Source organism: Gopherus evgoodei, chromosome 3 (assembly GCF_007399415.2).
Source record: "Gopherus evgoodei ecotype Sinaloan lineage chromosome 3, rGopEvg1_v1.p, whole genome shotgun sequence".
NCBI lineage: Eukaryota > Metazoa > Chordata > Testudines > Testudinidae > Gopherus > Gopherus evgoodei.
Window position 1 is genome coordinate 170,774,150 of NC_044324.1, and position 269,324 is coordinate 171,043,473.

Here is a 269,324-nt window from a genome sequence, read left to right on the forward strand (position 1 = left end):
AACCTGATTGATTTTTCCTTGTTTTTAAGATCCAAGGGGATTGGATCTGGACTCACCAGGGATTGGTGGGGGGAATAAGGGGGGATGGTTAATTTCTCCTTGTTTTAAGATCCAAGGGATTTGCATCTGTGTCACCAGGGAACTGGTGAAGTCCCTCAAGGCAACCCAGGGAGGGGAAAGTTTTGAGGGGACAGAAAGTGCTCCAGACACTGAAATTCTGGATGGTGGCAGTGTACCAGATCTAAGCTAGTAATTAAGCTTAGAAGTGTCCATGCAGGTCTCCACATTTGTACCCTAAAGTTCAGAGTGGGGAAGGAACCTTGACAGCCATAATTTTTCAAAGAACACCTTTGTGTACACTGTCAAAAGCCTCTGGAAATCTATAAATTTTATCACTAAAGGTGCTTGCCACTCAACATTTTGTTGTATAATATGTCTATGGACAGCCATATGGCTTGCAAATGCACTTAGTGATCAAAAACTTGCTTGTTCCTCTCTAAGTTGAAGGTCTATTTATTTCTTGGTATGTTCCAGGATAATGTGTAGCACATGATATTCCCAGGAACTGACAACAGTGTGATTCCTCTCCAGTTACTGCAGTTGGTAAATTGTTGGCAATTTTACTATAAATTTTACTATAAAGGTACTATAAGGCCTCTCTTTGACTAGGCTGGGTTCTTTTCTTCATTCTATATTCTGTCAAAAAAACACAAGGAAAGTCCAGAGAGTTGTTTCATCACTTGCTTTTTGCATAACTCCAGAAATGTTATCCTTCCAGCCACTTCTCCATTTTTGAGTTTACTGATGGTTTTTCTAACTTCTTCCATTGTAACATCTCCAAAATCAATATCATACTCTAGTTGTAGATCTTCATCACATATTTCCGGTAGTTTGCTTGGGCTTGTCTATTTAAAACAGCCTGAAAATGTTTCTGCCCATCTTTTCCTTTGTTCTTTTTCTGCACTAAGAGCAGGGGTGAAAGTAACTTACAGGACTTACCGGTACTGCTGGAGTCCTGAGGGGGCAAGGCCGCACCTGGAAGAGGCATGGCCTCTCAAGATTTAAAGGCCCTGGGGCACCAGCTGTGGCTGGGAGACTCGGGGCATTTATATTAACCAGGGGCTTCCAGCTGAAGAGGTGGCTGGGAGCCCACCCGGGCTCAGGGGCAAATTAAAGGGCCCGGGGCTCTGGCCGCCAGGGGAAACCCTGAGGTTTGCAGGGCTGGGGCAGGGATTTAAAAGGCCCAGAGCTCCTGCCACTGAGGGGAGTCCCAAGCCCTTTAAATCCTGGCCCCAGCCCAGCTGCCAGAGCCGTGGCCAGGATTCAAAGGGCTCTGGGCTGCCTGCAGCCCCGGGGAGCTCTGAGCCCTTTAAATCTCAGCCGTGGCCGGGATTCAAAGGGCTCTGGGATGCCGGCAGCCATGGGGAGCTTTGAGCCCTTTAAATCCCAGCCCCTGGACTGCCCGACAGCAGCAGGGAGCTCTGAGCCCTTTAAATTTCAGCCACGGCCGGGTTTTAAAGGGCTCTGGGCTGCCCACAGCCGCAGGCGGCCCAGAGCCCTTTCAATCCCCGCCGTGGAAGCCGGTGTAGTCCAGCACGGCGTACTGGCTCTTGCCGTTACACCGTACTGGACCAAGCCGGCTTACTTTCACCTCTGACTAAGAGTCTATCCATTGCATCTTTAATAGGGCCTCCACTACTGCTTAAGTTTCCTCTTTAGCTGTTAGATTGTTTTATACAAGGCTGTTTGGCTAACATCTTCGGCCTCTTGACATTTTCTATCAATATATGCCTTTTTATCTCTTCTAGCACTCTTTTTATCTCTATCTCTATATTTTTCTTGTCACTTGCTTGCCTCTTCACGTCTCAGCATTCATGAGTTTTTGCTTTCTTCTTTTTTCCACTGCTGTATAAGTAGCATCACTAATCCATTCTTTCCTTTCAGATTTCGTTGTTATTAGAACTGTCTTTGCATTTTTTAGATAGCACTCTCTGATGTTTCCCCACAGAGTATCAGTGTCCTGGTTTTCTTCAGGTATGTCCATTAGAACACTGAACCTGTTCTTCAGTTCAAGCTGAAAAGCATTTTTTGTGTTTGGGTCTTTTAATTGTGTGCTGTTGATGCACAGTCTTCTTTTAACCTCCTTTACTTTCTTTAACTTCTTCATCAGTTTAGCAGTACAAAAGTTATGGTCACCGCTTACATCTGCTTCCCTGTACACATGTACATCTACCAATAAGCTGTGAAACCTTCTTGAAATGCAGAAATATTCTATTTGGTTCTTTGTAGTACCATCTGGGGAGTTCCATGTTACTTTATGGATTTCTTTATGAGGAAATATTGTTCTGCCTATCACTAGGTAGTTCACACTGCAAATTTCTACTAATTGTTCACCATTCTGGTTCATGTTCAAACACCTGCCACACTTTGCCCATAATTTTATCCAATCCACCATTGTTACTTTCAACTTTTGCATTAAAATCGCCCATCGTCACTTTGATATCATGTTTTGGGATCTTGGTTAACATGTCCTGTAACAAATGCTAAAAAGCATGTTTTTCTTCATCTGACTTTTTTTTTTTTGGTTGGTGTATAGAATTGTATAACTCTTAATGTGAAGAATCTAGTCTGAAAGCGAGCTCTAATAATTCTTTCATTCACTCATTCACACTCGGTCAGTGCCTAAATATTGCAAATTACATTTAAACAATATTCTGGTTATGATTAAAAATACTCAGAAAAAAACAGAATTCCAAATTAAAAATGACATTCCAAAGGTGAGTCACATGGTTCTGAATGAAAAGGCCACTACCAGTTAAATTCAGGAGAAAATGTTAGCCTGAACCTGATCCAACACAAGCAAACCACATCTTACCAGGTTACGAAGACCTCAGAAGGTTTTGGATGTTAGCTCTGTAGCAGGATGGCCTATGCTTGAGCTGTATCAGCTTGCTTTTGGAAGCTAAGATGCTAAGGGGTTGTCTAGGCTCGGATAAAAAGTGTATGCTTTTTTTAACTGTGTTAGCTAACATGTTTTAAACCTCTAATGTACAATAGACAGGGAAGGTTGTATTTTAATATGTGTTAGCTGGTGGAGGTGAACCCTGGAAGGAACCTGTTGCCTTCTGTTATCATTAATTTGTATTACATTTAGAGCCTTTAAGCACTACTGTAAGTCATTTCACTTCTCTATGCCTCTGTTTCCCGTCTCATTCTTTGTCTATCTTGTCCATTTAGATGATAAACTCTTTGGGGCAGGGTCTGTCTCTACTATGTATTCATACAGTGCTTAGCACAATGGGGCCTTGGTTTTGGTTGGGATCTCCAGATGCTACTGTAATACAAATACTAATATTTGCAAGCACTATACGTACAAAGTAAAACTAAGTCCCATTTTCAAAAGCAGTTTAAGCTTGTAGTAGTCTAAGTCCTGCTGACTTGCAATGAGACATAGGTTACTACATGCCTGCGGGTATGTGTACAAAGCAAAAGTTGTGCATGGGCTATCCTGCCTGAGCTAGCGCAGACAATGATAACAGTGAAGACAGAGCAGCACAGATGGTACAAACCCAACACAGAACCTGGATATATATGTGACTCGTTAGCCCACGCTGAAGCCTGTGCTGGCCCATCTTCTCTGCTATTAGCATGGGCTAACGTCTTCTCTGCTATTACTACCCATGCTAGCTGGATTCAAGCTTGCTCTGGTAGGCTAGCCCAGGCACAGCTTTTGCTATATAGACAAACCCTAAGTCACTTTTAAAAATGAGACAGGCTCCTAAGTGATTTAGGTGCACCTGACAGTTTTACCCACACCTGGTAAGAAACTGTCCCTTCCCTGAAGAGCTTATAATCTAAAATGACAAAAAGCGAAAGAAAAGTATTAGTAGTATTCCTGCTTTACAAATATGGAAATGAGGTACAGAGAGACTAAGTGACTTGTCCAAGCTACATAGGACATCTGTGGAGAACTAGGAAATGAATCCAGATGTCCTGAGTTTCAGCCCAGTGTGTTAATAACAAGACCGTTAGTCCTCTCCCAGTGGGACATGCATGAATGAGGGTTTTGCAGGGCTGTGTCCTAGAGCAGAGGTTCTCAAAGTGTGGTCCCCATTCAGGTGTTCTGCGGATAGTTCCCTCTAAGGTGCATGCCTGGGCGGCCGCACACAAGAGAATGAAGGGCCACCCACCTAATTAGTGGAACCGTGCAGGGGTGACTCCACTAATCAGGTGCCTGGACCCTGGAAAAGATGCACATGTAAGGTGAGCTGGTGGCCTTGTGGGGAATAGGAGGTAGATGGGAGGCAGCAGTGGGGTAAGAAGAGGGGGTGGGGGAAATTTGGGACACGCAGGGCTACGGTGGCCAGAGAAAGAAGCAACTTTCCCCAGCTCCAGGGCTGGGGCTGCTGGGGAGAGGCCCCCCTCCTTCCCAGCCCCAGCTTGGGGCTGCCACGGCGGGGGAGATATCCCTCTCCTTCCCAGCCCCAGCTCAGGGGTTTCTGTGGCAGGGGAGAGCAGGCACATTCATTACATTAGAAAGGTAAGACTACTGATATTAAAATATGAATTGTGTGCTTTTATTTGTAGAACAAAAAAAACCTTTATTATTAAGGAGTTTTTTATATAGCGCTTTCATCCAAAGTGCTTTAGAACAGTTAGCTACGGTACAAACAACATTTGGAAAGATTATTAAGTGCTCTGCCGAGACCCTCAGCAATTTTCAAGTGGTCAGCGGAAAAAAAGAGTTTGAGAATCACTGCCCTAGAGGCTCTCTGCTCCTGCATTCCCCAGTATTTGGGGCCATCTGTCTCATACACTCACAAGAGCTACTGGTGCTGTAGAAAAGGGTGGGTTAGGAACAAAAATAAAATAATTACTGAATGAGGGCAGTGGCATTGGAACAATTTGTATAGTGGGGTGCTGAAAGCCAGTGAACAAAACTGTAAACCCTATATATGATGGAAACCACTTCAAGCCGGGGGGGGGGGGGGGCTGCTGTGCCATACCCCCAGCACCTCTTGTTCAGGCACCCCTGATTGAAGGCTTCCCCTACTCCCTGGTAACTAGAAATCTATGATTAGGGGTCTCCCACCTCCAGTCACCAACAACTGCCTGTGCAGAGGAGCCTCCTTCCTCCCACTTGTCAAGGATTGTGAGACTGGGTGCCTGCATCTGAGCTCTCTGTGACCACGTCTCTTCAGGCTGCAGGGGCCCTTGTTGCCTCCCCTTGAATGCCCTCTGGAAAGAAGCTGCCAGAGGCTCCTGTAACCATCTCTCTGGCTGTCAATCAGCCAGGAGAAAATCTGCCCCCCCTCCATTAAAGCATAGTGAGACTGTGACGTCACTCCTAAGGCCAGTTGCCATGCCACATATGGCTCTCTGACTGGGTGGAGTCTTGTACAAATGGCTGGCTAAGCTGGTGTTTGGCAGCTGCTGCAGTACTACCGAGTGCTGCAACTGTAGATCTCAGGACTATCGGATGGGCTGGGCCAACAGCCGCTGAGCAAAATTTTGCATGGATTTGATCCTTTGGGTTTCCTGGTTTATAGGTTTGTCTCATAATTTCAACATTATTGATTTCCTTTAAAAAAGAAGGGAACTGGATGTCTGAAGGGACTGACACTGGGCTGCAGATATTTTCATTTCTACAGTGGCAGTTCATTCAGATCCGTTCAAATCAGCTATTGTGACTGCATCTGAAATCTATGCAGTAGCCTTCATAAAATGAGTTGGAGGGTCTTAGTGCCATTCCTGGTGAAGACATCACAAAAGCCACCAACTAATTTGGCACTAACTAGTCCCCTTCTTGGGTGCTGCTGCAGCAACAAAGCCAAGAATTGAATAGGTTATGGAGACTGAACTGCACTCTGAACATTACCTCAGGTGGAAAAGAAGCCCATGGGCAGAGCAATGGGTACTGCTGTTTCCTATCCTACATCTACTTCGACTTAGAGGCCAGCCCCCAGAAATATTAATTGGGAACCTTTTACTACCATTGAATTCACTTTACAAGTACTGTAAATACAGCTGTCATTACCATAATTTAGATGGAGGGGGGCTAAATGAAGAATACAAAGCAAGGCACATATCTCAGGTAAATGTTATAGAATCATAGACTTTAAGGTCAGAAGGGACCATTATGATCATCTAGTATATAATGATCCGAATGGTGTTATTGCCACGCAGTCAGTTGAGGCCTCTTCTAATGTATACATATTTAATGTGAATATTACTTACCTAGTTGGCTAAAAGAATCTTTCCAGTCCACCTCAGGTAAAGACGTCATTTACAATTGTTTTTAAATGTATATCAGTTATTGGAAAGAATAAAGTATCTCCTTGAAGCCCGCCAGCCATTAATCTGGAGTGTTGTGTCAAATTAATAAAGCAAATATGTAAACTTTAAATCACAAAAACCGTGATAGAAGCCTGACTTCTGACTCACTCGTGAATTCCTGGAACACCCACTGAAGTTACAGTCAGAATAAAGTGTGAGACTGGTCCTTTAAACATCACAGTTGGGACATTCAGAGAATGCTGGAAATGTGATACTTTGATACTTTGCCAAGTTATGATTACAAGGGAACTTCCATTAATCTTTGACTACAGTGAGCTTCCTTGCTAAATTTCCCCCTATTCTGTTCAATATAGGTTCTTATTGCTCCCATCACTACAGTATCTGAGTGCCTTTCAATACTGCGGTTCGAACCACTGCACTACCGCCAGTGCAGACCCCCCATCAGTGACACAACAACAATGGGACTATTACTGTGGACTGGCCACCACTGCATCGTGGACTAGCCAGTGGCATTTTAACTACCTTATGATCTACACCTGCTTTGAGCAGGATTAGATGACAGAGGTAAAAATGTCAGCAGCTAGCCCTTAGTAGCTCTACTACCATTGCTACCTCCAAAGGAACTGAACTGGTGCTTAAGGAAACTATGTTAAAACCATTTTTAATATTGTTTTTGCAAGAAAGGTGTTAAAAAAAGGTAACACCTTAAGTGGTTTCTGTAGCCAGCATACTCCAAACCATTCTACAAATTATGCTCTGGCACCTTGTCCGATGGGGTTAGGCTTACTACCCCAGGAAGCTACATTTAACATGTTTTCATGGCTAACATGGTTTCACACCTAGTATAAATTCCTGTACTACACAAAGAATATTGGGATCTGCAATTCTTCACCAATACAGGAGATGGACATTTTTGCCACTACTAACATGATTAAAAATGCCTTGGTATTGCCAATTTCAAGTGTTCAAAAATTGTGAATCAAGTGCAAAAAAAAACCCATGAGATTTTAAAAAGTAATGATTTAGGAGGTTCTTTTTATTTACTTTTTGATTGTTGACCCTTTAGGGTTCATGTTTTTAAACTGTCTCTTCAACCATAAGGTGTAGCAGAAACTTACTTTTTTAGTGAAAGCTGAGAATCTTACACAATCACAATTCTAGAATCTGAGACTTCAAGTAAAATACTCAATATTGCAAGACTCATGAGGAAGATGAGGTGGCAGCAGAATCCTCTTTTCACTCCAGCCTTCACCATGACTACAACTAATGGAGTTACACTGGTGGAGAATTATGTGGCCTAATTTTCCTAATGTAGAAGCAGTTAAGAGAGGGCCTCTGTGCTAGGTGTTTATTTTTTGATTGTGAGCTCTTTAGCGCTCTTTGTTTTGGCCTAAATACTCAGCCCAAAATTTTCAACTGTGTGCCTAAACTCAACTAATTAAGTGGGGCATTTTCAAAAACACCTGAGGGACCTAGGAGCACAAATCCCATTGGCATTTTTGCTCCTTAACCCCTACAGGGTCTTTTGAAAGTCTCCTCCTAAATCCATATTTAGGTGCTTACATTAGTCACTTGGGAGTTTTAAGCATGTATTTATGTTGCAAATTTCTGGTTTCAATGCCTAATTTTAGGATTCAAAGCCTGAAAAAATTGGCCTAAGTACCTAGATAGTAAGGCAAGGACACACTGGAGATTACAGATAGTTGCACTGAAATCCTGCTGGTGTATCGATCACTTTGTAGGTAAATATACCGGGGGGCTTCAAAACTACATCAGCCACAAGAAGAAAAAGCTCCCAGTTCACATGATGGCCTGGGGGTGAGATTTCAGTCCGACACAGGAGGCTCCCTTGTAGTTACGGGACCAAAGGCTGCAGAGGAAGCACAGCAAAAGCTACTGCACCCTCCTCTGCAGGCCGGGCCCAAGAGGAGGCGGGCCACGAGCGGCCTCTTATGGCTGCCCCCCAGCTCCGCCCCGGCAACTCCCGCCCTTCTTTATCGGTCTTCTCCGGACTTGCCTCTCCCGCAGCGACCCACGAGCAGCACCTTTCCAGCCACGTGACGAGTGCCCAGCTTCCGGGTTGACTTCCCTGCGTCATCAGTGTGCGCCGTGCCCGTTGCCTGCCCGGGTCTGCTTCCTGTCTCGGCTAGGCCGGGGCTGCTGAGCTGGGGAAGATGGCGCTGCTGGTGCGGGACTTGGACGCTTCTCGAGCGCAGCTAGTGCCGCTGCCTCTCGGGGGCGGGTCTGTGCGGGACTGGCTCCGTATTCGCTGCCGGGCACAGGTAGGAGCGGGTGGGCAGCTGGGGGCGGCCCTGCTCTGGGGGGCCAAGTGTCACCCGGGGCATTGGGGGTGGGGAGGCAGCTGGGGGAACCGCCCCGGCGCTCTGGAGGGCCGGCAGGGGAGCCCCCGCGGGAGGGGGCGAGGAGGAAGGTGACGTTGATTTGGTCCCTAAGATTCCACTGTTGTCCTCAGGACCTGGGCGCTGCCCCTGCCCGGTGTCTTGGGCCTGCTCATGGATCATTCTCTTCGCTACAAAACCTGCCCGTGTGTGTCTGTGTGGACTGGGTTCTAGTGTCCTGCTACTGGAGCGTTTGCTTTTGTTTGACAAACTAGAAAATCTCTTTACGAACAAAGACGTGAGCTTGAAGATCTGTCCCCCTCCCCCCCCGAATCTTCAGTAGTTGAGGTGATCACTGAAATATCAACAGTCCCCATCCTTGCAGCTTCTTGGACTGTTTAAGCATCAGTGATATCCTGAAACTATAATAGAGGAGACTCTGATTTTGGGCCTTGGCAAATAAATGAGGAACTGATTCTTTAAAAGCTCTAGTAGGGTCCTGTTGATTATTTTGTTTTTCTTAATATGTACAAAACAGTGTCTTAGTGCAGTAGCATTTAGAGGCCCCAGCTGAGATTGATGACCCTTTGTGCCAAATAATGTACAAATGCATAATAAGAACAATCTTCTTTCTCTTAAGAGTGTACAGTCTAAATAGCAAGGGAGATGAGGGAAAGATGAGGAACTGAGGCACAAGAGATATTATGTGATGTGCCTAAAGTCACACATGAAATCTGTGGCAGAGTAAGGAACTGAGCCCAGATCTCTTGAGTCCACATCTGGTGCCATAAATATAAGAACATTATTTCTCTCAGTTACAAATGATGGCTTGCCATAGCCAAAGGCTACGTTCTTAAAAAAAAATTCAGTTTTGTATCCTCTTCCACCTTCACAGCCTGAGGGAGAACAGCAAGGCTTGCACTCCCAACATCTGCAGGTGACAGCAGTGAAATCTTTCACTCTTTCTGGCCACCTGCATCAGACATGCTCTGCCCACTTGCCATGCAGGGAGCCAGGAATCTCTGATCTCTTCTTCCTACAATTACTGGAGGAGCTGATAATGCACTAGAAAAAAATTGACATCCTGGGGTTGTGGGTATCTTCTTTCTTTCCTCTGATTGCCCTAGATGAGTGGAAGAAGAGGAAGTGCTTATTTTATTTTTTGGCTAATACAAAGTTTAAGCACCTCTAGTAAGTGCTATAAAGTGCATTTTAGCATGGAATCCATTTGTAGGTGAATGTAAACTACTCTGTAAGCACCTTTAACCTTCTTTAATAACTTGAATTGAAAATATACCCTGCACTTTGTACTTTAATTCCAGTTCATCAAGTGAGTTACCCATAACTTGATTTAAAAATGTATTTGTAATTTTTAAGGTTATACATATTCAGTGAATGATTTGGGGTCTTAGAAAGCTGCTTCTTTGTTTTTAATTTCTTATTTAAAAGGAGGTAAAAAGCCTATTCTCCTTTTATTGTTTTAAAATAGATTACTCAGACTGATCAAAATCCATTTTTATAGACTGAATGTTTTTGTTTCTAGGGCATTCCTGAGGACAGTTTCTATGTGAAATGTAATGGCCGACTGGTTAATACTGAAGACTTGCTACAGGATGGAGTTGTTTATAGTTTGGAGCCAAGACTTTGTGGTGGAAAAGGAGGTTAGTTGCTGATGCGGCATGGGGGACTGTCAAATTTTTAATGTATTAGAGTCTAGGGGTAAAACTTCAGAAGCACCCAAGGGATTTGGAGACTAAATTTCAGTGAAAATCAACAGGCGTTAGGCTCCTCAGTCACTTGGATGTTTTTGAAAAGTTCACCCTAAACCATGACCTTTGGCGGTTCTTAGCTTATTTTATTCCACAATCAATTTGTGAGTCAGAAAAATCCTTGATAGCCAGAACCCCCTCATTCTAAGATTTCATGGCCATAAAGATCATCACAAAATCTACCATTTGCCATCCAATCCTGCTCCAGAATTCAAGCTTTCATTTAAATAAAAAAAAAAATTCTAACCTTTATGATCATAAACACGTGAAGTGAGTGTAACTGATGCAGTGTTGGTTTCCTGAGTCTTCAGTGCAGACAATCTGAAATTGTACCTGTGAAACCTAAACTTGACCGTTTAAATGTCAAAATAAACTATGTCTGCTAAAGTAATTATCAGTGAAAGATTCAACTATAATGTGTTCATTGCACACACTCAAATTGCCTCCCAGCCGGTTAAGTTTCAAAAGACCCAGCTGCCTACTGCTCAGTTGCCAGAACAACCCATTTCCCTCTCAATAACTGCATTAAATATATTGTGTATCATCAATACAAAGGCATGCACCACTCTGAAACACTGAAATGTAGGCACATTATAAAGCTGAATTTAATAACAAAGTTAAGCAGGTTAGTGGACTAATTATATTTTCATATTTGATAAATGCATTCATTGTAAAATGTTCAGTAATCTAAGTTCCCCAGCATTTCCTATCTACAGGGCACAGAAATCAAAGGCTTCCTTTAGATTCCGGTCCAGCTTGCTACACCTTGTTTATAGAATTAGAATGAAAGTAAATACTGCTTCTGTGACTTTTAATCTCCCCAAAGACAACTGGTTGCTGATATCTGTTTATAACTTCCAAATACCCACCATCATGCCTACCAGCTTCTACTCTACTGTGACTGTCCAACATGCATTATTCTGTGATGTCACAGTTGCCATTGGAGCCCTGTGAGGCCTAGTCAACTAAATAGTATTTGTCAAAATCATACCGTTGGCCTTGTCAAGTACTTCTGTTTGAGTTTTAAAATGAAAATGTGGGGTAAAACACTCAGCCTCTAAAGACTTGCTTAATGGTCCCTTTGGGCTAAAAATCACAGTCACAGAGAAACTGAAAAGTTTATGATAGGGCTTGGGAACATTGCCATTGACTTCAATAGGAGCAGAATTGGGCCTCGGTTTAGAAAACAGCTCTCTCTCCTTTTTTTAGAATATAAAATCCAATGAAACCTGTAATAAGCAACTTCCTCACAAGTGTCTGCTTGGAATCAGCTTTGCAAAATTCTGTTCACCTGTGGCAATAGTTTGTTTTAATAGAGTCACCTATTCACTCCCCTCTTATTGTATGAGCCTGGTAAATTTCAGTGGCATGTTTTTCAAGGCTGCTTTAAAGGATCTTCAAGGATTCTAGTAGTTTTGTTCAACTTGTAGTTAAAGAATAGTGTAATAAATGGCACTTACATAGTACTTTAAAGCACTGCACTGCCATTAATCCTCACTGTGTTTCTTCACGGTAATTAGATAAGTATTATCTGTAACTGGTGGGGGGGTGGGATTGAGACAGAAGTTAAGTGACATGACGAGAGCAAGCAGTGGCAGAGGTGTAAGCAGAACTCTAATATTAGTGGGTCTCCACCAGACCACATTTCCCAAGAGAGGTAGTCACATAAAGCAATTATTTTTTGTTGGCACTCTGCAAAATCCAGGCTATAGCCTACAAAAATAATTTCCCCAGCCCCTGTGCAGGTGTCCTCAATATATGGGGTTCATGATAATGGTTCCATTGGGTAGATTGGGTCTCCCCTTATTAGATGAGGGAGGAGGTTCAAGTGTTCATGATATGGACAAGATTGAGAACCACTGTGCTAGAGGACTCCAGTAGCCTGTAGTATCAGGAATACTTATTCTAGGGATATCAGTAGCTCAGGAATCCAGCTGGCATGACTTCAGGAGAGCTAAAATTAAAAGATAGTTTAAACTTAGTTATACCTTGAATGCCTCTCTTTGACTTGATGATTGAGACATTCAGCTCAATAATATAATTTATCGCATTGTATCTGGTAAATATTTACAGCTCATCTTTGGCCTCCGTTATTCTGTGAGAAAGCAAGTCACTAGACTTTCAGTATCTCTTTCTTCGCTAATGGTGGGACTAACATGATTTTTTTCTCTAGTATATGATGTCTCATTAACTTGATCTCTATTACTGGGATGTGGGGAGGAAGGGGAATAGCTATTTTCAGAAACTGTAATGGTCCTGATCCTGTAGATCTCCCTATCACAACTTTGTAGCTGACTTCTGGTAACTTTCAGGTTTTGGATCTATGCTTCGAGCACTTGGTGCTCAAATTGAAAAGACAACAAATCGAGAGGCTTGCCGAGATCTTAGTGGAAGGAGACTACGAGACGTTAACCACGAAAAAGCGTGAGGCATTTACTTTCTCAGAAATATCATTATAAAATACAATAACCTATCTTTCGTTGTTAGAAGAGATCAAACGAGAGGCTGTTATAGTCAGAATAGTGAAACATTATGGATATTAGAAGGAGCTTTTAGCTTTTTGAAACTCTCAGCACAATATAGATAGAAGCCAGGAGGAGTCAACTGTCTGCTTGAAGAGGATGTAGCTAGTGCAAATTAAAGGTGACCATACTGCAACCTGTTTGTGACATGCTTGTCTGCACCTCTTGTAAGTGTTTCTGAGGGGGTAGAAGAATGTTCTCACACAGTAGAAAAATTATAGAATCCTCAAGGCACCACTACCCTGTAGCTGCAGGCCAGAGAGCTATGGAGCCCATCATTAGTCTATCTTGCATAAATAAATACTTCTCCCTCCTGTAGTGAAATTTCCATGAGTTGCTGCAGGGTGCAGCTTGTTTTATGACTAACTCACTTATTTCCTGTCCTCTTCCTTTTTCTGTCCCCATCAGTGGATGAAAATGTTAATCATTGTTAGATTAAAATGACTGGTTCCTATTTCCTGGACCATTTTTTCTCTGCAGAATGGCTGAGTGGGTAAAGCAGCAAGCAGAGCGAGAAGCAGAAAAAGAACAAAGACGCCTGGAAAGGCTGCAGCGTAAACTTGCAGAACCAAAGCACTTTTTCACTAATCCAGACTACCAGCAACAGTGTCACGAGATGGCTGAGCGCCTAGAGGATTCAGTCCTTAAAGGTACTACTGAGCACTTGGAATGACTCCTTAAAATAACCGTTATCAGTCAACATAGGACTGTTTTGAGTCATATCTTATTAAAATATGGACGTTTGAATTAACACTATTTGAGAAATTGTTACTGTTCTTAAATATTGCAGGCTTTGTATTCTGTATTGTAATTGAAATTGATATATTTGAAAATGTAGAAAAACATCCAAAAATATTTAATAAATGTCAGTTGGTATTCTATAGTTTAATAGTGCGATTTTAATCACAATTTTTTTAATCACGATGAATTTTGAGTTAATCACGTGAGTTAACTGTGATTAATCAACAGCCCTACTTCTGATGAAAACCAGTAGAAATAGGTTTTCCTCCTTTGAATAAAATTAATTGGAATATACAAAAGTTGCAACACAGATACAAATGATACAGCGTTGTACGCCAAGGTAAGGTAGGCTGCATGAGTCCCAGGTTAGCAGCAGTGCCATCAAGAACTCTCTGAAGATGCTGATAGGAGCTTAGTAAGAATCATATGTAAACTTTTTTTGTAGTAAAAAGATCATATATTAACACATTTTATGGAGCTTTTAGAAATTGAATGTAATCTAATAAAATATCTGTAAACATATATAAACTTTTTTTGTAGTAAAAAGATCATATATTAACACATTTTATGGAGCGTTTAGAAATTGAATGTAATCTAATAAAATATCTGGATTACACAAGTGTCCTTTGTTTATCCAGATTGTTACCCTGTTGGGAGGTTCAGCAGGGCACAAGAAGGGCTGTCTCCAGTATAGGGTTTACGCTGTACTCGTGGGGAAGCTTTTGATGCCCACGCTATGCCTGTTCTGAGTTTATGTGGAAGACTTCATTCTCCAGGGCTCTCAGTCCAGCACCTTCCATAAATACTAAAGAAAGACATCTCACATATTTATGGAAAATAACTGGAACCATAGAGTTCTCCTCGAGCAGCTATTTGGAGCTTTAAAATCTTCTTATATGGACTTGGTAATCACATAACAACCTAACAGTAGAATAAATCTGCAAAGGTACTAAACTTTTAACTTTGCTTTGAAGGAATGCAGGCCTCTTCCAGTAAGATGGTGTCTCCAGAAACCAGTGACTGTCGGAAGCGCCCAAATGAGTCTGAAAAGAGTGGAGGAAAATTTAGGAAAAGACAATGTTTTTGGTAAGTGTTATGGCTTAAACAAGCTTTGTAAAGAATAAGAAAAGCAATAGATAATTACCAAGGGGAAATGATCACTTTTTGTACCACTGGTACAGATTTAAAAATGAAATTAAAATACTGTTTTAACTAATCACTAGTAAAAGTCAGAAAGCTGAGCACTCCCAGGAACAGTGCTACCACCATTCTACAGGCACCAAGGACATTTAATCTGAAGGAGCTTTGACTCCTCTCGTCTTTCCTTCATACAGTTGCACCTCACTTAACATTGTCCCAGTTAATGTTGTTTCGTTGATAATCTATTAGAGAACATACTCATTTAAAGTTGCGGTATGTTTGCTTATAATATTGTTTGGCCATGTTGGCTTGGAACCAGATTGGGCTGGCAGCCCCCCATCAGCTCCCCTCCAACACCACCCAGCACCTCCCACCTGCTGTTGACCCTGCGGATCAGCAACTCCCCCTATCTCCCCATGCCTCCTGCCTGCAGGGTTGGGAGGGGGTGGAGCAGGGGCAGGAAGAGACGGGGCAGGGACCTTGGGGCAAGAGATGGAGTGGGGGCAGGCCTGGGGTTGAGCATCCCCAGCACTTTGGAAAGAACAGCAAAAGGAGCAGCTGAATGATTCACCCTCTGACTCCTCCACCTCATCCGAGCTTCACGATCATCATTGCTGAGTATGGTATTACATTGTTTAAAATTGTTTAAAACTTATACCGTATATGTATATAATGTCTTTTGTCTGGTGGGGGAAAAAAATTCCCTGGAACCTAGGCCACCACACCCCCCCCCACCCCACCCCCGTTTACATTAATTCTTATGGGGAAATTGGATTTGCTTAATATAGTTTTTCTTAAAGCTTCATTTTTCAAAAACATAACTACAATGTTAAGTGAGGAGTTACTGTACTAGTGCATGCCCTGCTGCCTCCTGCTGCCCTTCCCTCATCAGTATTCATCTGGATAATTAAACTGGGATCAACCTTTCCTACCGTATGTAACTTGAAGACTTTTTTGACCCCTTTAATCTTTTCTCATACTCCAGTTTGTTCATCTTTCATAGAGAAAACAGTGGGAGAATCCTAAATTGTTCTGTTCTTTTAACAAAACAAGTTTTTTAATTCCATTATTTAAAATGATGATGAACTAGAATGGTTAGACATAGTAAAGATGCTCATGTGGCTAAAGGTTTGCTGCGTGGCAGTAGTAGATCGGGCTCATTCTTTACTGGGAGTGCTTCAGAAAGTGTATCTGGCTCCTGAGGGAGTGCTTGGAGTTATATACAGTAACAGTGACTTCTACCCTTTTGAGTGCAGGAATTAAATTGGTCTGGAGACAATCCAGTCTAGTCCTCCTTTGCTAGGCTAGTACAGTGACCCCTTTAGGGCATGTGAAGGGGAAAGTGACTCTGGTTAAAAAATTGTAATGAAAAAGTGTTTTGTGACAGGATGGGTGTGGAGGGACTGTCAGATCCCGAGAGCTCTGGTGCTAGTGAAGATGATTCTTCCAGCATGGCAGAAGTTGGCAATCAACTGGCAGCCACGTTGAAAAGACTGAACTCACAAGTGAATGGCCCAGTAGCTCGGAGGATTCCATCGGGTGCAGTTCAACCTCCAATGCTACTGAGGAACAACCAGAAGATCTTGGAAAAGATCTACCAGAGAAGGTGCCTGCAGGTGGTCAGACTGAAACTCCAGCAGCTGACGAAAAAAATGAAGCAGCGAAGACCCTGAAGGATGGGGAGCAAGAGACTGTTTCAGCTACTCAGCAGGAAACAAACCAGTTGCAGAGCACAGTAAGCAGTACTAAAGTTGAATGTCTAGAGATGGACCTATTGCTTCTTTTTCCTCTCTGCCCATCATCTATGTTTGGACCACTTTTTCTATCACCCAGTTCGTGAATCACCTATCTAACTGACATAAAGGGACCCGGCCAAAGTAATTGGGTCTAAAAATTAACTTGCCTTGATGGTTCTCATGATAATTTGTATTTTTAAATAATGCTCACTCTGGGCTCTAAATAGCTCCATATAGCAGCTCAAGACAATTCCCAAGTCACTTTATGTACTACTAAGCCAATTTGTTTTTAAGATATGCTAGATCAGGGGTCTCCAACACGCAGCTGGCCCACAGAGCTATTTGCTGCGGCCCGCCACGCTCCCCTTACCTGCTGCCGCCCCTTCCCCTCCAGCGCGCCGCGTCTCTTCTTCTCTGCCAACTTCCAGGTGCTTCTTGCCACCAAGCAGCTGTTTGGGGGCACTTAGCGCTTTCCAGGAGGGTGGGGGGAGGAGCGGGGAGCTGCGCACTCAGGGGAGGAGGGAGGGCAGGGGTGGGGAAGAGATTGGAATAGGGGCAGGGAGGGGGCGGGAGTTGGTGTGGGGACTTAGGGGAAGGGGTGGAATGGGTGTGGGGAAGGAGTAGGAAGGGGCAGGGGTGGGGCCTCATGGAAGGGGTGGGGAGGGGAGCACGGGTGGCTTTTGTACCTTTATATGATGTGGCCCTTGGGCCAATGTGCTCGTCCTCATGTGGCCCTTGTGGTGGTTTGAGTTTGAGATCCCTGTGCTAGATCCTCTTATGATCTGTATGCAAGAGTCTTGTTCTGCAGTCAGAGGCAAGGATCAAAGAGAGAGACCAGAATTCTTGAGGCAAGAATTCCAGTATGGTAAATTATCAGATCAGTTTTTTGGCTTACTGCAATGTGTTCCTTGGCTCTTGGGAAATATAGGATATTTAGAAAAGAAACTTTCCTTCTTCTCTAAACTACTCCACATCTAAGTAGCCTGGGCTCTTTTAATTGAGGAGTAAGTACACTGGACTGTCATCAGGGAAGCACAATAAACACACACTGAACAATGCATCTCTGTTGCTATTGTAAATGGAACTAGAAGAGATCCAAAATATATCAAACATAAACAGCCTGTTAACTAATATTATGTTTGTTTAGAGTACACTTACCTGTCAGAAGGGGTTTGCCTCTAAACATCTGAGGAGTATGGAAGTGTATATTGGGCTTTGGTTTGCCTTTTGTATGGCTATTGATTCAGTAGAAGTATTCATAAAAAAACCTGCTAGTACGCCTTAGCTCCTGCAGGAGGTGGTAGCTAGAATGCTCCGCAAGTGGCTATAGTGCCTCAGTCTCGTGTGGTCCATATATCTGTTGGTGAGGTGACATTAAGTGATCATTATACTAGTGTCTTGAGACCACTTAATTATTTTGAATACAATATTACCCTGAAGCTATCACCTTCACTCAACTGAAAAATCCCACTGGTTAGGACAGGAGGAAGGTCAATGAAAGGTCATCCTGCACTATGGACTAAATGTAGCTATGTACTAGTTCTAATGGAAACTAATACCAGAGAGGGTCCTCCACTGACACTTATCACAAAACCCCAGTGAGTTCAGCACTGGAACCAAAGCAGTAATGCCTCGGATTGTAACTGGAGTGATAGGTCATGGGGGAATGTTAATCTCCAAGATAGCCAGGTTCTAGCATATTTAGGGCTCTCCATGTCTAACTGCTCTCAACTATCTGTCCTCTCTCCTTCCAAAAGGGGTTAGGCACTTCTTGTGAGTGTCTTCCCTTCTCTCCCACAAGTATAGCCAGAGATCATCCCCTTTGCGTGAAAAGTTCTTCCTCTGGGAAAATATAGTCTACTTTGTAGGATGAAAGATTTTCTGGCTGACTGTATCAGGTTTGGTCACATCACCTGTAAGTGTAGGTTGACCTTAATATTCATCCTTGAAGGTCACCTAAGTTAGAAATTAGTCACTTGGGGCTTTTTATTTGGAGCAGACAAAAGCCAATTGACTAGTTCATCTATCTTGGTTTTCTCTTATATAAACACTTCAGTGTCGTGCTTGGACAAACCACCTTGGATGTGGCTGAGTTTACAAATCTTGGTGGAAGAGCAGGTTTAAAGGAAACCAATGAATCTGTTATCTCAACAGTGGAGTAACTTGCTTACTCATATTTCCTTAATAGATGGGCAGTTCAGAGTCTTATGAAAGCTCATTCAGTCACATCACTGACCTGCTATATTACTTTGTTGAATTTTTGTCGGCTATGTGAGAGGCCTGGATTAGCTTTCTAGCCAATGAAAACTTGATTTTCAGCCAAAGACTCTGCAGAGTCTTAGTCACAGTAATATGTTTGGATGCATTCATTCCAAAGAGTTGAATCTTGACAATTGGCAAGTAAGTGAACAAACACAATTGAATGAGGGAAAACCCATCACAAAATGTACTTCAGTTTTTAACAGGTGTAGTTCAGTTAACTGAAACTGTAGTATACATTTGAGTGCACAGTAGGAACCATCTTAAACTGGATAGTTGCAACATTGCAGTATTTTGTCTTTCCCTCATTATTTGCAGCGTTCCCTCCTCTTAGAACGGGAAACTTCACCAATGGCATAGTAAATTCTTCTTGCAGTTGGCAAATATGATGCCCACTGCATTTTGTAAAAGTAGTGACTATAGTAATAAGACCTCATAACAGCTCCACTCGGTGCTAAAACACAGCCAGGTGATTTTTGTATGCGTAGCTTGGCAGTGTGCAATACTGTACAGAATCAGTAAACACTTACTGCTGGGTATTGTGCCGACAAATGAGTGGTCTCATTTCAGTCACTGGGACTGTTTATTAAGTCTCTTTTGTTAACTCCAGCATGATACTTCATAGACAGCGCTATGCTTGTTAATAAGGGGTGTAAGAGTTGTCCCAAATTCCATATTCAGTTCAGTGGATACTAATAAATTGCATTTATTTGAATCTTCCTAGAAGTTGAAGATGCTGATTTTCTTCATCTAAAGCATGATTTGTGTCAGCTATGCTATGTGTCAAGATCAGATGCACTCCTAGAACTTTACTCTTCCCTAAACACCTTATAAAAAGAGAATATTTTGTCTGCAGTTCTTGTAACATCAGGGTGGTTGCAACAGAAATGTAGGCTGTCCCACCCTCTTTCCTGCTACTCATGGTGACTGTTTCATCTGGGCTATATTCTGAATGAAGAAGGCTTGTAGCTTTATGTCCTGGGTAGAGGATGGCCTGTGCAACTGAAGGATAAGGCTGTTGAACTGCGAAGTGTTTAAGAATTCTCTGTTCATGCGATTATTTATCTTTCTTCTGAAGAACAAGATAAGAACAGGTCACTTGTTTTTATTTCAAGTTTGTTCAGCTCTCTCTCTTACAAACCGACTGTTAAACTCTGACCACTAATTTGGTCTATGGTATCTTGGCAGGATACCTTAGAAATATAGTTGTCTGTAGATCACAAAAAGGAGCCTTAGATTACTGGAATTCAAGTTTAATTGTGAAAATATCCCACTTACTTACATAGATGTTTAATTATATTGTCACACTTTGAAGATGTTTGGGTGACTTCCAAATAAGCCTGGAGTAGTAGTCTTCTGTAAAATGAATTCTTGTTGGAGACCAAATGAGCATAAGACAAGAAGAGCATATTGTTAATCTGTTAAAACAGTGAGTTAATTGCATGTTCTCTCTGCAGGAGCCTACACGAATAGATTTGCTGGCATTCAACTCTGCTGCTGAGATGGAAGAGCTAGGATTAGAGACACTGAAGTTCGAACTGATGGCTCTGGGTCTGAAATGTGGAGGCACTTTACAGGAAAGAGCTGTGAGGCTTTTCTCAGTGAGAGGTCTCTCTAAAGACCAAATAGATCCGGCCCTGTTTGCAAAGCCCTCTAAAGGGAAAAAAAAATAAAAAATATGCTGTTGTTAATCTCTGTTTATATCTGCACACTTCAGAAAAACAGCTTCTGTTCTGTTGTCACTCTATAACTTGCCACTTGCACTTGGTGTGTAGATACTCTGATTTCCATTTTTAATGATCTTAATAAAAGTTTCAGTTGTTACCGTAACACAGAGTAAATTGCATAGTAGTAAGTGCTAAGTATTAAAGAGAGCTAAAAATATAAACTGCTACATTAAATCATGTAATTAACAGCACACAGTGTCCTGGGAGGGTAGGAGAAACTGATGCTCAGAAAAGAGTGTGCTTTCCAGAAATGGATGTTCAATACTGTCAGTACCCAATTAAATAAAAATCAAATTAACTGAGATAATATAGGATTACCAATCTGCTTTAATCTCCAGTTAGCCCAGCTATACCCTTCAGATAGTGAAATTTAGTTAAAACATGATTCTGCCTTGACAACTGAAATCTGTCTTGAGGGAAGGGGAAAACGGTTGTATGGGTGACTTCAGATATAGATAAATACTCTGTGTGAATTGGCTTGGTGGTGCCGTCAAGCATTATTATAACAGACTAATACAAGTGAAAACAGTGCCGTTTTGTATGTGATGACTTATTGGTGTAAATGTTTGGTTTTTTCTTCATATGAAAAGCAGTTTAATAAAGGAATCTTTATATATGAAGGTGTGGAAGAGACTTTGAATGGGGGAAAAGGAGAATACACCACTTTTGAAGTAAGTAATACTCATGAAGGAGGCAAATTAATTGGAAGACAATGTGGCGCAATGGCTTGAAGCTTAATGAGATGTCTTCCTAATAAAAGCAGCGGAGTATGATCTCCAGGGAGCTGGATGAGGCACTATTAGTGTAGGTATTCTAAAGCATGTTTTATACCACAATAGTGGAGATTGCAGGACCACTCGTGACAGCCAAGTTACAAGGGCCACGTGTGGAAAGCCAAGGGCCATATACTGCCATGGATTCATGGGTGCAACTTCCATTGTATTCAGTAGAGGTTTATATAAAAAGATAGCAGGATAGATCCCACAAGTGCCTGCTGCTGCCTATGAAATATGTTCTTTACTGTTTTTATTTCACTTTGGCTTAAAGAGCCAGTAGAAGCAAAGAAAAGAACCTTTATGTGATAGATTGTCAATCTGTGGAATTGCTGCATGAAATCACTAAAACAGCATGCAGGTGTCTAATACAAAACTGGGTAATCTTGACATCTAGCACTGATTTGATCACAGCTGCTGGTGATCCTGCAAGAAATCCGCTTACAGCCTGAATGACAGTTTCTATCCTCTGCAGGAATACACTTGCATAACTACTTGCCAAGGCTGCTGTAACCTCTCTCCCAGAGTAATATGTAGGTTACAATCCAGCTTGGGAGCTCTGTTGCATTCACTGCCACTTCCTTAATCCAAAATATAGTTGCTATAGGCTAGAGCAATACTATAGAAAATAAAATATAGAGCTGATTGTAAAGTATCAGCAGGAAACCCTGTACGTGATGGACATTTGAGTGATGGGCAGACCATACAGATAGAAACGGCTCTTTGAAGATCAGGCTGATCTTCAAAAGCTCAGCATGGGAGAGGTCTCCAAGCTGAGTATGGTCCTGCTATGAAGGGCATTTCCCAGTTGATGATAGATATGCTATGAATGCCTTTCCCAGAAAGGTGAATCTTTCTAGACCAGTAGGCAATCTCATTAAGTGCTTCCTGCTCACCCTGTTCTTTGCAGAACGTGGCTTTTAATTACAGAAACATGAGGAAATAGGGTGAGTAGTCTAAGATAAATGTCACTTATAAAACAAGGGAATACTGAATGTAGAGTGAGAGCAGTTGTCCTACTATGTTTTGAAGCTAGGTACTGCAATTTGGAGGGTGAAAACATGACCATTTAGGTATATACACTCTGTGTGGGTGTGATTTTTTTGTTTTTGTTTGTTTTGTTTTTCAAACACCACTTGAGTTCATCACTTAGGCTGGCTCCTGGGTGGCTGTGGCTCTGAGGTGGTATGTGCTAAGCTGGTGTTGGAGGTTTTCACTAGCATCTATCCCATCTTTATCCAGTGCAAATGGTTTAGATTAGGGGGCGGCAACCTCTAGCATGTGACTTGCCAGGGTAAGCCCCCTGGCAAGCTGGGCCAGTTTGTTTACCTGCCACATTGGCAGATTCGTCCAATCACCGCTCCCACTGGGCGCAGTTTGCTGCACCAGGCCAATGGAGACTGCAGGAAGCCGTGACCAGTACGTCCCTCAACCCGTGCCACTTCCTGCAGCTCCCATTGGCCTGGGACAGCAAACCGCAGCCAGTGGGAGCCACGATCGGCTGAAGCGGCAGGTAAACAAACCTGGCCCGGCCCACCAGGGTGCTTACCTGGCGAGCCACGTGCCAGAGGTTGCTGACCCTGGGTTTGGGTTTATCTTCAAATTAAGCAAAGAAGTTGGCTTGCTTAATTGCCATATCCTGTCCTGAGACCATGGGCAGTTTATTTGTACTAGGGTTTGCTTCAGAAAAAGGTGTAGTCGGGCATTGCAGTAACTAATACGAAATAGGTATCCGGCAACCAGTTCACCTTCATTGCTTTTAACATGAACAGTTTTGTGTATCAATATCCATTTCCAGCTCCTGCCCCCTTCACAATATTCAGTCATCAGCAACTGAATCTTCTAATCTAGGAATAACCTTACCTCTTTCCCAGTTAGCCACAGAGCTATACAATGTTCATGCAACTGCTTTGGAACTAGTTGTCAGCGTGTGGCCTTACGCTCCCCTCAGTAGCATGCTCTATATTGTATTTCTTGCATTTCCCAAAGGAATATGAAAGTCAGAGTGCTCTTTCCCATTGATTATTGGACGGGCACTGTTGTTTCTTTTAAGGAGTAATAGTGCTCTAGTAAGTTTAATTATTTCTGTAGCAATTAGAGCATAAGCTTAAGAATTATCTTGGGGGCTTTTCCACTGCTTGTGTGTGTGGTTTTAGCCAAGCTGTGTAAGCTTGCTGTGTCTTAGTTATTCACCTATCGAATGCAGGGGTGGCCCTAGGCATTTTGCTGCCCCAAGCACAGCAGGCAGGCTGCCTTCAGGGGCCTGCCTGCAGAGGGTCCACTGGTCCTGCAGCTTTGGTGGACCTCCCACAGGTGTGCATGCCTGCCTGCCACCCTCACGACCAGTGGCTTGCCACCCCAAGCATGTGCTTGGCGTGCTGGTGCCTGGAGCTGCCCCTGATTGAATGTGGGTAGGAGATATCTTAAGGCTGTTGTGATGCTTAGTTAATATTTGAAAAGCACTCTGAGATCAAATTCTTTTTTGACATTTACAGAATAAATCATTTTAATTTATTTGAAATAACTCTTGGAGTTACCTTCAGTTTGTTTTTGTTTTTTTAAACTAGTGATCAATCTAAACAGAATGTTTAATTTGACTGGAAACAAAGTTTTTCCACTTTCGGTTGGCTTGAACAATTGCAGTTTAAAGTTAACCTAAACAATTTTTTTTATTTATTTATTTTCAGAACTGAAAAAACCAGTTATTCACACAATTCTAGTGCTAGTAGTCTTCCAGTGCTTTCCCACACTTTTCCTTGTGTGCCCAGACAGACAAGTTCTCCCATGACTCATTGGGAAAGAATTAAAGCAGCACAGCTTACGGCATATCCCACAGTTCTGCACTGAGAAGTCCTAGAACCTACACAAGGTAGTACGGCAGCAGTGTGGATGCACGTGAGATAGGCCAATGCAGGTGCTCACAGCTGGATGCTGACCACCTGAGTTAATTCTACAGAAAATCTATATGCTGTGTGCTTCCTGTTTCAGGGAAAAAATCTGCCCTAGAATAATTTATGGTGGAAACTGACCTTTTACTAGTTCCTCTCCACCTCACCTACCATGACTATAAACTTCTCCATCATTCACCAGTGCCTTGTCTGAAGATGTTTAGTACGAGTTGTATCATTCAGTAGTCTTGTTTTGCTAATACCACTCACTGTATTAATGGACACATGGTCCTGCTCCCATAGTAGGAGAGCAGAGAAGCATCATTCTTCCACTAGATGTCACTGTGCACTGATAACACAGGGAAGGCTGTTGCATTGCACAGCAGCTTGAAGAGGGGCAATAGGTCTGAGTTACATTTTTACATACAGAAGAGATTTTGTTTTTCTGGCTGGCTAATTTTTTTATGAAAACTTGGTTAGACCCCATATTGAGATAATAAATATTAACCTGACCCATAAACTTAGAGTTTCTGATCTCTTGCTGTAAATCCAGAGTAACTCCACTCTGAGGAGTAATTCAGTGGAACTAGCTGGATTTACTTTAGTGTACCTAGAATCAAAATCTGGCCATTAGGATTCCCAAGTGGCTTGTTGGCAAATATGCTCTACAGCAGTGGTGCCCAGCCTTATTACACAGGAGGGCCACATAAACCTAAGCACAACCTTGTGTGGGCCAAACAGATTCTACCTATTTTAATAAGATTTAAACTCGCCTGTACTGATTTATATTTTAAGTTCATCTTGTTTTGTAGGCATTGAGATAGACAATACTATACCTAGAAACAACCTATTTACATGATGATTAAAATGCTAATAAATCAGCTGTTAGTATATAGTGTTAAAGCATCAGAGGGTAGCCGTGTTAGTCTGGATCTGTAAAAGCAGCAAAGAATCCTGTGGCACCTTATAGACTAACAGACGTTTTGGAGCATGAGCTTTCGTGGGTGAATACCCACTTCCTCAGATGCATGTAATGGAAATATCCAGGGGCAGGTATATATATGTGTGCTAGCAAGCAAGCTAGAGATAACTAGGTCAGTTCAATCAGGGAGGATGAGGCCCTGTTCTAGCAGTTGAGGTGTGAAAACCAAGAGAGGAGAAACTGGTTCTGTAATTGGCAAGCCATTCACAGTCTTTGTTCAATCCTGAGCTGATGGTGTCAAATTTTGCAGATGAACTGAAGCTCAGCAGTTTTTTCTTTGAAGTCTGGTCCTGAAGTTTTTTGCTGCAGGATGGCCACCTTAAGGTCTGCTATAGTGTGGCCAGGGGAGGTTGAAGTGCTCTCCTACAGGTTTTTGTATATTGCCATTCCTAATGTCTGATTTGTGTCCATTTATCCTTTTCCGTAGAGACTGTCCAGTTTGGCCGATGTACATAGCAGAGGGGCATTGCTGGCATATGATGGCGTATATTACATTGGTGGATGTGCAGGTGAATGAACCAGTGATGGTGTGGCTGATCTGGTTAGGTCCTGTGATGGTGTCGCTGGTGTAGATATGTGGGCAGAGTTGGCATCGAGGTTTGTTGCATGGATTGGTTCCTGAGCTAGAGTTATTATGGTGTGGTGTGCAGTTACTGGTGAGAATATGTTTCAGGTTGGCAGGTTGTCTGTGGGCAAGGATTGGCCTGCCACCCAAGGCCTGTGAAAGTGTGGGATCATTGTCCAGGATGGGTTGTAGATCCTGATGATGCGTTGGAGGGGTTTTAGCTGGGGGCTGTATGTGATGGCCAGTGGAGTCCTGTTGGTTTCTCTTTTGGGTCTCTACGGAAAAGACCAGACTTCAAAGAGAAACTGCTGAGCTTCAGTTCATCTGCAAATTTGACACCATCAGCTCAGGATTGAACAAAGACTGTGAATGGCTTGCCAATTACAGAACCAGTTTCTCCTCTCTTGGTTTTCACACCTCAACTGCTAGAACAGGGCCTCATCCTCCCTGATTGAACTGACCTCGTTATCTCTAGCTTGCTTGCTAGCACACATATATATACCTGCCCCTGGATATTTCCATTACATGCATCTGAGGAAGTGGGTATTCACCCACGAAAGCTCATGTTCCAAAACGTCTGTTAGTCTATAAGGTGCCACAGGATTCTTTGCTGCTTTTAGTGTTAAAGCAGGCTGCAGGCCTTATGATGTGCTCTGGCGGGCTGTAGGTGTGGGCACCTGTGTTCTATAGAAAGGAAGCTATTCCTAACAGTCTAGAGCTGGACTGTTAGAGGTGTGACATGTACTTTTCATTAGAACTCCTGAGCTAATATTCCTAGAGTCAGTTTGGGTGTATTACAGTTTCCATGGAGTTAAAACAGGGCCCTGGGAGTCAGAAGATCAACTCCGCAACTAACTTGAGTGGTATGAGGCAAGTAATTACATTTCTCTATGCCTTGGTTTCACCATCTTTATAATACATCTGAAAACACATAAGGCTATTGAAAAAATGTTCTATAGAAGTGTGAAGTATTCTGTAACAACACCTGGCACTCACAGGGGGCCTTTCATCTGAGGATCTTGGAGTGCTTTACAAGCATTTACTAATTAAGCTTCATGACACCCTGAAGTACAAAAGGATATACATACATTTTCACTAATGTTAATTATGCCTGCCAGTTCAATGGCCTTAAAGTCTATGAGTCTATCATCACAGCTACTGCTGGGTTATAGGAAGCTGACTTGCGCATACGGTTTTCTGAAAATGTAGAGTGTAATGTTAAAGTGCCCATCTATTAACACATGGAAATCTGGGGTTTTTTAGATATGTATGTAATCTAAAGATAATGGGTGTACCCTTAAACAAATTAGCACTAGTATAATCCCATTTGCTTTAAAGTGTAATGACTGTTTTTACCGTGGAGGAGCAGTTACTTAGATTGAGCAGATGACTACAAAGGAGAATGGATATTTAGTGGCAAAAAAGGACAGACTTGAAATTGCACTCAAAGAACCTTTTAGTCATTCTCAAGTCTGGGGGCAGGGGAGCCCATTTGAAAACCGCATCTTGGAGGGACCATGACAGCCACTGGAGACAAGGAAGCTTGTCTTGTTTTCCAAGCATGTGTTTTACTAGGGGCCTGAAACCAATGGTGAAATCCTGGCACCATTGAGCTCAGAGACAAGGGTCAGGGGCAGCTCCAGGCCCTAGCACACCAAATGCATGCTTGGGGCGGCATGCCACGGGGGGGCGCTCTGCCAGTCACCAGGAGGGCAGCAGGAGGCTCCAGTGGACCTCCCACAGGCATGCCTGTGGGGGATCCACTGGTCCTGTGGGACCAGCAGACTGTGGAACCAGTAGACCCTCCACTTGGGGCAACGGAATGTCTAGAGCCACTCCTGACAAGGGTGTATCAAAATTCCCCTTTACTCCAGAAGGAAACACTTGTTTGTATTGCTGGAAGGACTGGTCTACACATGGAATTGTTTATGATTAGCTCCATGGGTGGACGCTTACTCTGGAATAAAAGTGCCTTGTCCCAATTTACTTTAACTCATTGAGTATTCTCTGCCCTGAGACCAGAATGTTATATGCCCAGCTGGCAGCCTTCAGAAGATTGTGTGATATAAAGACTAAACATAAAATATTACATAAACATAAAAGTGACCCTACAGTGACAAGGGGAAGTGCTCTGGCCTCTTCTGAAAGTCATTCAAGGCACACAATCCAGATTCAAGCAGTCACAGAAGACTAACTGCCATCAGCAAAAAGAACATATTGTAAGGGAAAGTTACACTAACATCCTCTGAATGGTTTTCTAATCTCCCAGTGTCTAGTAATGTCTGAAGTCCACTTCAGTGCCTACTGGATATGGGGCACCCTCATGGATACTTTCAGCAAAAATGAGTGTGGTCACTAAGGCCTGGTCTACATTTAATGTAGATATTGACATTGCTCAGAGGTGTGAAAATTTCACATGTGTTGTAGCTATGCAGACCTATCCCTTAATGCAGATACATTTAGATCAATGGAAGAATGCTTCCTTTGGCCTAGCTACCCTTGCTCAGGGAAGCAGATTACCTGCAGTGACAGAAAAACCTTTTCCATGACTGTAGGAAGCATCTACTCTATGGTGCTACAACAGCATAGCTATAGTGCCATAGCCTTGCTGCTATAGCATGTGGATTGTAGATAAGCCCTGAACCACCCTCTCAGCAGCAGAGGTGTTCCCTTTGGTAGGGTTGAGGCACAATTTGTGAAGTAAAGCTTACACTAACATTGTTCATACTGGATCTATTCTAGGATTTTCTACAACCTTCATGAGATCTCCTCTTCCCTCCATATAGCTGAACAAGAGGTACAATTACAGGCACTGATCCTGAAAATTAATATTGCAAGGTTGGGACATTAGGCCTCATCTACACCCAAAACTTGCATTGATTTTAACTAAAACCTGCTTTCAAATTGATTTGGTTAAACAGCTGCAAAGCCCTGTGTGAACAATTAATTAGTTAACAATTGGCTTGTAAGATTTACCTTAAGTAATAAGCCAGTTGTAAACCCATTTAAGGGCCTGGCTACATAAGCAAATAGTATCAATCTGACTAAGTTTGTTTAGAAACTGATTTAGTTACATCGTCCATGCAATAGCTATACCACTACAACCCCTAGTGTTGATAGTTAAACCGATATAACGATGCCTTCTATATGGGATAAACCACCTTTATACTGATATAACTGCAGACATGCTGGAGGATTTGTACCATTTAAAACTATATTGGTATAGTTTAATTAACTAAAACTGATTTAGTTAAGGGATACAATTTGTTCATGTAGACAAGGCCTAAGTAGGTTTACGCAAGGTTAACAGAACTAGTTTACAAAGCTATTGTAGTCAAACCAGTGCAAGTAGACCATCTCTTCTTACATCTGTTTTCATGTATATTCATAAGGCAGCTTGCACTTTGTTGGTGCTTTACACATAGGCAATCATAGCAATCATTCAGGAATAATGTTAAATGTAAAATCTAGTAAATAGAAGCTAGAAAAGAAAGTTTTAGATATGAAATTAGTTAACTTATTCCAAGCAGGGCTACAGCCCATGACACTAACAAATCTTCTATCATAGAGCAGAACTCTGAAATTGCCTGCAATTTCTCCTTTTAAACTGAGTTGATTGGAAAAAAGTTGATAGAACCATTTACTGTTGGAAAATGCAATTCCATTGAAATCAAACCACTTTGCAAAATCATGTTGATGTTGCCAAAATTTCACCGTGGAGGGGGGAAAGGAGGAAAAAAGTTCCAATAATTTTAACATTTCAGGAATTAAATATTTCCATTTTCCCTTTCAAACAACTACTTCAATTTTGTATTTTCTATTAGGTATAATAATGTTAAAAAGTCAAAATCAAAACCAACCATTCAAAGCAAACTTTTTTCAGAAGTCTTTCAGGTGGCATTTTGAAGTATTTAGATTTTGTTCCTAATCAGAATGAAAACAAAATTTTGAAATCTGAAAATCCTTTGCAAAATAGAATTTCCATTCTTCACACAGTTCTACTTTTAAATAGAAAAGTTTCCTCTGAAGCTGTTTGCAGCTCCAGTTGTTAGAAAGAGTGCTGTGGTTAATACAGCTATGCTACAGCTTTGGTTTCAATTCTAGCTGATTAGTTATCATGACTTTACAGATTAACATAGTAAATGCAGCCTGAAGATAAGGAGGCGTCAATTATTTTAAATCACTGACTATTGGAGGGGTTAGACCTGCAGCTTTACTTTTGCAGATCATTGCAGCTTTAAGCAGGATACATGCACACTGTCCAAAATGGTTGGTCTGAAATTAGACAGAGCAGCTGTGATTTCTTTTGGAGGTGCCCAAGTGGCATGAATGTCTGTGTATGCTTTGTGCCCTCCCTCTGCTCTGCCTGGCACAAGGGCTTGAAACTTACAAGAAGCCTGATCTTACTACAGAAGGCAATGTGCTACTTAAGCATCTTCTTGTAAAGTGTGGAAAGAAAATTGTGTAATCATGAGGAACTGTCACTCTGAAACCTGCTGAAAGGCTCCTGCAGCTAGCATTAAAGCATCATTGGAGTTTCTAAATATATATATATATATATATATATATATATATATATATATATATATATATATATATATATATATATATATATAATTTCTAACACAAAAGTATTCTACCCAATGTGGGGTAACTACGTGAGACCTCATTTAGATGGAAAAACATTAATTGATCAGTGGACTGGAAGTTGGCAGTTGCCTAGGATGCAGTGAGCGTGGCCAGATTACATTCATTACTGGCAAACAGAGGACAACCAGTATGGCTCCAAAAAAAGAGTTAATTTCCCAAAGCTCAGGAAAATTATGAGCAAAATTGACTGTAAAATGAAAATTAGGCATTCTTATACAGCTTATTAGGCAGCCAAAAAGTCTCAATCCCAAAAGATGACAACCTTGGTTAAAAGCTCATCCTGGTTACAAGGGAAAGTGAAGGCAGCAATTAGAAATAAGTATATAATAAAAGGGAAAAGTTAAATAGCTAACAATCGATGTAAATTAGAAATAACAGTGTAGAAACTTGAGAAGATAAACTAGAGACATCATGGAAAAAATCACCAGCACAAGCAGTTTTTTTTAAAGTAGCTCATGAATAAAATAAATCCTCACAATGGTAGATAACTAGATCATTCTCCCTCTCCAATGTGACTGGATGTGCAGGGACTAGAAATGGGTTATGGAATCTTTGTTCAAATACAGCCCAGATTGGTGTTGAAAAAAAAAAACCACACACCATTAAAATCAGTTGGCTGCTTGGTGTTCGATATTAATGAGCTGATGGGTCTCAGTCCAGTATCTAAAATGTTTCCATAGGAGCCATTATTATATAAATCTATTCATTGACTGCCTAGTGGGCTGACATCTGTGCTACAAAAGCTTGAACAACTGATGCCCATCATTGAGGCATCAGCAATAAGTGAAGATGCTGACAGGAAACCGATTTGCCATTGGAGTTGCATAAAAATACCCACCTTCACAAGCAGAAGCTCTGTTGATGGGGGAAACTCCCCCACCAACATAGCGCTGTTCATATGAGTGCTTGTGTTGGTCTAATGTGTCGCTCAGAGGGGTGGTTTATTCATACCCCTGAGTGACATAAGTTATGCCAACATAGGCTGTAGTCCACACACAGCCTTGGGGCCCCGTCTGCACTGGCAAGTTTCTGCGCACTAAAGCAGTGTTGAGCACGGTAATTCCTGAGGTTTACGCACTGCCAAGCCACTTAGTGCACAGAAACTGTGCAGTTGCAGTGCTATTAAAAAAAACAAAAAAACAACACCTCTACAAGAGGTGCACAGCTTTCTGCGCCGGGGCTAAAGCACTGCAATGCCAGTGTAGACACCGTGGCGATTACAGTGCTACGATTGGCCTCCAGGAGGTGTCCCACAATGCCTGTTCTCACCTCTCTGGTCATTGGTTTGAACTCTAGTGCCCTGCTCTCAGGTCACCAACTGTCAGCCCCACCCCATACATTCCTTTGCAGATTTGAAAGTCCCCTTCCTGTTTGCTTGGTGATGTGTGCAGTGGTCTCAGTGCATCTTTCCAGGTGGCCATGCCTGCTCAACGCACAAGGCAATCCCCCGCTTGGAGCAATGCTGAGCTGCTGGACCTTGTCGGCATTTGGGGAAGAGGAAGCTGTGCAGTCCCAGCTGCGCTCCAGCTGTAGGAATTATACCTACACACATTTCACAATTCATGATAGAAAGGGACCATTGCTTTGTAGGGTAAAAGTGAAGAAGCTGCAGAACACCTACCACAAGGCGCAGGAGGCAAACCGCCGCTCTGATGCTGCGCCCACAAGCTGCCAGTTCTACAAAGAGCTGCACGCAATACTCAGTGGCAACCCCACCTCCACTGCGAAGGCCCCTGTGGACACTTTGTTGGCTCATGTGCCAGCTGAGAGTGGACAGAGCCAGGAGGAGGAAATCTTGGACGAAGAGGTGGAAGGAGACCCAGAGGCAGAGGACGACTCGAAGGCCAGAGATACATGGTCAGGAGCTCTTTTCTATCCCAAAGGAGCCTAGCCAGTCACAGCAGTTGGAGCTTGTCAAATAGCAAACAGGAGAGGAGGCCCCTGGTAAGTGGGTGTGATTTGGGGAATTGCTGAAGTGAGTAGTTGTAGGCAGGAGGGTTGCAGGAAACAGGCTTGTCTCCCACTATATGCCTAGTCTGAGCAGTGGAACAGGCTGTTGATGGACTCCCTCACTTATGGGAATCTCCCTCAGATCTCCAGAAAACTCTTGTGGAGATACTGGGCACTATGCTGCTGGTGGTTCCTCAGCAGAGCTGCTTACCATTTTGGGGGTCTTGTGGCTCATGAGTGCCTGCCTGGGGTCAGCCAGTTAGTGACAGGTGCAGGAGTACTGGCTGTGTTTTCAAGCACCTTGGGAGGCCAGCCTCCCTTATCGGGGTAAGAATGGCTGCACAGAATTAGAAAGTATCCAAGAACTAAAGAGGACTTTCTGCATGAGGTTATGATGCACTCGGTTGCTGAGAAACAGGAATTGAAGGAGTGGCAGGACAGCGAGAAGGAGGACTGAAAGGAGAACACAGCACACCTGAAAGAAGCCATGGAGCAGCTCCTAACAGTTATAGAGCTCCAAGTGGACACGTTCTGAGCAGTACTAGTTCTTCAAACTGAGCAACTCCGCTCCCGCCCTCTCCTGCGGTTGCTGTGGCAAAACTCTTTCCCATGCACCCCCCCAGACACTGCCACCACACTTATCAACCTCCTGGCTCCACTCTCTACCCACAGCATTCCAGTCCTCCCTCCTCACAGTCCAGCCCTATGGACTCCCACTACACGCAACACCCGTCTCTCAACAGTTTGGTCCTGCTGAAGTACAGCACCCGGTGCATTGTACTCCAAAGGACAAGGCTCAGCAGGGCTGTCCTTAGCCATAGGCAGAACAGGCAGCCGCCTAGGGCACCACTAGGTCTGGGGGCATTGCTGTGCCAGGAGCCTGGACAGACGGGAAGCAGTGGAGCATGTAAGAGCAGGGCTGCTGGGTCCTACAGAGAGCCGAATGCAGCACAGTCTGAGGGAGGAGATTGGCTGCTGGGGGTCTCTGGGAAGGGGTGGGGGAAGGAAACTCACCTGTAGGGTGACTAGATGTCCCATTTTTATAGAGACAGTCCCAATTTTGGGGTCTTTTTCATATATAGGCTCCTATTCCTCCCCTACCCCCTGTCCTGATTTTTCACACTTGCTGGCTGGTAACTCTAGGTGGGGGTAATTGGTACCTATATAAGACAAAGCCTCAAATATCTGGACTGGCCCTATAAAATCAGGACATCTGGATCTGATCACCCTAGCTGGGGAGCACGTCTCTCCCCCGGGCTGGCAGTGATCCATCTCATCCACGGGGAGCTGCACAGGGCAGGATGAGCTGCTGTGGCTCCATGGGTGCCCTGTCTCTGAGATCACATGCTGTGCTAACTTCACCATGGTCCGTTGGGCTGGCGGTGGTGCCCATTAGCGTGTGATCGGACCTGAGGGTTTGTTGCTGCTGTTGCCACTCTGCACCCCAAGAGATGGATTTTGGGGTCCTGCAGTTTTCCATCTAGCTCGTCCTCTACTGCAGCAGTTGAGCCAGCAGCCTAGGGGGTGAGCCTAGCATGAAAGCACTGTGTTACCATTTAGATTGTCATTTAACAAATTTGTTCACCAAAAATGCTTGCTAGCAATCCTGAATTCAATTTCAATATTAAAAAAAAAAATCTATAGCTTAGCCAAAAACAGAAAATTAAGTTGTTGACAATTATTTGTGACAAGTTTGGTATGAGGAAGGGAGTCGGCCAGTTTTCATCAGAGAAATAAAAAATGTTGACTGACTTTCCTATAGCCCTGTTACTGCTAAACAGAGCCCTCCAACAATTGCTGCCCCATTGCCACCCGGGGTCCCGGCTGCCGGCCCCACTAGGCACCCACTGTTGGCCTGGGGACCCCCAAGGAACCCTGGGCTGGCAGCAGGCTGGCAGCTGATACCCTGGCTGAGCCACTCAACTTGCTGTCAGCCTGGGATTCCATTCACTTAGCTGGTAGGTGGGCTGAGTGGAACTAAATTCAACGAAATAGGAAAACAAGAGCAACTAATGACAAAGTGCAAGAACCTAGAGCAGTGGTCCCCAACCTTTTTCATCCAGCGGGTGCCAAAGGACTGTGGCGATGGACAAGCATCCACTGACATGCCGCTGAAATTTGGCGGCATTTCAGCGGCGATGCCTCTGGATGACGCAGCTTGTCGGCAGCAAGCGGCTTCATCCAGAGGTGTCGCTGCCGAAATGCTGCCAAATTTCGGTGGCATTTCAGCGGATGCTCATCCGCCAGCCAGTATGCAGGTGCACTGAGAGGCCCCTGCGGGCGCCATGGCACCCACGGGCACCGCATTGGGAACCCCTGACCTAGAGAGCTTCCTGAAGCACAACGATCGTTTTGATTTAAATGGACTTGAACTGTACGAAGAATTGAGTACACTGTCAATGTTGCCACATGCAAAAATTGTGGGACGTTATACAGTTTACTCACACCAGCAAACTTGTTGACATGTATCCTAATGTGTACATTGCCACTTGTATTCTACTGACAATTCCTGTAACAGTAGCATCAGGAGAACAGAGTTTCTCAAAACTAAAGCTCATTAAAAACTATCTCCGCTCTTCAAGGAGTCAGGAACGCTTGACTGGTCTTGCTATTCTTGCAATCAAACAAGACATCACTTTGTCTTTGACATTACTACTGATTTTGCAGCCAAAAAAACGCCAGAAAGATTGCTTTTAATTAAAAACTAATCCTTGTTTCAATACTTCTGCATAGAAATTTCCGATAAAATGTTGACAAATTTAAAAAAATTAATTTGCATCATTCTGTCAAATCAGAATTTTTTCTATAGTGCTACTTCTTCAGTGCCAGTCCATCAGCATGACAGTAGCTTAACTACGTTAAACTGGTTTTAACAACATGCGTGTGGCAAGTTTTCCAATAGTGTAAGCTTATGATTGTGTTGCTCAGAGCAAGTCAGGCACAGGGGCACCAGTTTAATAATCCCGCCTAGGGCACCATAAATCTTAAGGACAGCCCTGAGGCTAGGTATGATCCCTGGACATACACATCTGTAGCCATCCCGGGACCCCTCCTCCTCTTGAGACCTGCCCTTCCCCCATGCTCCCTCCACCTCCCTGTGGATGAATTTTTTCATTTGACTCTCTCCTCTGGTTGTTGTCTTTTATTAAAATAATTGTTTGTTTGAAAGCAATCTTTATTCTATTAAGTGGAAGCAAAAATAGCACTTCAAAGCAATATACAATAATGTTAAGGCCCCTTCTTGCAGCATGTGCACTAATCACCTCCTAGTATTACAAGCACTGCAATCCTGAGCATAGCAACAAATTTTAGAGGCTTTCAGTTTCAAATTGTTGCCTCAAGGCGTCCCTGATCCCTAAGGCCCCATGCTCCTCTATTATCTCTGGTCTCTAGCTGTTCAAACCTAGCCTCCAGGCGCTGATCCTCTGCGGTCCAGGGCTGAGTGAAGCTTTCACTGTTCCCTTCACAAATATTATGGAGGGTACAGCATGCGGCTATCAGCACAGGAATATTGTCATCAGCCATGTCCAGCTTCCTATAGAGGCTGTGCCAGGGGGCTTTTAAATGGCCAAACGCATGCTCCACAGTCATTCTGAACTTGCTCAGCCTGTTGTTGAACTGCTCCTTGCTGCAGTCAAGTTGCCCCATGTATGATTTCATGAACCATGGCATTAAGGGGTAGGTGCGTAGGTGCCAACTCCATGGGTGCTCCGGGGCTGGAGCACCCATAGGAAAAATTAGTAGGTGCTTTGCACCTACTGGCAGCGAAGCTCCCTCCCCCGAGTGCACTGTGTCCCCGCGCCTCCACCTATCTTCCAGCATTTCCTGCCCAGCCGCCACCACACAGCTGTTTGGCAACGTGCTGGGAGGGAGCAGGAACTTGGCACATTCAAGGGAGGAGGTGAGAAAGAGGCAGGGCCAGGGCCAGGGCAGGGCCTCATGGAAGGGGTGGAGTGGGGTCAGGGCCATGGCAGAGGCAGGTCAAGCATCCATGGTACAAACTCTTTTTCAAAAAGAGTCTAACTATGTTACTTCTATAGCGCAGAGGAGACCCTCCTGACAAATCATGCCATCACATTTGTTTTTTTTAATCTGTGCTATGTGGAGGAATCTTTTAATCTACATAAAAGCCATTTGACATTATCCATCATCTATGAGTTTAGGTCTTCCTGTGGGAAAGCCAACCACAGGTGGATAAAAAGGGAGGAAACCACTACTATTACATTCCCACTTAAGCTCTCCCTTATCATTCTACTAACAGGCAGGAAGAAATAGTTTTCCCAACTTTCATCATAGAAATAGATGACCCGACGGCTTCTGCACAGAACACAAAATCTTTCCACACAGTGCACTTGAGTGTCTGCATCACTTCTTGGGCTTTGTCAGACCTCCCTTGTGGTCCCTATCAGTGTGGTTCCATTACAGCCACCCTACCCAGGCTTGAACAATGGGTGCTGGCAGTATGAAGCTTCAAGTAATAAGAGCCACTGTCACGGTATAATTCCCCACTCTGAACCTTAGCGTCCAAAAGATGGGGTACCAGCATGAATTCCTCTAAGCTTAACTACCAGCTTAGAACCTGTAGCGCTGCCACCAACTAGGAATTTCAGTGCCTGGTACACTCTGGTCCCCCCCAAGACCTTGCCCAGGGAACCCCAAGACCCAGTCCCTCTGGATCTTACAAGGAAAGTAAACCCTTTCCCCCACCGTTGCCTCTCCCAGGCTTCCCCTCCCTGGGTTACCCTGGAAGATCACTGTGATTCAAACTCCCTGAATTTTAAACAGAGAGGAAAATGCACCTTCCCCCCCTCCTTCTCTCTCCCCCTCGCAGACTCTCCCTGAGAGAGACAGTAATCCTAACACAGAGAGAAATTAGCCTCTCTCTCCCCCTTCCCTCCTTTCTCTCCACCAATTCCCTGGTGGATCCAGATCCAGTCCCCTGGGGTCTTACCAGAATAGAAAAACAATCAGGTTCTTAAACAAGAAAAGCTTTTAATTAAAGAGAGGAAAAAACAGTGAAAATTATCTTTATAAATTTTAAAAATGGAATAGGTACAGGGTCTTTCAGCTATAGACACTGGGAATACCCTCCCAGCCTAAGTACAAATTAAAATATTTTCAGCAAAATACCAACTTGAACTCCTTTCAGCCAAAAACACATTTGCAAATAAAGAAAACAACTATAAGCCTAACTCGCTTTATCTACGTAGTACTCACTATTCTGAACTTAAGAGCCTGTATCGGAGAGATTGGAGAGAAACCTGGTTGCACGTCTGATCCCTCTGAGCCCCCAGAGTGAACAACCACCAAAAACTAACAGCACACACAAAACTTCCCTCCCTCAAGATTTGAAAGTATCCTGTTCTCTGATGGGCCCTCTGGTCAGGTGACAGCCTGGAAAGTAATGAGAGAATGGGAAGTATGCTCATGACGATCTGGGCATAGGCACCAACTTCTAATGGTGCCGGAAGGTGCTTGACCCCCTTTGCCTCGGCTCCACCCCAACTCCATCCCTTCTCTGCCACCTCTCACCCCCATTCCAACCCCTTCCACAAAGTCCCTGCCCCAACTCCACCCCATTCAACTCCTTCCCTAAATCCCCACCTCAGCCCCACCTCCTTCCCTGAGCATGCCATGTTCCCACTCCTCCCCCCTCCGTCCCAGAGCTTGCTACAGCTGTTTGGTGGCGGCAAGCACTGGGAGGGAGGAGCTGGGATGCGGTGTGCTCAGGGGAGGAGGCAGAGGTGAGGTGCGAGGTGGGGAGCTTAGCTGCTGGTGGGCGCAAAGCACCCACTAAATTTTTCCTCATGGGTGCTCCAGCCCCAAGCATTCACAGAGTCGGTGCCTATGAATCTGGGGGCTCTGGTAACTCTGCTTTGAAGAGTGTCTTCCAAAATTTTAAGCTAAAAAAAATAAAAATCACAAATCTCTTTAAGTATCAGAGGGTAGCCGTGTTAGTCTGGATCTGTAAAAGCAGCAAAGAATCCTGTGGCACCTTATAGACTATCTCTTTAAGAAATCTCTTATAGAAATCTCTTTAAGAGTGCAGGAAACCTTGGGAGACTAAAAATTAATATGCACAAAAAAATTCATGGTTTCTTGGTGCGATTCTTTAATTTCATTGAAAAGTCATTTTCTTGCCGAATTAAAACATTTCCTTGCCATGATGGAAACTCCAGCACAGTCTGTTCTAGGGTTTGAGATCCAGAAAATGAAATATGACAGCAGGAAGTGAAGAGAATTAAGCCAGAAGAATGTCCCTGCCCAAGCCAAGGGGAAGGCCAATGTTAAAAGAGAAGGAACCAGCAAAAATGGTGAACACCGATTTTTGTTTAAAAAAAAAAAAATTGAATTCTTTTATCCCAAGGACACACTTGGTAAAAAACCATAATGTGACTTCTCTGCATAGCTGATTTCTGACCACATTGTAAAATCATAGTCATCCATGGAGGTATGTGCATGTGTTACTATACTAATTGCTTATCCTATTTTATGAATTATTCTCAATTTTTCATTACTGTCAGCTACTTGGAGTGGTCAACAGGACAGGATATTCACACCTTTCAACTGCATTTATTACTCAGCTCCAGTATGTATATTAAGACCTGGAAATAACAATGAGTTAAAGTTTCATTTTCTCAGAGCACTCTCTTATGGTTTCACAGAAGGAAGATACCGATTGTTTGTGCTGCCTAGATTTTAAATGTGCCTTCTAAATTGGAGGAAATGGTTAAAGTTGAGATTTGCCAATATTTATTGGGAGGCCTAATGCTTTCCTCCCACAATTACTTCCTCCATGCCTAGCAAACTTTTAATCAGGGCCGTCCTTAGGCATAGGCAGAATAGGCAATGGTGTAGGGCCTCACACTGCCTGGAGGCACCACTCTGCAGGCAACCCAGACAGTGTAGAAGCAGGGCTGCTGGGTCCTAGAGAGAGCCGAATGCAGCACAGTCTGAGGAATGGGATTGGCTGCTGGGGTCTCTGGGAAGGGGAGGGGGTGGGGGTTGGGAAAGGAGCTCACCTGTGAGTGTGACTCTTTCCCCCCCTGGCTGAGGTCAGGTGAGGCAGGCTCTGTGGCTCTGGAACCAGTATCCTTTGTTGTCTCCCATAACATCCATTCTTCTCCCCCCTGCCCCACAGAGCACCCCCTCCTTTCTCCCTCCTCCCCAGGAGCACCCCTCTCTCTCTCCTCCCTCCCCTCCGTCAGGGCTGGGTTGGGTGAGGTGAGGCTGGCTGCTTGCTGAGGAATGAAAGTGAAAGTAACTCACTTCCTGGGCAGGCAGCCAGAATTGGAATGTCACACAGGGCTTGGCTGGGGTTAGCCAGATGTGTGACAAATCGGGATTGGGGTAGGGTGAGCAGATATCCCTATTTTATAGGGACAGTCCCAATTTTGGGGTCTTTTTCTTATATAGGCTCCTTTTACCCCCCCCACCCCATCCCCATCCTGATTTTACACACTTTCTGTCTGGTTACTCTAGGTGGGGGTAATTGGTGCCTATATAAGACAAAGCCCCAAATATCGGGACTGGCCCTATAAAATCAGGACATCTGGATCTGGCCACCCTAGCTGGGGAGCACCTCTCCCCCGGGCTGGCAGCTGCCAGCTATCCATCTCATCCGGGGGGAGCTGCATAGGGCAGGATGAGCTGCTGTGGCTCCATGGGTGCCCTGTCCCTGAGATCAGATGCTGTGCTAACTTCACCAGGGTCCATAAGGCTGGTGGTGGTGCCCATTGGCGTGTGATTGGACCTGAGGGTTTGCTGCTGCTGTTGCCACTCTGCACCCCAAGAGGTGGATTTTGGGGTCCTGCAGTTTTCCACCTATCTCCTCCTCTACTGCAGCTGTTGGACCAGTGGGCTGGGGGGTGAGCCAAGCATGAAAGCAGTACTGTGTTGCCATTTAGATTGTCATTTAACAACTTTGTTTGCCAGAAATTCTTGCTAACAATCCTGAATCCAATTTCAATATTATTTAAAAAAAAAAATCAATATCTTAGCCAAAAACAGAAAATTAAGTTGTTGACAATTATTAGTGACAGGTTTGGTTTGAGGCAGGGAGTGGGCCAGTTTTCATCAGAGAAACAAAAAATGTTGACTGACTTTCCTATAGCCTGTTACTCCTGATAAGAGCCCTCCAACAACTGTAATATGCTCATCTCCTTACTAGTGTATAAAGCAGGGGTCGGCAACCTACGGCACACGTGTCAAAGGTGGCAGGTGAGCTGATTTTTGATGGTATGCAGCAGCAGGTTGAGCGGCTCAGCCCATCACTGCTCTGGGGTTCCGGCTGCTGCCCTATTGCCAGCTGGGATACCAGCCATCGGCCCCACTCAGCACCTGCTGCTGGCCTAGGGTCCCCCAAGGAACCCCAGGCTGGCAGTGGGTTGAGCAGGCCAGCTGAACCACTCAACCTGCTGTCAGCCTGGGGTTCCATTCACTCAGTCGGCAGCGGGCTGAGTGGGCTGAGCAGGGCCGATGGGGGGTTGAGTGGCTCAGTCTGCTGCCAGTCTGGGGTGCCAGCAGCACTCAGCCTACTGCTACTCCGGGGTTCTGGCTGCCAGCCCCTTGCCAGTCAGGAGCTCAGCCACCAGCCCCACTCTGCCTACTGCCAGCCTGGGTGAGCAGAATCCCAGGCTGGTAGCGGGCTGAGGGGGGATTGGCGGCCGGGATCCTGGCTGGCAGGAGTTGGTGGTCAGAACCCCAGACCAGCAGCGGGCTGAGCAGGGCCTGGGATCCTTGTCTAGGGTTCCAGCCACCAGCCCGCTGCTGGTTTGGGGTTTCATTTACTCAGCTGGCAGTGGCCTGAGCAGGACTGGTGGCCAAGACCTCAGATAATAACAGTAGTTTATTTATATAATATAGACAGAGAAACCTTCTACAAACATTAAAATGTATTACTGGCACGAGAAACCTTAAATTACAGTGAACTTGGCACACCACTTCTGAAAGGTTGCCAACCCGACCCCTGGTATAGAGTGACCATATGTTGTACTATATAACTTTTGCCAGCCCAGAAGTTGGGCAGCCAATGTTTTACGTTTTCACAATGTTTTCTCCAACTTTCATAAAGTAAATACATAGTTAATATGAGTTAAAAAGGCCAGGGACAGTTCTTTGTGAAGAATCTGTACAGCAGATCATGCCCATAGACAATCCAGAAAAGAAATTTGAGGTTGAATTTTTTAATGTTGTGATGGATAAAGCAGTATCTGCTGTTGATGAAAGGTTTAATACCTTGCAAGTACACCATGAACAGTTTGGATTTTTGTATGACATAACTAAATTCAACGAAATAGGAAAACAAGAGCAACTAATGACAAAGTGCAAGAACCTAGAGAGCCTCCTGAAGCACGGTGATAATTTTGATTTACATGGACTTGAACTGTACGAAGAATTGAGTACACTGTCATCAGTGTTGCCACATGCAAAATCAGTGATGGACATTGCACAGTTTATTCATACCCGCAAACTTGTTGACATATATCCTAACGTGTACATTGCCACTCATATTCTACTGACAATTCCTTTAACAGTAGCGTCAGGAGAACGGAGTTTCTCAAAACTAAAGACTATCTCCGCTCTACAATGAGTCAGGAATGCTTAACTGGTCTTGCTATTCTTGCAATCGAACAAGACACAACTTTGTCTTTGTCATACGATGACATTATTACTGATTTTGCAGCCAAAAAAGCCAGAAAGATTGCTTTTAATTAAAAACAAATCTTTGTTTCAATACCTCTTCATATAAATTTCCAATAAAATTTTGATAAATTAAAAAAAATTTGCATCATTCTGTCAGAATTTTTTCTATAGTGCTGCTTCTTTAGTGCTAGTCCATCAGCATTACAGTGTGCTTAATTAAGTTAAATTGTTAAACCAGTTAAACTGGTTTTAATAACGTGAATGTGGCAAGTTTTCCAATACCGTAAGCTTATGTTTGTGTTGCTAAGAGCAGATCAGGCACAGGGGCACCAGTTTAATAATCTCGCCTAGGGCACCATAAATCCTAAGGCCGGCCCTGCTTTTAATATTCCTAAACTATTTCTGTCTCTCAAATGAAGGAGGTTAAGAATGAAAAGTATACTGTTTGACTAATTGGAGGTCTTTTCATACCACTTTGGAATTGTGGAGGACCTTAAATTATAGAAATTAATGTATGATAAAACTCCTGTAGGTATGTGGATGCAACATGAGTTAACAGGGTTGTGTATTGTCATGGGTGGTCACTTTCACAAACAAAAACCACCACACAAACACTTGGTAAAAACTAGAAAATAGCAAGAGGTAAAAACAAACCACAAACAAACCACTATGAAGCCTCCAAGGAGGAAAAATCTTGTAAATAGAAAATGATTGAAGAAACATTCTCCAACCAAACAATTTCAGAGACATAAAGGAAAGACACAGTCTACATAAGACCCTCAAACTCCAGTCTCAAGATTCCATATAAAGAAAAGGACTATATAGACATCATCATGACCACCAGATGTTTGCTGCATGTTTGCCTCGTACTGCTTTTCTCCACTGTAATCTCATCTCAGCTCTGTACCATGCTTCACTTCCAGCAGAACACAATGAACAGAGAGCTTGGAGCTTCTGAGGGAAAAAAAAAAAGAGCAGAAATTTCCCCTCACAATGCATAAATGAAAGGGCAACTTTCAAGCCCACCCAGGATGTTGCCCAACTCCCAGTGTCCCAGAAGGAGAATGCCAAGGTGGCAACCCAAAAGATCCTTCAAGAGATCTTCAACATCTTTAGCAAAAACCTCACCCAGAATGCCTGGGACAGGACTTCCATAGTCAGGTTCCAAAGTGGACTTTAACCAGCAAATTCAGCGGCTGGAGGCACATTTAAGAACCACATGACCTGTGTGCCTGGGAGCAGGGCCGGTGCCTCCATTGAGGCAAACTAGGCATTCGCCTAGGGTGCCAGGATTTCCGGGGGGGGGGCGGCATTTTGCCGGGGGGGGGCAGGGGTGGCAGGCGGCTCCGGTGGAGGGTCCGTTGGTCCGTGGCTCTGGTGGAGCTGCCGCAGTCGTGCCCCTGCGGACAGTCCGCTGGTCCCGCACGGCTCCGATGGACCTCCTGCAGGCACGGCTGCGGCAGCTCCACCGGAGCCGCAGGAGCGGCGTGCGGGCGGCGAAATGGCCGTGTGCCTAGGGCATGAAAAACTCTAGCGCCGGTCCTGCCTGGGAGATGATTTGCATGGAAATACCCAGCTGTTTTGTACTGATTGACAAACTCACTAGAAGGCTTAGTAACTAAGGTACAGAGCCCTTAGAGTTCTGTCCTAGAGCAGTGCTGTATCAGCCAATCAAATCGTAACTTGAGGGCCTTCTGACCAATCAGCTGCTGCTTCATGTTACAACCCAATGCAAGGAGGAACGCGTTAGTAAAGTTCTTTAAAGGGTCATCCAGGTGGCAGGGGCTGGGGAAGGGGAGAGTTTGGATAGACCAATGGGGGTGGCACCTTCCCCCCCCCCCACACTGATGTGAGTTGGAACCCAGGATCCTGGGTGAATAAAATTAAAAACATGCCACTTGTGCTTGGTGTAGGGAATTGGCTGTTCCCCCGCTAGCTATGCTAGTGGCTGAAGTGACTATATGAACTCTGTCCCCCTGACCTGACAATGTGGTTCGTGGACAAGAAGCTGAAGGACCTGAGCCACACAGGGCTACTGGCTGACAAGTTTATAGACAGCAGGTTAGGATATGGAATGGAATCCCAGTGGGACAGGCCCACATCAGTGGGTGTGGCAGGGGGGGTCACCCAGGGGCTTCCTTGAGGGGAGTCTCAGATAAATCCCTCCTGAGAGGCACAGCCAATACCAGAGCTGTCCAACCAGCCCTAAGGGACCCAAAGTGTAATTACCGTGGGCAGAGCAGGGCCAACGGCGGTGAGGGGAGGGAAACTGGTACCAATTACCAGGGCTTGGTGGTCCAGAAGGGGGGCCTGGGGCCCAGCTTCATCGGCCCTGTTTAGCTGGTCCACTCTTGCTGGGAGGCCTGAAAAAAAATTTTTCACGAGGGCCCAAACCCACTCTCAGTGGCTCTGGGCAGAGGGGCCACAGATGGGCTCAGTGCCAAAAACTCAGGAACAGGATGAGCAAGCTGAGCCCTTAAAGGGTTAACTAGGTGAGAGCCGAGCCAGGGGAGGTGCTGGGTCCCCAGGCAGGAGGGGCTGGCAGTTTAGCAATGGCTCAAGTGGGAAGAGTTTCCCAGGCCAGCTCTTCAGGGAGGCTTGATGCTCTGGATTCAAAGTTCTTAGTCTACAGGGTGGGTGTGGGGCGGCCCTGAGGAGTGAGTCCCTCATTCCCCTGGGAGGTGAATGGGAAGCAGGTCATTCGGTACTGGGACACCGACGCTGAAGCAACGCTCACCTGGCCCGAGGTGGTGGCCCCAAACTGGGTGGTGCCCAACTCCTACCTAACCCTGACGGGCATGTATGGGTCCCCCATTTAAGTTACCCATTGTAAGAGTACATCTGAAATGGGGGGCCAAAGAAGGGCCCAAAGATGCAGGGGGTGCACCATCAGTTGCCAGCCAAGGTGCTCATGGGGGTGAGCTGGTGGAGTGGCTGGGCAGCCCCTGGAGCACCCGAGTCATCACCTGTAGCCAGAGCCAATGAATGGCACTCTACCCTGACACCAGGGGTGATGCCTTGCTGGGAATGCAGGTCCCTAACTTGGTGGGAAAGGAGTCACTGGAGAAAGGATTTGGTAGGGCTGCAGGCTCAGATCCAGCCACTGAGAGAGAGCTCCCTTCCCCAGCTACTGAATTCCAGGCTGAGAGAAGCTAAGGGAACTTGCTGGACAGAGCACAGTGAAACCCCTGGGGGAAAGCTGCAAGGAAAGATTCCTGTGGGAGAAGGGATTCTTGTACCAGGAATGGGCTCCCCAAGGGGAAGTGGAATCATGGGGAATCAGGAGACAGCTACTGGTCCCCCAGAAGTACTGCCTCAGACTATTGTACCTGGCCCATGATGTTTCTCTCTCAGGACACCAGGGAATCCAGTGCACCAGCCAGAGGCTGCTACAGAACTTTTACCAGCCCAGCAGTACTGCAGGTCCTCTGACCCCTGCCAAAGGGTGGGGAAGACCCAAGACAAGGGGAAAGCAGCTTGGAGGCCCCTGCCCATCATAGAGAAGCCTTTCCAGAAGGTGGCCATGGACATAGTGGGACCCCTCAGCAAGGCAACTCAGACGGGGTAGGGTAGATTTCACTACTTGCTATCCTGAGGCAGTGGCCTTATCCACCAAGGAGGCAGAGTGGGCTTTTTCCAGCAAAGTGGGGTTCCCCAAGGAGGTCCTTACAGACCAGAGCTCCAATTTCATGTCAACTCTGCTCCAGTGCTTGTGGGAGAAGTGTGGAGTCCAACACACTTGGGCCTCAGTATACCACCCTCAGTCCAACGGGCTGAGGAAGAGGTTCAATAGGACCATAAAGGTGATGCTGAAAACCTTTATGAACCAGCACCCACAGGATAGCGATAAGTGTTTGCCACCTGGGAGATACCCCAGGAATCAACTGTGTTCTCACCTTTCAAGTTGCTGTATGAGAGGAAAGTGAGGGGACCCCTGGACTTGTTGAGGAACGAATGGGAGGGGAAGGCCTCCCCAGTGGGAAAAAAAAACAAAAACAAAAAACCAGAGGTGGCGTATGTACTGACTTTCCAGGAAAAGCTCAGACTTGGCCTGGGAGAATTTAGCCAGTGCCCAAAGGAAGCAAAAGATCTGGTATAACCGCTCAGTACATGTCCACTCTTGTGTTATCAGGGACCAGGTGATGGTTCTCATTCCTGTGAGGAAAACAAACTACACGTGGCCTAGGATGGGCCCTTTAAGGTCATCAAGCAGCTGAATAAGGCAAACTATGTAATGAAACCCTTGTGGCCAGAGTTGGGCACCAGCACAATGAGAATCCATGTTACATTTCTTCTGGAACGATTAGAACCTCGATAGCCAAGCACATCTTTATGAAAACTTATTCAACATAAGAATGGCCATACTAGGTCAGACCAAAGGTCTATCTAGCCCAGACACTACCAGGATCTTCCAACAGTGGACAATGCCAGGTGCTTCAGAGGGAATGAAGAGAACAGGTAACCATCACATGATCCACCTCATTGTCCACTCCTAGCTTCAGGCAAACAGAGGCTAGGGACACCATCCCTCTTTCCAACAGATTTTGCAATTTAAAGCAGATTCACCCAGTCCCTTAACTATCATAAAAACACATGCACAGATGTTGGATATGGACATTAGAGAAGCAAACTTTTACATTTCTACCTTTCTTAAACATTTGGCCCCGAGAGTCGTACAACAGACCGCCTTAAAGGCTTCCTCAGCATTTGTAGGCAGATTTATTTGCATGGCAAATTGGTCAGTTACATGTAGCTTCTGGATTTGCATAAGACTTTGTGCAAATGCCAAAGTTTGTCAGCTAGCACTCAAATGGGAAACTATAACCTACTTCTAAAGCAGTTCAGTAACTGATTTACTGGCTTTGAAATATTGGCTCCACCTCTTCAGTATCTAGTGCCTGTCCATTAGTCTTCTCAGAAGGTCAGTAACAATAATATCCATTTTTATAAATAAAGTATTTTCATGCCATCAAAGTGAGTTGTCCTAATTCCCTACAACAAATTATGTTTATGTTAAGTTGAGGGGAAAACAATGGGTAAAGAAACAGATTTGTGTTTTATACTTCTAGGTATGCACAACAGAAGCAGGAAACAACCCCCCTGCCCATCCCAGATGAAGCCCTGGCTGCAGCAATACTTGTTTACCTTCCACTCTACTTCCTTAGTCAGCCCAATCTAGATGAAGCTTCAACTGGTCCAGCATGCTGGAACAACTGACAGCATCACCTTGGCAACAGATTATTAGGCCATGTTCAATGCACTGCAGTGTCTCCCCACTGCAGGATTTGCTTTGAGATCCTAGCCCTAATCTATAATGCCCCAATAATGTGAGCTTAGTTAGGGGCTCTGCGCAACCCATCAAGAATACACCAACCACACAAGATATGACAGAACTGGGAGGGGAGTGGAGGGGGATGGATAAATAAATTTAAAAAACCCACTCACTGCTCAAGTTACACTTCCCTCTGGAGCATCTCTCTGCTGGCAATCAGGAAGAGCCCATATATTTTACAAAATAAAATGCTGGAACATTCTTGAAGGCCTGCTCCCAATAGAGAACAATGGGGCAAACTTCAAAATGAGCCCTTTGGGATGCATTGTGTATTTATGGATTGGGACACATTTTCTATACAGCAATTAATACATATAATTTTAATAATGGTGTTAGCCACTTATATAGAGTACTATGGTGATGGTTGTTATACTCATGGCTAGGGTGGATACATACTCAGCAGCAATTGTATATGCCACTAGCTGCACAATTACCTAGTGCTTCTATTTTGTGAATTAGACTGAAGGAGGGTGCGGAGGGAAAGGTGATCCTTTATTTGTGTTTATTTTCTTGTTTGGGGAAATCACATCTTGCTATGCCAGTGAGGAAATGAGTCAGGCAATCTCAGGTTCCTGTGTGTGTGGCACATGCATGTATACAAATGAACTGATGTCTGCATGGATATGTTCTGCTTCACCCCCACCCCACTTTTGTGTGTGTGTGCGCTCCACATCTTGAGAGTGACAAACACACAGACAGACAGTTAGTGAGCTAGTGAAAAAGGAGTATTTAAGAAAGCATAATTACAGGAAAACTTAAATTACACAGTTTTTGGAGGAGTAGCTAAATTACGGCTAATGAAACTAAGTAATTTAGACATACATGTGTATTGGTTGGATGGTCTCTACATTATGCTGTTTTAGACCCTCTAGCAAGACTTTCTAGAGGTTGGCATTTATACCTGGGAAGAAGAAGAGCTCTGATTTTAGGTTGAAATAATCCTGGGAAACATAGTTCGGCAAACAGCTACAATCATTTTAAATTAGCTGAATTGCAGCATCAAGTCTGTTCTATTATCCTGAGCTAAAGTGTCTCAGAGCTACTCTGCCATAAGATATCTCACATTTCTTCTGCCTTGAAGAATATAAATGGGGCACTGACAAACATTTAGCATCAGATTTTCAAAAGGCTAGAATGGTGGGAGCTGGCAGATGTGGAGTACTTTTGAAAGTCTGGCCACTTCAGTAAGGCACCCAGATGGAAATGGAGCTCTTGAAAATATGGCAACAAGGGATCAATTCTGCTATAGCACACACTTTTAGTATCTTATTAGTAAATTTTCCCACTGAAATCAGGGGGATGACTCATGGCATAAGAGTATTGCTCAGTGAAATTAAAGGAGAGAGAGTAAGCCAGCCCTTAATGCACAGAATGCACCTTTGCTAGTTTCGAGTTTATTTATTGTTCCAAGGCAACACAATCTATGTAGAATTTAAACATAAAACAAACAAAAAAAAAACCAAACCACACAAACCCATACACCCCCAAACCAAATCTGGGGCTAGGCTAGGAGCTACGTAAACTATTTATGACTTGCCAGCAATAGTTATACCTTGCCTACTTGAAACTTTTTTTGGAATCTTATTTCATTTTGTATGAAATGTCTTCCAAAGGAAATATGGAACTAAAGATTTCAAAAGCAAGTGCAACCTGGAGTGATTTTCCCCAGCCCCCTTAACCTGGTATCCAATATGGACAAACTAAATCATTTCATATTAACTTGCTGCTGAAAGAATCCCTTCTGCAGATAGGGGTCTGCCAGCACATGTACTCACACAATACAAGAGTGGCCAATGACAGTCAGTCAGTCATTTACTGTTTGCCAAAAGGTGCTATCATCAGTGAGACAGCTTTTGAAGGAAGTAGGAGCTGGATGACTGAGATACAGTGCTTGCCAGAAGGTGTAGGAAAAGAGAGAGTGGACAAGGAAAACTACAAAAATATAGCTTCAGTTAAAGTAATGCAAGAAAAAAGCATTGTAAGAGGGTTTACTCACCACTAAGCACTTCATCATGGCCAGGTATAGCATCACAGTGTCCTTATGCAGTAGCAGTCCTTGTCAATAGTCACCCTGGGGCTGTGGTAGTTTCTTTCTGATAATTCATCCCTCCAGCCATGGCACAGTCTTTAGCCCATTCCTTTCAGGGTCAGTTATCTTAACAGAAATAAAAAGCTTCCACCGCACTTCTTCAGCAAGGTCACATTCAGCCTGCAGCCCTCTCACTGGGTCAGCTATCCTTGTATACCACTTCCTTGGGACTGGTCGGGGAATCCAGTCCCAACCCCAATTCTAGGTTACAACCCAGAGTCCTGTACTAAGTCAAGTGCTCTACCCATATTACAGTTTTCCCTGTGCTATTTCCTTCCTCACCTCTTTACTTCCCTTCTGGGTCTTCCAGTCTGTTCTCTGGTTATTCATGGTGCCTCCCTACTCACTCAAGACCCTGCAAGTACCTTTTAACTCCCTGCATTCTCTTGCCTCCAGCCCTTCCTCAGCTGGGCCCACTCAGTACTTAAACCTGGAATCACCTAATTTCTGTCAGGTGGGTCCCATTCTGTAATCAGGGCTATCTTAGGGGCTCTCTATTATTATCTCAGAGCTCTGGATGATCTCTGAGGGTTGATCTCTCTCTCTATAGATAGACAGATAGATATGAATTTTATTGTCAGGCTGTGGCTCTGACCCTCTTACACCAATCACTGTAACTGACTTCTGCTCTGGGTTATCTGGATTCTTCTAATGATATTGGGCCAGCCAATGGTGCCATGCTGCATTCCATGAGCTGAGGATCTGGCCCATTGTTCTCATGTTGGGCCAGATTCTGCCACCCTTATGTTGGCTAGTACAATACCCCACAAGCAAGCCCCATTGAAATCGGTGTTAGTAGAGTGAGGTATTATTCAGTGTGAGTAGGGGTAGCAAAATCTTGCCTATTATGTCTAACTATTCTTTCTACATGTAGGAATGTAAGTTAAAGACTGTTTTCTAAATACTACACTTTTTAAAGTAGATTTTCTCCCCGCCTAATGCAGCTGCCATCTTGTCCTTAAGATGCAGCATGTTACAGTCCCTGTGTTTTCTCTGTCATGGAAAATTTCTATTTGTTCAGTCTTTGGACCCAATTCTGAAAAGTGCTGAGCACCCACTATTTCAGTGGGAGTTCAGGGTGCTCAGTACCTTGCAAGAAGTGGTTAGTGCCTCTTAGGGTTAAGCCCTTTCTTTGATGTTTTTCCTTGACCTGAAATGAAAACAAATCTAGACTGAAGAGTATTTTTTACTCTGTGAGTATGAGCATGAGAACATCATTCCTGTGACTTGGAATCACCTTTGCCATAACCTGTGGAGGTTCTTCACCTTGTGTAAGATTTTGTGTTTAGGTAACAACTATAACACCTCTGTCTTGTCTATTGATATCCTTCTGCTTGTACGTCAGTCTGTGTTGTGATCCTGTGTGTCATATCAGTGCACTTACATTTTCTCATACATTATACAAAGAAGTATCTGACAGATGTTCAAGGAGCAGATTTATACCACACAGATTTATATGTGAGGAGAATTGATGCATTCTGACTTGTATATTTGGTATATGTTTTTGAAAGTCATAAAATTTCAACATATAAAATAGTTTAACATTTTATTATTTTGCAAATGTCAGTTGCATACATGCTGCAATTATCTGTGCATTTGACCATCAACAGCCTGAATACACAGTCAAGTGATTGAAAACAATCACCCCACTAGATATTAAATTGTTCTTTTGCAAAAGGAGTCGTGCTGAAGCGTTGCCACATCGTCAGAAGTTAGGCCAAAAAAAGGCCAAGATGAGCTTGTCTTTTAGCCAAAAAGCCCCCCAAGGTTGGAAAGCCTCTCAAGGGAAGGGAAATTAGGATTAAAGGGATTTATTTGATAGCCCTGACTGGTTATCTAGCACAGTTTTGGTCTAACAGGGAGATGAAGCTGTACACAAAAGGAAAAGTATTGAGAACTTTGACACAGATTGAGAGGAAAAGGAGGAGAAATGATGTGGGAAATATGCCATGAATTTTGTTGTGGTGCCATAATTATTAGATGAACAGTAGGAGTAAGGGAAATATAGAAGATAATTGTTTAGACCTCATTGGAAGATCTGTTATTTTCTAAAAGGTATCTATTGCCTGGACAGCCCAACAGTATTTGGCATTTTATAAAACTCTAGCTTTGGGAAACAGTTTTTATGATGGTGGCAGGAGAATAAACATAACAGTGTCTAGCAGAATGGAGAAAACATCCTCCCCAAAACAAAAATGGTGGATCAGTAAACTGGGTGCCTTGTATAAATATACAGGGATGAACATGAAGAAAAAAGACACTAAAAATTGTGAAAAGAAACCACCACAAAAAAATATGTATCTTGCTTTCTGTGCTTTTTGACAGGTGGAATATGAATTTTCTCCAGGGTTAAGAATAAAAAACAGATCCAAAAATCAGTAGGTGAGCTTCTTCCAGGTCCAGTTATAAAGTAGCCAAAATCTCATGAGCGGGTCTAAAAAGGGTTTGTTTGTTTTTTCATGAAAAGAGTCGGTACTGGCCCTGGCCTTACTGACTTTCTTGGTTCCTGTAGATGCCAACAGACTTGTCAACAACAGTCTATTTGGATGATCTACATCTGCTTTTTCTATCCTATGCTTTTCCCAGTTTAGTCATTACTGACACGGAGTTTACATAAAGCCTCTGAAGATAGTATGTAAACATGCAGAATTAAAATGTTCTGCTTGAAGAGAGGTTACAGCAAGTTGCTTCTGTGCTTTGGCTGGGCCAATATTTTTCTTGCCCATTCTGTCAAAGTAAAGTGTCTACACTTTATATGCTAAGCTCTAGTGTTTTCATTAGACCAATTTTCCCCCTCAACTGGTCATCCAAGTTTGGGAAATATAGAAAAACCATCATGCTACTTGTTCGTATTATAGTGTAATATACCACCATTTTCAATTTTGTGTGGCAGGTTATCGAATGCAATAAAGTATGGGATCCTATCTCGGTTAGCCTCACTCCATATCAGTTTTACAATTTTGACATCAAACTGATTTACCTTGGTGCTTCAGAACGGATAATGTGCACTCTGCTTGATCTTTGATTTAGAGTTAGGCAAGGAAAAGTGGTCAGACAAAAGGATAAAATAAAACGGCATGGATATGGAATTGTCAATTTTGCTATTAGTCAAACAAGCATCATTTTGTTCATTGCCATGCACATACATTGTGCTTCTGTGAAGAAGACAACAACTATGTATTAGCAACTAGGAATGCTCTAGCTGGTGCATAGCTTTGTCCTCTTGTTGTTGAGCCACATTTCTTGGGCAGTGCAGTAGTGTGGGGTACCTGGACTGCATCTTTTAACATTATCTTGAGCACTAGATATATATATACACTGTACTTGGGGAAAGGATCACTACACCTTAGTCTTGCCCTGTATCTGCCTAGTCCTGAGAACTCCGAAGTTACTGCGTTTTGTTAGGTGGAGCACTTGGTTTCCATTGCTATTTGTCATTAAATTACCCTAATTATCCAAGTATCCAGGATTGTTCATTCTAATCCAATTTGTTCAAATAAATCTGAAAAATTTGGTAGAAGGTTGTAAATGAGGATTAGGAAATAATCAATACTCAGGCTTTTTTTTCTTAAGCTTGAGGACATACTATACATTGAATATCTTAAGTTCATCTACTGCTTCTTATCTACCACATACCATCATTGCTTATGATATTAGAAACAACTTGCTATGGAAGTTATGAGGTCACAGAAAAGGGAAGATTATGGTATGAAAATATCCTTAGAAAGAAATACAGAACACATGGGGCCAAATGGTTCCCCTCTCAACAAAGCTCAAAAATCTGGCTTTGGGTGGAATATGTTGCCCCTTAGCCTTCTGGGTTGGCATGGAATAGCGCACTGGTGCTCTAATGGTAGAGACAAATGGGGTTCCTATACACCTCATACATTGGTTGTCACCTACTACAGAACAGACCTGTCTAGTGGCTACACCCACAGCTGTCCATTCTGTTGCAAAGAAAGGCACGACAGAGTCCAAAGGACATAGAGACTTCCCAGCACACACCCTGCTCTCAGCACAGTACAGCTATTCTGCTTGTATTCTGGTTTTGTATATAAACAGTGGCAGGGCAGCATGTGTGACTTAATATAGCGGCTGATTAGTTTCTAACATGTTTGGAAGGTTTTCTACTCTAGGAGGTGCCAGCTTTCATTCTTTTACCAGCAAAACTGAAGGACATGTAATCTGATCTTATAAGGTCTTGCCCAAGAAAAGCAAGTACATCTTAGAATCCTGTGGCACCTTATAGACTAACAGATGTTTTGGAGCATGAGCTTTCGTGAGTGAATACCCGCTTCGTTACATGCATCTGACAAAGTGGGTATTCACCCACGAAAGCTCATGCTCCAAAACGTCTGTTAGTCTATAAGGTGCCACAGGATTCTTTGCTGCTTTTACAGATCCAGACTGAGGGCTTGTCTACATCACAAAGTTGCAGCGCTGGTGAGGGGGTTACAGCGCTGCAACTTAGGAGGTGTACACATCTGCAGGGCATCACCAGCGCTGCAACTCCCTGTTTGCAGCGCTGGCCGTACTCCCGTTTTGTCTCGGGTGTAGAGGATCCAGCGCTGGTGATCCAGCGCTGGTAATCAAGTGTAGACACTTACCAGCGCTTTTCTTGACCTCCGTGGAATAAGCAGGTATCCCAGCATACCTGAGGAAGCCTCTGGTAATCAAGCAGGTCTCCTTCCCCGGTTTGCTCTCGCGTTCCCCGAACCCCTGAGCAAGCAGGTCTCCTTCCCTGCAGTTTGCTCTCGCGTTCCCTGAATCCCCGAGCAAGCAGGTCTCCTTCCCTGCGGTTTGCAGGGGGGTTCGGGGAACGCGAGAGCAAACCGCGGCGAAGCTGGTCTCCTTCCCCGGTTTGCTCTTGCGTTCCCCGAACCCCCCTTGAAGCCGCCCAACAGCGCTGCAATGTGGCCACATCTAACACCACTTGCAGCGCTGGTTGCTGTAAGTGTGGCCACTCTGCAGTGCTGGCCCTATACAGCTGTAGTAATACAGCTGTAACAACCAGCGCTGCAAAATTGTAGATGTAGACATACCCTGAGACGGCTACCCCTCTGATACTTGAATCTTAGATCACTTCAGCTATTTACATTGTAGAGACAGTCTCCCTTTGTACATCTTATAGCAGATCTAGAGTATCTTATATCCTGAGATGTGGGACTGAAGGAGAAGGCCTGAGAAATACTTCTGTAAGCGCAACACATTTTCAGTGTGTATATTTTCCTCACATAATGTGCCTGAACTGTTTTAAGCATTTTGCTCAATTTTACATAAGATGGTTACATCTTTACCAAAGGAAATATGTTCTTATAGTCACAACGTAGCATGTACAATACAAAGTGATGTTTCATGGCCAATGCAATGTTATAACAAATACATACATGTGGGACTCAGTTATGGCTCTAAGAGTGGGAGGGGGAGCTGTACTGCTTGAGTGGTGGAGGCTAAAGGCATTCCTAGTCTTGGGAGCATACTCTTACAGTGCCCCTCAAGTGGCAATTTCTGCTTCTACAGATCAACAATAATACATGCTGTCTTTGGTGCAGGCCTACCACACTTGCCTGGAAAGTTATAGCCACCCCACCCTGCCCACCACCACTGCATGTGCATATAAAGAGTGTCTCTATGGTCATGCTCTTCAGCCACCGGCCACACATGACCCCTTTGTGGGGCTGATGGATACCAACAATGCCTTCCTTGCACTCAGGCTATGTCTACACTATGGGTACTACAGCAGCATAGTTATGGTGTTGTAGCTGTGCTGCTGTAAGTGTATAGTGTAGACAGAGAAAAGCAACTGAAGGGTTCCCCCTGCCCCACTGCTGTAGAAATTCCATCTCTGAGCAATGGTAGCTAGGTGGACAGACGCATTCTTCTATTGACCTAGCTACAGCTACACTAGGAGTTAAGTTGGCATAGCTACATTGCTCAGGGATATAGCTCTTTCTCACCTCAGTGGCATAGCTATGTTGACCTATATTTTTAGTGTAGGCCAAGCCTCAGTTAGTGTATGCAGACTTATTATGGCTGCTGCCCCTACAGAAACTATGGAGGAGAGGTTGCTTTCACCTCATTCACCGCTTGAAATACCCATGCTGTGTGGAACTGCTATTGTTACATAAGGATGAGGGTGTAACTGCAGAAGGAGGTCAGCCTGCATCTTGAGAGCTGAAACAGCAGACCATAACTGCAGGTCCTGGTTACTGTGTTCCACTATGTTTAAATATAAATAGTTTGTTAAATACAAGCTCTCCCTGCCTTACTGTGAAGTACCCCACAAGCAAAGATTAGCATAATTTGGCCCTTATTGTTTGGACTAATTATACTTCCATATTAGTTAAACAGCATTTCACCAATGGAGTTGTGTACGCTGTTGGGTGAAAACATATCACTATCACAATGAGAGTCCATGAAAATGTTAAATTTCTTCTGGAAGGATTAGATCCTCAATAGCTGAACACATCTTTATGAAACTTGTGGCCACAGTCAGCACCAGCCGGCCCTGACCTTGCGACCATGCAAGTCAGTATGTACAGCTTTCCTCTGGGTATCTTCTTAGGGAAGGAACCCAGAATATCCACAGCTACATGCTGAAACAGAACCTCCAGTGGTGAGCTGGAGCCGGTTCCCACAGGATCCCAAGAACCGGTTGCTAAAATTAGACCTCCGTGGAGAACCAGTTGTTAAAGGGCCAGGGGGTGGGCAAAGAACTCCGGTCCATGGGCCGGACCATCCTGTTGCTCCCAGGATTCCCAGATGGGGAGGCTGAGGCTCCCCCAGCCCTTCCCCCACTTCCCCCCAGCTGCAGTGTGGCCTGCCGCCAGCATCAGCTGGGCAGCTCAGCGAGCTTGGGAGTTGTCCTGCTGCTTTGAGCTGCCGGCAAGGTAAGGGGGGAGGGGGCTGCAAGCTCTAGGACTATCGGGGGGACAAGTGGGGCATTTTGCCCCAGACCCTGCGGGGGCCCCCGACACCACAAGTAGGCTCCCCCTGCCCTGGCCCCTCCTCCGCTCCCCCCCTCTTAAATCAGAACTTTTTATAGGGAACCGGTTGTTAAGATTTTGGCAGCTCATCTCTGGGAACCTCAATTATGGGGAGTCGCTGGAGAGTGGCCTTGACCTGGTCATATTGCACCTGGGAGCCATACAAAGTGGAGAGGTCTCCTAGGATCACAATGGACATTTTAAATTCCCCTATGGTGATCTTCTGATCCAGGAAGAAAGTCCCGGCTTGCCAGTGTTCCAAAACTTGTAGCGTCATGCACCTTTCCAGACCAGCCTGCGTTAAAGTCTGAGAAATGTCCATGGTGATCCGCAAGCGCCTGGAGAACCACTGAGAAATACCCCTTGTGATTAATGTACTTGGTGGATAGGTGGTCTGGTGCCAGAATTGGAATGTGTGTGCCATCTATCGCCCTTTTGCAGTGAGGAAAGCCCATTGGTGCAAAGCCACCCACAATGTCATGCACATTGCCCAGAGTCACGGTCTTTCGGATGCGATTAATGGCCCTGCACACTTCTATCAAGACGACTTTCCCACTCCAAACTTGTTAGCAACTGATCGGTAGCAGTTTGGAGTAGCCATCTTCCACAGTTGAATTTCCATGCACTTCTCCAGTGACAGGAAAACTCTCACTCTCGTGTCCTTGTGCCACAGGGTTGGGGCGAGCTCATCATACAGCCCTATCAATGTGGCTTTCCTCATGAGAAAGTTCTGCAGCCACTGCTTGTCATCCCAGACATGCATCACGATGTAATCCCACCATTCAGAACTTGTTTCCTAAGCCCAAAAGTGGCATTACACTGTGGTCAGCACCTCCGGGAATGGCAAACACAATCTTGTGTTGTAGCTACTACATGTGGCGAGATCAGTGTCACACTCCTCTTGCCTTTGTAGTTTAAGGAATAATTCCACTGCTACTAGTGGCATGTTGGTCAGAGTGAGCAGCATACTGGTCAGCAGTTCAGGATCCCTTCCTGTAGCCTGAAAGAGGCAGAGCACACAGTACACAAACCATTGAAATATGGAGCCAAATGCGGACTGAAGCACAGGGATTGCTGGGATGCGAAGCAATGCATCACAGGGCATGGGCACTGGACCCAGGATGCCCTGCGACCCTCTCTGCCTTCCCACAAGTCTTAGTGGCAAAAGAGAAAGAGGTGCTCTGTGGGATAGCTGCCCAGAGTGCACTGCTCTGAATACCACTGCAAGTGTGAACACGCTATTGCGCAGGCAGCTATCAACTCCTCTGTACAGGTGGTCCCTGCAGGTCACAGCTGAAGTACATTGATGTAGGGTGTAGTAGAACTTGTACAGTTGCTGCTCATCTCTGTCAGGCCAGCTCTTTTCACAAGAAAGACATTCACATCAAATGTAAAATGTCATATAAAGATAATGTTAAATAGCTCTTTAAAAATATGACAGCACTGATGGAATTGCACAGTGTCCTGAAAACTGCTTACTTCCACTTCAGTTTTTTTCCTCTCTGTATTTGTCTGGAATTCTCCTTTCCCAGACCTTTGCCTGTTTTTTGTAGAAGCCCAGTGGAACTTCACTGATTGCCACCTTTGTTCAGATGTGGATTGGGCATTTGCCATTCTACTTAGATTACCACTTAGGCCGGGCCCTGAGAGGCTAAGTGTCAGACACTATTTGCAGGACTTTGTGAAATGCAATAAATAAATAAAGAGGAGAGAAAATAAGGTCCCACCAACAGATAAGGTTGTGACTTATCATAGTAATGTAGATTGAGACAGCAAATAACAGAGCAACATAACTTAAAATGATAACAGATCTAAGGATCAAAGACAGTGAGGGCAACATAATTAATCAAAAAATCATATCTAATGTGGTATGAAAACATCTGTTTTTGTTTTTTCCCCCTCCAAAATACTGAAATAATGTAATACTCAAAGATACAAGTTAAGTAATCTTATCTATTCTAATAAAGTCACATACATGCATTAGGAGGAAAAAACCTTCCTACCACTTAAATGAGGGAACAGTCATAAAACAAATTTTCCTACAGAATCCCATTAGGATCCCATGCTAGCACTGCATATTTAAATATCGTCTTAGAAGTATAGATCAAGAAGCCCAAATCTTCTTAAGACATTGAAGATTAGGTTAACTCAGGTACAACAGTAATGAGTTCTAGTGGAAAACCTGATGATAGCCAGCAAGTCCTGAGCCCACAAACATTTACACCTGTGCTTTACATTTAGCAGACTAACTGATTTCAGTGGGACTACTTATGTGCTTAATGTTAAGCAGTTGCAGGATTGGGGTTTAGAACAGCACCTATCAGTGAAATGCAGAAGATTTTTATAACATCTTCCTGTACTTAGGACTTGAGTCTCCTCTGTTACATCAGTTTTACCCAACTGTAACTCCTTAGGGCCAAATAGAGCTGCATTTGTTTTACATCAACTGAAGCTCTGGCCTCACATTTTTAAAGTAGAGAGTGTCTTTCTAATGTTTGAAAAATTAGGACATGGGTCAAGGTTTAAATGACATTTTATGCCAAATTTGAGGTAAACATTCAGTGAAGACCAACATAATGTGAGCTCGAACAAGTGATCTAATAAGTTGGTGAAAAATCTTGTATTTGTATAGCTAGATTGTAATGTATCTATTATTGGGACTCTGTTAAGATGAAAAACTATATTTTTAATATGCCATTGTCTTTTACACTGGTAACATTGGAAGATGTTCAAAAAACTGGGCCCAGATCCTGCAATCTGATCCATATTAATAGCCCCTTATGCCCTCATGGAGCACTGCTGAAGTCAATGGGTGTGCACAGATCTGCTTGTATGGATTCAACTGCAGGATCAGATTCTACTTTCCTTATTGATATTAATTAGATTCGTTCAATTTCTGCATTTTACTCAGTATAGTCAGTTTCCCTTTCCACTTCTAGGGTTCACTTTTTCTTTTTCTCATATACTAACCCAGTGTTTTTGTGCTTTCAACTTTGCAAGAGGATGTTACATTTTAAAAACCCTGTTTTGACTTTCTAAAAAAAAAATCTTACTTTTCTGGAACCATTTCTGTTCATACTTAGTTTTGGAAGCCCCTCCCTCTGCTCCTTCTTTTCTTATAAGAGAACCTGAATGTTGAGCCTAAACTAAGATGACAGTGTGTAGCTAAAATGTTTTCATGTCTTTCCTCAGAAGGCCCGTTATCATTCAAACAGAAGGAAAAATGTAACAGCTCAACAAGGTTTTTGTGTGTTACAGTTTGTACAGATGTTAAAACAGCAGGCCAGTGCACAAAAAGATACCATGCAAAAGGCATTCTGGATGCAAGAGGATGCACTGGGAGATGCTGCTGTGATAATGGCTGGGGGTGAAACAGCCCCAGGCAAGAATGAGTTTCTCACCTTGTATTTCACAAACTCCTTTCAACCTAGTAGTCTGAGCCATTATGGGAACTCCCATCCAAAACTCTGTTCTCCTCACCTCAAACAGTCCCTGGTGTCTGTCTCCTCTTTTTCACTGTGAAGCATATTGAAGTTACAAATGCAGAATGGAGTTAAAGGAGATTTGAGAAAACATCATGGATGTCAAGAGAATTGGGCATATATCATTTTGGTGCTTTCTAGTTTATCATCATGCTTGTGTCCAGTGGTTATAAAAAGGAATGGAAATCACCCTCCATGGGTTGTATTCCCAACTCTTCCACTGACTTACAATTTATAATAATGGTGTGTGTGTGTGTGTGTGTGTGTGTGCGCGTGCGCGCGTGTGTGCACGCAAAACTTTGTATCTGAGGATCTCAGACCACTTTCAAATACTAATGAATGGAGCCCCACATCTTTGTGAATTGGGAAAGCATTACTGTATCCACAGGGAAACTAAAGCTGGAAAAGGTTAGGTGACTCAGCCAAAGTCTCAAAGGCAGGTTTGTGGCAAAGCCAAGCATAGTGGGGAGGAGGGATAGCTCAGTGGTTTGAGCATCTGCCTGCTAAATCCAGAGCTATGAGTTCAATCCTTGAGGGAGCCACTTACAGATCAGGGGCAAAATCAGTACTTGTCCAGCTAGTTGAGGCAGGTCCCTTCCAGCTCTATGAGATGGGTTTCCATATATACACACCCTGCCTGCCCCCCCCCAGGCTGGGACTCCTACTTCTGTACTTTAGCCACCATCTTTCCCCTCTCTTTAGCTGAACACAATGTAAATACCCACATTAGGATTTAGGCAGGGCAATCAATCTTCATTCTCATGCAAGGAACCAATCCCTTCCTTCCTCAGGTTGTACTGGATGTGGCTAGTTTGTTGAGAAATTGGCTACTTTGCACTTTGTTAGGTTGTCTTGGTGTTTATCAGAGCCTTCAGGCTACTACCTGAAATGGAATAAGAAGCTGGGCCTGAATTTTAATGACAATAAAGGCAGACTTCTACATAATCACGGGAAGAAGGTGTCCAGAGATAATGGGGCTCATCTATTTGTATTCAAATAACTCTCAGAAAGATACCAAGTGCTACAGATCCCCTCATTGAGGACTAATGAGTCTGTTTATTTCTTTTCTTTTTCGCTCCCTAAAGTTCCTTTATTTTATTAAAGGGAATTTATGGCAGAGAAAGGTGCCAGAACACCAAACTGAGGGCCATCATTTAACCATAGAAAAGATTGAGCATGGACAGCACCAATGCAAGCTTCAGACCTGACCAGCCCAAAGGTATAAAAAGTGTTTCAGGCCTTAGGCTCTTCACTAAATGAGTTAGAGCAGGGGCAGGCAACCTATAGCACACATGCCAAAGGTAGCACAAAAGCTGATCTTCAGTGGCACTCTTACTGCCCGGACGCTGGCCACCAGTTCGGGGGGCTCTGCATTTTAGTTTAATTTTAAATGAAGCTTCTTAAACATTTTAAAAACCTTATTTACTTTACATACAACAATAGTTTAGTTATATATTATAGACTTATAGAAAGAGACCTTCTAAAAACATTAAAATTGATTACCGGCACGCAAAACCTTAAATTAGAGTGAATAAATGAAGACTCTGCACACCACTTCTGAAAGGTTGCCAACCCCTGAGTTAGAGAGACCAAAGACAAAGGCTCAGGGGTGGGACCTGGGCCAGTACCTTATTGTGGGGCCAGCCAGTCTCAGAGCCTGCACCTTACTAGGGGGCTGGCTAGCCTTGGAGGAGGGACCAGGGTAGGCACCAGGTTGGGAGGGCTACCAGGCTTGGGGGTGGGACCAGGGATGGCACCATGCTGGGGGTCAGCCACACTCATGGATGCGGGCAGCACCAACGCCATGGTCAGGGCTGCACGGGGGGGGGAAGTGGGGCAATTTGCCCCAGACCCCACAGGGGCCCACGAACCCTGGCCTGGCAGTGGTCCTTGTCTTCAGTGGCATTTCAGCAGCAGGGGGCCCTTCAGTGCTGCCAAAGACGTGGAGCGACTGAAGGGCCCCCCACTGCTGAAATGCCTCACGAGCCCTGACCCAGCAGCAGTCCAGGCCTTTGGTGGCATTTCGGCAGTGAGGGGGCTCTTCAGTGCTGCTGAAGATGTGGAACGACTGAAGGGCCCCCGCCGCCAAAATGCCGCCAAAGACCCAGACTGCTGCCAGGTGAGTACAAGCACCACAGCTCTCCCGCTTTGCCCCAGGTCCCCTGAATCCTCTGGGCAGCCCTGGCCATGGTCGGGGGTGGTCAGGCTTTGGGGCAGGTCCAGGGCTGGCACCTTGCTTGCTGGCCAACCTGGCTCATAGGCAGGGCCAGCCTTATTAGGGGTTGGCCTGGCTTGGAGGTGGCGCCAGGGCTGGCGCCTTGTTGAGGGGGCCATCCAGGCTTGAGGGCGGGGCCATGGCTAATGCCATGCTGGGGGAGTGGCCAGGTTTGGGGATAGGGACAGGGCTGGCACCTTGCTGTGGGTCCAGCCAGACTTGGGGGCAGGTCTAGGGCCAGCACAGTATTTGGGGCCAGAGCTGGTGCCTTGCTGGGGGGCCGGCCAGGCTCTGGGGCGGGGCCAGGGCTGGTGCCACACTGTGGGGCCAGCCAGGCTCGCAGGGGGAGCTCGGGCCAGGGCCGGCACCCGTGCCCTCTGTTGCCTCTAGTGTCTGTCAGGCCATATGGCTGACCCTGCCCACTCTCTGCCTTCTGCTGCCCCTAGGGGTTGGTAGGCAGCACACTTGCCTCTGCCTGCTCCTCGTCCTCTGCTGCACCTAGTGGCCATTAGCCAGCATAGCTGCCCCTCTCTCTACTGTCCCTGATGCCCTTTTGGCAACATAGTTGCCCGTGCCCCCTGCAACCCCTTGTGACCGTTAGGGAGCATAGGTTCTGCCTGCTTCCTGCCTTCTGCTGCCCTTGTGATGGGATGCAGCCTCGGGTGCAGCCTGGGAATGTGGGAGCACTGTGCCCCCTGAACTCTCTCCAGACTGGGCTGTCTCTCACAATGTCTTGCTAGTGACCAGCAGCAAACCCCTCCAGGCACTGTGGTCACTCAGCACAACCACATGTGGAGCCCCACTCCTAGCTAGATTGCATGAATGCTCCCAGAGCCACTCATGAATCACTCAGAGAAAGGCACTAGACAGAACCTCCCAGCACTGTACTCAGGAATATACTGTCTTGCACTGCTGAAGATTAGCAAGGCAGATTTATTAATTGGTTCACCACTTTATCAATGGAAAGTGGATATACACCAGCCTTTGCAAACATGAGCAGTTTTGCCACACACTTCAAACAAACTCACTGGTAAAGATAAACAGTTAAACAAATGTATTGACCACAAAAGATAGATTTTAAGAGATATTAAGCGATAGGCAAAAAGTCAGAGTTAGTTACCAAAAGAAATAAAATACAAGCACACAGTCTAAACTCTCAGTCCTGTTAGACTGGGCAACATCTAGATTAAGTAGTTTTTCTCACCCCACTGGATATTGCAGTCCATAGTATACAGATTTCACCCTTGAAATCTGGGCCAGTCCCCTCAGTTGGAGTCTTCAGAGTGTCCTTCTTGCTTACAGCATAGGTGAGTGAAAGAGAAAGGCCCAGCATGTGGCCACTGTGTCTGTTTTATACCCTCAGTCCATGTGCTTGGAAAACACAAGTTCAGGCATGTCTGAATGCGCATTGCTGAGTCTCCAGGCAAGGTTGAGCAATTCCACGTGCATTGTAGCTCCTTTGCTGGACAATGGTTGTTGATGGGTTGATTGGCACCCAGCCTGAGTGTTGGTTGCTTTCCTTGCTGTTGCTTCTGGGGGGCTAATATCTGATTGATTTCCCAACTTACAGCATATTTTAGTGACAACCATACAACATAATTTTCATAACTCCATATGCATTAATGAAATACATATATGGATAGAGAAATGACTTTCAGCACATCATAACCTTTCCAGATACCTTACAAGGCATGCTTTATATGCAAGATCATAACCATATACAAGGGAGGAATATGGGGGGTTCCAGGGTGTTCCCCCAAAGTACAGAATGTCACACCTCTCTTCTTAGTTTACTGAAAGAGGGTTAGTCACTGACTAACTCAAAGGCAGTTTATTTTATAGTTCTCTTGGCATCCAGCCATCAAGGCCATGAGTGGGTGTGCCTCAGTTTCCGCCTCACACAGCAAACCAGGTTTATTATGGTTTCTCTGCTATGCTAAGCGTCAACTCTGTTTACAAGTATTAACAAGAAGTAGTATTATCATAAGGTTTAACATCAGAATCAAAATTCTCATCCCAAAACTTAAACATTAGTACCAACATTTTTATCACAGATGGGTGTTTACAAGTATCTTTATGATCCCACGCCCTCTGTTCAGACAGTCTGATTTGAGGTTGATTTGTTCATTACCCATGGTAACATTTGACTTCCTCCCACCTAATCAGTTACTGGCTTTTCTTTCCCTCCAGTGTTCCCCTCTATGTGGCCTCTTAATTTAACCATGTTTCTGGAATTTTGGTACCTCAGGGTCTGGCAAGATAGGGGTCCAGGGGATTTGTTGGTACTTGGGGATCTGTCTCCCAACTCCAGGATGGTACATATGCAAAATATCCAGCTCCTTTTTGGGGGTTACCCAGTGTTTCCTCCTCCCAGCACTGAGTCCTTCCTTGCCCCCTTTTCCTAGAGGAGTGTGATCTGTGCTCTCTGGGCTAGGTGTGTTTACCCTTTGATCAGATGCACCTTTTCCCAGCAGCTTTCTTATAACTACTCTCTGTGTCTCACCAGTGTGAGGAAAGACACCTCCCTCTCTGTCAGTTGAGTCACTTGCATTCTCACATGCTAATACCATACTCAAGCACCACTCACACTCCTGGAACAGCTGGACAATACTCCTGAAAAGTTCAGCAGTGAAATAGTTAACAACTTGGCCCTCCACTGCACCCTGTCTTATAATATAGGAACAAGAATTTATTCAATGAAATTGAAATATAACCAATTTAAAACTGATAAACTTAATGCGTGGAGCTCATTACCATTAGCTAACACTGAGATCTAGAGCCTAGAAGGATTCAAAAAAGGATTAGACCTTTATATGGATAATAAGAAAATCCACAGTTGCATTAGATAGGACAAAACACTTTAGAAGGGATATAAACCCGGGGTCTCAAACTCAAATGACCACGAGGGCCACATAAAGATGCATTGGCACGAGGGCCGCATCACTGACATCCCCACTCACTGCCCCTGGGCCAGCCCCCACTCCACCCCTTCCATGAGGCCCCGCCCTCACCCCATCTCTTCTCCACCTCCTCCCCTGAGCATGCGACTCCCTGCTCCTCCCCCGTCCCTCCTGGAAAGTGATAAGCGCCACCAACAGCTGTTTGGCTACTTGGCGGTGGGAAGCACCTGGAGGTAGGCAGGAAAAAAAAGAGTAATATAGTAGTATAGTATTAAAATACAGCATGCTTTAAAGTAATTTATTAACTTTTTTAACAACTTCTTTAATTGTAATGTGAAAAGTTAGTGCTAATTTTGAGTCATTTCATTTTTGGCCACTTAGCTGGCAGCGTTTTGCATCAACTAGAGCATCAATGTTAGGTTTGATATCCTGAGACAAAACCAGTCTCAGTGTTGCTTTCAAATGTTCATCAGTGAGCCTTGACTTTAACACAGATTTGTTAATCTTCATGGAAGAGAAAAACTGTTCACATATATATGTACTTCCAAACATTGCCATTATCCTTGTGGAAGCAGAGAATAACATGGGAAATCTTTCCTGTGACAGAAACCTGTAGAATTCTGGAATTCCAACGTCTGTAGACTTCTGCTTCAAAATGGTGTCACACTGGAGCGCCACTAACTCCATCTGCATTTCCTCTGCAATATAGTCAATTTCAACAGCAAATAGTGTGGGGAAAAAAGCTGAAAATGTGGTTCAACTGCCTTAAAATCTTTAAACCGCACATCAAACTGTTTGTGTAAGTTAGAAATGATCTCTGCAAATTCTTTCAAGGATTTGGGCTCAACTTTTTCTAAGGAATTCAAAGTCGAGAAATGAACCAAATTGCCAGCAGTCAGCTGTTTCCCCCACAAAGTAAGCTTGACTTTGAATGACTTAACATTGTCATACATCTGTGTTATCACCTGTTTTCTATCCTGAAGTTTCAAGTTCAGAGCATTCAGGTGATCAGTTACATCTGTTAGAAAAGCAAGGTTGCAGATAAAAGTGGAATCAGCAAGCTGTGGAACCTCCTTGTTTTTCATTTTCATGAAGGAATCAATCTCCTCTCTAAGTGCAAAAAAATGCTTCAAAACATTTCCACGACTCAGTCATCTAACTTGAGTGTGACACAGAAGTTTCCCATATTTGCTTTCCATACTTGCTAGAAAAGAAGTGAACTGTCTGGGACTCAGCCCTCGTGCACATATAAAATTAACAGTTTTAACAACTACATCCATAACTTCCTTCATTTGTAGACTTTTACTGCATAGGGCTTCTTGGTGCAAAATACAATATATACTGGTGAAACTAATTCCTGGTATATTGAGGCTGTTCAGTTTGGTCTTCAATAATCCAACCACACTGACGTTTTCAGAGCACATTGATGGTGCACCGTCTGTAGTCAAAGATATGGGTTTGTTCCATGGTAGCACAGCTTTTTCAATGCACTCTTCCAGTCCTTGAAATATGCCACGTCCCGTTGTGGTACCCTTCAGTGGCATTAAGTCTAGCAATTCTTCAGTTATATTCAAATTGTAATCCACACCTCTAATGAACACTGCATATTGTGCGGTATCTGATACATCTGTACTCTCATCAAGAGCAATGGAAAATGCATGAAGTCTTTTGCCATTTGAATCAATTGTTTTTGTACATTATCAGCTAAATCCGTTATCCTGCAGGCAACTGTACTGGCAGACAAGCTTATGCCTTCAAAAACTTTTTTCCTGTCAGGACATAAAATTTCGCTGGCCTTCATAAGACATTCTTTTACAAATAAGCCTTCTGTAAAAGGTCAGGATGATTTAGCTATCATTTCGCTTATCACAAAACTTACTCGTACTGAATCTTCGCTAGACTTGTTAATTACCAAAAAGAAATTTCTTTGCTTGGCAAATGCTGCTTTAAGTTGCTGAATATTTTCCTGTTGGATTTTTCCAGTGAATGCATCATATTTGTTATGGTGCATCGTGTCATAGTGCCGACGCACGTTACACTCCTTGGGAACAGCAATCGTTTGCTGACAAATAAGGCATTGAATTTTATCTTTTACCTCTGTGAAAAAATATAAATTCTCCCATTTGTCTTGAAAAACTCTCTTTTCTTCCATGAGTGTTCTTTTTTACAACGAAGTCATTTCCAAGCTGTTTTAATAAAATATATACACTCAGTAAAGCCCACCCACTGCACTGTGCTGCACCACCACTCCACTCCTGCTCTGCCTCTTCCAGGGGTGGAAGGTTTGTAGAAATTTTGGTGGTACCCAGAAGCTGCCCTCTCCCAAACTCCACTCCCACCTACCTAAGGCTCTGGGAGGGAGTTTGGGTGGGGGTGGGGGAGGGGGTCTGGCGTGCAGACTCTGGGATGAAGTTTGGGTGCTGGGTGCAAGTTCTGGGCTGGGGCAGAGGGTTGGGGTGCAGGCTCTGGCATGGAGTTTGGGGATAGGAGGGGGTGTGCAGAGGTGAGGGCTGTGGGGCTGGGGATGAGGGGTTTGGGGCATTGGAGAGGCTCAGGACTACAGCAGGGGAAGGCAGCCTGCCCTGGCCTTAGTAAAGAGGGGCACTAGGACCCTGCGCTAGCAGGTGATGTCAGAAGCAGCAGAGTCAGCATGAGCTGCAGGCTCCCGGGTGGTGAGGGGCAGCAAGTGAGGCTGGGGGGACACTCGGGGGAGGTGCGTGGGGGCAGCAGGCAGGGCCAGGGAGAGATCCAGCCCCAAACACTGGGGAGCAGCGCGCGGGGAGCTTAGCTGCCATATCAAATAACTCGGGGGCGGGGAGAGGGGAGTTAGGCGGTGACAGGGAGTAACTCGGGGGTGGGGGAGCGCAGGGAGCTTGGCAGGCCGCAGGGAACAGCTCCGCGGGCGCCTGTTTGAGACCCCTGCAATAGACAGATCACTGATTCAGTGTGCCTATCCCTGTGTTCCTATTAATTAAAAGTGTCTCAATTAATCTTCAGAGTCAACAGCCTTAACCATGAATGGGGCAGTTCACAGCTTTCAGAGTGGTTATATCAGGCTTATTGGCTGCAGGGGCAGATATTAGCAATGCATCGGATCATGTTCAGGAGATTTTGCCTTTCACAAGGGTGTAAAGTTTCTTTTTTAAAAGAAAATAAAAGCTCAAATTCTGCAGAAACTGATGGAGTCAGGAGAGAAGCACTTGTGCTGTGAGTGTTGCCACTTAATGGTTCAACCCAACCACTGTCTGCATAGAAAGATAGACATATCAAAAGTCATCATTATATACACTTAGGTCCAGATTCTGATCTCATTCAGATTGAGGTCAATCTGGAATAATTCCATTAAATTCAATGGAGTTACTCCAGATTTGTAACTGAAAGCAGAATCTGGCTCATACAGAAATATAGGATATATGCATATTCATTTACCAGATGTACATTTTGTCTCCTCATTACAGGTATATCTTACATGAATGTGGATTCATTAGTTTAGATTTGTCAGTAATCTTTCCCACAATAAAGCACCCTCCCAGCTAGTAAGAGTTACCAACAGAAGACATCAACATTTTCATTATATACTTTTATTGTTTTCCTAGTGTTTCAAAATATACAAGATAGAAAGGAAGAAAATCTACTCTGGAATGATTGTGACATACAACTTGAAAAAATAAGGGCCTGATCCTGCAAACCCCTACTCATCATGAGAACAGTCTTTACCCTCCAGCATCCCCATTGACTTCAGGATTGAAGGATTAGACCCCAAAGTTATGGCATAAAGGTGAGAAATAGACAGTTTTGAGTTGTAAAGTATTTACATTTAAGTGCTTCTGGTCTGTGATTCACGGTAAGTATGTTTTTATGGTCAGGACTGACACACAGACAAAATTACTGGGCATGAGATTTCAACACATGGTTAAGAATGATTGGTTCAACAGTTCTTCAGCTGGAAATCATCACTGCTAGTTCTGCTTTCCTCTGTAGGCGTTCGCTATGAGTCTGATTCTGAAGTTAATGGTGTTACACCAGTGTAAGGAGAGAGCCAGGCTTCATATTTATCAAGTACATAGGGCAGCAAAATACATGTGTATATACGGACTGTCTTTATAGGTGATTGCTGCATTAGTGGTGGGCACCACACTGGGTGCAATGACCAGAGTCACACGACCAGCAGAGGACACAGGCAGGCACAATTCCTCAACAGGGGCAAATGAAGTTCCAAGCAGCTGCCAAACCCTTTTACAGGATGCAATATGCAAAGTCCTTTGCGCCAGCCCTGACAACCAGCTGGCATGAAGGGGCGGGGAGGGGAGCTGAGCCATGTCTAGGACCTCTTTTGCAGCATCGAGGGTTGATGGCAGCACTTGCCTGCACCTTGCACACAGGGAGTGCAAGCTCTGGGACAGTGCCTACCTCTGTGGAATTTAAGGGAGGAAAGGACTCCTGAAGGTCCCCTCCCCCTTGAAGAGCAGCCAGGCCCCGGCCATATGTCCTTATTTTACACCACTGCTATGTTGTCCATAATGCAGCCACATTTTTCTACGATCATGTTAGGAAATTCAGCCACTTCAATTTCTGTGTAGTTTCCCTTCTTGACGAGGTACATCATGGGAAGTGGGGAGCTATCCACCACGGCACAGGTTCTTTCTCCATAGCCAAAGCGGCGCAAAAGGCTCTTGGCCTGCACACAGCCCCCCATGCAGAGGTAGGCCTGATACCCCGCAGGCTCAATAATCCAGTACTGAGTCCAGGTCAGTTCTCGGAAGTTGATGTAGTGTTCCTGCCGGCAGCAGATGGGTTTCTTGGTTGTGCTTTCCTCCTTGCAGTCTCCAGGCCCCCTATCAAAAAGCAAAGCCAAGAAAGAATGTCTCTGTGACTGAAAATCAGGACTCATGCTGAAAAATTGGGGTGGAGTCCTTGTCATAAACATCAGAGAAGGGCTTGAGCTGCAAAGCTTGGCTCTAGATTAGCACCCTGCCTGCCCCCAGAATTCAGGGATGTTTAGATCCAAGGTGAGGGTTCAGACCCATTCTTAGTTCAAGAGTTTAAGTACAGAAATGAGCTCAGTAAATCTGGGGAGAGGAGAGGCTTTAAAGTAAAGAAACTTCCTAGCTATTCCATTTGCAGCGATTTATTGCTAGCTGGGAAAGCTGTGTCCTTTGGGCCTGAGTCTCCATTGCTATGCACCTTGTGCAGTCCTTTACACAGTGCAAAGTGTAAAATGCTATCATGTCAGAACAGGAGTGTTTTACAAACTCTTGCACTTACTTTTCCTCTGTGTAAATGACTACCCAAGATGCAAAGCCACAGAGAATCAGTCCTTCTGTTCTCTGGCTCTAAAAATTCAATGCTATCCCAGCCCGGATATGTTTGTCTCCTCTACTCTCTCTGTGTTTCCGTGATTTGAATGAGTGCACGCGGCCACACTGAGCACATTAATTCGGCGGTGTGCGTCCATGTACCGAGGCTAGTGTCGATTTCCAGAGCGTTGCATTGTGAGTAGCTATCCCATAGTTCCCGCAGTCTCCCTGCCCATTGGAATTCTGGGTTGAGATCACAACGCATGATGGAGCAAAAACAGTGTCGCGGATGATTCTGGGTAAATGTCCTCACTCAATCCTTCCTCCGTGAAAGCAACAGCAGACAATCATTTCGCGCCCTTTTTCTTTGGATTGCCCTGGCAGACGCCATAACTTGGTAACCATGGAGCCCATTTAGCCTTTTTTCACTGTCACCATATGTGTACTGGATGCTGCTGACAGACGCGGTACTGCAGTGCTACACAGCAGCATTCATTTGCCTTTGCAAGGTAGCAGAGACAGTTACCAGCCCTATTGCACTGTCTGCTGCTTTCGAAATTGGCAATGACGGTTACTAGTCATATTGTACCGTCTGCTGCTGTCATGGGTGCTCCTGGCTGGCCTCACTGAGGTCGGCCGGGGGCGCATGGACAAAAATGTGACTGACTTCCCAGGTCATTCCCTTCTTTATGTTTTGTCTAAAAATAGAGTCAGTCCTGCCTAGAATATGGGGCAAGTCTACTAGAGAATCAGAGAGCACAGCTGCTCCAGGTCAGAACCCCAGATATCCCGCAGAAATGATAGCTGCATGCCATTCTAGGGGGTGCCCCTGCAACAGCCCCACCCATTGCTTCCCTCCTCCTACACCCCTCCTGGGCTACCATGACAGTTATCCCCCCATTTGTGTGATGAAGTAATAAAGAATGCAGTAATAAGAAACACTGACTTTTTAGTGAGATAAAATGAGGGGGAGGCAGTCTCCAGCTGCTATGATATTCCAAGCAGGACATCTCCTTTACTCATTAAAGGGTGGCGGGGGGAGAGGAGCACAGCCTCCCACTGCTATGACAGTCCAGAATCTCCATTAGACATGAAAGGCGGGGGGAGGGGAGAGGAGCTCAGCCTCCAGCTGCTATGATGAGGACGGTTACCAGCCCTATTGCACCATCTGCCAGGACTGAATCTCCAGGACACGAAGTTTAAAGAAGGGAATGACCAGGAGTCATTCCCATTTTTGCCCAGGCACCCTCGGCCAACCTCACCAAGGCCAGCCAGGAGCACTCATGGGATGATGACAAGGACGGCTATCAGTCATTTTATACCATATCATCTGCCACCGGGAAGGGGAGGGGAGAGAATGCTGCTGTTTAGCGCTGCAGCACCCCATCTACCAGCAGCATCCAGTAGACATACGGTGACATTGAAAAGAGGCGAGTGAGAAACGATTTTTTTCCCTTTTCTTTGGGGGGGGGGTAAATTGATGACATATTCCCTGAACCACTGGCGACAATGTTTTTGACCCTTCAGGCATTGGGAGCTCAGCCAAGACTGCAAATGCTTTTTGGAGACTGCAGGAACTGTGGGATAGCTGGAGTCCTCAGTCCCCGCTCCCTCCCTCCATGAGCATCCATTTGATTCTTTGGCTTTCCGTTACGGTTGTCACACTGCACTGTGTTGAGTCCCTGCTGTGGCTTCTGTCTATCATAGCCTGGAGATTTTTTCAAATGCTTTGGCATTTTGTCTTGTGGAACAAAGCTCTGATAGAACAGATTTGTCTCCTCATACAGCAATCAGATCCAGTATCTCCTGTACGGTCCATGCTGGAGCTCTTTTTGGATTTGGGACTGCATGGCCACCCGTGCTGATCAGCGCTTCACGCTGGGCAAGCAGGAAATGAAATTCAAAAGTTCGTGGGGCTTTTCCTGTCTACCTGGCCAGTGCATTCGAATTCAGATTGCTTTCCAGAGCAGTCACAATGGTGCACTGTGGGATACCGCTCAGAGGCCAATACCATCGAATTGCGGCCACACTAACCCTAATCCGACATGGCAATACCGATTTCATTGCTACTCCCCTCGTCGGGGAGAAGTACAGAAATCGGTTTTAAGAGCCCTTTATAGCGATATAAAGGGCTTCGTTGTGTGGACGGGTGCAGGGTTAAATTGGTTTAACACTGCTAAATTCGGTATAAACGCGTAGTGTAGACCAGGCCGAAAAATCTGAACTTCACAGCTGGTTCCTAGCTCTAGAATGAGCCTAACTAAAACCCCATGTCCAAATAGTCCAAATTTTAGGGAAGTTTGGAACCAGATCTTTATCCAAACTTTGTGGCTCATTTCATTTCTAATTGTGAAACATTATTTACCTCACTATGCAACTTTAAGACCACTTTGCATTTTTGCCTACCTTACCCACTCTAGGAGTTTTGCAGCTAAATCAGGCTTATCCAAACCTGGCCTGAAATGTTATGTGCAGTATGAATTAGCAACCAAATACCAAAGACAGCATAGACTTGGATTTGACACATACCCATATTCTTCCAGGTTGAGGGTATAAAGCACCAACTCAGGTTTGCCCAGGGCTTTATCCAAAGGATCCTGAGAGGTAAACCTCACGACTTTGGCCATTTCCGAGGCATAGCTGCCTAGCCTTTCTCCTTCAATCCAAATCTCCAGGAGCATTGGTCCCGACTTCTTGGCTTTTAGCCAATAATGTACAGCCTGGGTCACGTCAAAATTCTTCCAACCAGATTCCATTATTGGAACCAACCTGTTTGACAAAGTGGGGACCAAAAAAAAAAAGTCAATTTCAGGGAATTGAAGGCATAGGACCTGCAACTCATAGCTGTCTTCAGCCAGATAATGCCCAGTGAAGCTCTGTTTACAACAATGGCATAAAACCGGAGATGAATTTAGTCCCTCTAGTTTGCCATGTGCCCTGACTGTACAATAATTCTAAATGGATAGCCATTATTAAACTGTAATCAAAAATAATAACACTTATTTTTAAGAGATATACTCATGTAGCAAATGTTGAGGTACTAACTAAAGAACTACTATACCCATTCACATAAAAGAATTCCTTAGGATTTGACAGAGTTTTGGCAATGCAGGACCATATTCAGCCCTGGCATAAACAAGTGCAAGCCCTTTAAAAACAATGTCATTTACATCTGTTTTTGCCAGAGCTGATTTGGGTCTATAAAGTACTATGCAGAATTAGTTTAATAGCTTTTGTGTCTGATCTTGCCCTCAATGAAGTCTATGCAAAGCTTTTATAGACTTCAGTGGTGCAGAATCACAGCCACTGTACAGAATTTGTATAGTCAATGAACAATGAAAGAAATCTTAAGAAGAAAAGCCAGCAAACCATCAGCATTTTCAAAATGGGAAACTGAGAGAAAGAGAGAGAGAAAGAGAGAGAGAGATGTGAATGAGACAGAAGGTTATGCCAGAGCAAGAAACTAGAACTAATTATTAAGATTGCAATTTTTTAACTGTATTATAATGTATAGCTTTCAGACAAATTACAGAAATACAGCCACTTCGAGATGAATATTGCAATCTTTGTAAGAAATAAAGATGCCCTTGCTCTTACGAACTCATTATGGAATTAAAAGAGGATACAAAGCCAGAGCCTGCAGTCTACTTAGGTGGAAATTGTGCCAGAGCAAGGGCTGTGGGCCTGATTCTGATCTCACACCAGTTGTTTACAGGTGTAGCTCTACTGGGTTCATTGGAGTGTCTCCTGATTTACGCAAGTGTAGGTGACATAGAATCAGGCCCAGTAAAACCAAGTCGCTAAAATGCAGCTATATCCACATTAAAGGATGATTTCTTACCTGGAATCAATCAGGGAAGTCCTGTTGGTGCCATCAGCTTGGACCTGCACCCAGTACACACTGACTCTGGCATTAGTGACTGGCCTGTGAGATTGCTTGGTTGTAGGCATGTTCGTTCTGTTCAGGGGCTTTTTGAAAAGTTTTAGTTCCGCCATGGTCACTTCACTGTTTTCAGGTATTCTCCCTTCCATGTCAAAGACCAGATTCTGGCGTGTGGTATCAGAGTAGAGAACTTCTCCTGCAATATCTTTGTACATTGGGAACAACAAGGAGAGCCTGGCTCAGCATCATTTCCATCCCACACAAGCAAAGCCCTAACACTTCCCTTTCATTCCTAATTATCACAACACACTCATCTCGTACTCCAAAGAGCGGGCCTCTTAGTCCCTACACAGATACTAAACATGTCTTTTCTAATGCACATTGGAATCAATGCCTTGTAAATGCCCTCATCATCTCCCTCTGCATGGCTCTCTGTAACCTGCTGGATAATGGGAAGGAATAAGTATTTTATTTCCCCCAGAACTCAAAAACACCAATGGCTAGGCATATTTATTTTACAAATCTCTATATGAAAACAGGCTGCTGGACTGTTTTAAACAAACAACTGGCTTTTGGTAACTGGCCCGGAAAACAATGTAAATCTTTTGAATGCTGAGCATGCTGAGATTTTGGGTATAAAGAGCACTAATATAACATGTAAGGCTAATCAGAACTTTCCTGCTGATATTTTTTCTGACTGAAAATTGAGTTTTGACTAAACAAAACTTTGTGTGGGAAGTACCTGCTTTCCTCACAACGTTTTGATTTTTTTGTCAAAAAAATGAAAACTGACATTTTTGCAGTTTTTAGCTAGAAACTGGTGGGGGAGAGGAGAGGAGGAGGTTTTGATTTAAAAATAGTTTTTAAATTTTTGTCAACATTTTCTATAGGAATAAACCCACTTTTCAACCCACTCCAATATCAGTTGTAATGACCATGCAATCCTCCTTGTTATGCTTTAGTCTTTAAACCCCCATTACTTTATGCACATTCTATTTTATCCACATAATAATAAACAGAGAAGGGTCCTAAGCTGTAATGTTCAGCTCCAGAAACAGATCCAAACTGAAATTCCCCCAAGTTTGGCAATTGGCACTATGGTTTTTGTTCAGCCATTATATATTTGGAATCCAGAAAGTCTGGATGCATATCTGGATCTGAACTTCCCTCAAATTTGAATGGGTGTTTGGATCTGGGGCTTTGCTAAACTAATTGTAATAATACTAGCATTTTTACCTGCATTGCCTGGGATTCCTCTCAGGATGCCAGCCAAACTTGGCAAGGCTCTTCTCTTCACTCTGTGGCGCCTCAACATGGAGATGTATTTGTTCCTTATGTGATCTGGGATAACTAGATTCACTAGGTCTCTCTTCTGAAGTTTTGGAACCTCAGAAAGCCCCAGTTTCTCCAGCAAAGCCTCCTTCAGCTTTTTCTGGGTTAATCCACTGGAAGTGGTGCTTAGGCAGAGTACACAGACCATCCAGCCAAGCCTCACACTCATCTTCTGTCAGTCACCAAACAGCTTATCAGAATGGATGAACTGATCACTCTCCCTGGAGGCTGCTCTTGGCAGAGATGCCTCTTCAAGCTCCCAAGCTGCCTGAATGGGAAAGGGACCTAATGTGTTGGATTTTTATAGCAAGTCCGGTCCCACTGGCACAACAAATTCCACAAGTGGAGGTGAAGCAGAGGACTTGAAAGGGATACTCTCACATTGGTAGTAACAAGACATATTAACACCTTCATGTGCTGTGAAGTTAATAAAAGAAATATTTAGGAGAGTCTCCAGTTATTTTAGGTTGGAACAGGGCTTCCATTCTTTTTAGCTCCTTTTTCACTTTTGCCCTCCAAAGCTCTTAATAGCCTGAAATGCCTCATGCTCAGTCTGGGTCAAAGGGAACATTTCTGCAGAGTCTGAAATTATCATTTATGTACACCACCACAGTATACAACTCCCTGGAAGACACAGTTCCTACCATAAGGAGCTCACAACTACAATTGGGCAGACAATATCTTTAAGATGCATAATTAATCAGTGGGACAGGTGAAAGTTCAGTCTTAAAATGATACATATATTAAGAATATTTAATTCTAAATCATAAGATCTTTGGGGCAGGGACTGCTTTTATCTTTGTGGACTGTGCCAAGCCCATGCTCGGTGATAAATAATCACAAATCCTACCATTTTGATGGCTTATTGCCTTGTAAACCAAGCAAGATATTTCTGAATTACAGAACTCTGAAAACATACTGTTTCTACATTTGAAAGAAGTGTCCTCAATTTTATCTCTTGTAGATTTAAACATAGCTTATGTTTTAAAAAAGGCTGCATTATACAAATAATGATTATTTTTTGGCAACTGTCAGAAACCAAACTCTGCTTTTGGGGGATACTGTCTGCCCAGCAGTTCCCCTCACCCATCCCATTGCTTCAGCAATATCAGTTATCACAGCAGATGGCTGTCAGTGGGAAATAAAGCTAACCTGGTAAATCGAGGTGTTGTTTTTTAAGTTACCTTTTCAACTTGAAGCCTCTACATCATTTGCTTCCCTGGAGTTTGCACGCATAACCACTGGAAGTCTAATTCCTCACAATCCCCATGAGGAGGGAATTGAAAAATAGCATCTTGATCAATGAAATGTTAGAGCAACTTGACATTTTTTGTAAGTTCTAAGGTTTCATCCTTTCCAGACAGGGAGGTCACATGACATTGACATTTATTCTAATTGTAGATGGGCTTGAAGTTGAGCCCACCTTCAGATGTCGCCAGCCTCCACTGTTTTTGCTTGTTTCTACAGAGATAAGGCAAACTGGAAAAAATGTAACCCAACCCCTTTGATTCTTTTTGAATAGGGCCTGGTTTGAGGACCCAACTACTAAAGTTCTGTCAAGCCAAAATAAAACCATCCTCTTTTGGCCCATCTATAGTTTACATAAACCTGAGCCTGCTTGTAAATGGGCGAAGGAAGGGAATAGAACCTTTTGAAAAAAGTTATTTTACTAACTAAAGGTTAAGGTTAGTAAAGTTACTTTACTTTAGTAACTGCCCGAATTGTCTCCAAAAGCTTTTCATAAGCAGCTTTCTTTATAGACTTACATTCTCCATTATGTTGTCATGGATAGGATAAACCCATAAAATTCAGATCTATGGCTAGATTCCCAACCAAAATGTGGGGATGATTAGATTATATTTATGAAGTATGATATTATACACTAATTAATTAGTTTATTTAAGCACCATCAGTGTGCTCAGTGGTTTACAAAATGTAGATTAAGACAATCCTGATCCTCCTGACTTCAATGGGATTACTTACATGAGTTATGTTGCAAGTGTGAGTGTAAGGTGTGTTTGTAGGAATTGGGCCCCTGCCTGCATTCCTTCTGGCATTCCACACTGCATCACAATTTAAATGTAATGCTGTTTTGAACACTGATACATCAGGATGCAACCTTTTTTGTTACATCAGTGGTTCTCAACCAGGGGTATGTATACCCTTGGGGGTATGCAGAGGTCTTCCAGGGGGTACATCAACTCATCTAGCTATTTGTCTAGTTTAACAGGCTACATAAAAAGCACTAGCAAAGTCAGTACAAACTAAAATTTCATACAGACAATTGATTTATTTCATAATTATTTGATCAAAATAAGGAAGTAAGCAATTTTTCAGTAATAGTGCACTGTGACACTCGTATTTTCATGTCTGATTCTGTAAGCAAGTTGGTTTTAAGTGAGGTGAAACTTGGCAGTATGCAAGACAAATCAAATTCTTGAAAGGGGTACAGTAGTCTGGGAAGGTTGAGAACCATTGAGTTACATAATGCTAGCATAGACAGATATAGCATTAGCAATGAGTTGCATCGGAATGAAGTACAGTGGCAAGGCTGCAGTTGACAAAATCTTCCCTAAGACACAGATTTCCTGACAAATCATTTCCAGTGATGAACTCATAACCTTGAATTTGGAGAAATTTGGGGAATGAGAAGAGTCACCGGCTGTAAAATAGTTACAGTCCATGCATTCTGATTTTCTTTGAACCAGTCAGAGGGCCTGATCCTGGAACCCTTATCTACCCACACAGTCCTTGTTCATGTCAGTAGTCACTAGTAAGAACTATTCAAAAAACTTCTATTATGGAAAGTGAAAGCTACTGGTAGATCCTTCAGCAGCAAAAATCTTCTCATCAGTAAGTGATTTCTCTCATGGCTGGTGTCCAGCCTATTAGGCTGAAGACTCTTCATTGTCAAATGTGTATTGGAAGCAGATTTATAGGCTCCACATGTAAAATAAAATTATTGAGCAAACACAGTTGAAGCTCAGCTTTAAAAAAAAAGGATGTGGATTGCAGGCTTTTCACAGGATAGTGATTATCTGCTCCAATTGCAGGATTTGCCATTCTCTCTTTGTCATGCAAACAAGAAAAGTCAGGAATTTTATAATAGCTCTTTCTGTGAAATGTGTATTGGAACCTACATGGTGCATTTAAAATGTCAGACAGGGGATTTAAGGTGGCTGCGAGGAATGAAATATGAGGGACTGACCGTTTCAATACAAGTCAATAGTTGGCGGGAGAGGGGTTAATAAGTGCAAGATTTTTGTTTCATTCCAAAGCAGCTCTCAGCCATGGCTGCTTTGTTGGCTGGGCATATCTGCACAATGTTTACAAGCCTTTTGTAAATAAATCTAATGGGTTAAAAGAGAAAGTGTGAAAGACTTAGACTTAATTGTACAGATTTAACCTAAGCAACATGGACATTTCAAACAGATTTGTTGTGCCCAGCAGGAACGTCTATTTACTGAGTGTGGGTGAAGATTTGTGTCCTTAACTTTTTGAGATTTATATTTCCATCTACACAACTATTTTGTGTCATAACCAGAGCCATGTTTGAACAGCTCTTGCTTGAGAAAATGTTAATATGATAGTTTCTTCATGTTAGGAAAAATGCCAAGTGTGGTTTGTGCATCATGTGTATTGAACAGAAGTGGGGCCAGGCTGCAGCTGTGCAGCATTATATCTGGATATGGTGTCTGGATCTGGATCTGGAGCTGTGACGTTCAGGCCCATATACAAACTTCCCCACATTTCAGAAGTGCTCAGTTTGGGGCCTCAGGTTTGATCCCCATCTCTAATATTTTCTTATTAATCTCTGTTTAATTTAAAGCAGATTGAGTGTTACACATTTATCAAGTAAACCCACAGAATGTAATGTTCATGGTAAATGCTGGGCCTACACCTTTGAAGATTGACATCTTTTTATGCACAGAACAGGTATAGTACATGTAGCAGCTGTGTAAACTGCCCCCTTACAGCTATCTCATCAATGGATCTCATCCCTGACCTGTGGGGGTGGAAGATGGGGCAATTCAGTATTTTACCCCTAATTTTTAGTAAAGATAGCCCCTCACACTCTAACTCAGAGTTGTATTTGCATTCCGTCTTTGGCCTCTCTCTTGTGACTGCCAATTAGTATTAGTTCTGGGAATGCTGTCTGTGACACTTTTCCACTAAGAAAAAGTACCATGCAAGTCAATGGGAATTTGGATATTTAATTCAATGGGCCCAGGATCGGCTCCTAAGAACTGAAGGGAAGCAATCAAGCTTATTTCACAAAGACCACCTAACAGAAACTTTAGGTCATTATGGATTTGGGCCAAATTCAAAATGGTGACCAAGAAAATAAAAGTTCCGTATCCTTTGCTAACAACTGGATCAAAATCATCCCATCTAGGCCACCAAGAGCCATTAGAGAATAACAGCCTTTACTTACTATCATCCTGGGCTGGATTGGAACCAGCAATCTACATCAGAGAAAGTCTTGTAGCCCAGGTCAGTCTCATAACCCATCAAGTCCTCCTTAGAGACAAAATACCATATTCAGTTAGCGAAGCCCCTGAAATCAATGGAAGTTGTGCTCACTTATGCTAGAGACCAGGGCTGCATCTGTCCCACAAAGTAAAAAAAAAAAAAGTATATTTAACTAATGTAACAAGAGCCACATTTCAGTGTAAAAAAGGCTGTACAGCTCATCTGACCTTGAACTCCAGGATATCATAAGCACTACCATGGAGGCAGTCTCCCTTTAACTGTGCTGTCCAGATCACTCTGACATTCAGACTCTCTAACTTTACCACTTCTATACTCAGAGTTCTGCTTTTCCTTATGGACTTGCTCCAGTCAAATAACTCAGACAAGAGGTTGACTTTTATGGTGGGAATGGATAGAAATGTTTGGCCTCTTACTGTACCTCAGATCAGGTGATGCCAGCCAGGTCAGACAGCTTGCTCACGTTATTTGTGTTATCAGCATTTGCAAAGTGGCACAGTCCTGGCACAAAAGTCTCTCTATGTTATTTTTACAGCAATAACAAACACAACTGTTTAAATATACAGCTTTTTCTCTTACTTTAGTGTTCTCCTCTCCAGCCATTCCCCGCCAGTCGGTAGCTGGAGAAGTTGTGTTTGTTATTGTGCTAGGCCAAAATACTGGTGAATGCTTTCAAATCAAATACATTTAATGTCTCAGTCAAATGACCTTAAACAGGCTGTGGCATACCACAGCCTGTTTATTACACATTGTTTTATGTCATTAACTGCTGTATGACTTAGGAACTCTTTCTCAGGATTCAGTTTTGCAGTTCTTAAGACAATGGGAGTTTTGCTGACCAGAAAGACTGTGTAAGAACTGCAATACTGGCCCTAATTGGTACCTGTGTAGAGGGACTGGTTTGCAAGTGCCACCTACTTGTCTATTAAGAACACACTTAATTGCCTATATCTTAACAATGGGGATCCACTTTGTTTTTTCAGAACAACGTAAGGCTGATCTACACTTTAAAAGTTTCAGGGCATGTTTCACTAGCAATGTTAAGCAGGGCTGCTGTGGCAGTGCTTTAACGTGACTGTGTAGTCGCGCACCAACGCTTGCTTTAAAAAAAACTACCTCCATGAGGGGAGTAGCTCCCAGCACTGGTGCACTGTCAACAATGCCACTTTACAGCGCTGAAACTTGCAGCACTCAGGAGGGTGTTTTTCACACCCCTAGTAAGAAAGCTGAAGCATTGTAAAGTGGCAGTGTAGACAAGGCTTTACAGTATAACTGTCAATTAGGGATGTGATTTTTTTTTTTTTTTGCTGGCATAGTTATGCCAGTAAAAACTCTAGCATAGATGCAGTTGAACTAAAACAAAGGTGCTTTCTACTGGTATAACTTACTTTGGTTCCCAAACTGGGCCCTGGTCGACACTAGAAAGTTTTACCAGCATAGCTATGTTGGTTAGGAGTGTGAAAAAACACACCCTTTACAGACACACTAGCAAAAGCCCTAGTCTAGATACAGTTATGCCAGTAAAAAAAGTCCTTTTGCCAGAATAGCTTATTCCATTTGGGGAACTAGTTTAAGCTATACCAGCTAAAAAAACCTTTTGCCAATATAAGCTGCATCTCCTAGAGGAGTTTGCTGATATAGTTCTTCCAGTATATCTATACTGGGAAACCCTTTTAAGCATAGAAAAGACCTGGAATATATAAACTCTTCTATATTGGTATAACACATGACTGTCTGCAAGGTGTCATTTAGTTCCATTAATAGAGAGCTTGCAGTGGCAGAACTGTTACAAAGCACGTGCTAATGAACAGCGAATAATTTACATTACCAAATTTACTAGGAGGTGTCTTCTCAGTAAGCAAAAAATACATATTAAAGGCCAAACTGAAGGAAATTTTAAGTGAGCATCTTCTGCTAAACATCCATGAAGATTCATGTGCAAATAACTTGCATTCTTTGGTAGAGTGTAAATAGAGAAAGAAGCAGTTCTTTGTGGTGACAACTGCAAAAGTCAGATCAAGATAAATTGCAGAGGATGATGTTAGACTATAATATATACATAAAAAAGAAGAACTGAGATATACACGTGGCTATACATTACTAATGGTAACATCTGTTAGACCAGGCATAGGCAACCTATGGCACACGTGCCAAAGGTGGCACAAGAGCTGATTTTCAGTGGCACTCACACTGCCCGGTCCTGGCCACCAGTCTGGGGGGCTCTATATTTTAATTTAATTTTAAATGAAGCTTCTTAAACATTTTAAAAACCTTATTTACTTTACATACAACAATAGTTTAGTTATATATTATAGACTTATAGAAAGAGACCTTCTGAAAACGTTAAAATGTATTACTGGCATGTGAAACCTTAAATTAGAGTGAATAAATGAAGACTTGTCACACCATTTCTGAAAGGTTGCTGACCCTGTGTTAGACCATGGATTAGTTGCCCAAGGGAAATAATGGAAGAAGTCCCACTACTTGAGATATTTAAGACTTTCTGGGCAAAGCACTAGAAAGTATACTGGAGAAAACAAACCTACATTGGCAGGAAGGTGAGCTAAATTATGCTTATACATCTTTTCTCTGACCTATGTGGCTATAATAATGTATGTGACTATGTGTCAATAGGTTTTACATTGTGGGACCCAGATTTATTCAATACCAAAATAATTACTTGTGCATGGCTTTTTTTCCTGTTCTTAACAGCACATTAGCTCCACATCAAAAGAATGATGACATGAAGTTCTGAATAGATCCAACAACAGTGCCAAACCTAACGTGTCTGAGCCCTGCACAGACCCGAGTAATACAGAGGACGAATGCTTGAAAGACTTCAGAATGGATAGGGTTAAAGAAATGTGAAATAGTCCTCCTATTTTTCTTATTTTGGAGACAGCTTTTCTTTGCCATGAACTTGAAAGGATACTGTCTGGTTAAAAAGTCTGTATTTTTTAAAAATACCTTAAGTCTGTTAATAACATGTCAAATCATTAAAACTAAACCAATGTGTAAAAATCTAATGTACTTTTTACTATTTATGCTGATTGTTTCCATTATACTTTTTACTCATCTTGGACAATGACAACTGTTTGACCTGTTTCCCTTTTGTCTATATCTAGTTTCTTTTCCCTTTGTTCTGTAAAGCACGTACTTTGGGGCCTGGTACAAAAATAAGTAATAAAATGAAATCCTAATATGAAGTTTTATTGTCTGGTTCCCATGTCCTAGAACAATGATGCAATGTTTAGGTTGCAGAAGTTTCAGAAGAGTGTTTATATCCAACAAATAACAACAATTGAAACTGTTTTAATTGAAATAAAAATAAAATAAATTAATCACAATAAAATTATTTATGTGTTTCATTCTAAACCAGAACACAAAAGAATATTTTATTTCAGGACATAGGTTAAATTGTGCAATTTCCTGCCATGTGCTTACATCAGTGAAAACAAAGGGACTAAAACCCTGGATTTAACACGGTCCTTGCAAGGCCAAAAAATAAAGCTGTGCAACCCACATTAGACTTAATCCATTTAACATCCATACTATAAAGCCCAGGGAGATGCATCTTGCTCAATTGATTTTTAAAGGAAGAGCTAACCAGGCTTTGTCAGGTCCTTTGATGTGTGAAACACAAACATGCAAGCACAGCTGCTAATATTTTTTTACCTGACCATCTGCTTATACAAATGTATTAAATCAGCAGTGGCCAAAGTGCAGCCTGCAAGCAGAGAGTTCTACAGTGAAGCTGGCTGTGTTCCTGATGCTTAATCTTGATGTTCAGCCCATGGAAACCATAGGTCCCTGCTAGGGTGACCAGACAGCAGGTATGAAAAATTGGGATGGGGGTCAGAGGTAATAGGGGCCCATATAAAAAAAGCCCCAAATATCAGGACTGTCCCTATAAAATCGGGACATCTGGTCACCCTAGCCCCTGCAGACAATATCATCCTTCCAATGCTGGAACCTGCGGGCTTCCCATGCAGCACCTCTCTAATAAAGATACTGTGGCTGTAATCTACTCCCTTTTATGCAACCTTGTTGTAGCCCTCAGGTTTCTGGATAACTGCCAATCCAGTCTTGAGTAAAGGTGCTCCTGTAGCAAGTCAGATGTTTGGGGGAGATTTTCAAAGGTACAAAGGGGAGTTAGGAGCCCAATTCTCACCGACTGTCAATGAGAGTTGGGTACCTAACTCCCCTTTGTGCTTTTTAAATCTCCCCCTAAAATTGCAAAATGAGTAGGAATAGCTCACTGCTCCCAAAGACCAGAACAGCTCTGTCAGAGCTGGAAATTCATTTGAGCCACTTATCCATTTTTTGCTCTGACCTATAGTTACACCCATGAGACAGGCTATCAGGAGATAGTGACTTCAATAAGATCCAGATCCGGCAAATCCAATACGTATAGAATTTCAATTGACTTCAGCAGGAATTCCACATGCATCAGCTTTGCGAGATTAGGCCCCCAAAGTCTTCTTCAATCTTTTCACAGCTTGATTCACTCTCAGCCCTTCACGACAGTGCCAGCTCAGTTGTGGATCTCATTATGGGCCTGGGTCAAAGGAAGGCACTTTAGCACATGCTGGTATATTGCACATAAGGACAATTTCTTGTATCAGGACTCACAGTCATCATATTAGATTATTAAATTCTCTACTTCTTGGGCTTCTCTTGAAATTGATCCAGAAACTGCAGTAGTTGCAGAATGCAGTTGCCTGCTTACTCCTTAATACAAGTGTCTGGGTGTGGCAGCTGCCCTCTATGAAATGCACTGGCTGCCACAAGCTTATTATTGATACATAAAACCCAAATCTAGAAGAAAGATTTTGTGAACCCATCTATCACCCTAAGATACCCCCAAAGCAATTCAGATTGACTGGTTTATCCTTTCTTGCCATTCCCAAGTATAACGGACAACTGGTTAACCAGTTAGAGACAATGTCTTCTCACTGTTAGGGCCTATCTCACTCATGAAACTCTCTCCCGCGGGATGGCTATCAGAATCACACTGTGGGTGTCTTCACAATTTGCTTGAAGTCTTCCTGATTAGGTAAATTTAATTATAACCAGTTAGCATCCCCTAGTACCATCTGCTCTTCTGAAGCAGTGTTGTGTAGCATTGGGAACGAGGAGTCTTGAAGACTTGGTCACTTTTCCCAGCTCTGTCAGGAAAAGACCTTGAGCAAATCATACAGGCCAAAATTAAGTCCATATTTAGACAATTAAATGAGCAACCTGATTTTCAAAGTTGCTGAACAAACTCAGCTTTTGTTGACAAAGCTCTCTTAAGCAATTAACTCTAACAAGGTACAGCACACAAAGCATCCTGGTATGATAAACAATATGCACCTTGCAAGCTGCTATTGCTTATTTATTAAAAAGATATTATTCTCTTCCACGAATTCACAGGTGACAAGTGAGATGCTTGAGCTCAGCTTGCAATTACTGCATTCCATTTTCTTCCCCTTTATACAGAGCAGACCATACTACTGCTCCCAAGCTAGACATGGCTCACAATCTGGTAAAATATGCTGCCTGGGGCTAGAGGAGATGCATCAAACACATATACACCCTTCCTTTATGTTCAGATGTGGGAGGAGGGAACAGAAAAGAGAGAGATAGCCAGAGAAATAAGGATCACAGTAAAAGGAAAGAGCAGGCATGAGAAAGGAAGAATGAAACAGAAGGACAGAATACTATAAAAATGAGGGAACAGAAGGGAAGTAACAAAAAAGAGGAAAAAGGAGAGAACATTGGAAACAGAGAAGGAAAAGATATATACAAAAAAGAAAAGGGGGGAGAGAGAAAGAGAAGGTACTGAAAGAAAGCAGAACACTACAGAGAAAAAAAATCTATTGAAAAACAATTCAATCTATGCTAGGTAATGACATGTATTTTTGAAAGCTGTATGTGGGTGTGAGAATCGTTGGACAGTCTTTGTTGTTTTTCTTCATTCCATGTTTGTCGTCCTCCTTTCCAAGGAAGTGAAGGTGTTAGTGAGTGCCCACCAGGGGCCTGAGCATATTGTCAGTTGGCTTCAGTGGGAGCGGTCTATGCAACTGGTGGCTTGATGCCTGGGCCCCAGACATTTTGCAAATGCTTTAATAAAACCAGATCTCCTGTTTTGGGGGTGGGGAACATTCTGCTCCCGATGAAGGCACAATGGTCTCGCTCAGAGCTGTCCGCTTTTACAACTACACTATATGTTTTCATATGTAAGGCATTCTTCATCCTGTCAACAGGAAGCCTGCTGCCAATCTGCCTGTGACACTCTTGGCGTGTGTTCCTGCCACTCAGCTCCCTGGGTATGCTCAGTAGGATCATCCTGCTGTCATTAGTGGAGACCTCATACCACCTTCCTAAAGTAATGCATATGCGCAAAGCAGCAAAGAGTTCCTGTTGCTGTGGGAACCATAACACTGAAGTTCCTGGCTTTTGTACAATCAAAATCAGAATTTTAGAGTTCAAGCCCATTTCTAATGGCCATATGGTAGGACTCTAAGTTAAATGAAATCTCACAGATACTCTTTTACAAATCCATAAGCAATGCACTGAACTTAATGAAATGTAGCAGTTTCATTTTGAGTTTTGCCTTTTCTCCTTTGGTTTATATTAAGTTGAAATTCAAATCAAAGTTCTGCAAAATCCACACAGTCTGAACCCAGCAAGTTTCTTCCCGCTCCATAACCAAGGAAGAGTAGCAAAATTACTTTCAATTTTTGTCTAGGTAAGTTTTTTTGTTTTTTTTGTTTTGTTACATGTAACTGTTTGGGTCTTTAAATGGAAGAATACATAGCTAATCTGGCATAGGAAGTGTAGTGTAGACATAGCCATAGTGGCTACATCAAATCCTTTAGCGTATTGAGAGGCTTGTAAAACAGATTGCTAGATGAAAGCAAGGATTAAGAGGTAGCAATGGGCCATCAGGCTAGAAACCTGAATTACATCCATTAAGATAGACTTGAATAGGCAGATAGATGTGTAAGTAACAGCAGTCCAGGCATATAGATCTCTTCAGTCAGAGAGCAGCAGTAATGAAAACTCCAAAACCACAGGGAGAGCTGCCAGGCATGGTAAAGCCTCGGACCACCTGCTGCCCAAGGTCCTGAGCATATCTATGTCCATGTTGGGAGTTCACCCATCAAGGAAAGTCCTGCCATGAAGGGTAAAGCCACAAGTGAGAGGATGAAGTTGAGCCAGAAGGCAGTTGCATAGAGAGTGGCCTTGATCAAGGATACAAGCCACATAGGAAGAGAGTCACACATGTAAATGTAAATACTCGCACACTTGTTGAACTGGGCGCTAAAAAGCTGTCAAAGTGGATGGAGAACATCCAAAATAAAGTTAATGTGGAAGGATTTCAAATTTTGTTGACCTGCTCCCCAGGTCCTACACTGGGTTTCCATATGTCCCCAGCAGTGAAATTTAATGTTTGTTAACTAGTGGAAGGATGTGGCTTTTGTCACCAGAAGAACAGACAGTGTCAAACAAAAAACTGTTTACAAGAACCCCCCTTCTTGTGAAATGTGGTGCTGCTGTTGAAATCAGAGATAAAATCACACTACTTAGCTAAAACGCCTGTCTAGACAGAGAAAGAAAGAAGCAATTGCAAAGGCTGTAAGTTACCAACCATTGTGAAAGAGAAAAAAAGATATGTTACACATAGGCAAAAGGCACTAACAACAGGATCCAGTTCAATGTCAAGATAACTGAACATCACCTGTATTACACAGCAAAATCAGAAGTTCTAGCCAAAGGGAGGTTATGGGGACCAAATCTTCTTAATCCTAAAAGAGACAAGAAAGAAGAGCACAAATAGCTTATGAGACCAGTAAAACAACCAATCAAATGGGTCTTGGTTTTGAGACTATGTAAAATACATACACTAAGGCCTTGCCTACTTGGATATAATTTCCTGGAATAGTATAGAGGAATATCTATCCTGCTATAGCTAGTCCAATATAATTTATCTATTTCAGAATAACTCCTTCATATGGATTCTCTATTCTGGAACAATATTATTTCAGAATAATTACTCCTTTTCCAAAGCAGAGTGATTATTCCAGAATAAATTCATTTTTATTTTGAAATAGAGTGTCCATACAGGGGAATTATTCCAGAATAGCTATTCCACTGTAGCTCTGCCAGTCAATTTCCCTGTGTAGCCAAGACCTTTGATACCATGCGTGTGGGAACCTAATTAGAAGAGAATACATACATACATTCAGGTAAATTCCACCATTAGCATTGCTGTTTTAGAATAGAATTGCACCTGTTTACTTGAGCAGTGAATTTGACCAACTTGTCTAGGGGCTGTTTTAAATTTGCATAAATGTTTATGGCCAATTTCTAAATCCCCTAGAACAACCATTTACAATGGAGACCCTGGCTGACTTAATGCTGAAGCTCTATTTCAAAATTTCCCTGCCATGTGTCTTGTTACTGCAGATGATTTGGTGCTTTTTGTGGAGGAAGGGAGGAGATTCAGGGAGTGGGGGAACCACAGAACATTAGCTGAACTCAGAGAACATATGCACTACGCTTCTGGCTTACTATCTGGCAAGAATTTATTTTCAAAAGAGGGAGGATGTTCTTTTGGGTAAGATAGATGACTGGGAATCTAGAGTTCTGGATTCTATCCCCAGTTCTGTTACAGACAGCCTAAGTAGTTTTGTGCAAGACAGTTAAACTCTTTATGCCTCGTTTTCCCCATTTGCAAAATAGGAATGATACTTCTCTACCTTAGAGCTGTGTGGTGCAACTAAATTCATTAACATGTGCAAAGTGCTTTGAGAGCCTTGGATATAACAGTGCTATAAGTCATGTCACTTATTAATATGAGTTTAATTAATTACTATCAATATCTAACTTATTTTGATTGATCTATCTTAGAGTTTTGCACTGCTGACCATCACCATAATATCTGAGCAGTTTCCACTTAATAAGATTGGAAATTGTGAAGTCTTTAGTGGCCTTCATGGACTCTCTGCCCTTTTCTGCCATCTCAGTAATGGAAAGCTCTTCTGGGGGCATTTTTTTGAGGGGGAGGGAGGAGAAAGGTAGGTTGTTATTGTGAATTATGGAAGCACAAAACAGTAAAATAGCTAGTAAATGTTGAGTTACACTACTATAATACTATAATTTATAAATGGCCAAGTGGTTAGAAAAACTTCCATTCCTTTTCATTCCTTATCTGAGATCTTGTAACCAAGATTCAGCACAGTATAAAGTTTTTACAGCTAAGCTATAAATGCTTAAAACAAAGATACTTAAGCCATTACTGGTGTAATGCTATTGACTTCACTGATGCTATACAAGGAGTAAATTTGGTTCAAATTTGGCAGACTCTCAAGACTCTCAGACTTTCCTCACAAGTAATCATGATCACCCCAATGTTACTAATGGAAAAACAAGAAGATATAAGTTATGGAGAGTGATGACCCATTAAAGAGGTAATGGACAGTTTGGAGCCATGCTGCCCCAAAATTAAGGGGTGTCTGGATCCAAGCTTTGACTTGGGACCATCTCTAATTAAGAGATTTATGCAGATTACATATGCAGAGTATGCAGTCAGTAAAGAACCAAGACAGAACCAAGACTCCTGACTCCCAGTTTTTTGCTTTAAATATATCTTAATCTATAGATATCGGTGTACAGTGTAATGATTACACAACTGCACCTTTATTTACTTAACTTTATTTTAGCTCACGTACAGTGATTAAACTTACATGGAAGATATGTGGCAAGCACATATGGATATCCAGCAATTATCATAAGAGTTAGAGGTCAGGGAACAGCCCTCCTTCCTCTGCTAAAAGTGTAGTGTAGCCCTCCCTCTTCTCCCTGACTTGAGAAGAGGTCCCCCACAGCTCCTCCTCCTTGGCTGGAGCAAAGAGAGCTCCCTGTCTTGTTTCAATCTATTTTAACCACTGAGTAGCTGGGAGCAGAATTAATCTCTATGTACATTGCAGTGGTGGTTCAGGAGATACAGCCTCTGGGTACGTCTACACTACCTGCGATCGATCTATCGGTGATTGATTTATTGTGTGTGGTGTAGACACGATAAATCGATCCCCAGTCACTCTCCTGTCGACTGCTGAACTCCAGCAGTGCGAGAGGTGGAAGCAAAGTTGACGAGAGAGCCGTGGCCATTGATCCAGCGCCACGAGGACACAAAGTAAGTAATTTTAATTCCATCTAAGATACGTCAACTTCAGCTACACTATTCTCATAGCTGAAGTTGCATATCTTAGATCAATTTCCCCTCCCGCCAGTGTAGACCAGGCCTTAGTTCCACATTCACTCCCCTGTCTCCACATCTCTCTTCCTTTCCACTTTGGTTTATCCTCCTCCTGGTTAGCCCTTAGTTTGTCTTCTCCCAAGCTAGACTGACAGTGTCCCATTGTGCTCTAACAACTGAGAGCTGCTCCTGCTGCACCTTTGATCAGCATTCTCCATTCTGAAGTATGTGGTAATGTGGGGCTCAGAGCTCTGACCAGGAGAGCTATCCCCACTATCTGGCTCCTAACTATGCCCACATGCTCTAGTCTGGGCAGAACCAGGGTGCTGGTCAGAAACACTATAGGAGAGGTGGGGATTCAGAAAGCAGTGCTTTCATACCATGGGACAACTTATTTAATTGTGGACTTCCCCCAGACAATTAGGAACATGTTCCCCTTCCACACAAAATTACACAGAAAAGAATAAAATTCATCAACCTCCTCCCAATATAGATATATTACTATGTATGTACCATTCTAAGCTGTTTTTTAACTAGTATGGCCATCTTCCAGATGAAAAATTCATGTGGGAAAAGCTGCTACTGGGTTCACTAGGGAGCTTCAAAGCAGGAGCAGGACTTCAGAGAGGCCACTCATGCTTCATCAAACGGCCCAACAAAAGGCTGAGGGGCATTTGTTAAAGTGCCCTTCTTCAATGAGAAGTACAGCTAAGCAGGGGCACAATGATACACATCAGAGGCAAACCTCAAGCTGACACCCGTAAGCAAAATGTAACGTCCTGAATTAGAAACTGGCCAGCACACATGTCATGGAATCCTAATAACAAGAACCCTGTGGGGTCTGTAAGGGCTGCCAGTTATCTGAACTTAGATTTTCTGCCTCAGTCTGGAAAATGAAGCCCCTCTAGCAGCACGGCATCCCTTGACAGCATAGCATGACATTCACAACACAGCCTCAGAGGAAAGAGTGCCCCCTACTGACTCGCAAGCACCCCTGCTTAGAGCACGGCTGGTTTTCTTTGGTCCCATGACTGTTTGGAGATGCCTAAATGGCATAATTGGAGTAGGCCCCCGACTGTGCTTTACAGTGAAAGCTCCTGCTTTCGGCCACAGCGGGTTTGCCTGTGGCATCAGAATCCTGAGCACTCGCAGTGGCAGAGAGAGGTGGCTTTGAAGTAAACTCTCAGGAAGCAAATGCCTTATGAATCTGAATCCTAAGGGCTGTGTCTACAGATATGATAATCCTGGTGGGGAAATCTTAACAAATTTGGAGGGAGATTGCAACTGTCTCATAGACTAATACATTCCAAGGAAAGGATTATTGTGATCATTTAGTCTGACCTGTGTAACATAGGCCATAGAATTTCTCCAAAATATTTCCAGTTTGAACTTCACCATATCTTTTAGAAAAACATCCACTATTGATTTAAAAACTGCCAGTGATGGATGAACCACAACACTTGGTAAATTGTTCATATGGTTAATTACTCTGTTAAAAATTTACACTTTATTTCCAGTGTGAATTTATCTTGCTTCAACTTTCGGATATTGGATTGTATTACTGTATACATTTGTCTGTTAGATGGAAGAGCCCATTATCAAATGTTTGTTCTTCATGTAGGTACTTACAAAATATGATCAAGTCATCCCTTAACCTTCTGTTTGTTAAGCTAAATAGATTGTGCTCCTTGCGTCTTTCATATAAGGCATGTTTTCTAGTCCCATAATATTTTTGTGGCTCTTCTCTGAACCTGCTTCATTGTATCAACATCCTTCCTGAATTGGGGACACCAGCACTGGACACAATATTCCAGTTGCAGTCACACTAGTGCCAAATACAGAGGTAGATTCCCCTGTTTATGTACCCACGGATAATATTAGTCCTTTTGGCCAGCACGTGGCATTGGGAGCTCATGTTCAGCTGATTATCCTCTATAAACCCCAAATCTTTTTCAGATTCACTGCTTCCAGCATAGAATCCCTCATCCAGTAAGTGTGGCCTGCATTCTTTGTTTTTACATCGTGTATGATTTAACATTTGGTACTATTAAAATGCATGTTATTTGCTTGTGTCCATTTTACCAAACAGATCAGATTATTCATTATCAGTGACCTTTCATCTTACTTACACACAACCCTAGTTTTTGTGTCATCTGCAGACTTTATCAGTGATGATTTTATATTTTTTTCAGCATACAGCCAAGAACCAATCCTTGCAGGATCCCACTAGAAACACACACCATTGATGGCTCAGTGCTGTCCGCTTGTACAACTACACTATATGTTTTCATATGTAAGGCATTCTTCATCCTGGCTTCTGGCTTTGATTAGCCACCGCCACCACGCGCCAGCCTGTACGGACATCCTGTCACCAGGTCAAATGCCTTACAGACGACTAAGAGTATTATATCAACATTATTACTTTTATGATTTTTATCAATCAAAATTCTAATCTTGTAAAAAAATGATACCTAGTTTGGGAAGATGTATTTTCCATAAATCCATGTTGACTGGCTTTACTTATATTACCATCCTTTAATTCTTTATTAATCTAGTCCCATTATTAGCCACTCCATTATTTTGTCGAGGACTGATGTCAGGCTGACAGACCTATAAATTACCCAGGTTGTCCCATTTACACTTTTAAAATACTGGCATAACGTTAGTTTTCTTTCATTCTTCTCAAACATCCCTAGTGTTCCAAGAGTTACTGAAAATTAACAGTATTGGTCCGAGGAGTGCTTCAGTCAGCTCTTTTAAAACTCAGGATCTGCTGATTTAAGTATGTCTAACTTTAATAGCCGCTACTGCTGAACATCCTCGTGAGTCACTGGTAGAGTGGAAAGTGCTTAATCATCACAGTAAACCCGGACATCCTCTTTTTCTCCCTAAAACGGAACAGAAATATTTACTGAACTCTTTTACCTCTTCCAACTATTCTCGCCAATGCCACCATTTCAGCGTTGTGAAAACAAGAAGTAACAAGAAATGCATGAGGGGGAGAGGGAGTCCTTCATCACAAGGGGAAGACACAGAAGGAGTGGCAGGGGAACAGGCGGGACAGTGAGCGGGCAGCACAGACTGGGGGGCGCAGGGGGAGCGAGCACCAGGCGGACCGTGGGGACAGGGAGGGCAGAGGGGCCTGGGGAGCGCTCAGATGGGGGGGGGGCGGTTGAGGAGCTCAGAGGGGCTCCAAGCGGGGCCGGCAGGCACAGCCGGCTCCGACACACGGGCGGGCAATGGCCGGGCTCGGCCCGGACGCGGAGCCGCTGTTGTGGGCGGGGCGCATGCGCGGCTCCTGGTACTTGTTGCTTTGACTTTGTTACTTTTGGGCTCCGGACGCTGCCCCCGCCGTGGGCAGGAGGAACTCGCCGGAGAGGCCGGAGGCAGCGGCCAGACGCCGCTGCAGGTAATGGGGCTGCGGCTGGGAAGCTCCTGGGGCTGCCACGTCCTGTGCTGGGAGCTGCCAGCTGGAGCCCAGTTCCAGGTAGGGGGCGGTCCCGTCCCGTCCCGGGGAGGGGCGGCTTCCGGCCTTGAGAGCCGCGGGAGGCGCCCCCCAAACTTACGGGCGGGAGACCCACTGAGCACCCTCCGGGCCCCTAACCACCCGCGGACCTGGCTGCGATGCGGTGTCCGTGCAGGCTGGCGCGTGGTGGCGGTGGCTGATCAAAGCCAGAAGAGTTTTTCTGCAGTTCCTGCTTGAGACCCCGGGCCAGCCGCTCCCCAGTCGCCCAGTACGTGTGCTGAGAGCCCACCATGCCTTGCTTGGACCCTCTTCCCGGCCGAGGGGGAGCCGGTGGGGGACGGTGGCCCTCTCTCCACTGTATTGTGCAGATCTGGAGCAAAGGGGCTAGTGGACAGAGTATGGGGTTAGGGCTAGGAATCCCTGAGCACTAATCTGGCTCTGCCTGGACCTGCTTTGTGATCTTGAGCAAGACCTTTCACCTATCTGTAGCCTCTTTTTTTCCTATCTGTAAAATGGGGAAAGTAATACTTCCCTACCTCCTGGGAGTGTTGTGTAGATTAACTGGTCAACATACAGCACTTCGGAGAAGCTGTTGTATGGCTCTTCAGTATTATCAGTGTACAATGTGTGTGTGCACACCATTTTAACAAGCTTTTTTTGTGAAATTCTGTGGCTCTCAAGTAGTGTATATACAATAAGCCATTTTTGTAGAAGTCAGTCTGCTGAGTATATTCCTGTTACCCATATGGGAAATAAGGCCCCTGGAAACCACAAATACTTCTAGCTGGGCTGATACCAAATTTACTGTTCTTCTTCTGCTGCTTCTGGGCATGGACTAGGGAGTTTGCTTTTTTCCATTGCTGCTGAATTCCACCAACAACCAGCTCCGGGTCATCTGCCAAGGCAGATAAAGGTAGCTGTATTAGTCACAGGATGTTAGAGACACTAGGTGAGTAAGGTAATATCTTTTATTGGGCCAACTTCTCTTGGTGAGAGAGACAAACTTTCAAGCCACACCAAGCTCTTCTTCAGGTCAGTGCTGTGTTTCTCACCAATAGAAGTTGGTCCAATATTACCTCACCCACTTTGTCTCTCTAGGGCAGGCAAAAGCATAAGGAAATATTAGCAATGTGTTTTTATTTTTTTTTGATACAGAGAAAAATGTATGCAAATATACATACTTTTGGTTGCTTATGCAGCCACTCCTCATGGCAGAAAACTTGGGCTCTCCTTGTAAAAACACAGCATATTGGACTTGACTGGCTCCCTACTGCCCTTTGCAGGAGATAGTCTCAGTGAGCTTGTCTTCATTGCAAAGTTGATTGGAGTTGCATTGGCCCCAGCTCAAGGCCCAGCTGCACAAAAACCTTTACCTTGAATATAGCGGTGCTTTTGACTCAAGTTGCCTGGCCTAGCAGAGGGCATAGGCTAGTGTTCAAGTTAGTGCAGTTTGTCAGCTGCTAACATGACCACTCTGTAGTGTGGAACCAGGCTAGCTCCCCTTGAGTGTTAGTAGTTCCCCAGTGCCTCCCCACAATACACCCTGTGCCCAGAAGGGACAGACAAGTTCTCCCACAATTCACTGGGGCTTAAGTGCTTAGGTCTGCTTGCAGCTTGGGGCAGAGCCAGTCCTGCCAGTCACCAGCTGCAAGGGAATGCCCCGCCCCCTGCAGTTCCCTCCAGTTTTCTGTCTCCACAGAGGTTGGCAGGAGGCCTCTCCAGCCCTCCCTGCTCCAGCTTTTCAGCGAAGCCTCCAGCCTTCTGTTTCTAACTGCTGGTAAGCCATTCGGATCTGGAACTGTCCATCAAATCTCCAGCCACGACCGGGGTTGTGTTTGCCTTTTGAGGAGATTGTCCACTCGGCTTCGCTTTCCCTGCTCAGATGTTGGAGTAGTTGGTGCCCCGACAGGCTTTGGGCAGAGAGCAAGGCCGAGAAAGCCAGAGGCAAAAATAAAGGCCTGTGTCTCCTGCTCCCTGCCCCTTAGAGAGTGTCTCCTTTGGAGCTCACCCAGCTCCATGGTCGGAGGGCAGTTTCCCCCTCACTGTGCAGATTGTGTGGGGTTGTCTCAGCCCCTGCTTCCTGGGGTAGGAAAGGAGAGGCTGATTTTGCTGAGCAAGGTGCAGGCACCATCTCAGTAGCCCATTCCTGACGGGATTGCCTTGCCTGGGCAAAAAGGAGGCAGGCAGGACTGGAGAACCTAGCAAAAGGTGCAAAAACCCTGCCCCTCTCCAGGGAAGTACTTCAGAGCCGCTGCTGCCGCCAGCCCTCTCTCTCTAGAACCCAGTGGACTCAGGGTCTGACAGATCAGCAGACCCAGCAGCGATTCCCAGTGAAAATATGGTGCAGCTGTACCCCAATGGAATCTCTGTGGGCGATGCCATTATATTTGCCATCTCCATTGGTCTTCCTGCTAGCTACTGTTTGTCCAAACAGGCAAGTTTTCCAGTGTGGTTGCCATCTGTGACGAGACCTAGTATCGTATTTTAATTTAGACAGGTAGTCTTCACAGTTGCCATAGCACTCATTCCCCAAATAAATTTTAAAAATGCCCTTATTTCCTTCCGTCTAGCAGCAAATCCCAATTTATAGAAGCATGGACAGTCTCATGGCAGAAAACTCACGTTTCCTGTGATGAGACCAGCTAGATGGCTACCTTACAATTTTTTAACATAATTTAAAATGTAAAATAATGTACAAATTAAAAACCTGAATAAATGCATTAAGCTATATAGCTGCTTAAATAAATGTGTATAGATATAATGTATCTTCCTGGTTAGTTAAAAAGTGGTATGTAATGTGGAGTAAAGGCTATATTTAGTTACAAAACAACATGGTTTAATGGTTACCAACCAATTAAAATCAGCCTCTCTTTAGAAAAATAACTAAACACTACAAATGCAAAACTGTTAAAACTTATGATTTAAGGTTTCTGGTTTGCTGATTTAAATCATGATTAAAATTAGTGATGTAAATCACTTTGATCACTTAAATCAATCCAGCCTGTTTCCTATGCCATGACAATGTTACACTTTGACTTGAATTTTTAAGGCTACTCAAGACAACATTTATGTATTTGATGATCTGTAACAGAGGTAATCACGTCTCTCTCTGTTGAAGATATCACTGCGCTGTGATGGACTGAGGGCCTACAAACTCCAATAGAGAATTACTAGAAATAGGGCCTAAAAGTCACTTGTTCTGAAATGCTGTATGTTTTACTGTCTGCATGACAGTATCTTGCAGACTGTCTGTAGCTCATGGGTCAGGCAGTAGTATTGATGTATAAAGTTGTAAGGGGGTACTGGGAGGCTCTGGGTATTGATAATGTGCTATAGAACCTTTCACCTTTTGGCCACCAGTATAAATTCAGACCAGTTTGTAATGACCTAAAAATCATTACAAGTTGAAGGTTATGAAAGGGACTATATGCAATGAATTTGGAAGTCCCCATCGAGGACCTCTAGTGGACACAGTTGCACATTTAAAAAGAATCATCCTGATGGGTAACATCCCAAAGAATGTTCCCTTTAGGCCAGGGGAAGCATATTAAGCCCACGTCCAGACTACCTCGCCGTATCGGCGGGTTAAAATCGATTGCTCGGGGATCGATATATCGCGTCTAATCTAGACGCGACATATCGATCCCCGAGCGCGCTTATATCGATTCCGGAACTCCATCAACCCCAACGGAGTTCCGGAATCGACACGGAGAGCCGCGGACATTGATCCCGCGCCGTCTGGACAGGTGAGTAATTCGATCTTAGATATTCGACTTCAGCTACGTTAGTCACGTAGCTGAAGTTGCGTATCTAAGATCGATTTTCCTCCCCTAGTCTGGACGAGCCCTGAGACAGGGCAGGAAGCTTGCATTGCCTCTGCTCCTGCTGTATTTGCTCTATAGAGAACACTGAAGTCTTCTCCAAGATTGTTAAGCCAGGATCTTTCACCAGCACTAAACAAAGAAAAGGAAGTGGGGGGGAAAAGAATAATTTCTGTTTGTTTCTTTCAGCATCCAGAGCAGTGTTTTTTGGTCAAATCTGGGAAATACTTTTGTGAGAAGTATATGCTTGCAATCAGGTGTACTGGATGTCACCATCCTCAACACAGTTTCAAAGACTTGCAGTCTTTGCTCCCAAGAAATTGAGCTCTCTAGGGGGTATTCTCCCTATTACTTTGTCATTTACAGACACCTTCCATATGATGATCTTTTATTCCAAGTAATTGAGAGCTACTGGGAATCAAGTTTAGAAGATTTGAAAAGAAACTTTAAAAACAGCAAACCCAGAAGTAAGTGAGCAGTTTCTTCCACTTGTAAAAACACCTTTGTATGATTGGAATAATTTTGCCATTTTCCAGATGTTGCTTAGTTAACTGAGCAGTTTAATAATTCTACAAAAGTAGAGAACTCGGAAACATGCACAGTTCTTTCTTGTTAGATATTGCATATCTAACGCTTTACCCTGTCAGCCAACAATCTCTGACTTCTTTAAAAACACTGATTAAACCTCACAACATGTCTCTTGTAGGTTTGTTTTGTGGAATTTATAGTCAGTTTTATTAAGTTCCGGCCTTTACATTTGATAAGTCTAAAATTCACAATTTCATATGTCCACGAGCGCTCAACAAGAGACAAAGTCCTTCAAACCATTATAGATCATTGGAATTGCTAACTTCTTATGTCACTCCAGGAACCAGGAATCAAAGCTCAAATACTTAGTAGTTTTAATATTCTAGATGGGAGAATAGCAGAATTTACACATTGGTCTCATGCAACCTTCCTTAGATTGTACTTGTATTTTATGCATTTGAGCTTTGATGCCTGGTCTCTAAGAGGCCTATGTTTTGTTAGATGTTTAGAGTACATGGATAGAAATCCTGCACCAGAGAATATTTTGGTAACAGATGCTGCTCAATGGAGTTATTGCAAAATCTTTTCTCAGTGGTCGTTGGGGATGGTAGTAAAATATTCATTCTGTATGAGCCGCAAAGACTTCTGTGGCAGCTTATAGACTAACAAACGTATTGGAGCATGAGCTTTCGTGGGTGAATACCCACTTTGTTGGATGCATGTAGTGGAAATTTCCAGAGGCAGGTATAAATATGCAAGCAAGAATCAGGCTAGAGATAACGAGGTTAGTTCAATCAGGGAGGATGAGGCCCTCTTCTAGCAGTTGAGGTATGAACACCAAGGGAGGAGAAACTGCTTTTGTAGTTGGCTAGCCATTCACAGTCTTTGTTTAATCCTGAGCTGATGGTGTCAAATTTGCAGACGAACTGAAGCTCAGCAGTTTTTCTTTGCCGCTTTTACAGCTCCAGACTAAGCTACCTCTCTGATATTTGACATTCTGTATGAGGACACTTTTGAATCTTTCTGCACTGGGATGTTCCTGATTTGGGCGCTTGTTCTGTTTGCACATTTCGCAAATATGGGTCTCCTGACCCATTAGGCAAGCTGTTAATGTGACTGCTCACTTCTTTTTTCAGGGGAGACACGAGATGATTCCTTTCCTGTTTCTGGATGTTGGACATTCCCGTCTGGTCTATTTCAGGAATAGAAATAGCTCTCACCAGGCAGATAAGACTTACTGCTACAGCACTGCACAGGGCAGTACTGTGCTCCAAGGAGTAACTTTTGGTGGAATCCCTACTGTCCTGCTGCTTGATGTTACTTGCTTTTTGGTAAGCTTTCTTTTTAACTCTTGCAGCTGTAATACTTCTGGCCTGTCCAGAAACTCAGTGTTGTGTAGAAAGCAACAGAGAGTCCTGTGGCACCGTTAAGACTAACAGATGTATCGGAGCATAAGCTTTCGTGGGTGAATACCCATTTAGTCAGACGCATGTAATGGAAATGTCCAGAGGCAGGTATAAATATGCAGGCAAGAATCAGTCTTGTGTTGCGTAGAATACTCTCACTGTCTGATGGGGATTTAGGAAAGAGGGATTTGTTTCCCAGAATCTTTAGAACAGAAATATTTTAGGAGGGTGCTAGAGAGACAGAACTGCAAGCTGGCTTCATAAGTTTCATTTGTCCTGCTTTTTGCTCTTCTGAACCACCTTTCATCCGGGAACTCCAAAGCACTTCACAAGTATTAATGAATTAAGCTTCACCATATCCATGTGATGGGATTCTGATGGATAGGCACAGAGGAGCTAAGGGACTTGCCACTGTTTATGTACTGAGTCAATGGTAGTATCAGGAATAACATCGTAGGCTACTGGTTCTGTGCCTTAGCCACAAGAACATCATTCCTCCCTGTTTGTCATTCTTATGGGATGTGAGGGGCAGCTGGCATTTGAAAATTTCTCAAGAAATGAAAGCTAATGCTGAATACTGTTACTGTATTGAGGAAAAACTTCCTAATGGTGAGAAATACTAGATGGTGAAATAGTCTCCTAAAGGAAGCAGAAGGTGGAAATTCTATCATTTTAGACCCTTCAAATTAGAATGTACAAAGCAGTGGAGAAAAAAATGTATAGAACGATCTGGACTGGAAGAAGGAGGAACAAGATGACAAGGCATGGTGCTAGAATTTCAAAGAGAGGCCTAAAATACAGTTGGGAAGACATTTCCTTGAACATCTTCATGTGATTTAATTTAAATCATAGTTTATTTACTGATTGCTAGTTCTTTTATTTACTTCTTATTTTATAGCTTTTAAATTGCTAAAGTGGATATTTTGTCCCTGTTTAACTAGTTTCCTAATTGTTAGCAGAATTTCAGATTTTATCTAAAGTTTTTTTTTTTTCTGTTAAGAAATATACTTAAAATGCTCATCTGTGCTGAAAAAGTGACACCCAGGGCCTCATTGGCATCCTTACTATGAGAACAGCACACAATTGAAACGCACAGTTGATTGCAATGCCCTGTAGGCCAGTGGTCACCAGCCAGTTGACCACGATCGACTAGGAGATCCTCTAGGATCAACCAGTCGACCATGATCTCTGGTGGTGCAGTGTGGCTCCCGCTAAGGCAGGCTCTCTACCTACTTTGGCCTGACGCCACTCCTGGAAGTCGCCAGCGTGGCCGTGGAGCCGGGGTCTCCCTCGGCATGCTGCTCCTGCCTGCAAGCACTGCCCCTGTCGCTCCCTTTGGCTGGGAACGGGGAGCTGTGGCCAATGGGAGCGGCAGGGGTGGCGCTTGCAGAGGGGCAGTGTGCAGAGCCACGTGTTGTCCCCTCGCCCCCCTCCATAGGGGTGTGTTGCTCCCTCTGGGAGTGGCGTGGGGCTGGAGGCAGACAGGGAGCCTGCTTTAGCCTTGCTGCGCCACCAACTGGGAGCCACCCAAGGTACGTGCTGCCTGGCAGGAGGCCGCACTTCAACCCCCAGCACCCTCCTGGAGCCAGCACCCCAACCCCTCCCCTGCACCCCAACCCCCTGCCCCAGCCCTGAGCCCCCTCCTGGATCCAGCACCCTATACCCCCTCCTACACCCCAACACTTTGCTGCAGCCCGGAGCCCTCTCTTGCACACAAACTCCCTCCCAGAGCTTGCACCCCTCGCCCCTTCTGCACCCCAACCCTCTGCTCCAGGCTCAGCCCAGAACCCACTCTCGCACTGCAAACTCCTTGGCGCCAGCCCAGAGCCTGCACCCCCTCCCGAATCCTAACCCCCTACCCCAGCCCGCTGAAAGTCAGTGAGGGTGGGGGAGTGTAAGCAATGGGGAGGGGGAATGATGGAGTGAGTGGGGAGGGACTTTGGGGAAGGGATGGGGTCTCGGGGAAGGGGTGGGTTGCCCTTAAATTCAAAAAGTGATCTTGGATGTAAAAAGGTTGGAGACCACTGATGTAGGCTATTTGCTAACCAGCACCATCTTCCAATCTATTGAGCTTCCTCTATTCAAGAAAGCTTAAATACTTGGGGCTGCGCTTCTCCATTAGAGTTTGCAATGTGAAGTCAATGGGACTTGTGCTCGTAAGTCACTGAGGTGCTTTTGAAAATGTCGCCTATAGGTGCCAAAGTACTTTTGAAAATTTTAATGTATTTTTCACAATAACATTTTGAATATATTAGAAGTCTAAATAACTTTTTATTGTTAACACTGAAGGAGTTTTGAAGTGCCTGATGTTATGCCACTAAAAAGTTTTAATAAAAATAAAAAAATGTTAGCCCCTTATGCCATAAACACTTATGTACATGCTTAACCTTAAGCACACGAGTAATTCCACTGGAAATCAGTGAGACTAATTCGTATGAGTAAAATTATGTTCCTACTTAAATATTTGCAAAATCTGGGCCTTATCTTTCAATATTTTGTTTTTTGTTTATAGCAGTTTTGTAGAACTCAAATATGATAGCCTACCAGCAGTAACATTTTAAAAACAAACCAACCAGTGTTACAATTCAATTTATTATGCATTTTAATCTAAAATTGCAATGGCGAAAATTTCCAAATTTAGTCTTAAAACTTCACCCTGATTTAAATAAGTGGATTAAAAATAATAGTGATTTATATCACTCCACACTGGCTTTAACTCCTTTCATTTGTCAATTGTAGTGGCATGTCTAATATTTATAAATATTTCCCAGATGATGACTGTTGGAAGTAGAGGAGGATGGGCTGAGGCAGAAACTTGTGGGTACAAGTTCCACACTGTAGCATCCCTGTCCCCTGACCAAAAGCTGCTACCTACTTTGTCCTCACCATATTTCTGTTGGGCTAATCTGGTCACGGATGATGGGAGTAAGTGACTACAGTTCTTAATGCTTGACCTGCATCACTTTGTGGCAGGCTGCACTTCCCCCCTCCTAAGCTAAGATTATTGCCGCTTGAAAAGACACAACAGTAGCCTGTCCCCACCCAAGAAGGAGAGCTCCAGATCCCCTTTGGAAAGTGGCAGAGTAGATTAAAACATCAATGAAGAGCTCTTTAGGACTGACATAAAACACGTTGTCCTTTCACCTCCTCCAAAGCAGGAGCATAACTTTTGCTTACTGCATGCTGAGTTTCATTTAAGAGCCTCTGATAAGAAATAAGCAGCATTATAAGGGATTGTTTGGGAACAAGTTTTTCAGTGAAAGTTAATAGGAAGTGTGTTGAACACAGAGGATCAAATCCATCCCTGATGAAAGTCCAGTGAAGGCTAAGGATATATACCAGGGATGAATTTGGCTACAATATCTTAAATAAACATAGTTTTAAGCCACCAGGAAAAGACATTTAAAACCAGTAAACAGACTTGGTAATTGAGGTCCCTAGTAGTAAAGTGAGAATCAAGGAATCATCCAATTACTGAGTTTAGGAAACTGTACTGAAGAGTAGTCCAAACTGTGCTCATCTGAAGGTCGTACTGGCAATTCTCTAGGAAACCAGAGGACACCCCAACTTGTTTAAAATAAAATAAAATAAAACACAGTGGAACAGCTAGTGGCCATCTTTATTTTCAGTATGGAGGCACAGTCCAATGTGCAATGCTGTGCCTGCAGGGCCGGTGCAACCTATTAGGCGACCTAGGCGGTTGCCTAGGGCACTAGGATTTAGGGGGCAGCATTTTCTTCGGCAGCGACCATGGCGGCTGGATCTTTGGCCGCCCCGGTCGCCGCCGACATTTAGGTGGAGGGAGCTGGGGCAGGGGGGTGCGGGGAGGGCTGCCTGCGGCAAGTAAGGGGTGGGGGCGGCACGCAGGGGAACTCCTCCCCCCCCGCCCCACGTCACCCCTGCTCCCCCTCCTCTCCAAGCACGTCGTTGCTGCTTCACTTCTCCCGCCTCCCAGGCTTGCAGTGCCAATCAGCTTAGGCACTGCAAATCTGGGAGATGGGAGAAGTGAAGCAGCGACGGCGTGCTCGGGGAGGAGATGGAGCAGGGGTGAGCTGGGGCGGGGAGCTGCTGCATGACTCCCCAGGCCGGGGGGGGAGCTGCCAAGGGGGGGCGCCTCAGGGCGGAGGGGAGCTGCCGCGGGGGAGGTGCCTCGGGGTGGGGGTGGGGAGCTGCCACAGGGCTCGGGGAGGGGGTGGAGCAGAGGTGAGCTGGGGTGTGGAGCTGCTGCAGGGAGGGCGCCTCAGGGCGGGGGGGAGGGGCAGGGAGCTGCTGCAGGGCTTGGGGATGGGAGGGTGTAAGGTGGAAGTTTCGCCTAGGGCGCAAAACGTCCTTGCACCGACCCTGTGTGCCTGGGTGCCAGTTTGGATCTGAAGTACTTAATCCTGGACTTGTAATCCTTATTAAAGAGGAAGGTGACTGTGAGCCACCCTGTAGAATTCTGTGCTGGCCATTGTTTGGGTACAGTTGACTGACACTTGACTTTTAAAACATTGAGCCTTTGCTTTTGGGGCTGCTTTCCATAGAGGACAGGGAGGTATCTTCTCTCTCCATGAACAACGTTGCACGGAGAGCCAGGCACATTGTGGAGCATTTTTGCCTTTTTCCAGCTATCACTTATTTGCCTCTTGATGCCAGACTTGAAGGTCCAGTGACCTGAACTCATCTGACAATTCCTGTGTTCCTCTGTTTGTTTGTGACAAAGAGATGTTTGCAGACCTCTTTTAATAAGGACTCCATCTCTTATCTGATTGCTTCTCAGAGTTGTTTTTTTAAAAGGTCTCTGTAAATCTATGAAATATGGCTTGTTTCTAACTTGCATGGTCCTAATTGTTTGTCTTGCTACAAAAGAGTTAATTTAAGGGCAGGATTTAAAAAAGGCCTTGGTGATGGCTTTTATAGCCATAATAATGATTGTTATTATCTACACTGAGGGAGATGTAAGCAGATTTCAAACTTTACCTGCACAAGGGCTTGCTCCCACCACAACTATCTGCATCAATGTAAAACTTGCCATTATGAAGCATTCGTCGTACATTTGGGCACTGTTAAATAATAGTAATGGTTCATTATGAAAGTTTTAGCTTCTTCTGAAATATTTAGTTGTAACATACTGATTAATGTGTGTATATGCTGCTGCTTCCCATTGGATTGTGTCAGAGCTGTTCCTGGTCTGTCATAAGCATTAATACAAGTCTAGTTGAGAAATTTTTCTTTAGCTAAAACTTCAGGCCTGTGTTATGAGAGCAGGAGGACTGGCGTTCTAGGCCTGCTGACTCTGTAGTCCCAAACAAACTGGTTTGTGGCATTGTGGCCACTGGATCTCTTACACAGTACGGGTTAGTCCCAGAGATGGGACAGGTTAGTCCCAGCTTTGATGGACCACGGTCTTAATCCGATACAATAAAGTCTATGTTTCTAAGAAAAGTATTTTCAGTTTCAAAATTGAAATCAATTATTTTTATTTTTATTTTCTAGATTTTAATATTAGCATTTTCCATTATAAGGAAGCGATTCTGGGACTATGGTCGCCTTGCCTTGATGTCAGAAACTGAAAGGTAAAATGATGCACAGCCAAGTCCCTTTGTTGAAACCAGTTGGTGGGTATAGAATTAAGTAAGATAAATGGGATTTTAGGTAACTGAACTTTGCGTAAATAAGGTGTTATTGTAATCATGTATTTTTCTTTACTTACTTTCCTGTTTAAAATTCTCTCCTGACTTCACTGTGTGAAACACACCTCTCCTTCCAGCAGTCTCTCACTGTAGGACACTGTCAGTAAATAAAGCTGTGTGTTTACAGTTGTCATTAAGACTTTCTCAGTTCTCATGGGTGAAGGAAGTGTCAGGAAGAAGAAAAAACAATAGTCTGCTCAAGTCTGTTAACATATCATCTGCACACTTACTAGTGCTTCTACAGAAATACAGTGTAAGAATGTGAGCTACTATATTTAGCTGGATTCAAACCCAAGATCTTCCCATGCTGATATAGAGGATGCAGCTCTCCACAGAGCTTGTCATGGCTCAATCTACTGTTTACAGTCAAAGGACCTGATTCTGCTTTTGTTGAAGTCAATGAGAGTTTTGGCATTGATTTTAATGGAAGCTAGGTTGAGCCTGTGATTTTAAATTTCTTGATGTCGTCTTAGGACACTTAGAAGCTAGTGATCTAACTATTCTTGGGAAGTGGGGTTAAACTTGAGCACTGTTGCATTTGTCCTTGAAAGCAGGGGTAGCATAATGTAACATACCCCTAAATGAATCTGAAGGAAGGGCATGTGCATTTTATGTGTTTGTTAGTTATGAAATAATTTTTGTTTTTCAAGAACAAACTGAAAACAGTAACTTCCCATTTTATCGAAGACACCAGACTCTCTAATGGCTCTTTGCAATGCTACAGGACAGAAGTGAACTGGGTGATAGAGCCCTGGGAAGAGGTGAATCAGAGGAATTATTGCAATGCTGTAGGCGGAGTCTGAGCTAAGAGGCAGAAACTGTTGTGGGGTAAAGGAGAGGAGATGGGGAGAAAAGATTAGCTTTTGTAACATTGCAGTACAGATCTGAGCTGAGGAGCAGAGCAACTGAGGAACTCTGGTAAAGCTGTAACCTGAGTCTGTGCAGGGATGAAGCCTGCAGAATTGGTCCTACCAGGTTCCAGACTACCTGTTTTTTAAATTGTATTAACATTAGTGTCCCATGAAGTATTCTATCCTTTTGTTGTTGTTGTTCGGTTACATGCTCTTTTATTTACGCTGAATAAAGGAACAAGCTTTTGTAATTAAGTATAATTCTGTATACTACAATATTGGAAGAAAATACAAACTTTGTATTCAAGTTGCCTCACATCGTGACTTGAGAATTGTAAAAGCTGGTTTAAGAGCTAATGAGTAACTGCAACATTTCCATAGTCACTTAAATGTCTTTTTGTGTTTTAGTGAATCAAGAAACCGCCCATTGTCTTTTTCATCGTCGATACATGATCCTGAATATGACAGTGTCAGTATTTGAATTAGACACATGAAGCATTTTGGTGTGTGTATGTATGTAAAAATATGCAGGTACAATGGAATCTGCCATAATTCAGTCTTGCACCTAGCATAGATAACCCAACTCTGCTCAGAGGCAATCTCTACAACTCCAACTTAGGATGCAGTAACACATTATGAAAGGTGTGCTTATACTAGAACCTTTGATGGCTTTATGTCATCTTATGTCCAGCCCTCAATAAACACTGTTATAAACCAACATCCTTTTGTCACTTAAATATTTTTTTTATTTTTGAGAGAGAGATATTATTAATATTTTGAAGAAATAAAATGCTAATTTACACTTACACAGTATTTTTTATGTTCAAAGCAGTTGGCAAATATTGCTTACTGATCATCTCAACATACCTGGTGGTGTTATCCTCGTTTTACAGAACGGGAAATTGGGGCACATATGGGAAAATCATGTAATAAGGCCATATATAGGAGAAGCTGGACAGAGAAGGAGAACAACTCTTAGGCCAAATTTTCAGTTGGCCTCATCCACAGCTGTTGATTTTGAGGGACTCTTTAAACGGCTATGATTCAAAGTGCCTTAGTCATCCTATGTTTGGCTACAGAATCAAACTATGGAAGTGCTGTCCAAGCAATGCTGCTGTTGTTTGAAAGATCCATCTGCTTAATTTAAAAAAAAATAAAAAATCCGTGAAACTAAATCACTGTCTGAGCATCTTGCTGTTACCTGAAGATTGCTCTTAATATGTATTATTTTAAATCTTTCTTCAGCTCTGGAGGAACTTTATCATTTAAATTGTTAAATAAAGACATATTTATCTAGCTTGGGAGTATTCTATTATGGAAAAGGCCTAGGGAACTTAATAAAATTAACTTTTTTTCTGGAGCTTTTTGAACCCTGATATAGAATTTAATAGAGAATTATATCTCTGCTATAAAATTCTAAAGGATGGTTCAAAATTATAAAAGATGTAATTTTCTATTACCTTCTTCATAGATGGTTAAAATTGAAGTCATCAAAAGACTGGCTTTATCCCTATTAAATTATATAGGACTCTTCCATGTGGATTTTATTTAAAATTGTGAAGGACCTTTTGAAAGGTCTTTAAATATCTTTTTTTTTTTTTTCTTGGTTCTGAAACTATTAGTTAAATCCAGTTCTACTTATGGGGCTTGATCCTGAATTGAAGTTAATGGGAACAGGATTGGAACTAAAACCTATATATATCATGTCTAAGAGTTTGCACTTGTTTAATTACTCAAATATTCATCCCTTGGACTTTCTAATGTTTTGCTAATTGTAAATTGATTATTAGGATGAGTTTAAAACATATGTTCTCTGTGTTTATAGACTATAAATCAAATATGATGCCCTGAAATTATCAAGACCAATTTAGCAGCTCTTTTTTTAACCTAGTAAGAGATTAGTTTATATTAAACACTCTTATTAATTGTAAAGAGTACAGACACTATTGTCTCTTGGAAGCAATCAACATTTAGAAGCTAACCTACTTCCTCTTTTTTTTCTAGGGGTTTTGTTCCTGGATGACATCTGCCTTTCGAATGCAGTAAGTACATGAAACAGAAACAGTGAGCCATGGTTTACTTTTTCTGATGTGTATATATTTTTACAATAGGGAGGCAGTTTCAAAGATGGAAAGTGATAGACTGTATCGAGGCATAATTTGTAGGGTTAGAACTGACAGTATATGAGCCCAAACTGGCTCCCTTTGAAGTCTGGGAGCATGAGGTGGGTCTAGGATTGTAAGCTCCCATTCTTCAAAGAGAGCCATGTAAGTAGACCCCCAGGAAAGCCAGTGGGGCTCTAAGCAGGCACAGAGGTCTGCCCACAGGGTTCTCCTTGCAGAATTGGTGCTTCAGTAAAGAGGGAATGAGTCTGTCCCCAGAACAGTTTCTCAGTAGTTGAATATTTCAGATTTGATATTGATTCTTAGTACCTATCTGCCTAGGAAATCATTATTTTTTTTGTCCTATTTGAGTAAACAGATCTTTTTAAAGGAAATTGTTGAGGGTAGGTAATAGGGAATTCTCTGGGACTCCCTTTTCCATGCTGTCCTTCATTTTTCCCATTTATTCTCCCCCTCCCAAGAACTGATGGACTGATTTTTGTCCTGACAATAGATGTGGTTTCTTGCAAAGCCCTTCAGTGCCTTTCCTTAATTGGTTGGAAATGGATCTAAGATTAACATGTAGTCACCTTCCTCCTCAGTCTTCCCTGGGGCGGAGCGTACTTCTGCTATAGGAGCCCCATCCTGCATTTTAAGGTCTAAGTTTAATTCAGTCTTGCAAAACTGCCATGGAAAAGCAACACAGGTGCAAAATATATTTACTCCTCTTTTTCCAGGCTGGTAATGAGAATTTTACTTGTCAAAAATATTGCCAGCCCAAAGGAATAGAATTTTGCTGACCTGGTTTAATTCTTTATGTATTTCATACCCCAGATGGGTCAGTAGAAGGCAGACAAAATAAAGCCCCTTCTTCCCCTTTGGTGGCACAAAGCATTTTTCTAGTACTCTGTGTCTTTTGCTGTGTATTCAGTTGATGAAGATGTACATGTGAATGTTGCTGTAAGTGCCTATTTGGATTTCAGAATAACCTCTCATTAGTGATGGTCCCATGATATGAGACAGACAAGGTAGGTGAGGTAATACCTTCCACCAATAAAAGCTGGTCCAATACAAGATATGTGCTGTAAGATATTACCTCACCTACCTTGTTTCTCACATTTATTTTAATAAACCATCCCACGTAGGTCTTTCATTTCTCAGAGTTAAGTAGAAGGTAGACGTTAGAGGGCTTATTTAGAAGTCAGTATTTATAAGCACAGTCCAACTGGTAAAGCATCCAGACTGACCTGCTGCCTTTTTGTCTATGGTGCAGCGATGAAGAGATTCGTGACAAATGTGGTGATGATGCCATGCACTACCTCGCCTTTCAGCGCCACATCATTTGCCTGCTGGTTGCTGTCAGCATTTTGTCTGTTTGTGTCATATTGCCAGTCAATCTTTCAGGTGACTTACTTGGTAAGAAAATCTTTTCATCTCCCTGAAGACAGGGGTGTACTCTGTGTTACTGTCAGAGCTCTCAGGATACCTCCTATTGTGATAAACCTGATAAACTTAGTCCCCCAGTCTGTAGTGTAATACTGTGCAGCTAGATACATCTGACAAAGCCACTGTCAGAAATAGGATGACAGACTACATGGTTTATTTCCCTGTTCTGGTGTAGCAATTCTATGTTTGTATGCCCCGATAAACATATTGTAATATGCTGGCTGGGGTGTGTGTGTGTCTGCACGTGCACACACGCACTGCTGCCCTCCATGGGGTGGAATTGGAACTGCTCAACTGTGTCATAGGCCCTCTACTGCTGACAGAGATTCTCTTTTAGCTCAAGTGGCAGGGGGCCTGTTCTTTCTGGAATAGGAGGATCAAGTTCTGGTCATGCTGCTGCATTAAGTTCTGAGTAGCCATAACGTGTAGCATACTAGGTAGACAAAAATTTGTCACTTTTGTATGTTCGTGGTGCTTTTTGCTCTGGTGGTTTAGAGTAGCCAACCTTGTGTTGTGATTAAGTATTTTATCCAATCTGTGGTGGAAGGTCATGAGTTAGGCTACGTTTTAGTCATGGGTATTTTTAGTAAATCATGGACAGGTCACAGGCAGTAAACAAAAATTCACGGCCTATGACTTGTCCCTGACTTTTAATATATACCCCTTACTAAAACTTGGAGGCGGGGAGCAGCTCGGGGAGGGGTGGTGGCCCTGAGGGCGCTGCAGGTGCTCGAGGGGGGCACGAAGACGTGGCCCGGAGGGGGAGGGTGCCGTGGATGCTGGCTGATGGGGCTGAGGCAGGATCCATACCCAGCTCCTGGAAAGTGGTGACCCTAGCTCCACATGCTGTTTCCGCTCTGCCCCAAGCCCCAGTTTTGCGGCTCCTGTTGATTGAAACCGCGGCCAATGGGAGCTGTGGGGGCAGTGCCTGCAGGTGGAGGCAACACGTGGAGCTTGGGGCGAGGGGAGTTCCTGTTGTCCTTCTGGGGAGCTTCCCTAAAGTAAGCATGTCATAAACAGATAGCTAAGGGTTAATGTCTCTTTCACCTGTAAAGGGTTAACAAACAGTGACCTGCAACACCTGACCAGAGGACCAATCAGGAGACAAAATACTTCCAAATCTCGGTGGAGGGAAGCCTTTGTTTGTGTTTGTTGGGTTTTGCTTTGTTCTCTCTGGGCTCTGAGAGTGACCACACGTACCTACAGGCTCTCTAATCTTCTCTTCCAATTTTGCAAGTATAAAGGTAGAAAGGCAGTTTAGTCTTTTTATTTGTTTTCCTTTATTTGCAAATGTGTATTTGGCTGGAAGTATTTTAAATTGTATTTCTATTGGAGGAGGCTGTTTCTCCAATTTCTTAAGCTGACAGACCCTGTGACTTTTTACCATCTAAATTGCAGAGATAGACCTTTTACTTTTTTCTTTTCTGCCACTTCCATCCATTTGGCTCCAATCTCCCCCACCTCCATTACCGTTTTGGGTTTCCCATCTAGGATGTACCTTTCTATTTCCTCAGGAACACCATCTAAGAACTGCTCCATTTGTATCAGGAGGTGCAGCTCGCCCATATTGTTAACCTGGGTTCCTGATATCCAGGCCTCATAATTCTTTGCAATGTGGTAGGCGCGTTGGGGGAATGACACATCTGGTTTCCATTTTAGGGCTCTGAACCGCCGATGGGCATGCTCAGGTGTTTATTCCCATTCTGTATCTGGCCTTGGTTTGAAAAAGTTTATAATCATTCATGTTCTCCTTAGGCATTTCAGCCGCCACCTCTGCTAAGGGTCCACTGAGCAGTGGCCTCAGCTCTATCATGTACTGGTTTTCAGAGATGTTGTATCCATGGCAGGTCCTTTCAAAATTTTCTAAGAAGGCTTCAGTGTCATCACCTGCCTTGTAGGTGGGAAATTTTTTGGGATGTGGAACAACAACTGGTGAAGTGTTGTTAGGATTGGCTGTGTTCTGTTGCTTAGCCTGTTCTAATTCCATGGCCTGCTGGTGGGCTTCCCTCTGGAGCTCTATTTTTTTTCTGTGGTCCGCGTCTTTGGCTTCTTGTTCTCTTTAGTAGGCTTCCTCTTAGATTTTTTTCTTCTCTTTCTCTCAGCTCCACCTCTTTTTCTCTTATTTCTATTTCTTTTTGTTTTCTTTCCATGTCTCGCTTGTGGTCGGCGTCTCTGAGGTGTTCCTCTGCAACCAGTCTTGCCAGTTCCTGTTTCAAGTCCTTGGTAGTCATGGTTCCTGCTTTCTTGTGTTGGAGTGCCCTCTGGTGTTTACTGCCTGAACTGCTGTTCCTCTGCTGCCTGATTGGGATTGCCTAGCAACAGTGCCTTTTTTAACTTCTTCTACCTAATCTTTCACGTTTAAGTTAAAACAAAAGAAAACCTTTGATATGCAGTTGTGTTCTGCTGGTGTAGCTGACTCACAGCTGGAATCCTATTGTTTAACAAAAGACCCTTGTTAAACCTTAATGTGTGTGCCCTGAGGCAATCTCTGCACAACCAGAAGGGAGCAAGGAAAAAAAAAATTCTCTGGCTGTAGTTTTAAAACCCCCTTCTCTCTACTTACAAGCAGCTAGCAGAGAAAAAGAAAAATAATATTCCTACTGGCTTTTGCTTTCCATCTTTCCCACACAGTGCCACCATGTCATAGTATCTTTCCCCAATCTGAACCTTAGCGTCTAGAAGTTGGGGTACTAGCATGAATTCCTCTAAGCTTAATTATCAGCTTAGATCTGATAAGCTGCCACCAATCAGGAATTCGAGTGCCTGATACACTCTGGTCCCCCCAAAACTTTCCCTGGGGACCCCCAAGACCGAGACCCCCTAGATCTTAACACAAGGAAAGTAAACCCCTTTCCTCACCGTTGCCTTTGTCAGCCTTCCCCTCCCTGGGTTACCCTGGAAGATTACGGTGATTCAAACCCCTTGAATCACAACACAGAGAAATTAGGTCTCCTGGAGAGAGAGACAGATTCACGCTCCGTGAATCTAAAACAAAGGGATTCCACCCTTCCCCTCCCTTCTCCTTCTCTGTTAAGTACAGACTCAATTCCCTTGAGCCTCAACAAGGGGAAAAAAATCAGACAGGTCTTAAAAGCAAAACTTTTAATAAAAAGAAAGAAAAAAGTAAAAGGGCTATCTCTGCAATTTAGTTGGTAAAAAGTCACAGGGTCTATCAGCTCAAGAAATTGGCGAAACAGCCTCCTCCAATAGAAATACAATTTAAAATACTTCCAGCCAAATACACATTTGCAAATAAAGGAAAATAAATAAAAAGACTATACCGCCTTTCTACCTTTATACTTACAAAATTGGAATAGAAGATTAGAGAGCCTGTAGGTACGTGTGGTCACTCTCAGAGCCCAAAGAGAACAAAGCAAAACCCAACAAACACAAACAAAGGCTTCCCTCCACCGAGATTTGGAAGTATTTTGTCTCCTGATTGGTCCTCTGGTCAAGTGTTGCAGGTCACTGTTTGTTAACCCTTTACAGGTGAAAGAGACATTAACCCTTACTATCTGTTTATGACAAAGCACCACTCCGCACCTCAATTCCCAGCCCAGAGCCCCCCGTCTCCCAAACTCCTGCTGCTGGAGGGCTGTGGGGCCCGAGACTGCCTTGGCGGTAGTCAGTGTGACTGGCCTAGGAGCTGCCCAAGCTGCTCAGGTGGCTCCTGGACCAGCCACACCAGGCTGCTGCAGAAGTCATGGAACGTCATGGAATCCATGATTTCTGTGACAACACGGAGCCTTAATTATGGGGTTGTATTTTTGTTTTTCCAGAATTACTGTTACTCTTTTTTCTCTTTTCCCTGACAAACCAGTGTTTCTTTGGATTGTCTGTTTCCTTGTTATCATGATTAGCGATGCTGTCAGTACAGTTATGGAAATAATAGTTCTCTAATTTGAATAAATATTTGAGATAAAACATCATTAAAGATGGGAAATTGAACTAGTCCCCTAACAGATTTTTTTTTTTTTTTTTTTTGCAAACCTGTAGATATCCAGCGTCCAAATGTTAAAAAATCAGCTGCTGTTTCCCTTTGCAGTCTGAATGCAATATCTTCTTGTTTTACTCAATTTTAAAATAAAACCATGGTTAGGCCAGCATTTAAGTATCTGTCTTATTTTGAATGTTTATTAACATTAAATTTGATGAACTTTAACAGTAAACATAAATTTATTTAAGTGTGTTTTATAATTTATTTACTTACACTTTTCATATGAATGGTGCACCAGATAAATATACCATGTACTTTGTCCTTTTTTTAGATAAAGATCCTTATAGTTTTGGGAGAACAACTATAGCAAATTTACAAACTGGGTAAGTAAATGTTGGAAAGTATTAGATAATATTTTATATTTGTTGGAAATATTATGCCTTTCTGAGTCTTACCTTAGTCTTAAAAACATAAAATTTTACCACATGCTTGGTGATGGTATTATTATTTATTGCTATTTTTTGGGTGTGTAAACTGAAACAAGTTATGCGACTCACTTGAGGCTATAGCAAGACAGTTATGGTGCGGGGAAGAGAAATCTGGAGTCCTGGTTTCTACAGTCTGCTTTTACTAAACCACATGCTTCTCTTGAATAATAGATGTTGATGTAGCAATGTTGCTGGCAGAAATTTCCACGCTAGAAGAAACTATACTTGTCAGTATTGTTTTGATCTCACAGCTTTAATACAATGTATGGTTTAATTGATTAAAATTCTTTCTTACACCAGACCTATGTGCCTGTCTCTCTTGAGAAGACTATTAAAATCAGTCATGCATTTGAAGAACTGCCATAAAAATAGTTGGATCACTGAATATAAACATAATTCCTTTATGTATTGTTCTCATCTTAAAAAAAAAATCCCATTCCTAAAAAGCCTAGCTAGGGTAATTGACAACTTGTTATATTTGTTTAGTAACATAATACTTAATAAATGGGTATTTTAAAAGGTTTAAAGTATAAAAATCTGTCTGTCTTATCCTTTTTTCAAACAGAAGCTTTGAAACCATATTTTAATTACTGATCCTATTACAAATAAGCAGATTGTTGACAATACACATTTTGTTATGTAAGTTTTGAAAGAGAGGCTGACAAACACAGAAGGTAATGGAGTTCAGTAGAGTTAAGGTTGCATAGGCTGTCACATTAGATATGTATATTTTTTTCAGTTCATTCCATTTCACTCATATTTCCTCAAATGGTCAGTTGTTAACCTAATATAGACCATAAGTCATTCTGTTTCTCTTAATTCTGCTGGTCAACCAAAATCATGTTTTAGATTTGCGTAAGGACTGGGCCCACGGAGAATTCAGCTAATTACTTAGTGCAGTGAATTGTAATATCTACAGAAAAATTGTCTGTAAATCAACTGTGTGGCAAAGTGTGCCTATACACAGCTGGATAAGAAGGCATGTGTTCAAAGACTACCCAAAAAATGAGTCGTTCCTAGAATAGTTGTATTCGTTGGAGAGCTACTATTTTTATATGATGGGCTGATAAGTCACATGGTTAGACCAGATACCTGCATGGGCAAAACCACCCATCAACCAGAGACCAGTTTTCTTACCCTAATGCCTGATGAACTGTTGTATTCTTAATAGTATTTTAATAGTTACCCATGCAGATGTGGCTCTAAATTCCATTCACTTCTAATATTCTTAAATGTTTTGTTCCACAGCAACGATCTTCTGTGGTTGCACACTGTTTTTGCAGTTATTTACCTGATTTTGACTGTTGTCTTCATGAGACATCACACCACATATATCAAGTATAAAGAGGAAAACATAGTAAGTTCATTTACTCAAAGAAATATGCAGCACATTTGAAAGGGGAAAATGCTGAAAAATAAAATACAAAAATACTTTCCCACCCTTCCAGAATGTCAATAGATGTGAACGAATCCATAAAAGGTAGACACTCCCTAATATAATAGGTTCTAATCACAGCGAGAAAGACCAGGTAGAGTAAATCACAAGAGGAGTAAAAACAAACCTGAGATTTTGTTTTGGCCTGTTGCCAGTATAGGGCCAAATTCAGTGCTGTTGTAAATGGATGCAACACCCACTGAAGTCAGAAGCTGGTCTTCTGTTTTCTATTGTTTGTTTATTTAATAAAGATATTTTGATGTGCTGTGTCATAGTTTCTGCCCCCCTGCCCCATGTTCCTTTGGCTCTCTTCCTTTTTGTTGTGAGAAACTGAGATGTTTTTCTTCTGCAGGTCAGGCGCACACTGTTTATAACTGGCCTTCCCAAAAATGCAAAGAAAGAGGCTATAGAAAACCACTTCATGTAAGTCAAGAACTAGCATGTGTAGGGAAAGGGGTTTAAAGCAATGTCATGGCAGTTTTAACAATCCAAACTAGATGTGTCCTTGTTTTTAAACTGTTTAAAACCTGTATTCTAATTGCCATATCTGGAAAAATCTTATTAATCTGGTTTTGTCAGATTAAGAGGATAGAATGCAAATTATCAGCTTTTCAAAGGGGGAAAAAAAAGTTAGTTTTTATTAATGCCAAAGAAGTGGCTGCATATTCACACTAATTTTTTTTCATGCTCTCATCTGGCCTTTGCTTGAAAGCAGAGCAGCTTGTGTCCTGTTTAATCATAATCTCTGAAAATTAAATTACAGCAACTGTTTCCAGTTCTCCAATATCTGTTTGTCAGGAGTTCGTGTTGGGAGCTAAATGATTGATTCTGATGTTAATTAGAAATCAGTGATAACTGTTACCTCTGTTCCCCTAAAAACCAACCCAGGGTCACACTTGCATTAGTTTTATTACAATGCTGCTGTTAGGTCAGATAGAAAAGAGATGGAGCTTATTCATACATGCACACATTCACTGCATTCATACCCTCATGCACCCACATACTTACACAGGTGGAGAGTTACCGGAGACTACATGGAGGCCGAGAAGCCGAAGCGTGGTAGATCTGGTGTGTCCGCTTGCAGTCATGAATCCAGGTTGCTGAGCAGGTCAAGGAGCAACAGTTGCTTGTGTGCATGGCTGCTTCCTTTTGCTGGAACTGGGCAGCTCCTGTCATATACACTGAGTTTTCCTTCTGCGTCCATCACCGAGAAGCATTCCCTGACCAGTTCCTTTCATGCATACCAGGTTCTTCTTTTCTTTACAGCACTCCGTGATTGCCTTCTCAGAGCAGATTATATTAGACACACCTGGCTCCAGGCTTCTTCCTCCTTGCAGTTCCTCTCTGCCCAGTCCCACATACACTCCCTTGTTCGCTCTTTTATCTTCCCCACACACTCCCTTGTTCACACACTCGCTGATTGTGTGATGGGACATTACACAGCCTGGAAGTTCATACAGGGGGTAACTTGAAAAGGTTACAGAGCTTGCAAAGGTTACAAAACTTAAGACTATGCTAACAATAACTGAAGTTACAAAGTCTGCAAAAAGGTTGCAGAACTTAGTGATACAAGTTACAGATCTTACAATCGCATTTGAGCAGAGGCTTTACATAACAATAACCTTCTGAGACATTCTCCAGAGTGTCCACTCTCTTCTAACATGTCTCTTCTCCTTTCCAGTGCTGCATATCCGACCTGCAATGTGCTAGAGGTCCAGCTGTGTTATGATGTAGCTAGACTTATCTGTTTGCACAAGGAAAGGTACCCATGTTTATATTCTAGCTATGTTTATTATAGTGCTATAGAAACAATGCCAAGCTTTATTGAAAACATGGCAAAAGCAGAAAACTTGTAGATGCCAGAGATGAACCTGACCGGGCCATTTCCAGTAGGTGCTACATGCTTCATATGAATGAAGTGCCATGACTCGGTGATTTGACAAGGCAGTATAGTGATTGTCAAGGTATGAAACCTTAGTTTTAAATTATTAACTTTGGGACTCTGGTTCCCAGCACAGTGAGGCTAGGTGCACACAGAGGAGGTTAAACTCAGTAACAAAAGCCAGATTGTCCTCCAGACACCTTGGTTTTGTGGAAAGGTTCGCTGAGGTGGCCCTGGTCTGGTAGAGAAGTAGCTTTATTTAAATTTATGTATACGGAAAACTCTTGACTAAGCAGTGCTGGATCCATTGAAACTTGTAGCTGGATGGGAAAACTAGAACAGAACTCATACTGGTGTTTTTTAAAAAAGAAAAAGGGAAAAAAAAGCCACGTCCTTGAAGTCTCTTTCCAAAATCTAGCACATAGTTCAGGGCAAGACTTTGATTCTAGCCTTGCACCACAAAATAATAATCCTTGGTACTTCTTAGTATTTTAGGAAGGAATTTGTTAAATACAATGAACCTGGGGTGATTTATAGTGAATGTCCAGAATGCAGTTTAGGTAGTTCTAGGTTAGATCTGGGCTGGCATTTTAAATTAACCGTAATTCTGAAAATAAGCACTAGTATTACTGAAGAAGCTCTTATTTTAGTGAAAAAAAAGCACTGAAGAGAACCCTGTTATGTGTACAAATGACATAAAAGCAGCAGCCAGAATGTTTTATGTGGAGCTTTTATTTATTTATTTTTGGAGGGTGGGACAAGGGGAGTGTAGGTTTATTCCTTGTCTCTTCTATTCATACAATGTTTCTTTATCAATCCTTAGGTGAACTTTGTTTCTCCCAGGATTATACTCTCCTTAGGTTTGTTGTTATAAAACTACTGTTCCATTGCATAATCTTATGTGTGTATTTTTTTATCCAGAAAAAAGGCAGAAAAAAGTCTGATATATTTTACGCACCTGCATGAGAAGAATGGCAGGCGGGTCCGAATCAACCCAAAGCCATGTGGTCAATTCTGCTGTTGTGAAATCAGAGGATGTGAAAGGGTAAAGGATAGTTTCTATTACTGAGTTATTAGCCAGAACAATGGAAAATTGCAACAAAAAAATTGCAAAGCTTACAGAAAACTTCTTGATTTGTGCAAAGAATTTAGCATCCTCTTTGTTGCATGTTTCAATTTCTGCAACATCCTTCCTGGCAAGTGGCAACTAGAATTGCCAAGAACATTTGAAGTGTGGTCTTGCTGGTACCTTACTATAGTTCAAAGAAAAACTTCCTGGTTTTATTCCACACCACAATGGGACTGCAGTTTGTGGAGCTTGTGTTTGATGAGTATATGAGCCATTTGGTATTGATATGTAACAGAAATCAATTTTCCAACAGGTAGATGCTATAGATTACTATACCCAAGTGACAAATAAGCTGCTGGCTGAGTACTTAAAAGAGGAACAAACTGTTCATGACAGCCCACTAGGAATGGCTTTCGTAACATTCCAGGAGAAATCCATGGCAACATAGTAAGTTTTGTGTAGTGTGTCTTTTTGTTTTGTGAACACCATAGTTATGACTGAGCAAGCCCCTACTTGTGTAACTTATACACCTAGGTGAGTTTCTCTTCACCCACTTTCTCAATTTGGTTTATTTTGCTCACTTGTATGCTTTCCCAGAGATGCACGTAGTCCCCAGACTTTGAATTAGAAATCAGTGTAGCAAGGAACCGGATGGATCTGGGACTTCATGGGATAAAGAGCCTTTCAGTTCTAGTCTGGATTCCAATCTAAGTGAATCTTGGACTAGGTGAATAGGTGGCTTAAGGGAAATGAGTTACTGATCTCCATTCATTTTCTAGTGAGCAGATGACCCAGTCGCCAAACTACCATCACAGTGTTGCAAACTAGCACCCTTGTTAGTAGTTTCAACAAAGGAGAAGTCAGCAAGTGAATTGGCCATAGATGCCAAACTGTTCTGTCTTTTGTAGGTACACCGTCCATGCTAGGGGGGTGGAACATTAACAGGGTAGCATGGAGATTTTTGTGCTGGCTGTCTTACATCTGTTCTGTGGATAAACAAGACTTCAGTGAACTTTGCACCGATGCAGGGTGCTAAAGTATATATTTGGGTGTGTCCAAATTTATATACATAGCAACTTTGCTTTCTTTTTAGTTATTAATATCCAGATTACTGCGATGATGAATAAACTCAATTCAGAGAGCCCTAATGATACAGAAATGTTCAATGGCCAGTCTTCGGCAAAAGGCTGAATATGATACTGTTAAGTAATTATGTTACTACTAACTGTGATGAAAGGATAGACCGTTACTTGACACAACTTCATGTTCTTTCAAAATCCCTTCTGTTTGCAGCACACTGCACAACCCTCACAGTTCAGCTCTGCAACTTATATTTTCTAACTCAATATATGCTTGACATTTACTATAGCTATGGATATTTATTGACCTGATCCTGGAAGTTGCTAAGCACCCTCAACTCCCTCTGAGTTCAGTGGGAGTGATCATGCTCAGCATTGCTGAATTGGGTCATTGGTAGGGATAATTAACTTAGTCCCATTGTTCTTAGTGGGCTGTTAGCTGTCTGCTTATCTCTTATTAACAGGCTCACAAAGATGATTAAGGAAGGAGATCAAGGTCTTTATTTTATAAAAATGTGGTTCCTATAGGACAACAGATCATTCTCTGTGGGCCACTCAGCTTTGCCATATATGCCCCCTTTTGTCAAAATATCCATAATCTCTTAACTTTCAGGACATACTATAATCCCGGTCTTGAATGTGGATTTGAAGAGGTGTAGGATGTGGGGTTTCTTGTGGGAATTTGAGGTGTCAGGGAGGTTGTACTTGAATTTCTGATTAGCCCTACCAAGAGGAACTGAAAAAGATGTTGCCGTCTGTTTGGTGGTTTCATTTAGTTTTGGATCAATGCAATGGACTTTTTCTTCTGGAACCTGGGCTATATTATATGTGAATAAAAGTTCCACATCAAAGGACCAGGCAGTTGGGTACCAACGGCAGTCATTGCTTCAGAGAAAACAGTAGTGGAATAGCAAAGGTGTTGCAAGCCAGGCTTAAAATGCTTTGATTCATTTTAATGTGGAAGCTTCATCGTGATGCTTGAGCATCACATACTGAGGATACTAAATTTTACTTCAGATGTTGCTTGCATTGTTTAAAACAAGTACAAGAGCAGGCACTAATTAAGTATTTTCTCCTGCAGGATGTGGAAGTGTTATGGTAATACTATTATTGCAGTAAGGAAAAAAATCCCTCTTTCCCTGGTTGATATTTGTATATGTGTTGCCCTGTATCCTTTTATGTAAATGAAGAATAGTCATGATTACATTCACGAACTTCAGAGAGGCACGCAATTTAAATATAATGCATACCCCTGCCATGCTTACATATCAAAACTCATCTGGGACAGGGTTTTTTAACTGTTAAACGAACAGTCATACCATTTGAAATTTGTGCCTAAGACTATTGCATTTGAGAAAGTTATAAGTGCTCTGCTTGTGGCCATAATTGGATTGGGTGTGAATGCACCAAATGCCAATCAAATCATAACTCTAGACGATATAATCAAGTCTTAAATTTACACTTTGGGAAGGGGAAGAAGGGGTTTCAGGCAGTGAGAATAATCAGCATAGTACAAACATGCTCAAAAGTGCTATTCTAAACTGGTGGCTGATGTCGGTTTCAGTATCATCAGTAAGAATGCAGACACATTTGCTGCTTTGTAATAACCGGCCTGTAGAGCTTTTTACGAAGGCATGTAGAACACAGAGAAGAGGTTTTTTTGTTGTTGTTTTGTTTTGAATATATTTAATATATAAATCATCATCACAAACTCTACTTTCATGATAGTGCTGTGCAGCTCAAAGCAAGACTGGTTAGGTGTCCATAAACTCTGATCAAGCCAGACTTGGGTAATTGTTTAAATGATGACTATTATATGCATGTGTGACGTTATGGTGAAGTCCAAAATACTGTCTCGAGGGTGTGATTAAAGCCTTTCCCTTTATTGGCAATCTCCCTGCTTAAACATGTGACATTTCCAGCTGCAAAACTACATTGTTTTTTTCTTTATTGCAGTATTCTGAAAGACTTCAATGCCTGCAAATGCCAGAGTTTTAAATGTAAAGGGGAACCTCAGCCATCAGCCTACAGCAAAGAACTCTGCATTTCAAACTGGAATGTTACATATGCCACCTATCCAGAGAATATTTGTTGGTAAATTCTTGATCACTTCACATCAGTTTCTAATCCAGAATATAAATTTGGAGTTGGAGGGGTTGGGTTATTTTTCTCCTCAGAAGAAAATTATTTTTTGCCCAGATACTGAGAGTTTGAACCATTGTCACATTGAACACTTGTGGGCTAGTGGATTGAACACAAGACTGGGAGTCGGGATATCTGGGTCCTGTTGCCACCTCTACCACTGAAATGCTTTGTTGACATTGGGCAAGTCACTCATGGCCTGATATTTTTCAGAGGTTGTGGGTACCCGTGTCTCCTATGGACTTCAGGGGCAATTGAAATCAATGGGAGCTGTGGTTGCTCAGCACCTCTGAAAATCATTCCCTTAATACCTGTGCCTCAGCTTTTTCATCTGCAAAATGGGGATAATGCATACCTATTTTTGTGAGATGTATGGATGAAAAAGCCCTATATTAGAGCTAAGTATTATAAAAGTATTTGACTTCTAGTATTAGCTGCCGTATTATAGCAATAGCTGAACCCACTGTATACTGAAACATTCTTTTAAAATCTTATTGCTGTCACAGTAAATTTCCCAGCCATTCTGTGCCACTTGGGGGGGGGGGGGGAGTTTTTGAAAATAAGCAAATGGTGTTGAATTGGTTTTTTTTTTTCTCCCTTCCTGTCACATTCAAAAGCTAGAGGGGTACACCAAAGATCATTGAAATCTTTCCAGTTACCTTGCAAGTGGCTTGTATGTAATGTAGCCTTACTCATAATGCTGGTTACAAAATTTTTTCACAGAGGTCGTGGAATCCGTGACTTCCAGTGACCTCTGTGAATTCAACCCCAGCTCCTGGCCGCTATGGGCGGCAGGGGATACCCCCGAACTCCTGACCACCATGGATGGTGGGGCTGCAGTTCAGGGTTGGCAGCGGGGGTCCTCCTGGAGCTCCTGGCTGCTGCAGGCAGCAGGAGAACCCAGAGCTGCCCAGCCTCTGTAGGCGGTGTGGGGACCCTGCAGCTGAGCTCCTCATTTTGTCATGGATATTTTTAGTAAAAGTCACACACCGGTCACAGGCAATAAAGAAAAATTCAGGAAAGCCCGTGACCGGTCTGTGACTTTTACTAAAAATATCCATGACAAAATCTTAGCTTTAATTTTCAGACACTGGTTTTTGTTTTGTTTTGTTTTTTGTTTTGTTTTGTTTTTGTGACTTCCTCACTGTCACAAAATCACAAGGAGTTTTCAATAACACATTTATTCATAATACAGTAGAAGTGTTAAGCCATGATTTATTGCAAATATCCTTATTAAATACCAGTAGTCTGCTCCCTTTTAACTTGTGATTCTTTTCGATGTTTGAATCCTCTCTAATATCGGAGCATCCATTTAAAAATGCAGGGTTGTTCCATCTGACTTCTGGTACTCCAGAGGTTTATTTTCTCCATAACTGCAATTCTACCATCAGGATAAAATACAAAATCTAGCTTCTTATAATATAACAGTGTGGTTCATACCTTCATTTTTGCAACCATGGTACCTTGAGATGTGAATTATGCAGTTCTGGTAAGCTGCTATGAGTGGGGTTAGGTTTAGTCAGTACTTGGATTGGAGACCCCCAAGGAATACCTCAGCACTGCAGATAGTTGCACTAATGGCTAAGTAGATGACATTCTTCCCTCTGAGTCGGAAGTGGTGATGTTGGTGGGGAAGCACTCACATAGCTAGGGCCCTACAAAATTCACAGCCACGGACTGTGAAATCTGGTCTCCTCCCCCCCGCCGCCCCCGAAATCTGTTTTTGTGTGTGCGTATGTTTTTACCCCATATTGTACAGACTTCATGGGAGAGACCAGCGTTTCTCAAAATGGGGGTCCTGACCCAAAAGGGAGTTGCATGGGGGTTGCAAGGTTATTTTAGGAAGGTTGCAGTATTGTCACTCTTACTTCTGTGCTGCCTTCAGGGTTGGGTGGCTGGAGTGCAGCAGCTGTTGGCCTGGTGCCCAGCCCTGAAGGTGGCATCCCGCCAACAGCAGCCCAGAAGTAAGGGAGTCAGTACCATACCATGCCACCCTTATTTCTGCGCTGCTGCCTTCAGAGCTGGGCGGCCGGAGAGAGGCAGCTGCTGACTGAGGGCTCGGTTCTACAGGCAGCAGCGCAGAAATAAGGGTGGTAATACCACACCAGGCCATCCTTACTTCTAGGCTGCTGCTGGGGGTGGCTCTGCTTCAGAGCTGGGCTTCTAGCCAGCAGCCACCATTCTCCAGTGCCCAGCGTGGCTGCCAGCAGCAGTGCAGAAGTACGGGTAGCAGTACTGCGACCCCCCTCACAACTCCTTTTTGGGTGAGGACCCCATCAATTACAACACCGTGAAATTTCAGATTTAAATAGCAGAAATCATGAAATTTACTTTTTTTTTTTTTTAAATCCTTTGACCATGAAATTGACCAAAATGGACCCTGAATTTGGTACGGGCCCAACACCAGAGGTGAAAGTAAGCCGGTCCAGTCCAGCGTACCTGCAAGAGCCAGTATGCTGTGCCAGACTGGACCAGCATCTCCAGCAGTGATTTAAAGAGCCCAGAGCTCCAGCCGTGGCAAGGAGCCCTGGGCCCTTTAAATTACCACTGGAGCTCCAGCAGCCAGGCTTGGGTGGGGATTTAAAGGGCCCGGTGCTCCTGCCACTGTGGGGAGCCCCAGGCCCTTTAAATACCTGCCTGAGCCTTGCCACCCCAGAGTAGCGGCAGCAGGGATCCGGCGGTGATTTAAAAGGCCCGGAAGTCGGTGGCGGCTGGAGCCCTGGGCTCTTTAATTTGCCCGTGAGCCCTGGGGCTCCCAGTTGCCTCTGTAGCTGGGAGCTCCAGGGTGATTTAAAGGCCCTGAGGCTCCCATCTGGAGCCCTAGGGCCTTTAAATCTTGAAAGACCCAGCCTGTTCCAGTTGAGGCGACCCCCTACTCAGGACTCTGGCATACCAATAAGTCCTTTAAGTTACTTTCACCCCTGCCCTACACATAGGAGTATTCTTTCTGAAATGCTAACACCATTGTGAGGTGAGGAAGTATTTTCCTAGAAGGACAGGGTGAGGTGGAGAGGTTAAGTACTTACTCATGTCTGTACAGTGAGTCATTGTTGGAACTGAGAGTAGAACTCAGGTGTTCCTGTCTCCCAGACCTCTGTTCTAACTGTGACTGACTTCAGACATGGTGGTGTTGCATGTGCCATGTTAGTCAGATAAGACACAAAACTAAGCTCTTGACTTTTATAGTCATTAAAGATCCCATAATTAATTTCATAAGATTTCTGACCACAATTTCTAGATTCCAGAATTATTCTGCCTACTCAAATTCCTCCTGGAGTTAGTCACTTCCTGTGTTAAACTCCTATGTATAGTAGCTGTGTTCTGGTAAATAGCAATACCATTTCATCCCAGAGGTGGCTGCATTTTAGTAGTGGGCTAAGTGATTCTCAAGTGCTGAAATGCTTTCTAATTCTGTTTTATTTTGGTGAAAGTGCACTTTACTTCATTCAAGGAAAGGGCTACAGTTTTTTTCTGTCCCACCTCCATTCCTCCTCCACATTACCAGTTATGTTTCTTTAACACTTTAGACTTTCCTGAGCTGATGCCATGTCTGCTTTTCTGTTTAAAATACCAACATCAGTCAAACTACAAAAGCTATATCTTATGTCAAGGAAAGAAATGATATTTGGAGAGACAGTAGGGCAAGAATGCATTTTACTCTTAGCTGGTGTTCTACGTTTTTCTGTTTTATAGCACGGACATTTTAAGACCTTACGAATTATCTACTTAGTTGCTTATATGGCCCCCATCACCATAGCAGCTGAGAACCTTAAAGACATTTAGGGTATGTCTACACTACGAAGTTACGTCAATTTTATAGAAGTCAATTTTGTAGAATTTGATTTTATACAGTTTATTGTGTATGTCGACACTAAGCGCATTAAGTCGCTGGAGTGCATCCTCACTACCGCAGCTAGCATCGACTTACAGAGCGGTGCACTGTGTGTAGCTATCCCACAGTTCCCGCAATTTCCGCTGCCCATTGGAATTCTGGGTTAAGCTAGACGTTCTGTTGCAAATTGCTGTAAGGAACTGATCCTTTAGTGATATCAATTTGGTTAAATAAAACTTGGAGAAAATTCAGCCCCCACCCCCCAACAAAGCCCAAACTGGGAAAGGTTTTTAACTTAGGTTCATTTTATTGATTACATAGGGGTAAAAAGTGACCCTCCAGCAGTCCAGCCCATGCAATTATGCTAATTTTTCATTTACTAATTAATAACTAATGGCAATTTGGACTTGGTTAGTGAATTTGGTTTTTTGTATTATGACTTCTAGTTATATGAAAAACCCAGTTTATTTAAAAAAAAAAATACTGTCAAGTGACAAGTGATATCTGTGTACCAGAAAAAGACTTACTGATTCTTTTCTGTTAACAGGAACAATTTTTCAGTGCGTGGGCTAAGGTGGTGGTTTAGATGGTTTTGCATTAATTTGCTCCTTTTTATTGTGCTGTTTTTTCTGACAACTCCTTCCATAATCATCTCCACCATGGACAAGTTCAATGTCACCAAACCTATTCGTTACCTTAATGTGAGTATCACTTGTTTTTGAGTTTAGTAGTACACCAATATCAAAATGTTATAGAAAGTGAACAAGGAAGTGAGCTGGCCAGGATATGTCTTCGCACTAAGACACTATGGACAACATTATCAGCTGGTATAAAGCTGAAGCTAGTGGAGCTACACCAATTTATACCAGCTGAGGATCATCCATGCCTATGTGTTAGTCAATTTCAACCAGTTCAAATCCCCAGCAAGGGCTGAAACTGATGCAAATTTTTAAAAAATAAATTCAGAACGATGTCCTCATAATTTGTGTCTTTTTGTTTTTTTTAATAAGGATTAGCCTGAAATCAGTTCATTTGAGACTTTCTGTGATCATACATTTTTATTTTACAAGAACAATTAAAATATATCTTAAACTCTATAATTTAAAATATAGTAACTTGGAGCAAAAAACAGAACCTCCAATCCAAACTCCTTTTAAGTTTAGAATTGTATGTGTGCGTGTGTGGGGATGACAACTCAGATCTGAAATTCTAAAATAAAACTTCATTCTTACATTTTGGTTCAAGTTGGATCCAGAACCAGGAAGATGCCTACATCTGGTTCCAGTTCAGTTCCATCTGAAATTTCGCACAAACTGAGTTTTCAGTATCTTGGAATCTAACCTCAAGCCCTAGCTTTGGGTTTTCCTTGTACCAAAAACTCTGATTGCTAACTGAACCCTAATCTGTATTGGGACATAGTTTCCTCTGTCCAACTCTAATATAAATGGGTTGCTTACCTATAAAAGCTAATTTCTGCAGCATCTGTTCTTCAGCCTCAACAGTATTAGAGTATTTGCACCTGTCTTTACTTTGTATTTATTTATTTTAGACTCCTATCATTAGTCAGTTCTTCCCAACGCTCCTCCTATGGTCCTTTTCAGCTCTGTTACCAACAATTGTGTACTACTCAACACTATTGGAATCCCACTGGACAAAGTAAGCAATCGATTTTCCTCTCTTTTTAACCTTGTGCCATAAACCAAGTTACTGAGAAAACTGGAGAAACTGGGTAAACTTCATAAAAATTATAGGTGGAAAAGACCTATTAAGGCCCATCTAGTCCATTCCTTGCCCAGCACAGGGAAGTCTGTCCTCTGTCAAGAGCTTTATCCATTGGCAGATTATTTCACAACCTAATAGATCTTCTTGATAAACAGTCGAGGAATTTTCCCTGTTTCGTAGTAGATCCAATGAATAGCATCCAGCCTTGTCTTGTTTTTTGGTTGGTTTTTTTTGGTCCCCTATGTGTCTCTTCTCTCCCCCCCCCCCTTTTTTTTTTTGGGAAGGCCTCTATTTAACAGAGAAACTTTGTGCTTGACTGACAGAATATCTGTCATTCAGAAGCAGACTCTCCATACAGCTGGTTTGGACCTCTGACTACAGACACTGGTGATCTGTCACAGACTAATCTGAATTACAAAAGTACTGCCTTCCCCTATGTCTGTATGTGAAAAATCATCCTTACTGAGTGTCACGTACATTTGTCTTAAATGAGTGTTCTTAAGTATTCTACGTCAGTGTTCCCAAGATTACACTAATGGGCTGCAGTGGTGCTAAGGGAAATGCATGGTTCTTGCTTTTGGTAGATGGAGCTCTAATGGACATACCTGGGGTTTGGCCCACCAGATTTCTTGATGTACTTCCACCTGAGGCTTGTCGTGGATAGGAGCCAAATTAACAATCTCTTGTTCTGCCTTTGCCCATAACATTTGTAACTGATGTTTCTTAGATAAAAAACATTTTATCTCAGAAGAGATGACACTAACCGTATTAGTCAAGCAGCCCATCTGAATCTGTGGGGTTTTTTTCCGGCACATTGCCCTAGTGAAACTGGCACAGTGCTGTCTGAAAAATGAGATTGAATACGAGCAACTAAGAGGCTCTGAGCATCACATGTGTTTGGAGACTAGCCTTGAATATCCAGATGACCGGTGTCTCAAGTCTACATGCCTGCAGTGGAGGGCTGTGGCATCACTAACCCAGCTATGATCCGGATTAATGTTCAGAAACAACTTCCATATCTCCGTAAAGAAAGATATGGGCCTGCTTGGCTCAGGTTAATAGATACACTGGTGGCCCTTGGACACTCTTGTCTCCAGGGTGGATAAAAATCAATGATTTATTTATTTATTTATTTTATTTATTTTTAAAAATCAAAATAATCTGATTTTTTTTAATTTAAATTGGAGTGTTTTGATAAAATACTTTTTGAGGAAAAATCCTATCTAAAGATAGTTTTACTTAAGATACATTATAGCTCAAAGATATTTCATCATGGAATAGGGATTATAAATTCTAATTCTATAGTATTAGACAATATATTCATGGAACTCATTTACAAAACTTTTCTTAAAAATTACAATAGTACGTGGATTAGGGTCCCAATTTTATGGGGTTCCACAGGCTTCATATAGATTATTTAGGTCAATTTTTCTATATCTAGCCAATGGGACTCAGTGCTCAGTCTAGAAGATACCATCAGAGATGCTTAGTTTTGCAGGTCTCAAACTGGATTTGTCTCTCCAGAGGTAACATGCTTGTTGTCAGCAAAAATGGTTTTAAATAAATAAATATATAGAGGTGAGAAATACGACCTCTCAACCCTGTTGTCCCTCTGCATATTTGTGTACATGGAATCAATCCCTTACCTCTCTAAAAGTGCAAAGTTTCAAAAAGTTCAATGAATAGAAGATTGCTGGGGGCAGAATAGATCTGACAAGGAGGAGAAGCGAGGGACTTATGCTTGTTTTGTTAAAATATTATGTTTGCTGTTGAAGAAAAAAATCCTGTCTACTTAACGTTGTTGTTGTTTTAGTTAAATAAAACAATTAAATACCTGTCTGGTGATGTTCTAATACAGCATGGTAAGAAAATCCTCCAAATACTAATGATTAACCTGTTGAATTGGAGCTAGATCACCTCCCAATGACTTCATAAATATCTGCTTCAGTTACCTTTTGGTAAATGAAATAACCAAACAATCACTAATCTGAAAAGTTTTCAAAATAAATCAGGGTTTAAAAAATGTATAGTGTGTACCTTCTAAAAATGAAACCTGCTTCTGTCTCTGAGTTGTGAAGAATATGGATTAAGGTTACGACAGCTAACAAGAATGCACTTTTATGTAGGAAACCATGATTAAATCGAGTCTTCCTGACTAGTGATTTTTAAATCATGATTTAAATCAGTTTGATTTAAATTTAAATCCACCCTGCTTCTCTCAGTGAAGGGCATTCAGACTTCTCACAGCAGCTAACATTTTACTGCCAAGGTCCTTCAGGAGTCGTAGTATATTCCATGTAAAGATATATTTATTCGAGGTGGGGAGGGGAGAATACTTGGAGACCTCACTTAGCTGAACTAAAAGTTGGGGGGAAATTCAAAAATAACTCAACTAGTTTGTGTTCAGAAAACATTATAGATTCCTCCACTTCTGGCAGAAGAATTAGTGGAGTTGGAAGAGGATGAAAGCTTGTGTTTAGCAATAACAGTCTCTTACTCAATAACCTTTTCCTCTTTGGTAGGTCTGGAGAAAACAGAATAGTGATGCATAAAGTGTACATTTTTTTGATCTTCATGGTGTTGATTTTGCCTTCCCTTGGTCTGACCAGGTATTCAACTTTGTTCTTAAAGTTTGAATATTTTATAATAGCAGTTGGTCTCCTTTGTTTCTGTAACCAGCCCTCCTAGAGATGTATAGCTGTTTTCATTGTTTGTTTTAACTTGTGTTTTGTTGTCATAATGCCCTAAATTGCCTTTCATCTGAGGATCTCAAAGCACTGACATGCACGTAAGGAACTGGGCCTCACAAATCCCCTGTGAGATTGGGAAGTATTTCCAGCTGCTTTCTGTAGCTAAGCAATATTAAGCACTGAGAGATTAAATGTCTAAGGTACTGAGGGTCACATAGAAAGTCAGTGGCAGAGCCAGGAATCCAGACCTCCTGACTCCCACTCTTGTGCTTTAGCCACAAAATTATCCTTTTCGTTGCCCACCTTCTTTGCTCCAGTAACTCCCATCTGGCTGTCTCCCTGGGCACTGTGAATGTCTGCCTCCGGCACACTGTCTGCTGAAGATAAAACAGAAACATGAGCATTAAATGAAACACTTCCATTTTATTGGATTCCAAGTCTCCCTTCCCACTTTTGACCAAGCAATGTTCAGTCATTACAGTAGACTAGAGTAAACTGCAGTTTATACAGTTAAAACTCTCTCCATTTTAGAAGACCTTGGTTGGTTGGTGGGTTTTGTTTGTTACCGCTGTGTTGAACTATGGAGAGTGACTGATCTTAACTATCTTTCTTCTAGTCTTGATTTTTTCTTCCGCTGGCTGTTTGACAGAGAGTCGGCTGAATCTGCAGTCAGGTTGGAGTAAGTATTAGATACCCTCTGATATTTCACTGTAGTCTTTTTGCCAGCTAACCTTTTTTAGTGCATAATGAATGTGTGTAATTATGGATGCCCTATAGTATAACATTGGGATTCAGAATGAATGGTGGGATGTGAGCTCCTTCTAGGTTATTAGGAAGAGGAGTCATGGATCAGAGTCCCTTTGTGCTGGGCACTGTAGAGAAACACCTAACAAAGAGATGGTTCCTGCCACAAGAAGCTTACAGTTGAAATATAAGACAGAAGATGGATGCAACAAACAGGTGGGGGCAGGGAGAGAGCACAGTAAGACAGTATGTTGAAGGTTGTGCCATATCATTGGAACAGGAATCTTCCCTAGAACTGCATTAAGATCTTGTTGTTACAGAAACTGATTTAGAAGGGGAGAAGAAATAAGACGGTTACTCACCTTTGTAACTGTTGTTCTTCGAGATGTGTTGCTCATATCCATTCCAGTTAGGTGTGCGCGCCGCGCGTGCACATTCGTCGGAAAACTTTTACCCTAGCAACTCAGTGGGCCGGCAGGTCGCCCCCTAGAGTGGCGCCACCATGGCGCTCCATATATACTCCTGCCGGCCCACCCGCTCCTCAGTTCCTTCTTGCCGGCTACTCCGACAGTGGGGAAGGAGGGCGGGTGCGGAATGGATATGAGCAACACATCTCGAAGAACAACAGTTACAAAGGTGAGTAACCGTCTTTTCTTCTTCGAGTGATTGCTCATATCCATTCCAGTTAGGTGAATCCCAAGCCTTACAAAGGCGGTGGGGTCGGAGTGAAATGTGGCAGAATAAAACTGCTGAGCCAGAGGCTACAGCCTCTCTTGACTGCTGAACCAGGGCATACTGCGAAGCAAAGGTATGGACCGAGGACCAATGGAGCTTCGCGACAGATCTCGTGGGTAGAAACACGAGCCAGCAAGGCGGCAGATGAAGCCTGAGCCCTGGTAGAATGCACAGTGATGTGGCTTAGGGAAATATGAGCCAAATCATAACAAGTGGGGATGTCCGCCATCACCCAAGATGAGATCCTCCGAGAGGAAAACAAGCAAGCCCTCCCTTTGGCCCGCTACCGGGGCAGAGCTGGGGCACCTTAGGAAATGATTCTGTCAATATAATGCGAGCACTCCACAGATGTCCAAGGAGTGCAACGGTTATGCCCATTGCGTTGAGCTGTGGGTAACATGAAAGGCCAAAACACCTTAGGGAGGAAAGCCGGGTGCGGTCATAACTGCACCTTGTCTTTGTGGAACCTAGTGTACGGCGGAACCCCCGTAAGAGCTCTGATCTCAGAGACCCGTCTGGCCAAGACTAGGTTGAGGTCCCAGGGCGGGGCTGGGCGGCGCACCCGAGGGTGCAAGCGCTCCAAGCCCTTGAGGGACCTCGAACCCATAGAGCGTGGGACACTGAACGTCCATCTTAGCCTGCTGGAAGGTAGAGATGGCTGCCGAGAGTATCCTCAGCGATGATACCGCCAGGTCCTGCCGCTGAAGGCCAGAGGCAGGCCAAATAGAGGGGGTCGAGACCTCAGCAGGAGCAAGATCGAGCGTATTGCAGCTGTAAAAGAAACGCTTCCACCTGGCCCGGTACGTTGACCAGGTGGAAGGCTGCCTGTCACCCCGACTCAGGTACGCAGCAGCCACCGTGAGGCGAAGAGGCTGCAGGTCCGAGTGACGAAGCCTGTCGTTGCCCTGAGTGATGAGGTCTGGGCTGACAGGCCGAGCAACGTGGTATGCCAGTGCTGCCTGGACCACTCTGGAGTGATCATGATGATGCGCGCTCTGCCCCTGTGGAGTTTGAGCAGGACCTAATGAACCAGTGGGAACAGTGGGAAGGCATAATGCAGTTGGCCTTTCCACGACATCAGGAATGCGTCCAAGAGCGATTCCGAGGAGAGACCTTGGAAGGAGCAGAACACCTGGCATTTCCTGCTCTCGCGGTGAGCGAACAGGTCTGTGTGAGGAAACATCTCCACTTCCGGAAAGCGGGACGCCTCACATGGGGCAGAGTGATCACTCGTAAGACAGGAAAGACCTGCTGAGTCAAAGAGGTAAGACGTTCCGAACGCCTGGGAGAAAGGACGTCGCCAGCTCCATCGAGTGGGCCATGCAAAAGACCCGGAAATGGATGGCCTCCTGACAAAAAATGGGGGGAGGACTATGTCCCCCCTGAATACTTATGAAGCACCTGGCCATTGTGTTGGCTGTAAACACCGAGATACAATGGCCTCGCAGCTGCCGCTGGAACCCCTGGCATGCCAGGCGGACTACTCTCATTTTTGGAGCATTAATGAGGAATGCCAGCTCCCTAGAAGACCAAAGGCCTTAAGCTCGGAGGTGACCATGAGCACTCGAGCAGAGAGATGATGCGTCCGCCGTCAGGGGCAGTGAGGGCTGGGGCGGATGAAACCGCATCCCTGTCCACACCAAGGAGGAAGTTAGCCACCACTCTAGGGAGCCTAAGGCGTTCGAGGGAACGGTGACTACCATGATCATTGGCTCCCTGTCCGGGCGGTACGCCGAGGTGGGCCGGACTTGGAGAGGACGGAGGCGGAGCTTGGTATGTTTGGTTACAAACTTGCGGGCAACCATGGACCCAGGAGACTGAGACAAGAACGAGCTGAGGTCGTTGGGAAAGCCTTCAGACCTCAGATGATTGTTGCCATCGCCTAAAATCTCAGTTGCGATAAGCAGGCTCCAGCTAGGTAGGAGACCAGGATAGCCCCTAGGAAGCCCAACCTCTGCGTGGGAACCAGAGTGGATTGCTCTATAGTAAACAGCAGGCCTTGACCTGTGAATAAGACCATGGCGATGTCCACGGGCTGAGTGGTTTGTGTCTCAGAGTCTCCTCGGATAAGCGAATCGTCCAGATACGGAAAAACGCATATCCGACATCAGCGACGGTAGGCGGCGACTATGGCCGTAAACCGGGAGTATTGACAGTCGGCTATAAAGCGGAGGCATCTCCCGTGCGGAGGGAAGATGGCATTGCGAAAGTACGCGTCCTTCATATCCAGGGTGGCATAGTAGCCCCCAGGAGGCAAGGATGGAATAATGGTTCCCAGGGATACCATGCAGAACTCCAACCTTATCCTAAACCGGTTGGGTCCATGCAGGACCAGGGAGGTCTGAGACCTGTGTTCGAGTGGGGGACTAGGGCATAACGGGGGTAAAACCCCTTACCCCTTTCGTCCGCTGAAGTGGGACAGGGCTGGAGCAAATTAAAGGTGGTACCTATGCTCCATCGTGCGCAGGACCCAGCGATCTGAAAGTAACTGGGGCCATGCCAGGAGAAAGCAGGATCGGGATCCCGTCCTGCGACTGGTACACCGCCCTCAGGCGAACCTTGGAAGGTCCGTCTTTGGTCCCAGTGGTAATTGCGAGGGACCTTGACTTTGGCTCTTTAGGGGTCCTGACGTTTGTCTGCGACCACCTTGGCCTTGCCGTTTGCCAGAGTTCTGCCTCTGGCTAGGCACAGAGTATGGCGGCTGGGGCCAGAAAGGCCTGCGTTTGGTCGCTGGCGTATACATGCTGAGACGCATTAGGACCCTATTGTCCATCAGGCTTCGCAGTCTGGGGCTGTCTCTGCTGCGAAGATGCCTTTACCAACAAAGGGTAAATCCTGAATGGCATACTGCAGCTCCGGCCGGAGGTTTTAAAAACCTGAAGCCATGAAATGCACTTCATGGCGACACCCAAGGCCAGAGTGCCGGCCGCAGAGTCTGCTGCGTCCAACGAGGCCTGGAGGGACGCTCTGGGAACCTTCTTTCCCTCGTCCTCCAAGACGGTAGCGAACTCCAGGTGGGAGTTTTGAGGGAGAAACTCCTTCACCCAGGTGCTATAATTATCGCAGCTAAGCAAGGCTTGTTGCTTTGCTACCCAGAGCTGCAGGGCCCCTGCAGAGTACACCTGGCGGCCAAGCCTGTGCATTCGCCAAGCCTCTTTCCGCTTCGGGGCTGGCGCCCGCTGGCCATCATATCAGGATCGTGGTCCTGAGCATAAAATCTGCGCATATGGGATGACACGGATGCGCGTCCGGACGGCCATGGAGGTACTAAAAGAAGGCACAGGCAGAGTCTCTGACTCACTCGGACCTTGCCCAACTCGGAGAAGGGCTACAGGAGTCAAGGTACCTGCCCCGGTGCCAGAGGTCGGAACGGTGCCGATAGCGGGTCGGCGAACGGGATACCGACCGGTGCAGCGAGTGTGACCAGTACCGAGGAAAACAGCACCGGGACTGCCAATGGCGTCCGGCGTGCCGACAGGACGTGGAGTGTCTGCGGGACCGTGATCATGAACGGTGCCGCTCTGCTGTGCTGACAGGGGACAGTCCCCTGAAGAGACTGTATTACCCGTACCGGCGGTGCCCGGGTCAGGCAGCACTGACTCTGTCATGGCACTGAGAGCCCTCGCCGTTGGTAACATCTCCGGCGTGAAGGGAACAGCAGGCTCAACCACAGTGCGTACTGGGGAGCTGTCAGGCACCGGATTCGACGGCCCTCGTGGGATCGGGATCCACGGTACCGAGGTCATCAGAGCTCCGGTAGGTGCCGGTGCCGGGCGAACCGAGTTAGATAAGCTGTCTGGCTGCGGTGCCATCCGCACTGAAGCAGCGGGAGTAATACGCTCAACCACGGCGCGTGCCGGGGAGCCGTCGGGCACCGGATTCGATAGCCCTTGTGGGACTGGAATCGACGGTGCCAACGTTGTCGGTGCCGGGCAAGCCGACTTAGACTAGCCCTCTGGCTGCGGTGCCGTTGGCATGGAAGCAGCCGGAGCAGGAGCTCAACCACGGCGCGTGCCGGGGAGCCGTCAGGCACCGGATTCTACGGCCCTTGCGGGACCGGGATCGACGGTGCCGACGTCATCGGTGCCGCAGCAGGTGTCGGTGTCGGGCGATCCGACGTAGACGAGCCCTCTGGCTGCGGTGCCGTTGGCACGGAAGCAGCAGGAGCAATACGCTCAACCACGGCGCGTGCCGGGGAGCCGTCAGGCACCGGATTCTACGGCCCTTGTGGGACCGGGATCGACGGTGTCGACGTCATCGGTGCCGTAGCAGGTGTCGGCGCCGGGCGATCCGACTTGGATGAGCTCTCTGGCTGCGGTGCCGCTGGCACGGAAGCAGCAGGAGCAATACGCTCAACCACAGCGCGTGCCGGGGAGCCGTCAGGCACCGGATTCTACGGCCCTCGTGGGACCGGGATCGACGGTGGCGACGTCGTCGGTGCCGGGCGAGCCATCCTAGACGACCTCTCTAGCTGTGGTGCAGTTGGCACAGAAGCAGCAGGAGCAGTAAGCTCTACCACGGCGCGAGCCGGGGAGCTGCCAGGCACCGGATTTCGTGGTCCTGGGGGACTGGAATCGACGGAGCCGAAGTCATCGGTGCCTCTGCAGGTGCCGGTGCCGGGTAACGCAACTTAGGCGAGCTCTCTGGCTGCGATGCAGGTGGCACGGAAGCAGCGGGAGCAGGGGGCTCAACCACGGCGCGTGCCGGGGAGCCGCCAGGCACCAGCAGGAATCGTAGACTCTCTCGACCTCGGAAGAAGGGAGCGGTGCCGAGTCGACATCGGTGCCGGCGACGGTCGGTGCCGAAAGGCCTTGGTAGTACCGGCGGGGTCCGGTGCCGAGGCGCTTCTGCCCGCCGCTTGAATATCGCTCGGCGCCCAAGGTGGAGGGGTAAGTGAAAGTCCCGCACCTTTTTGTTCTCGGCTTAAAAGCCTTGCAAATGGGGCACTTATCTGCCCTGAGGCACTTCAAACAGGAGTCATGTAGATCTCTCTTCGGCCGCGGCTTCTGGCAGGCCGGGCCCCTTTTAAAATCCGGTGAGCCATGCATGGCTCCGGCACTGGGCTCATGGAAGGGGCTACTTCCTGAACCCCGCTAACTAAACTAACCATGTTAGCAAAGAAAACCCGTATAACCATACAAATATATATATAAAAGGGTTATAACTGCATAATTATATACGAGAAAACGAGTAGCTAGGGAAGTGGAGGTCAGCTAAGCCGCGCTCCACTGTTCCAACGACCGACACGGGCGGTAAGAAGGAACTGAGGAGCGGGTGGGCCGGCAGGAGTATATATGGAGCGCCATGGTGGCGCCACTCTAGGGGGCGACCTGCCGGCCCACTGAGTTGCTAGGGTAAAAGTTTTCCGACGAATGTGCACGCGCGGCGCGCACACCTAACTGGAATGGATATGAGCAATCACTCGAAGAAGAACTTCATGTTTTTGTTTGGCATAGTGGTATCGAAGATCAACATTTGCAGATGTTGGGTGATGGCTGTTTTTTGTTCTGTTTTTGTACAGCACCTAGCACAACGGGAGCCTGGTCAATAACTCGGGCTCTTAGGCATGATCGCAAAACAAATATTTAAGGCATCTCTGCTGAAAGAAACCACTAGTCTAGTATCTTGCCGCCAACAGTGACTTGAAGTATCAAAATGGCTCCCTCATCCAACATAAGCCACCTAGCAGATTGTACTGTATATTCTTTTCAAATTAGTGTAACTTCAGATACTGTTTATATTCTTATAGAGCCATGTTTGATGGCATCCTACAAAATATGCCCTTACAACTGCATGTAGAGAATTCAGCAGTAGGCACTTGTAATTAAACCACTGGATCAAAGATTTTGCAGCCATCTTTTGTAAAGCTTTGCCGTGTTTGTTCTGAAGAGGAGCTATTTTCCAAATGTAACCTGTCCCCATTGCAAACCCTCTGCCTTTTAGTCACTGACTCTGTTTCCTTGTAGATGTGTCTTCTTGCCTGACCAGGGAGCCTTCTTTGTGAATTATGTGATTGCCTCAGCTTTCATTGGCAATGGGATGGAGCTATTGCGCTTGCCTGGCCTCATCCTCTACACCATACGCATGATAATGGCCAAGTCCCCTGCTGAGAGGAAAAACATTAAACAGGTATAAGAGCTTCTCTCAATAGCCTGGGGGCAATAAAATCCTAAACAGCCTATAACAAACTACAATCCTTACACAAGAACAGTATGTGCCCTCTTCCTTCACAGCTGCTAACTATCAGCTGTGGTTGTTCCTCGTGGTCTTTCTTTTGCTCAAACTACAGTTACATGTCCTCTCCCTGAGCAGCACAATGTGGATATGTAGGAGACTGTACAGTTTGAGCCCATGCCTGATTAAAACAAGCCATTTAGAGCCCATTTGTCCTTACTTGGGGCCTGAAAATCAGGTCCTCAGTCTCCACACCACCTCAAAATGAGAACTTTAATTAGGGAGTTGGCAAACAGACTTAGTTTAAGCCCACTTGTAGCCACCACTTTCTTCCCCTCTTTACTCAAAACTTCATATGAAATTGATCTCTTTGTAGGTTTGAAAAAAGTTGGCTTGTTAGCGTTCACTTCTGTTTATGTCTGCTGTGCTCTGAGGGTGTGAGAGAGGCTCTCTGTACTAGGATTCCAGCCTGAGAGGATCAGCTGACCACTCAAACACTTGGGATATTTACCAAACCAAACTGCAACCTCTGAACCTCTAGAGCTCTGTCTGCTCTGAAGGCCAATGCACACAGCACCACAGAGGTTAAACTATAATCGCTATAGAGATCAAAGTTCTGACAGCACAGACACAATAATTTTTTTGCCCTGTGGTTGGACATAGCTTTTCCCCATAGCTGAATTTAAGGAGGAGACTGAAAACAGGCTCCTTGGGGAATTCTCTTGACAGAAATATCAGTTTGCTGCAAGCATCCTCTGTGTAAGCTTTCAACAACTTTCTCTCATGTTCTGGGACCAATGTGGCTACAACATTGTATACAACAATGTTGAAAGCACGTAATTAATATACATACCACTTGCGCATCTGTAACTAGTTTGCCTGGGTGTCTCAAAAAAACATGTCCCTCTGTTGTGAGGCGAGAATAAGGAAGGGGTAAACTGAATTGTTCCCTTTCTGAATCTTGTTTAATCCTTGGAAAGCTAACATTTGTGTTTGGTTTTTTCCCTAGCATCAAGCATTTGAGTATGAGTTTGGAGCAATGTATGCCTGGATGTTGTGTGTATTCACTGTCATCATGGCCTATAGCATTACATGCCCCATTATTGTCCCATTTGGTAAGTTTGCCAATGAGTTGTGTGCCCAGGGCAGGGAAGGGGGGGAGAGGTTTGGTCTGAGCACATGACCAGGAGACAGGAATTCCTGAGTTCTTATCTCAGCTCTGGTAGTGACTTTCTGTGTCCTTGGACCAAAACACACATCTGCTCTGTTGTGAAAAATAGGGAAATACGCAACCTCACTATGTGGTGTTGGGGTGAATTAATGTCTGTACAGTGTTTGGAAGCTGAAAAAGCACTATGTATATGATGATGATTCTATTTCTACAGCTTGAGGAATATATTAACTCTGACTTTTGTACAGCTTTAACCATTAAGGATGGAATTTCTAATTGAAAAGGTTTAGTACCATGCTTTTCAACCATATTAGCTTTTCATTTCTGCTTTCCTCTGTGCTCTCAGAGAGGATGTCTACATGTGACTTTCAGCCAACGAGGTTCGGCAAAGTAGCCAAACTTTCAATGGGAATTTGCTGCTAAATCCCTTAGGCACTTTATGAAAATCTCACCCCCGAGTTCCATCAAAACGGATGAAATACAACATAAAAATAAACACAGTGCAAACCAGGTGTTCTGGTCCTGGTATCTATGAATGTTTTTATGTCCTAGGTGAATAATAATAGAAAAAAAGGCTAGACGGAATCCTGAATGCTGATAGGAACAGAACAAATATACAGCTGCACAAACGTGTCATTACTCTAGGTCACAAATTAACATAAAAGTAAAACTATTTTCTCAGGGGAAAGTTTGTGAAATAAACTTTGTATCTATTAAATGGCAGTGGGAAACATGTAAGATCTGGCCTAAACCCACAAAAATAGATTTAAGACAATTTTGTCTCTCTCAATTCTCTGTGCTCCATATTGTAAAGATTTGAGGGTACTACTGCATACAGTGCTGCAATTCCTAGCTGCCACTGGAACTTGGAACATTTTGGCTTTTATAGGGACCCAGTTGACTTGAAATAGTCATTTAAAAAAATTAAAAGTAGTTTTAGGAATCACATATGTCTGGGTTGCCCTACCAATTTGTGACTTTTTTTTTTTTTTTTTAATATTTGCAGTTTCAGTAACCTGTCTCTATCCTCTTCTTCAGGTTTAATATATATACTGCTGAAGCATATGGTTGATCGCCACAATCTTTACTATGCATTTCTCCCTGCTAAACTGGAGAAGAAGATCCACTTTGCAGCTGTGAATCAGGCCCTTACAGCTCCGATCCTCTGTCTGTTTTGGCTCTATTTTTTTTCCTTTTTGCGACTAGGTAAGGGTTCTTCATCACTGATCAGCTTAAAATATTGTTTGATGATCTTGTGGTTAAAGCAGAGGGACCAGGATTCTGCTCCCAGCTCTGTCATTAAGTTGTCTAGAGTCATGTGGGAAGTTTCTTAATTTCTCTGAGCCTCTAGTTGTGCATTTTTAAGACAGGGATAATAATCCTTACCTGCCTCATGGGGCTATTGCCAGGCTTACTGTCTTCACAGTACTTGGAGATCATCTAACAGGAGCAATAGGAGAGGGCAAAGGAGACAAACACCTGCCAAGAATGGTCTGGATAATACTTAATACTAAGTGCGGGGGGACTGGACTAGGGTGACCTCTCGAGGTCCCTTCCAGTCCTATGATTCTATTACATTTAACTTTTAAGCTGTTAGTTGACACATTCTCTCACTGATCCTGCTCACATTGCCTTAAATTATAAACGTTCATTGTGCCACAAACTTGCTGTATTAACAGAGTTGCTGGGGGAAGTTGGTGGCTTGACCTTTGGGCACGCAGAACAGTAGGGGAGATTGTTTGTTTGTTTGGGTTTTTTTTACGAATGATGCACTTGAGGCTTTTGATGCTGTGAAGGAGATTCAGCATCATTTTTTCCTTCCCCCAGCTTCTCCCTTTAGGTTGGGGATGGAGGTGACTTTTTAAATCTAGAGTCTGATTAATAATTTGTTTGTACTGTTCATTAAAGATATGTTCAGGATAGTCCATACATGCCTCAGTCTAGCTGGAAAATATTGAAATTCCATTCCCTTGACATAACCACTTATGACACTGTAATTACTGTTAAAATATTGTATGATCTAGCAGGGCCAGTATCCTACTTCTAGCAAAAGCCTATTCCTGATGTTTCAGAGGAAGGCAAATGCCCATGATATGCACTGGCTAATAGTTAAAGATGTGAGATTGTCTTGTTTTGCAACTAGGAAGCTAAATGCCGATTAATCAAATTGTCTGTTGGTGTGACAATCTGCCTTGCAGTGCTGAATACCTCATTTTGATCCTGTTCGTTGACTTAGGATAGCACCCACTGTGTGGGCTTGGCTACACTAGAAAGTTGCAGCGCTGGTGAGGGGGTTACAGCGCTGCAACTTAGGATGTGGCCACACTTGCAAAGCACGGCCAGCGCTGCAACTCCCTGGTTGCAGCGCTGGCTGTACACCCGGTCAAGCCTCGGGTGTACTGGTGATCCAGCGCTGGTCAGCAAGTGTGGACGCCCACCAGCGCTTTTATTGACCTCCGGGGTATAAGGAGGTATCCCAGCATACCTTAGAAGCCTCTCTGGTAATCATGCACACTCCACTGCTCTGGGCTCAGCTGACCCCTCCTTTAAATGCCCTGGGAATTTTAAAAATCCCCTTCCTGTTTGCTCAGCCAGGTGTGGAGTGCAATCAATCATTCAATCAATCAGCGACCATGCCTCCACGCCCCAAACGAGCCCCAGCATGGAACAATTCCGAGCTGCAGGACCTCATCAGTGTTTGGGGTGAGGAAGCTGTGCAAGCACAGCTGCGCTCCAGAAGGAGAAATTATGATACCTATGGGCAGATATCACAGTCCTTGCTGAGAAGAGGCCATGAACGGGACGTGTTGCAGTGCAGGGTCAAAATAAAAGAGCTGCGCAGTGCTTACTGCAAAGCCCGTGAGGGAAATCGCTGCTCAGGAGCTGCCCCCACAACCTGCCGTTTTTACAAGGAGCTGGATGCCATACTTGGGTGTGACCCCACTGCCAATCCGAGGACCACGATGGAGAGTTCAGAGCAGGGAGAAGTGGGGGAGGGTGTAGAGGAAGCCGACAGTGAGGCTACTGGCGTGGAGGGAGACACCCCGGAGTCCCAGGAGGCATGCAGCCAGGAGCTCTTCTCAAGCCAGGAGGAGGCTAGCCAGTCGCAGCAGCTGGAAGTTGCTGGTGAGGAAGAAACTGAGGAGCGTGCTCGGGGTAAGCAGATTTTTATGTTTTGGGAGAGGAGGGTTTGGGTTATGGCTGCCTGCATGCATGCCTAAACGTGGAATAGCCCATTGATTTGCTCTATCACGTCTCTGTAATCTGCCTCAGTAATCTCTTGAAAAGTTGCAGCCAGAGCGTGCGCAATGTGCTTTCGCAAGTTTATCGGGAGAGCCACCATGGTCCTTGTCCCGGTCAGGCTAACTCGTCCGATCCACTGTGCAGCGAGGGGTGGGGGGACCATGGCTGCACACAGGCAAGCTGCATAGGGGCCAGGGCGGAATCCACATTGCTGTAGAAGACCCTCCCTCTCTTCCCAGGTAACACGCAGCAGCACTGATATATCTGGCAGTAGGAAACCCCGTTGAGAATTTAGGAATACTTGAGTGCAGGCGCCAGGTTCGCGTTCCCCCCCCCCCCAGCCCCGCGGTGCGTTCCGTCTCCCCCCCCTTCCCAGCACGTAGCCAGCCCCGCGGTGCGCTCCGGTCTCCCCCCCCCTTCCCAGCACGTAGCCAGCCCCGCGGTGCGCTCCAGTCTCCCCCCCCCTTCCCAGCACATAGCCAGCCCCGCGGTGCGCTCCGGTCTCTCCCCCCCACCCCAGCAGGCATCCAGCCCCGCGGTGCGCTCCGGTCTCCCCACCCCCTTCCCAGCAGGCAGCCAGCCCCGCGGAGCCCTCCGGTCTTGCCCCCCCCCCCGTTCCCAGCACGTAAACAGCCCCGCGGTGCCCTCCGTTTTTTCCCCACCCTTCCCAGCAGGCAGCCAGCACAACTGTGCGTCCCGTCCCCCCCCCCCCCCCCAGCAGGCTGGCAGTTACGTGGACCCCCCCCCCCCAGCAGCTCGCCACCTTCCTGTTCACTACTGTCCCCTGTTCAGGACACCAGCTACCTCCTGTACCCAGTGCAGATAAACCCCAGTGACCCATCGGTCAGTTCCCCCTCCCAAGTGCAGTCGGGGCAGAAACACTCACCCCATTGCTCGCCGTACCTTCGCTTCCCTGGCCTCTCTGTGTTTTGTTAGGTATGTGGGAATGATGCTACAAAAAGTCTACAAACTCCTTCACTGTGTGATAATAAACAATGTAGCCTCTGTGTATTACATGTTTCTATCTGTGTTTTTTTTAGTGACCTTGACTAATGCAGCCGGATCACCGGCCTCACGTCAGTTGCAGAACTTGAGAAAAAATCCCCGAAAATCAAAAGAAGAATTGATCAAAGCAGTTATGATTCACTACAACAGAGAAAGTAGGAAGACGCAGGAATGGAGAGAGAAAATGTATGAGTGGAGGCAAACAGAAAGCAGGAGAAAGGAATTGGCTATCAAAAAAACCTCAAAGCAGATGATAAGCCTCCTGGCTCATCAAACTGAGTCTTTCGAGTCTCTCGTAGCCATGCAGGCAGATCTGTACCGTGGTAACCCACACCCCTCCCAAAGCTCTCTTTCTTGTTCCCCAGTATTTGCACAAAACACCTTTCTCCAGCAGCCAGTTTCTTATTACCCCCAGCTGCCCCCAACACCTGTACGATCACCTACCAGCCCTGATAACTATAATTCTTACCCTGTGCACTCCACCCCCATTACCCTGCAGCATAGTAATCCTGAAGTGCAGCAGACATTGAACAGTAATCAAAACAGGACATATTCAAACCTCTGAATGTACAGTCCACCACCCTAACCCCCCTGGCCTTTTATGTACTGTACTTTGAATAAAGGATTTTATGGCTTTTACAGTACGTTTTATTATTGCAGGAAGTGGTAAATATTGTACCCCAGGGTAGAACAAAGCACAGCAAAGGCACCAAACATTACTGTTGGCTCTCCGCATCAAATTGCTCCCTTAAAGCATCCCTAATCCTTGAAGCCCTTTCCTGGGCCTCCCTAGTAGCCCTGCTCTCTGGCTGTGCAAATTCATCCTCTAGGCGTCGAACCTCGGAGGTCCATTCCTCATTGAATCTTTCATCCTTCCCTTCACAAATATTATGGAGGGTACAGCACGCGAATATAACAGCGGAGATGCTGCTTTCCCCCAAATCTAGCTTCCCATAAAGACACCTCCAGCGGGCTTTCAAACGGCCAAAAGCACACTCCACAGTCATTCTGCACCGGCTCAGCCTGTAGTTGACCCGGTCCTTGTTCCTGTCAAGCTTCCCTGTATACGGTTTCATGAGCCATGGCATTAAGGGGTAAGCGGGGTCTCCAAGGATCACAGTGGGCATTTCGACGTCACCTACTGTGATCTTGTGGTCTGGGAAAAAAGTCCTGGCCCTCAGCCTCCTGAACAGGGAACTGTTCCGAAAGATGCGTGCATCGTGCACCTTTCCAGGCCATCCTGAGTAAATGTCAGTGAAACGCCCACAAGTGCTTGCAGAACCACGGAGAAATACCCCTTGCGATTAACGTACTCTGATGCCAGGTGGGGTGGTGACAGAATAGGAATATCCGTCCCATCTATTGCCCCTCCACAGTTAGGGAAACCCATTTCTGCAAAGCCATCCACAATGTCTTGTACGTTCCCCAGAGTCACAGTTCTTAGCGGGGTGCGATTAATGGCTGTGCAAACTTGCATCAGCACCATTCCAATGGTGGACTTTCCCACTCCAAACTGGTTCGCCCCCGATCGGTAGCTGTCTGGAGTTGCCAGCTTCCAGATTGCAATAGCCACCCGCTTCTCCACTGGCAGGGCAGCTCTCAATCTCGTGTCCCTGCGCTGCAGGGTAGGGGTGAGCTCAGCACACAGTGCCATGAAAGTGGCTTTTCTCATCCGAAAGTTCTGCAGCCACTGCTCATCATCCCAGGCTTGCAGGACGATGTGATCCCACCACTCAGTGCTGGTTTCCCGAGCCCAAAGGCGCCATGGTGCTGAGCACGTCTGTTACTGCCACAAGCAATTGAGTGTCTTGAGCGTCAGGCGTTTCAATATCATCGTCTGACTCCTCACTGTCACTTTGCAGCTGAAGGAATAGCTCCACTGCCATGCGTGATGTGCTGGCAACATTCATCAGCAAGGTCCTCAGCAGCTCAGGCTCCATTTGTAACAGAAATCTCAGAAATCGCACTGCAGACTCACAATGCCGCCAAACTGCTCGGAATGTGTAGCAAAGCACCACGGGGCATTGGAACAGGAAGCGGAAAGACCCGCACACTTCCTTCCCCTTCCCACAAGCCACAGCGCCAAAATGGGACGAAGTGCTCTGTGGGATAGCTGCCCACAATGCACCACTCCCAACAGCGCTGCAAGTGCTGTAAATGTGGCCACATGCAGCGCTGGTAGCTGTCAGTGTGGCCACACTGCAGCGCTGGCCCTACACAGCTGTACGAACACAGCTGTAACTACCAGCGCTGCAAAACTGTAAGTGTAGCCATACCCACAGAGCGAAGCACTTTCTTAGAAGGATGGTCCCTGCTCCAGTTAGCTCACATTCTGAGTCTTGGAGTTTTGGTCTCTAGTACAGCAGTAACTGAGAGTGCAGTGACAGCAGCTCACGTGGCTCAGGAGAGTGGTTTGTATCACTCCACAATGGTTGCTGTGAATTCTCAGGTGGTATTGACTGGCACTGAAAGCAGCATTGTCTAGTACCCTAAGGATGATGCCTGAAGGATGGGGGAGAGAAAACTGAGGCAAGTCTTATAGGTTAAGATGTGGACTTGGAGAGCTCCTCTATATAAGGGTCAGGAAAAGATCCTTCTATTGTGCTGTATGTAATGAGCAGGTCATTAAATCAGTGTGTCCCGCATGGTGCTTTGAAAGCTATTTTTTTCCTCTTAGGGTTTTTCTTCTATTTTGTTCCATTCTCCAGAAAGTGAGCGCTCTTTTCAGATAAGCTATTTTATGATCAGTGTGATTTTTTTTTTTATTTTTTGGTTGCTTTTACCTACTTGAACCAGTGATGGATACATACAATTTTGTATTCTGTTTGTTTTTAAGGTTTTAAAGCTCCCACGACCCTCTTTACGTTCCTAGTTGTCAGCATCACAATTGTCGTTTGTTTAGCTTATACTTGTTTTGTCTGCTTCAAGTACCTGAGCCCACTGAATTACAAGGTAAACTCATATTGAATGTATTGGGGAAATAACCACGAGCATTAACACTGTGCTTGGTACTGCCCAAACTAGTCCCAGGGAAACAAATGGCAAAATTCATGTTTACTTCAGTAGGAGCAGGATCTAGCCACAAGGTTCCATCCTCTATGATGGTGAAAACATGCTGCTGAAAAAAGAGGCAGGTTGTTTTGCGCACAAGGGGAAGGAGGGAGGGAAAAGACGGTTACTCACCTTTGTAACTGTTGTTCTTCGAGATGTGTTGCTCACATCCATTCCAGTTAGGTGTGCGCGCCGCGCGTGCACGTTCGTCGGAAACTTTTTACCCTAGCAACTCCAGTGGGCCGGCAGGTCGCCCCCTGGAGTGGCGCCGCCATGGCGCCCAATATATATCCCTGCCGGCCCGCCCGCTCCTCAGTTCCTTCTTGCCGGCGACTCCGACAGTGGGGAAGGAGGGCGGGTGTGGAATGGATGTGAGCAACACATCTCGAAGAACAACAGTTACAAAGGTGAGTAACCGTCTTTTCTTCTTCGAGTGATTGCTCACATCCATTCCAGTTAGGTGACTCCCAAGCCATACCTAGGCGGTGGGGTCGGAGTGAGAAGTCGCGGCATGGAGCACTGCAGTTCCGAAGGCCGCATCCTCTCTCGACTGCTGGACCAGGGCGTAGTGGGAAGCAAAGGTGTGGACCGATGACCAGGTCGCTGCCCGACAGATTTCCTGGATGGGCACACGGGCCAGGAAAGCCAGCGACGACGCCTGCGCCCTGGTAGAATGCGCAGTCACATGGCCCGTAGGGACATGGGCCAAGTCATAACAGGTCCTGATACAGGACGTAACCCACGAGGATAACCTCTGGGAGGAGATAGGAAGCCCTTTCATACGGTCCGCTACCGCCACGAAAAGCTGGGGGGATTTGCGGAAGGGTTTGGTCCTCTCTATGTAGAACGCGAGAGCTCTACGGACATCCAGCGAGTGGAGCTGCTGCTCCCTGCCTGAGGAGTGAGGTTTTGGGAAAAAAACCGGGAGGAAAATCTCTTGGTTGACGTGGAAGGCTGAGACCACCTTGGGTAGAAAGGCAGGGTGTGGTCTAAGCTGCACCTTGTCTTTGTGGAAGACCGTGTATGGGGGGTCCACCACAAGGGCTCGGAGTTCCGACACCCGTCTAGCTGAGGTGATAGCTACTAGAAAGGCAGCCTTCCAAGAGAGGTAAAGCAGGGAGCAAGTAGCTAACGGCTCAAAGGGGGGCCCCATGAGCCGGGACAACACCAGGTTAAGATCCCAGGTTGGAGCAGGGGGACGGACGTTAGGGAATAACCGTTCCAGCCCCTTAAGGAATCTCGACACCGTCGGGTGAGAAAAAACGGAGCGACCGTCCGCACCCGGGTGAAAGGTGGAGATAGCTGCCAGATGGACTCGCAACGACGATAAGGCCAGACCATGTTCTTTGAGGGACCAAACATAATCTAAGATTTCGGATACCGAAACTTCCATAGGGCGGAGATTTCTCTCTACGCACCAACAGGAGAAGCGTTTCCATTTTGCCGAATATGTGGCTCTTGTGGATGGTTTCCTGCTGCTCAAGAGCACCTCTCTCACAGGCGTGGAGCAGCGCAGCTCGGAACCAGTTAGCCACGCAGGAGCCACGCCGCTAGGTGCAGCGACTGCAGGTCTGGGTGACAGAGGGACCCGTGGTCCTGGGTAATCAGGTCCGGATGAAGGGGCAGGGGAACTGGGTCGGCTACGGCCAAGTCTAGCAGCATGGTGTACCAGTGCTGTCTGGGCCATGCCGGGGCCACCATGATCACACGAGCCCTGTCTCTGCGCACCTTCAGGAGGACCTTGTGAACCAGAGGGAACGGAGGAAACGCATAGTACAGGTGGGTCGCCCACTGGATGAGGAAGGCATCCGCTATCGACCCCGGCTCCCTGCCCTGAAAGGAGCAGAACGCTTGGCACTTCCTGTTCCCCTTGGACGCAAAGAGGTCCAACCGGGGATAACCCCACCTCCGGAAAATGGAGAGAGCGACGTCCGGTCGAAGGGACCACTCGTGTGACAGGAAGGATCTGCTCAATCGATCCGCCAGCGTGTTCCGTACTCCGGGAAGGAAGGAAGCCCTGAGGTGAATGGAGTGGGCTACGCAAAAGTCCCAGAGTCGTATCGCCTCGAGGCACAGGGAGGAGGACCTGGTGCCGCCCTGCTTGTTGATATAATACATGGTCGTCGTGTTGTCCGTGAACACGGCTACACAACGACCCTGAAGCTGATGACAAAACGTTTGGCAAGCAAGGCGGACCGCTCTCAACTCCCTCATGTTGATATGTAGCCCCACCTCCTCCTGGGACCATAGGCCCTGCGTCCGCAGGGTCCCTAGGTGGGCCCCCCAGCCTAGATCTGAGGCATCCGTTGTCAGGGATACCGAGGGCTGAGACGGGTGAAAGGGAAGACCCGCACACAATACGGACTGGTCCACCCACCAGCCGAGGGAATCTAAGACCTTCTGGGGGACTGTGATTAACATGTCTAGCGGTTGCCTTGGTCTGTAATGACTGATAAGCCACAGCTGGAGAGGCCTCATGCGGAGCCGAGCATAGTCGGTCACAAAAGTGCACGCCGCCATGTGGCCTAACAGGGTTAGACATGTCCTCACTGACGTCAACGGGGCTGACCGCAAGCGTTGAACGATCGCCGCCATGGTCTGGAACCGCTGCCGAGGCAGCGAGGCCCTGCCCACAGTGGCGTCCAGGACGGCCCCGATAAATTCCACCTTCTGAGTGGGCCTCAGGGTGGACTTGTCTGTGTTTATCAAGAGGCCCAGACTCGCAAACATGCCGGTGATCACGCGGACATGGCTGTACACCTGCTGTTCCGACGTGCCCCGAATCAACCAATCGTCCAGATAAGGGAACACGTGGACACGGTTGCGCCGAAGATGCGCCACGACAACTGCCATGCATTTTGTAAACACCCTCGGGGCCGTGGACAGGCCAAACGGGAGGACCGCAAATTGATAATGACGAGCCCCCACAACGAAGCGGAGGAAGCGTCTGTGGCGTGGCCAAATGGCAACGTGGAAATACGCGTCCTGCATGTCGAGGGCGGCGTACCAGTCTCCCGGATCCAGGGATGGAATAATGGTCCCCAGGGATACCATGCGGAACTTCAACTTCACGAGGTATTTGTTGAGTTCTCGCAGGTCGAGGATAGGCCTGAGGCCCCCCTTGGCCTTGGGGATCAGAAAATAGCGGGAATAAAACCCCTTGCCTTTCTCGTTTTCGGGAACCGCCTCTATAGCTCCTTTGCTGAGGAGCGTCCGCACCTCCTGCCGAAGGAATTGCTCGTGAGAGGGGTCCCTGAAGAGGGACGAGGAAGGAGGGCGGGAAGGAGGGAACGAAACAAACTGCAGGCGGTACCCCGTCTGCACCACGCTCAAGACCCAGCGGTCTGATGTTATTTGGGACCACGCCGGGAGGAAAAACGAAAGGCGGTTGGAAAACGGAGGGGAAGGATCCGTAGGGGAAACTGTTACTGCGCCCTCGAGCGCACCTTCAAAATGAAGGCTTAGGACCAGGCGGGGGTTTTGAGGAGCCTTGGTTCTGCCCCCCTTGGTTCCCCGACTGCCTGCGCCTCCCGTTCCTGCCGCGGCGTCTGTAAGGGTCCTGCCGCTGGCGGAACTGGGAAAACGGCCGACGGTGCTGCTGTTGCTGCGGCCTAAAGGGTCTACGCTGTGTCACGGGGGTGTGCATCCCGAGGGACCGCGCAATGACCCGGTTGTCCTTTAAACTCTTAAGTCTGGGGTCTGTCTTATCGGAAAACAGGCCCTGGCCTTCGAAAGGAAGGTCCTGTATCGTGTGCTGGAGCTCTGGCGGAAGGCCGGAAACCTGCAGCCAGGAGATGCGACGCATCGTAACTCCTGACGCGAGGGTACGGGCAGCCGAGTCCGCAGCGTCCAAGGAGGCTTGCAAGGCCGTGCGCGCGACCTTCTTGCCTTCGTCCAAGATGGCCGTGAACTCTTGGCGAGCATCCTGTGGCAGCAGCTCCTTAAATTTGTCCACTGCCACCCAGGAGTTAAAGGCGTATCTGCTCAGCAGGGCCTGTTGGTTAGAGACCCTGAGCTGCAGCGCCCCAGCCGAATACACCTTACGGCCAAGGAGGTCCATCCGCCTGGCTTCTCTGGATTTGGGGGCCGGAGCCTCCTGGCCGTGACGCTCCCTATCGTTCACCGATTGCACTACCAGTGAACCGGGAGTCGGGTGAACATGTAAATATTCGTACCCCTTAGAAGGGGCCATGTACTTCCTCTCGACTCCTTTCGCTGTCGGAGGGATGGAGGCCGGGGACTGCCAGATAGTATTGGCATTGGCCTGAATGGTCCGTATAAACGGCAGGGCGACCCTGGTGGGAGCATCGGAAGAGAGGATGGTAACAATTGGGTCCTCTATCTCCGAGACCTCCTCTGCCTGCAGACTCAGGTTTTGAGCCAATCGCCTGAGGAGGTCCTGGTGCGCCCTGAGATCCAGCGGGGGGGGACTGTTGGAGGAGGTACCCGCCACCGCCTCATCCGGGGAGGAGGATGATGAGACCCCAGGCACAATAGTGTCCAACTGAGGGTCTTCCTCAGCCCTCGCCTCTGTCTCCGGAGCCGCAGCGGAGTCCTGCTGTTTGGACCCTTCGTCCCCTTCCGGGGAGGGAGGGGGGCGAGACAAAGAGGCTTCAGGGGCCCTACGCTCCGCAGTCGCCGGCCTAGCAGGGAGCTGCTGGGGGCCCTGGGCCTGATGGTACGCCCAGGGTGTCCAGAATCCCCACTGTGGGGGGCCTTGGTCCTGCAGCGGCGGATCAGCAAACAGCGCCGCCTGCCGGTCGGTGCCCAGCGCATAGCCGCTGTCCGTCTGGGAGGACACGGACGGCTGCCTGGAGGGCCACGGCGGGGCCGACCCTGGATGGTACGGGTCTGCGCGGGCCGGCACGGAGGATCGTCTCGGTGCCGGGGACCGGTGCCGGGAGTCATAACGGTGCCGGGACCGGGATCTGTCACGGTGCCGGGCGCTGCTTCGGGACCGGGATCTGTCACGGTGCCGGGCGCCGCTTCGGTGCCGGGACCTACTACCAGCTCGGTGCCGGGAGATCGACCGGGACCTGCCACCAGCTCGGTGCCGGGAGGTCGAGCGAGACCGGGACCGGGACCTGCCACCAGCTCGGTGCCGGGAGGTCGACCGGTGCGGCGAGTAGCGTCGGGACCTGCTCCTGGAGTCGCGGTGCCGGTGTCGACTGGAGCCTGACCGCGACCGTCTCGATGCCGACCGGTGCCGCGAGTGCGACCGGTACCGCTGAGGGGAGCGGTGCCGGGACTGCGAGCGGCGTCGGGATCTGGAGCGCCCAAGACGTCGGGGCCTGGATGGCGAACGACTGTCCGTGGGCGGTGCCGACATCATGGGCTTGCCTCTGGACGTGACCCGCACCGGAGGAACCGGGGGTGGCAGCCGAGTAGGCTCCGTCAGGGCAATAAGGTCCCGAGCCGAGGCGAAGGTCTCCGGTGTGGATGGGACCATTATCTCAACCCCAGATCTCATGGGGGAGCTCGGCGGCACCGGACTCAACAGACCCGCCGGGCCCGGAGTCAACGGCGCTGACGGTGCCGGCGGCGCCGCGGCCGATGTCGAGGCCGGGCGTTCAAGCCGGGTCTGCCTGGCCGGAGTATTAGACTTCGACGGCCTAGGCACTGATTCCGATGCCGGAGAAGGTCGGTGCCGAGGAGTCTTCTCGGTGCCGGAGCGATCCGGTGCCGGTGCCGAAACCACGGTCTGCGAAGTCGACGGGTCAAGTGCCGCCTCCATTAGGAGAGTTCGGAGCCTCTGATCCCTCTCCTTTTTTGTCCTCGGCTTAAAAGCCTTACAGATGCGGCACTTGTCAGATCTGTGCGATTCCCCGAGGCACTTCAGGCACGCTTCGTGGGGATCGCTGGTAGGCATGGGCTTCTTGCAGGCCGCACACTGCTTGAAGCCTGGCGAAACAGGCATGAGCCTGGCGCCCGGTGCCGGGAAGGGCTAAGCCCCCGGCAAGAAACTACTTAACAGCTATTTACTAAACTATCTACTTAACAATACTAATTAACAACTATATAGAACTAGAGATAAGCGATAAACAAGCGATAGAAACTAGGAGAGCTAGGGACGTGGAGGACAGCTATGCCGCGCTCCACAGTTCCAACGACCGACACGGCGGTAAGAAGGAACTGAGGAGCGGGCGGGCCGGCAGGGATATATATTGGGCGCCATGGCGGCGCCACTCCAGGGGGCGACCTGCCGGCCCACTGGAGTTGCTAGGGTAAAAAGTTTCCGACGAACGTGCACGCGCGGCGCGCACACCTAACTGGAATGGATGTGAGCAATCACTCGAAGAAGAAGGAGGCATTCCAAGCATGAAGAGCAGTATGGGAGGCAGGTACGAAGTGGGAGGCTTTGGAGGAGCACAGGGAGCAGCTGAGGTTTCAGTGTAATATATAATGGGACATTGTACTAAATCTGTTTACTAATAACCTGATATTTATGATCAATTCCATGTAACTGGTTGATTTACCAGTTTAATACTTCGTCCTTGCTGTCTTTATATAGATAGAAGAATTGCCAAGTGGAAGAGGAAGTGACAGTGATGCAGAAACAGCTCCAAGACCTGCTGTAAGCTCTTAGCAAAAAAGTATTTTTTTACCCTTTCCAGGAAAACAAACTCCTGACCTTTCCCAGAAAAGGGATTGTGTAGGAGATTGCTAGTTTGAATGGTGTCAGGGTAGGTATTAACTGACTTGAGGGTCAGATGATCAGAACACTGCGCTTACCTATTTGAAAGCGTAGCTCTAAAAATACCTTTTGATTTAATTGTGATAGGAATAACTGAGAGAGATTTTAAATACTCTTTATTTCCAATTACTACATGTGTTGTGTTATGTTTTTTTGATTAGCTGGGTCTCACACCAAACACTAGATGATTAGTTGCATTTTGAATGTTGACTATGCAGTCACACTGCTTGGAGACTATGGAAGGTGTGATATTCACAGCAGAGCTTCAGTGTCATGTCACCAAAAAATGACCACAAGACTTTGATATTTGCACTAGGTTTTGCAATACTGTTTGGGTGAATACAGATACTTTGGTGTGCAAGAGCCCATGTGATATGCAGGCACACTTGAGTTTTGCACTAGGGAATTTATTCTGAGGGACAAAGGGCAATGTTAAGATGAAGGGGACAGTGGGGGTAACAGAAGAGTAAAAAGGAGGAATTTGGAGGGGAAAGACTTTAAATAATAAATTATCCCAATATTTTTAAATTATACTAGAGACTAAATAAAAAAACTCCGAATGTTTGCAATTTCAGATGTATGTCCCACGGGTCTTGCTTAGCTATCCTACGGAAAAGACAGCACTGGCTCAGAAGGAGCAGCAGTCGTATGGCACCATGGGTGCTGATGCACAGGCAGAAGACAGCATAACCTACTTTGGGGGACTGGCGGCAATTGAAGAGGCATAGAAGTATTTCTGCTGATCTCCAGGACCAACACAAGGTGGTGCACTTGGTTCAGCTTTAATAGAACTGATCCCTCAAGCATTCTGATGTATTTACCCTGTCTGCCAAAGAAGCACAGAAATAATTCAGCGTGTGATCTGCAGCTCTACTTGGAGATTAAAAAGCAGCCACCTTGGGACCGATTGTTTTACAGGCCATCTACACACATTGTGAAACAAGTGTGCTGAATGCTATGAAGGAGACAATCCTGAGGGACTACTACTTTGGGTTTACTGTTTAATCACTTGCCTTATGGAGAGATTTCACTCTTCACAGAGATAAAAGGTCACTGAAGCAAAGCAGCCCCACAATTGCAGGTGTCAATTTATTTGAAGTGACTCCTCTTGAATTTTAACCAGTGCCAAGGATTTATTAACCACTTGGGATTTATAAATCCCGAAACTGTCAGTTTTGATGAAAACTTGAAAGCAAATACTACTCCTACTGGTGAGAGCCAGGAAAAAGGCTTGTGGTGTCTCCTCTCCCACCACCGCAAAATACCCAGTCCACACAACGTTACTTTTCTGAAAGAGATGAGGGCTTTATTGTGCACTTTGATTGTGAACGTACCAAACCCAGAGGACTTTTGTGAATAAGGGATTGATCTGCTATAACTTTTATATATTTTTGCAGGGGATGCATTAGTTACTTTCTGGTGACTATGTTAGGGGCCTTGCACAAGAAACATTCACCTGCCAGCAATAAAGGATGTAAACATTTTATCTTTTTCTTTTTTTAATCTCTCTGGTTACAGTGACAAATTTCTACACTTCCCTGGTAAGTACCAATCGTATGAACTGTAAGATGTTACACCGTTTTTAAATTATGTAGTAGGAGCCAATTTATCCTAAAGCTACATTGTGTCAAAACATAACTAAGCAATAATCACATAACAATAAAACACTGAGTTCAGCGAAATTCGAGAGCTGTCTTTATTGACTATCTTTCTTTGCATATTTAAACACTCATGTGCCACCTCAGAGACCTACCACTGCTGGGACACTAATAAGTGAGTGGACCTACAGGGCCCAGTCCTGCAACATGCTAAATGGCTGCCAAGAAAGTGAGGACTGTTGACACTCTGAGAATGAATCTTGATTTGTATAGCAAATCCTTTTGTTCTTACTTTTCTACTTGTCTCTCTTTAAACTGTGAACTCCTCAGGCCAGGACTGTTGTTTCTTCAATGTCTGAAAAATGACTGGCAAACATGTCTTGAGTGGTACCACAAATAAAGGTGTTCAGTGTCTTGCCAGATTAGCCGATACTCCCAAAGAGCTGTTTCCTGCTCTCTTGCTGGACTAATGCTGAGAATGTCAGAGGAGATGATGAAAGAACAAATTGGCAGTTTTGGAGAAGAGTCCTATCCTGTGAGTTTGGAGGATACATAAAAACACCTAGTTCTGCAGAAGTAAGTGAAGGGACCCTCCTATTAAAAAGGGCTGCATTTGTGCCAGACTCTTCTCCCTTAAGTCATTCTGTGTTGTCCTTTTCCTTTTTAAAACTGATAGAATTGCCAGAATGAAATGTGCATTGGATGCAAACCAGTACTTTAAGCTTTGGACTGAAACCAAGTAAAAAAAGGATATTCTGAGTTACAGCTTCTACTCCACATTCTGACTTGTGCAGGTATTACATGTGGTACCAAATTCACAGTCCATTTTGGTCAATTTCATGGTCATAGGATTTTAAAAATTGTAAATTTCATGATTTCAGCTATTTAAATCTGAAATGTCACGGTGGTGTAACTGTAGGGGTCCTGACCCAAAAAGGAGGTGAGGAGGGTCACAAGATTATTGTAGGGGGGTTATGGTACTGTTACCCTTACTTCTGCACCACTGCTGGTGGCGGTGCTGCCTTCAGAGCTGGGCGCCTGGCTAACAGCCACTGCTCTCCAGCTGCCCTGCACTGAAGGCTGTGCAGAACTAAGGATAGCAATACCGTGACCCCCTTAAAATCTTGACACCCTCACCCCACATCTCCCTTTTGGGTTAGGACCCCCAGTTTGAGAAACGCTGGTCTCCCTTGTGAAATCTGTATAGTATAAGGTAAAAGCACACAAAAGACCAGATTTCACACCCTATGGTATGTTTTTCATGGCTTTGAATTTGGTAGGGCCCTAGTTTTGGGAATCCTGCTATTCATGGCAATACCAGAAGGAAGCTTGGTAATTCTGCCATCCCACTGACTTTTCAATTGTCTGGTTCAAGTTAAACTTTAACATCCTCTTCACATGCATCTATGTAAGCAGTTCTCACCCCTTTTGTAGGCACCTTCACTGGTAATCATGATGCTGAAGGGTTTGACTCCCACACTTGTCCTGTTAGCTATGGCTGGACACCAGTCAGGAATCCTTGTCTTCCATAGTAGAACTCAGTTTTTCCACATTTGTTGCCACTGATCTACTGAGGTCCTGGGTCTGATATCTAGGTCAAGCATTAGCTTAGTATTTAATTTCCTTTGGTATCTGTCCTCTCTGCACTCATGAAAGGCGGGAGTCTGACAGTCCTTAACAATGAAGCTTCTTATCTTCAGGACAGATTCATCATGGACAGTGGCAATAATAGCGCCAGCTTCCACACACAGCCCTGTCAATGTGCTTCAAACCTGCTCTAGATTCTAGACCAAAACCAAGAGTTGAAGCAGGGAGGAATTTCCATCTCACTGAGTAGTCATTATGTAGCCGCTGCTGAGTGCTAGCAATGGCTCTGATGCAGAGGCTTATTTTACCTAGGCCACCAAACCACCATGTAGCAACCACTCTTGGTCACCACCAACCTATGATAATGCTGAACTCACAAACTGTACCTGGGAGAGGCTCTGGATCCATTACCAGTTCCCTGAGCCATCCAGTCCCTTTCCATTTTTGTATCCACTGTAGCATGACTTGGTGCACTCACTTTCTCCCTCTGGCTGGGGGATGGAAGCATCCACTAGTAAATTACAAGATCCCTGCCTAGCAGCACAGAATAAAGGCTGCTCTGACATAAGTTTGCTATGTTGTCCTTTGGGTCTATTTCAGAGCTGGAAGAAATTCACAAACTGCACTCATTGTAGTTCATTCTTTTGTGCTGGTGAAAGTTTCCAAGAGGATAAAATTAGATCAGTAATAGGCACTCCCCACATTCCTTTATGAGCCTTAGAGAAAAAACATTTCACAGTAAGGGATGGAGACTTCAGCAAATATCAATATTGGACTGTACCATATGTGAAATCCATATATAAAGGCATTGTACATTCTTTATTGAGCCTCTTAAAAATCCTTTGGCAAGCAATGACCTAGCTGGGGTTGCCAATCCTAACTCTCAAGAGTATAGTGGCAACGCTGGGGTGGAGAGCAAACTCACCACACAGCAGCAGCTCCTCTCCCCCAGGCCTGAGCCAGACTCCTCACTCTGGGCATTGCAACCTGGTGCATGCCTGTCTGGCCTTCTAGCTCCAAGAGTTGCTGATGGCCTAACCCTGAGCAGCGCTGCAATCCCCTGCACAGGCTGCAATGCCACTCAGGGGGCTACATCAAATGTGTTTTTACAGTTCTTTCCAAGATTTCATGGACTTTATTCAAGATTACCAGGATCTCTGTGACAAAATCATAGCCCTAAGCCTAAGGGTGTGCTGGGGTATCAAAGTTTGATCAGTGAGAGTTTAGGATGGGTGCCTCATTCATGGTGAAGCCATGACTGAGTTATACCGATCACCTTAAATAGCTGCTGTACAACACCATCCTCTACTCCTGTATATTTTACTGCCTAATACTCAAGATTTTTAAAAATGTATTGGTACTATTTCATTCTTCTGACTGTAAAACCAGGTTTCTGTATGTGTCTTGGAGCAAAATCTTTTCTATGAAGCCATAAGGCATTGGTTTTAAGATCTGGTGTCTCTCAAGCTGCCTGTGGCAGCTCTAGAGGAGTTTTCTGTTGGCAATAGTTTACGCTTTAGTCAGACTTTTCTCATTCTTTTGCTTCTGTGTAGTGTCCCAAGTGCTTCAGGTGGCTCTGAAGTGCACATCCCTATCCCCAAACATACAATCAAAATCTGATTCTCTAGAGAAACATTCAAGAATTCTGAGAAATAAAATGTGCTGTGTGTTGGGAACGAATAGGAGTCATTAAGCAACACCTTCCACTTCCCAATTTAAAAAAAAAAAAAAAAAAGTGAGGAGACAGTGTTTAGGGGTTAGAGCAGGGGCCAGCATTTTATCTGGTTTCTAGGAAATTAGTGAGAAAGGTCAGGCAAGTTGCTTAATTTTTCTTTACCCAAGTTTCCCCATCTGAAAAATGGGGTAAGAACCTTTCCCCACCTTTGTTCAACCTTCAGCCAGCATCAGCTAACTAGGTTAATATCAAAGTATTACTGTTACAATACAAGAGCGTGTAGGGACAGATTTGCTTTCCGCCTCTACGTCCAGGCAAGAGCAATGCTAGAGCACAATAGGCATAAATATATTTGTAGAGGGAAAAACCCAGCAATGTCAGTTTATTTCTAAAACAGGTTTCCATCTGCTCAGCAGAGAGACGCTCAGAGGTGTCACTCAGACCCCTGATAGATGAAAGGTTACTACATGCTGTCAGAGCACAGTCTGCAACTGCTGTTGGAGAGACTGCCCTAGACCAGGACGGAAATGTGACCAGGCTCAGCTGGAGGGGAATTAGTACAATCCAAAGGACTGGAAGCAGGGTGAACCCTCACAGACTTACCACATATCTGTGAAGCTGAAAAATATGCCAGTAAGTGATGAGCTTAAAAAAAAGTTTTTAAAAAAAATTGAACTAAAAGACATCGCATAGTGCAGGGGCGAGTGCCTGGGAGAGGGAAGCGGGTGCCCAAGGCCAAGATTTTCCAAAGTGACCAGTGATTTAGGGTGCCTCACTTTTTGACATACAACTTAACACTTTAAAGGGGCCTGATTGTAACCAGGTGGGTGCTCAGCACTCTCTGAAGGTCACGCCCCATTATAGTGTAACAAGTTGGGCCATGATTAGTTATCACTTTTGATAAGCATGGCGGTGTTCTTTTTCCATACCTTCCATTCACCTGCTGGGAGAGTCACTGCCTCCACTTACGCCTCAGTTTGCAACTCTATAAAATGGAAATAGAGGCCCTTCTGTGACCATCACCTGTGGCAGTTTGAAACAGCGGCTGTAGAAGTGGACCTGTTGACATTGAACTAACCAGGAATAATACATCTTGATTTGCTGTCTTCAAAGCTCTAATTAAAACCTAGGAGAGAGAGAGAACCTTTTCCTTGATGGGACTATGCTTCATGCAGTCAGCTTTGGGAAGAATGGCATAGTTTTCATTTGCTTTCTTAAGATGGGGTGGTTTGCACAAATATCATTCCTGTTCATGGAGGGGCCAACGCTCAGCTGGAGCCTGGCAAGCTCTACCGTGCACTTTGCTGCTGTAGCCGGTCTCCCCTTCCTGATTCCAATTTAAGAAGGAGGAGTAATTGAAAAGCTCATGCTGTGCACTATGACTCACCTCAAGGTAAAAAGGGATCATTCAGCACTTGTCCATGTATAAATATAACTAGCTGGAAAACGACTGACAAAACCTAACTGGGCCTAATTCTGCTATATGCATCAGCATAAACCCCATCAATGCTACTGGCATTACATATTCGCTGTGAGTGGAAAATTTGCCGTAAGGGAGGGGTTTTAGACTTCAGTTATAAGAATCATGTCATAGCAGGTGAAATGAAGGCATCAGTTTCAGTGTTTAAAGCAACTGGCCTGAAATCAATATGGATTTATGCCTGGTCTCCTTTGACTGTACCAGAGCCTTTCCTGTCCAAACTCTTCCAAGCAAAGATTTATCTTCATGTAATGCATTTTGTATATTGCACCTGCTGTAAGTAACAACTACTTTTTAAAAGTCTAGGGTTGTCGTTACTTCAGAACTGGCTGAGCAGAATAGTATCTTCACCAAACAGCCTTGTAAGACTTTGTTTTAGAGAAAATGACATGGAGGGAAAGGAACCATGCTAATGAAACTGGTCAGCAGCTAAAGAGCTCTGCTCCTGGATCAGCGAAGCAGTTTGTGTTTGTGAAAGCCACCGCTACTGCTTTGAGGATCCTTTTGGGAACAGCTTAGGATAAAAATTATTCAACCAGGTGCTGAATGGAGCTCTTTTACTGGTTGAAAAGTTTCACAAAGAACAAAATCGTCACCAAATCAGCTGCTACGTTGATGAATGCCAAGATGCCTAGCTGGCTTAGGAACAAATCCTATTCTTTGTGGAAGGAGCTATTCATCATTCTTATTAGCATTATTCATTATCACTGCATCACAATCATTAGCTAATGGAGAACATGAAAATTCAAAAAAATGTTGACTGGCTCTTCTTCTGAACCCTTTAGAATATGACCAATTACCATATGCTCCCAATACCAAGCCCTCCATCCAATGCTAGGGTATAGTAGAGGCAAGGGTTATGTATTTCTAATTCGCTCAAAGCTGTGATAGCCAGATATCAAATCCAGCTGTGAGTCACACCAGAGTTTTGTCCATAAAAGAGGTAATGTAAACAGATCTCCTCCATCACCATATGTGGATAATGTCAAAACCTGCAATTTAGACACTGGAGTTGCTTCAAGTTTGCTAAATTAGGTTTTGTTATAAATAAAGCAAGAAGTGGACAGCAGGGTGCTTTCTTTTGTTTTTTTGGGTACGCAAGTGATAAGGATAGTGACGGGACACAGGTTAAACTTTCAGACGTAGTACTTGAAATGTGTTATTAGCAGGTGCGATTGATTAAAAATGTAACTTTTAAAAAACAATTTTTAGTTTTCCCTATATAGGTTGGTAAGGTTTGCATTTCTCTCTTCCTAGATGACAAAAAGAGAGTAGTAGCCCCTGCTGCGATTGGATTTCTTTTTTTTTAGAAACTTGAATAAGAGACAACAGGGGAACATTTGAGTCAAAGTCAAACTTAAATAAAAATAAAAATTTAATGACATTTCTACTGAACTTTGAAAAACCTAAATTTTATGTCCAGATCCGGTCAGTCAATTCCATTTTCTTGTAGACTTTACACTCAGTGTCTTGACGAAAGAAAAAAATTTAACATGGAAAACTGACAAATTTGATATAAAATTCTGTTTCCTTTTGTTGTACAAAATGTGGCAATGTAGTGCCCACTCATTTTCTCTCAGTGGCTGGTGGGCTTTATCATTGGTGTCTCAAATTACTCGGTGCAACAAATGCTGAATCATCATCGGGAACATTTTTTAACAAAAAAAAAACTTCTCTTGTTAAAGACTGGGCCTAGGAGGGCTGCTGTAACATAAGAACTTGGAACAGACTCATTTACTTTCCTCTGCCTCCTTTTGTTCTGGCCTGGCCTCTAAAAGTAGAGCTACACCAGAAAGGAGATGAAACTGCTTCTGAGCTTTCCACTTACTCACATTAGAAAACTGATCTGGCAGGCATCATATAGAAAACTTCACTTCCACTTATTTTGTCTTTGCAGTGACTGATCAGTCCGTGGGGAAATACTCATTTATATTAGTACACAGCAATGTTTCCTGATGCTGTAGCAGATGTCTGCATATGCAATAAAGATGTGACAGGGTGACCTACTGCCTTGAAATGTAAGACCACACAGGGGCATAGGGGGGAAGGAAGACAAATATGAGTGTCCAGAAGCCAAGGACTTAACCAAAAAGAGAACATATCAGGGCCTACAAACAGCTGGTAGTATCATGAGCACTCACCCCCCCTGGGAAAGCACTTTCCCCACAGTGTACCTGGAATAACTCAAGAATGGCCCTCCCTGCAGTGAATTATTTCTAGGAACACAAGGATAATTATCCACTGACATCTTGTGCCTGCAAGCAACAGAGAGTAGAGTGAGAACACAACAGAATACTTTACTAATGAAAACAGAGGTAAAGAAAGTGCAAATTTTGTTGCTCATGTCCCTAACTGAGCTGGGGGACAGTCAACACTTGGAGAAGTTTGAGCTGAACTTTTTAAAATTTCTCTTCCATCCCAGACTCCCAGATTCTCCTGTTACTGGTTAAGTCATCCCATCATGCCTAGCAGAAATCTCATTACAATCAGATGTCACAGTATGAAAGGTACTGGGATATTAGCAAGGAAGCAAGCAAAAACCTTCCAGGTCAGGTTTTTCCTTTTGCTCAGAATAGAGCTTAAAAATTCACCAGAGACGTTCAATAGGCTTTTCTTTATTGAATAATTAACTGCTGCAGTAGTTCAGTCAGTTATGCATTAAAAATGCTACATTTCCCACCTTTCAGCACAGAAATCTAATGCATCCTATTAGCAGAGAAGTGAAGCCATAACCCCTGACTATAGATTATCATCAGCTGAAAATCTCAAACTGCCAAATGGTTGTAATAAGGAAATTTACTCCTTCAAAGACACATCTAAATCAAATAAGATCAACTTCCCATTGCATCTCCAAAGCAAAGAGAATTAACACATGTCAATGCTGACATTCAGAGTTCCGCATGTGGAAAGATACATTTTCATCTTACATTCTTATACTGTTTCAGTTCAGCGTGCTGGTGAAGAGTAACTATTACACCCTAAGAATACTACATCTGAATATACTGTTGCTCTATTTTATTTTCTATTATATCTGGTGCAAGGTAAGCTTGCATATCATAGCACAGGCCATACTGAGTTTACAAGTGCCTGAAGTTAAAGGCACCTCACAGGGGGGAGTTATTTTCCCTTCTCCACTCTCCCCACAAATTGCTGAATATCTGCAGCAAGAAGTTCCGGTTCTTCAAAGGCTGCGAAGTGGCCACCTCGCGGCATGAAATTGGAGGAGATGATATTGATATACTTCTGCTGCGCCCAGGACCGAGGAATGTGCAGGATTTCATTGGGGAAGGAAGCAACACCTGTAGGCACTCGCACAGGGAGCCTGCAAGGGGATATAGAGAAGAGAAAATAAATTTGTCCTTCTAGAACACCTTTCGAGAGCGAATCAAAGTGGTTTACAAACAGGTTAGCAAGACTCAGAACCTTGCTGAAATAGGAATTATATTCCCCTTCTACAGATGGAGAAACTAAGACAAAAGTTAAGTGACGACAGGGTAGTGATAGAGCTAAGAATATAATCCAACTGACTTCCAGGCCCTGGCTCTAACCACTAGACACCATCACCTCCCATTCCTGAAAAGACTTTAAAAGGATGTGGCTACACATTTTATGTAAATATAGGATCTGACTTTGTACAGTTTGTGAAGTACCCTCAGAAGGGGCACAGATACTCCACACACTTAACGTTAAGAACAAGGGGGAAGGAATGCAAGCCAAAACAGAAAAAGAACAGATTAAAGAATATGTAGAGAAGATAGATATATTCAGGTAAGCAGGACCTGATGCAATAGCTCACAGGATACTTCAGAAACTAGCGAAAGCAATCGCTGAACTGTTAGCAATTATCTACAAGAACTCCTGGACGACAGGTGAGGTCCTAGAGGACTGGAGAAGGGCAGACATAGAACCTGTCTTTAAAAAGAGGAACAAAGAGCACCCAAGGAATTACAAACCAGCCAGCCCTACTTCAATACCTGGAAAGATACTGGTACAATTATTAAACAATCAGCTGGTTGGCATCAGAGGATAATAGTGTTATAAAGAATAGCCACCATGGATTTATCAAGAACAAATCACGGCAAATCAACCTGACTTCTTGCTTTGACAGTGTTACTGGCCAAATGGAAGCGGGGGAGCTATCGACGTGATGTATCTTATTTTAGTAAGGCTTTCAACACAGTCCTATGTGACATTCTCATAAGCAAACTAGGGAAACATAGCCTAGCTGATATTACTATAAGATGGGTGCATAACTGGGTGAAAGACTATACTCAGAGTAGTTATCAATGGCTTACTGTCAAACTGGGGAGAGCACATCTAGTGGGGTACTGCAGGGGTTTGTCCTGGGTCTGGTACTATGCAATGGTTTCATTAATAACTTGGATAATAGAGTGCAGAGTATGCTTATAAATCTGTGGCTGACACCAAGCTGGGATAAGTGCAAAGTATTACACTTAGGAAGGAAAAATCAAATGCACAACTACAAAATGGGGAATAACTGGTTAAGTGGTAGTACTACTGGAGAGGATCTGGGATTATAGTGGATCACATATTGAATATGAATCAATCTCATGCAGGTGCAAAAAGGGCTAATGTTCTGGGTGTGACAGGAGTGTCGTATGTAAGATGCAGAAGGTAACTGTACCGTTCCCTATTCTGGGCACCACACTTTAGGACAGATGTGGATAACAGGGAGAGAATCCTGAGGAGAGCAAATAAAAGGTTTAGAAAAACCTGGCCTATAAGGAAAAGTTCAAACAACGGGGCATGTTTAGTCTTGAGAAGAGAAGACTGAGGGAGGACCAAATAACAGTCTTCAAATATGTTAAGGGCTTTTATTAAGAGGAAGGTAACCAACTGTTCTCCATTTCCATTTGAAGGTAGGATAAGAAGTAATGGGCAATTTAGGTTAAATACTAGGAAACATTTTCTAATTATAAGGTTAGCCAAGCTCCAGAATAGGCTTCCAAGGGAGGTTGTGGAATCCCTCCCCATCACCAGAGGTTTTTAAGAACAGGTTGGACAAACACCTGTCAGGGATGGTCTAGGTTTCCTTGGTCCCACCTCAGCACAGGTGGTTGGATTATATGATTAGATGAGGCTCCTCTGAGGTTCCTTCCAGAGGAAGGGAGGGTGGGGGCAAAGTAACCACTGCATGGCAGTCTGATCAAAGTACAGCAAGGATCATGTGTTTGACAGAAAGTCAAAGGACTGCAACAAAAATGTTGAGGGAACTGGATGGGTTATTTATGTGGGAAGGAAGATTAGAACTAAATATGGGGAACTTGCCAAGACAACTGAAGGGTGGGAAATGTATTAAGAGAATATGTATTTGAAGGGTGTAAACAGCAGTGATGGAAAGGAATTGTTTAGAATGCTCCAAGAGGCTTTTGGTAGGGATGATGGGATGAAGTTGAACAAAGGTAAATTTAGGCAGGATATCAGAAAATATTTCATAGCACTGAGGTTGCTCAGCCTGTGCAATAGTCTCCCGTGGGTGAAGCTCTCCCATCTATTGCCATTTAGAACTGGACTGCACAAAATACACAAGAATATATTGTACGGAACAATTCTGCAGTGGCCAGTGGAGTGGAAGCAAACGGTTATGACCTCAAGGGTCCAGTTTCTAGGATCTTATTGCATTTGTTGTAAACCAAGGGTAAAATTCTCACAAAGGTGTAAGGGCCAGATTTTCAAAGTATTTAAGGTGCTAAAGATGCAAATGGGCACCTACTGGGATTTTCAGACGTTCCTAAGCCCTACAGGCATCTAATTCCCACTGATTTTGATTGGGCTCAAGCATTTTTGTAAATCTCACTATTAACCTATTTGCATCTTTAGGTGCCCAAATGTCTTTGCAAACTTGGCCCTAAGTGACTTAAAGAGGCTTTTCTTCTAAGGGCAGGTCTACACTAAAAAGTTAGGCTGACCCAGCCATGTTACTCAGGGATGTGAAAACTCCACATCCCTAAGCAACGTAGTTAAGCCAACCTAACACCTGGCGTAGACAGCGCTAGGCCAACAGAATAATTATCCCCTAGATCTAGCTACTGCCTGTCAGCGAGGTGGATTAACTACAACAATGGGAATTCTCCTATCGCTGGAGTGAGCATCTACACTGAAGCGCTACCATGGCACAGGTGCTACTGAGTGTGTAGCCAAAGGTACAAAAGTCAGTTAGGCACCTAACCCCCATTGAAAATCAAAGGGAATCAGATGCCTAATTCCCACTTGGGTCTTTGAAACTCTTCCCCTTTAGCACCTAAGAGCCTAAGTACCACTGACTTTCAATAAGACAAAGACTTCTACATGCTTAAGACACTTTTTAAAGTGGGATTTAAGACTCTTGTGAAAACTTCACCCCAAATCAATATAAGCAGGATAACAAAACTAGATGACCAAGGGTGTAAGCTATGTAAGAATGCTGACTACAAGATTCAGTCAAGTTGGCAAATACAGTTTAATTCATTAGCTGAACTAGGGTCTCAAACTGTTTGCACACACATTTTCTCTCTCTCGCTTGATTAAGGTGCAAACATGATCATTCTCACCAGAAGTTTAACAGTAGAGTTGCTGTAGTGAAGTCTCTTATTTCTGAGCAACATACTGCAGCACATTTGGAAAATACAGCAGAAGTAAATAAGTAGACTTGTCCAAGCAATGAACAAAATACATATTGTGATGCAGCTTCTCCACAATACTCACTAACCCACAGTGTGTCACTAGCACGCATGTGAGTTCAAGCCTCTTACTTCTCATGTTTCTGCGTACCAATCCCGTTCCCGATATTCTCCTTGTAGAAACGCATTGCAGAAACCATGCAGCCAGGCACCCAATAGAGCATGACGTTAGTGAGAAGGTCATCCAGAGTGTACTTCCTGAAAAGGGCAGCACAGAAATTGCCTCATGAGAGTTGAATGCAGTTTAGTTTATGGTGGAAGAATCATTTCCACCTGGCCTGGAAGGATCATGGATAGGTGTGATGGTGTAGTTCAGTCTTCAAGGCCCATTCACTTTTGGCCTCTTTTCTCTGATTGGAAACACAAGTGTAATTTTGTGCTATTGAGGCCATAAAGTTTCCTTGCAGGATGGCAGGTAAACCAATTACCCCAACAGAGCTTTATTTGAGAGACTAATGTGATCTAAACATAAGTCTGGGCTGAGTGACCTCCTCTAGAATAGGGAAAGAGGCCGATGGTGAGTCAGAGGAAGAGGTTTTTCCCACCTTTCTAGACCTCCATCCTCTAGTTTCTGGAATTCAGGATCAGTCCATGTAGAAAATTTCTCCAAGATGTATGCAGCCAGCCCTACCGGAGAGTCATTCAGGCTACAGCCTGAAAAGGAGGAGAAAAATTAAAAATAAGTCTAGCATACCCTGCTATTAATCTCAAACTACATTAGACGTTCCCCATTATAGTACAGAACAGTTACAGCTGTTGGAACAGCTTTGTGAGGGTGTGGGGTTTTTTTTTAAGCTATCATAAAGAGAACAAGTCAGAACCTATTATTGTCTAATAATTAAATATGGTAATAGACTCAGCATTACTCAGATACCGTTATGTATTTAAAAATAAATGTAAGAGTCGTATTTCTAATGGCTTTCTCTGCAAGCTAATAAGATTAAGCTTTATGTGCCAAGTAAGATTTGCCTCCGTTATTAACTGGAAGCTACTGTCAAATACTAAGAGCATTACTGGGACAAATTCTGCTTGCCCTAAGGGCTACTTGTATGAAGAGAAGACAAGCAGGATTTAGCACATTGTCTCAAACAGAAGAAACTCTTTTTAGGGAATACTGTTGTGTTCTATATTATAAATACCCATTGCTTTAGAGGTTGCTTTTTGCCATTTCTGCTCTTATTTTTTGCACATAGCTTGGACAGTGAACTTACACCTGCTTCTAGGGTTTTGCTCCCAAAGTCAGAGTATGTTAGCACTGGGTGCCATGTCATAAGGGTTTCTCCTAGTTTTCTGTGATACAGGGATCCTGACATTTCACAGCTTCACACATGCCCAGTTCTGGCTTCCAAAGGATGATACTGAAATGAGGAATGAGCATTTTTAAAATCCCATCCATGCTCACAGAGTGCATTTAAGTGTCATGGATGATTTTATGTTAGCGACAACTTTTATTTAAACATGGATAATGCTAGCAGAGTTTTAACCATCTGGTGGCTGAGGCAAGCTACAAATGTTGTTATAATAGTATTTAGCCTGAACATCATACTTTCCAATTTCACTGTACAGGCATTCAGTGATCCTTGTAACACCATAGTGAAGTGGGCAGAGTAGGTAAGTGTCTCCATTTGTCAAAGGGAAAAACTGAGACATTGTCTCCACTAGAGGGGACCATTGTTCTCTGATGCTCACTTGAAATGCAACTTCCATGCACATCCCAAAGTGCTTCAGTGAACCAACAATCAGTGCATGTTTCTCCAAGAATTTGTAGGCATAAACACTAATCCATGCAAACTCATTTAATTAAGTGCCAATGTGGATAAAATACTATGGCAGAAATGGTGCACTGTCAGCTGACAGCTTACTCAGCTTGCAAACCCCCACAGTTCACTGGCTGAGAATCCCTGTTTTGCCACTGTCATGCCCTCCCAGCAGCATACCCTCTTCATCAGACATCCTACTGAGCACTGGTTTCCCCACTTGACCATGTACCATCCAGCACACACATTATCCTTCCCCCCGGGAATGCTCCCTACCACAACTTCACTGGTGCCCAGCTGGCAATCTAGCCTCTGCCATGCCCCTCCCCAGCCCTCCATATTCCCCTACCTCCACAATACCAGTAATGTCCCTGGCTCCAGCTCTGCAACTCCTGAGCCATCAAATTACCAATGATTCACAGCCTGAAAGTTCCACTCTGACAAATCATAGATGATTTGTAGGAGCAAGACTCTCAGCCAGCAAACTCCACAGCAGGAGGAGCAGAGCTGCCAACTGCAGTCACCTATCAGTCCATCAGCTATCCTTAACCATAATTTAATTAGTGACTTAAGTATAGCTAAGGTATAGTTGCAAATGATTACTGTATTATGAGAAATTTATGCATAGATCGTTGTTTGTTTTTTCTGTAAACATATTTTAAAAAATTAATTACATTTAACAAAAAAAGTTAATTGGACAAAATAATTTAATTAGTGACTAGTAACTTTCTAAAAATATATATATATATATCTGAAAGTAAGCCAGAACTTTTTCCAGGCACCGTGGACTCTTAGTCTGATGTAACCATTTTGATTATATACTGCAGCATTCTTAAAAAACAGCTATTATTATTCAATATAATTTCTGTGGCTACATTTTTTTTAAAAAGCATTACAGCACAATTTTTAGTACAGCGATATTTCACTCAGTCTCATGTAATTTAATTGAATACAGCTAAGGAAACTAAAAAAGTATCTTATTCCACCTTCTAGAGTCAGTTGTCCCATTCAGTTACAAAAGCTTTTAAATGGAAACATTTAGAGTGGGATTCACAAGGGAGACTTAAGCATCTAACTGCCACTTCAAGCACCTAAATCCAACATTTAGTCCACTGGCATCCACAAAACCCCTGTTCTGCTCCTGCCCAACCCTGTAGGCTCCTAATTTTCCACCACTAAGGTGGTGAGCCTTAAATTTAGAAGAGCCTACATTTCAGCATGCGCTCAGCTGCCTAAGTCCTGAAAGTGTCCAGCAGCTTGGCACCTAACTCATGCCTAAACCCAAGCAGGATTCACAAACTAAGCATTTCCCACTTACCTTGCCTTTGGGGCCTGATCTCGTAGATGTGATTTGAGCACATTTTTAATCCACACAAAAGATACAAGAGGAGGAGACGCTGCCTCCTGCGCCTTATAACATTTAGCCCAGTGGTTAGAGCACTCATTCAGGACGTGGGAGTCCTGGATTCATCTGCTTGATGTGGAACAAGGACTTGGGTTTCTCATCTCCAAGAAGAACGCCCTAACTACTGGGCTGGTGGGGGAGGGGGTATTCTGGGCAGGTCTCAATCTCTCCTGTTGAGAGCTGTACCACTGTGGGTGAGCACTGCAGCTCTTAAGGTCTCCCACTTTTAATGCCTGGACATTTATCAAAGTGGCCTAGCTATCTGAATGAATTAGATAGTCTATGAGGAAGAACCCATTGGTGTAATAATAAAGGTGGCCGTGTTCAGCATTAGGTGTAGCATCAGTTTAATATCTGATGCATTCTCTGTTGAGCGACAACACTCCTTATCAGGAATGTGGTAGTAGGAATGGACTGTGCAACCCCATAACATCATAATAGAAGTGGATAAGTCTTAATGGATATGTATAAATACATTAGATATATAAACTGAAAAACATGCCAACAGCATTTACAGAGGGTCAGGCACACAACTGCACGCTCAACTTTTACTTGCAAGTTACTTATTTGTGCATTCAAAGGGCCAGTCACCTGCACAGCTGGTCACATGTGCACTGAAATACTTGATATGCATGCACAACTCTGCTATCTGCATACACAGAATAGGTGCATACCTTTTGGAAACACAAACCTAAAGAATTCCCCCCCCAAACACTGATTTTCTGCACATTTTCTGAAATATACTCTGTATTTAAGAAAACAAAAGCAGAATAGCTCCAAGTGTAGTCTTCTCTGTGATCACAGAATGAGTGCAGAGTGCTGTGGAGCAGAGCCCTGCACAGGACTATTATTTTAATCCCAGTCCTGTCCCACCCCGCACTACCCATTTCCACCTGTTCCCGTATTGTTTCTTGTATTTTTATACTGCTCCCACCCACAAAAACCTTACATCCCGCAAATCCTGTGAGACAGATTCCCCCATGCTACTTAAAAAACAAAACAAAACACAGCAGGTTAAGATATTATATATATAAATGGAATTCAGACACAATTCTTATCGCTAAAAGAATAAAACAAAACTTGCTTAAACCATGTAAAAAAATACTTTAACTCCTGTTATAACAGACATCAAATCTCTTTCTACTCCTTGCTTAAATTTAAGTATTAAAAGTTTTTAAGTGTTTTCCTGCAAATTACTGCCATCTGGTTTTTTTTTTGTCCACCCAATCCCACTTGCAATAAAGTATATTTTACCCACTCCCACTATTATGGCAGCGGGTCCTGCAGAACCCGTGGGATCCCAGTCCTGCTGCACTGTGGAGTTTTATAGTAATAAATCTTTTTACCAACAGTGTCAGGCTTTGTAGCCTGTATGTGAGCGTAGCCAGACTCCATCAAGATCCTATAGGGTCCCTTTTTCAAGAAAGGAAACATCCGCTTGACATCTTCATCCTGGAAACCAAAGAGTCCTGGGAAATAACGTCCCAACAGAATGGACAGCAGCTGGGTAAATCTCACGCTCATAATTGAAACCATATTTAAGTGAAGGCCTTTCACGTGTCTAAACACAATAAGAAATACAAATTAACAAAAATAATATTTGGAAACTAAATTATAAGTATTTTTAATCCATAAATGTAATGCATTAGATGCATTTTATCTAGTTCCAATCATAGGGTTCTGTTGTAGCTCAAGGCACTGTCACCCCCATCCCAGCCTTCCGGGTTCAAGCTGCAAGATGAGTACACAGCTTGATCAGTTTCACAGTTCAGTGGGACAATGTTTATTGCACAGTCCACTAGACTCGATTCCAGTGAGAAGGGTTCAAATGCACATGCTGAGTCCCTTGCTAGACCTAATTTGTGGCCATGCCAAAAGCACCACACAACTGGCCATCTCTATTTGAGAGAAGCCCAGGACCTGAACAGAAATCGTGATCAGGTCAGGACTGTGTGCAGAGCAATCCAGAGGGGAAAATTACACACTGTCCAGGTAAAGGCAAATCAGGAGACCCTCACATGCATGAGCATGAAATGTACTATTTAAAGGATACTCACGCGGGAGCTATCTGGGCCAGGATGGTACAGATCAGCGAGCCCCAGTCACCACCCTGAGCATAGAATTCATGGAATCCCAGCCTGAGCATCAATTTATAAAATATGCAGGCAGCACTCACAGAATTAAAGCCTGTGAAAAGAAAAAGGCACCAAGTGTTATTGACTAACAGTTACCAACGACCAAGCTGTATAGACAGTAATATTTTAGTGTTGCTGTCAAAGCCCTACGAGGTGAACAGCAGCTTTCCCTTGCCTAGCTTTCTCTCCTCCCCCATGACAGAGCGCTCCACAGGGGCTCCCTTCACTTCATTAAGGCAAGGACTAGAGAGGCTCTTGGCCACTGACCAGAAGCCAGGGGGGAGAGAATCCAACCCATTTCCTAATTGTCACCCTTCCTCATGCACATGCTGTACCACAGGGTTGGTGGTCTCCCTAGAGACTATAACACTGCTCTAAACTAGCCCTAGCAGGTATTCTTGAGCGCCGCCACTGCAATGTATTCCCACAAGGAGGAGAAAACTTCAGGTTAGCCAGAGCTGGAAACTTCAAGCCTCAATGGTGATACAATGCTCCGCTGCCATGCCCTGGGTCATTTCCAGAATACATACAGTGTGTCAGTCCATAAACTTGGTGCTAACATAAATCACATATACATTATCGGAGAAGCTGCCCAGCTTTCGAAGACCAAACAAACTTCCCTTTCCTCCTGCCTCCTCCCCAAGACCACTGGATGAATTAACACTGTGCACTCTATTTGATAAATGACAGCAACCCGTTACATAGCACAGCAGACAAGCTGCTTCAACAGATAGAACTGATAAGGACTGGCTTTTCTGCCCTTATTCCCCTCCTCAGAGGCTTCATGGCCCTGACCTAACATGCAGTCATTTAACTCTGTTTTCCTCATCCAAGTGTTATTCTGATCTTTAGGATATGGAAGCACATTAAAAATAGTATCTTGTTTCCACATTTGTTTGAAGTGACACTAACAAAATATATTTAAAAATAATTTCTCAGTTGCATTATCTTTTAACTGCCTTAGATTTACGTTTCACCATTTATGCTGTTTGCTTACTTTTTGTTCTGAACTCAGCCTGACTAAAGATACTAGATGGAACACTCACAACTAAAAATACCCACCATTTGGGAGGGAGAGGTATTGTTTGTGTTTTTCATTTACATCATGAGGTTTCTCTTCATATTAACTTTTGTAACCCCATTCTCTTTTAAATAAATATTGATACATTACCCTAAAACTGTCATTTTAAAACCACACCAATTTCTCCACATCACATAAAAGTGCCTTATATACAATATAATATATTATTTAACTTCATTATTAACATATTATCTCCTACTCTGCACAGAGCATCAAAGTATCAGCACTAAGGATTACTTTACCACAAGGAGGCTATCTGCTGTATTGGTATAGTTTCTAGTCCACTCACAATATACCTTTTTTGTGTGATGCTTCCGAGAAGCCATAGCCAGGGATTGATGGGCAAATGACTTCAAAAATATGTTCATCACTCAGGCCATGGCTAGCAGGGTCCGTCAAGAGAGGGATAATTTTGTAAAACTCATAAACTGAGCCAGGCCAACCATGAATCATTAATAATGGCTTTGAAGAGCGGCCCTCAGGCAAGCTGGGAGGCTTTACATGAACAAAATGGACATCAAGGCCTGTAAAAAATAAATGAATAAATAAATAAAATATGCAAACATACACAAACACACACAAAAAGGCTTCTGAGATCAATCACAGAGAACTGAGGGATATGAATAAATCTGTTCATAAAGTATTTCTGGTGATTGCAAAAACCATAATTATTATAAACAACACTCTGCACAGCTATGAATCCTTTTATCTAAGGATCTCAAAGTGCTTTACAAATGCCAATTAAGTCTCACAACAGCCAGCTGAGGAAGGCAAATATTATTTCCAACACATCAGCAAAATGAAGCACAGAAGTTAAGTAATTCATCAAAAATCAGACAATGAGTCAGTGGCAGGAATGGAACCCAGAAGTCTGAATTTCTACACATTTGAACTTTTTTTTAAATCATGCTCTCCTGACCATTTTAATAACAATTATTAATATGAAAATTATTCCTTCCAGTGCATTGCCCAGGATATCCTGTCCTGGTCTTCTTCAAGTCGATCTTTTAAACTGCTAGTCCTTTTTAAGGCAGCGTCGCTTTGCTGGATGCTACACAAGATAAATGTACACTGTCAGTGCTTAAATAATGGCACCAAGTTCTAGCCACTGAACAGCACTGTCTCAGTATGACAAACCCATAATGCCTCTTAGGGTCAGTTGCTCCATTTCTAACAACATGCATTTATGGGTTCAAATTAAAAAAAGGCATAATCTTAAGCTTGAATTTTGCTTCTATAGATTTCTTAATATGGGACAATTGTCTGCTTTGCCCTGAATCTACACCTTGTACTCAAAAAGCACACAAACATATAAAGCATTACTCTGCTTCAAGCATTTCAAAGCTTCCATTAGGCAATAACTGGTACATGTCAAAGTCTCCCCAGTCACTTTCAAGAGGTCCCTTTGATGTACAGTATTTTAAATAAACAATAAATAGAATAAGCTAGCCTGGTCACCAAGTGCCAGAAGCACATTAAATTGCTACGAAGGGAAACATGGTTCTCTGTTCCTAGGTTGACAGAGGGTGCAGTGGAGGCAGACTGAGCAGTTGTTATAGGGAAGGGATCACCTGAATTTGCACTGCAGAAAATCTGATGGGATCCACCATAGGGAGCCACATCTAGGCCTTAGTCCTACAGCGGGTTACTGAGATATAGAACCTATGGGTACTGATGGTGGCTGGGCAAGTACATAGGATAAAATAGGACAGGGAAAGAAGATAAGGAATCTGTGGATGATACAATGGATGATTTTGATATTTTGCAGGCTTGAGAACAAATCAGTATTTTAAAGTCTTACGGTCAAATTCTGTGTTAAGACACTTGTACTTGGCTCCCAGTGATCTCAACAGAAAATCTGTGCATGCATCAGAGGACTCCATCTGACACACTTTGCCATTGTTTAAACTGAAACATTTAGGGAAATTTCTCACCACTGCCATAGCAGTGGTGCAGTTTCACTGATACTAGCTTGTACAGCCTGGCCACAAGCATTTACCACTGTGGCACCCAGACCTACTCAGAGGTAAATTACACAGTGGTAAATCTCTGAGCAGTCAGTCACCACTACTGCTCCGACCATAGCTAGTACCAATGTTACAACCATGGTGGGAGACATCCCTATACTTCTCACTGCAGGTGCAGTCACTCTTGGGGTTTAACCTTAGCACCAGGATATGGGTTTCTTGCTGTCACTTCTCCTAATGGTCATGGATGCACCAAACTACTGGTACTAAGTAGTTTATAGCAGTCCTGTATTGAAGTGCAAAGCCTGATCCTGCAAACTTTACTCATGTGCAGCACTCCAATCTTAGCGAGACTGCTCAAGAGACTAAAGTATTTTTATTTCATGGCATCAGAACCTTCCAATGGGAAAGATTTGTTAACAACAGCACCAATCAGCACCACTATGCATCAGTATCTGCTAGAATTTTCATTTTAAAAACCTCTCAGAAACAGACTTTATAACTGGCCAGTTTTAAATGGCACTGGAATGATTCCAGCAGGCTAGATGTGATAGTTAAATTTTATCACGTGCTCTTTTTAGGGCAGAGCCACGCACCCTCAATCTTAGTTTTGAATTGTGGGAATTTGTTGAGAACTTCCACTTGCTTCTTCCAGCTGAATTGATTTCTCCAGTAGGAGACGACCTTCTGGAGATAAACGGAGTTAAATCCATACTGGAAGCAACTGTTCTCCAGGGGTTCAGTGAATCGAGCCTGATCCAGTCTTCTAAATAAATCCTAGAGTAAAACAAGAAGAGAAAGAGGTTGAAGGGAAAAGAAAAGAGGAAGGATGACAAGATAAAGATGCTACAGATTCTCTTACGTGTTTTACTTGGCACATTTCCTGGTTTATTGCCAAGCAAAATAGTAACTGAAGTGAAAATAAAACCTCCTGTGACACTCGCATAATTTACTGCTTTGCTGATGTACTTACAGAGCCCCTGTCAATGCCCTCTCCCCTTGTTAAAGCCCTGCCCTTTCTCTCCTGACTGTAGCATACCTGTCACACTGTCTTGGCTGTCCTTGTTCAGTCAGACCACAGGGGGAGAGAACAGTCTTTTTCTAGCATCCGATGGGCAGGATATCAGAGTCTTCTTTACAGTGCTCACTTTCATTCTGTGTTATGAGGATACCTTCCCTTTTCCATTTATTTGGGTACTGAATAAGGTGCTTTAGGGTGGGATTTTCAAAACCACCTTAAGTGACTTAGGAATACAAGTCCCATTTCCTTCCAATGGTACTTGTGCACCACGTTATTTAGGTACTTGGGAAAATTCCACTGTTGGAGCCCAATCCTCCAATCCCTCCACACATGGAACTCCAACAAATCCCTTTCTCTTGCTCCCCTCAGCCAGTGAGCTGGATATTTTCCCTGCAAATTTATTTTGGTGGATTTGTCGAGTCTACAAAAGTGACCCTCTTAATGTGGATTCAGGGCTCGTGGAATGCTGCAGACAGGCTCCAGTCAGCTAATAATCACACAGCAGAGACAAGCAGCCTGTAAGAAGCAAGAGACTTCTCAGACTTGCAGTTATAGGGGTTTTGACCTGGGAAGTATTTTCTGATGTCAGTGTACATGGATAACTCCTATTGCAGCTAACAGGAGTTACACGCACACCTTCACAGGAAGGTTAGCTTTTGCCTAGACAAGGATTTGAAGTTGTGATCTTAGCTAAACTATTTTTTAAAAGTCTAGGGAAGACAAGGCAGTGTATACTTTAGCATGTACTAAACTGGTCAAGTATAAGTCCAGACTTTCTCTAGGCTTTAACAGGTGTTGAAGGTAAAGTGACTTGTCTAGCCTACATTTATATAAAATGTGTTAGTTAACATGCTAACTTTAAATCTAACGTGCTACTTTAAATCCTAGTCTAGACAAGGCTTATTTATGCCCAACCAAAATCGTTTATTGCTGCTGGGTTGTTATTTTACAATAGCTTTTATATAAAACAAAACTGTATTTAATTTAGAGACAACCCTCAAGAAAGCAGCTACCCACAATTTTACCATGCAACGGAAGAGAACATTTAAGAGGCCACCTTCTATTTAAACCCAGAAGTGGAAGAAGATAAGAGTTATAGAAGCCATGACCAATAAAAGAAATGGAAACTTGTTATAAGGAACTATAGGGACAATCCCATTTTGTGCATAATATTTGAATAATCACTCCAAGCAGCTCTATAAAGCTGCAACTTTCCCAAAATGTACAAACATGTACATGTAAAAACAAAATCTCTATCACTTGCAAGATTCCACCACCTACATATTTTCACTGTATTTATTACCCTGGTATCAGTGTTTTAATGCCAAGGCGGGTCAGTCATCCTATAAAAGGCTTTAACTAACATTTTCAAGAGCTGTGCTGTTCTTTACTTGCAGCCAAGTGGCACTCAAGAAGGTGAGAAATTATCTGCTTCTGAAATGAGTAAATTAAAGACATTTTCCCAATCAGTCTTTTATAATCTAGAGCCTCAATAATCAGTCAGAGGGAGGGGCAAATACAGTAGCACAGAGTTGAATGATCACAAAAACCAAATTCTGCTTTTACGTGCTACATTTTCTGGAATTGTCAGACCCCACAAATAGGGCCGGCTCCAGCAATTTCGCCGCCCCAAGCATGGCGGCACACTGCGGGGGGCGCTCTGCTGCTCGCCGGTCCCGCAGCTCTGATGGACCTCCCGCAGGCTTCCCTGCGGAGTGTCCGGTGGTCCCGCGGCTCCGGTGGACCTCCCGCAGGAATGCCTGTGGATGCTCCACCGGAACCGCGGGACCAGCGGACCCTCCGCAGGCACACCTGCGGGAGGTCCACTGGAGCTGCCTGCCACCCTCCCGGCAACCAGCAGAGCACCCTCTGCAGCATGCCACCCCAAGCATTCGCTTGGCGCGCTGGGGCCTGAAGCCAGCCCTGCCCACAAAGTAGGCTCATATGCTAACATGATAGCAGTCAGCTGGGAACAAAACAAAACATTGGGATACAGAAGTCTATTTATCACTACTACTTTTTGAGAGCAAGGGAAAGTCCCTTGCTATTCAGATTTGTGTATCACGCCTCAATTTCAATAGTTCCATTTCACGTCTATAAATTTAGTTACTGATTTAATTTGAAAATCGCTCCAAAACAAATCACACATTTATTCTGCCATTTCATACTCTTCTCTCCCTAGGAGAGATGTTTCCTTACATTCAGCTCTTCTTCTGTGGTTTCCACCTTAAATGGACGAACAGTTGTATCTTCTTCAGAGTCAGGTTTCTGCCCTTTGCCCCACCATCCCTCTTCAATGGGTAGCGTCTCCTCCTTCTTTCTGGTAAGGAACAGATAGACGATGATCCCCAAGGCCAGTGTCAGGAATATTTCAAGAAACATAATGACTGCAACTGCAAGAGAAAAGCACAACCCTGTCGTTAACTGACTGAGGCATGTCACATAAAATTTTCAAAAGAGCTTAAGTAATTTAGGAGCCTAATGGCTTGTCTACACTACCCGCCGGATTGGCAGGCAGAGATAGATCCAGAGGGGGTCGATTTATCGCGGCTAGCTGAACGCTCTCCTGTTGACTCTGGTACTCTACCAGAACGAGGAGCACAAGTGGAGTTGACGGGAGAGTATCAGCAATGAAGACACCATGGTAAGTAGATCTAAGTATGTCGACTTCAGCTACGCTATTCATATAGCTGAAGTTGCGTACTTTAGATCAACCCCACGCGGTAGTGTAGACAAGCACTAAGACCCACTTTCAAAATTAATGTAAGTGGCTAGAAGCCTATCTATGCTGTGGCCCAATCATATTATAACATGGTAGATACCATGGCTATATTATCAGAATGCTGTAACTTTTGGTCACTATTGCCTTGTAGAAAAATATTATTAGTCACTTGAATCTCCCAGCCTCTCTCTGAAAATTCACAGAATATATATATCAAGGCTTCAGATTCTTGCACAGTCCCATACCTCATTTTAGCATACTAAACTAGTGAAGAACACTGACGCAGACAATTTTGCATACTTGACTGCTGCTGGGAGAAAAGATTTTACATTTGCTATACTCCCTCACAGACTTCATCAGTGTAAAAGGTAGACTGAGGTTGAAGTGTTCAGAAGGCCTCCCCTTTGCTTTCCTGTGGACCCTCCAAAAGAAAAAAAGTACATAGACTCCAGGATCCAAAACACCTCCCGAAGTGATGTAATTTTGCCAAACCAAAGCCACCCTGGTTTCACCTTTTCTTAATCCCATAATCATTGCTTCAGGCTGGTTGTACTTTTTTAAGAGCAGTAGATATAGAATACTTAAAATATTAAACAATTCCATTTGGAACATCTTTAAACTGTTTTGTGCCTCAAGTAAAACAAACAAAAGACCCCAAACCAGTTTCACTTTAATATTAATGTTTCTGAGTGGCCTTTTAAATACAAGAAATGTATGTGCAGAGGTTTGGGTTTTGTTGCTGTTGTTTTTAAAGTACGTCACATTTGAAAGACCCATCATGCTTGAGGAATTATTGTTAAAATATTAATTATTTCAAAACTGTTCTGTATGGCAGACATTGTTTATGACACATACTATTCTATACTCTCTCCAGTGCTGGAAAGGTTTTTGCTGTAGTTGTTGCTGTTGTTGCACAGAGTAATTTGATGCTCTGAAATTGCTCTAGGGGATAAATAAAATATTCACTGAAAATGCTGGGCCAAATTCATCCATGAAGCTAAACAAGAACTGTAGCATCTAAGTTAAGGGAGTTCACCCAGTTACCTAAGGGCTAAAATTGACCGACGTCAATTTTAAAATTATTGTAATGCAGGAGATGTTGTTAAGCTTCTGGGGTCAATTTTGCAAAGTCTGGCATATAAATTGTGCTAGCACAATTGGCACCCATAAAAACAGCATTTGGAGAAAAATCAGATACTTTTGTGCATACATCCAGAAGTTTTAATGATGCACGGGGTGCACATGCAAATGTTGCAACTTTTCAAATTGCTCTCAAATTCCTCAGAAACCCTCTCAGCCTAGAAAATGGAAATTAAAGGCAAGTTAAGGATTGAATCAGCTGACCAGTTTCAGTCAGAATTCCATAAATACCTCTATATCCTCTGAGAAAGTACTAATTTCTCTTAGCCACACTCTTCAAAGTCCTAACCCAGATTCTCCCCAGGTTTGCCCACAAACCCTGGATTACATGCCAGTTTCAGAGTTTCAGACTGGAAGTTAGTCCCCATAAAAATCATCCAGCACAAAACATTTTAGTAGCCTTTCTTCAAGAGCAACCAGTTTAGGAATAACATAGCAGTGGTGCTGCATGTCAGAACTGAAGGGCCATTTAAAAATTGCAAAGCACTTGGCAGAGGCTAGTAAATATCATCACTATTTAATAGATGGTGAAACTGAGGCACAGAGAAATGAAGTTACTTACCCCAGGTCATACCACAACTCAGATATGGGTTCTATTCTGCACTGTCTAGGAATCTATAGGGCCCCATCACAATAGTAACCAAATGCCTCACAAACGTTTAAAACAAAGTCTCTCTCTCTCCTCCTCTCCCATCTCCACCTGTGGGGCTAAAAACCTTAAATAGCTAGACTTTTTTTAATTGTGTGGGTGAATTTTGTGTTTGCGCAAGAGCACACGCAGAACTTGCTATGGAAAAGCCAATTCAAAGACATTTGTTTTGCAATTCATTCCAAATGCATTGAGGTAAGAGGTTATTCTGATCTTATCTGGTAGTGAGTTCCATAAAGCACATTCAGCACCTGTGAAAGTTCTATTCACTGCACAGGTATTCCCCCATTGTTCAAAAGGGTCATGGTGTCAGTTAAATGTGGTTCTCATGGGAGATACTGGTTATAAAGGAAGCGGTAATCTCTCCAGTCGCAAAGGCCAACCCAATCACTGTGGTATATAAGAACACAAGAGGCCCCGATCCTGCACTTTGCTTGACTGTTGCACCTGAGGACAGGGAAACAGGGCAAAGTGACACAGAGCTGTTCTAACCTGTAATGGCCTCCAAAACACCATTATGTTAGTGACAGATTGCTAGAGCACAGCATACACCCCCCTGCCACCCCATGCTCCTGTGCTAGGTGGTGGGAGCCAGAAGGAGATGGTATTGAGCCAACTATACTAGCTTTACACCACTTGCAGATTCCTCAGTTTGCTACTCAGGCCAGTTCTTTACAGCTGCTTTGTGCTACTGGAGCAATGCAAAGCATCTTCAGCAAGGCTGAGAATTTGGCCCAGAATCTTTTCCTCTAACAACTGGACAGTGCTGTCCCCAGAGATGGAAGTTAAAACCCCTTTACACTTGTTCTAGCTCTCTCTTGGTAAGGGAAGGATTCACTGCACCTATTTCTTCTTTAACTTTTCTGATGCTATATTAATGTTCTTTCATTTTTCAGAGATGTAAACAAACTGTTAATGTTTTTACTCTTTAAGGTCTCTTGATGTGGCATTGTTGGCATGTTGCCTTTGAGATTACAACTTCAAAGCGAGCTAACATTATTTATTTTTTGTAGTGGCTCAATGCCAGATCTTAGAAAGAGATCTTTCCATTCATCCTCCAGTAATATTTAGAGTCTGGAAATGAACTATTCCTCAGAATGAATGACCCTTCATGGATATTGTTTAAATTGTTTAAATCTTAAATGGTACTTTCTTATGAGCAGTCTAGCAAATAATTATGTTTTTGTTTTGCTCCTTTCAAAAACACATTTTAAGACATATTCCTAACAGCTAAATAAAGTAACAAAGACTTAGTACTTTTTTTTTGTTTTTTTAAATTTTTATAAAAATGAAACATCCATTTGAAAACTGATATTGTCTGCTTAAAAATCTCATTAAAAAAAAACATTTTCTTACAACACCTTAAACGATTAAAAGTGAATATTAAAATCTAGTTTATTTTTCACCATATTCTCAGTTTGGTTTCCATTTCACTCCATTTGTACAGTAAAAACAGACTGTACAGTTTCACAGGAGCATGGGGATTGCCATATGACATCTAATCACATCTACTCTGATACCCTGTCTCCAATAGCAGCCATCACCATAATGGCCCCCTTAGCCATAGGGGGACTTTCCTCCTAACTCCCATCACTTAGTGCTTTAAGCCTTGAAGAGTTTGTCTCTTACAATAAATACAAATGTAACTGTGGGTGTTCTCATTATCCATACAAGCATCTCATCCTTTTTTAAACACTGTTAAGCTGTTGGCTTCAGTGATGCCTAGTGGCAATTAGTTCCAAAGTTTTACTGTGCTTTGTGGGAGGGAGGAGGGAGTATTTCCTTTTACCAATTTTAGGTTTGTTACCTTTAATTTCATTGAGTGAACTCTTGTTCACATTCATTTTTGTTTATGGTCAGTTTCACTTTTTGAATCTAGTGCACTAATCCAATACTGAAATATCTGCAGACACTGCACAGGAATGTTTAAGTCACAATAAAAAAATCACTATTTTTTAATATCCATACCAGCAGTTTCTTTTAACAACACTAGCTTTGTAAAACTTTCAATAAAAAAATTCTGCACACCCACAGACCAAAGAAAGTTAAAGCATTACATTGATAGGATCCATTTTTAGTTCAGAGAATTACTCAACAGCACCCAACTTCTGTTACTTATGTTTATTGCAATGGTGCCTAGGGGTCAGTTAAGAACAGGGATCCACTGTCCTAGCTTACTGTATGCCTATAGAATAAGCGACAGTCCTTACCCTAAAAAAATGACCATCTAAAGAGACAACGGACAGGGAAAAGGGATCAACCACACAAGTAGAGTGAACAATGTAATGGTTACAAACATCATATTAGTTCCACAACTTTTTTTTTTGTGCTTTTGTTTTGGTAGTATTCCTACAAGTCATAACCGAGCAATGAATTAGATACATTCTGCTCTACCCATCCTTATCTAATTATTTCTTCATTCAGACAAGGAGAAGTCATTTCAATTCTTTGTGCTTCAAACAAGAGGGCTAGAAACTAAGCTGACAGCCAGACGTTGCATCTGAGCTGAACTTTCCTGGGTACATTACAAAACCAAATGGTCTTCTCCATACGCACCCTTGAAATAAGTCATTTTTCATCATCTGATGAATCTAAGATTGTTATAATAATTCTTAGAGTTAGATTAAGTTGGAGAAGGAGAGGCAGAATGATGCATTGTACTTCCAATGCTTACTGCTGGGAGCCTTTCCCACCAAGGTGCAGAGTTCTGAGAGGATAGGAAATGTACCCTGCTGCACCTCAAACTGCCATAGATTTGGTCAAGCCTGGATTGAAATGAAGGTGCCTGAAGGTAACACAGCTATCCTTAGCAACAACAAAAAGCCAACAAGTTATTTTTAAAAATCAGTTAAAACAACATTAAGGGTTAAAGGAAAGACAAACAGCCTCTTTGCAGAAAATTTACAGCAGGGTAGGTAAGTGACAGGTAGGACTTTAAAACCCATGTTAGTGAATCTCAGAGCTAAAGTTCTTCCCCCTACAACAGAATGTCACTCTAAAAATATAAAGGATTACCTCATCCTACTTTGCCTAGATATTGCAGAACACATAACATGCAACACATATGGTTCTGAGAGATGCTGTTAATCACACATGCCCAAGAATGTAAACTACTATATGGAAGGAGCATTAGCTTTAAGACCAGGCTCGCTACTTTCAGTCAGATATCTGAAATTATGACTCTGATTTAATGTGTTTTGTTGTCACTAATTTTTATTTACCAGCAGACCATGAGGTTACTGCAAGCAGACTTAGCATTGATTGGTCTGAAACTGCTGTGCTGGAAAAATAATTCAATTTGGAAGTTATTTAAGTTTAAATGTATTTTCATGCTGTTATACAAACACTCTATCTTTCACTGATAACATGCTCACATTCAGTCCCTTTATTTACAGATTTACAATAAGCCTTACACTAGTACCTCTCCAGACAGATCACTCTTTGCCAATATATCTAATGGAATAAAAAAATTATTACAGGGTTTAAAAACATAAAGGTATAAATCATTTTGAAATTGCTCAACTAAACCACTGGGAGTGCTTGACAATGTTCTGCAGCTATAACAGGTCAGGAGCAAGGCAGGAATCTTATTTTCCAGTGTACTCTTCTGATGCTAAATAGTAATCTGCTGCCTGATTCAGAAGTGTTATTTTTTTGCTCCAGAAGAGGCCCCTATTTGATTGGAACTAGATTAGTCACAATGTGGATCCTTGAAGGAACAAGCAACAGAAAAGCGGGGGAATCACAGAACTGGAAAGGACCTTGAGAGGTCATCTAGACCAGTCCCCTGCACTTGTGGCAGGACTAAGTCTAGACCATTCCTGACAGGTGTTTGTCTAACCTGTTGTGATAAATGAAAGGGGGGAGGGAACTCCCTTTTATGGACATCCAGCCAGCCAGTAGCTATAAAATCCTTCTTAGTTGCTATTCTCTAATTGCTCTACCTGTAAAGAGTTAAAAAGTCTCACTGCTATGCATAGATAAAAAGAGGTGAATGGGAACCTGGCCAAGAGAGCCAATGGGAAGGCTAGAACTTTTTTAAATTTAGACAAGACTCCTCTTTTGTTTGTCTGTGGTGGTTCTCTGGGGAGAGGTGGACAGGACAGAGCTTGGGACAGGTATGAAAAAATCATCAATATCAGACCTCAAAACTACTAATTTAAAAACTCCAAATATGTAAGTAGATCAGGAAATATCTAGGAAGACGTGATTACATTTATTCCTTTTATTTTGTTATGGCTTGTGGATTCCTCTGTACTAACCCCAGGTGGTTTTGTTTTGCTTGTAACCTTTAAGCTGGACCTCAAGAAAGCTATTCTTGATGCTTAATCCTTGTAGTGTTTTTTTTTTTAATATAGCAAATACTTAACTTCCTAGCTGTATTTTCTTCCTTTTTTTATTAATAAAATTTACCTTTTTTAGGAACACAATTGGATCTTTGTGTCTTAATAGGTTTGTGCACATGTTGTTTAATTAGCTGGTGGCAACAGCTGATTTCTTTTTTTTCCTCTTTTTTCAGCTCTTTCCCAAACGTGAGGGGTTAAAGAGACTGACAGTACCCCATGGGAAGGAATTCTCAAGTGCGCCTTCCTGGTCTCTCAAAGGGGTTCTGCACTTGGGTGGTGGCAGATCTACCAATCCAAGGTCAGAGAGAAGCTGTAACCTTGGGAGTTTAATACAAGCCTAGAGTGGCCAGTATTAATTTTTAGAATCCTTGTGTGTCCTCACCTTTTGCACTCGAAGTGCTAGAGTGGGGAATCAGCCTTGACACCAGTTCTTAACAATCTCCAATGATGGAGATTCCACAGCCTCCCTAGGCAATTTAATCCAGTGCTTAACCACTCTGACAGTTAGGAAGTTTTTTGCTAATGTCCAACTTAAACCTTCCTTGCTGCAATTTAAGCCCACTGCTTCTTGTCTTATCCCCAGAGGTTAAGAAAAAAAATTTGTCTTCCTCCCCCTTGTAACAACCTTTTACATACTTGAAAACTGTTATCATGTCCCCTATCAGTTTTCTCTTTTCCAAACTAAACAAATCCAGTTTTTTCAATCTTCCCTCAGAGGTCATGTTTTCTAGACCTTTAATCACTTTTGTTGCTCTTCTCTGGACTCTCTCCAATTTGTCCACATCCTTTCTGAAATGTGGCGCCCAGAACTGGACACAATACTCCAGTCGACGGCTAATCAGCACGGAGTAGAGTGGAAGAATTACTTTTCGCATGTTGCTTACAACACTCCTGCTAATACATCCCAGGAATATGTTGGCTTTTTTGCAACAGCGTCACACCGTTGACTTATATTTAGTTTGAGGTCCACTATGACCCCCAAATCCCTTTCCGCAGTACTCCCTTCTAGGTAGTCCTTTCCCATTTTGTATGTGTACAACTGATTGCTCCTTCCTAAGTGGAGTACTTTGCATTTATCCTTATTGAATTTCACCCTATTTACGTCAGGCCATTTCTCCAGTTTGTCCAGATCATTTTGAATTTTAATCCTATCCTCCAAAGCACTTGCAACCCCTCCCAACTTGGTATCATCCGCAAACTTTATAAGTGTGCTCTGTATGCCATTATCTACATCACTGATGAAGATATTGAATAGAACCGGACCCAGAACTGATCTCTGCGGGACCCCACTTGTTATGTCCTTTCAGCATAACTGTGAACCACTGATAACAGTCTCTGGGAGTGGTTTTCCAATACCTAGGTCTCAGGAGTTCAGAGGACCATCCAGGAAAAAAAAAGGAAAAAAAAAACCACTCTACATCGGTGGGTGGGGTAGAGTTTAATACATTACTACTATCTGGCAACTTTCTAATTATAAAAGCAACAAAATTACAGGTGTATTTTTCAGGCTTAAGTAAAAAACAAAATCAAAAAACTACAGCACATGTGATTTAAAAAGTTATTACTGATGTGTTCCAATGGTAGAGTTACAAATGTAAACATCTGTATCCAAACATTAGTTGGCACTGTGCATCTGTGCCTAAAACACTGTACTTGTGGTTCTACTCTCAATTACACCTTTGCAACTCAACTGAATCCAAAAAAAGTTTGTGGGGCTGCATGGAGTAAGGGGGCAATATCTGACCTATCATCTCTGCATATGTATAACAGTGATCCAGCTTGATCCAGATCAAGCTTTGTTTTTGAAATATATATACATTTCTCTATTTTCAAACATTTCTGTTTGGGACAACATACACACAGCAGCTGGTGGAAGATTTCTGCAGTGCCAAAGTTTAGTCAAACAATTTTTGGCACAATCCACCAAGGTGGAAAATTTGTTAGGAATTTGTCATGACTCTACAGCAGGGGTCGGCAACCTTTCAGAAGTGGTGTGCAGAGTCTTCATTTATTCACTCTAATTTAAGGTTTCGCATGCCAATAATACATTTTTAGAAGGTCTTTCTATAAGTCTATAATATATAACTAAACTATTGTTGTATGTAAAGTAAATAAGGTTTTTAAAATGTTTAAGAAGCTTCGTTTAAAATTAAATTAAAATGCAGAGCCCCCCGGACTGGTGGCCAGGACCAGGGCAGTGTGAGTGCCACTGAAAATCAGCTTGTATGCCACCTTTGGCATGCGTGCGATAGGTTGCCTACCCTTGCTCTACAGAAATCAGTTTTATACTCAAAAACATGGGTTGGATCGAGTAGGATTTTAATGTCCATTATCCCACTAATAAACTTTAGACTGTAACACCAAAAAGAGCCAAAGCATCCAGTTTCTCACACTCACGTAAAAAAGTGCCTCTATGGAATGACTCTAGTAAAACAGCCTGGCACAAAATACTATTAACGGCCCCTTTATTTAGTAAATAATACAGACAAAAGTTTCCTCTCAGTTACATTACTTTTGCAATCCCCACAGAATTTGGCACCACATATACACAGGAGTGCATGCACATACACACACCAGGGGTTTTAATCAGGAATAGGGGGTTCACGAGTCATCTCCAACAGTTTTACCCCACTCTGTTTCCCAGGCAAATTGACAATTGTATAACATTTTCCAGTAGATCATCCAGTATTCAACTATTAATTTCTTGTCTTTCACATGCTACTTTTATACAACTTTATAATAAATTGCTGTTGTATACTCTTCAGTGTAATCTAGTTGTGGGTGTTTTTAATTAACACAGCTACCTTTAACTCCAATATCAAGATTCCAGCTATATAAGTAAACAAGATGTATTAAATGGTCTCAACTCAGGCATATAACTTTACACAATTACCTTAACATGGGTTCAGTCCTGCAAGTCCCCCATATGTGACCTCCCATTGATGTTCCAGGGAGTTCCACGCAGAAGGCTTGCAGGATTGGGTCCTTTAATTACTAAGTACACATTCCCTGATACTTACAAAACTGTAGTTCAGTCAATATAAAACTCAGTACACAAAAATCAATGTGAAATAATTTTGCTAAGATGTAGCCTGAGAGTGCCCATGGCTGACACTTTTGGACACCTAAACAATAATAACTAAAAACAAAAGTTACAAGTAAACAAAAAAGAGAACAATATGCATGTAAAAGTCAGCAATAAAAACCAGCAATTAAGATTCATCTCGAAAACCCCACAATCCAAAAATAAACTCCCCAAAGAACTGTCTTAAAGTCAGAGTTTAAGGCCAGAAGGGACCACCACATCTTGATCCTTACTTTAACTGTTAAGTTTTAATATATGAAAAGAAATATTAATAATCCACTCTTCCACAGTTCCTTCCATCAGAATCTCAAAGCACTTTACAAAGACTAATGAAGTTTGCCTCAACATCACTTTGAGGTACATTAATATCCTCTGCTACAGGTAGGAAAACTGAGGCATAGGGCACAACACTATTCCAAGATATTAAAGTAAAACTCAGACTCAAGTCAATAAGTGATCCCAAAACATTAACAGAAAATCTGAAGGAAAATCTAAAAATAGAATCTAGGTCTCCCAAACCCAGAGTCCTGTGTCTAATGAGTGTCGTATTCTTCCATGATCTTATTCTTTCTCCCCTGTGTTGGTAGTATCAATTCCAACACTTCCCTTAGTCTGGTCTTTATCTAAATGAACTAGATACAGTCTATGCATATTGGTATTAGACGTGACGTATGTCTTCTGTATATAGTGTGATATTCATTTGCTAATTCTTTATGATGATTCCAAGCAGATCAGAGTGTGAGAATGTATTTCTCATTCAGTGAACCTATAAACCTCTTCCTATCCAACCACCATTAGCAAACTAAGTCAGTAAAACTTGCCCATGCATTATTAATAATTTATATAGCAGAGTATGTAGCAATATACAGGGTGTTCATGCCATGCAGAGTTATAATCTAAGATTAGCAGGGAGAAGACAAGACATAGGACAACAGTTCAGTAAAGGTAAGGTGTGGTGAAATTATTGGTGAGAATAAGGCAAAGATTACTGGAAGACATGGGTTTACTTTTGTCATAAACAGATGGTTAAGGGTTAATGTCTCTCTTTTACCTGTAAAGGGTTAAGAAGCTCAGTGAACCTGGCTGACACCTGACCAGAGGACCAATGGGGGGACAAGATACTTTCAAATCTTGGTGGAGAGAAGTCTTTATTTGTGCTGTTTGTTTTGTTCATTGTTCGCTCTTGGGGCTAAGAGGGACCAGACGTACACCCAAGTTTTCCCCAATCTTTCTGAATCAGTCTCTCATGTTTCAAAATAGTAAGTAATAGCCAGGAAAGGTGGATTAGTCTTATGTTTGTTTTCTTAACTTGTAAATGTGTCTTCTGCTGGAAGGATTTTTACCTCTGTTTGCTGTAACTTTGAATCTCAGGCTAAGGGGAGGGGAGGTCCCTCTAGGCTATATGAATCTGAATACCCTGTAAAACATCTTCCATCCTGATTTTACAGAGATAATTTTTACTTTTTCTTTTATCTCTAGCTCTTTTTGTTTCCTTTCTCTCTTTCTCCTGTGGTCAGCTTCTTTGGCTTTTTCTTCTCTTTTGTGGGCCGCTTCTTCCCTGGATATTTCTGCATTAATTAGTTCCATCCATCTCTTATGTTCATTGTCTTTCTCTGTTGCTTCTAGTCTTGCCAGTTCCTGTTTAACGGCTTCCTTAGAACTCATTGTTCCTGCTTTCTTGTGCTGGCTGCATCCCTCTGCAGCTTACTGACTGCTTGGTTAACAGAGATTTTCTAACTAGCTATGTCCGAGAGGTAGAAAGAAAGAAAACAATTCACTTGTAAATGCCTTTTGCTGGCTGTCTGCTGGCTCACAGCTTGAGCCTCCTCTTACAAAGACTCTTGTTAAAAAAATTAACACCTCTGCCCTCAGGTTGCTTTCCAAGCAGCTAGAAAGGAGAGAAAAAAAAATCCTACTGGCTTTTGGTTCTTAAAAATCCCAGCCGCTGCCAACCATGTCAAGGTTTTTTCCCCACTTTGAACTTTAGTGTCCAAAAAGTGGGGACCTGCATGATTACTTTTAAGCTTAATTACTAGCTTAAATTTGGTACGCTGCCACCAGCCAAAATATAGTGTTTGGCACACTTCCTGTTCTCCCAAAACCTTCCCTGGGGAACCCAAGACCCAAACCCCTTGGATCTGAACACAAGGAAAAATTAGCCTTCCCTCTCTTTTTCCCCCCAGACTTTCCCCTCCCTGGGTTACCCTGAGAGGCTACACTGATCCAATCTCCTTGGATCTTAAAACAAAGAGGAATTAACCTTCCCGCCCTCCTTTTCCCCCCACCAATTCCTGGTGAGTTCAGACCCAATCCCCCTGGGTCTTAAAACAAGGGGAAAAAATCAATCAGGTTCTTAAAAAAGGAAAGCTTTTAATTAAAGAAAGAAAAAGTAAAAATTATCTCTGTAAAATCAGGATGGAAAATGTTTTACAGGGTATTCAAATTCATATAGCCTAGAGGGACCTCCCCTCCCCTTAGCCTGAGATTCAAAGTTACAGCAAACAGAGGTAAAAATCCTTCCAGCAAAAGACACACGTACAAGTTAAGAAAACAAACATAAGACTAATCCGCCTTTCCTGGCTATTACTTACTATTTTGAAACATGAGAGACTGATTCAGAAAGATTGGGTGTACGTCTGGTCCCTCTTAGCCCCAAGAGTGAACAACGAACAAAACAATAAGCACAAACAAAGACTTCCCTCCATCAAGATTTGAAAGTATCTTGTCCCCGCATTGGTCCTCTGGTCAGGTGTCAGCCAGGTTCACTGAGCTTCTTAACCCTTTACAGGTAAAAGAGACATTAACCCTTAACCATCTGTTTATGACAACTTTTAAGGAAGCATTTTCAGGAAGGTGAAGATGAGGATGTGCCTGGTGGATTTAAAGTAATGGGATAGTTCCAAGCAGAAAGAGACAGAAAAAATGACAGCATAAAGCTGAGAATAAAAAACAGGAATGTTTGTTTAAAAAAAGAACTCTGTCCATGGAGAAAGGGATAGAATCTCCTGATGAAGAGCTGATTCTCAGTGAAAAAGGGAATCTTTGATGATAAGACGGGAGGGGACAGATGGTAATCATCACTTTCTGTTAAACACTGCAGCACCAGAAGGATGTGCCAAAGTAAATATGTAACAAGCACATATCTCCTTGCTATTTCAGCTTTTTGGTTAGCAACAACTGAAGCGCTTACGTTATGCTAGATTTAAAAGCTGCATTTCTACATGTCATATCTGTATTCACAACAACATCAGAGTAATTACCACTAAGAGAGGAGAAGAAGTAGAGAGGAAACAGTGTTCTCAATCAGAGTTTACTTTGGCACGTCCTTATAGTACCGAACTGTTTAACTTGAGAGCAAGCTCTGTCTCATATCAGTTTTGTGGGATGTGTTCAGAACACAGATGCAATGGTAGCCTTGCTACATAAAGAAAAATGAGAAGTCTCATGTAAGCTTCTTCACACCAAGTTCAAACGGAAAAGAAAATCACGTCTGCTGCAGACTAGAACAAAATTAAGGAAAAATTATTTGTAGTTATAAGAGATAGAACAAATAAATCACACTATTATTTATGCAAACATCCCATTCACATACATCGTGGTGCTTTTAATTAATTTATTCCGAGAAAAGGAATTCAGGAATTATTCAGTACAAGTATTCAGAAAGGGGAAAGTGTCTTCAGTATTAATTATCAGCAGACAAAAGCTCTTCAGAAAGTGCCTAGGACTCTATTTCCCAAGTGACTATTCTCTGGGGGCACTGACAGTAATTGGAACTCTATTTGCTGTGTTCTGAGTATGCAAGTTAAAGGAGATTGTCCTTGTTCTGGATTTCTCTGTATGTTGTTAGAGAAAAGCTCTCTAACAAGCTCTCTGGGACATAGGCTACTTAGCCTCAACTGTAAGGATAAGGTTTTACCTCTGTCTGCCTGACTATGGAATTCTAATGTTCCATCTGTAACATTAAGAAATCCCTAGCAAAGTATGTGTATGAGATAATCCATTAATTTTGCCTACAACTAAATATTAAGTTTCCTCTACCCCATCTCATTTTATTATCTTTTAAGCCAAAAAATGCACCTTACTGAACAATACCGTTACCCCTTTAGCAAAATTTCCTGAGAACTCTGTTTTTTAGATGTTAATTAGACCAACCTTTCTTAAAGTATGTATATTTACAACTGCAATTAACTATGGTGTAATGACTGTGTGTGTTTTACTGTGGAGTTATTACTTGTTTCATAGACCTTCTCACACTAAGTTTTTGTGGCTATAAAGCTACTTAAAAGGATAATTGCATGTCTATGCGCTTTGCTAAATGTAATTTCTTTTTATATATATATAAAATAATGATTAAAAGATTATACTACAGTACATACTTTTAAGGAAGGATTATAATTAGCAGAAATTCTTGGATGATATCATATGCATGCATTCTAAAATCTAATTATGGCAAAAAACACATTTTGTGCATCTCATATAGATAAAGGTTATGTTGGATTTTGGCTGTTTAGGAGGACTTAACACTTCCACCTACAGTTCCCTGACTATATGATATCTGTAGTGGATTTTGACTGCAGCACCATATCCTCCCCAAGGTAGAAGAAACTAATGAATCCAGAGCAAATGGATTTTAAAAAACCACAGGTTAAAGAAGTTGGGGTACACAAATTTACACTTATGAAATTTACTTGGGTAAAACATCTAGTCAAGATGTACGAGCCCAATGCTAAAGCCAGAAACTCTAGTACAGTAAAACCTGCTCAGACTAAGATTTAATCTGTGTCCTAGGGGCTATTCACTCACGGACTGATTGTCAAAGGCACAAATGGCAGTTAGGCGCCTAACTGCCATTGATTTTTTATATGTTAGATGCCTAACTGCTCTTTGTGCATTTGAAAATCTCCTCATTTAGACTCTCTATCTCAATTTCTCCATTGGTAAAAGATATACAACACTGGCCTCCTTTGGCAGGTTTTGTGAGGATTAGTCAGTGTTCATAGAATGCTTTGAAAATGAAGAGCATTGTTATTGTAGTCAAGTAAAGAGAAAATAAGGGCCTGATTCTGATAGCACAGCCTTGTGAGACCAGGTTAAATCCCCAAGTATTTACATCTAAAGATGCAATTTAACTGTCAGACAATGGTATTCTAGTATAATAATAAATCAGGCAAGCCATTTATGATATATTTAAGATCTCCAAATGCTCACATAAAGAATGACTGTAAAACGATCAATGAGATTAAAATAGAAAGCTCTGGTTTCCTCATACATTCACTGTACAAAATGTAAATATAGCAGAAGTGCTACCTAAAAGTAGTACTAAAGCAAATGATTTTAATTACAGACCAAATGCAATTTCATAGATTAAACAAAAATGCCCTTACAAATCTTTCAGACTGTGTAAAAATATGCTTTTTTCTGGTTCCCTTATACCATTTGCTTTCTACTATTACCTTCCAGGACCTTTGTACCGGACCACGGGCTGTGATAGTGATTTTTATGTAAGCTGAAATTGCAGCATTATCTTTGTCCCTCAGGACTCTTAAAAAAAAAAAAAGTGTTCCATTACACTGGTCTGAAGCAGAGAAAATGTTTCCTCTCTTATGCCTCAATGGTTTGAAATTAGGAGGGCATATCTAGTTGTACCCCGTAGGGGTCAGTCCTGGATCTGGTACTATTCAATAGTTACATTAATGACTTGGATAATGGAGTAGAGAGTATGCTTATAAAATCTGCAGATGACACCAAGGGAGAGGTTGCAAGCACTTTGGAGGACCGGTTTAAAATTCAAAATGACCTTTAAAAATTGGAGAATTGGTCTGAATTCAACAAGATAAAATTAAATACAGACAAGTGCAAAGTACTTCACTTAGGAAGGAAAAAATCAAACACACAATTACAAAATGGGGAATAACTGCCTAGGTGGTCTTACTGCTTAAAAGGATCTGGGGATTATAGTGGACCACAAACAGAATGTGTGTCATCAATGTGATGCAGTTGCAAAAAAGGCTAATATGATTCTGAGGTGTGTTAACAGGAGTGTTGTATGTAAGATGCAGGCGGTAACTGTTCCGCTCTACTCAGCACTGGTGAGGCCCCAGCTGGAGCACTATGTCCAGTTTTGGGCACTACAATTTAGGAAAGATGTGGACAAACTGGAAAGAGTCCACAGGAGAGCAACAAAAATGATAACAGATTTAGAAAACCTGACCTATGAGAACAGGTTAAAAAAATTAGGAATGCTTAGTCATGAGAAAAGAAAACTGAGGGGGACCTGATAACTGTCTTCCAGTATGTTAAGGGCTATAATAAAGAGGATTGGTGATCAGTTGCTCTTCATGCCCACTGAAGATTGGACAAAAAGTAATGAGCTTCATCTGAAGCAAGGGAGATTTAGGTTAGATATTAGGAAAAACTTCCTAACTCTAGGGGTAGTTAAGCACTGGAATAGGCTTCCAAAGGAGGACATGGAATCCCCATCATTGGAAGCTCTTAAAAACCAGCTAGACAAATATCTTTCAGGGCTGGTCTACACTACGTGAATAACGTAGCTGAAGTCGAAGTATCTAAGATCGAATTACTCACTGTCCTCACGGCGTGGGATCGATGTCCGCGGCTCCCCATGTCGCCTCCACAACTCCGTTCGGGTTGGTGGAATTCCGGAATCGATATAAACGCGTTCGGGGATCGATATATCATGTCTAGATGAGACGCGATATATCAATCCCCGAGCAATCGATTGCTACCCGCCGATAGCGTCCCCCACAACAAGCTATGTGTGCATGATTCCTGCTAGCCAACTAATTTTTAAATTAAAAATAAAAATAATCTAAACTGGAATATACTGCACTAATCCTGAACAATGTAGCAAAATATTTACCTTTCTAACTTGAAATATGAATCCATATTGTCTATACAGAATAGTGTTTCAGTATCACTTCTGCCTCACTATAGTTCTGATTATTTCATCTCTTCCTCCTAATATAATATTCCCCAAAATAGGAAATATATACATATATTATAAAAAGCAGTATTTTGGGCCTACCATGCTGTTCTTAAACAACAGATATCTGTTCACCAACTACATCAAGACTGGATCATACATTTAACAAGAGTGAATCTGTTCCAATTTTATCTAAGTCTCCATTACATTTACATTTTAAAGCGTCAGGAGTTCTGGACTAAGCTTGACTGCACATGAAAGCTGTTGCAGGTTTTGTGTATCTGCATTATGTGATCCAGAATAATGGCTGCACAAGCAGTCTGTCAACACCACATTTTAATCCCCAGCTAAGCACCTTTTGGGATCACTGCACACACACAGCGCTGCACGTTTTCAAAACAAGCCGTCAGCATACTGGGCAGGCATCTCCTGGTACAGTGCTCCCCCACTAAACTCTATGCATTCTGGGATTATTTTTGCTGCACATAGTTAAATACTGGAATAAATTCTAAAGGGAGGTTGTAGAATCCCCATCCTTGGAGGTTTTAAAGAACAAGTTAGACAAATACTGGAATAAGTTCTAAAGGGAGGTTGTAGAATCCTCATCCTTGGAGGTTTTAAAGAACAAGTTAGACAAACACCCATCAGATATGATCTACGTGTACTTGGTCTCATCTCAGCATGGAGGGATGGACTAGATGACCTCTTGAGGTCCCTTCCAGACCTACATTTCTATGATTGTGAGATAATTACCAAAAGGCACTTGAATTCTGGGACTTGGGTTCAAAATAAGTAGGTCCCATGATTCCTCTCATTTCATTCCATCATCCATCGTTATGCGCCAATGCTATTTTTAAAGCACTGTCAAACAGCATGGAAGAAACATTGCTGAGCACTGTGATCATCACAGTGATTAATTCAAACAGAATACAGCAAATATGTCACATTGTGCAATGATTTCAGAGCCAAGAACATACAGGCCCCTGAGGAAGATGGAACTGAGAATATACTAGTGCTTAATTTTTTCCTGCAGTGGCTTCAGCAAGTTAGCCATCACTTTTGAGTTCAGCCAACTAGATTAATAGTTTCCAATGACAGAAGGGACCATTGTGATCATGTAGTCTGACCTCCTGTATAGCACAGGCCATAGAACTTTCCCAAAACAATTCCTACAGCTTTTAGAAAAACATCCAATCTTGATTTAAAATTTGTCAGTGATGAAGAATCCACCATGAGCCTTGGTAATTTGTTCCAATTTGTTCTCAGTTAAAAATTTACACCTTATTTCCAGTACTAGCACTGACTGATGGAACAGAATAGGAATGAAGATCTAGAATGTCCAGCAGTGGAAGCAAAACTTCAGGATGTCAAAGTCCACTTTCCTAGAAATCTGTGCATAACACACCTATCTGGAAGCTCATCAACACAATTGCTACCAGTCAGTAGCTACCCATTTCGGTATTGTTAGATAACCTCTCGGGGCTATTGTAATGAAGGTGTGTGCAGCTATCAAGAAGGTGCTGTTCCCTCTGGTCATAAAACTAGGCAATGTACAGGATGTTATTTATGGATTTACTATTTGAGTTCCTGAATTATATTGGAGCCATTGATGGGATCTATGTGCCTCTCCTTTGCCCCCAACATCAAGCCTCAGGGTTCATCAACAGAAAGGGATATTTCTTCATGGTGCAGCAAGGCTGGCTGAACACTATGGAAGATTCACCAATATTAATGTGGGGTTTACTGCAAAGGTCCATGATGCCGGGATCTTTAGAAACTCTGGCTTGTTTTCTGTAATGATATCACAACTTTTGTTTCTGTGAACCACTCTGGACACTGATGGTGCTGCCATTCCTCCTATGATTACCCTCTGCTTCCCTGGCTTAAAAAGCCTCTTACTGTATACATGGATTGGAGAAAGCACTTGTTTAACTAAATCCTGAGTGGCTGCAGAATGCATTTGGAAGACTGACAGGTAGATGGAGGAACCTAATGTCCAGGCTGGAAGCTGATAAGCAATATCTGTGTCATGTGATAGAAGCTTGTTGTGTTTTGCACAACCTACTGAGATCAAAGGAGATAACTTTGCTGAAGAGTAGACGGAGGTGGTGAGCAGAATTCCTGAAGTTTCTGAACAACCAGAGAGGCAGCATCTACCAAATGCTGCAACTGGTCAGGGACTCAGACCCAGCCAAGCATTACATTCCTACTCTGAGGCTAAGACAATGTATATACCCTTGTGTAAGGCTTTTATCATGATCAATGCATGTGTCTTAACATTTATATCTACTGATGGACAGAGTTTAGTACACTGCACGTGGGGATTTTATTGACTCACACAAGGCTCTTATGAAATTTTCAAATAAAGAATGTCATGACATTTTCAATTAATGATTAATAAAAAACAAATAATACATCAAGTTTAATATTGTGAACAGTAAAGGAAAAAACTATTGAACAAACATAACATGATGCAAAGTTAAAAGTCCAGTACAAAACAGTCCAGCTCATCACAATAACTGCCAAACCATGCGAGTTCAACCAGGGTCCTTATTATTGACCCTGACATTACTAAAACACAGCCAGAGCTCCTTTCCCTTGTGGCAGCATCAGATCAGGTTCTCGGAGTGCCCCCTCTCCTTTGTTTGTTTTGATAGACATTTGCAGACATGTGAATTATGGTGACTGCTCTTCAAATAGGCTGGGATTAGCACCTCTCCCCAGAGGACAACAAAGTCCAGGACCTCAGCCTGGGACCACACAGGAGCCTGAGCCATGGCTGCTTAATAATCATTTCCATGAGCTAGAATCATGAACAGCCACACTTGGCTGCATGCGACCATTTAAACAGGGAGGTGACAGTCAAGTCAAGATGATTCCAGAACAGTAGAGGGCACACAGGTAAATAGACAAGCTGACCCAAGTAGCCAGCAAACCAGCATGGGATACCAGCAGGACTACCAGATATAGAACAATTGTTTCACAATGGGGATACATCTACACCTGCTTTGTTCTGAGTAAATTCATCCTACACCTCAGTATACACACTCCCAAAAGAAATATATTAATGTGGGTTAACACATCAGATGATTTGCAACAAATGGGGAGAGGGATAGCTCAGTGGTTTGAGCATTGGCCTGCTACACCCAGGGTTGTGAGTTCAATCCTTAAGGGGGGGGCCATTTAGGGATCTGGGGCAAAAATCTGTCTGGGGATTGGCCCTGCTTTGAGCAGGAGGTTGGACTAGAGGACCTTCTGAGGTCCCTTCCAATCCTGATGTTCTATGAAAAAATGGTGCGTGTGGACACAAAACAGTTCAAGTTAACCCACAACAACTTTTAATTTAGACAAACCATTACACACTAAAAACAAACAAAAAAAAGCAGTGCTTTGCTTTTTAAATGTTCAGGAGCAGCATGTAACAGAAGCTGTCTTTGCCTGTTCTACCCTACACCCAATACCCAAAAATCCACTCCAAGGAAGGGAGTGGTGGTGTTAGAAAGAGGCCTACAGTTTAACAGGTTTGGTTTACATGTCTGTACATGTATATTTCCTGACCCACCATAAGTACCTACACAACTGCCTCACACACAAATTATTCTTATTTTGGGTCTGAATAATGTTTGTCAGGGGAGGGAGGTATGCCAAACAAAATATGGCTGTGTACAATAACACTGCTTTTGTAGCCAGAGTATAATTCCAGAATGTATCCCATGAAGAGTGATCTCGTCTCACAGGCTCAACTACATGAAAGTATGGGAGGAAAGAATGGCCTATTTCACAACCACTAAACAATTGAACAACAACATCCCCGATTAGGATTATGTTTTAATTGCATGCCAGCAGCAGCAGGGTCAAATTAAAGATGAGTTCCAATAAACTGAGCCAGACTTGAGGATTCTGTCTTATCCTTTTCAGTTTGTTCAGTTATGCGATAAAAATACGGTCATTAGACCTTAAAAGATTTTCTTCCCTCACCCCTGATATGCTTACTCAGCAAGGGGACACTGTGTTCGAATGGGTACCCATCACAGACTTCAGGATTGGCAAATGGTCCATGAGACAAAAAGTTCAACATCATATCCCCATTTAGCATCTATTTAAAAAAACACCCACTCTGCTATCCCCCACTTCAGAGAATATGTGTTGTAAAGCACTCTGCAAAGAATTCTAGCTTTTTTATTCTGTCTGAACCAAAAAATGTGGACAAATCTTTAGTGGATGCCAAATAATTGTTACAATAAAATAAGCTGGTAATAATAAAATGCTGTCAGGAATACACATAGCTTGGGTGGAACATGCAATTAGGCAAGTGAGATCATACCTAGAAAGATTGCCTGGGAACTGTAGTTCCCATTCCATCTGCTTAGAAAATCTGCTTAGGGGAAACTTCCTGTTCATGCTACCAGAGACCAAACGAAGGCCTCATCTACACTACACAGTTTTGTCGACAAGTCGCTTTCATTGAGAAAACTGTGGAGGTGTACACATAACAATGCTCGTCCCGCAGATTTAACTCTCCTGCTATGCCAACAAAATAAAAACCACTTAGACAAGAGGCGTAGAGCTTTTTGTGACAAAGTTAGATTGACGCAGTGTCAATGTATACACTGAGCTTGATTATGTCACCGTAAATGGCCTCCTGGAGGTGTCTCACAATGCCCATCCTGACTGCTCTGGTCAGCACTTTGAACTTCCTTGCCCTGCACCCAGGTACACAGGCCTCTGCCCCTCTCCCTTTAAAGGATCAGAAATTTTTGAAATTCCATTTCCTGTTTGCTTTGCGTGGACTGCTCACATGGCATCTTTCCAACTGAGCATGGTGGCTCCATGCACTAAACAATTTCCTGTGCGGAATACACCAGAATTGTTGGATATGCTGGCTCTGTGGGGAGAGGAGGCTGTGCAGTTCCAGCTCCACTCCAGACATAGGAATTTTGATATCTACTGTCAGATTTCTCACGGAATGTTAGATAAGGGCTATCAATGGGACACATATCAGTGCCGTGTGAAGATCAAGGAGCTGAGGAAGGCCTACCAAAAAGCAAGGGAGTCAAACCATCACTCTGATGCTGTGCCAAAGACCTGCCGCTTCTTTAAGGAGCTGGATGCCATCCTCGGCAGTGAGCCCACCTCCACGAACCTCGTGGTGGACGAGATGGGACAGGTGACAGGGTTGTCCAGTACCATGAAGAGCCAGGATCTCTTCTCAACCCCAGAGGGTTCAAGCCAGTCCCAACACTCGGTCTGTGGTGCACATGATGCAGGGGAGGGGAGCTCTCGTAAGTGCTCATTTTGAGTTGATACCACTCGGTTACATGAGGTAGAGCTGTCCTTTGCTTTGTTATATGCTAGAAGTGGGTTAAGAGATAGAAATGTACAAGACCAGCTGTGTTTACCTCCGCTTCACATTCCCCTATGCAACTACACAGTGGGGACCTGCAGGTGCACATCGAGATTTCACATAAATCCTCCAGCGAAATCTCTAGGAAACTTTCACGGAGGTACTTGCTAATCTTCTGTGGAAGGTTCCTTGGCAGAGCTGCTTTGTTCCTTCCCCCACTGTAGGAAACTTTCCTGTGCCAATAGGCAATCACTTGTGCAGGGACCAAAGCAGCACATAGGCGAGCAGCATGGGGACCCAGTGTGAAGTTGCAAGCATGTAGGAAATGCATCTTTGCAACCTTGCTTACCCTCAGGAGTGAGATATTGGCTTCAATGACCTGCCTATGGAGAATGGTGGCAGAATTTACAATATTGTCCTTAGTCATTTGCAGCAATCCCCTTAAAAGACCACCTAGATCCTTTGCCTCATCTTGAACGCCCTCTTCCCCACCCCAGCCAAACTCATCATGTTTAAGGCATTCACTGAGCTATGTGCTTGCCAAGGGACAGAGAGAAAGAGGTATTTTACTACTATGATTCAATGCTGTGAGTGCACTTTCATGCCTCTGTTTATTGTTTCCTGTGTTTCTGCAGATGTGGCCTTGTGGAGAACCCCTTAGACACTGGTGGAGTGCCTCTGCCAGATAGAAAGTGACCCAGGAGCAAATGTTCTAAGGGGTGCTCCAATCCTTTGATGCCGCAGATCAAGAACAGAGGGCGTGGAGAGAGACAATCAATTAAAAATTAAAAATAGATAGCCAAGAGAGGAAGTAGGGCAAGGAGAGAATTTTAGAGGACCAGGACTGAATGATAAAAGTGATGGAGACCAAAGAGAGATACTGAAGTCCCTAATCATGCTGCAGGCAAAACACATGTGAGCTCCCTCCCTCCTGCAGCCCATACAGAACTGCTAGCTATGCTCTCCCCAAACTCCTTGCATCTTCCCAGCCTGAGGTATACCCTGTTCACTCCATTTCTTTGGACAGGTTCCCCAGTGATAGCTGGACTTAGACACAGCTATGAGATCCTCCATCAAGAGAGTGCTCCTCCTAGTGTTATGTCTCTATCAAGAAAGCGTTGTGTGTGTATTGGTTATTGCTGTTTAATAAAAATGTACTCTCTGAAAGAAAATCAACCTTTATTTATCTCCTACACATGATGGCTGCTGCTGGAATTCATACACAGTGGCAATTCGCACACTTGCAGATAACAAATCACGGTCAGGAAGCAATCATCAAAATTTTCATTCAAGGCGACAAGTTAACAAAGCATGGTAAAATGCTTTACAGTAAAACATGTTACTGGTGCTCATTGTCAAAATGGTGCCTCAGTCTCCCTGATTCCAATATCCCCGCCTTGTGCCCCTCTAATAGCCCTGGTATCTGGCTGCTCAAAATGAGCCACAAGGCAATCCACCGCCCCGCTCCACCCCAGGGGAAATGTTTCACCCGTAGCCTCACAAATATTATGCAGCACACACCAGGCTGCTATGACCATAGGAATATTTTCTTCACTGAGGTCTAACCTGCCATAAAGGCAGTGCCAGAGAGCCTTTAATCTGCTAAACACAAGTTCAACAGTCATTCTGCACCTGCTTAGCCTATTGTTGAAGTGCTCCTTGCTGCTGTCCAGGTTTCCCGTGTAAGGCTTAATCAGCTATGGCAGTAAGGGATATGCTGAGTCCTCCAGAATCACTTTAGGCATTTCAACACCCCTTGAATCTTCTGGTCTGGAAAGAAAGTCCCTGCTTGCAGCTTTCTGTGCAGGCCAGTGTTCCTGAAAATGCATGCATCATGCACTATCCCTAACGACTCCATGTTGATATCAATGAAAATGACCCCAATGACCCACAAGCGCCTGCAGTACCACAGAGAAGTACCCCTTTTTATTGATGTACTCTGTCACAAGATGGTCCGGGGCCAAAATTGAGATGTGTGTGTCATCTATCACCCTGCCGCAGTTAGGGAATCCCATTGCCACAAAGCCATCCACTATTTCATGCACACATCACAGACATAGTTCTTCATAAAAGGATGAAATTAATGGCCCTGAACACTCGCGTGAACACAACCCCCAAAGTAGAATTCCCAACTTCAAACTGATTCGCGACTGACCAGTAGCACTCGAGAGTTGTCAGCTTCCACACACCTATTGCCATGCACTTCTCCACTGCAAGGGCCGCCGTTATTCTGGTGTCCTTGCCCCACAGGGCAAGGCAGGAGAGCTCAGCACACAGTTCCAGAAAAGTGGCTATGCACGTCCAAAAGTTCTGCAGCCGCTGCTCATCATCCCAGACCAGCACAACAATGTGATCCCACTACTCTGTGCTTGTTTCCTGAGCCCAAAAGTGACGGTCTACCATCTGCAGCTACTCCATGAATGCCAAACTTAATCTGGAATTGTTTCTTTCCATGGCACACAGCAGGACAGGCACAACGGATCCTGTTCAAATTCTAAGCTCATGAAATACTGCATGATCCGCTGCAGTGTGTTCGTAACATTGATCACAAAACTAGAGGTCAGTGCAGGATCCATGCTTTCAGGCAGAGATGGAGGGCGCACAGTTTACAGGGGCTGTTAAAAAAACAGCGCAAAACGTAGTCAAAAATCCATGGAATGATGGGACAGAAAAAAACTGCATCATGGAACGATGCAGAAGGTGCCAAGTTGCACAGTGGGATAGCTACCCACAGTACACTGCTCTCTTTGTCGACGCTAGAGCACCAACTGTGGACAGGCTCCGACGACACAAGGAGTGTTGTGTGAACATGCACAAATGATGCAATTATAGCAGTTTATGATCATTGGTGTAACTTACGTTGATTTTACTCTGTAGTGTAGACATAGCTTCAAACAATCTCCCCCTCACCCCTTTACTTTAACATCATCTTCACTGGCAATTGAAAAAAAATGCATCTCTCCCCCCAAATGGCACAGAGATCTTATGGCTGTCTAGTTTGATTTAAACTGCACATCCTATATTTTGGCTTTTTTTCCCAGAGGAGGAGGGAAGGAATGGAGATAGTAGGACTAGTGTAGGAGCAGTATAGCACTGTAGTGGGGGTGGGAGCTGGAACAACAAATCACCACATCTGGTCCTTCCATGTCTATATAATTAATCTATAATTAAAATCAAGGCTGAAAACAATGCTTTTCCTTCATACCTAGGGTGCACTTTTCAGGGAGGGTCTTCATCGTAGGCTAAAGAGGATTAAATCACACATAACAAAAATGTTTTAAAATTAACCCCTATCCCGATATAACACCACCCAATAGAACATGAATTCAGATATAACATGGTAAAGCAGCGCTCTGGGGAGGCGGGGCTGCGCGCTCCGGCAGATCAAAGCAAGTTCAATATAATGCGGTTTCACCATAATGCGGTAAGATTTTTTGGCTCCAGAGGACAGCGTTATATCAAGTTAGAGGTGAATTTTAGATTCCTATTCCTAGTTTTGGATGACTTGGGGCTGTGGACCTCTAATAAAACTAATTCAGGGTAATCATTCTGCTAAAATTCATTACCAAGCTCTGATTTCTCGGTTCTCCTGCTTGGATCCAGAGCCCTTTTCTGCACAGAGACAGCAGCAGAATCTTAGGAATCCACTCTCACTTACTAAAGGGCTAGTAAGTAGTGAAGAAAAAAGTTAGCCAAGCTTTTTGGGATGCTCATATTCAAATGGCAAACCTCCAGTAACAGTAAGCAAGGCCCTTATGTAACTTAATCTAGACAACACACAAAAGAAATAGGATTAATCTCAATGAAACTACTGTACTTTGCTACTTACTACTCTCTCAGGGTGCTGAAGTAATTCTCACCAAGGGCTAGAGGAAACTGAATTCAGCTCAGATCTTTTTCTCTGTCACCCTCAAAACAAAAAGCAGAACAGAAGAGAAAGTAAAAGAAAATCCAGAAAATCATTTTTTTTTCAATTGTGAGGCGGGCGGCTAATGGTAGTGAAGTAACAAATCTTAAACTCAGGAAGTTTCCAATGAAGCTGCTCACACATGCATGTATCTGAGAGTTAAAATTGGTCTTTAATGCCCATGAATGCGAGTATGATTACAAGATGTCACTCGGTAAAAAAAAAAAGTAAATGTTTACAAAAACATCATCATCATATCTTTCTCTAGATACCAGTCTTCAGTGGAAACAGTTTAATGCACTCCTCTGAAGTATTCACAACCAAAACATTGAATGTTGTGCTAAATGCATAAAAACATGAAAGTGCTGTTGACTAGAAAATAGAACAAACATAAGTGAGAGCGATCCATCTTTTTTCAGTGTTCAAACTGAGAAAATAGGGAAGAAGTAAATTAAATGTTTAAAAAAAAAATTTTTAATGATTGAAAGTGGCAAAAGCAGAGTTGATAACCATTATGCTCAGAGCTAGTTGGAAAACCTATTTTCCATCCCACAAAAAAATTCAAAATAAAAAAAAAAATCATCATCAATCAGGACTAAAAGGTAAAGTTTCAAAACTTTTCACAAAATTAGAAAGCTAATATTTTAATGTCAGCCTAAACATTTCTTTTGGACAAATCTGAAATGTTTCAGATTCAACCCTTTATAATTTTTATATAAAATAAATATCTAAACAAAATTTCATTTCAAAACAAAAACATCAAAACTTTTTTTGGTTCCAGAAACATCGAAATGGGACATTTAATCTTATTACAAATTGTTTTTTTAAAAATGTAGAAAACAATACGATTTGGGGGGGGGGGGAATTCCGTGTCATTTTTGACTCACCTTACTGCTTGTTTTAAAATGAAATGGACACTTACACTCACACCCCGGTAAGACAGAGTTACTGGTAAGGCAACAGCTTTGAAATGTCATGTTTTTATGTTAATTGTATTACATATTAACTCGTGCCCCTCCCAGGAATAACCACCAACAGGGCACTTCGAGGGTGCGGCAGGCCCTTCTGCCAGGCTGAAGTCTGAAATCAGAGCCTAGGTCCGCCCAGATTCCCAGCCCCGCGCAGCAGCAGGTCTCACCTGGCCCACGCCCCTCCCGCAGGAGGGCCCCCCCGTTCCTGCAAGCACTGCAATACCAGGTGGATGCCTGGGGCAGACACAACAAGCTTCTGTTCTAGTCCCCCCCCCCCCCCGTTTCAAAAATCAAGCTAATATACAGTCCTCACATCAAGGACATATCAGACCTTAAACTGATGAGAACAGACACACCGCTGGGCGGCGGGGCACGCGGGCTCAGACCGCAGGGCCGGCAGCCACCTCCCGCGAGGGCGGAGAAGGACACCCCCACTCAGCGCGCCGGGGCTGACGGGTCGGTGTCCCGGGGCAGGAGCGGGGCGGCGCGGCGGGAATCGACCTCCCGCTAAAGCGACCCCAGAGGCTGCAGGTACCTGCGAGCTGGCGGGGGCGGATCCGGCGCGCGGGCCTGGCCGAGCGAGCGGTGCGCTGCACTCCGCTGGGAACTGAGCAGGGACAACCCCTGCGGGCCCGCCAAGGGGAAGAGAGGGCGGGTCGGAGACGGGAGACCCGGAGCAGCCGCACTGACAGGGCGAGGGCAAGCGGCGGCCCCGCCTCAACGGCCGGGGCGGCCCCGCCCACAGGTTGGGAGTGGAGGCCCCGGGGGGTCCCTGCCTGCAGTGGGACCTGTCCCGGGGAGCAGAGCCAGCCTGACCCCCCCCCCCCCGGGCGTGCCGTGCCGTGCCGTGCCTCGCGGGAGTCGGACCCGGAGTAATGGGAGGGTGGACACAACTCGTGGGAGAGAAGCTCCCAGTGCCCGTGCGGGGGCTGCGTGGAGGGGAGCGAACGCCCACGTGCTGCAGGGACAGACCCCTTAGAAGTGCAAATAACAAGAAGTCTAATCCAAGCCCCTGCAAGGCGCGAGAGAAGAGCGGTTTGTTTTCTCCAGTGGGATTGCTGGCCAAAACCCCCCCCCCCCCCCCGGAAAACAGTCAGGTACTCCAGCCCTCATTGTAATAGCCCCTGGTTCTTTGAGTGGTTGTTCATGTCCATTCAAAGTAGGTGTGCGCGCACCGCGTGCAGGCCAGCCAGAAGATTTTCCCCTAGCAGCATCCGTAGGGTCAGCCCTGGTTCCCCTTGGAGTGGCGCCACACCAGCGCCCTATAAAGGGGCCTGCCGATCCTTCACCCCCCTCTCCTTCTTACCGCTGGTGATGGCTAGCTGGAACTTCTCTTGTGCATAGCAAGTTAGCAGTGTCCTATCCTTGTGTATAGTCCATGTATATAGTTACCTTATAGTTAGTTTACTTAGGTCATTGTATATAGTTCTTGGTAGTTGGGGGGATCCCCCCCAAGTTTTCGTCGCCCACTGGGGCATGCTCGGGTCCCCCAGGTTTAAACTGTGCAAAGACTGTGGGAAATCCATGCCCGAGAGTAACCCGCACTCTGCTTGTTTGAGGTGCCTCGGAGAGAACCACCAAAAGGACTGGTGCTCTATCTTCAGAGGCTTCCGCCCGAGAACTCTCAAAGACAGAGCTCAAAGACTTAGAGTCTTCCTGATGGAGGCTGCCCTGCGGCTACCCTCAGACCCAAAACCGGCCGACGCGGTGCCCAGCACGTCTTACTCGATGCTGAGCGCCCCGGCACTGGCATCAGGACTTAGGGCCCAGCCCAAGTCGTCTAAAACCCGGCACCGGACGGAGTCGGGTCATAGGAAGTCGGCCTCAATGTGGCACTGCTCACTGTCACCAGTGCCCACTAAGAAGAGAAAGCCGGTGAAGGAATGGTCACCCCAGCAGGACCCGAGGCCAACGTGTCTGCGGGTGCAAGTGGACAGGCTGGGCTACAGCCCTCGGCTGCTCCGTCGACTCCCGCACCGCAGAGAGGGCAGTCGAGTCCGGACCGACCTAGATCCCCAGACCTCAGTGGAGACTTGCGCCTCCCTTCGGCACCGAAGACATTCAAGGCGGCCTCAGACCTGATGGGACTCCTGGCGCCAGCCTCCCCGTACTGTAGGGAGTTGTACTGGGGCCCATCCCCCAGTACAATCGAGGGGCAAGCTGGCCATGCTGTCGCCTCCCTCTCCGCACCGCGCCGCTAAGGCGGCACCGGACCAGATAAGAGGCTCCCTGCCGCCTCAGCACTGCTCTCCAACGGCACTGGGTGCTGCTCCCCCCAGGTCCTCATACTCAGAGACTTCAGACTCAGAGGCAGACTCCTACCACTCTAGCCAGTCTTGGAGCAGATCGGTTTTGGGGGCGAGCCACCAGCATTACCCACAGTGGCAGCAGCAATGGCATCCGCCCTCGCAGTGGCCATTTTGGACCCCCTGGGCCTACCACCAGTCGGTAGGACAGGTGTTTGGTCCTCGATCAAGATCGGCCTCGGTCTCCTCGACGTTGGTGGCCCCCGTACAGCTTTCTCCTCCACTAGCACCGTCACAGGGCAGGGGTGTGCCATATCCAAGTTCAGCACCCCCTAGCCGGGCATCGGCAGCGGCTACAGTTCGGGCTCAGCAGGCACCGCCCGATACGCCAAGCCGCTCACTGGCGACCCTGGTACCGGTCGCGGTGCCGCATTTAGAATCGGAACCGGTCCCGCAACCACAGTACCGTGTGCCGCAGGACCCCGAAGGACTGCACGCACCGGAGGAAGGGCCGATTCCTGTAATTTCCTCGTCTTCCTCCCCGGACAAATTGGTCTCGGGCACGGCTGCAGCACCGGCCCTGGAGAACACTCGAATCCTCCAACAACTGGTCCAGCGAGCAGCTCAGAGCCTCGCAATCCTAGCTGAGGAAATCGAGGAAGATGCGGACCCTGTAGTAGACATCCTGGCCCCCTCAGGGCCATCCCAGGTGGCTCTCCCGCTGATAAAGACCATAGCGGATACGTCCCGCACCTTATGGCAGACGCCAGCCTCGCTGGCCCCTACTGCCAAGAGAACGGAGGGGCGCTATTTCATCCCCTCTAAAGGGCAGGAACACTTGTACACCCACTCCCCCGGACACCCTGGTGGTGGATGCGGCCAACCAACGGGAGCATCAAGGGTTTCAGGGCTCAATACCAAAGAGCAGGAACGCTAAAAGACTTGACTTCTTTGTCAGAAAAATGTACTCCACAGCAGCCCTACAACTCTGCATTGCCAGCCAACAGGCAATTGTAAGCCAATATGGTCATAACACGTGTTTGGCCATGTCAAAGTTTATGGAGCTCCTTCCCCAGGACTCGAGGTCAGAGTTTTCGGCCCTGGTGGAGGAGGGGAAGCTGATCTCCTGAGCCTCTCTCCAGGCTGCCCTAGATGCGGCGGACTCAGCCTCGCGCACTATGGCCACGGGCCTGGTCATGCGGCGGGGAGCCTGGCTCCAGGTCTTGGGCCTGCCCTATGAGGTCCAGCAGACCATTCAAGACCTCCCCTTCGAGGGGCAGATGTTGTTTTCAGAAAAGACGGACAAGCGTCTGCATAGCCTAAAGAACTCGTGGGCCACGCTCCGCTCACTGGGCTTGCATACCCCTGCGACCCAGCACAGGCAGTTTAGGCTGCAGACAGCCCCACGCCCCTACCAGCCTCAGACTCGCCAGGAGCTGGGGCACAGGTGGGGCAGAAATGGCAGGAGGTGTCACCAACGCCACCCCTCCGGGCAGGCGTCCAGTCAATCGAGACCATCATCGGGGCCTAGACCCCCTATTTGATGGTATGGTCGAGGGCGACCTACCTATCAAGACTCTGGATCCTTCTACCCCTACCTTTGGATCACATCTGTCCCCCTTCTACCTTGCCTGGTCCCGAATCACGTTGGACAGTTGGGTGCTCTGCACGGTAGAGAGAGGATATTCTACCAGTTCTCCCTCCCGCCCCACCAGCCCCCCTCCCTGTCCCTCAGGGACCCATCTCACGAGCAACTTCTAAGTCAAGAAGTGAAGTCCCTCATGGAGACGGGCAGTGGAGGAAGTCCGTTGGGAACTCAGAGGCAAAGGCTTCTACTCCTGGTATTTCCTAATACCGATGGCAGAGGGGGGCCTGAGACCCATCCTAGACTTGCGGCGACTGAACAAGTTTGTACGAAAGCTCACGTTCCGCATGGTCTCCCTGTCCTTGATTATTCCCTCCCTGGATCCAGGAGATTGGTACGCCGCCCTCGACTTAAAGGATGCTTATTTCCACATTGCCATAATTCCCCGACACCATCGGTACCTCAGGTTTGTCGTGGCCGACGCCCAGCTGCAGTTTACAGTGCTCCTGTTCGCCCTGTCAGCTGCTCCAAGGATCTTCATGAAGTGCATGGCAGTCATGGCAGCCTTTCTGCGCAGGCGGGGCATCCAGGTATTCCCCTACCTGGACGACTGGCCCATAAAGGGCTGCTCCAAGGAGCAGGTGGAGACCCAGGTGTCGTTCATCAGGCGGACCTTTCTCAATCTCGGCCTCCTCTTGAACAAAGTCAAGTCCACCCTGTCTCCGACGCAATGAATAGAGTTCATAGGAGCAGTTCTGGACTCCACCCACGCCAGAGCATACCTGCCGGAATCCAGGTTCCGTGCGATTTCCGAGGTCATCCTCGGACTGCACTGCGCCCTGATTACCACGGCGTGAGTCTGCCTCCGGCTGTTGGGTCACATGGCGGCGTGCACCTATGTGGTAAATCATGCCAGACTCCGGCTTCGCCCGCTACTGTCCTGGTTAGCGACAGTATATCACCCAGCCAGGGACCCCTTGGACTCAATAGTGTCCATTCCCCACTTGGTGCTAAGTTCGCTGCGGTGGTGGCTCGACCCGCAGAAAGTGTGCATGGGTGTCCTCTTCGCTGCCCCTCAACCCTCCCTCTCCCTGGTAACGGATGCCTCGGATCGGGGTTGGGGAGTGCACCTGGGACACCTTAGGATGCAGGGCGGAGGACCTCAAGTTGCATATCAATGTCAGAGAGCTGAGAACGGTTCGCTTGGTTTGTTTGACCTTCCAGTCCCACCTGGCTGGCAGGTGTGTTTCAGTCCTCTCAGACAACGCGTCGGCAGTCTTTTATATCAACAAACGGGGGTGCACGCTCCTCTCCCCTGTGCAGGGAAGCCCTCACGCTATGGGATTTCTGCGTCCACAATGCCACCCACCTGACGGTGTTCTACCTTCCGGGGGAGCAGAACAGTTTGGTGGACACCCTCAGCCACTCGTTCCGGGGTCCCGAGTGGTCCCTCTAATGGGACGTGGTACGCTCAATTTTCCAGCTCTGGGGCTTTCCCCGGTTAGACCTGTTCGCCTTGAGGGAAAACAGAAAGTGCCAACGGTTCTGCTCCCTCGTGGGCCACAGTCAGGGGTCTCTGTCGGACGCCTTCCTACAGTCTTGGAGGGTCGGTCTGCTCTACGCCTTTCCTCCGATTCCCCTGATACACAAGGTGATTTTGAAGATTCGCAGGGTCCACACACGGGTAATCCTGATAGCTCCGGCGTGGCCGCACCAATATTGGTACACCTCACTCCTGCACATGTCCGTTCAGGCGCTCCTGACGCTGCTTCTGCTCCCAGACCTGATCACGCAGGACCGGGGCTCCCTCCGCCACCCGAACCTGGAGTCCCTTCACCTCACAGCATGGATGCTCCATGGCTGAACCCGGTGGAGATGCAGTGCTCCCAGCGGGTCAGACAAGTGCTGCTCGGTAGTAGGAAACTGTCAACTAGGGCCACCTACCTGGCCAAATGGAAGCGCTTCTGCATATGGTCGGGTCAGAGAGGTCATAATCCGCTGGGGGTCCCAATCCCCATTGTCCTAGACTATTTGCTCCACCTCAGACAACTGGGCCTCTCCCTCTCCTCGATTCATGTTCACTTGGTGGCCATCTCGGCTTTCCATCCAGAGAGGGGGGTGCCTCGGTGTTTGTGAACCCGCTGGTCGGGCATTTCCTCAAAGGTATGGACAGGCTATTTCCGCATGTTCGTCAGCCAGCCCCTGCTTGGGACCTGAATCCGGTCCTCTCTGCCCTCTCGGGACCTCCCTTTGAGCCTCTGGCTTCGTGCTCCCTGTTGTACTTGTCGTATAAGACCGCCTTCCTGGTGGCAATCACCTGAGCCAGGAGGGTGTCGGAGCTCAGGGTGTTAACATCCAAGCTCCCGTACACTGTCTTCTATAAGGACAAGGTCCAACTTAGACCTCACCCAGCTTTCCTACCCAAGGTCGTCTCACAGTTCCACATGGGTCAAGATATTTTTCTCCCGGTGTTTTATCCGAAACCACACTCTTCCAAGGAGGAGCGGAGGTTACATTCCCGGGGTGTCTGCAGGGCCTTGGCTTTTTACATCAAGCATACCAAGCCATTCAGACACTCAGCTCAGCTCTTCATTGCAGTGGCACATAGGATGAAGGGCCTCCCGGTCTCCTCTCAGCAAATCTCTTCATGGATCGCGACCTGCATCTAGGAATGCTACCGTATAGCTAAGACCCCTGTCCCTCCTGTCACGGCCCACTCCACTAGGGCGCAGGCCTCCTCTGCGGTGTTCCTGGCTCAGATCCCGACTCAGGAGATTTGTAGAGCAGCCACATGGTCCTCCATCCACATGTTCTCGTCACACTACGCCATCATGCACCAGGCTAGGGATGATGCAGCCTTCGGTCATGCAGTACTCCAGTCAGCAGTGATCTCCGACCCCGCCACCTAAGGTTAGGCTTGTGAGTCACCTACTTTGAGTGGACATGAACAACCACTCAAAGAAGAAAAAATGGTTATCCACCTTTTAATAATTGTTGTTCTTCGAGATGTGTTGTCCATGTCCATTCCAATACCCACCCTCCTGCCCCTCTGTCGGAGTGCCGGCAAGAAGGAACTGAGAGGGTGGAGGGTTGGCAGGCCCCTTTATAGGGCACCGTAGTGGCGCCACTCCAGGGGTGCCAGGGCCGACCCTACGGACGCTGCGAGGGAAAAATCTTCCAGCTGGCCTGCACGCAGTGCACACACACCTACTTTGAATGGACATGAACAACACATCTCGAAGAAAAACAGTTATTAAAAGGTGGGTAACCGTTTTTTCTTACCTAGGGCTTTTCAACAGCAGAGCTCAAAGATCTTCACAGCAGTGCCTTTATCCACCCAGCACTGGTGGAGGGAATATTACTATGCTAGAGTGACCAGATGTCCTGATTTTATAGGGACAGTCCTGTTTTTGGGGTCTTTTTCTTATATAGGCTTCTGTAACCCCCCGCCCCCCCATGGCCTGATTTTTCACACTTGCTGTCTGGTCACCCTATCCCGTATCACAGCTGGGGAAGGCACAGAGAGCTGCTGAATGACTTGATAAGGTCACAGGAAGCTTGTGGCAGAGCAGGGACCTGAACCCATGTGTCAGGGTAGTTCCTTAACCAATAGACCCTACAGCAACAGACTGATCAACATGAAGCATGAACTCAAGTTGAAAGGTCTTGGAATCACAGCAGTAAACACTGTCATTGTGTGACCTTGGACAAGTCACTTTACCTTGCTGTGGCTCAGTTTCTCCATCTGTAAAATGGGGTATTGTGAGGCTTAGCACATTGTTTGCAAAGTGATGTAAGAACTTATAAAGCAGTGTTTCTCAACCTAGAGGACAGGTTTAGGGGGGTTACAAACAGCGCTCGCATTAGGGAGTAGGAAGCAGGGCAATTGCCTGAGGCCCTGCAAAGCTAATTTGCATGTTTCAGCTCCCACTGCCCAGGGCCTAAGCCTGAGCCGTGCCAGGCTTTTCAGTCCAAATGTTGTCACCCACCATGGCTAGCCCCCGGCCCCTCACCAGAGCCCAGAGCCACCCCTTCCGCCACGGCCACCACTCCAGTCCTGCAGCTAGCCCTGCTGACCCAAAGGAATACCACAAGGGCAGGTGGCATATGGCCCCAGCCTCTCCATCCTGGAGCATGGGAGGCCCCAGCCCTGGAGCACCAGGAAGGTGGGTGGCGTGCGGCCCCAACCCCGGAATGCTCTGGCCCCAGAGCATGGGAAGGTGGGTGGCACACATCCCCCAGCCGGAGTGCTGGAGCCACATGCAGGGAGTGGTTATGGCAGGGGGGTGGGGTCATGGTTATGGCAGGGGGGTGGGGTCACGTCTGGCTGGTTAGGGAGGCAAAGCTGCATAAGAAAGTTGAGAAACACTGTTCTGAATGAATGTACTTTAGAAAACTACAGGTTTTTTATGCCCTGCAGTGTCTCAATGTTGTGACATTATTAGGGCTGTTATATTAATACTTTAACATGTCTATTTACAGATAAAAATAATGAGGAATCCCAGTAATGAGAGTGGCTTCAAAAGTTATTTTTCCTCCCTTGGTATCCTGCTGTTAATTTAAATTGTCTCGTTAGACTGACCTCACACTTGGTAAGACGACTCATGTATTTTCATGTATTTATACCTGCTCCTGTATTTTCCACTCCATGTATCTGATAAAGTGGATTCTAGCCCACAAAAGCTTATGCCCAAATAAATTTGTTAGTCTCTAAGGTGCCCCAAGGACTCCTCGTTATTTTTACTGATACAGACTAACATGGCTACCACTCTGAAACCTGTTTACAGACAGACATTTAAGAGCAATGAGTACAGAGTAAATTCTCATATGTAATGTGAGATAACATCAGACCTAATTCCAGAACAGAAGAAATGTGCATGAAAGTGAAGGAGCAGGGAAATATGAGCATGCATGAAAGTGCAGTTCACTGAGAAATATGAGCATGCAAATGTCAGTGGAATGAAAGCAGAAAACATGAGCAACTACAACAGAAGACTTTGGGGACAGGAAACAAAGGAGTGAAAACTGTGGATGACATAGTAAAACACACTGGCCTCCCTGGAAAATGTGCTAAGCCCAAGATGCTATATATCAGAAAAAGGAACTTTAAGCAGGGAGTGGTGATAACACAATGAGATAGATCCAGAGAAAGAGAATATGGCCACAGCAGAGACTATTACAGGGCTATCTGTGAAAGCACATAGGATTCTGATGAACCAGAGAAGAAAAAAAATTCACTGATGAAATGGAATTATAAACATGGTTAGAGAGTTGCTTTTATCTTGTGGGAACAGTGAGTGTGGTTTAAAAAACAAAACAAAAACTAAGACCAGCTGTCTGTGATAGAAATGTCTATAGAGCTGCCAATATCTAATCATAGTGAGAAGCAGTTTATAGATTAATCAGCAAAGGTAGCATGTAAAAGTATTAAAGAGCATGGAACACAGGGCAGACAAAAATGGATTGCTGGATTCTAACAAGTCTCCAGCAAAGATTTTGAATATATTCAGTGTACAGTTCCTTGAAGAGCTTGCAGACTGCTCTTGTTGAAGTCAGGAAGAATGAGTTTCCTTTCCACAAACCCAGGCTCTATATGGTCCAAGGCTGTAATGATAGCTATAGAGATGCCATTGGTAAACTTTGCTGTACACAGTGTTGTTGTAGCCATATCGGTCCCAGGATCTTAGAAAAACAAGGTACGTGAGGAAATGTGTTTTATTGGACCAACTTCTTAGTGAAAGAGACAAGCTTTCAAGCTTACACAGAAGTCTTCCTCATACCTGAGAAATGTATTCAGTGTGTTACAGCTAAACACAAGGTGGAACAGATTGTTTGTTTAGCAGAAGTAAACACATAATACTGACAAAATGGTAGTGTAGACAAATCCTTAGCAGGGGCGGCTCCAGGCCCCAGCATGCCAAGCGCATGCTTGGGGCGGCAAGCTGCGGGGGGCACTCTGCCAGCGCCGCGAGGGCGGCAGGCAGGCTGCCTCCATGGTTTGCCTGTGGAGGGTCCGCTGGTCCCGCGGCTTCGGAGAACCTCCTGCAGGCACGCCTGCGGGAGGTCCGCCAAAACCGTGGGACCAGCGGACCGTCCGCAGGCAAGCCGTGGAAGGCAGCCTGCCTGCCGTGCTTGGGGCGGCAAAATTCCTAGAGCTGCCCCTGGTCCTTAGTGTTAAGTTGTCTTGTATGTTGTTATAGAGTTGTATCTGATCTGACAGAAGTCAAGACCTATCTCTGTGTGAGTTGGAATTATTACTTTCAGTGTTCCAGTAAATCCCTGTAATTCTATAAGCAAGCATTACCATAAAAGCCTAGATGAATGAAATGTTAAGTTGATAGTTTAACCAGAAAGAGAACATTTATCTAGATGAATCCAATCATGCCTCCTGCTCTGGAAAGTCACAGCATGCAGCTATATTACCCCTGGGTTGGTTGGCAGTAGTTTGAAAATGTGCTGACTTGCAAAAGATGAATCATGGGATGCCAGGAGAGGAATCTTGGAAATTTTGCTACTGTGACTCCAAGTCCCAGAATTCCAGTAGCTTGTGGTAGGCATCCCACAACACCCTGTGAGAAAAATCCCAAAATGAATGGAGCCCAGTAGTAGGACAAAGCACCAGTGGATTCTCACCCACAATGTTAAGAGCTTATTTAAAAAAAAAAAAATCAGTGCACACTGATTCAAGGGAAAGTAGGTAAAAGCCAGCTGTGTAGTTGCAATGATTTCAGAATAGTTATCTGTCCCAGCTACCAGCCACTCACCCCCATGCAGACTATCCCTAAAACAAGATATAAGAAACAAATTAGATGCGTCTTCTAATGAGAATAATTAGCTTAGAATTCAACTACCATTTCCTACAGAACATAAATGTGAGGATGCAAATCTGATTTGCATGGCTCCCCCACTGGTGAACACCCCATATTAAAGTAGTTAGAAAGGTTCTGTGATGCGTAAGCACCACACTGTCCATAGTTGCTTTTTCAACATGTTTATACCAGTTTTAACATGGCTGCAACCACGTTTAAGCCATGTTTAAACACCGAATGTAAAGCCACTGTGAACAGGGCCTATGACTCTCTACACTAGAGAATTAAAGGGTCTCTTATCAAATTGGTGTGATTGAACAAACACAATTCAGTGCCTCCTTACTAGCTCTGATTACTGGTGTTTTGAACGGTTGCAGTTTTACCAGCATCCACTCTAGTGGTGGTATAAACTTTTTCAGTGGCAATTCTTATTTGCAGCACAGCTCCCCGAAGCAATGGATTTTGGGAGCTTTTGGAAAGCTGCTAGTGAACTATAGGCCAGAAGTGAGAGCCTTCAGGTAGTTTTTATTCCACATTGGCAATAAAATGATGCAGACTGAAATGATTCAGACTAAATCAGTATTTAGCCTTGATAGAAGCAAGTTTAATAAAAACATTATTTGACATGTATGAGTGTTCTCAAAGCATAGCTAGAGGTTTCAGGCCCTTGCTGAGGTAGAATCCAGCGTTAGAGCTATGAAATTTATATACCTGGAGGGGCACACTGTGGATCTTTTGTAGTTGATGCAGACACATAGGGAAGGCAGAAGACTGAGTAGAACACAGGTTGCCACTAGAGTTCAAGGAACTGCATGTCAGAAGCCAATCAGGGAGGTATGGGAAAACTGTAAATCCCACTCTTCTCAAAGCTGCCACCACTGAAAAAACCTTTGTAAAGACCCTGGCTGCTATGGCCAGTCCAAAGTGGAGGACTCTACATTGGTAATGGTCTTGACCAAAGAGGAACCTGGGCACTTCCTATGGGCTAAGTGAATGTCTGAAAATATGTCTCATGCTGAGAGCCACAAGCTCTCCTCTAAAGGAGGGAATTGTTGATACCAAGGAATTCATGCAGAATTTTACTTTTTGGATAAATATGTTCAGTCATCGTGGATCAAGCATTGGCCTCCATCTCCATTCTTCTTAGTGATCAAGAAGTAAGGAAAGTAGAATCTCGTCTCTTGGGGTTGAATTGGAACCCTTTCTATTGCTCCCCTGAGGAAAAAGGAGTCCCCTTCTTGTTGTAGAATCACCTCATGAGAGTTGTCCCTGAAAAGGAACGGAAAAGGGGGTTTGTGGGTAGAAGTTGCCAGAAATTTGATCAGATAGCCATCATGAATAACTTCTGGTACTCATTTGTCAGTAATCAGGGCCCTACAGTTTTCAGCAAATTGGATAAGGCAGCCTCCAGATATCTGAGGAGGGGAATGAAGAAGCCATCAATAAAGGGATGCAGGCCTCAACAGCCCTGTCAAAAGAAACTCTTTGCCTGGGAGTTATAGTATGATGTGGTGCTGGATGTTGCAGAGTCTGGGTTCTTGGGTCGGTAGGCCTTCTGTCTCTTACATGGTGGCTCCTGAGGACAATGGTGATGAAACGGCTGAGGAGGCAGTCACGCCTCATCTGTGATATTTTCTCTTGAGGACCAGAGTACAGATGCCCAGCAAGCAAAGTGTTGTCTTAAACTCCTTGAGGGAGTGGAGGCAGTCATCTGGCTTCTTGTAGGTTGATTGTATCAAAGGGCAGAAGTTACACCTCCCTAGGGAAATCTGAAGATTGCAATCTCAGATTTCTTCTCATAACAAGGCTGTAACCACCCCCCTAAGTGCAGTAGCTGCCACATCCACCATGGCCTAGTGGTAAGTTTTGGACATCATTCTGTCCTCATCAACTAAGGCATGGAAGTAGGCTCTATCCTCAGGGAGCTTATCCTTTAAATCCATAAACTTAGAATAACTGATAAAATCATATTTAGTCAGGAGGGCCTGACAGTTTGAGATCCTGAACTAGAGGGAAGTGGAAGAGGTCAAACCTCTTGTGTCCCTTATCAGAGGAAGTAGCCTGGGAGTGTTGCTGGTTGGACTGCTCTGAAGCCATTTGTACTATCCAGGAGTTAGGCAGCAGATGAGAGAATAAAAGCTCTCCCCCCGCCCCACGCCAGGGACAGTACAAAATAACGCTTCTTGGCCATCTTAGGGGTAGTAGCACAAGAAAGCAGGAATGTGCCAAACCATCTTTTCTGTGTCCATAATGGCCTCACTGGGGCAAGGACATTCAACTGAGACCATGTCTAGTAATCTGTGCTGAGGCTCCTGGACTTCCTTAAACTGACTCTGTAGTTCTGCCACCATCCTGTGAATGAGATACTGATATTGTTTAAAGTCATCTGGTGGAGACAGAGAAGATGGAGTAACTGTCTCAGCCAGTGAAAATGACAAAATTGTTCATGGAACCATTGGAACTGGCTCACCTTCCTCCAAATACTCCCATGGGGCAGGTTGTGGATGGCTAGGTGGTAGCAAATGGGGCTCATGCATCGATCCTGGGTGTCTATGGTGGGACTCCTATGGTCTCCAGTATTGCCAGCGGGGGACCACCCCAGGGCTTGGGGTACCACCTGTCTCATGGCCAACTGTGTCCGGGCAGAGGCTGGAACCCTGATCTTTTATGGCTTTTTCCCCTCAGTGCCGCAGAAACTCCTGCAGAGTCTCTGACTCATCAGAAAAAGCTGGACTTTGAATTACCAGCAGAATTGATGGTACCAATGGCTGTGCCTCGAGACTGACCGGTGGGATGGGAAAAAACTCCAAATCATCAGGATCATCTCTTCCTCTGGTGTAACAATGTCCTGGAATAAAGAAGATCCTGATAGGAGGGGTGAATGCGGCCAGGTCAGATCAAAGATCTCAGACCACGCTGGAATATGAGGAAGGTCCACCTGTGGAAACTGTCGGAACCGGAGCTTTCCCAGTCACACTGGAAGTCAGAGCCACACGGGACAGTGTTGATACAGGTACAACATTGGATCTAGAAATGGATAAGAGCACCGCAAGCTATTTATCCTGAGTCTTTGCCATCAGAGCTGTCAGATCCCTATCCTTGCACACGACCACCTCCTGCAGAGATTTGCTTTGGTCTTAGTCCTTAGCATCTGTTGGAATTATTAATAATTTCAAATGTTAATATTATGGGAATTCAAACACCAATGTAACCATGAATTCCTTTATTAAATCTGAAGGCAAAAATGGTACTTTATGCAGTTGCTCTAAACATGTCTAACAGCCTAAAAATAAGCAGTCACTACATCCAATACAGTATTAATATTTATAAGCATGTGATCAGTATACTTACAAATAGGCCAGACCTAGGGATGACCATCTCATTCTGGCATGCTCCAGCATAATCAGGTAGGGTCTGACAAAACCTTCAGATTCATGGCTCTCTTTATACCTTCAGCTAACTAGCTTTAACAAAAACCTAGTTCGAAGCAGTTTATCTGTGCTGCTTTCCTTTCTCCAAGGCCTTCTCTTATCTTCTTCCTGCCTCCTCCCAGCCTTGCTTACCAGCAGAACAGTGGGAAGGTTCGGGTTTGTTTCTTTTGAGACAATTTTTGTTTGTCATATTACTGTAGCTCTTATTTTATAGTTTTTTTGGAACCTTAATATCCTTCCCACATTAAAGTAACCCTACTTACTATTCTCACGGCCTTCATTTACTTGCTAATTGGGGCCTTCTTTCTACTGGCCATGAACTATAAAGTGAAAGGTTTTTTTCCCTTAACCAAACTTAAGATAGCTCTAATTTTTATCATTATCCTACCATACCTGCACACGCAGTCTCTCACGACTTTGCCTGAGTCAGGGAGGAAGCCTCTCTTCAGGACAGTTTTTGACGAGATGACTTTTCCTTGCATCTATGAAAGTGCCCCTTACTCTCACGTGAAGCCCTCTCCTTAGTCTTAGCAGTTTTAGCTTCCATTCCTGAAATCATGCTTGGAGAGGGGCAGCCTGCTTCCTGAGACTGATGTATAGGTAAGGGGAGGAGGTTCCCAAGCCAAACCTGATTAGGGTCTTGCTACCTTCTCCACCAGATGTTTTCTGAGTTTTAGTTACTGACCCTCAAGTTCTGGGCAGAAAAGAATGGGAGATTCTGCAGCTGAAAGATGTGAACCCTCACTCAGGCAGCAGAGGCAATGTTGATGGTTCTTGCTCACAGAAAAGAGTTTTGGAACACCAGGACCCTGGGCATAATCCCAGACTTCTGAAGCAGAAAAATTCTCCAGGGAAGAGAGAAACTAAACTACATTATGCTAGAATATACTATAAAAAATGAAATTACACACCAGGGGTCGGCAACCTTCAGCACACAGCCCATCAGATTAATCTGCTGGCGGGCTGCGAGACATTTTGTTTAGGTAGATTATCTGCTGGCATGGCCCCCTGTAGCTCCCAGTGGCTGCGGTTCACTGTTCCCAGCCAATATATTTAGAGCAATGATATAGTAGAAAGAATCTTAGTTGTCCTGGGATCCTGACTCAGATTATGGCACGGTAAGAAGGAACTGGAGAGGCCTTAGCCCACACTATCCTTTATGCCCTTGTTTCAGAGCATAAGGAAAGATATGGCACATACGTGGGCCAACAGACACTACTTGTAAAATCCTGGGCTCAGGCACATGCATATCCATGTGTGGAGTACACAAGGACCACCACTCAAAGAAGAATCTAGTCCTAGCACTACCCATATATTAGACCCACCAATGCTTGAATATTTTAAGGTTTTTTTTAAGTTCTTATAAACAATTGTGTTGTTTGAATGAGTCACATAACATTTCTTTGAACTGAGAAGAATGAACCTGTTTGAGGGTGAAGAGACTTTTACAGGGGCTCCTGTGCCTTTTCCAGCTAGATCATCCTGAGCAATAGCTTGAGCAAAAACTGGTATATAAGCAATTGCATTTCTAAAATTCTTTGAAATGGGGTTTAAGATTGTTGGACAATGCCAAGAAAGCATTCCTACTGCCCTCAATAGCCTCAAAAAAGCATTAATGACAGACACCTTAACCATTCTTGCACAAGACACGTCTTTGATTAATCAGGAGGAAAATGATCTAGCTTCACCATGAAGGTAGACAAAGTTTTAAAAAGGTTCCTTCACGTACAGCATTTTCAAAAGCACAATACCTAAACAAGAGTTCAGAGGTTTTAGCTAAGTTCTCAGCCTCTAAGGTCACCCACTGCTTCTTAAAGACTTAGAAGGGCTGATACAGGAAATGCAGTTCTGTAAAGAAACAAGACTTGAGATGAGAATCAATGGGCTTATTAAAAATCAAGTAAAAATCTTGAGCAAAATAGAAGAACTGACCAGAGAACAGGAGCGAAGGAACAGATTTAAGATGTTTTTTAAAAAGTGAATGGTATAGAGTTTAAGCATAGAAGTTTCTGGTTATCAGGGAATAACACACAGATTATCAAGGGGTGTGAAGTTCAGTTTAAGATCGGATGGCATAAGGAATAAATAATCTGCAATATCCCTGATTGGAAGTAAAAGGTTAACAGATCAAAGTACAGACATTGAGATACGAGAGTATGTTGTTCAGCTGATGCTATGTTTGGGTGTGCAGTGTAATGAGTGGATACGATGATGAGGATGGATTGACCCTCATTTGGTGAGGTTGAGTTTATGGTTCCAGTTCATATGGTCCAACGGAAAAAGTCTCTCAGTCCCTTTCTTGTAGTCGATGTACAATATCACTGTCTCACACCTGCTAGTACTGTCAGTGGCCAGTGATGTGTTCGGTGTAGATGTCTCTGGACCATCCGATGATGTCTGAGACCATGAGCTGCCTACAAGACAACACCTTACTCAAGCAAATTTCTCCTTCACGTCAGCTGTCATTTTGTTGGATATGGATGATAGTTGATAAGGATAGTCTTTTTATTTTTTCATACTGTAGGAGTAACTGAATCTTATGACAACTTAGTCTTCCTACAAATATCAGACTATGGTACTGAGATAAATTGTTTGATAGCCTCTGAATGTTGAAAATCTTCTACTTGAAATTGAGAGTGCTGCCAGGTGTCTCACACAGAAACCAAGAGATAGTTTTTAATTGAGCTGGAAGGAGACAAAAATGTGTTGAGTATTCTGCATGCTTCTATATAATATGTAGTTAAATTACTAAACTTGTGTTTTTTGTTTTTTTTTTAAAAGCAGTAAAATTTTCAAAATGGTCCTAAGGCCCCTAGGATGCTAAATTCCATTTGCAGAAGTGACTTAGGTACTTGACTTCTTCCACTGGATGCTTAAAAAGAATAAAATTAAATTTGTGACTAAATTCTTACTTTTATAGCTCAGTTAAGTACCTTCCCACATTCAGGGGTCTAACATTTACAAAAATTGTTGATGGATATGTATACAACAGCTACGGGGTGAACTCCCACAGGAAAATAGAAAGGACATAGCTTCACATAAGAACAGACACATCTCAAACTAGTGGGAGTAAAGGTTTCGCCTCTTGATTCTCAAAGGAAGAGAAGATATTAAACACACACAAAAAAAACAAACCAGGAGAATTATAATATTAAAACAAAAGAACAGACTGGACTGTGTGGGAGTCTAATTAAAATTTCTCCATGAAGATGTATGCTGCATGGCCCACACATCTTAATGAAAAATATGGACCACAAAAGTTGGATGACAGGTGACTAGCAGTAGGACACAGATCAACTCACTGATTGAAATCTATGAACAGTAAAAAGCCTTGGTGACCAACATCTCTGTAGTATGTAACCTTGCTGGAAGTCTCCACATGTCAGAAATGAACCAGGGGCGTAACAGATTGCAGTGTTATTGACATTTCATGGCTACAGTTTGCCAAATTGACTATTATGCTCTGGACTTTCCTCCCAAAGACTAAGTGCATTTCTAATTTAGTGTAACTTTAAAGAAGATAAGCTTAACAACCTGCTCTAAGTTTACTAAAACTCCATCCTGATGATCACATCCACACTAGAACACTACTGTTAAATTTAGTACTGAAAGAAAGATGGAGAATACACCTTCTGACATGTTGCTTGTCTACATAACAGCTTCCAGGAACATCTGGAGAAAATTATTAGCATACTTCATTTGTCCCCTGTATCCATTTTACTTGCAGAGAGCGTATTTAAATCTGTCCTTAGTTCTGTACTGTAGGCTTTTCCTGTATGCAAATAACCCGTCCTATAAGGTTCTCAAACTTCATTGTACTATGACCCCTTTCTAACAAAAATTACATGACCCCAGGAGGGGGGACTGAAGCCTAAGCCCACCCAAGGCCCACTGACCCAGGCAGGGGGATGAGAGGGAACCAAAGCACCACTGCCCTGGGCAGGAGTTGGGTGTCAAAGCTGAATCTCAAGAGCTTCAGTCCCAGGCAGGTGACCTCCAACCTGAAGCCCAGGCTTCAGCCCTGGGCAGTAGGGCTTAGGTTTAAGCTTACGCCTCAGCTCCAGAAAGGCTAATGCCAGCCCTGGCATCCCCATTAAAACAGGGTTATGACCCACTTTGGGGTCCCAATCCCCAGTTTGAGAACTGCTGCTCTAGAAGATAAACATTCTGCACTAAAGCACAATGCTAAGGTGCAGTAGGTTTAATACAAACTACTCTAAAAACACTAATGTTGTTCTAACACTTGTAGTAAACGTTAAGATCATTTGAACTACCTATTAAAAAAATCCTCAGCATTATAGTGGCAGGTGTTTTTGTCCAGGTTTAGGAGTTTTACATTGTTATATGCCACTACCCTTAGTTTTGTAAGAGTATTATGCTTGCTTTACTTCAGAAATTTGTACACAATCTAAGACCATCATGCACACCCATCCTCAACATCACACCCATTAAACAGGATGAGGAAGAAAAGTTGAAATAGAAACCAGGGCTTTGGTGGGGGACAGCGAGGGAAGATGCCACAAACTCAGTCTTGTTGAGATGACAAAATATCCAAGCAATAAGACTTCATTAGAACCTTTGTCTTGGTTTGAATGTATTTTGCTGACATCAAACCTTACAGGCCAGAACTCAACATGGCAAACGGCAGTTCACCATGCTAAAATATCTTCCAATAATATGTAACAAATTATTCTCTCAGTAGAATATAATGGAATAAACGAATATTGTGGGTATTTATGAAACCTTTGGCAAAAAATGGGAATTCCATTTCTTCTAAGTAGCAACATTACCAGTTAAGTTTGAGAACCCAATTGTTTCTATTAAAAAATACAGCAGATAACTAGTATATAAGTACAGCATTTACACTCAGTTTGCGAGGCTCTTTTCTTTTAAAGGTTTGGAGTTGGCCAAAATATTAGCACAGGAGAAAACTCAGTTACAGCAGTAGCATGGTTACATACAGGAAGTCAGGCTGGCATTTAACAAAACGGAGTTCAGTTCACAACAGTATACATTCAAAGCAAGTGTCCAACTCCAACATTTGGGTCTTCAAGCAGGAACCCTTCAAGAAAAGAGTAAATAGAGTCCTCTATCATTAAACAAAGGTAGCAATAAGCAGCATTGGTTCCTAAGCCATATGCGTGTCAAGATTGAGAACCCCTGATGTAGTCAAAGTGGGGGTCAGGACCCCTCGGGATTGCAAGCTGTCAGCCTCCACCCCAAACCCTGCTTTGCCTCCAGCATTTATGATGGTGTTAAATATATTTAAAAGTGCTTTTAATTTATAAGGGGGGAGGGGTCACACTCAGAGGCTTGCTATGTAAAAGGGGTCACCAGTACAACATTCTTTTGCTTTGATGTTTAAGGTACAAGTTTGGTAAACATGTTAGCATTTGTGAATGCAAGTTGTAACAGTCTAATAAAAAAAAAGTAAATGAATGTAAATTAGTGAGTTACTAAGACTCGGACACTGAAATAATTTATCCACATAACGAGTCACATCCTGGGCATTATGTGTGCAAGCTTCCACAGTGCCCTTTCTAGCATGCCTCAACTCTGCCCTGGAAGTCAAACCTCTACCAGCCAGAGGCAAGTTCATCCTCTCTGCCAATTACCTCTAAATATTACCTTGATTCTTTTTATATGAACACTTGCTTTATAACTGGATTGGGACCTTCCAATTTCACACAGGCTACTGAAAAGTTTTCAGATGGTGATGATCAGATTAATGACAACTTTGTATTTGAACCAGCAATCTAGAATGTGTTCTGTGGAACTATTATGCACAGGCTTTTAGAAGTGTTACACAGCTTGTGGCCATAATATTAAAAGCTGGAAACCTTTTACAGAATAACTTGCTAGTTGCACAGTATTATACATAATTTTTGGCAATTTTAATTTAGAAGATGTCTGTTCTATTTCTAAATTCTGTTATAACATGTCATTAGATGTATAGGGTTAACAGATCCAGTTTTACAGTGTTATAGTATTAGTTGGTCAGATTAATATATATTTTCTCATTTGTGAAAATACACCAGCACAGGTATATGAATGCAAATAAGATCAATTTAATCTACATGAAGACATGCTCTCACTTTCCAGAGGGATACACTTTTCTCCTTTCACTTTCAAATTAAGAGTACTGTAGATTTACAAAAGAAAATATTTACAGGTTAAAGTATGTTAAGCAAGACTTGTAAGAATGTTTTCCATGGAGGATATATTTTTCTTGCTTAATTTTCAAAAATAAATAGAGGCTTTCAACTGAAAGCATTTATTTTCCTAGTTATCTGAAGTGGCGTCTAGGGCAGGGCAAAAAATGCTTCAGACTTTTCATAGTCCACTTCGTTACATAAAACATCTCCTGTCCCAATGTTCGCTCAAATCCAAGTGGTATTTTCTTCCCATGAAATATGACTGAAGCTTTCGTTTTATTTTCAGCAATTCAGTCTGTTTCCATGGCAGCACTGCGGGATTCCTTAGCTACCATGAGTCGCATTAGCTGACTGTGGAATTTCTCAATCTTCTTTACATCTTGAGCCTGGTCCGTTCTGTATAGCAGACACTGTCAAAAGAAAGTTACTGAATGTCAGGTTTTGTTTCAAGCTATATAAATCTGTGATTTATAGTTTCAATATTAATTTCACATATTTCTGACACCAGAAAGCTTACACTACAAAGTGAAAGACTTCAAGGACTGATCAGTGCCATCTGTACTGTGTTCCACACTTGAAGAGGCAACAAACTACCCTTAAACTTCCAACTCTTATTGCAACAATTTACTTTGATTTATTTTATATATAATATAAAAAAATTATCTTTCTTTGAGTCCCCCATATAATATGTCTGTGTTAACACTGCAAACTCTTAATGCCAGGGACTGCTTTCTGTTTGGAAAAAGTTACCGAGCATACAATTTGCACACAGAACTCCACTGTTACAAAGCCTCACTGTAATTTGCAAAACCCTGGGTGCCATAAGGCTAACATTGAATACAGTGCATTGTATTCAATGTTGTATACAGATAAATTCTAAAGGTATAATCTGTGTAACATTAAAAGAAAACAATCTTTTTAGTATTGATATTCCTTAGAGCACCATGTGTAACATTCTGGATAATGTTAAACAGTTGTAGTTTACGTCCACTCAAAACTCAGATTAATAAATAGTTTTGTCTTTCCCCTTTAGTAATGTGCTATAGAGGTTTACATTCTTTTTGAAGTGTGAATATTCTAGTGGTCAGAAAGAATAACAAGCTTTCTTCCCTCAGTCTAACTTGTCTTATGATTATACAAGCACTACTGTGCTGTCAAGTATCTTCTACAAAGAACCACAGACCAGTTGGTTAGCACAAAACCTCTTGAACTACAGTCTAACTGTTTAATGAAAAATTTAAGCAGGATACAAAAGACTGAGGTTTGATACAGGGAAATGGTGTATTTTAAAACTAAAGGGGGTTTATATGGATTCTCTTTTGCCTAAATTTTCCTGCAAAGGCTAAGGTCTCTTTTCATAATGAGAGGAGGAGTTCTCAATAAAATAAAAAAATCTCAGCAGCAGGCCAAAAGCTGCCCTGTGATGGAAGAAATTATTGTGGTAACATGAAATAGATTCTTTTCTTGTGTGTTCTGTAATCACCAAAGCAGATTTTGAACCTGAAATTATTCTTTCCTTGGGTTTCCCCAGATTAGATCTTCACACTTTTAGGGATATACTTATTTTGTCACTAGCAGTGCTAGATTAAGCATTGCTTATAAGTGAGTAAAAGTCAAGAAGATGTCTTTGGAGTTAGTGCATTGTCTCTATACTGTATCAGGAGGTATTTCCCTATAAGTCTTGAAGAATCAGAGAACCACCTTGTTGATTAAGATAAGGATAAGTTCTCTTCAAGTGAGGTTTTTCCTCCCCATTGCAAATTAAGGACAGAAGTAGGATGCCACTGTTAGATCATGATTACATACTAGACACTAGTACTGATACATGGTAAACTGGAATTTTAAATTTACTACAGCTGGAGGCCACAAATGCTTTTGTTTGCCTAAGAGGCAGCTCATGGATTTGGGGATACCAGCTGAAACAGCAGGTGACTTGGAATACAGCCAACATTTCTGTTAAGAATGATTAGTTCCCTCTGCCTGTATAGCATGAATACAGCAACAACCCAGCTGTCCAGATTGATTTAGCAAAGGAATAAAAATAGAAAGCTTCAGTCTCCAGGGCTGTCAATACAGCAGCTTTACCCACATTAAGTTCACATTAAAACTTCTTTAAACTGAGGCATGCGGTATAGAACCTAGTTCAGTCTTTCCACAGCTATACTGCCTCTGTAGAGCCAACAGCAGTAAAACTTGCCTTTGTCAGTAAAGTTAACTACACTGACTTGGTGACAAGCAGATGAGAGTAAAGAGAGGCTGTTTTAAACTACATGTAAGCTCGGGATTCCACTTACCCCAAGTTTCCTACTTGTTAGGAGAAATCCTACAAAAGTCTGTCTTTTCAATTAAGAAGGCCCCTAATTCAACATCTCTCTGGCCTTCAGAGCCCCTCCCTTGTACTGTAATTAGCCATCCACAGAAAGCCTGACTATTTCTCCTCCACAGTCTGGACTCTGACACAGATCAACTCTTCTAGGAAGAATCTGGGAAGAGTTTGCCTCATCCCTGAAGAAACAGGATCTTAAAAGGCAAACTACTAGCAATATGTACTATTGACTGTTACATGTCCTGTTCTCCCTTCTTTATTGTTCTGTGTGTTGCCCTTTCCTCTTGCTCATACAACCCGCCCTTTCCTAAACATCTCTCCAGTGTGTTTGGACAGAAGTCAGCTAAAGGAGACACTAAATACTAAAGCCTTTTTGAAAAGCCTGCTGTATTCTAATTCAGTGGAGGAAAGGTTACAAAAATGTGTGAGAAATACTCCCAGGAGATGCCACTGAACATATAGCTGGTCATATGGTATGGTCATAAAAGATGCAGGTTCTAACATCAACTTTTGAATTCAGTGATATATTGGGGTTATACAGGACATTTGGATAACAGAAGTAGGCTTAAATTTGAAAGAACTATTGACCCCTCAGAGAGCAGCCTGAGACTGGACAACAATTCCTACCCCCAAACTTCTCCCCTACCTCCCCATTGCTCCAGACCTCCATGATATCCCCTGCAACTCTTGAGTCCAGCTTCTACTGCCCCTCATTCTTTCCATCCACCTTTTAGTGTGTCTGCTGCTTCTCAATCCCTGTGTCCTGTCTAGCCCCTAAACCAGAGTGACAGCCATTTCAGCTGTAGGCACAGATGTAGTTTAACTGAAAACAGTGGGAAGTGGCAGCCAACTTTATTAACAGCAGCTTTTCCACATGCAGATGGGCTGCCATTTCCCTACCATCTATCTTGCTAGCTTCAGCCCCATTGACAGTAACAGGAGATGGGGCCACTTTGAATATGGGAAATTTTGTGAGTTGGCAGCTTTTCATCATGTTTTCAGACAAGTTAACACTCAAAAATCACAAGAGTCATGATAAAATTATGAGAGTTGGCAATACTGCATTCATGGAGATCCCTATGAAAAGTGGAGTAGCCAGACACCTGGATAATTTCTCCAAGTTTCTGGGGGTGGGGTTGGGTGAGAGGCTCCATGTCTAGAATGTTGTGTTTGCTTGCTGTTTGAAGTTTGTCTTTTCCTCACTTCTGTAAGGTTTCTTGATGGTGTTATAAAACATACTCCTCTGAAAGTCTATCTTACTTACATTTTATGCCAACAAACGTACAATATTTTAAAAAGTTTTAGACTTTCAGGACAGTTCAATGCTAGAAATTTTTGCCAATATAACATCTGGAAGGGGTGTGGGGTCTTTTTTGGGGGTGGGTAACATTTCTATACTGGCAAAAGTCCTAGTGCAGATGGAGTTATAACACCATAAAAGCACTTTTGCCAGTAGAGCTTATTTTACAAAAAACAGTGTAAGTTATACTGCCAAAAGCCCTTTTATGGTGGTTTAAGTGGTCTCTACACTAGGAGGGTTTGCCAGAACAGCCATATCAGCAAACCTTTTCTGGTGTAGACCTAATCTTATTCATTTCCCCTCAATCTGGTAGTGGTTCTTTAGTTTGTGTGGTAATGAGAAAAACAAAGAAAGGTGTTAGCTTTAACTGCAAGACTTCAACAAGCAAAATAAGAATAGCAGCATTTTCAGTTATATCCCTCAAAAGAAACCCAGTAAGTACTCTTAAAGTTAAATAAGGGCCCAATCTGATGCCCCTTGAAATCATTAGGAACTTTGTCTCCGACTCAGTGGATGCAGAATGGAGTACCAAGCTTTCAAAACACACACTCCGAGTACAAGAAACTTGGTGGTTTGAGAAAGTAGCTTACAGAACCATCTGTATATAAAGTTCTCAATAGCAATTTTTACTCTCAATAAAATTAAATGATAGCCTGTCTTAAAATGCAAGCTTGCAGAATCAAGCTCCACAGTCAACATTCTTTACTTACAACTACATCATCTGTTACTTTGATACACAGATTCCCATCACAGTGTCGGTATTTAAGAACCACACGCACCTGAAATGAGAAAACATTTTAGGAATTACTGATAGACAAGGTTCTCTCATCACACAAAGATTTTCTAGAATAGACCAACTTAATATTTAAACGTGTTATTTTACATTTCATTCAGTTTGGTCAAGGAAACTACATGTCAATTCACGATCCATTTCACTTAGCACCCACACATTACCAATATGTTTACTGTTCGATTCCTCAACGCTCAGGAAAGTTTTCATTTCAACAAAAAGTGGGATTTATTCACATGCTGCTTCCCCCCCTCCCCTTCTTTTTTTTAGCAGACTACATTTAACAGTACTGTACTTGCTTTTTATTTGCATGGTTGAGGGGTTAGTTAATAACTTTGGTGTCATAACTGAGGTTCTATTATTAGAATATCAGCATGGTTATATCCAATCAGATTGGGGGGAAATAATTTTTTCTATACATCACCACTCCTCAGATGTCCAACACTGGACCAGGGATTGCTTTGGGTCTGGTATAAGAGAGGCCATGGGGGAAAAGAATTGTTACAGTTTTGATATCAAGGCTACATCTACACAGCAAAGCAAAATCCGTGGCTAGTCTGTGCCAGCCAGCTCAGGCTGTTTCATTGCTGTGTAGACTTCTGGGCTACGGGACAGTCCCATCCTGCAGGAGCCTAGAGCCCAGGCTTCAGCCCAAGCCCAGAAGCCTACACAACAGCACCACAGCCCAAGTCGGCTGGCACAGGCTAGCCACAGGGTTTTTTTTGTTTTTTTGCTGTGCAGACATTCCTCCTCCCCCCACCCCACCCCGAGATATAGGTAGGATGGGGGAGGATTAATTACAACTGGGAATTACCCAGTTACCCATTTGGTTTGTTGGATGGAGATCATTATGGAACTGGCTCAGAAAAGGGACCAGAAATGCTAAAATCATAGTATGCTTAAGAAGAATTTTTTACCCTAAGTCAGGATTTGTCTCATACATTGTCACTAACATACAAGGAACGCTGCCAGGCTCCCCACTCTGAGGTCTCCAAGTGGCCTGTGGTCAAGAAGACTAGATAGGTAGCATAATAAGAAACTGGTACAGTCAACTACTTTCTACACCAGTTTTAAGATCAAATGGTCCTTGTTGCAACCCACATAATCCATGGCATCTGCAATACACTTCGATATCTTCAGGGAACAAGAAGGCCTTCATAAAGGGGAAAGAGTTTTAATTGGTCTCCTATAAAATTGAGACTTCCCTTTTCTCCCCAGTGCCATGTTAGTGGGGACATATACTAAAGAAATTTATGCTTAACTTAAAACGTTTCACTCAACTTTTCAGAGTTATTTTCACATTAGAATGACTTGAAAAATTCACTTTTGGTACTGGCTGTGATAAATGTGGAAGAGGTCAGCTCAGCATTGTGCTATTCATTTCTACAGTATCTAAACTGTAATATTAAAAAGGTTTTAGCCACAGTGGTAAAGAAATCCTTCCAAATACCAACCAATGATGTTATTTAAGTTCGAGAGTCTATCGGCAGATTATTCCAATGCCTCTGCTGTTAATAGCTTTCCCAAGCAGAAACTGATAAGGCTATCCATTTCAAATCTGCTAAAATCAGAACCCTATAGACAGCAATGAAACCAGAAAAAATTCTCAGTTTCACCCTGCTGCTTCTTGGAAAAGAGGGAAGACCTTGAAGAAATTGGTTTCTCTGTGATATCTCCAGCTATTGAGGGTATATGCCCTCTGATTAAGTCTGTCTGCAGCCTTGGATCCTTTTGGATTCCTCAATGTATTCAATACCCCAACATCATTTTGACAAAAGAAATCCACTTTCATCTACATCTGGCCAGAAGACTGTACTCCATCCTATTGTATGCAGAACTGGCCAGGCACTAGTGACCACCAAGTTTGATTTCAACTCATTTCTAGAAATGAAGCCATATACACCTTGAAAAGGTTCCAAATAGTACAGGACACAGCAATCTGGTCATTATTAATATGCAACCCTGGTGCTTCACTCTCTGCAATGGCACCCCATTAAATGCAAAAAGCAGTTCAAGGTCCCTGTTGTATTAGGCCAGTCCTGTGAGGAGGAACTTAGTTACTGAAGAGGCTGCCTCTCCCTCAACTATGACAGCTATGTTCCTATTTTTAATTTCTAAATACTTTTGAGGCACTCTGACACTACAGTGATGTGTCCCATGTGATTACTTAGCCCACGTCCAGACTAACCCGCGGCATCGGCGGGTTAAAATCGATTGCTCAGGGATCGATATATCGCGTCTAGTCTGGACGCGATGTATCGATCCCCGAGCGCGCTTACATCGATTCCGGAACTCCATCAACCCGAACGGAGTTCCGGAATCGACACGGAGAGCCGCGGACATCGATGCCACGCCGTCTAGACTGGTGAGTACGATTTTAGAAATTTGACTTCAGCTACGTTATTCACGTAGCTGAAGTTGCGTATCTAAAATCGATTTTAATACCCTAGTCTGGACGTGGCCTAAGATGGGATGATGGAGGGGTAGAAGAGCAGAGATTATTAGAACAGCCAAAGGAGGACACCCCACATAGCAAAGCAGTGAAAACTCCTCATTCTTGCAGAAGTCAGGTGGTTCTGGGATATACGGGAGAAGATAACTGCTTCTTTCCAGAAGCCAAAAGGACAGCTGTTTGGGTAGGAAGGTAGTTGCAAATAAACTTATCAGACAAACACTTACTAGTCAGTGACAGAGACTCCTGAGCAAAGTTCAGGAACAGCACCTCAGACGAACCCCAGCACCCTCTCCTTCACAAGTACTAGTATAAACAGATTTTTACTAGGACCTCACTGGCTCTTCTCCACCATGAGCTTCCACATCTGCCTATGGCCGGTAGGAGTCCAGTAAGTTTTGTAAATACTCTTAAAAACTGGATAATCATTTGTCCAGAATGTCCTTCCTGAAGAAATTTTGGAAAATAAGGGTATAATCCAAGTACCCATTGCAGTTAGTTTCTTGTTTATGAAGATATCCTTTAAACAGGTTTAACCCAGTATGCAATATTATATTTGCATATAATGGAACCTAGCCATTACTAGCCTTTTCTTTTCAAGAGAACGAATCTAAAACTGGAGCTATGCGGGCCTTAGTATAACCACAAGACAAAAATATTTAATCCCAGCCAACCCTCAAACATATTCTCCATCAGACTGAATTCCTATTCTACAACACAGCCACACTGCCAAGTAAGCAAATGGCAGCTTATTTAAATGTGTTGTGCATCTCTTTGCACACAAAGGTCACTATAATAACTTTTGAAATGTTTCCCACAAACCACTTTCAGCATTTGCCAAATCAAATCTTAAATGCCTGTTTACTGTATGTTTTATACTAATTGGTAACTGATACATTAAAGATTTTTTTTTTTAACTCCTTTCTTTTCTCCCTGCCATTGAACCACCTTCCCAAAGAACATTAGCATAGACCAGGGGCAGGCAACCTATGGCACGTGTGCCGAAGGCAGCATGCAAACTGATTTTCAGTGGCACTCAGACTGCCCAGGTCCTGGCCACCAGTCCGGGGGGCTCTGCATTTTAATTTAACTTTAAATGAAGCTTCTTAAACATTTTAAAAACCTTATTTACTTTACATACAACAATAGTTTAGTTATATATTATAGACTTATAGAAAGAGATCTTCTGAAAACGTTAAAATGTATTACTGGCACGCAAAACCTTAAATCAGAGTGAATAGATTAAGACTCGGCACACCACTTCTGAAAGGTTGCTGACCCCTTGCACAGACCTTGAAAAATCCACTCATCCATAACAAGTGCCATCAATTTCCACAGACTCTAACCTTTCATTTAAAAGAATAATATTTCTAATTCTTATAGATCTAGATAACCTTCCAAATTATAACTAAATGCAAGACAATGCAATGCTATTTTCCTATGTCTGCAGAAAATAGTTCCAATACCCCTCGTGTTGCTCCTAGTTTCACTCTGCTGCCTTGGGAAAGCTAAGACTGAGCACTTTTGCAATTCCTATTCAGAACAGTTAAACTGACAACTATCAGGTCAATTTCATACTGCTGTAGCTCAGCAAAGCAGAGCAGAGGCAGACACCGGGAGAGTAGTCAAGCAGATACTTGACAAGAAGCAAAGTAGTGGTCTGACCTGCCTGGGAGCTAAAAAACTGAGGAAGCAGGTAAGACAGAGATAACACCTCCACTACATAAGCAAAGGGGTAGAGTAGGACAGACCTTACCCACTTTCACAGTGAAAGACAGCTCTGGAGGGGATGGGAGTGCAGAGGAAAAGTCCTCATAAGAATGCTCCTTTCCAGCAACCCAAACAGGTTTGGCCAGAGAGAGGGATGTAGTAGATTTCTTGAATTCCTGCTGAGCGGGGGGGGGGGGGGGGTGTGAGGTGGTGAGGGTGGGTGGGAGAAGTGCTAGAATTTAATTTCACTTGAGCAATGTTCCTGGACAGTGGCCCTTTTCCTCCTCGACCCCACTGTCACCAGGGTATAGCTAGGCTTTAGTCCTCCAGACTGGTGTCCAGCAAAATTACAATCCAGGTGTTTAGGGATAGGGACAAATGTATTGTTTGGATGAGTGGAAGAGTACTGTGGTGCATGTACACACAAGGAAAGAGTAAGATGTGACAGAAGAAAGGAGAAAATATGGGGAAAGGAAAACAATATAGGAAAAGATTGGGAGGAGCAAAAACAAAAAAAGAACAAGAAAAAAGCTTGGAATCATGTCAAAGTATGACAAAAGCAAGGGCAGTTAAATATATGTTGCAAATTTTAAATGTAACAAGCTATAATATACACAACAGAGTTTGTTGCTTTGGAGGCCACAGCCACAGGAGCAAGGCAGCATATGTACTGTTCACTCTGGCTAACAGGTTTCAAGTAAATTTTTCCAAGCTCTAAATTAGCAAGTACAAGGGCAATGGCAGAAACAGCACTGCATGCTTTGCCTCCCTTCTTGGGGCATACTAGATAAAATGTAACAGTCACCAGCAAAACTCTGGTCAGACTGACATTGTCAGTCAATATTAAAACGGTTAATGCTGCATTTTGTCAGTTAGTGTAGTTGGACATTCCCACTAAGATTTCCATGTAACCCAAATGGAGAAACACTTTCCTTATAAACAAACAGTAGTAACAGTACACAGATTCCACTCTGCTCTACAATCACCTATTCAAAACTCCATTTGATGCTGGTGCAATGTCATTGTCATGTGACAGACAACTATAGATTGGATTTGATGTAATGCAGCCAATGTAAAAATGAAATGGAAAACTTCAATGGAAAATGGAGCTACTGAACTGTTTATAATATTGCACAGGACATGCCTATACAACAGCTGCTATATAAAAAAACTTCGCTACTGTATTGCAATAATATCAACCTTATCTCAAGAAAATAAAAACATCTTATTCCTAGAAGGCAATAGCAAGAAATTTAATGTAATCATTTCCTTTTGAAGTATTAATGTCAGATTTTGAATGCAAAAAAGCAGATATACAGAGATATCAGACCTCATCATTAATTTCTTTTTTTAAGAATTAGAGAAAGATTCTCAACCCTGCTCAAGGTGTAGTGAGCAATATATCATTAGAAAGAATTATTCCAATAATTACTTGTGGGAGACCCACACTATTCTGACAGCAGCTGTTGACTAGGAAACTGTTGAGTTTAGTAATCTTTCCTGAAGTCACTTTGTTTTCCTGAAGAAGCTAGATAACTTGAGTTATACTGCACAAAATAACGGCATGCTCGGCATTACCTTAAAGGAACAAATGGGCCAAAAGATGGAGCGGCCATACTGAAACTCACCCAAGCTTCTAACAAAAGAAACAATACATACATTCTGTATTTAAAGCTTTAACACATAAATAGTGTGTCACTGATCCTGAACACGATGTGTTCAAATACAGCTGTCAGACCAGTTACCAAATCAAATAGACAACATTTAAGAGGGCCAAGCATGCTGTGACACCCATTTTGACATCAGATGGATTAAATGTGTTGCTACAATAAGTGTTTACTAAAGTAAGTTTTAGTTAATAAATAATTCTTTACCATTTCATTTAGCAGTTTGTTACAAAATTAGATTTTGCTTTAAGATAAAGTTCTCTGAATATTAGGATATATGTCACAATATTGAAAGACTAAGAGCTAAATATATACTGCCTGACAGAGTGATCATTAATGTCCATATCCTTCATATAAGCAGCCCATTGGGCCGACATGAAGCCCCACTGAAGTCAATGAGGTCTGCCTAGGAACAGCCCCATTAAAGGATATAGGTGTACAATGGTTCATGATAACCATTCAAGAGTATTTGGAAGTACAAATAATTTCTCCCTTACCAGTGTTAAGTCTAAGGTAGTATAACTAGAAGTAATTGAGTAAAATTAAGACAAGCGCATTAAGACTATTATGAAACCAAAAAAACCCTTCCAAATAGTGAGATAAGAGCGAGTCATGGTTATGAAGCACTGTGCGCTTAACAGAAACAAGACTGGCGACTCCAAAATCGGAAGAACCAATCCCGCCTCCCCTCAGAGGGGAGGGAGGCCGATACACCAGACCTAGGGCTTTAAGAGTTTGTGCGTTTGGAGGAATAAGACAGACCAGAAGAACCAGTATGAAGCGCAAAGAACAGACTGCATCGATGGCTTCGCGGCAGATTCACGTCTCATGGACACTACACGGGTCCCAGGCTACCCCGCGGGTGGGCTATTCCTGCCACGCCACCTGAGGCGACTCAGGCTCTTCCCAGCGGCAGACAATTCTCTTGGGAGACCCTGGGCTCGGCTCGGCTCGGGAACGCAGCAAGCGCCTGGCTGGGGGAGGCGCCCCGCGCAGTCACCCGAACGACGTTTCCGGAATCGCTAAGCTCCTAGTCAGCCCAACCTCCAGCCACTTCTAGGGGCGCTCGCTCGTCCCAGACCCGCAAGGCGGGGGCCTCTCCCGCACCAGCCGGTCTCTAAAAGGGACCGAGACCACCCCTAGGCGCTCTGCGCCCGCCCGCCCGCCGCACCTTCATGGGGTCGGCGAGGTAGAGCTTTTCGGCGGCACGGGTGAACTCCTCCCAGGTCTGGTAGTGTGGCATGGCGGGAACAGCTCTTCCAAGCCGGCTCAGAGTCACTCTTACAGCTCAGCACTCCCTCCCTAGCGCACACGCAACAAGATGGCGCTGGGGGGCGTGGTGAAGCGCTGTATCGCGCCTCTCTAATGGGTGGCAAGAACAGACTGTCCAATCGCAAAGCGCATTATTGAGCGGTCCCCGCCCCTGATAGCGGAAGTGCGGGAACGGGGAGGGTCTATCCGGCTTGCGGAGAGTAGCTGCTCTACTGCTTTACGTGTCACAGCGCCACTTGCAGGCGTGGCGGGACAGAAATACCCGGGCAGCAGCCTCCTCCTCCCAAAGAGCCCCTCCCGCCTTGCCGCCTGCCGGGGGAGGTGGGGAGGAGCAAACACATTAATTGGCTACTGCGCCGCCCAATCAGGACGGGCGCTGTTATGCCGATATTTGTAAGCCTGAGGTGTGAAGGCGGTTCCGAAGTCGCTGGTTGTAGTTTCTGGCTGGATGCCGGGGGAGGGTCTCAGGGTCGGTATCCCTCAGCCCGGCCTCGAGGCTGCTGTATTCAGCCTGGTGAGTGTCAGAGCATGGGTCTACCATGGGGTTGGGGCTCAGGCCCGGGGCGCGTGGCTTTGCGCCCCTGCCCTTGGGGCTCCTGGCTGCCGACTCTCGCACCTTCCTGGGGAGCTTTGCCCTGTGGGTGCCTGTGTGGCCGCCCTGGCTGCTAGAGTCAGGAAACTGCATGAGCATCTGTTCTAGTTCACATCAAACCGTGTTTTCTGTCCTCCTTCCTGCAGGAAAAAATCTTGAATATATGAAGCGACTGCAGCCTGAGGCTCAGGAAACAGCCCAAGTTTTGTTTGTTTTCAAGGGGATGCTTGGATGATGAATTTGAAACATTTGGTGTCGGCAGTACTGGGTTCCTATGCATGTTCATATGCCTTTGGACTGCAGATCTCTTTAAAACCCCATTGTCTCAGGTTTTTGGCTCAGATTTGAACCCTGGCCTTAAAGAAAGTAGGTTCTGCTCTGGGTGAATGATAACATGCGGCAAACAGGGAGGAAATCCCTGAAGGGATGATATTAAAAATAATATGGCCTCAAAGGAAAGAGGCCTTGCAGAAAGATAGTGAAGGAGCAAAGCTGTGTGGAAAATGGGAAGATGCGAGATGGTGGGGGAGCGTGGGCTTGTGGAGAGTGAACATAAGAATGACCATACTGGATCAGACCAAAGGTCCATTTAACCTAGTATCCTGGCTTCATCTACAGAGGACAATGCTAGGTGCCCCAAAGGGAATGAACAGAACAGGTAATCATCCAGGTAATTGCCCAATCCCAGCTTCCTAGTGAGAAGATGAGGGCTGTGAGAGAGCAAGGTCTGTTGAGAACTGAGAACATGGGGCCACAAGAGAGCCAAATCTGCATTTAAACATTATAGTAACTAGCAAACATGATCACAAAAGTTATATAAACCCTGTGAAACGGAAATGGATATCTTCTAAGTGGAATATATTTCAAGTTTTCCCAAGTTGGAAGGCCCCTTATTAAGCTGGAACTTGGCTATGTGCAGAATAGATTTTTTTTTTTTTAAACAAATCACTGGTTTCTCCTGTTTAGCTCAGAGACTCATCAGCCACAGCTATTTCAAAGGCTTGACTCGCAGCAGACACTGTGTCTCAGGCTTAAACTGAAATTAAAGTTGCTGATTTCAGCAAGAGACTAGAGGTTATAGAATTATAGTGCCCCTAGGGACTCCTGTTTTTTTTTTCTAAATTCATTTAACACTGATTAATTTTAATTAAAAAAAAAAAGCAGGAACAATCATGCATGTTTTTCCCTCTTAAATTTTTTAAAAATTTAACTTTTCTTTGGCTTACTGATCTGTGATTGTTACCCCCATAATTGCAGAGGTAGAGACCATGGACAATCAGATTCCTTCCTTAGTCCTGCCCATGTTATAAAGCTCATCAAATTACCCTTTTAAAACTAACAAACAAGCAAAAATAGTAGCGTTCTATTATCTGCCTTAGGGGGATATACTTAAAACCCAAACCTCCCAGATCTGAATCACAGTGGACGCTGTTGTTTCAGGTTACTTATATTGTAATCAACAAACCTCAGTGGTGTGGCCATGTAAACAACTAGGAAAGCAGCTAGCAGTGCGATCTAGAAATATGAGAGGACAAATTAAGCAGAGCTGCTCCAGACTCCGCTATTAAAATGAGGAAATGCTAGCTGTGGTTTTGCTGACCATAAAAGGAAGGATTCACGGGGGGGATTGCAAGAAAAAGAGTAGGAGACTTGGCAGGGGAGGAAGATGGGAAGACTAAGGAGGAATATATTTCTCTGTCAGTAAATCAGATTAGTTGATTGTTACTGTGGAGCTCAGCTGTGGAAGCGCCTTTAGTAGTTGTGCTGTCACAAGTTAATAAATTGTTACTGTGAATATTATATGTAGCATCAACAATCCTGGTGGAAAGGGGAGAGGGTATGCAACCGTGAGTGAAGGCAATGAGTAGGATAAAATCTTTAGCCTAATTTTTTCAAAGGTGGCCAGACTTTTGCCTCATTTTTCAAGTATTCAACTTCAGATACCTTGGGTCTGACTTTCAGAGGTCCTGACCAACTCAACTCTAATTGAACAAAATGGGTGCATTGCTGGGGCCTTAGCAGACTAGACAATCCAGCCCTGATAGTCTGATTCTCTACTATCCTGCATCTTGTATAGTCCTTGATAGCTCTGCAAAGTGGGTGTAAAAATGCTACCATTTTGATTTGGTAGTGTTTTATGCCCACTGAAGAGGTAGTAATGGTTACACAAGGTGTAAGACAGTAGAAAATAAGGCCAAAAATATGTAACATTCTGCAGTTTAACCACCCACCAGATTTAGGCCAAAAGTTTCAAAAGTGGCCCTTGATTCTGTGAGCCTCATTTTTGGAGTGTCTGGTGTGCATCACTTTAGGTCTAATTTTCTGAGGTGAAGTCAACTGAACCTGTAAGTGCTCAGTTCCTCTGAAAATCAGACCCAATTATTTGGGTACCTAAAATCAAAGATTATTTTTGAAAATTTGAGCCTTAGTGAATGACCTGTTCCAGGTATGTAATCTGCCACTTCACTATGTCGTTTTTAACTTGTTTGGAGGCCAGAGTATTTTCTTGCTGAGTTTGAAACATAGTCATAACTTTGAGCTTGGCAGTAATTTATTAAAAGCTGCATTGAACTGGACCTTGCAAAGGGAATCAAAACCAATAGTAAAAGGTTCTACAGCCACATAAATAAGAAGAAAACAAAGAAAGAAGAAGTGGGGCCGCTATACACTGAGGATGGAATGGAGATCAAGGATAACCTAGGCATGGCCCAACATCTAAACAAGTACTTTGCTTCAGTTTTTAATAAGACTAGTGAACCTTGGGATGATGGACGGATGATAAACGGGAATGTGGATATGGAAGTGGATATTACCGCAACTGAGGTAGAGGCCGTACTTGAACAGCTCGATGGGACGAAGTCGGAGGGCCCGGACAATCTCCATCCGAGGATATTAAAGGAACTGGCGCGTGAAATTGCGAGCCCGTTAGCAAAAATTTTTAAGCAATCGGTAAACTCAGGGGTTGTGCCGTATGATTGGAGGATTGCTAATGTAGTTCCTATTTTTAAGAAAGGGAATAAAAGTGATCCGGGTAATTATAGGCCTGTTAGCTTGACGTCTGTAGTATGCAAGGTCTTGGAAAAAATTTTAAGGGAGAAAGTAGTCAAGGACATAGAGGTCAATGGTAATTGGGACGAATTGCAACACGGATTTAGTAAAGGTAGATCGTGCCAAACCAATCTGATCTCCTTCTTTGAGAAGGTGACGGATTACTTAGATAAAGGAAATGCGGTAGATATAATTTACCTAGATTTCAGTAAGGCGTTCGACACGGTTCCGCACGGGGAACTGTTAGTCAAATTGGAAAAGATGGGCATGAATATGAAAGTTGTAAGTTGGATAAGGAACTGGTTAAAGGGGAGACTCCAGAGGGTCGTATTGAAAGGTGAATTGTCAGGCTGGAAGGAGGTCACTAGTGGAGTCCCTCAAGGATCGGTTTTGGGACCGATCTTATTTAACCTTTTTATTACTGACCTTGGCACAAAGAGCGGGAATGTGCTAATAAAGTTTGCGGATGACACGAAGCTGGGGGGTATTGCTAACACGGAGAAGGACAGGGATACTATTCAGGAAGATCTGAACCACCTTGTAAACTGGAGTAATAGAAATAGGATGAAATACAATAGTGAAAAGTGCAAGGTTATGCATTTAGGAACTAATAATAAGAATTTTGGATATACGTTGGGGGCGCATCAGTTGGAAGCGACGGAGGAGGAGAAGGACCTTGGGGTGCTGGTTGATAGCAGGATGACTATGAGTCGCCAATGTGATACGGCTGTTAAAAAAGCAAATGCGATTTTGGGATGCATCAGGCGGGGTATTTCCTGCAAGGATAAGGAGGTGTTAGTACCGTTATACAAGGCGTTGGTGAGACCCCATCTGGAATACTGTGTGCAGTTCTGGTGTCCCATGTTCAAGAAGGATGAATTCAAACTGGAACAGGTTCAGAGACGGGCTACAAGGATGATCCGAGGAATGGAAATACTGCCTTATGAAAGGAGACTCAAAGAGCTTGGCTTGTTTAGCCTGGCCAAAAGAAGGCTGCGGGGGGATATGCTTGCTCTATATAAATATATCAGGGGGGTTAACGTTAGGGAGGGAGAGGAATTATTTAAGTTTAGTACTAATGTAGGCACGAGGACGAATGGGTATAAACTGGATATTAGGAAGTTTAGACTTGAAATTAGACGAAGGTTTCTAACCATTAGGGGAGTGAAGTTCTGGAACAGCCTTCCGAGGGAAGTAGTGGGGGCAAAAGACTTTCCTGGCTTTAAGACAAAGCTTGATAAGTATATGGAGGGGATGTTATGATAGGATTGTTAATTTGGGCAATTGATCTTGGATTACCACCAGATAGGTCTGCTCAATGATCTGCGGGGAGATGTTGGATGGGATGGGAACTGAGTTACTGCAGAGAATTCCTTCTTGGGTGCTGGCTGGTGACTCTTGCCCACATGCTCAGGGTTTAGCTGATCGCCATATTTGGGGTCGGGAAGGAATTTTCCTCCAGGGCGGATTGGCAGGGGCCCTGGAGGTTTTTCGCCTTCCCCTGCAGCGTGGGGCACGGGTCGCTTGCTGGTGGTTTCTCTGCAGCTTGAGGTCTTCAAACCAGTTTTGAAGATTTCAATAACTCGATCCTGGGATAGGGGTTGTTATAAAACTGGATGGGTGGGGTTCTGTGGCCTGCCTTGTGCAGGAGGTCAGACTAGATGATCAGATTGGTCCCTTCTGACCTATGAGTCTATGAGTCTATATTTTTGAATATGTCCAAAACTGCCCAAGTAATCTTCAGTGAGTACATGATAGATATGAATCTTAGAAATTTTTCTGTAGGCTGCCTGTCTAGTGATATGTAATATATATTGAACATTCATGTCTGTTGAGCCAATAATATTTGAGTACTTGGGAATAAAAAAGCAGCTCTATTTAAAAACAAGACAGAAGTATTGAACCTCCTTTTCTTTTTTGGCCTGCTTTCTTGAATTGTGTTCTTTTATACTTTCCATTTGAGAACTAATTCTACTGAGTATGACTCTTCCATCACTGTTAGGAAGTTGTATATGATATGCAGCCTCAGTTTTCCTTTCTCAGCCTCATTTAATGTATCCTAGCTATAATCTCTTATACCATTTTAGATAATGCCTTTCCTTCCTGAGATTTTGTGCCATGAGAAACTGTGAAGAAATAACATAAGCACTGGTGTAGCGGAGTGGTTCTCACATGTGCTTTTCCCTCAGGCCTTCTCCTTTCATCTAACCTGCATGTGCATGATTAATGATGTCTCTTAGAGCAAGCTTCTACATGTATTGCCGCTGCAAGTTCAGCTCTGTATAGTTATATTTCTGTATCTGAATTCCACATGGTGCATTCTTTGTTTTATGTCTGCCACCTTCCTTGTCATACGTAAAATGTTGAAAAAAAGTAGAAAAAAACGTATATCATCACATTTTAGGGTCTGTTTCTCAGAGATGCTGAGCTCCCACAGCCCCTGCTGACATTAACGGGAGTTGCAGATACTCAGCATCTCTCAGGATAAGGCATTTGTTTTCCTGTTTTTCATGTTTTATACTTCTGTCTAGACTAAGAACCATGATCCAATGTGCAAATATATTTTTTATTCCTGGATAGAGTCCAAATGATTAATTTCTGGAGCTTTGGGGTAGAACTTAATGCTCTTTCCTGTCAATGCTAAAACACTGCTACTAGACCAAGCAGGCTCTTCATTGTACGCTTTGTTATTAAATTATGGATGTGAATAGAAACAATAGGCCAAACTCTGCTCTTAGTGACACTGTTGTAAATACAGTCACTATTTTGTGCATATAATGTTGTAACTTAGAGCAGAATTTGGTCTAGTGTGGTTGATCTCACACGAGGAGTAATGTGAAGTCCATGAAGTTATCTGAGTATAAAAGAGCAGAAAGACTAGATTCAAGCCCAGTGACTTTAGACACCTGTAGTAGAATGAGGCACTACTAAGGAAGTTAGAATAAGATGATTATTACAGCCTAGAAACTGGTTCATGTTTAAAGTTGACATTTTCACTTTTGTTCATGATAGGTCCAATCCTGCTCCCATTGAAGTTAATGGCAAAACTCCGGTTGATTTCAATGAGAGCAAATCGGGCTTGGAGAACTGTCATAGAAGCCAGTAACCATCCCTTCTGTTCATTATGTATACTGTAATGCACCATGGGCTTGAACTGATCTAAATATCAGTCTGGAAAGGCCAGATTTTCAATGTCTTTAGGTGCCCAAAGATGCAGATGAGCACCTACTGGGATTTTTGAAGTGTCTAAGCATGTTAAGTGGCTAATCTGTTTAAATGCTTTTGAAAATCTCAAAATACATCTATGAACTTTTAGGCACCTAAGTACTTTTGAAAATCTGGCCCACAATCACAAGCAACCCAAGCTCTGTCGTGGTTTATAACATGGACAACCAAACAGTAATTCCTTCATTGCATTCAGGGGTGGCTCTAGGCATTTTGCCGCCTCAAGTACGGCAGGCAGGCTGCTTTCGGCGGCTTGCCTGTGGGAGGTCCCCGGTCCCGTGGATTTGGCGGCATGCCTGTGGGAGGTCCGCCGAAGCTGCGGGACCAGCAGACCCTCCGCAGGCATGCTGCTGAAGGCAGCCTGCCTGCCGTCCTCGCGGCGACCGGCAGAGCGCCCCCCATGGCTTGCCGCCCCAGGCACGCGCTTAGGGTGTTGGTGCTTGGAGCCACTCCTGATTGCAATGCTCCTGAAGGAACACAGGTATGTGCTGCATCTTTCTGTGGGCTATGTCCTTGAATCACAGTCTTGTCTGAGCAATTACTAAATAAAGACATTTATTAATTATATTATTAAATAAATAAATTACAGATTTTCTCTTCTGTAGCACCTTTCATCTGAGGATCTCTAATGATTTTACATCAATAATCATAATGGTCTTACAAGATAATTAAGTATTGCTATAACCATTTTACAGATGCTGAAAATAAGACACAGCACGGTTGTGACTTTCTGAAGGTCACACAATAAATTAACTGTAGAGCTAGGAATAGAATTCAGGAGATTTGATTGCCAGCCTTTTGCTCTAACCACTAGGCCATTGTCATTTAATGAGGTGATTTTGCATAATGTAATTGCAAGGATTTGTAGGCAAATATTTGAATAGCCATTGAAATGTCAGGGGATGTATCACCACAAATGCATTTCAGCCTGCTGTTAACAGAAGTTGCTCTTTCACTTTCTGGGCACTGCTCTGAAAATTTTCATGCTACTCTGAATGTTTATATCTGTTAGGGAGATCTGTCCTTTTCTGTTAAGTGATGATGGTGCTCAGTTTAATCCCATCAGCGTAATAATTTATTCAAAGTAATGTGCTGTCATACAGGAGACATATGGTTGGGAGCAGAATCCATATTGTCACTACTCTGGCCATGGAGACTGAAAGTGTTATAGCAGTCCTAGAATTGGTCCGCAGGGAAAAGAACAGCATCTGGTTGCCAGCTCACGAAGCAGCAATTGTGCCGCTTTTCAAGCAGTCAGATATTGTTAGTATTAACTGCTTGAGTGGAATTTCTGAGCTTACAGAGGATAGGGCCATATCATCAGCTTGCGTAAATGGGAGATGCAGTGATCTCTGACATTACTCTGTAAATAGAAGAGAGGCTTTTACTTGACAGTAGTGACTTGGGGCTTGTCTACACCTCTGTACCACTAGAGCTATATTGAACTAGAAACGGATGTAGTTAAAGCGACACAATCCCCAGGCATGGACATAGTTATACCAGTAAAAAGATGCTTATGTGGGTATAGCTTAAGTTCCTTTATACAGGTATACCTATGTCTACTCTAGGGGTTGTACCACTTCATAAGGTATGTGTACGCTGAAGCTGGAAGGAGTAAATTCCAGCTTGAGGAGACATACCAGTGCTAGCTCTGATCAAGCTAGCATGCTAAAAATAGAAATGTATCTGCCATGGCGTGAATGGCAGGAGAGTATATAGCTATGGTCTCAGCTGCAATAATACTCAGGGATGCTAGCCCCACCTGCTGCTCTCACCACTATGGCTACACTGCTGTTCTTAGTGTGATAGCATGATAAGCGCTGGTGCAGGTATTTCCCCTTGAGCTGGAATTCACATTTTCCAGTTCCAGTGTAGACATATTCATAGTGCATAGATCCACGGCCCCCAAACTTTTTACCTTGTGCCCCCCCTTACCCCAGTCCATGCCCCCTGCCCTCCCCAGAGCTGGAGTAAAGGGGCCAAGGCCGAGGCTGCAGCTGGGGCTGGGGGGCACTCCCTCCCTGCCCCCTGTGGGGGCTGGCCCAGGCCCCAGCCGTGCCCCCCTGAACATTCCTCCGTGTCCCTGTAGAGGGGCATGCCCCACAGATTGGGGACTTCTGGCATAAACCATCTCTTACATAGTGTAATGGAATTGTTACAGGCTCCTTTCATGCTGCCGTAGAAAAGTACGGCTGGAAGGCACCTCAAGAGGTTATGTTGTCCTTTCCCCTGTGCTGAAGCAGGACCAAGTATGCCTAGACCACTCCTGAGTGGTGTAAATCTAATCTGTTCTTAAAAACTCCCCATGGTGGGGATTCTACAACCTGTTCCAATGCTTAACTATCTGTTTCAAAGTGACATTGGTTGTTTAAGAGGAAGGAAGCTAGTGCACCTGTGACTTGTAAACTGATCCCATCTGGGCTTAAAAGAGGTCATCTAGCCCCCATGAGGGAGGAGATTGGCCGAATCAGAGACTTGGTGGATTAGAGTCTGAGGGAGAGTCAGGAATGGGCTGGTGAGAGCTGCCTGCAGGGCTGATGGGGTGAAATGGGGGACAATTGTACTGGAGGCTCCTAAAAATGTTTGTAATGTCTGTGTAGTTAAAATGAAATGTGAGGGTGTGAGGCGTCAATGAACATGATGTACTGGGTCCCCAAACTTCTCTCAGTGGGCCTACTGGCCTGAGAGCCGAGAGAGAGAGAGAGAGAAAAAACACCAAAGAAGAGCAACAGGGGTTGACTGGAAGGAGAGCAGTAACTGAGCTCATGAAGAGCTTGGAGGAAAGCTGTTGGTGAGAACTGACCATAGCTGGGGGACCCCGATGAGCAGAAGGCTTAGGTAGTGGCCTTCAGCAAAATGGAGAAGATCCAGCTTGGTCAGGGGAAGCTGATCCTAGAGACAGGAGGGTGGTTGTAGGAGGATGGGGATCCCCTGAGCAGTGGCAGGACTCCTGGGCAGGTAGGTCTGGAAGAGGTGGAATATTGCCAGAGGGTGAGCCCTCACGGTGAAGACATGAGTGAAGGGCTGAGAGAAGCTTACTCACGCAGGCAGTGTGGCCCTGGATTGGGGGCCAAGGGAACTGAGAACAAAATACTGCTATTGACTCTTGGGTGGGTAACTTGCTGGTGATATTCCTGGGGGAGGGGAATGAGGAAAAACTTGCTGATTGTTTAGTAGTATGGAAATTGGAAAATAGTTTTACTACAAAGCTTTGAGGGAATTACTGCACTTGTATATGTCACCCAGGGTGCCTGGGGTAGCCTTCAGTGGAAATACCAAGGTCAATTCAGGCTACAAAAGGGAAAGCAAATGCTCCCAAGACTGGTGGGTAACACTGAAGTTAAACTCCACTAACCAGTCACAAACTGTGTGCTTCTGATCCTCCATGCTGGTTATCAAGAAGCAAAACAGAAATCACACCGCCCCTTTATAGCATTCCAGTTTGCTGGCTCTCATCAGCACATAAATCCAGTACAGTGTGAAGTTATTTAAAAAACTCTGCTCACATATACAAAATGTTTGTCTGACCCGAAAGGGTCAGCCACATTACCAGGTCAGTATAGGTTTGCATCTTACCCAAAATATCATGCTGGCAGCCAATCCTTTAGTGTCTAATACTAAAAGTTTATTAAAGGAAAAAGTAAGAACAAGAATAGAGATGTTAAATGGTAAAAGTCACATAGAAACAAAGACTTAAAAGTCCATATATCAGGTTCCTAGCAGTGTTAGTGAGCTTGCTGGCTTGAAAGTCCCTCTGGAACACATCCACAGCTTAGATGGGTCATTCAGTCCTTTGTTCAGAGCTTTTTTTGTAGAAAGAGTTCTCCAGAGGTAAGAAGCAGGCCTGAAGACAAAATGGAGAAGGTGCAACTGCCTTTTATAGCTTTTTGCCATGCAGCTTGATTTCCTTTGTTCCAAACACAAGCTGCCCAGCACATGGACTGGAAGCCTTAGAGTTTTGTCCATAGGCATGTCCCTGCATGCCTTGCGGAGTCATAAGGTGTATCCCTTGCCTTCTCTCAACAGGTCAATTGTGTAGCTGATGTTGTATAGCTGATGTCCCTTGATGGGCTGTCAAACAGGCTAGGCAGTGCTAATGCCCATCTGTCTGGAGGTGTCACCCAGATGCACAGCATAAGTTTTTGGAAATACAGATGTACCATACATATAACTTACAATACAAGGGTGATACAAACACATAAACGAGATTATCATACCTGGCAAATTATAACATTTTTGCAGATACCTTGCACGACATATCTGGCATAACTCAGTGCAATTTTACAATATTGGTATTTGTAATATCCTAAAGTGTCCCCTAGATTCCATACAGCATCACAGTGTATGTGAATAAATTATTCCCAGATGTATTTTTTGTATTGGACACTCAGACTGTTCCTTTGCATGCGCTATAGAAATGGGAAATTGAGGCAGGCACACTGCTCATGTCAGTGCCTGCTGCAAGGGGGTGCCTTAGGATAAGATTGCTTTATGATGATATCTAACCTAAATCTCTCTAGCTGCAAACTTCCCGTCCTACACTTAGTGGACATGGAGAACAATTGATCTCTGTCCGCTCTAAAGCAACCGTTTACATATTTGAAGACTATCATTAGGTCCCTCTTCAGTCTTATTTTCTCAGGACTAAACATGCCCAGTTCTCTCATTCTTTCCTCACAGGTCATGTTTTCTAAACCTCTTATCCAATTTGTCCTTATCTATCTTAAAGTGTGGTGCCCAGAACGGAACACAGTAGTCCAGTTGAGGTCTTGCTAGTGCTGAGTAGAGTGGGGCAATAAGCTCCTGGATCCTATATATGACACTCTTGTTTTGTTAATACATCCCATAATATTTCCCTTTTTCACAACAGCACCACATTGTGGGTCACAAATTCAATGAGTCAACAATAGCCCCTAAATCCTTGTCTGCAGAACTGCTGCCCACCCAGTTATTCCCCATTTTGTATTTGTGCATATGATTTTTTTCCTTACTAAGTGTAATACTTTGCACTTGTCTTTATTGAATTTCAGCTTGTTGATTTCACATCAATTCCCAAATTATCAAGGTCATTTAAAATTCTGATCCTGTCCTCCAAAGTGCTTATAACCCCTCCCACTTTAGTGTCATCTGAAAATGTTGTAAGTGTACTCTACTTCATTATCTATTTTCATTAATGAAAATATTTTTCAATCAGTTGTTCACATACCTTCTAATTTTATCTAGGGCATATTTCCCTCATTTGCTCATGAGACTGTCACATGAGACTTTGTCAAAAGTCTTACTAAAGTCTGAATATTTCATGTCTGCTACTCTTCCTAATCCACTAAGCTGGATACCCTGTCAAAGAGGGAAATCAGGTTGGTTTGGCATTATTTGTTCTTGACATTCTGTTGACTATTATTTATCACCCTATTTTCTTATAGCAGATTGGAACACTGAAGGAGTATTTGTATTTCATGGAATGTTGGTGCAGGTAGAGTTTAGATTTATATTTAAAAGGAAAGTTTTAAAGGAGATTAATGAACGTTTTTATCCTGTTCCCTATTCCTGGAATGGCGTGAAACACTCAACTTTGTTGTTCTAGCTCTGCAATATTGTAAACCCTGAAATTTTACACATCTAAAGCATGTTTTACCCAGACCTGGAGTAGCTGTAGGGCATAATACTGATCAAGAGGCCCAGTAGAGACATGTCTGAAAGCCAAGATCCATGCCTTGAATTGTTTCCCCACACCCAGCGTGCAGAATTTCCATTATGCACCTTGACACAGCAGTCACTGTGTTGATCTGGGCCTTTGATAAGCTTAGTTTGTTGTTGCAGAGGAATTAAATCTTCAAAGCTATCAATCTGGCAACTTTTATAAGATTTTAAATAGTTTAAAAAATAAGGAGGGGGAGAAATGTGTGTAGGAGTGGGAGGAGTCTGCATTGATTCCATGCAAGGATTTATACTGTAACTTTATATGGAAGGAGATAAGCTCTGTCAAGATTTGAAATACACATCCAGACAGTCTCCTCCTAAGTGATTAGAGTATTTGCCGGTTATATTAGCAAGTATTGCTGACTTGTTTGTTGGTAAATACAGAGCACATTATGAGCCTAATCTTGCTCCCACAAATGTTAATGGCAAAACTCCCAGTCACTTTTACAGGAGTGGGATTGTGTCCTGACTGTATCAGACCAAGTCATGTCAAAAGTATGTACATGAAGGATGTGAATTTATAAACAAAAATATCCAACTAGATTCTCTGCAGGCACAGGAGAGATGAGGGGCCATCAGAAAGCTGATTGTGGCTCCCTGAGTTTCCTCATGTCCCTGAGTGACCATCTAGCTGCTGAACATAGCCAGAGCTCATTTCACTCAGGCCATACCTCCTTTTGGCCCCTGATCTACTTCCTGCCCCGGGGAGGGTAGTGTAGGAGCTAGCTGTGCTTCCTCCGGACTCCACCATCCAGAGGAATCTCCAGCAATGGGGATGCAGCCAGTCTCTACTCCTTGTGCCACCTGAACAGCGCAAAGAGGTTGGAGCAAGGCTGATCATCTGCCTTTATAAGCCAATTATTCATCTCCTACCATATTCTCCATTTTTCTTTAGAAACAGGGTAAGTCTGTGATGCCGTAACATTAACTTTCCTTCTGTACAGTTTACTTTTGTTGATTTAAAAACAAAGGTCATAAAAGGAAGATTTGCAAACATAGTATTTGCTATGTAAAAATGTATAAACAGTTGCTTTGAACTAAATTCCCTACAGAGGTGCGAAAGATTGAGACTGTCACGTTCTGGGATTCAACAAAGACCAGTACAGGTGTATTGTCACCACCTGCCCTGCAAGTCTGGGTACCTTAAATGCTATGCTGCTGTGGCTAACAGCCTGGAGGCTAACACCCAGCCTACAGGCATGCAGGTCACATCATGGCTTCCACTGCCCATTTACTGGTAGCGACACCAGCACCTCCCCCACAGTCCCAAATTGTCCCAAACGTTCTCTCTGCAGTGACCAGCTCTCTCCTGGAACACTCAGAGAAAGTTATTAATTTTGTTGCTCCTTTAAAGAAACCGAAACAGCAGCTTGTTACCTTAACTGGAGTTCACAGTCATGTCACTTCAATCAAAGCAGTGTCAGATAAAAGCTCTTTTTAATTATTTTATGTTTTAAGTGAGTTCAAGTATAATGAACAGATAGAAAGGGATACAAACAAAAATACGCTTTCTTATGGCTAAGACCTGACTTAACAAGCAGTAGTCTTTGTTCAAAGTAGTTTCCTCAGCAATCTGCTTTTAGTCAGGATCCCCACAGAATCCAAGATGGTGGTATTTCTTGTCACCTCAGGTGAAGGATAACTTAAGGTTTGTTTCCCCTTTCCCTCCCCCCAGCCAAATAAACCTTTCAGATGAAGTCTTCTGAAATCTATCCCTGGATAGAGCTCCTTTTCCCTGCAGGGTGTGGATGCCATGCTGTCTGGTGTAGACTCCATGCTGTCTTCTCTACTAGGGATTTCTACAATGGCAATTCTCTCTTCCTACAGTCTCCAATACAGATGAATAGCAGATTGAATTCAGTCACACCTGGGTTGAGGTGTTGGTCTCTTCATCTGGAAAAAAAAAATTCTTTTCAATTCCCCTGACATGCCTGGTTTAAATACATTTTCGTTATAATTTCAGCACATTTTCATAATCCTTTGTGGGTTGACCGTACATAAATCATGCAAGAATATTAGTGATCAGTGAGTTATTAGTTTTCCAATGATGTATTACATGACACCTTTTTAGATGCTGATAACAGTAGTGAGTTGAGCTACACTGAGCTGGTCAGACCAGCTGAAACTCACTGCTAGATAGCAGGGAGCCCCTTGCCTTCTGGCATGAGGATGCTCTTAGGGTCCCAGAGGCTTCAAGATCTTGGATGTCTTGCTTTTCACAGACAGAAGTCTCTATGGTATGCAGTTCTCTGGAGATTTCTGCAGGCCAGCAGGGACCATACTACCTCTCCTCCAGTCCATTAAACCAAATCACTGGTTTATGGGTGGTGATCAAGAATGTTAATGTGCTTTGCTGGGGATGCCTGCTGCCGAATTAATTGATTTTTTTTAATTGCTGTTCATTTAAAGTTGAACAAAGCTCCAAAAATGTAAACCTGTGTATCTGACTCGTTATGTAGCTTTCTCTTCCAAGAGGCAGCGAAATTCCCCATGTGTGGTGCACATTTTCCAGTAAGCCTCTTCAACGTGTGGAGTTGTAAATTTAACCATATACTTATCTGGTCTTCTGGGCTGGGAAAATGCTGAGGGACAAATTTGAAGGTGCTATGTCAGTTAGACATTGGTAGTTGGGTATAAGGGAGTTGAAGTGTCTGATTCTGATCTTTCGCTAGCTTCACAATATTGTGACGCCATTGACTTTGATGGAGTTACTCTGAATAATTGTGCAGGGAGCTCTGTGTGGGCCCTCAAAGAGCCCTACTCTCATGAGGGAATTCAGTGATTAGTAAGTGGTAGCAGTTTGCTGTTTAACTACAGTAAGTGAAGAATATACACTGGTTATATGTGTGGTGGAGAATTTTCCCGCACTGATATAGTAACCTCCTATCTCAAGAGTGGCAATGCTAACCTCAGAGTCTGGAAGTTCTTTTCCTCAGGAGCAGGATTAATTCAGTACCCCATAAATCTTATTATGTATTCTCTTCATTCCTCAGAGAAGTATCATAAGGGTTAATTATTTTCCTGCTCTGACTCACAGTGATTCTGTGCCAGAGGATTCTGGCAGTAAGTATAATCCTAGTTATACCCCCAGTGAGGAGACCATTGTTAGTGATGTTGATGAGGAAGCATTAATGGGGGCTGAATCAGAACCTGATGCAGAATCTGAGAGCCTTGACCTAAAGGGACTGGAAATCTTTTACTGGTTGCCCTAATGAAGCCTCGCCAAAAATGGGGGGGTTGTTTATTTTTTTAAATCAAAGTGCAGATTCCATAATCTGTCTCTGTCAAGACTCAGTTGTGCTGGAGAAAGGGAGGAGATTCACTGCTGGAGCACCAGTGCACAGTGGCATTCCCTTGGGGAGGAGTGCAGTGTAGAGAGGGTTTTAAATAGGAATCTAGCAAATGTGCTTCACATATCAGCATGCTAGAATTGAGGCCCTGGTCCTGGCCAGGCCCCACAAGAGACACCCTTTCAGAGCCAACCAGCGCTACAAGTAGAGATTGTGTTGGCCCTGGTATAGAAATGATATGGAGCTGGAAGTGGCAGCAATAAAATATATTTTAAGCATTGTTTCTGTAATGCTTTAAAAAAAAAATGAAATGATGACTGCCTGCTGCATGAGGATGCTGGGGAAGGAGGGTAAAAGGATCCCTGTGTCTTCTCCCCCTACATACCTTCACAGGAGCAGGTGTAATTGTAGTCCTTACAGTGTTTCATTTTCCCTTAAGTTCTTATTTCCCCTTCCTATTCTCTGCTTTCCAAGACCAGCTTAAATGCTAAGGGAGACACATAAGTCCTTATAGTGTTGTTTCCCAAAAATGGTGTTGGCAGCTTATTAGGAGGCATTCATCTCTTTGAGTTAGCACTGAAAGGGATTATGTTCTCAGCTTCAAGAAAGAAGCAGGCAGGATTCTCTCAGAGCACAGACTTTTTCTGTGAGCCACTTGGGGAAAACAGATATCTGACCTTCCTCTCTCTTGCCTGACAGATCTCATTCTCTCTGTTGTCCCTGCCCCTTGTTTATATGCTGGATTCTCTAGTTTCTCTGACAATTTGCATCCTTTCTTGTGCTTCCCCTTGTCTCTGCGGCACTGTGTGGCCAACTTCTCCAGCAATTAACTGTCTTCTCTAGTTTTCCCCAGACTGTGCCATCTTTTTAGTTACTCATGGTCTTCTCGAATGTTTTCTTGGCACTATGCAGTCTTCTACAATTTCCCATTCAAATTGCAGTCTTGACTCTTCCTCCGTGCCTCTGGAAGCTCACATCTTCTCCTGATGTTTCCTCGCACTATATGGTCTGTCACAAATCCAAAGGATCAGTGCCATGGCCCCAGCTTTGGAATGTTTTCTAGGAGGAACCCCTTCAGTGTGCCAGGACTCCTAGAGGTCTTGTTCCTCCTCCAGGGTAAGCAACACGGCTTCACTGCCTCCTTAGACTGGATCTCTGTGCCTGCAGCACTCCTGCTTTAGATCATGAGTTCTGTTTAGTGAGTCCAACTGAGACAGACCCCGATGGAGACTTACACACTTTTTAGGGATCAATGCACCTCTCCAAGCATGTGCAGTGCCACACAGTGTTGTCAAAACAGTAGGGTTTATTCGTCATCTGGAAAATATTAGGCTAACATGGAGGAATGATGGTTAAAGCGTAGTCCATTCTGGTTAGCTCAGAGCCCAGCTAAGCTGTAGATGAACCCCATTGTTCAAGGTCCATCTGCCTTAGTCCATCTGATCTCCTTTGTCAGACTTCCAGGTGTGCCCCAACTGCTTCCCACAGTCCACACTCATCTGCCACCTTACACCCCTCCTTGCTTTGTTCTCAAGCTGGGGAAATGCTGCTCTACTTCCTGCAGAGAGGTGGGACAATCTATGGTCATTGTTTGCTATGTTTCAGTGACCAGGCAATTGGATCTATCATTGTTTTCTCAAGAGCTCCCTTAATATGGGACCTGAGACCTGGAGAGCTAGGCACCATTCACATCTGTGTCATAGCCTGCCCTGACAGCAGACAGTCCCTTTACACCCACTAGGGAACACTGCAGCATATAGGGGAAGCTGAGGCCCTAACGACTCAAAAATATTACGAAAATTTCCTACTTTGTCACATGGTCTTTTATGGCAACTCAGCCACTTAAAGCCTTCTACGGTGTCTCATTCATCTCTATAGAGCACACAACTTTGCTTGAAAAATTTAATGTTCATGTACACCATTGTGTTTGTGTGGATGTCACAGTTGTCTTGTACATTTACAACAGAATGCAAATAAGATTAATAGGCATGCATGAACTGAACCTCAGCCAAGCTTCCAGAGCCCTCCTCTTCACCTCAGGGACCTAAAAAAGGTGGCTAAGCTTGCCCTCTCCTATGGCAACAACTTATATTATAGATGGCCTCTGATGGCAAGGTCCTCTCCTCCACAATCCCAAAACTCAGATGCAACAGGCTTCTATAGTCAACGTCTCCTGAGGCGGACATGACTGCGCCGAAATAAAGCAGCTATACATTTTCTAAAATAAAGCAGGTTCTTCACAAAAGTTTAAATGGGCATTTTTGGCCACATGGTCACTAATGTAGATGAGTGACTAATATGTAGATGAGTGACAATGATCTGCACCAAACATAAATTCATAAATAAAATGGGGAAATGACCATTAAAGAGCAAGAGGTGCCTGTGAAGATCAGAGAGGAGGAAGAGGGGATAACAGGATAGTGCTAAGAGTCAGCTGGGAAAGATCAAAGAAACCAAACTACAGCCAGGGGGCATCAGAAGAGGATGGAAGCTGCTAAGGATGTAGGTGCTGGGGGTCATCAGGGGTGTCAAGGCATTTGGAGGAGAATAATAGCTGCAGGGTATCTCGGAGAAGGCCTTACAGTGACAGAGAAAACCAGAGAAGGCCTCCCCAGGACAGAGGATCCCATATAAGACTCTGAGCAGCTAGGGACATTAGAGAGAGCCACACAGTACAAGAGAACCTTCAGAGAATACCATAAACTATGCAGGACATCAAAGAAAACCACATATAGAAAGACTGTGAGTTGCTGGGAACCTTGGAGAAGGTCAGGTAGTGATAGATAAGCTGCCAGTGAAAAAGGCTCTGAGCTGGAGGGCCTACCTTTTATACTTCCGGTTCCTGTTCCTCCCCTTTGCTTCTGGCAGGGTGAGCATCGGTGTCCTGGCTCTGCCCACCAGGAGGCGGTTGCAGCTGTTCCTCAGTCCATCTGGGAGGGAGACCACATCCCCTTGCTACAGGTTGCACTAATGTTCATTGGGACCAGCATTGAACTAGCCTCGGAATTGAGGCGCTACAACTCCTTAAGTAGGTACAATGCAGACATCAGCAACCCAAACTTTCTTCATACTGTGTCCCTGCAATGTGCTTCATTTTTGACTTGAAGGACCACCTTTAGCTGTGAGAACATAATTTTCTTTCCATGTCTCGTTGGGTATATCTATAAAACGTCTGTGCCAGGCATGTGTTAACTGACTGCTATAAAATTGTATTGTTTAAGTGCAGACTGGAGCCTGGGCTCTGGGACCTTCACCCTTCATGGGGTTCCAGATTCTAGGCTTAACCTATCCTGCAGTTTTATAACCCTGCAGCCTGAGCCTCCAAAGCCTGATTCAACTGACAGGTGTTCTGGGCCAGCTGTGAGTGTTTTGTTGCAGTGTAGACATACCCATTCAGTCCTTGGCCTCTCTGCTGAGATTGCTAATCAGAGTGCCAAGTAGTGAGAGTGGTATATTGATATGTACATTTGTGGACTGTGACCATGAACTCACATCATATACAATAGGTCACTGAATAGCCATTTTGTGTGTAACAAATGTGGACTGAATTCAGAGTGGTACTACAGTGTAAAGTCTCTATTTCGAGTGCGACCAAAATTTTCTCTTCTCCCTCTCCTTAAATGTCTTATTAAGAGGGGCAATCTGTTTTTTTTTTTATAAACTGTTTTTACTATATTATCATTCTACCATCAGAAAGTTTTATATTCAGTGAACACTGAAATGCAGCCACCTCTGACTTAGCTACAGAATTTACCAGCATCAACAACACACTAGAACAATTTAGGATAGGAACTGAAGAATGACTTCTCTCAACGAAACTACAGCAGGAAACTTTAGATAGACCCGGGTATAATTACCTGAATTGGAATTCTGCCAGGATAACATTGAGCTAAGCAGTAGTAAAGTTCTGACATTACACAGGGAAGCAAGAAGATTGAGAAGCAAATACAATAACGCAAGTGGGAAGAAGCATCTTGGTAGGAGTTTTAGCCAGCGATGAAACACAAACCTCCACTTTTAAGGATTGAGATAAGAAACAGAAGGAACAAGATCAAAAGCAGGGGAAGCTTCCATACAGCATATGTGACGATAGGTAGCCTATGTAACTTATTAAAAGCACTTCAGTAAAAAAGTATGAATATCTTACAAAATATCTGAGAGGTTACTTGGATGACTGGACACAATATTCAATCCCCTACCTAAGGTAGACTGTGTGAATTAGGACAAAATGGAAAAAAATGATCGGTCATATTTCATGCTAGCACAAATATGTAAACAGAATCTGATAAATAGAAGTTCACTGAACTTCCTCTGAAGTCCTTTAGAACTGGGTCAGATCTCCTACTCATAGGGGATGCCCAGTATCTTGTACGATCAGGCCTCTTATAAATACAAATATTTTTTATTTTATAATTAAATGCAGAATGCAAGCACCGCAGAATTGATGCTTTTGGGTCATTCCTTTTACTCTACTAGCTAGGCAACTATAAAATGCATTAATGACAGCTTTGCTTCTGATCTTGAAGATAGCAGCTAAGGGAATTAGTCAGGAAAGCATTGTTGCTTCAAAAAAAGTGAAATTAATAAGAATCCAGATTTTAATCATGCTGTCTTGAAAGCAAAATAAAATCAGTAACAATCAGTGTCTGGTCCTGAACTGTTACAGTAAAATAAGCTTGTAGGAGACATCTCACCAGATGCTTATTTCGTTATTTAAAGCTTTATAAATAATGTTTCTGTTGCCTTGGCATCTAAGCACCTTGCTGCAATTAAAACAGGAAGGCAAGATAATGAGGGAAAAATACTCCCTTAACCTCTAAAATAGTGTCCTATGCTGCCTTCCACACTAGTTTCTTGGGCCCACTTCCCAAGTGCTGCCCCCAGTAAAGTCAGTAGCCAAACTCAGTTTTTGGTCAGTGAGCAGGATCAGGCCTTAGGTATGGAAACTGCAGGTAATCAGTAAATGAAGTGAGAGATATGAGGGACTCACATGGCAAAAAACATACTGATGGAAATAAAAGAGCTGTAATAAATGCTGTATGACTTGACCGAGAAACCACAGGGTATATAAATAGCAATTTATTTTATAGTGTGAACCCAGCATTCCCATACCTTCCAACATTTCAAGTGACTAAAACCAGAATGCAGTGCCACTCAAATTTGGCCCATCTGCCCCTCCATAGATGGAAGCAGAAGGGTCAAGTTTAATTGGCATTGCGACCTTGTGCATGGTCATAGATGGAGAGGCAGCAGGGTCCAATTTTACTGGTGGTGTGCCTTGTTTGCTGACTCAGAACACCATTCTGTTTGCGGGCCCTACCATAAGGGGGGGCCCAGAGCAAACTTCCCTTCAATTGGGACAGGGGCCTTTGAGGGTCAAAGGGTACAGTCCTGTTAAACCCAGGTCTGCATTCCCATTTTTACAAGTGTGTTTCTTTCCATTTAAACTTCAATCTCTGTGGTCTGCAGATCAGCCTCATTTAAAAAAAAAAAAAAAAAAGGAGAGAGAGCTACAGGGACTGGATGACTATGGGGATTGATAATTGAAGTGAAAGGCTCCACACTCTAAGTCACTGGTTGAAATGCAGCCCAGGTTGGTTGTGACTGAGATCTGGTGTATGCTATGATTTTACAGTGGTACGTCTAGGAAAAATCCACACCCCTGAGCGACATAGCTATACTGACCTAACTTCTCATGTAAAGAGTGCTAGGTGAATGGAAGAATTCTTCTGTGGACCTAGCTACTGCCTCTTGGGGAGGCGTATTCAGGGCCAGTGCAACCATTTAGGTGATCTAGGTGGTCGCCTAGGGTGCCAGGATTTGGGGGGCAGCATTTTCTTCGGCAGCGACCGCGGCAGCTGGATCTTCGGCCGCCCTGGTCACCGCCAGCATTTAGGCGGAGGGAGCTGGGGCAGGGGAGCGCGGGAAGGGCCCCTTGCAGCAAGTGGGGGGGCTGGCAGCATGCAGGGGACCACCCCAGACCACCCCTGCCCCGCCTCCTCCCCGAGCACCTGTGGCTACTTCATTTGTCCCGCCTTCCAGGCTTGCGGCACCTAAGCTGATCAGTACCGCAAGCCTGGGAGGCAGGAGAAGTGAAGCAGCTCAGGGAGGAGGTGGGCAAGGGTAAGCTGGGGCAGGGGGGTGCCTCAGGGCGGAGGGTGGGGAGCTGTCCCAGGGCGGGTGGTGCCACAAGGCGGGGGGCTCGGGGATGGGGGAGGGTGCAAGAATGGCCATTGGAGTATGAGCTATCGTATCACTGAGTGAGAACAGATCCTAAGTCAGGGGTGAGGAATATGGACCGACCTACTGTGGGCTGAAAGAGGAAATTTGCATTTTATTGCCATGTGAACATGGCTTAGGCACCACCTTAGTGCTGTCTGGATCTTTTCCTGGCCTGCTTCTCAGGAGTGAATTACATCGTCTGGGAATAGATCCCCAGGTTCTCAATCTACCACCATTAGAATCATAGATTTTAAGGTCAGAAGGGACCATTATGATCATCTAGTCTGACCTCCTGCCCAATGCAGGACACAGAATCTCACCCACCCACTCCTGTATCAAACCTGTGTCTGAGCTATTGAAGTCCTCAAATCATGGTTTAAAGACGACGTGCAGAGAATCTTCCAGCAATAAGATTGAGCTCCTTGAGTCTATCACTATAATGGAAAATTTCTTACCAATAATTTCCTTTCTGGTAAAGGCATCTCCTACAAGTCTAGACCTCTGGGCTGATCCCCTGCAGCTTCACAGAGACAAATCATTGTTTTGGCTCCACATACTCTGACCACACCCCCTCTGCTCCTACTTGCCACTAGATGAGTTATTCCCAACCTATAATACTTGCATAATATCATTAACAGACAGACACAGAATAATTATGTACATTAGACCACAGACAAATGGTCCTATGGTAAGGGCTCCATTTAAAGTCATCAGATGTAGGGAAGGATATGAAAATAGGAGTTCAGTAGATGAGAAGAACCCCCCATTTTAATGAGCTTGCTCAAAGGTCTATATTCTTTCTGGGCTACCACCTTCAGCACCTTTGATCAGCTAAAATAAGCAATTGTACAACATTAAGCTTTTTGGAATACAAAATTTTTTTTTTTTATCAGAGTGAACTCAGAGAAAAAGTATTAGGTCCTAATCCTGGTTGGTGTTTAGTACCTTCAGATTGCATTGACTTTAGTCAGAGGATTGGATCCTTTGTCTCTCCAATGTTTAGTAACATATATCTGCTGTGCTTATATTTTCTCAGAATAGAAAACAATTTATACTAATTATTCATCATAACATCAAGTACAACCAGAGTATTTGTGGTCCACAAACTATATGAAATTGCTCTGTAAACTGCTGAGCTTTTGCCTTTTTGGTATGCTTTTAAAAATCAAATTATATGGGTTTAGCAACAAAGCTGTAATTAGGGCCAGTGGAAAACAGTGGGTAGACTAATATTGTGGATTCTGCAATTTTCATCATGTTGCTCCATAATTTGCCAGAGCCCTGGAGTATTATTACTTCATAGTATATTAATGCTGTCAGTAAAACATCTTTTACTTTCTGGAGTGGAACTGGCTCTTCAGCAAGCAGGTTGCCAAGGCTGGCCTCTATTTACAGTAATCCACAAATGGGGCCCAGCTCTGTTCATGTTGAAGTCGATTGCAAAATTTCCATTAACTTCAGTGAAAGCAGGAGCAGACCCTTACAAGAGAAGATAGTAGACTAGGGGTAGACAATAGGTGGATTATGGGCCAAATCTGGACCGTGGGATGCTTTTGAATGGACTGCGAAATCTTTTTATTTACTTATCATAATTGTTATTGAGGTTTGAAAAAAATTTCTCTGGAGTCTGGACCTTGACTATACCTTGACCTAGAAATTTGGACCTTGACTAAAAATAATTGATTATCCTGTAGATAGATAAGGAAGATAATAGAGCAGAAATCAGAGAGAGGAGTAGGCTGGATTCCATGTTTTGTTATGGTCTGTGGGCTGGGATATAAATTCAGGATTTCATACTCTCCCAAGTTCACACTGGATCTCTCTCTGATATCCATGAGAGATTTGCACAGAGACTAAAGGGAAATACTGCCTTGATGAAGTAACTACGTTTTTATTATTTACTTTATGCAGTACTTCATCACATACTGTATCACTCATTGAGAAAATCTGATCTCCTTTAGGTCACCACCACTTCTGCTTTTTGTTTCTCATCCTTCCCCATCTTTTTTTCTGTTTCTCTCTCCCTCTTACCTTCATTGCAAGTGTTCTATGTTTTTCTCTCTGCATTTACTTCCCTGCCATGACTCCCAGATCCCACACCTTCCAGGCTTCACTCCCTTTCCCATTCCATCTGCTAAAATGGTCAACAGTGGAATAGTTAGTGTTGATATTTAAATGTTGACTTTGGGCTTCAGGGGCAGGGAAGTCCATCCTCTGAGTCATTGCTTCAGGCTGTCTGCAGACTCAGGTAAACATCATAACATTGATTTACAATCAGGGCTGGCGCTACCATTTAGGCAGCCTAGGCAATCGCCTAGGGCGCCAGAATAATTGGTGGGCGTCATTTTGCTGGAGGGGGCGACAGGCAGCTCCGGCAGAGCTGCCGCAGTGGTGCCTGCGGAGGGTCTGCTGGTCCGCGGCTCCGGTGGAGCCGCCACAGTCATGCCTGCGGACGGTCGGCTCCTCACGCGGCTTCAGTGGACCGCCCACTGGCATGACTGCGGCAGCTCCATTGGAGCCGTGGAGCACTGGACCCTCCGAAGGCACCACTGCGGCAGCTCCACTGGAGCTGTGGGACCAGCGCGTGGGGCGGCGAAATTGCCGTGCGCCTAGGGCGCTCAAACCCCTAGTGCCGGTCCTGTTTACAATTAGTTCACATTTGGAATGTTTCTTTGTAGCCACAAGGACTAGAAACCTACTTTTTCAAAAATTGTTTAGAATGTCAGCTTTAATCTGAATATCTATTATGGGCAATATAATTACAACAGTGAGCTGGATCCATTATCATTGTTAATTATTTGTATTGCTATAGTGCCTAGAATCCCCAGTCATGCAACATGACCCAGCTGTGCTAGTTGCTGTGTAAACACAGAACTAAGACTATCCCTGTCCCAAAAAGCTTACAGTCTATTGGTCTTTTTGACATCACTATCACAGAAGAAGGAAATGGGGATGATAAAAAAGGAAGGAGAGAGAGTGAGGTAATTACGGGGGAAAAGCAAGGAAGAAGGGAAAATAAGGTGTGGGGGGGAAAAAAGAAAAGTAAGAAGAAAAGAGCAAATTGGGAAAGCAAGCAAAAAAAAAAGTGAGAGGAGGCTGGTGAAAGAAAAGACCAGAAGTGAAAGTTTGGGGGTGGTTAAAGTCAGGGTTCCAGTTAGTCACATTATAGAAAAAGGCCCTAATTATTAAATTGTCATCGTGTACCAGTATAATACAAAATTTGCCATTCCTGCTCATTACAAAGGGTTCGAAGAATTCCTGTGCTCTGGAAGAAGCAGGTGTCTTATGGAAACAATAGTGTGTGATCATATCATTGAAGACTCTATCATAATGCATACATATAAAGGGGATGAATTAAGGTTGCATGGGAAACTTTAATTCTAGTATTTCCTAATTTTTGAATGCTTGCCTGTACAGCCTAATGTTCTTTTAACATAGATTTTTGCATGAATTTCCTTGCTTTCAGGTTTCTTTTTTAAAAAGAACAGAAATTCCATCATGCAGCATCATTACTGACACCCACGTGGTTCATTAACAGGGCTAGAACTTTTAGATTCATAATACAGACCACTGCCACGTGAACAAACAGAGTAAGTGATAGCAGTAGTAGGTTGTCATCTTCTAAGTGGGCCAGAGGAAGATGAGGTATACATTTTGCCAGTGGGTTTCATAGCTATTTGCTGCTAGCAGAGAAATGTTGAAACTCAGGAATCCTGGTTTCTATTCCAGGTTCTGAGGGAAGGGTATCTACTAGCATAGACTCACCTGAATCCTTCTATCTAGCCCAGCTTCTCCAGCCTATGTCAGTCCCAGTCTCTTCACACACAACCTTGGCTCCTTGTTCCAGTGCCAGGGTCTCTCGTCAAATCCCCCCAACTTGGCTGCTTGTCCCAGTACCCCGCCCTGTATTTCCTCATCCCAGTCTCTCTCCCTCCAGAGTACACATACCAGTCCCTCACCCTCCCACCTGGAATCCTTGTCCCAGTCCCACAGCTCTTTCCCTCATTCTTCCACCCCTTTGTTCAGTCTCCTCACTCTTTGTCTCTACTAAGCATGTGTGAACCGAGAGGCTCATAGCTTGGCCAAATTTTGGCAGATTTTTATGGGAACAGCAAAAGGTAGGTACACCAGTGCAACCCTTTTGTCAAATTTCAAATCCCTGCTTCAAAGCGTGGAAGCTCTAGAGCTTATCAACAGAACAGCTGTAAGAATGTTTTAACAGAGGGAAAATACATTGTTTTGCCTAACTTCATCCTAATAAATGGCTGAATTGTTTTATCTGAAATCAGTGTGTGTATGTATGTGCGCGTACGCGTTTGTTCTCAACTGGAACCAGATACCCAGCATTGGGGGCAGTTCTACGTATTTTGCCGCCTCAAGCATGGCAGTCAGGTGGCTTTCGAAGGCTTGCCTGCGGGAAGTCCGCTAGTAATGCAGATTCGGCGGCGCGCCTGTGGAAGGTCTGCCGGTCCCACGCCTTCGACATACCTACTGCCAAAACTGCGGGACCGACGGACCTCCCGCAGGCATGCCACTGAAGGCAGCCTGACTGCCGCCCTCACAGCAACCGGCAGGCCGCTCCCTGCAGCTTGCTGCCCCAGGCACGCGTTTGCTGCACTAGTGCCTCGAGCTGCCCCTGCCCAGCATGGAAAATTTCAGTCAAAACAGTTAAAATCTGGCAAAGTCCTAAGTGACTGAAAACAGGGTCTTACTGTGGACAGTGTCAAGTACTCTTAAGTGTAGGCTGTGTTAGCTGTGCAGTCCATATCATAATATATAGTAGCTCTGTTTTCAAAATGTGAAAGGGAAATTGATGTAGCTGTAGCATAAATCAATAACATCCTCTCTCTTTGTTTCCAAACATGGTAAAGAAGAGCAGCAAAGCTGCTTGTGGAACATTGTGTGACACCACATAAGAATGTGCAGTTCTCATCTTTTTTTATGCTTCTATATTAAAAAAATCTGCATGTGGACATCAGAAAAGAATTAATGGTTACGAAATATTGGGTGACAGTGATGTATAAAGGTGAGTGACACATAGCAAAGGAATCTCTTCTTCAAATTACATAGCACATGAAACCACTGTGGTCTGTGACAGCTCCGCCAGATTTTTTCCATGTTTATCCAAACTAGCTTAGTAAGCATTTCATGCATTCCATTCACTAAATCGGTGTATGAAAATACAGAGTATGACCCTAAGCAACATTTTTCCTACTTGCAAGCTTGTTGAAAAGGGGACTGCTTACGTTGCTGCCACTATTGTCAAATATTTGTTTCAGTTAACTGCTTAGTGCTATTGAGAAGAAATAAAAATAATACTTAGGGTCTAATCTTCCTCTCTGTTATGCCTGAGTAACTCAGTTACTTTAGTAGAATTACACCAGTGTAAAATTGGTATAACACAGAGGAGAAACAGGCTCATATTCTGTTAGTGAATGAGACTTCGAAAGCAACCGTCAAGAATGATATGTTATAGTTGTTATATTCAGTTCCAATCCAAACCATTTTTTCACATGAAAAAAGCATAATTCCAAAGATACTTGTAGCAGGGTGATGATCCTGCCGCTCCAACCCTGGAAGGGTAAAAGCAGTCCTGTAGAGGGCTGCAGCAGAGACAGCTAGGCTGATTAGAAAAGCAACCACAGCTGTGAGCCACCTAATCAGGGCCCAGCTGCCCCTGATAAGAGGCCTGGGGCCAGAAGCTGAACACACAGAGTCTCTCTGTCTCTAGCTGTTGAGAGGGATGGGCCTGGCTGCTGAGAACTGAGCAGGGTACCTAAAGTGAATCAGAGTTGGGCAGGACCGGCGCTAGGGGTTTTAGCACCCTAGGCGCATGGCAATTTCGCCACCCCGTGCCCTGGTCCCGTGGCTCCGGTGGAGCTGCCGCAGTCGTGACTGCGGAGGGTCCGCTGGTCCGCGGCTCTGGTGGAGCTGCCATAGTGGTGCATGTGGGAGGTCCATCGGAGCCACGGACTAGCGGACCCACCCTAGGCACGACTGCGGCAGCTCCACCGGAGCCGCCTGCCGCCCCCTCCGGCAAAATGCCACCCACCAATAATCCTGGCGCCCTAGGTGATTGCCTAGGCCACCTAAATGGAAGTGCCGGCCCTGGAGCTGGGGGAAAGGCCAGAGGAGCTGGAGAGCTTTGGCCTGGAAAACCCCCAGGCTGCAGGCCTTGTTAAAGGCCAAGAAGGGTACTGGAGTTGCAGAAGGGCAGCCGAAGGGTAGGCAGAGGCCGCAGGTCCAAATCCTCTTTGCCAATGATGAATGGCAATTATACTGCAGTCTGCCTCGGTTAGCCGGGGCTGGATGGTGACTGGCAGTAGCCAAAGACTGAGGTGAGGTGGGAATAAGGGGTTGGGGGTTCCCCGGGGAGGGGAGACCCAGCAAGACTTTGGGATACTGCACGGGGTGGAACCCTGAGGTAAGGGGCACTGGGGTCTGGGAGGGGCACTGGGGCGAGCAGGACACCGGCCTGCAGAGGGCGCTCCTGAGTGGAAAGAGCTAATTCCCTGTTACAGTACTATTGATAGTTAAGATACTGTAATGGTAATATACTGGTTGCTTTCTGTCCCATATGTCTTCAGTGTACAAAGTTCTTTTTAGATTATAGCTTTCTTTCAGGACTGACTACTCTCTATGAAAAGTAATTCTGATGAGATCAGCTAATATAAATGGAGTTTTACTATCAGATACCAGTACTTTAGCTACAAAGGTAGGGCTGATTTGAGGCTCCTTTCCCTAGCACTTGGATAGATGGACCAAGCACTGTTCTGGTCATTGAGACCCCCTACATACTATCGACTCTAGAAATCCCAAACAGGATGGGAAGAGTCAGGGCAGACATCTTCAAATTTTGCACTAGTCAGTGGCATTGGCCTGGTGAGGCAAAAGGGGAGCACATGCTATAATTTATAAGAGAGCGAAACAGCACCCATCCTACTCCAGCACTTGTGAACCATGGAGCCTGCATCTCAGGTGAATGTTTCTTGGAGTTTCCTTTGGGGTGGCATGCCTCTGTACTGCTGAGAGCTATGGCTACAAGCCATAATTTAACCCTCAAGACTGAAAGCTATGTAGCATTTATTGTCCTGCAGTGGAGCTCTTTTAGATGCTTACCTGTTTGAGAGGGACTGTTCAAGAAATTCAAGTGAATCAAATCAAAACAATCAGAAATACAGTGGATACTAGATTGATGATGATGATGTACCCTCAGCAGTACATAAGGTTATACTCTTATCCACAAAGTCTGGTGACTTCATAGAGCAGCCATGAAAGTGAAGCTTAAGTAGCATGTTAATGTCATCAGAATGTTGAGATTCAAAATCCCTTAGAAGATCCTTCTCTTTCAGATCTATCTTCACTTTCCAGTTTCTGACACTGTGCACTGTTCGTGTATGCTCTCTCTTGTCCATTTCTGAGCTATATTGCAACCTCCTTATGCAAGGGACTGATTCTTTTGTAAAGTACTATTAAGCACATAATTAAATTCAAATAAATAAATCTGAGTAAGGCTCAGATTTTTTCATGGATATTTTTGGTAAAAGTCATACAGGTCACAGGCAATAAAGAAAAATTCACAGAAGCCCTGTCCATGACTTTTACTAAAAATATCCATGACAAAATGGGGAGCTCAGTTGCAGGGTCCCTACACCCCTCAGGCAGCTGTAGGGGCTTGCTCTTAGCTCTGGAGGCCTCTCACTACCTGCGGGGTCCCAGAGCTATAGGGTCCCCGCTGCCCATGGTAGCCAGGAGCTCCAAGGGAGGGACCCCCACCATGGGCAAGGGTATCCCACAGCTCCCATCTGCCACAGCTTCCATGACCTCTGTGGGGAAAAAATCATAGCCTTAATTATGAGATGGAGTTACAGCATGTAGGCAAAGTCTTTTCAAGTCCTCTCTCCAGGAAAGTTTATTCTTCAGACACACTAAAAACAGTTCAACGTAAGTTCAATGTATAAAACTTGTTTTTGTGTGTGTGCTTTTCCCCTGATCCAAGGACTTCTGCAGGTGACTAGAGCCCTTTCCCTTTACGTCTCTTCTTTTCCCCCTTCTTTCAGGGTCTGCAACAAGAACCAACTTTCCTCTACAGCTGTCCTTTTCAACAGCCACTTGCTGGCTTGTGTGATCACTTCATCTACCTCCCAAATGAGATTGGTTATCAGTCACAGGAGAGGCTGGACCCAACTCCCCTTAAAGGACTAGCCACTCTGACATAGCATTACTGTATATTATTTTAATAATAGATATGGACCACAGTTATTACCGGGGAGGTCTGCTTGCAAAATACAAGTGTAGTTGGACACTTACGTCAGTAGACAAATTTACTACAATTGTACATTAAGATCAAGTTTTTGTGCGTGCCATTGGGCATTTAGATGTTTATCTTGCCATTTGTGTACACAAACACCTGATTTGCTTGTGCAGTCTGGATAACTATATGAGCACATGTAGGTCACACACAATTGTATATCTTTTGTTTCCAGATCTCCATTCTCCCTTTCTGAAAGTGTGATGCTCATAAGCTGCTAGAAGGATGGAGTTGGCTGTAATACAAACTTCACCCAGAATGATTTTAAAACAGAAACTTGGTAAATGGCCAATTATAGGTATCTATGAGTTTTATATAAGGAATAGAGTCACTTCCAGTGCTACAAAATTGACCACTATCAAGTTCATTTTTTATTATAAACTATAAGAACCACCCATGGATCCAGTTGTTCATTTGTAGTTCAGTATTGGGCTAGAACTGGAGCTGGAATATGCACAGTTATGAAACATACTCTTCTACCTCGATATAACGCAACCCGATATAACACTAATTTGGATATAATGCAATAAAGCAGTGCTCCGGGAGGGCGGGGCTGCGCACTCCAGTGGATCAAAGCAAGTTCAATATAACGCGGTTTCACCTATAACGCGGTAAGATTTTTTGGCTCCCGAGGACAGTGTTATATTGAGGTAGAGGTATATTAACAAACATGAAAAAATGCGATGTTGAGCAGCCATTTTAGTCCTCAGCTGGTGGGTGTCCCTTCAGCGTAATGAAACTTGTTAATTGAGTCCATATGGGAATCATTCAGGAGGTTTATTTCCCTTGTATGTGAAATTCTGATGACAAGACATGATTTATAATTGTGTAAATGGAGCGGTTCATGTTCTGTAAGAAAGTCTTAAGTCTTGGTTTATTCAAAAGTTTGCTGCTGTATAAATATAACACATATGACACCATTTTAAGAGGCTTTAGGGCTGTTCCATTTGGAAAAGGGATTGATTTAAATGGGACTACTTGTGGAGTAAGATAATATTCAGCATGAATAAAGATGGCAGAATGTGACCATAGTGCCTTTCATCCGGAAGAGTTCCAACTCAGTGTACAGGCAAAATATGTAGGGGCGAATCTTATCCTTGCCTCCTTTGCCATCAGAAGCCCTGAAGGAGAGAGAAACTGGTGTTTATTGCATCAGCTGGTGGGATGTTTTAGAGACCCTAATTAAGATGCATGGACCCCTAGTTTAATTACAAACTTCATTTATGTTACAGTGCAGAGTGAGGCAAACATTCTATTGGCATAATTATTAACGTGGGACAATTTACACATATACGTAAGTGATAATTTAAATCTTTTTCAAAGTGAAGCCCTAAAACAGGTATAGTAGGGACAGATACATTCAAAGCTCTCCGGTCCATTTCATTTCTGACCTATAATACTTGTCATTCCAGTTCACCCCTTCTCTTGGTATTTATATTGTGCTTTGCTGATCAAACTGCCACTTTTTCTCTTCTCACAAATTTTGCTAATGTACAGATCTGATACTTTAACAGAGTAATAATCTAGGGATCCAATCAATCCAAAGGATATAAATACATAGCTTCCTTTGAAATCAATGGGAATTGTCCATTCCTTTCCCAGATCTAAGCATAGGCTTCTAGAGGAGAATGATTAGTGAATGAATCCAATTCACAATCTAGCTGAACCAGAATAATGGGATTTTGTGTCTAAGAAAGTCTATAAACTAATCCAAATTTACGATTTTGGATCTAGATCCAGATTTCAACCCGCCCTCCTGAAGTTCATGCATATTTGAATCTGGGGCTTTGATTCAGACCATTGTGCTGCTTCAGCTGCAGAAGATAGACCTAGTCTCGATTCCAGACACCCATGGGTGTTTAGATCTGGTTCAGGACCATGTCTGCCTATAAGATCAATTGTCTGGTTGGTTGGTTTGTTTGTTTTTAATTATTTTAGTTTTGGGAGATTACTCAAATTAAGATCTTATTTCCAGACATGACCCCTGTTGTGTAACTGATGTGGTTGCTGCTGAGAGGTAAAAAAACACACACACTAAAGTGAAGGAATGTTTGGCAGTGGCATAGTGCTGAAAGGCAAGAGCGTGACGGATGCCCCGCTCTCTTGCCTTTTCCTCTCAACAGAAAGGGCTGAAGAGGCAATGTAACAGGCTATGTCCTCTTACTAGACCTACTGCATCCCCTTTCTGGAGCATACAATATGAATGTATATATCTCTCTACTAAATCAGGGGTTCTCATCCTTCTGTATACCATGACTCCACAATTAGCCACTCACTAGTGGCCCATCTCCAATGCACACCAAGTTGCTGTTTATTTGTTCCCATAGTGCTGCAAAGAAGGTGCCTCCGAAACTGGGAATATAGTATACAGTGCCTCTCCTAGGATAAAATTCTATTCCAAATGAAGTTAAGAGGAAAAGTTTACTATACTTCAAAGTTGAAGATGCAGAAATCAGGAAACAGGATCTAGTGGAGCACTGATTCTGGTTAAACATTCTTTCTGTGTCCCTCACCAATGATCTCTGCAGTACAAGGATCCTCTACCATTTCTGGCCTCCTGGATAATTGTATTTCTCCCAATTAACAATAATAAATAATAATGAATACATAACTCTTTTAGATAGTGTTTTTCAGTTATAGGTTTAAAAACAGCAATAGTGTGGAAGAGGGGAAGAAGATTTTTAATGCTGAAAATGTTGGGCAGGTGGGTAGACTGACTGACACTCTCTCCAGTGTCTCCTGGATCATCTGCTCTCAACTCCCAAGCTCTTCACAACATGACACTCATGTAAAGTGAAAGAACTAGAATAGAATCATTTATATGCCATCCACATAGCCGCTCTGAGAATGCAATAGTGGGATAAAAATCAGCAGACATCTGGAAGAGGTCAGAACCTCAGGCGAGTGTAGTTAAAAGTCAGGAGTTTCCTGCTGAAGTCAAGAGGCTTTGCTTGTGAAAAGTGGTTTATGGGGTACTCTGAGTTTCTGAAGAAGAGCTGTTTGTAAGTGATTTAGCAAATTCACTTCAGCAGGAGGCAGGAAATAAAAACACCCTTATGACGCCTTGGGAGTCTTGAGA

The 269,324-nt window shown here is 43.9% G+C and overlaps 5 protein-coding genes and 1 non-coding gene across 17 annotated transcripts; 2 read left to right on the forward strand and 4 right to left on the reverse strand.

Annotated features, from left to right (window-relative positions):
• The first annotated feature begins 8,392 nt into the window (after positions 1-8,392).
• Positions 8,393-21,146, forward strand: SDE2 (SDE2 telomere maintenance homolog). The gene is given in 8 exon segments (XM_030557391.1): positions 8,393-8,579; positions 10,180-10,297; positions 12,718-12,829; positions 13,408-13,577; positions 14,643-14,754; positions 16,196-16,266; positions 16,269-16,543; positions 20,261-21,146. Coding segments are annotated over 8 exon segments (1,182 nt in total). The 5' UTR covers positions 8,393-8,471; the 3' UTR covers positions 20,477-21,146.
• Positions 21,147-69,482: 48,336 nt separating this feature from the next.
• Positions 69,483-75,668, reverse strand: LEFTY1 (left-right determination factor 1). Its single transcript, XM_030554286.1, has 4 exons — positions 75,404-75,668; positions 74,126-74,372; positions 72,814-73,053; positions 69,483-69,822 (listed from the first exon to the last, which is right to left on the reverse strand). Exons 1-4 carry the CDS (start codon positions 75,666-75,668, stop codon positions 69,483-69,485), a joined length of 1,092 nt encoding a protein of 363 aa, XP_030410146.1.
• A 17,801-nt stretch (positions 75,669-93,469) lies between these two features.
• On the forward strand, positions 93,470-154,297 carry TMEM63A (transmembrane protein 63A). Of its 10 annotated transcripts, none has more exons than XM_030557392.1 (25): positions 93,473-93,723; positions 95,402-95,479; positions 97,713-97,990; positions 99,188-99,382; positions 104,933-105,012; positions 106,389-106,449; positions 107,985-108,022; positions 109,356-109,498; positions 113,797-113,848; positions 115,202-115,310; positions 115,741-115,811; positions 117,070-117,150; positions 118,192-118,315; positions 118,653-118,786; positions 121,375-121,512; positions 125,940-126,093; positions 126,942-127,048; positions 129,637-129,723; positions 130,421-130,483; positions 137,250-137,412; positions 138,467-138,572; positions 139,667-139,834; positions 145,713-145,828; positions 152,439-152,501; positions 153,197-154,297. In XM_030557392.1, exons 4-25 carry the CDS (start codon positions 99,200-99,202, stop codon positions 153,347-153,349), a joined length of 2,394 nt encoding a protein of 797 aa, XP_030413252.1. In that variant the 5' UTR covers positions 93,473-93,723; positions 95,402-95,479; positions 97,713-97,990; positions 99,188-99,199; the 3' UTR covers positions 153,350-154,297. The 10 variants fall into 10 exon arrangements, with proteins under 10 accessions (XP_030413260.1, XP_030413262.1, XP_030413252.1 ...); XM_030557394.1 differs by having other exon boundaries at positions 97,890-97,990; XM_030557395.1 differs by having other exon boundaries at positions 93,473-93,645.
• A 7,259-nt stretch (positions 154,298-161,556) lies between these two features.
• Positions 161,557-204,759, reverse strand: EPHX1 (epoxide hydrolase 1). 3 transcript variants are annotated; one of them, XM_030557403.1, is made up of 10 exons: positions 204,650-204,759; positions 203,066-203,145; positions 177,207-177,400; positions 174,583-174,763; positions 172,316-172,543; positions 170,861-170,990; positions 170,150-170,364; positions 166,187-166,295; positions 165,714-165,839; positions 161,557-162,283 (listed from the first exon to the last, which is right to left on the reverse strand). In XM_030557403.1, exons 3-10 carry the CDS (start codon positions 177,387-177,389, stop codon positions 162,079-162,081), a joined length of 1,377 nt encoding a protein of 458 aa, XP_030413263.1. In that variant the 5' UTR covers positions 177,390-177,400; positions 203,066-203,145; positions 204,650-204,759; the 3' UTR covers positions 161,557-162,078. The 3 variants fall into 3 exon arrangements, with proteins under 3 accessions (XP_030413263.1, XP_030413264.1, XP_030413265.1); XM_030557404.1 differs by lacking the exon at positions 203,066-203,145; XM_030557405.1 differs by lacking the exons at positions 203,066-203,145; positions 204,650-204,759 and adding an exon at positions 192,403-192,423.
• LOC115649535 lies at positions 204,303-204,484 on the reverse strand. Its single transcript, XR_003999855.1, has one exon. It is a non-coding gene; the product is annotated as a U2 spliceosomal RNA (small nuclear RNA).
• A 19,474-nt stretch (positions 204,760-224,233) lies between the features above and the next one.
• Positions 224,234-235,923, reverse strand: SRP9 (signal recognition particle 9). Its single transcript, XM_030557406.1, has 3 exons — positions 235,757-235,923; positions 228,677-228,745; positions 224,234-224,750 (listed from the first exon to the last, which is right to left on the reverse strand). The coding sequence occupies exons 1-3, from the start codon at positions 235,826-235,828 to the stop codon at positions 224,631-224,633; spliced, it is 261 nt and encodes an 86-aa protein (XP_030413266.1). The 5' UTR covers positions 235,829-235,923; the 3' UTR covers positions 224,234-224,630.
• Positions 235,924-269,324: the final 33,401 nt, after the last annotated feature.

Excerpts from the sequence above, each read along its gene's own strand:
- LEFTY1 (XM_030554286.1), bottom strand. The coding sequence starts at position 75,668 with ATGAGTGTGAGGCTTGGCTGGATGGTCTGTGTACTCTGCCTAAGCACC. Across the intron at positions 73,054-74,125 it reads ACTTCCCTGATTGATTCCAG|GTTGGTTCCAATAATGGAAT; the intron begins GTAAGAAATCAT and ends TTTGTCAAACAG. Across the intron at positions 69,823-72,813 it reads CTCAACCTGGAAGAATATGG|GGGGCCTGGAGACTGCAAGG; the intron begins GTATGTGTCAAA and ends GCTTTTTGATAG.
- TMEM63A (XM_030557392.1), top strand. The coding sequence starts at position 99,200 with ATGATTCCTTTCCTGTTTCTGGATGTTGGACATTCCCGTCTGGTCTAT. Across the intron at positions 113,849-115,201 it reads ATAGCAAATTTACAAACTGG|CAACGATCTTCTGTGGTTGC; the intron begins GTAAGTAAATGT and ends TTTGTTCCACAG. Across the intron at positions 152,502-153,196 it reads AAACAGCTCCAAGACCTGCT|ATGTATGTCCCACGGGTCTT; the intron begins GTAAGCTCTTAG and ends TTGCAATTTCAG.
- EPHX1 (XM_030557404.1), bottom strand. The coding sequence starts at position 177,389 with ATGTTTCTTGAAATATTCCTGACACTGGCCTTGGGGATCATCGTCTAT. Across the intron at positions 166,296-170,149 it reads TACAAAGCCTGACACTGTTG|GCTGTAGCCTGAATGACTCT; the intron begins GTAAAAAGATTT and ends CCTCCTTTTCAG. Across the intron at positions 165,840-166,186 it reads GAGGATGGAGGTCTAGAAAG|GAAGTACACTCTGGATGACC; the intron begins GTGGGAAAAACC and ends TGCCCTTTTCAG.
- SRP9 (XM_030557406.1), bottom strand. The coding sequence starts at position 235,828 with ATGCCACACTACCAGACCTGGGAGGAGTTCACCCGTGCCGCCGAAAAG. Across the intron at positions 228,746-235,756 it reads ACCTCGCCGACCCCATGAAG|GTGCGTGTGGTTCTTAAATA; the intron begins GTGCGGCGGGCG and ends TTCTCATTTCAG. Across the intron at positions 224,751-228,676 it reads AAGTAACAGATGATGTAGTT|TGTCTGCTATACAGAACGGA; the intron begins GTAAGTAAAGAA and ends TTCTTTTGACAG.